Source organism: Hylaeus volcanicus, chromosome 2, assembly GCF_026283585.1.
Source record: "Hylaeus volcanicus isolate JK05 chromosome 2, UHH_iyHylVolc1.0_haploid, whole genome shotgun sequence".
NCBI lineage: Eukaryota > Metazoa > Arthropoda > Insecta > Hymenoptera > Colletidae > Hylaeus > Hylaeus volcanicus.
This window is the reverse complement of record NC_071977.1, coordinates 24,218,874-24,507,231: the sequence shown is the minus strand read 5'-3', so window position 1 is coordinate 24,507,231 and position 288,358 is coordinate 24,218,874. Positions and strand designations below refer to the sequence as shown.

The following is a 288,358-nucleotide window of genomic DNA, read 5'->3' as shown; positions in this document are numbered from 1 at the left end:
AAAGAAGATATAGTTTTTCTATATATGTATATATTAAATATATATATTCAGAATTAAAAGTGAAAGTAAAAGTTCTTTTTCAGTTTTTCATCCGTGCTTTTGTTATAGAAATATGAGCAGTTGTTAGTAAAAATGTCGAATACTTCTGAAAGATGAATTTCTAGTGTCAATGCGAATCGAAAGGTCCTTTTCCATTTTTCAATCCGACTTTTCGTTACGGAGATATTGGGAGTTAAAGTTTCTACGCTCGAGCAAACGCGTGGACCATGTGCGCGGAAGCGCTGAACCCTGTACTGCGTGGACGCTAGTGCTGAACCCTGTCCTGTGTGGACGCGAGCGCATAGTCTCGTGACTGCGAGCGCGCGAGCGCATGTATCACGTGCAACGGCACGCGCGCGCACCCAGATGTAAACAAAGCCCAGCTCCGAGCGGGCCGCGTCGAGAGTCCCAACATGGTACACTTTAATCGCTTCTATCTCAGTAACGAATGATCGAATTAAAAAATGGTAAACAACTTTTTGATTTCTATATGTATGAGCAATTCACGTAACGAGGTTATAAATTTTTGTTACTACCCTACATAGTAAAATTAAGACGATATTACAAATTTAATCTCAATAGTACACTCCAATAGCTTCTATCTCTATAACGAATGATCGAATTAAAAAATGGTACATGACTTTTCGGTTTCTATATACTTGAGTAATTGATCTGGAGAGGTTGTATACTTTTGTTATACTTAATTACACAGAATTTTAGGAATAACCTTTAAAAACTTGGAGTATTATTAGAGATTCTATGATCACACAGTTTATATATAACTTGATCGTATAATACATAACTGAATCGATTACGTATAGTCACAATTCAATATGATAATGCATCCATAGTCATATTCCATACAAACAAACAAACTTCACCTCTTTATAATATTAGTATAGATTACGATTAGTATAGATTACGAGTTCCATTTAGAGTGGAAAGTGTAATATTTATAAAATATTTCGAGTGGTTTTAGTTAAGTACTATATTGTGCATATTTGCAATAAAAAAAGAAGAGGGTGAATTGTTAGGGAAACGAACTACGTCTATCTACTGATTAAGCCGCCAGTTTACTATGATGGGACATGTCTCGCAACAGCATAGTTCCACGATCAATTTCTCTGCTGGTCTGGTCTTCTCTGTCGCCGCTACATTAGCAGGGAACACAATACTAGGTCATTAAGGAGACCATGCGTCATTAAGTCATACTCTGGTATCAAGCAGGATATCGGATAAAATGTACATACGATATTAATAACGACATTGTAATTCTACGTGATGAGGGGGAAACAGTATCGCGAACAATTTGCGTGTACGAGCAGAAATTCAGAAAGATATCTCATATTTAAAGACGATATTTATGTCATAAAAATGTCGAGTAACTTTTGTTGGTCATGCAGATCACTTGATATTTTGTAAAATTTAATTTAAAATGCTCTCCGCAGGGGTAGTCAAATTCAAATAAATTCAAAATGCAATTTCTGCCATGAATTTAAACATTTCCTCAAGCTTAAAACAGAATTTAAACACCGTACTATTTTCGCGCCAAGATACATCATGTCATGAATATGTTTTAATCGAATCTACCAATTCTAAAAAAATTTGTATGAATCCATAGCTCAATCATAGGTCTGCTGAGACTAAATAATGCTCAATACCACTCGCAGTGTCGATATAAAAAAATCGAATTATTCATCAGCCTCAGTGTACAGTTTTCAGCACATTTTCTCTTTTCTCTGCCTGTCCTCTAGCATCACTATTTAACGAACCAAATTTGTTCCACGTATCCTACACTGGTAGTCTCTGAAGCCCAAACAACTACTCCTTTATCCTGGATTCCATTCCACTTCGCGCAAAGGAGCAGGTGGAGCGGTTGACGTACAGTCGCTCGTAAGGCAGGATCCGTGTAAGTAGACGAGCGTCTCTTCATTATTCAAAGTTGAACGCGGTCATTGGTCATGGTGTCTGTTGCCTCTCCGAAACGCTTAAACAACAAGGAAGCTTCTTTCGTCGTTTAATCTGAAAGACTGAAAACGTCGGATCCACGAATGGATCGAGACGAAGTTGATCGTTCCTATTCAATGACCAACCACCGCATTCCCACGATGCGCTTTCAAGCGTACAGTTTCCAATTTGATATTATTTTTCAGTCGTGCAGACTTAAATTTTTCAATAACGCGGATCGATGATCTACTTTCGGGTTGCTATTCTTTATTTTCCTATATATTCTTGACCTTCTCTTTCTTCTTACATTTACTTGCAAGTGTACAGTTCTTGAGGGCTCAGTTGATTTTAAATAATAATGCAACAGATTCACATTCGAATTCATCGAGAATGTACATTCGTTTCTTTAATAAATCGCGAAATCCTCGAGCGTCCTAATGGCGCCTCGGCGCCGAGCTAGAGTTAAGGGAAAAATTGAAGACAGTGAGGGGGTGTGGTAGTCGGTTTCTCGTATGGGAAGATGGATTCGGGACAGAGAGACAGAGACAGGATGATGAAGGTAAAGGGAGAGGAAGATCAACCGGAGGGTAAGGGCTACGCTTATGTGTTGGTGCACGAACGATGGACTGCCGGCCGCACCATGTGCTAACTTAACTGAAGGGATTACGAGCTTAGTTAATGGATGCCCCTCGTACGGTTCACGGGTAACCACTGTGTTACCCTCCTGCCCGTGCTACGACGCTCCTGAGCGCTCGATGGATTTCCAAAATCTTTCGTAATAAATGCCGGGTTATATGACCGAAGGGGTCACCGAGGAATTCTGCGGCCCTTAGACCATTTGCGGCCTTCGGGATTACGGCGCTTAGTTAACACCGGATCTCTATTAACTCTTAGGGTTAGCCCTGGCCCTCCAGCCCCGTCTTTTATCGATCAGGAAGTGTACTTAACGGCGATTGCGATGGAGAAATAATTTATATACTTTACCTCGCTACCTCCACGGAGATGTATTGTATTGTACAATAGTGATTTATCGATGTTATATTCAACCAATAAATGTGTCGACAAAAAGCATGGCGATACTTAAAGATTGGAAGACTAAGTTGAAGGAGTCAATCAGGTATATTACTTAGAGTTTCTATCTTCTTGGAATCGATTTTCTTGTGACACCAACTTTATATTTTTATCTTTATTCATGATCTACCTTCCTACCGACCATGGAAAATGTCTTCCTTAATATCGACGTCGGAGTACTTTCCACCAAAAGAAGAAACCCACGAATATTAATTTCCAATCTGAAAAAAATACGGGACGATCGCAGATCGCACTCGTATTTACGCGACAATGGAAGTCCCGTTCCCGATAAATTTCGAAAATTGTTACGGAAACTGGGGGAGCCCATTTCGCGCAGATTCTCGAGGAATTCTATTCGATCCAGCCCCCGATTTAGATGGCTCAGGGCGACTGCGTATAACGCGGCCTCGCGTTATTTATCGCCGGCAGCTACGCCCGCTGAAAACTTACCGTGATATCTCGGCCGAAGTGGTACGAATGGCGAAGAAGAAGGGGCCCCACCGCACCCACAAATCCGTACGAAGATATTGGCAACTCGACCGAGCTAGCGTGACTTTTTACCACGTTGCTGTTCGCGACTTTAAACGATCTCGCTCCGTATCGTCCGAGATCCAGCCTCCTCTATTCGATCTTTTCCCTTCCTCGCGGGGCTTATCCAACTTCGAACGCTATCGTGACGCGTGTTTGTCTCGGAATTACGCTGTCCGTTCCCTTTTCAAGGTCCTGGAGCTCGTGAAACCCATTTTCTGGCAAAGTGACTCTTCCTAATGGCGATTCATGTATCTCGCATATTAATATTCGCAGATGGGTCGTTCAAAAATTAATTCGAAAATGGTCCTTTGAGGCATTTCGTTCGTTCGTTGAAAGTGAATCAATGTATACATAAAACTACAGAACATGCAGAAATAGAATAGATAATTATACAAAAAGCACATCCGCCAATATTCTGCTGGTCAAGAGAAACAAGAGAGAATATCTCTCGAATAATTCGCTTTGTTCTTTCCGAAGGTCCACTTATCGTCGTATAATTTCAAGAGAAATTGCATGTAACCTTTCACGGAGCCATCGTCCGTTTTATTTTTCAGTGTCACGTTTGCTGTTATTATTTTCGTTAGTATTCAACGAGGTTTCCAGGAGGTCCAGAATTTATCAAAATTCCAAACCGGGGGGAAAAATTCCGAAAACAGAGACGGCGACGGTGAATAGGCAACAAATTCGCGTGGAAATTGTTCCTCGTCGCCTGTGCGGAGTTCGGAAACGGCAGCGGGGCACGTTGTTTGGAAACCGCCGCAAATTGTCGTGTTTCGTTTGACGCATTGGCGTGATCGATGGTCTTTTAAACTATGTTGCCACGTAAGACGCGGTTCCTTTTACTCTTTCTCCCCCCGAACAACTGAAAAACACGAGCACGCGATTCCTGTTACAACCATGCGAAATCGCTATAGTCTAGCGAAACTCGAATAATTAAATCTCGCGAAGTCACAGACGTCTTGGCTAGACGGCTCGACTATCGCTCGAACCATCATCAACCTTCTGAAATTTACAAATTGCGGTACAAACACAACTCGTCGTTAGTTCTGACCAGTCTGGTTTGTAGAAGGGACAATTTTTTTTTGAAGTGGAAATATTTGATATACCTCACCGAAGGAGTTAATTCCACTCGTATGGAATACACATTACGGGATTCAATTTATTACAGTGAGGTTTACTCTAGAAAAATGGAAGGGTGTTAACATATATTTAATCTATGTAAAATTTACTTTACTCCTTAACTCAATTAATATTTTATTCCATTTAATTTTCACGCATAATTATTAATCTGGGACAATTGGACAATTGTAACCTCCCTTCGCTTATTGCCTCTGAAAGTAAATAAAATAATTGATTTCAGTTACTAACCATCATTTATAATCGGAAAATATATTCTTGCATTCAACTAAACTTAATTCGACTCATGAATTCGCTCTTATCCTTATCGTAGTGTTCGAATTGGCCTCGATCGGGGGTCGCTTTTCCCATCACTTTCACTCTCGCAGGGAAACAAATTTCCCCCGATCCCGGACCTATCCGCGATTTTCATCCGTAGCCCGCGAGCAAATAACTCGACGGAAACTGACCGTGGCACGGGGATAGGTAGCGCCGGTGTGCTCGCGCCAATGAAATCCCGCGGGTTCAATTTGTTTTTCCTCGACCTCGTTCCCCTTCGATCTCCCTTTCCCAACGAGCGATTCTTCCGCATTTTACATCCTCTCCTCCTGACACGCCAGTGACACAATACACACGCACGACCGACCGCGAAATTGCACATAGCTGCGAGACGCTCCTCTCTCCCCCCATTGGTCGTTGCGTTTTCTCTCGTTTTGTTTATTTTTTCCCCGGTGATCCTCCCCCTTCCACTGGCCACCCTGCGCCCTTTCCCTGTGCGCTCGTTCGTTTGGTTTTATTTTACGCACGTCTCTTTAACCCGGAATCATAACTTTTTCAGCGACGCGATAAACGGCGTGTAGCCAGGCGTGCAGCTGCAGCCGCACCGCAGTTGACGCGACCATCGGTATCAACTCGCGAAACGACGTCGAGCTTTTAAACGTTCGACTCGCGATTGCTCGACTCGTCGTCCCGATGGGAATCCAAAGGGCCGAACGTCAACGATACATCTTCGCCGGATCCATTTCCGCGGTGGGAACTTTTATCGCGAATTTAATTTTGGAGGCGGGAGAGGGATGTACTTTGTGCTCTCTGTCTATTTCGAGAGTTCACTGTGAGACAAGGTGACCAGGTTCTCAAATCTCAGATTAGAGATTTCATTTTCAAAGTCAATTTTGCTAAGCTTAGCATTCGCGTCAATAGAATGTTAAGAAAGCATTTCGAGTTGCTGGTGAATACCAGAAAAAGAGTCCTCGAATGCAAAGGATTAAACCTTTGAACATATATGTTTACTCATTTCGAGTCAATTCAAAGGGAGTTTGGATGCTATTACAGAACTTGATTCCTCGTGGCAACATCAAGGAGAAACAACCAGTCATGGTCAAACACGCGAATTAAATTTAATTTCCTTGTGTTCGACGTTCAATCGACGGCCAGAAAATGAAATACTGTTCGCTGTGTTTAGGTGCAGACACTAAGTGGTTAATATTGTCCAGGTGTAATCGAAAGCCGGCCGTTAATTTAATTCCGTGCGATCGCGTATTAATTATAATCAATTACGGCAACATTTATTCGCGGCCGAGAGGTAAACACGTCGGCGTTTAGCCGCCACCGAATAAATATCGGGCGAATAAACGTCCGAAACGCTTGGCCGCGATCGGTATGAGCAGAAAACAGGAACGAGTGCGGGCAAACACAATTAAGTAGATTAATAATCTCGCCGGGTGGTAAATAAGTGCGCGCACGCGTTATTTGCCCGGCGCAAACGTTCGCGGCGGTGGGGAAACGCGCGTTCGTCCGTGTACACGGAAATAAATGCATCTTCCCCTCAGAGCTGGATTAAGATTTTATGGGACCCTGGACTTTGACTGCGGTGGAAGATTTAATATTTTCACGAAAAGAAAGTCCACTTTTTGAAGGTGTACGCTCTTCGTAATAGTGTGCATCCTTCGTAATGTGAAAGGGTTGAGGGAGGGTGGTTCTTATCGATACATTGACAAAATGCAAGTCATTGATTTGTCATGGAACATTGAAATGAATGTCATTGAACTTTATGCACGAAAGGAAAGTTCTAAGTGAACTTCATGTGAAAAAACGAGGAAGTTTCCTGGAAATCAATTTCTTAAAGCCGTGTTGGAAGTAGTTTGTCTTCGTAGAATTTTGTTTTATGTTTAATTATTAATAATTGTTCAATATAATTTCCACAACTCAACACTACACCAGTCACAAGTGTTAATATATTGAATACTCGAGTACTCGCGTAGTATGATGGCACTGCATAATCGTAAATATACCGTATAAACACCAATCTCAGTAAATTGCGAATAGGTAATCTATCCCTACTCGTGCTTTGATTTACTATTCGTAAGTGAAACAACTTTTCGTTTAATCTCCAGGGGCTCGAACCCCGTAACCCCACGCTTAAACGCGGTCCTGGTCTCCCAGTCGGAGCGCAGCATTTCGTCCTTCCTTCTTTTTCCTTCTAGCAAACGGTCTCCACCACGGAACGATGCATATGCATGAGTAATTTCGACGCTCTATAAATACAGACGTCGCTGCTCGAATATGTCTCCCCCGCGTCGCGCGGGATTGAAAGTTTCCTTTGCTTTGCAGTCGCAGGAATTAACCGTTTCGACTGTGAATGTGTTTCTTATATCCGGAGCGGAGCCGTCACCGATGCTCGAATGGAATTATAGAAGTTACGGGAATAGACCGGCGCCACTGTGTTTGGCCGACTTCAGGGGATCAAATTTATTAAAGCGGACGCTGCCACGACACGGTTCATTTTCGTTGCTTGTGACTTAATATAAACCGAAATTGCTGCATGCAGATTCGAATCAGAATTTTTTATTTGCCGAGAGGGTACGTTAACTATCAAATACATGGTTTACTTTATTTATAGGCAAAGTAGGTACTTCTGTGTTGTATCTTTGTTCGCGAATTAGCGTTGGTAGTAGGGCAGTTGATCCAAAGAAACTTAGAATTTGTGGAGCAATAACTGTTTTTTTTTTAAGTTTATCAATTACTCTAGCTGCAGAGTTATAACTGATACCAGTATTGTTCTCACACGAGTGATACAAGTAGTATAACCCCGTCAGTGGCCGGACAAGCAGTATGGTTGACATTCATGGTCAGACGAGTGGAATAGGTTAACCGTTGCTCAGACAAGGAGGTATCGACCGTTCAGCGACAAACACGTAGAATTCGGTGCTTGATTAGACATATAAAAACAAAGTATTATAATTTCAATTTTACGTGGAATATTAATTGACGAAGTTAATCTAGCTAAGATCTAACTGTAGCATCTATTAAAATGATAAGCAACCAAAGTTACTAGTAAATCGTTTCTATTAATCAGTGTATACCTTTCAGAGAAATTTGTCGATGGGAGTGCGAAATGCTGTCGATATCATACTGCTGGCTAGAAATCAATTTTTAGTAATTATGTTCCCATCAATTTTTCTCGCGCCCTTTGGTACTCTCTGGTACGTTTATCGAAATTCCGTGTCCGCGAGAGGCTCTTTTGTATCTCGCGGAACACATTCTCCGCACACAGACGCGATCGCCCACACGAACAGCGCGCGCTGTATCTACGGGGGGGGGGGGGGGGGGCGCGGTTTAATTCCGATTTATCAAAGCAGTGACAGCAACGTGAAAGGATCGGATACGTCGCACATGTGCGGAATGTGTGGTCCATCGTGTCACCCCGTAATCCTTTTGCAGCCCCCTTGGGTAACGGGGAGTCCGTGACAAAACTAGTGGACACGGACAGCTTTGTCTGACGAAAAGCCCTTGATACGACCTATCAAACGTAACTGATGTGATTTCGTGCTCTCAATAACATTATTCGTTACCGCGTTTACAATAACAAGAATTGAATCGACAGTTAACGGCTTGTCCATTCTCGAAACACGGCTTTACATCGACGATTTTTCGCGAAACTCGTCGGAACCTCGGTGTATTTCTTTTCAGTGCACTCATTTTCAAGCAACAGGATTAGTTTCTTGTTTTATCTTTGGTGTTACATTTAAGGTTTTTGGTACCACCCCTTTGCGCTTGTATTTTATTTCATGTTTTCAGCATGTATCAATATTTTTTTTTTGGTCATGTTCATTTTATAAGCAACTTGTTCCATCCATCAATTAATTGTTATGGAGCAAAGAATTTTTCATCTTCTCTCTTCTAGAATTGTAAAATATTATGATACCTTTTGTGGTTAGACAAACATTTTAAAAATTAACGAAGAGGATCGAAATCTTGTTTCCCTTCTTCACTCAACCTGCCGAACCTTCGACTTCAATTAAAAACGTGACGTTCTCGAGGGCGCATATTAACTCGGCATGTCGCTGCAAAGGGATCGAGGAGGCCACAGTTTGGGACAATAATTATGGTAGACTAGACACCGTCGCGTCTCATGAAAAGCACTTGACGCGTCCCTTCGGACGCGCCTCAGTGTTGCGGTCGATGTAATTCAATTAAACCGTTATTATTGTCTGCGCGCAAGACTTGCGCGCCCCCGTGTCCAGACAATTGCTCCTGTTTAATCTCCATCAAGCATAACTTGTCCGATAAAACATATTCAATTCGATGCGAACGACGAAATACCTTTAAACTTCGTTATTTTACTCTTTATAAAACGAACGTGTTAGATCTCGTGCTGTAAAATAAAAATATTGTTCTAAATATTCTTACCTGTAAGATCCTCTCAATGATTCGCCATGTTGAACCAATGTCATACTTTTGGGCAGCTGAACCTACACATAATTAAGCACAGGTTAACAAGTGCATAATTTTGTATTATTAAGTATTATTCAATTGCATATACTGTACCCCATACACAGTATTTGAAGAGACTATTAAATGGAGTAACGTACGTAAACATGAAATGAAACATGAAATGTAAAACTTAGGTAGCTAGGCGATTAATAAATGCCAATTTGTTAAGTATAACAAGGTAGGATGAATGACTTTGCAGCTTATTTTAAAAAGCCATAAGAACTGGAGATAATTTGTGTACGTACATGATGTGTGCTTGCTTCATACTCCAGATCCGTCGATCGTAATACAAGAAATTTCCAAATAGTAAGTTTTTCATCGAATATCGCGCAACTAATTATTCAAAGCAAACACGCTGGAGCTGGAACAGATTGCTATTGGAAACGCATTAACGCAGCCCAACACAAATGGAGAGTTTACATCTCTCACGGAGACATATGTGTTCGATAACAGCATCCTCTGCGCCCTTCCTCCCACGTTCTACCGTTCTCTCAGTCTTTCACCTCGTTTGCACAATAATCGTAAACCTAACGCGTCTGCGGAGCAAGAGAAAGCAAATAAATATTTGTCGTTGTTTGCAGAAAGCGGGTTTCTCGCGATATACGCTGGCGTTCGGAAGTATTAGACGTCCATGGAACTTGGGTGTACACGAAGTTGTAACAATTGAATGGACAAATTCTATGTAAAGGTACCAAGAAACTGTTAACATCATTTTTATATACACTGTATAATTTATATGTAGTGTTTTACTTCGTTTTTGTTTTCATTTAGGAAAACCCTTTCTTTTGGCAATGTATTTGAGCGTAACTAAACAAATGTAACGAATGTTGTAATGTTTCGAGTAATCGTTTTGAAACCAAACGAACGTCCAACGAAACGAATGTATTTTAACATGGTTATGTCGCGTTACGATTACGCGTCGTGCATGGGGGGAGAGGGATTTATTATATTCTCAAACAGAACGCCATTTCGTACCGTAATTTCTTATGCAAATCAACGCGCATTAGCCAGATCAAAACAGGAGTAGGAATAATTGTGCATTTACGAAATTAAATAACGAAACACATCTCGTTAGTGGAAATCCAGACGTGAAGTAATTAAGCGTTTTAATCACCCCACCTCACAACGTCCAACGTTCCCATTGGCAGGGCCAAACCGAGAGTGTTTTCATTACGCGCTCGTAACCGTAGCACCTACCGATTCATTGAAAGGTATCGTCGAATGAAAACAACCATCGTGCCAAGATATAATCGCTAATTAACAACATTCGATATAAAGATCAACCACATTGAATTGAAAACAGCCGCGATAATCCCATTCGGCCGAATGCAATATTCACCCGAAAATATCGGCTTCTATTGGAGGCTCTGTTGCTTTTTGTGGCTCACTCAAATTGAAGCAGAATAGCCCGTTATCCCGCGTTACTAAATACCCGGGCAAATATTTTTGTAATTTCGTTGTATCCCGACGTAATGACATATGATTTTAATGTGAGTATAATAGAAATTCTTCATTGAAGATTTACGAAATATGACGGCAATACAAAGCTTGGACGGAAATACAATACATAATTTAGATATGGAGATGATGGAAATTTTAGTTTGGTAATTTATATATATCCATACCGTCCGTCGTACAAATATATTTTTCTCCAACACCTTATTATTAATTATTAATTATCTCCCAATCATTCTTCATATTTCTTATCTGCCACTTTCTCAACTCAGAAAACTTCACAGAAATAATATTCACGATTTAACCATTAAAAAATGATCGTTAACACCAACTACTTTATTCTCTCGCATCAAGACAAATAATTTACCTCTTACCCTTTTAAGACAAAAAAAAAAAGACGCAAGGTGTATCTATGGACCTCGACATGTTTCCATCGCGTTCCCATGGAATTCCGTCGAAAAGGGATTCTTATTGGAGGAGTATCGACGCGACCTGGCAGAAAAACGTCGCATTCCAAACGTTAGATACACGTATCCCGATCCTCGTGACGTCCCAGTTCAATTGTTTGCGGGGATACAGCGGCAACGTAAACGGCGCTGCCGACAGGTCTGCTCCCATGAAAAGCACTCAATGCGTTCCATCGAATGGCGCGAAAAAGGAAGGGATGGATGGCGTTGTGTCCCACATCGGACGTGCCTGTTCCACGGTTTATTTCCATATATGTTACGCGTGCCAACATGCTGCTTACCTCGCCACGGGACAATAAAGTAGTCCCGCGGCCCCTAACCGAATCTCCTGATCCCCGTCCCACGGTGTCAGCAGCGGAGACATTTCCATTTTATTGGAAGCCTGGAGTAACGGGTATCGCCCGTGGAAAACCGACTCGTTTCCTCGTGGTACGTAGGAATCCGAATTGGGTGACGTGAGAGCATTCGGAGAAGCCAGCTCCTGGCCCGCGGGACATCATATGCATGCGTGGTCTAACTGACCATCCTGGCATCGAGGACTCACCCACCCCCTAGAATATCCTGCTACGCGTGCAACGTTTCCGTACGTGCGCCACGCTTCTCCCAGACGCGTACAAAATTTCCATCATGTCCTCGCGACTAGAATTAGGAGGCGGACGGCTCGGAGACCGACGTCATTCAATAGCTCTGGGGACCATATTGACGACGATATGAGGATTCGATCATTTTCATTGACAGGGATGACCCGAGAAAATAATTTTCGTGACTCAGGAATTAATCGACATGAATAATTAATAGATAGAATAGAGTATGGGTGTTCGTTGAAAGTGCTTTGCTATCGTTTGCATATTTAAATAGGTATTGCTTTATTGAAAGTGGAGTAGATGATTGTCCTTTTCATACTACTCTTACGATTACATCTTCACTGCAGTAGTGTCTTTATTTTCGGAAAGGCGAATACAGCAATACATTTCGTTCAAAAGTTTCCAAAGAAATATAAACAAGAATTAACAAGAAATTACAACCTTCTAAAATATACGTTTAATGCTAAACAGTATTTATAATTATTGTTAGATGTAAGAATTAGATATTCTAACCGTAAGTCATTTCGTACTTATTTTAATTATACATATTATGACCCACATATGTATATAATTGTTGACCATGGAATTCATAATGGTCGCTAATGGTTTACAAACTAATGCGACAATAAATAAATAGATAATAATTCGTCTAAAATTTTCTTAAAAAAAAAAAAATAGCTACTGAGCCTCTAAAACCATAAATCGAGAGGTCGAGTGTCAGAAATATAATTTATACCGACTTAAGTAGAATTGGAACGGTCGGAGGTTGAACAAGTAGAATAGGTGCGCCGAGAGTCAGACAAGTAGAATAAGACCTTGGAATACGAGTGGAATCGACTACGATCAAACGAGTGAAACGGGGCTATGTTACATTCTATTCCAGACACGAACTACGTTCGAAAACTATGGCTGACTAAGTAGACCGCGGTCGTCTATGGCCAGACAATAGTAAATTCCTTTGAGCAAAGTATTCTATAAATTTTTGGCAAAGGATACCGCGGACTCTCTCATGACTCAGAGAAGCCACGAATTGTTAAACAATCCTTTGACGTTTCCTTTGTCCCCGTAGATCCTTTCAATCTGCTTCCAACGATCTCAATCAAATATATCCCGAAATTCTCATTAGTCACCACTTAGTTCTCTGAATCGAACATGATACTCATTATTTCCACATTTAAATGTCAGCATGAAACAATTGAACGAGAGATTCTCGAATCCACGCGAAGCGACACAGAGAAAGATTTATCTGACGACTATTCATGACAAAGAAAGAATTGCGTCGTTGGAGTCGGCACACTCGAAAACACGTCTCGAGCGTACACCCGTCCATGGAATGCAACGAGCGATTCCTGGCCGGTATTCTCGGCTGCTCGCGTGAATAACTTTATTCGATTCGACCCTCTGCACCCTGCGCCCACCCTCTTCCAGGCAGCTCGGTAATCGGTTTACTCCCAGCCACTCGCCGCGAAAGTACATCATTCGAGATTATTGCGTCAGGTGAATCCGACGCCTGGACGAGTCCACGCGTGGAGATGCGTGGACGATCGTTTTCCATAATTGCTGAGATGAATAGACTCCTCCAATAACGTTAATGAACTTTACGCGAGCTGAGAGTGCCGCTCTTTCTTACAAATATGTCGAATGTGTGAACGCATTGGAATCGTAGGAGATTAAATTATTTCGTTGGGGAAAATTATGCTTTCTCTAGAGGAAGTCAAAATTTCATGTTAAATGTTGTTGATGATTACTGATAATGCGGTAATTGTAAGAGAAATATTGGAATTTCAAAGGTGGTGCTATTTCTGTGGTTTTTGCTGTGAAGCAAGGTACAAGATACAAAGAAGATCAATGAATAATGCAATGAGCGGAGAATAGAGAATACAAAATATTGAGTAGTGAGTAGAGAGTGACGCCTTCAGAAATGCAATGTAATCACGATCTGGGCTTAGCCACTAAAACGTGCAAGTCGTTAAATTATATACACAGTAATAAAAGTGAGCATACGTAATATTACGTATCCAATTCCACTTTCGTAGACGAAGCGATCCTATAAATCATTCCGTACATCTTTATCGCGGGAAATATCGTCGGGGTAACATTCCGAATTCATAACGCGGGCGTGCAATTTACAAGAAGACAGTTGCTGTGAAAATTTAACGACATCCATCGACGGTGACGGAATTTCGGAAAAATCAACGTCGCAGTGCCGCGGTTTCGAAAAGTTTCTGACCGTTGCCAGCGAGAGGGTAATGAACGTAAAGCACTATAGACACAACTGCCTCGTCGAAACGAGAAAGTAATATGTAACCCACTCGAAACATAAAACTAAACAAAATTATTCATGCTAAGTAATATTTAATTCCCTTGTACTCGTCCGCTGGTGGAAATTTATTTACATTTCCACCGAATTCAAACCGAGAAACTGTTATTTACCCTCGCTTCTGTTTTAACATTCACAACGAGAAACGACTTTTCATTCGTCATACGTACTTTGAGAGACACACGTGTATGGGAATCACAAGAAGTATGAAAAAATATGTATTCAAACAACTAACACGTTACTCGAGATTAAAACCGTCAGAAGCAACGACGAATCCCTGCGTAGAAAATCTGTAATTATATACAGTGTCGTCTTTGTCGCGTTTGTGCACAGGTGTTGCGTTTTCCGAGAAATTTCGGATTTTAATATCGTCGTTAGATCCAACAACAGTCTTACATAATATTATCAGACACTTGTTCGGTCCTTCGAAATAATCGCTTCTTTCGCGTTCCGGCAACGGGGATGTTTAATTAAAACTTTAATGAAAATTTTGTATCACGCGTTGTTCAGTGTGTGACAGATGTTCGTTGTTCATTGTGCAACGGGCGTGAGTAGAAATAACCGAGTTTTCAGAAAACACGATTCAAAGTTGCCTCGCAGCATGGAATACCAAGTAAAATTTTGAACGACCACCGAATACAGATAAGCGAAAGGTGGCTGGTAAGTTGAAGATTTGTTTGCAACTTCTTCGCGAGAAATCTTTGCTTACTTTGTTGTTCTCAGACGTTGTCGTGCAAGTATTTTTATCGGCACCGTGTCGTACATTTTTTTTTTTAATTTCTTGTCCTTTGTCCCTACTAAATTCATTACTGGCCCACCTCGTTCGGTTTGTTCCAAGATTCTTCGAGTAGGCATCTCTATCGCGACAGTTTCATTTATCTTTAAACCACACGTGGGGAATGATTACTATCTTTTGGTTTATCACAGGTACTGTTAGATTAAAACGTCGATAGGTTTCATATTTATAAAATTAATATCGGTGAGAATAGAAAAATTTGCTTAAATATACTTGGATATAAACTGGATTTAGCACCACCAGACAAAAAAATCATTGCCACTAAAACGTTGAAATTCCGAACTCCAAACATTGAATTCCGAAGCATCAAGTGTATACTGAGTCGTAACACACCACCAGGTCATTCGTTTCGCTTAAAATGAAAGAATTTGCTTACCAAAGATATTCGAGGTGTTTTCCACGCTAGTATTTTCGCACCTTTCCGCCGCGACCTAGAAAAACAACGTTCCTATCGAGTGTTCCGGTATTATTCCTGGTAAACGCGTCCCCGAACCAACCGAGTCGTGCCACGAAAGCGATTCTACAAGGACCGTCGGCGTAACGACTGTAAAATACGTGTATGTTGACCAGCAACGAGCTTTCCGTACTGCAACGCCCGAGCACTCTCTCTTAATACGATGCAATCGCGTTTCGATGGACACACGCGGAATCTGGCTCTACGTGATTAACGTTTAATTATAATTACGGGTCATTGATGCCGATAAACCGGCGCACGGTGGCCCATTGCCGTCGCTAGTGATTGCACGCTGTGTACGCACTTTCGATCTGAAAATCCTCCTGAGATTCGAAGATAAAATAAATAAAAGTGCTGTGAAATAAAATTCACTTTGCAACTTTTATACATAAATACACCTTTTTTCATAGATGTCGGTTATTATCTTCCAGGTGTTATTTTATAGGTGATCAATTACTCTTTCTTTCTATAGTAGCTTGTTATTGCCGAGAATATATTTTTTTCTTATAGATGTCTCTCATTTTTCATACATAAATTTTTAACACTTTCTAAACATTTGTGTCCATCCAATAATGTTTTTTCCTTTTGTACACGCTCTTGTTTCATTGACAAAATTTGTATTCTTTCCTATAAACTCTTCATCGAATGTTTTTTATTCCATGTTACATCTGAGTCAGTAGAACGACGATGAAACATGACACGTAGCTCGAGCGCGCGGCAAACTCGCTTTGCTTTAAATATGGGCAAGCAAGGAACATTGCTTTTTCGAAACAAAAAGCTAATGTGGGGCGCGATGCAAGGTAAAAAGCCATTTCGCGGACCGAGCCAATTTCGATTTGCTGCGCGCACACAGGCGACCGGGCGAGCGACGAAGCGCGGCGCCCTCTTTTTTTTCCAAATTGAAAATGGTCGTTCAACGAATTCATATTTCGCGCAGATGAATTTTACGTGGAGCGAAAGTGATTTAAATTCGATACGTTCCCGCTGCGGCGACATTACAATGAAAATTTATTCAACGGATCGGATTTAATTATTTCCTCGAAGCGCGAAATTCGTTCCGTGTTTGTCGACAGTTAACCGCTGGTGAAATGAAGGAAACGCAGCACACATCGAAAAGTTGGGACCAAACACGTGATAGTGGATTTAATCTGACAATTTAATCACTTCTCGCTCGATTAAGTGTGACATATCTTTAGGTACACTTGCAGTTTGCGTTTTCGCCATTAAATCCGACCTGCCCATTTCCAATTAACGAATTTGAAACTCGATAGGCACACCAATCGATCCGTTGAGATGAATTTGTGAGACAGCAATTTAGTCGCTGTATGTGGGCTAAAGGAATATCTGGAGAGCCCAAATATAGACGTAGCCAAATTAGTACGATTCGATTGCTGGTGAAATTGAGGAAATTTTGGCATTTGAAGTGTCATATTTGCCACTTCGCTTCGGAACGCCTTGAATGACGCGATGCACTCGACTTGTGCAGGAAATTGCAAGACGACGGTTATTGGCTGGAATCAGTACGTATCCTGGGAATATTTAGTTTCTGAATTCAGACGATTCTTTCGTCTAGGTGCAAGACGCGTATAAATAGATATTGTATGAATTAAAATTAACATCATTTTATTAATACTTCACACGTCTTGTATTGGTAAACGTTTAGTCTAAGAACTGTATTGGCAACCGTATATCAAAGAAAGTTCCTCTGAATTTGATAGGTCTTAACTGGTGAACATCATTTTCAGAACAAAGGGGAAACTTATAGCGAATTTAATCAAAAGTACGAAGGTGAAAATATTTAATTATACGTGTCCAAGCCTGTTAAGAAGCTGTCTAACTACGTAAAATGTTTAATAAAGACTGGGAGCAAGCATGCAAAGTATTAATTAAATTGTTAGTAATCTAATACTTGAATAATAAACTCCTTTTTAATTTTCAGAATTTCCCCATTTGAGAAATATTATTCTCGATGAATTGAAAGGATATGTAACACTGTATGAAGTGGAAGCCGACATAAAGGCGTAGATACGGTAAAGACAAAATTATTCTCGAACTGGATGGAAACGACAAGGTGCGGGAACTGTAAATTGAGTCCATACGGAATCATATATAGTGTTTATCTACTTCGAAACGCCAGAACGTATCTGTTTTGGGAATAAAAATTGAATAGCACCCGTGGAACCTTGAAATATATATCATCAAGTATCCTTGTCGCTCCCATTTCCTTTGTTGCTCAGGATCAGTTTATTATTCCGTCGCAATGTCCGATCATTCCACGTGATTTTCACTAGATATCACACTGCGATTCAAACATCGCGTAAAGGAGGCTGGAAAGTTCCAAATTTGTTTGCAGTTCCCTCCAAGAAATCTTTACTTTGTTGTTTCCAAACATTGTCGTGAAAATATTGTTATCTTTCCCCTGTCGTACATTTTTAAATACTCCCTTACACTTTGTTCTTTGTCCTCAGCTTTCAAATTCATTTTCTTGCCTTCAAGGACCTATAAGTACTTATATTCTCTTCGTGAACGTTCTTTTAATGCGTTGCTTCCATTGTCTTCGATGCCAACTTATTTTTCTTGCACACTGTCCGAGTATTGAAAAAGATTTTCACCGGAGGATCGTGTTCCGTGTTCCGAGGCGTCTCGGCCTGGAAGAGTGGAAACGTAATACCGAAAGAAGTTTCGCGACGCGAGATGCTCGAGTTAACGAGCTGGTTCATTTACGAAACTTATGCAAAGTAATATGAAGGCTAATAGGAAGTATTATTAGATCTATATGCAGTCTTAGCGCTAAGCCAGTGTTTTCCATTATGCCAGTGAAACCTTTGCATTTTATTTAATCTGGATAATGATGCGTTCTTAATTGTGTACAAAGCAACGTAAACATTATCAAAGTAAAATTAGACATATAATCCAGGAATAAAGTACAGTCCTTTGAGAGATAAAATTAGATTCTTATCCCGTGAAACAATTTGGTGACTACTATTTCATTACAATTAGCGTATAGTCTTGCAATTAGTGTCGACAAAAATAGGCGGAACGTAAATTTAATTGTAATCTGAACAAATTTCAACAACTCCTGAGAATTTTAAGGATAATTAAAAATGTTCTGCAACTCGCTATGCCAGGTTGAGAATTCCTCTAAAAAATTGCACCAAACAGAAATAAATTTGGTGCAATTTACAGAAATAAATTGTTTTACATCCAGAACCTAAGACTTGATCTAAAGTATTATTTCATGTCACTCGACCCTCGTAGACGTGAAGACAGTGTCCACTGCCCGAGAATACCTATTTCCCTTCGATTTCCATTGGGTAAAGTAGATTCTGAACGCGAGAGAAGGGTGTCAGGAGGTGAATAAAAGCCGAAACAACGAGCGGAGGCGAACGAGACAGAAATGACGCGATATTTCAAGCACGTCCTCGCACTCGGAGAACGACGAGGGGTTTACGTCTATGGTGTGTCTCAGCCTCGGTAGATTTATTCCGAACGATGGAAAGGGATTACTATTTGCCGTATAAATTTGCGTGGCCGCGCTGAGAGAGCTGCTCCTTCGGTTACGAAGATACACGAACGAGGCGAAAGAGAAACCAGAACTATGAGGGAACGAAACGGGGTTCGATGCGAAAACCCTCGTAAATCTTAAGCGAAATCTAAGATCGGTGATCCCCGCTTATGGGTTTACACCTGTAGGCGCGGTGAAGCTTGTCAATGGAACTTTTGCAAGCCTCCTCTCAGCAAAAAGATTCGATACTCTCGGCGGGGACACAAAGAACACCGTCTCGCGGCAGCTGAGCGTTTGATGGATCAGCTGATGCTCGCGAAACCTGGAACGGATATACTCGCGGACCCTTCCGCAGGATAAAGCGTTTAGTATTGTGAAGAAACCCTGGGTCTTTCGTTTTTCAGCACGGATTATTGAAGCAGAGGTAAGGCAACGTCACCGTGGCTGTCTTTTTTATACTAAAGAGCATGGGAAGCATAAAGTGATGACAGAATGGGTATCGATTTATTTATTAGTATTTTTAAAGTGGAGATGAACAAAGAATGCATTCTGTACACGCTAGAATAATCGTTCGAGGTATATTACTACTGAAAATGCAATGCTTTCTGAAAATTGCTGCGATGCTTCTCGAACTTCGACGTTACTTTCTCATGAACTCGTCAACAGGAAATACTACCGACTCGAAGCATAAAACGTCACCCAGAATAGTTCTTCGCCACTTGGATATAAAGTACGAGTCCAAGACCATTCCGCTCTATTAAACTGTAAGCAGTCCGCATATTTCAAGCATTTCTTGTCAAATTTACGCAGACATTTATATCACCGGACCGGGAATTTTTCATTTCCGTTTTCCTATTCCAGCTGAGTCTTTCTGTATTTTCGTAAACATGTAATATTCTATGGCAGTTGAAAACAAACACGCGAACCCGTATCTGGGTTAAAAGCTTCCAAAATTAAATACAATTGTTTCACAAATAATTATCACATTGAGAAGAACAAGTTTGCACAGTCTTGATTAAATAGCTTTTAACGTATCAACACTCTAGCGTCATTTTTAGAACAATCGAAATAAATGTATGAATAAGCAATAAGCATTGCAAAATAATAAAAGTGACACTCTTTGTGAACAAATTTCAAATTTGGATATGTCACTAGACCATGGATATCATCCAAACTTGACTTTATTCTAGCGATCATTCGATAATAAAAATTCTTCCCTTTGCTCAATTTATATTAACATTTTGAATATATTCACGAGATATTCAAATATTTATCTTCATTCCATTTCTGTTTTCTATAATACGACGTGTCACCAAATGGAACGAAATGAAAAAATGAATAAGTTAGACCTCGAGCACGACGATAAACAGATTTAATCGATTCGCGACTGGGGAAAATGCGATGGCCCGTTACAAAATCACGAGCTGGCCACTTGGGAGCCTGTTTCAACCGTGGACGGCTATGACTGACGAATTTTTCACGATATTAATTCCCTGCCGTTCCCAGCGGTACATTCTCCCCGCTGGATGAACCCAGCGCCGGGTTTCGGAATGAAAGGATCATTAATACGAATCCCAGGCTTGGCCCGAGACCGGGGCCCCCTCCGCCATTGTGTTCGAGCCGCGGGACGAGAAAACGGATTTATAGAAATGAAGATTTAAGGAGAAGCCCAGACATGACGAGCTGGAAGATTCCATTCTCCGGAACTCCGACGTCATTTCAACGTAACCCTGTCCTCGCGGCATCCATATTCACCCCCCACACTTACAAGCGACACATAATTTATTCAACGTAATAAACAGATTTAACGAACTCGGTCGTGATCATTCAAACTTGAATTTTGTACCTGTGTAGTTTTCGTGAAAAATATTATTCCGAAGGTAGTGTACTAATGAGAAATAATTGGAAGCGAAGTTAGGATTAATTTGATGCCGATGCTTAATAATTACACTTGTCGCTATAGTGCCCAATCAGAATATGTTGTTTTTCAAGTGTTTATCACTTTGTGTTTATCCCTAATTCCGCAAACGTGTTAAAATTGTTGAAGAAGATCCAATTCACAAAATGTTGAATCCATATATTTGTAAATCTTTTCCAAAGGTGAGTGAATATTATATCAGGTATTAAAATACTTTGTAGTCTTGCAAAATAAAAACAAATTCCACTCTATCCAAATCGAGCCCGCCAAAGAACTAGCACGCTCGTCTCATGATCGATTCGATTCTCATCATCCAATCTCGTAATTTCACGAAGATGGAACGTGGCAGGTGTCGTGGTTAAATGGGATGAGGTCACAAAAGAGAAACGTCACGAGGGAGAGGGTTTGGTCGAAAAGAGGCATCCAGTTTCCGTGGGCAAAGCCAGAGAAGCTGGAACACGGAGGTTCCTCTCGCGGATATTCCATGAAATTCTACAATATCGAATCTCCTACGGAGTGGCTATCTCGCAAAAATTCCGGAAATCTTGGTCCGTGGAAAGGAACGCTTATGGTTCGCGCAGGTTCCTAGGCGTTCCGCCGCGATCGGTCTTATTCATCGGGTAATAATGTTATCGCGATCAACGCGTTGAATATCCGTGTCTGACCCAAATAACTGCCGTTTTACCGCGGCGTGCATTTTCCATTTAAGCGTTAATATCATCGATCGAGGCGACGCAGGACAGCGCACTCTCCGAGCCGCCAGCGGAATAGCGCTACCTGCATCGATGCATCAACGTTTATTATTTATTTAAGGGGCGTTTTTAGCGCTCGGTGGTCCGTCGTACAATCGCATTCCAGCGACGTTTCTGCGTCGAGGAACGATATCATAAAAATAATACCCGGGGACAATAAAATATTGTTCGTTTGTGCATTGATTGCTCCGACGAACTTGGCTGTTGCCCACCGTAATTATTTGTTATTTTTAATTATATTCGCATAATAAATTTATTGAGGACAGCGCGCGATATTCAATAATCACCGGAATTCATTTTTAGTCCGACGACGCAGGACGTGTATGCGCGAATTGGAAGATGAAAATAAACAATGAATAATACGAGTATAATTCTATGAATGAGTATCTACGAGTATAATGCTATAAAAGGAATTGCTACAAAATATTGCGGTTTCGACGTAAAGGACAAATAATTATGGAAGAACCAAATACATTCCGGACACCTTTTGAAAATGTGTTTTGAAAATATATTCTACCTTCTCGTAGATTTTTATTAATTATCCCGCGGTTATCGAGAATGTAAAATGTACCAAATAATTTATTACCGAAACTACAATATATTACGGACGTAATTCACGGTTCCTCGATATTTCAGCTATTCCCTCATTCGAAAATTCACCGCTGCCCGTTCGCCTGTTAACGTTCAGCGATAGCGAGATCAGTTTTCATCTCTACCAGACTGTGATTCAATATCAAACTCGATTAAGCGTATTCAGCTGTTTCCAAATGTACCCTAAAGGCCAGACAACAAACACTCTCCGACGATGTTCCTAAACAATACCGAAAGCACAACAAGCGAAGGCAAAGGGTAAATTACATGCACCGTTGTGCAATCTTTGCTTACCAAACTAGTTCCTCTCTACTAAATAATTAAAAGTCGTTTGTTTAATCAACGTCATAAATATGCAGTATTATGCATAAATCCGTTTACCTTTAAATAATTCTTTTGATTGATAAAAACAATCAAAATACAATTGAATTTCAAGGTTTTATTTGTTACAGCGTTATAAACAGGTTGCTCAACTAATTAATGTCCATTATAGCCAGATATCGCAAATGATAACAACACTGATGATACCTAAACATGCTGGTGCCTCCAACAATTAACAATTACGGTCATGAGCCTCATTTGCGCAGAATTATCTAAGCACCGATACGTCAGTTACTGTTCAAAATAATTACAGGAATTCCAAATCCAATAAATGTATCGCGCAGGTCGCTGGGTGTCTTCTTTACCAGTTCGAATTACAGTACAACTGTTACTGTACTGTCTGACACTTGACGGACTGATTCTACTTACAAGTTTCTACTTGAAAGTTTCCCTTTTCAAACACAAACGATACTCTTTCTAATCATTATGGTGACCCATAAAATATCGCATAGTGCTGGGATAGGTCTGGGTCAGGTGTTTTTAAATTGTCAAAATTGATCTTATTACGGTTACTTTGATATAATTTACTATCGAGCTAAAAAATAGCGTAAACCACGTAACTCCTCCCCCCCCCCCCCCCTTGGAGAGATGTCAGACCGATACGGTCAGTACAATTTCAATAGAAACTAACGTCCTATCGCAGGCTCGAAAATGGGCCAAGAGAAATTCGAGAGACTTAAAAGACGGCACGGGGAGATACCTTATCGGCGAACGTGAGCTACTAGCGGCACAATATAATAGCGTATCTAGCACATACTCGGCGAAACAGTTCGGTACAGCCGAGTCGTCAGCTCGATAGTATATACGTCGTTTTGCAGCACGCCTGGTCGAGATATGTGTTCGCCCCGTCTCGCGGCGAAAGCGTGTACTCGCATACAAATGAGCGTTGTGGATGGAACGTACGCGTCATAGTTGTGACTCAGTTTGTGCCGCGCAAGGCGTGGAAAAAAGATTTCTCGACGTATAGAGAAATGTGGGAAGGGAGGAAATCGAATAGGCATCCATTTGGGAGGTGGCTGCCGATTTCGCGCGTGTCTGTATGGAAATTTGAATAACGCGTGTACGGGAAAACAACTTTCACAACGAGGAAAAAGTAGTTCGTACGAGTTCGCGACTCTTTCCTCGGTAAAAGTTCAACTTCGAGGCCTTGGAACAACGCTGTCGATGTTTACCCCACCATGACGCATTTAAACCCTCTGTAACCCAATTTTTTTAGAGCATTTGAGAAAAAGCGGTACGATATGGAAATATTGGCGGGTCGCTATTTTATAAATGTGCGTTGTCTTGTTCATTATGTAACGTAGTCTGCTGTGTCATGCTGTATCATGGTACAACTCGGTAGTAAACATTTATTGTGGAATATAAATTAATACCTAAATTTCAATGTTCAAATAAATTCGTTTGAAATAAAATGGCTCGTAACTCCGTGGAAGTCGGAATGAGAAAATGTGTGCCGCACATGCACACATGTCATGCACATATCTCTGCTCCGTATGGAAATCCACGAAGCAGTTTGCATTTGAAGTTAAACAAAGGTGTACACCGCATTTTCGAGCATTTTATTTCAGGAACACCTTAGCACTACGATGTAAAAACGTCGACCAATCGACCAACCCCTTTTCTTATATATTTTTCTGGCATCTCTACAGCTGGTCTTTTATTTTTCTCTTCAAGTTTTCTCCTCGAAAATAGTGAATTAGGTCGTTCTTTCTTTTTACTCTTTCGTTTGTTCTCTTGTCACAGGCAGGCAACAATTTCTGTTCTGAATACAAAAAAGACAACATCGATGCTGTGGCGTGGAAATATTAATAGGTATTTATAGACGACAATGCAAAATAATATTTTGATATATTCAGAAAATGAATTGAGATTTAAATCGCTCCTAAACAGTGTGATTTATTTTTATTACACACATATTATATATATTTGCATTGAATTCCTCACACATTTTCTTATATAATTCCTATATAAGCACTCGGTGCTATAAATGCATAAACATCCATGGTCCAGTGGTTATGAAATGAAATCAGCCAGAATGGTGACGTTACATGGCACTTCCACTTTAAACTCACACGAGTGTACAAAGGGTTAACGATTTTACTGTTAACTAATAATCGAACGTGGACAGGTAAATATCCAGTGATTCGGCCTTTGACACTATAATGTCTTTCCAATATTTCGATATTGAAAAAGATACAAGTATCTCACGAATGGGATGAGAAACTTAAGGATACGCTGGTGCGCGTTTCGCGATCCAGCTCGTTGCACATAACGTTCCACGGGTTTGCCCAATGACATTTCGATCGTCCCGGTAACGATGATAGTTCAATTGAATATTCGAGCGACTGGGTACGTAAGAAAAAGTATAGGTTACACGGGAAACGTTTAGACGTTTCTGTGCGCTTGGCAACCGACGCTGGTATGAATACTTGCATTCTGGCCAGCTTCCAAGAAACATTATAATACGTTCCACCGTTACACCCCCGATACATGCGGCGCACATACTTCCAGCTCATTTATAAAATGTCTCATATAATCGAGTGTAACGATTTTGCTGCATAGTGTAGTCGCATTATCGTTTAAATAACTGATTGGGTTATTATCTTGGCCGTAAAAGTGCATTTCCTGGTGCAGTCAGAGAATATCCGTTTCGATTCTTGGTATCCAATTGGGAAAATCTGTTTTACCTTATTAAGTTTATGTTCTATACCCTCGTTAACCTTCTATTCTACACTGTAAGTTCATTTGTAACAAGACAAAAAAACGGGTATAACAGTTTTGTACGTAGTATAGTGATATAGTTGGTAAACTAGTCGTTATCTTGACTGTAAAAGAATGTTATCTGATGTGGACTGGGAGAACTTACTTCAATTAGCGTTATCCAATCTCGAAAATGAGATTTCATGTCCGTGTTCTGTTTGTCTGACTAAAATCGTGTATGTCTCCTACTCTGGTTACAACAATGCATATTCTACCAGTCTGACCAGACCAGAATATTCTACTAGCCTGCACAGGAACAGTCCTAGTCAAGTCAACCTACTCTGACCATAAACCACGCTTAATCCGGTTGTCTGATCACGCACAGTCTTATTCTCCTTATACGATGAAATCCTCTGGACTGGTGAGCGAAATGATTGATCTTTATATTATCATGCTTGAAACTTAGTTTTGTAGTGATCACTTCTCAACGAATGATGCCCTAAAATATTTTTTGGATCGCTCCATCACATCTCCACATAAATTAAAATAGGTCACCGCGTGTACCGTGCGTACCACGAAGTTCAGAACGTAGAGAAACGTGCCCAAATAGCGGCACCGTGCAGGATGAGCATCGATTCCATCTATTCCGAGTAAATACAGAATAGTTGAACAAGCGAACCAGCCAGATTTGTAATGGCCAACCGAGCAGCACAGTTGCTGCGTAAGTTCTCGTTGCTGGAGAGAATTACCAGCGACCGTCGCGATCACACGATTCGAAAGAACCTCCGGGGAAAAATGAATTTCTTTTTTTTTTTGTTTCACGTGTGGATCGAGTGTGCTTTTAATTTCTGGGTTAGGTATTGCTTTTAATTTCCCCCGCTGCTGTGCGCAGTTTGCTATGTAGATCGTCTGCATCGAGTTTCTTGTAACTTGAAGGTTTCAGAGAATGGGTATAGAATGAACTTATTCATTTTTAAGTGAATTTAACTACTTTTCTAGTTAGTGAATATTTACTCGGAACCTGGCTCATCTTTTTATTAAAATGATATTGTTTTAAGAAAGCAAAAGGGTAATCTACGTAGCGGAAATAAAATATAAAGAAACGCGTGAGTTGGTCAAAATATTTTCGAAAGTGAGGGAGGAAGAGCACCAATATTTAGAGCTTGTTCAACCGCTGCGACGTTCTGAAATTCGAGATCACGTGCACGACCCCTTGGCCTATCGTTCCTTTGAAAATGAGTTCGAAGGCACGCGACGCTTATGATTTGACAAGGCCGTTGTTCAGTGACTCGAGACTATTAACAGATTCCTCGAATGTTTCTTCCGCGGACACGCGTTATCGCGTACGATCGCGGATGGAATTCGTGTCTGTTCATGCACGGTACTAAATTCTGATTGAGCGAGCCAGGTTTGTGCGTGTATCGGGATTCCCGTGCCAAGCAACGTCCTCAGCGCAAAGCTGCTCAGATATCGTCCTTCATAATGGACGACGGCTTCGTTTCGCCGAGTGTAACGTATGCGTGGGAGGAATTCTGATGGAAAGATACTGAAAATTGAATTTAGCCTAGCGTTGGCCCCGGTATCGTCGTTAGGTGTAACGCTGTTTCCGCCACAGCTCGAGGGTTCACGGCGCCAACGCCAGTAGCCGTCTCGTTTGCCCCACGTGAAATTTTCGTGTATTCGTTAATGAATTACACACGCTCGAGCATTTGACCTTTCACGCTTGAATAATTCCGACCGCCATTTCGAAACTCCGTAATACTCGGCGCTCTAAGTGAACGTAGCGCAAATTTTTCCCTCGTGAAATTTACAGCGTTTATTCCACGCTTCGAACACTTCGGATTCTTGGTTTAAGATCATTTTCGAAGACTGCTCGAGGGTAGACTATTTACATTACATTTAAAATTAAATTTACGACGTCTAAACTAAACGAAAACTATGTAGGTTCTTCCTTCTGTGAATACAACTGTAGGAATATTATCGAGAAGTAACTTTCATTAATGCATTAATTCGTTTCTATCCAATAAAATTACATCTGATTACCTCACCCTTAAAATTAACCGAATACCTTGCATCCTATGTATGGAGTGGACGAATAATAGCGAGAATCCAGTTGATTTTCGCACCCAACTACTCTCTCCTCGTGTTTTTACATTTTTTCCACAGCTCTCACAGCGATAAAAGGCCGTCCCACGACTCGCTGAGCTTTAATCGAGCCATCGCAAACCTGCCACATATGTATTCGCGTACGTTGGTGTCGACCATCTTTCAAAGGCGCTCACGACGCCGAGCACCGTCAATTTTCGACCCTAAACCCTAAAACATCCGTACGCTTAATCATTCACGATGCACCTACACGGTGCGGAGGGTCGGTTGCTACAACTCAAAGGGACGGTGAAACGTTTGCTACGTGCGGGGGAAAAGAGATAAACAGTAACTGGCGCGGCGCAGGAAAACTGGGTGACTCTGTAATAGAAAACGGGAACCATTGTTGAGAACCCTGACTGCGTACTACTGTGGAAATTAAATATACCGTGGCTACGGTGTCACCGGCAGCGCTAAACTGGTAATGTTTTACATACGATAACGTTACAAAGTTCTTGGGATTATTGGACAGCTATCACGTATACCGGGAGTCTGACCTAGTGCTTTCAACTCCACGTTGTCGGGGTATACCTCTGCTCAGAGACGAATAAAATTACGTTGCGAATTTCAGAGTAAGCACGGCGACTGGGCGTACAGGTAACAATTCGAATTGAAAATGTCGCGACAGTATTTTTCAGTCGCTGATTTTGGTGAAAATTTGTATGGGATCCAAAGTAAGCTCGCTGTTCTGTTTCGTAATTGCTGCTGTTTTAATTAGAGGAAGAAATCATTCCTGGTATTAGATTATATTCAAACCTCTCAACTTAATCATTTTCCTCGAGGTAGAGCACATCCATCGTGGATTCTTAGAAGAAGCTAAACGCAGCATTCTCCAAACGCACGGATCAAGATACTTCGGCGCACCACTCGAGCTTCTTTCAACTCCCAGATACCGAGCATGAATGCTGACCGTTCGGAGGCTTTCTTCATCCCTTACTTTTCAAGAGTAGGAATCATCGTCCTACCGCTTCCAAATGGAACTCTTCGAATTTCCAAGGGGCTCTCGCGAAGAAACTTGCGAGCGACGGTTTTTTGGGGAATTGTCGTGACGATAATTTCTATAGACCGTGCCCCTCCGCTCGTGGAAGGGTATCGGGCTGATCCTGAAAGCTGAAATATGTAGTCGCTTTTATACGGTGCACGGCTTATACCTTCTTTCGTATTTCTCCAGCGAATCAGCGATGCGTATACATCGTCGGTCGTTCCGTTATACTGTCGCAGATTCGTGGAGAATTTAAAGTTCCAGGCAACGACAGCCTGGGAACGAGAGAGCGAGGAGGAGGGGCGAGAGTTTAAAATTAAAGCAGTGGTGTATCGTGGTCGCTGTGCACTCAGAAATTTAATAGCCTTGTGTAAGTACACACTTAGTAGCGTATTACCCGTGAGCAGGGAGCTCGAGTGCGCCGCCCGCAAAGCGTCGTGAATGAGGAAAGAGTATTGTAATCACTTTGCTGTGACATCAACATAATGTAACGCTAACCGAGACCAGATTTCTTACTAATTAGTTGTGTTTGGGACGAGAGTCCGCATTCGTGGCAGTCCCTCCAGTTATCTCGACACGTACATACGTACATAAATATCTCGATACGTAAAGCATGGCACTGGAAGGTTGCAAATCATAACGATGGACTTGGGGCACAGTGAGGAATTATTTGACTAATTATTTCTGGGAAACTTTCAGAGTTTTATTTTGATTTACTTTGTTAATTTTATATCTTCCGACGAGGTCCATCAATAAACAGTTCATAGTTCCTCTACTCTGTGCTACGAAAATTCTGTGCTAAACCTCTTGTATTTTTTCTCATGCATATTGCTAAAAGTACAAAGGTCAAACATGTGGAATCTCAGGATGATTGACACCCCACCATTCCTCACCCAAACGAGTTTTCAAAGAATGCCTTCCCCAATGCATCGTCGCTCGCCTTCCTTTTTCTCCTTTTTGTTATAAATTGATTTAAAGCAGTAGCTTCGAATGCAAAGCCACAAATCACCTTCACTCAGCGGTTACACGAAATCAATCTGGCGCCTGACGCCTGTAAAATATCGCGTCCCACCCAAACCACACTCAACATTTTACATCCTAACAAATGTAATCCATCAATCAAAAATTTCATACAGAGTTCGCGGGATTAAAGGCGAACATATTTTACGCGCCGCACGCGGCGACGGTTGGGCATAAAAATATTCACCAGCCGATGTAGTAGCTCGTGGACACGGGCTTAACGTGGAATTAATTACAACGTGACGCAGGATTCGTGCCATCGCTAATAATCCTCGATCCACGATCCATTCAAGCGACTTTTTTCCCACGGCGACGGGGGAGCAATTCATTTCGGGACATGATAACGTTACGCGTCACCCCACTGTTATTATTGCATGCTGCGTTCTATCACTTACGACTCGAATTGCGATACGTGTCGTTTAGCAACCGCGCCCACGTGGATCCTCTACGTAATCATAGAAAAGCGAGCGTGTTGCGCGTGCCAAGCAATTTCAAAATTAAGGCGGCGCCCCAGCGTTCATAAATTCACGGCTGGCGCGTGCACGTGTATCTTTATGCTGTCCTGTCGCAAATGGGTCCTGAAACCTGAACGAGTGGTCGTGAAAATGTTAAGGGTATGTAGGCACTTTTAAACAATTGATTGGCCTTCGGGAATGTTGAAAGTAAATAGGATGTTGGTTGCAGTTCCTGATGTAACTTCAAAAAACTAAATTAATTCATTTGGCTATAAATATCCTCCTGCTTTTTGCTTGTATAAATTCTGTGCACTCGAGAAGTAACTCTCGGTCGCCAGCTTTCTGCTCGACAAAGTTACAAAGGAAATCTTTTGAATAAATTTCGCAAAAACATATTACTGCTTAATCTGACCCAGCGTATCTCTGAAAGGACGTCGACAATGTGCGAGCTGCGTGCATTTCCACGCGACCTCGTGATTTAAGGCATCCGTGCACGAGTATGCGCGAATCACGCGAGTGCGTGTGCGTCGTGACGAGTCACGCGTAACGTGATCAATGTGAAAGCCATTCGCGGTCGTCCAGCGTCGGAAGAACGACGACCGTGGCGGCAATTTCGCCTGCTAAGGAGTATAAATCAATACGTGGCCGGGCGTGGGGGAAGGTAGTGTAGGAGGGTGATTAGTCAGACACCTGATGAGTACCGACGCTGTGCGATGGGTCTTGAATTCCGTAGTTAGCGTGCCTGTTGAAATGTTAGGTGAATAGGAATGTTGATTAGAAGCTCTCTCTTGCAATAATATGGTGGCTGTGTATAGAAACTATAGCTGGCACAATATATTACCTATTTGTATTAATATGCACGAACAAGTGTTCGAACAAGGTACGAAATTTGTACTTATTCACTTGTTTGGACAAGATTGATAATAACCACTCGTGTTTGTAAGTGATATTTTGAACTTTCTCTGTGATAAGAAAACCGGCATATTAGAAGATACTCCTTTCCTTCAAATTTTAAGTCATGTTTTGTTCGCTAAACTAGAAATATTGTCTGTATTATCTATACCACGAGTTAACTACTACTAATATTGAACAATAACTAGCTGAGACCTGCAAAATTATTACAAGGGCTGTTGGTATTAGGTTTCCAATCAGGTACATTATCAAGGGACAATCAAAAGTTATATTAAAAAGATAGTTCTGCAAGATCTACGTAAACTACGTGCCCTATAGAGTCTTATGCTACCACCAATTCGAATAAATATTCCATAATTATAAGATTAATTTTCCATTCTCTTGTTCCTATTCCTATTCCACTAGTCTGTCAAAATATGCACGTATGTTTGATTTTCCAACGCCTATTCCACCAGGAATCGAGCTCATTGTACTCGTCCGCCCAAGAATATATCTCGTTCCGCTTGTCTGACCCTGGGCCGGCCTTATTCTACTTGTCCGGTCAGGGAGTCGTCGCGTGCCGTTTGTCTGTCGGGGAACGATCTTATTCCACTTGTCTGGCCAGACATCGCATCGGTACCGTTTGCGAGGAAAATGTAAGCGACTTTGAAGTGGTGCAAGCAAATCGTAGGTTGTCCAGGGGGGGAAAGTAAAGGCAAATGTACCGTGAAGATAAACCGCCAGGAAACGAGAAACTGAAGACAAGTAGACAGCACGTCAGCCCAGGATACACATCAATGCGGAATGAACCGGCGGAGGTAATTGCGTGTCGTTTGACGTGTAACGCGAATAAATTCTCGACAAAGTGCTGGATGATTTATTCCTACGATCTACAGTCGGTCCCATAAACATTCGTATCTTCAATGTCTATTAAAGAAATATGTCTAACTTAAATGATAGGTTTGATATTTTCAAACAAATATTTCACAATTAATACATACAAGTGTAAAGTTTACTCATGTACATATTTATAATGAAACATTTATTCGAAAATATCAACACCTATCATTTAATTTAGAGAGATTTCTTTAATAGACATATATGTATAAGATACGAATATTTAGGGGACTGTCTGTATGTAGGTAGGAGTATATGTTGGGGATATTTCAGAATTTGGGACTTAAGCATAGGTAAAATTGAAAGTATGACTTTTTAGGGAACGTTCTTTTTTTTGGTTTTTGGAAGTGATAAGAAATTCAGGGGAATATTCAGAGCACTACTTTGTTACTTGACTGTGTGTATGCTAAAAAGATTTTATAGAGGAAAGCAAGATTCTTGTGAAAAATTTTCCCAGGTTTTTCCAGGTAGTATTTGACAGAAAAAAAATATTCTTGGAGCCAGGTAAACAATTAATCAACGATGTATCAGTCCCAACAAACCATCTTACCTTCAAAATTTAATCCAAAGGGTTCCAACCCTCGAGTAGTAAAAAATTTGTTTCTGTTTGTTGCTGCAAGGACAAAAAATTGCTCTCCCCTCTCGCTAATATTCCACACTGGCTGGAGGGAATGAATCGAGCGAATCGACGAATTTCGCAGCGTAACGTACACAGCGCTCCTTTGAATTTCATCGAAATAGCGGCATTTTGTAGCGATATACCCCCTGGCTGCGCGAAGGAAACATTTCACGGCGTCGGCTGACACGCGTCGAGTAAATTCGTCATTGATCTCGAGCACGTTGCCGGTAAGGTTTTCCGATCGCGTCTCTACGTCGAACGATGGGAGAAGAGGGAAGGGTAGGGAGGCGTGAAAGGCTCCGGAGGACGTTCTACACCAGGGACTCCAAGGATCCCACCCCTCTCGTGGAACATTTAAAGGCAGGGTCGGCGCACGTACGCCAAAAACGAAAATTGTGGCCGAGCCGTGTGACAAGCGGAAGGAAATGGAATTTTCGCACCTGCAACCCATACTATGAGAGGCGCCGAAGGGACGCTAATGCCAGCGTCTCGTTTCTCACCCTAGCCAGAGGAAAGAAAGAAAAAAAAAGAAAACGTTTAGTCACGTTCGTTCGAGACATCGATCGACCTGCGGTCACGAGGCATCGAGACCACCGACTCGTAAACCTCCTTACCTTTAAAAGGTTATGCCCTATTAGACGAACTAAGAGGAGATTCGAGGTCGCAACTGAACGGTCTTCGACTGTACCGCAATAATGAATCATTGTTGTTGGATTCATTTCTCGAAGCAAATTTTGTATTTTGTATGGAAGTGAACGTGGAAGACGATGTTTAATCATTATATACCACGACTACTCAACGAGACACACATTTTGTTACTAAACAATAAATATTTCAAAGCACCCTTTTGGAAAATTTGAACTCGCTATTTGAGAATTGTGCTTTTGAAGTTCTGAACCTTATGAAAATGTGAGAAAAAGAAACTCAATTGTTTTTGTTTGCAGAAGGAAAGCTCCTCGATACACTAGTGTATGAAATCATAACTGGACTTAGGGAGTGGTTCGTTTCAATAGTGGTCAAGTTCATACAAAGTGGAGTTTCTTTGGTGCAACATTTTCGAGTCGTTCGTCTTTTCGAGCACGGGGAAAGTAACTATTTTCATGGATTCAACCTTTACCTCCAGGTTACCGCATTCGAAATGTGTCAATACCATAAGGTGTAGTTGATGAAAGCAATACAGTGAACTCCTTGGGATATATTGAAGCGCTATGAAACTTGAAAATCTCATTCTACCTACTGAACCTAGTAGTAGATGCCGGTTACATAAACCTGGAAAAAATTAATGGGTGGTTTGCTTGATTATTTCTCCTTATTAAATTTCAGTCCATCTCATTTAACTACATTTATTATATCTTTTAGATCGAGTAACTGACTTTATCTCTAAAACCACGGAAAATATTTCGAGCTTAATCGAGCAAAACTTATTCGACCCCATATGACTTTGATTAATTTCCACACATACATTTCCCTCGTTCTTTAAGGCACACCATCACGCGAATAGCCCTCAAACTTTCCCTGTCACGCAAAAACATTTTGATGGTTAACTGTTTCGGTCAATTAAAATTACACACACCGTGGATCCAGGTCAGTTTATCGGTAGAACTTCTGCACACTCATTTTTCATTGGAGCGCAAAAGGAAACTAGCCTTCTTCAACGTCATATTTTACAAATGACCTTATGTGATTAATTTAGTAAATTTAATTTTCACGGTTGTAGTATACAAAGATCTAGTTATATTTTTCTGAACTATGTTGTCATGAATTCATCCATCTAATGAAATCGTTATATATCTTTATGTCTCAGTTACCAAATTAACATTGTTAGAATTCGCGACAGGTTGGGTGTTATCCATCTCTTAAGTTCTTTTGTCCCATTTGCATACTTCGCGCTGTTTCTTACGAAGGGAAGCATTTCACAGCAAAGACAAAGATAACTGAACTCCTTCGCTTCTCTTTCTTGGCTGGATCGTTCGTTTTGTTGTTCTTGTTTCGTCTTGTCGCGCGACGGGCCATTTATGCGATTAAAGTTTCACTTTGAAGAGCGATCGTCGGTCCGACTGGTGTGCTCTCCTGACCGACAGCTTCTTAAGCAAGGCCAAGAAAACTGTACTTGAAATAATTTCCCTGGAGGTCCACCGTATATAAACGAATACAGACCGCCCGTTATTGCGGCAAGTACACTCGGCACGCGGTATATTTGCATTAAAAATGCGTTGAATAAATTAGATGCGACTGGCGGAATTGGGTTATTCAACATCGCGCTGCTCGTTAAAGAAGTTAATAATGCGGTTGGAAAAGAAATTGCGCCAGTTTCACGGATATTAGTTACTGCAAAATGGTCAGGAAGTGACGTCATAAGACATTGGATCAAACCATCTTTATTACTTTCTTTTTGTATTGGCCAATTTCAAGTGATTTTACTCTTGTCTATATTTTAGTCTTTTTCGATCTGAAGAAGCCTCGAAAATAAAAATGAAATTTGTGAATAAAAACTTGATCGTGCCAGACTCAGTTGTTAGTTTTCTTAGTTTTCATTGTCATTTGTTAAAATCAGAAACGTGAGAGCAACTATTAAATTTATTCAACTATTCGACGGCATGTTTGTATCTAATTCCAGATAACATTGCTTCTATGTAAAATTTACTGTTTTAAACATCTTATATTTTTCACTGGTCATAGCAAAATTCGGTCCATTCTTTCATAGAGATAATTCCCGTATTCTCGTAAATTTCGTTACCAAGGTAGGGAACGAAATTTAGTGGAACTTCGAAGGTGAACCGTTTAAAATTAGAAGAGCAATTTAAAGTATCTTTTTCCTCTTTTCGACGACGCGAGAAACGAGCTCAAAAATTCAAGCATTTCTTTCTTCCGTTTAATTTAAATTCAATGACCACTATTAGGGTAATTCTTTCGCGAGTCGTGGTCCAAAATGCGTTCGAAGAGACGCATTATCATAGTTGGATGAATGGGAACCAAGAGTAAACGAGCTGGTTGCACGTGTCCTCGTGTCTAATTTAAACTATGGTTTGTTTTAAATCAACAAACTAAGGCGACAGGTAACATTCTGTCGATATGCACAGGCAAGTTTACATTATGGAAAATGAGTAATTGTTTAATCATTTTCCAGTATGGACAATCCAGGATTGATTCCGTCCTTGCAATCAATAATCCATTGTAATAAGAGTATGAAATTCAGCAATCAAAAATACACTTAGATATCATGAAATTAGTTGAAAAACTGTCAAATACCAGAAAGTTAATTTCAATGTATTGAATGTTGCGAAATTAACTGAAACGTTATACAATCTGTCAAAGTAATATTAATCGAAATTCCATTGAATGCTGTACATTTCATTCAAACAATATAGAATTCACACGGTATAGAATTAATGTAAATTCTATGACATGAATTAGCTATGTAGGTCTACCTTTTATGTACGTGTAATAAATGCATTAAATGAAATCAAAAGGAACACATAAAAATTCTTCGAATATTGTCATGACACATAGATTTCAAACCAATTACAGTTATATTTGCTCCACATCTCAGTCTAACACACTAAAAAAAGCACCGCTGCAATCACTTCGTAATCTGCAAAAAAGACACGTATCCATTTTCCCTTGAATTTTAATCGATTTCGATATTTCTCATCAGAATTTTTCAAAATTTACGCGACACCGGTACCACGAGTCATCGTAAATTGAAAGTCGACGACCCGTGCGGCTGTGTTTTCGATATGGAAATTCGTTACGCGTCGGGCGTACTTTTTCGCCCCTTCCTTCACCCCCTTAATTTTATTACAGCGGCTGATGAAATTTCGCGGACACATTTCGCCGGATCGTTCGCGTCGCGTTTAGCGTGGGCATCGAAACGAACACGGTTATTACACGTTATATGCATAAAGTGATTGAACGTCCTTGCGCGAATTTAATTCGAGGTGCCCCGTAATAAAGGGCAACTGAAACGGACGCATTCCGCGACGACGCTCGTAAATGCTCTACCGTAAATTCGATATGTACCGCGCACTCATCTCCAGCGACTTTAAACTTACGACGATGGCTGCGCGAATAAATTACCTAACACACCAGGATAAAATACTCGGTATCGCGTCGGTAAAGTTCCTCCGCTAAGTTTCTCCGTCGAGTTTCAACGGCGAACGCGCTCGTATTCGATTCGGTGAATGCTTCGCGAGGGGAACAATGCGTTCGCCGTAGCAAAATGTTAATTCGATCAAAAGTGGCGCGTTTGGTGCATTGAAGTTCCTTTGGGTAAGATGCTACGAGATTTAATCCAAGGTAGAGGTGGCAGTTGGACACAGTATATCGCTAGTTGACACTTTCAGAAAAGAAGAATGAAAGTAAACACAAACACGAGTGGGAGTCGCGATTATGAATAAAATTGTATAAAGATAAGAGAAAGAGAATGTACGTTGGTTATAATAAATGTATATGTATCATTTAATATTTGCACAAAGATCCCGCATAAATTTAGAAGAGAAGCACATCTGGATGATTTGCTAGGGTTTATTCATAACATTCAATAAATTCCGGCACGAGTAATACGAAACGTAACAACCAATGTGGCGAATTAACAGTTTGTGATATTGCCATTATTATTATGTTGTATAGTATTTCAATACAACGTAATTATCTTCATGTACCGAGTGATTTTAATTTCAACGTTAACCAACCGTCAATAATTCGTTCAACGTGATTACTATTACTTTGTAATGCGAACAATATTATTTCGACCAAAATGAACTCATACCGAATCTGCCCCTCGCCTTTATCGCGCAATCTATTCCAGTGCATTAGGTATCATCCATTTCAGGGGCTCTCAACCAAGAAAGAAGTTTAGGGTTTCCGAGGCTTCGGGGTTGGGAACACTATTCAACAATGATACCCTGTAGATTCTGTATCATTTGTGCAACTGTTGTTCGCTTTTAATTAAATCGCTGACATTTAATACAATTTCTCGAGTACCACAGATTAAATTAAATTGTAAATTTAATATTACCTAGTAACTGTGGAAGATTCCTATCTCTATTTAATATTGATCTACGCTTATTCTTTATTAGCAGGATATGAATTATGCTAAATCTTTGTCCATGTATCTACTACCTCACAAAAAGGTAAAATATTACGTGCATATTATTCAGAATGTATCTTTAGAGTCAGGCAATATGAGAGAAGGAAATGTCATTCTGAAATCCGGTGAAAAGGGTGTACAGGAGCAAAAAAGTGATTGAGAACCGCTGATCTGCCTCAACAACAAGCATCCCCGCTTTCAATTATTCCCAACGTTACCAGCAACGTGAAGAACGCTGCATCCTTAGGATGTAATCTCCGTCGCATCCATCATGCGAGCAGTAACATCGCGGCATGCTTCGCTGAAGAATGTTTCTTTCGATTCACCGAGGATAACAGACGAGTCTTCCGTTTTCCTCGATCAGGCTCGGTCCCGCGACAATGCGTGCTCCCCTTCATCGATAATCCGTCATTCCGGATCCACTGGTGTATTAGAATGTTCGGAAACGTGCGGTTATGCAGAGTTTCGAAAGTCACTCGATCGCTGGACTAATAGAAACTCGATTTCGATGAGTTTTGGATCGATTTAACATAACCAGACTCTTAACCCTCCACTGCGGTTATCTATAGAGTTATTATTCCATCTGACTTAGTCCCTATAAGAAAACATAAGCTGTCTAAATCTCGTAAAATTATCTAAGAAAACTTCACAGGGAGTCCATTTACGTGAAAGGTTGAAGAAAACCCGAATGGTCGAGACTTCGGTCGATATCGTTTTGATATAAAAATGTTCTTGAGATTCCAAAGAAATATTACCGTTGAATCTACTGCTTCGGGAAGATGTTTCTAAGAAATGAAACTTGGATGATTTTTCGAATTTCTGTACTGGAGGAACCCTGTAAGTGTGTTATACTACATGTCGACTCCATCGTAAAATGTGGACCTACGAATTTATATTTATATGAATTTATCATGTAACTATAAAAAGACTCCTATAAATATGTGCCTCGTTTGAGTTTATAATACATTCTATATATTATTTAAAGTGACGTTATTCCAAACGCTAGTATGAGTTTATTAAGACCTTTACTCTTGGCGGTCGTACGGTGGTCTGACTTATTTAGAATGTTTCCACTAGATACCTACTACTCTCAAGGCAGAAAGTAGAGAACGTTTAAAATTTGGGCATCCTGGGCAATATGCTATTATTCTTATGCAATTTGTCTATCTTTTTTCCATTAATATAAAAGAAACATTAATATTTCAACTCCACAAAGTATATAAATTCCAACCTTAAGTATCCAAGTGCTATCTGTTTGTTTGTCCACTTGTTATTTGTTTTAACGATTGAAACAATTCACGAGAGGATACCGAACAGCCAAAATCTTCAGCTTCGACCAGAATCGCGTAGGTAAGAGCTAGGGGCGTCTTCGATGGAGTCGAGGGCATGAATTTCTTGCAGCCGGTTCGGCCAACTTGCGGCATTTATACCAGACTCGATCAATAATGCATGATGCTCCCGTCGAAGTGTTCAAGGGACCGAAGTATCGCGAATTGTGAATGGAAAAACCGGACTACGCGGTTTATTTTTTGTCAGCGAAAAAGGTCCGCGGGTCGCATTGGGTCGCAAGTCGATTAATTTAATTGAATAGCCATTGATAATGGTGGATCGGTGAAAAATAACTCTTCGTAAAAGGATACGCGAAAGCTACACCCCGCCCTCCGTCCTGCGTTCCGAGTGGATTAAAACGATCGTGTAATGTCTACTCGTTGGCTATGAATTTAATTGGAATTTGTACGGCAACAGAAACTCTACTCCAACGTTTCTGGAAAATTGTTACGTTCGATGGTGATGCCATGGAATCGCGTAAATTGGCGGAACTATCGTAACGATCAGTATCCACGCTTCGAAAAATCTTTCGTCCCTTTCGACGTGGTATTTTTCGACGCGTGCCTTTTCCTGTCCTGCTCTTTTCCGACTCGTTAGTGGAGAGCTCACGTCAACGTCAACGTCATCGTGGCTTTTATCGGGACCTATTTCGAGTCCGATACTACTTCTGCCGTACTGGGAACGTCCGATTGGTATTATTCCATTGTCAACCCATACCTTCTATCTATGGAACGAGGGTGTTTAATCAATTGCTCTCCGGTCATCATTATATTTGCCTGATGGATCGCGTTGGAATTGAATTTGCGGGCACGTCAAGCATTAGATAAAATATAAAATATAGAATTAGCTGAGGTGAAATTTCGAATACAAAATATATGAGACAGGGAATAATTGGCAGTTATAACAGTCAAGGCAAGGACTTGAGAACTCTTCTATAGAGTTGCAGAGAGTTCTATTGAGTTCTATAAAATTGTAGAGAGTTCTATTGAGTTCTATAGAGTTGTAATAGGATGTGATGGTCACAAGGATGCGTGGACACCAAATATTATTGAGCTGTTATAGTAATACGAGTGAAAGAGAGAAAATTGAAGACCACATTTAGGTGATCCAGTCGAAGTCACTGATCGCTCTCCCAGCGTCAGGTCCTCTAAAGTTGGTGAAATATAACCAGCAGGGGGACACGGAGAGCAAGAACATTTCGGGTCTTTCGCTTATTTCCTGGCCGTCGAAAGTCCGCTCACGTCCTCATCCGTTAAGCTACTCCCTCGACGAGCAAACATCCAATAATTCTGTTCGTGCTTCTTTCCGTGGGCCAAGGCGTTACGGTTAAGGCGGATTCGCGGGACTCAATTACTCCCGACGAAGCGGACCTTGCCACTTTCTAATAGGGACGCCGAAGAACGTCCCGGATGATTATCCACCTCGACGCGAAAAAATTGTACCATTCCTTTTCGTTAGTGCGTTAAGCGAGTGAAACGCTCCGCGAATGTTACCGGGACGTTATTCTTCGTTTTCAGAGAAATAATAATAACGAGTAACACTCGCGGACAAACAATGTCGGCGGTTATTGAATTCCCCGCGTGGATCTTCCTTAAGATAGAAAGACCGCGTTCGAGTACGACCATCTTGGACAAGCGTGTAGGAGTTTACGAGAGCGATAGGTTCGACATTTTCTTCTTTGTTTAATGTTGAACTGCTTGCATGGTGCAAGGGTCTTTTTTAATTAGAAACTTGTTGTATCAATAATTGAAGAGCTAACACGGAATGCGAGTTTTTTCTATTTGACCGCATCGATATGGTTAGAACATAATGAGAAACCCAAACAGTCGCAATTAATGTTCTCCGAGCGCGAATGGCGGCGCGAAAGCATTAACAAAAATTAAAATTATTTCGTTCAAAGAATTTCAGTTCTGATCGCACGTTTGCAGCTTGATATATTTTTGTTATGCTCATGTTTTTTTATATGCCCCGACGTGCACGCGCGCGGAATTGTTCGGATTAACGCGTATTTTCCACAACGACGAGAAAAATTCTCGTTCTCCTCGGCAGCGAAAAACAATCATTGGAATTTATTCGAAATAAAAGGGTCGCGGGACGTCGAGCCGCACGAAACGCTCTCTCCATTAACTTCGAACCGGTATAAACAATTTGCGTACCCCATGGAAATGTAACAATGCGAGCTGGTTAATCACGTGAGTGCCCCGGTCTGTCCATAAATTGACTATTGATTGATTAGTTTCTTCTATTTGACGAACAACGAAGTGAGCCATCGCGCGCCCTCTCGATTATTATTTAGACCTCGTGCGCATGTAGATCCGATCAATAACGATTTTTCCTTGGTTTATTCATTGATCTAACGCGAGAATGACGGCTGTGAAATTTCGACAAGACGACTTCGAAGGCTTTTATTACACAGAATACAAATTACTGTAGTTGTATACACTAAATATCGTAAATTGACAGGAGGCAATATTAATAGAAATTTCCTCTGAACCATATCATCTAACATGGGTATATTTCTAATGACCAATAAATAACGTTTATTAATTTCACAAGTAATACGTTTAAAATGTCTTATAACACATTGAATCAAAGTAGCAGGTATCTGACCACATACGTGATTAATATATCCTATTAAATTACAGACACAGTCGCTGCACTCCGAAAATTATATTTGGCGCTACTCGCGGATTCAACATCGAAACGTGCTTAAAACGTCATGAAAAATTAACAGCGAGAGAAGGACGATTTTTGTCACATGGAAGTTACGGATCAAACGACGTTGAAACTTGCCTGAAGTCAGTTTTAATTATTCCACGGTTTCTCGGGCATTAGCACGCGAGGGGGGGGGGGGGGCGCGGTGGCTATTTTAAACGGAAGGCAAACCACCACACGCGATAAATAATTTCTTCCCTTTGCTTTTGTTCCCTCTTTCTCGTCGCCCTGCGCGCTCTACAAAGCACCAGGTGTAAGCGGCAGAACTGGGCGTTGTTACTTTCATATTAAAAGGATTAATTTAGTTAGGGATCTACTGGTGCCCGTCGAAATGTGCCCCGTATATTCACCGAAAAGAAAACTAAGGGGTGGCCCGTACTCGAATTTATGTCGGTCGCTGTCGCAACTGTATTTATGCACCGTGCAGGGTAAACCACGTAACTATGACTACCCCTATAATTTTTCTTGTTAAGGGATCGATAATAATTTATCTATCGCAAATGGATCGGGTCAGAGAGAACCTCCTACCTTTCTTTTATATTTTTAAAACTCCCTCATACAAATGAACTTCTATAAGTATTTGATCTAGAAATGTGCTCGATTATGAAAGTTAATATCGCTAGAAGTTAAGGTTCTAAGGATCACAGAGCAAATATAACAGAGTTAGAATCCTAACTACGAAACCACTGGGATCCGCAACCCTTCAAGACCACCAGATTCACAAATCAGGGAGGCCAAGTATTTGTATGAATAAACTAGCGTTCGCAAGAGAAAGTGTCAGAGTCTAGCAAATAGACTACCTCCAGACGTAAACTATCTGTGGATAAGTTTGTAAATTATTCCGTCCGTAGCGGCATCTACCACCCACGCCACCAGAGAGATATACAGTCGATCCCCGTTTCCACGAGTTCTCGTTCTCGTTCTCGTATTTGTAATAAAAGAAACTGAAATTTGAAATCGTTGGATCGACAATTTTAGTTGAATTATTTCATTTTGTAATGGATCATGACGGAGCAAAATTAATAAATAACGAAACAGACCAACGTATCGCGATTTATTTACGATCTTTATTCAAACGGGCAGTCATGTTTTCACTTGTTCACCGTGACGTGGAAAATATTTCTTTCATTCCCGATATATAAATCGCTCTTCTGTATTTTATAGAAACGCGACACGTTAATATTTCATTCCACAATACAAACTTTTCATGTTTATTCCGCATACGAAATCGTGCGATTGTTCGTAGGTCGTTCGAAATTTTCACCTGAGTAAATGACTGTAATTGTAATTTTTGACGATTTAACTAATTTTTAATGCTATCGAACTGTCCTGGTTTGAGACATAAATTTTCGATTTCTATTACAATCTTTATATTTATTTAAATTCTGGGACAATAAAATATTTTATATTCCATTAACACACAAACTACACACGTTTTCCAATACTTGTTGCCTTAATTAAAATGGAAAATACTTTCGCGTCTGATGAATAAATCATTCGTCTATATTTCCTAGAGACCATTAATTATTTCTATCGCTAAAATAAAACTCGTCGTGGCCGCAACTCTTCAGAAAAAAATAATGATTGGTTAATAACGAGCGAACGTTAACAAAATTGTTTGCCTCTCGATTTCTGTAATCCGATGAAATGTTTTCTACGCGTTTCGAGCTGAATTAAAGCGGCATTCCACGCGAGACGGAAACTTAACGAAAACAGCCCGTGACCGTATTTTTGTTCGCGTGTTCGTTTCATGTTACTCGTATTTTGCAACTACACCTTCTACGTATTTTTCATTTTGTATCCTGTTACAGGGTGTTTTATTCAAATGTCCGGGAAGACGATCGATTATCGGGGAAATAGAATTTTCAGCTCTCTCGTCGTTGTTGCCAGCAAATAAATATAAATGCCAGTCGAAATTCCATGTTACAAAATCGCATCGGTATCGATTATATATTAATATTACTCGTGCATGCTGGCTCGATAATTGAACAAATTTGTTGCCGATATCAATATCGAGGCTTCGGAAGTTTCGTTTACACGAAATTCAGAACTTTAATGCTAATTTTCAGATTAAAAATTTTCCAGTTAAACCTCTACAGGATATTGATTTTAACTAATGTAATATTACATCCAGTGACGTTTAACGTAGATAATCTTATGCTTCGAAGCTTCCAAAGCTCAGACGAATTATGAATTGCAATCTTCCTCGAGAACACGTTTAAAATATTAAGTTTGGAAAAGTTGGTACAGAAATACGGAATTACAGCCCTTTCATTTTGATCCCTGAGGTTTTCATAGGACGTAAACCGTGCAAAAAAATTAGACACCGTTCTTCTCGATGTACCGTGCACATACTCGGGAAGGCTAATTCCTTTCGATAGAAGGATTAGGTAGGATACCGTAAAACGTGTCCTGGAGGATTAACGTGTTATACCCGAATTCAACCCTCGTCACACTTAACCCTCTAACTTTCTTCGCGCCAAATTCGCGAATGTGTTGACACAGACTTCATTTAAAATGCAAATCGACAATTTCGGATGTTCCCTTCGTTAAACAAAATATTTTTACTTCCTATTTCTCCAACTACTACCCTATATCTCTTGCTCGTATTTAAAATTAAAAATTGAAAGTTAAACTAGGCATATTTTTGCAATACTACCTGCCATTCCAATCATTATGTGTTAAATACTTTTGAAACGGTCACTGAACTTTTGAAGAGAAAACATTTTATTTGTTTGTCTAGATTATCACATAAAAATTTATCAAGCCTGAGACCACGATATTTATTGCATCGCGTAAACATAACCACGGGAAAGAGGTCGATAACGTAGCCCGAAATAATACGCAACATTGAAGGTGATCCAGCGGAAAATTTGAGTGGTAGTGGGCACGAAAGCGTTCCATATCGGATTAACGTCGCAGTCGTGACTCTAACTCTCCCACATCTCACCTTCTGGGTTGTTTTCACGCAGTCTGGTCACGAAGAACACGCGATACTACGCTCTTTTCCTACGTTTCCTCTCCGTTTCTCTCGATACCTATGTCACACACCCTGTCCGTCGTTGCTTTATCAGATGGTCGGTCACATCCTGCAAATCCATCGCGATAGCGCCACGATAGCGATCGTACGAAGGTCTAGCCACGGTGGTCGTGTTTTCACGCATCGAGGAACAGGGCTCGGCGACTGGGAAATGTCAGCCGACGCACGTGGAAATTGCGCGATGAGGAGTTAAGTTGAGCTTGAGTTCTCTTTGAAGACTCTTTTAGAATTGTAGCGGAAATAGGATAGCGATCGGACAATTTTATTGAAGATACACTATTTGATATCGTAGTATAATTCACAGAAATTATCAATTTAATAAGTAGAAGATGTGGTAAATTAAAGATTTTAAATAGATAGTTTTGGCATTCTTGGTCGAATTTATACAAATTATTACTCTTTCATTGTGTATGAATCGAAGAAAATTGAATAAAGTAATTGGCCAGTCAGGTGAAAATGAAAATCGTTTTCAAATGTGAATAACACATTAAGAATATCAAGAGTCAGCGTTGTTTAATAATGTTTAATCTTAATATACACTCAGGCTCTGCATAAGCAATTAATTACCCTCGCACGGATTAAATTTGAATATAATTCGTTTTATTTTATATACAGATAGCGTCGAAGCGCCACAGAATTTATCTTTCGATTTTCCAGTGCGATTAAGAAAAGAATTGCTGCCTGAGCCGATCGGTTTGGAAAAATGTCGAGGAATCGCCGCATTGAAAAAACGAGGGCATACGGAAATGAAATATTTTTCCAACGCGTACTGCTGTTAAACTCTTCCAAAAACAAGCTTCAGTTTGATAAACCAGCGAATCAGCTATATTTGATTCGCTTGTAAGCGGATTTCGGATTACTTGATTCCTATTTGCCTGGATGGATTTGATTTAAAATCAATTTTTCTCCAACGGAAATCGGGGGTTTTATTTCAGCTATTAACCGATTCGATGTCGTTTGAATGTTGACGCCTGCCGCTTCCAACGTGCACGCGAAAATCGGAAACGTATCACGCAAATAAAATTTAGAGAATTTATATTCGATAGAAAGTTCCACGGAAAAGCTACCAGGGATTAAGATGAATTAAAAAGTAATCCTCAATATTTCAGTTTATCATTTGAACGTGTTATTGGAGAATTCGAAAAGATATACTATTTTAAGAGATAGATGGAGTTTGTATCCAATTATCCACTAATATAAAGTTACTAATAAATTAAAAAATCTAAGAGAACGCTTACTGTGGTAGCACGAATTTGTGATAAAATAAACTAGATTAATATTACGCTAGCAAAATTTAAAACAACACTCTGCACTTTCAGAATTGACACTTGATGATGGTAGTCGCTAATAAAATTAAAGGACTATAAACGATCTGTAATTTTCTCAGAAAATGTCATGTAGGATAGCTAAGGAACTTTTAATTATTGCAATTATTATACGATCTACACGTATGGTTCGAAGCAATAAATTGTCGGGAAACAAATAGCAGTATTCGGACGTACCTTCCAGGCATCACGATCCTCCAGGAGAATTCTTCGTGGAAATTCCAGCGCTGGAAATTCCTCTCGTGTAATCCGCCAAATTGCACAAAACAAACGAAAGAAAAGGAAAACAGGTGAAATAGAATCGTGGACCACTAACCGTATTACACTGTCTCGGAATTCCCGGACAAGACGTGTCGAGATACCTTGCCCGTAAGACGGCCGACGACACACTGTGGTACAATCACGAGGGAAGGCACAAACGGGTGTGATAAAAGTCGAAGCGCTGAGTATTTATTGAAAACGAATCGCTATGTACAAACGTATTAAATACAGGGTGACTGACACATTTATACAGGGAAAGGTGGAAGGTGTTCGAGTGTTTACCACGCACGATAGTCAATACGCTCGCCGATAACAATAGATAACTGGCCTTGTACCCGCGACCGCGCGCGGCCAGCTTATTTACAACCCATTTCGCCGTTTATATTTACACGCGGAGATTGGCAGGTACGTCGACATCGCTGCGAACCCACCAATCAGCGACACTCATTTGCTGGAGCGTCTCGTCGCCTCCCCGAGCGGATTCCGACCAAACAATCATTAGGGACGAACCCTGGGATTTGCCCTTCCACTAGCTTCCAGTTTTTTGTATATTCACGAGAGTTTCGAAGATTGCAAATAATATTAGGGAGACGCGATTAATTCATCGAATAATATCCACTGATTTCATCGACACAGTCAGGCACTTGTCAAACTTTTACCTTTTTGAGGCCCTATACACTTTCCCCCCTTTTCAAATTTACTCTTTAAATACTCTTATGAGTCACGCACAGTATTCAAAGATTAAATCTGAAGGACCAGGATGAGCCAATCAAGTATTCCCAGAAAAAAAAGTTTGCAACCGAAAACGTCAGAGTGTTTCACCCTCCAACGAAACGTTTGCTGGTGTTTATAACCAAACCTCAACGAACAAGCGAGAACAAACGTGAAACGTTGACGCGGCCAGGCTCGTGTTCGACGTTTCACGAAACGAAATTTGCTTTCGAAACGAAGGACACTCGAATGACCAGGCTGCGTTCGTTCTGTCGTGGTTTTGCGCGAAGGAAGAATTCGCACATCAGAGGGATAGTCGGTTTATCGGTGTTTGTCGAAATCCGTCGAGGCGACTCGAGCTTGGCTATCGATTCGATGTTGCACCGCTATCGGGGCTGCAAAAACGAAAGCTCGCGGGCGGCCGGTGAAAGGGGAGAAAAAGCGCGATCGTGTTTCATAACGAAGGCAGCGGATATTAAATTCCGTCGGCAAACGTGAATTCCCGTGTACGCGGCACTTCCGTGATCCGACTTTTGTTTGTGACCGCCGGCCCGTGGCTCGCGACGAAAACCGAACGCTTTCATTGCGTAAATATGCGCGGGAAAACAAGGCTCGTTTACAAAGGCGAGACGGGAGGAGGGAACCACCGATGTTCGAGGACGAAAGAACGATTCGCTTGATGCCAAAGGAACCAGCTCCGGTTCCTGGATAATAAACGCGAATTCGAGCCCTCGACAACCTCCAACCCCTTTGCGATACGATTACCTACTCCTTCCAGAGAGAAAATTGAATTACTTCTTGGAATAGTTTGAGTATTTTGGCGATTTTTAATATTATATGGAAGGGAAAGACGGAGAATATTTTGTAAGTGAGGAAAATTTAAAATTCAAATGAAGGAAATGTTATGAGTAGAAATTAAAAATAAAAGCATGATGGCCTCTGTCAGATCAATTCACGAGTCTATATTTGATCTATCTTTATCACATCAACCAAAACGTCGCGTAATCGAATTACAGACATTCGAGAAATGTTCCGATGACAAGGCGTGTAGCACTGAAATTCCAAACGAATATTCGTAATTAAATCTTCCAATCGTACGTGGTAATAGTATCTTGCACGATTAATGGCTGTGTTATGCGGGTCAGTTTCAATTTTAGTTTATGTTTAATTTCAGCGAAGTAATTCATCCTCGGAGCGGTTAATTTCGAAATGAAGAAATAGTTCTCTAAATATACGGGAACGTTACCGGAACGCGCGAACCGAGTTTGTTAATTATTACGTAGCGGATCGGCCGAAAACGAAATCCGATATGAGGAAGCGTTGAATTGTAACAGGAAATATCGTGGGCTCTCTACGAAACTAGAACGTTATATTTGCCTAATGTAACTGGATGATAACTGGTCGCTAAAGGTTTCTTCCACCATTGTAAATAAAAAACCACTTCGTGAATAGAAGATCAAGAAATGTGTTTGCAGGTTTTTAGGATCCTAGTGGAATGGTTCTACGGTGACTTTGAACATTGAACGGTCAATTGAATGTTGCTGGAACTTCGTTCCACAGGAGACACCCTGCTCCCGAAATATTTAATGCACAGACGATATAAATATTCACTTATCACACGTCGAAGTATGAATGAAACATTGTATACAATCATCCATGCAACAACCAAGTGCATTTCAGAGACTAGCAAAATTTGATTCCGATAACAGATGACGAATGAATGCACGATACAGTCATCTTTGTTCAAGATAAAATATCATTTCGTTTTATAATTGAAAGTATAATATTTATGAAGTTGTTTTACTCGTTATCGAGTCAAATTTTACCCGTCTCTGGTGAGTTTCTAAACGTAATCGTTCGTTCGTCGATCCCGTCTTCGCCTTTGAAAATTAAAACGCATCGTGGGAACATTAAGTAACGCATTTTCTCAGCGGATGAGTGAAATGTGCCGCATATACTCGCGGTTTTGTTATTACAAACTGTACAAAGTGTTTCTCACGCTTCGTAAGATTATCGCTACAGTGGAAACGATTAGTTCAATGAATTCTCATCGTCGATGAATCCTCGACGATTTTCAACGTGTATATGTGTGTATACATATACAGGGTGTCTGACTCGAAACAAGTCAGATGACTATCCACAAGATCTTTCTAAGTTGATACTAAGTTCTGGAATATAAGTACGATATGCAAGAGAGAATGAAAAAATACTTACATCTGTGGCTTTAAAACTTCTGAAACAGATCACGTTGAAAGTAAAATTATTCTTCTGTAGGAATTCACTCGTCAAAACTACGAAACTTATATACAAAACATTTGTTCACATCCTCACAAGAAAATAATTAGGTTGTCAGTAACGAGTGAGACATCCTGCGAATGTTTACTTCTCTCTCTTCCACTCTCACTCTCAAACACTCGGCTCACACGATAGGAATTCTTCCTACAAAAAGAAACGTTTCGCCATGAACAATCAGGAACGAGCAGAGCAAGATATGTTCAATTTCACGATATATACAATACAATCAAATTCCTCCGCGTACAATTGTTTGTTTTTTATTTCTGTATCGAGATCCACGCATTCGTCACGTCGAATTTTTTCTTCGCCCAAACAAATGATATGTCGATGGCACGATATTATATACTTAATTAACAACACTGGTTCCACCCAATTTAATCATTTTCAATCTCGATATTTAATTAGACGAAAAGATCTCGTTACGTTACAATCCCATTGATCGAACGTGAAACGTATAGGAAGTGCTATAAATTCCAATAAATTTGTACAAAAAAATGGTTAATGAAAAGGAATACGTTCCACTGGAATTCCAAAGATAATGGTCTCGTTAGTACTCGAATATTACACGTATCCAAAATTCGATGCAATTCGACGTTCGTTTTGTTCTCCCTTGTATAGGACATGATATGCCACGTTAAAAAACGAGCATTCACTGGTTTGTTTCAAATAAATTAGATTAATTTGTTGCTTCGTTATGCAGAAGAGAAACATATCACGTATACTTCCATCGTGAATATAATGGTTTTAACGAGAGCATTGATACCTAAACGAAACGTAATTAAACTTTAATATGGAAACCACTCTCTTTCGTTTTCCATTTCAATTTGTAGGAAGGACTGCATGCACGCCTTCTCGTTCATTCGATCGTGCAGAAAACGTCCACAAAGTCGGCCAAAATTGCCATCAATATATTTCATTAAGCTCATCAAAGTGGATATGTACATCGATCCCCTGCGACACAACTAGACTAGTCCTGCACGACCGAGCATAATACCCGTTCTCGTTTTATCGTTTTCCTTCATTGTTTCGACGAAGGAAGGTCACAAATGAAATTCCGCGACTTAGGTGTCGCTGGATATATTATACGTTCCCTAATAGAGTGGCAGTATTCCTCACTGTTATCGGTCTTACTTTTATATCATATTAAATTACCAACGTCGTGTCATAGACAATATCGTAGAATTTTCATAATCAAAATGATACCTCTCGATTAGTTTCACGGCGAACCTAATCCTGCGAAAGGACTCTGATATTTTTCATTCATTTTTTATTTGTTCGGTAGGTCTTTATTCTATGAAGTCTCTTATGTCGTATGTGTAAACTAAACATTCATGAACGAAAAGAAAAGTTCTAATATCGACAAGGACCGGAAACATCAATGGTCTGGAGTAGGTCTTCGATGAAATGCTTGGAGAGGATTTATGTATTGATAATCTTGCATCGAGCAAATATCTGATTATTTCAGTTACATTTTTTTATATGACGTAAATTAGCTAGAAATGTTCAAGAGGGCGTTGGTCCTTTCGCACAACTATTTTCAACCGCGTGCACATTTATCACTTATGTTTTCTACGGTGATTCATATTTTACAGATCATGAGTGTGACTGTTCAGTAACGTTATAAATTCCAGAACAACGCATCGGTACGCCTTGCGATCTAACGTCCTCTAACAATTATTAAGTTTTTCCTTGTTTCGCGCTGACCACGGTCCTGTACCCGATAAACATATTACATTGGAGGAAAAAGAAAATCGATTTGGAATTTCTTTGGTTTTCGTTTCTAACTTTGCATTATTCATGAACAGTACGAATACAAACCAACTTCCTTCTCTGAGAACCAAAGATACTAAAAAGATCATTTTGCCAAGTTGCCGAAGAAACGGAGCAAAGCGAGATGATAAATTTCTTATACTTTCTGGTATTTTATATTTAAAAACAGTTTTCCAGCAATGTATGAACGCACACACCTCGATTCGATAAAAGATTTAAAACTATCTCAGAGGCGAAGTGAAGCGAGCACAACGCGCAATACTTTCCGGGACATCCTAATGGAAACAAAAATCGACGTTTTATTGGCCGCGAAAGCTACGTATCGTCGAAGCTCTCGTCGATCTTCGACAGATCGGCAAAAATACGTCCAAGAAACGAGCGGGAATATCCATCGGGTAAATGGACCGTGTCTATTCCTTCCTATAAACTTAACTTCAGGTCACACGAGAGCTTCTCCTTCCTACGTCCCCATCCAACCCATCCCCTATCTCCGCTCCCAGGAATCACGATGCATTCGACTCCGTGGTTTTGCTGGATTCGGTTCTCGGGACGGCGACCAAGTTTTGCGAATCGATATACCGGGTTAACGAGCGCAAAACGGTCGCCACACCGCCGAGGGGAATGCGAAGCCTTAAAATCGACGTTCTCTAATAATTTTATACTATCGGTTAATCCGTTAACATTCTTTACACGCTATATATATTTATATATTTATATATATACGAATTTTATACTGCAACCTCTAGTGGTATTGTCAAACATTCATGCACTTCGGCTAAGCGCATCTTAAGCTTATTTAGTAGTTTCAGAGATGGACAGGATCTCTCTCGAAATAAAAAATTCAAGTGATATTTATCCATTAGTCGTCGAAAAAAAAAGTAACTGGAGTCGTCTTTATTTGGTGAATGACGGATAGATTGATTCGTCTTCAACTTAGAGTAAGATTTCCATCTTTGTACGTTTGTAAATGAACCTTGTGAAATAGAACAAAAATGTCCGTATTCGTAAGTTATTCGTCAAGTTAAACGTAAAGTACCTTCACGCGAGTTTGTATTTAAATAATTTCGTTTTCATCTGGATGACGCCCATCTCTGGATTCAGGGAACTTAACGCAAGCCCGTGGCCCGAGGAATTCCTTCCCATCGTCCACTTTTTCCCCTCTTTTTCGATAAACCAGCCCAGTCACGGGACACTGGTCCGTTCCGCTGGTGCACCCTCCGTCGAACATAATCGGCAATCTCAAGTTCCGATGCGCCCTGAACTACCCCCGATACAAAATCTGCGTGCGTCCGCCAGTTTTTCCTTCGTCAGCGGCGGTTAATTAAAGTCTCGCGTAAAAAAAAAAAGAAGGTAGGAGATAAAAAATAGAGCGACACTTCGAGTTCGACACTTTAACGAACTACAAATGCCCTCGGGTGTCTTACCGTCGCACCGAATTATCTTTCAACTCGATTCGTTAGAAACGTACATTAACATCACTAGTTTCAAGAAGGATCAACCAACAGATAGCTTATCACCGATTTATCGAACAAATTGTTAGTCTTGTTATTACCATTTAGAAATTGCTTCCTTTCAGTTCTCGAACACCCGCGTTTCTCGAGGAAAAGAAGCGAAGTGTAGACTTTGCGTGGACAGAGATGCGCAGAATTTTATTCGAACGATAAACGAGCGAATAAAGGCTCTAAGTAGCGATTTACTCGCAACATTTATTCGACTGTATCCAGACAAGCTGTTGTTTGTTCAATGTGACACGTAATTTGATTCCATCTATAATTTCAGTTTGTGATTTGTATCGAACAAACGACAGGTCGAATATTATGTTTATTCGTTTAATACGTGAGAATTTTACCCATCTCTGGGCGAAGAAAAGGATGCGTCTTCGACAATTTTCAAAGTTCTGACCGCGTGTATTCTGAACGTGACGCGAGTGCCGTTGTGGTGGGTATCATAAGCTTGTTTGCCGACAGTATCAATTTCAGGATAGCGTATGTGCGATTTATCGAACGTGCTCTCTGTCTATTGGCCCACGATAGGAACGTTCCATTTCGTGCCGGACGTCGCACGAAATCATCGTGCAGATCAGCGTTTACCAAACTTTTTTGCCACGGGGACACTTTACGTCTCGCAATCTATTTACAGTACGTTTGCACTCATTTCTCGATGTGAGAATCGCGAAACTAATAAATTTCATCTTCGAAAGTAACATCAAAATAAAAATACATGCATGAAAACGATCGAATCCGTTGAAAATTTAAGCTATGTTTACATAACGATGATTTTTAATTAGAAATAATGAATGTCACTACTTTGTACATTTTTCTTGTAGTAACCATACATTGATACACTGTTACCTCTTCGTTACGATTAATATGTCAGTACATTAATAATTGAAAAGAAAATAATATTAAATACTACAACAATATGAAAGTGCTATACGCTGCAAGTATGCAAAATTTATTTTACCTTATTTTCTTAAACTTTATCCACGCTTTTTCATGGAACACCAGCGTTCCATGTACAAATTCGGGAAACACTGATCCAGACGATTCCCTCCGCGTACCCAGTGATCGAAAAGTACGCAACGAACGTTCGAAGGAACACGATTTACAAATGTTTGAGACACGATTCTCCTGGATCGACCGATCGAATCACGATACAGTCGTGAAAGTGAGACATCGATATGGAATTAGTATGCTGACTGCTGAGAATTTCACCACGAGTGGCACCACGGAATAGAAGATCTATCATGGTATATACGCCAACGTATACTATGATAGCGCTCAACGTCAAGGATCGGTTCTCGGATACGTTTCCAAAACGGAGAACGACTCGATCAGTCTCCGCGTTGATGGATGAACATGACCAATTTACCGACGATTTACCTTTCAATCCAAGACGATTCATCGATCGTCATCTCGAACGGTGGGCCACCCTAGGTACTAACTTGGTCTGACTTGGTGTAACTTGGTCGTCGAAGGGCTGTGCCACCAATTTCCATTCAGCTCGCCGATCATAGAAAGCCGGATGAGGTTCCAGCCTTCTAGTTCTCTGTATCAGGTGTCGTTCGTGTCGCTATGCTTATAAGCGAGATTCTTTCGTTGAAGGAACAGGTGGATCTCGCGGAAATTCGGTCGATCCACGTCGTTACGTTGCCAACACTCGCGCATCAGGTCGTAGACGTCCTTGGGACAGTTCTTGGGCAACGGGAGGATGATCTGCGACAAGCAGGTGGAACCAGAACAGATTATACACAATGTATCTATTTGGTTCATACATTCAAAGGCATTCGATACGAACATATTTCAAATAGTTTCATTTTGGACCCATTTTGATACTTATACAGTTGAAAACGTAATACATTGCAAGGACCGAATAAAGTATTTTAGATGACAAGACTGTTTTCAACTGTAGTCTGTTATGAGCATGAAAGAAAATTCCACTGATATGGGAATGTGTGTATTACAAGTGACAGAGTTTTCGACTTTAAGATATGTACACTTTCAGTTACTCTTAAACACAAAAGGGTTAAGGAAGAGACTAAAGATGAAGTTATCTTTAAATCAAACGATAAATATGCCTTGGGAAAGATTTAGATGTCCGAAACTCAACCATTTGGAGATAATTTTTATTTTAAAACCTCCCATTTGCCGTTTCTGAAAATCGGAGGAAATTCAAAAGACCCGAGTTTAATGCGAGATTGTTCGAGCGAGTTGTAAGAGCCAGCCAAGTGTAATCGAGAGCCTGAAAGAGGATGCGAATGGCGTCATTCACCGCGGTGAAAGGTTTAGAGGGCATTTAACGCGAGGTACTTATCGCGCACATTAGATTGAGTATATGCGAGCACAATGAACGAAAGATAGGGAAGAATACTTACCCTCCTCTCGTCCTCTTGGTAAAAATAAGTCGCGTTCTCGACGATGCGATGGTCGGGGAGCTCCTCGAACGGTTGCTCCCGCGCGAATGTTAGAATTTCCCAGAGCGTCACCGCGAAAGCCCAAACGTCGCTTTTCGACGTGTGTCTTCCCTGATGGCATTGAAACAAATAATTTGTCAAACGTTTACGTACCTGCGTCATCCGTTGGCAATTTAGCAACGATCGACATACGCTTGCGATACAGTAGTTCATTGGATGTTATGTAAGGCTAAGGGTAAGTTATGTCTCGACTGTTTTTTCAATTATAAGTAACAAAAACAGTATTTTAAATTGAAGTGTAAAAGATTGACTTTGTGTAGGAGAGGGGCTTTTAACGACGAGTGAAAAAGTAGAATAGCGCAAAAGTACTCGAGAAAGAACAATTGTCTCCAATAAAATACAATATTGCTATTGTTAATATCACGTACTTCTTGCCTATCGTTGGGAACAAACGTGGCTATTTATGGCGATAATAATAAAGTTACAAAGGGTAATTGTAACATAAAGGGTAGAACGGCAAAAAGTTAAAAAGAACGAACTCGCGACAACGTTCTTTTCACCTTTTTGTCGTTCCATCTTCTATGTTACAATTACCCTTTGTAACTTGATGATTATCGCTATAAATAGATCTCTGCATTCTATAAAATAGTAAAATTTAATTCGCAAAGCGTGAAGTCGAAACGTTCGAAACCTCACAAACGGCAAACAGAGTGGCCAACACTCGAATACCATTTTCATATTGACCTATTTTCGAGGAGGCCAATATTTACGGGATCCAGTACCGCTGCGAAATGACAACACAGAGAGAAAAATATTCAGAATTTCCCGGGACAAACGATATTCACGCGATCGCGCGTTGTTCCACGGAAACAAAAGGATTCCGTTTCTTTGGAGACGCTTTGCCACAGCTACTGGGTAAGAGTCGGCTAACAAGACAAGCGTAAAACGTGGAATAACGATCAATGGGTTAGCTGTCGCTAGAGAAAAACCTTTCGTTGGGGAAACCGGCGCGAAGATCTGGGCGCAACGTGGAAACTTAAGTCCCGACTGTAGCTAGGAGTAATTTATGGAAACTGTGCGCGCCGTCGAGTTCGACGAAGTTCAGACGAGAAAGCACCACCGTGAAACGGTTACACGTCTTTACCCTTTCCTTCGCATCGGCAGTGACGCGTCTTGCGGTTCCCTCGACTGGCACGCGCGTATTTCTCCTAAGCACGAAAAACCAACCGACGGGGAAACGGCGCGGAAAACGCTGCGGTATTTCGTGAGCAGTCGCCGTTCCTCGCGTTCCCTTCCAGCCACGATTAACAATTTTTTGAGACTACTCGCCTGGAAACGAGACTTTTTAAAACTAATCGCGTAGAGAGGAGAAGTATACGATGCAGATATAAATTAGAGCCCTCGTGTATACGTGTACGCGTGTCTCACCTGTAACACGTAAAGTCGTGTAGAAATGCGTGTAGTAAATACTTGTGTCAATATTACACGGACCTACCATACCTACTCCACGCGAAACAGGATTATTTTTATGTCGAAAATTTCTATAGTTTTATACTTCTATATAGCGCACCCAAGGCATTTCTGTTAAAAATCGACTCTTTTCTTTGTCGCAGCAATTCCGCAATTTCTTTGGAATTGGCAGTGTCTTACGGTTTCCTCGATTGCGACGCATTTCTCCGTTTCGAGAAAAACCGGTGGGAAACGGCTTGGAAAATGTTGGCGAATTTCGAGCGGTACCTAAGCGTCGTACCTCGAATTCATCGAGAAACGAAGCGTTCTATCCGTGGTTAATTGATTCCCGTTTTCCCGCGTACAATCAATCAACGAGTCCGAGTTAAAATACGATAAAAGTCGTAAATAAAACGTTCCATTTCCGTGGCAGCGAAATTGTTCCGGTAATGGAGTCAATTTTTCATTATCGTCAATCCACGGGGGGAAAAATGGACGGAGAAAGAGGTCAAAACGAGAGGGTGAGGGGAGCAGAAGACGATTTTCTCGTCACTTTCGTCGCTCAGGTACATTCGAAGTTGAAACCGATTTACGGAGACGACGAGGCGCGGCAGGTGGTATCGTTGCTTGACGAGAAATTACTCCAAGTTAAGTGCTTTAGTTACGTAATTTCAAGCAACTACTCCATCCTGGGCGAAGACTGTATGCGCAGGCAGCGAGTTTACGGATCACGCGTGTTACGAGAACCTTATAAACGTACTCGACTGCCGCACTCGAACGCTCACACGTGCGTGCGAATCCGCTTTCCAATTAGAACAGAGTTGCCTAATGCCTACCAATCATCTAAATCGTACCTCTAAACCGTCTTCGCTATTAATTGGAACGAATCGTCAATTTTTCTCTGTTCTGGTTCGGATCAGTGATCAAATGAAATACATATGTTAATTCTCTGGGAGTTTAAAAATATTGCCTTTTACGAAATTAAAAGCGTTTGGATGACAAACTCAACACTCGGAATACCACGGACGATCTAGGTGCTTGTAAATTGCATATGATGTAACTCGCTGCACGGCAAACAGCCTGGTTCGATTCCTCACGGCCCAGATTCGTTGATTCTGAGAATCGAAGCGTCGATCGACTTACCGACATGGGGCCATTAGCATCGGAAATCGCGTATGAATGAAATCCGTGCAGCGGCAAATTGATAGCTAAATGGTAATTCGACTAAATGGGAAACGAGCGGGCGATATAGTATTTTGCCGGTCGTTCACGTAGTCATTTCGAATTGACTGCGTCGTTAATGTTTCATTATTGCCATCGTTTATCTGACCTCCGCCATTGTGTCCCGTTAATGAAACGAGCCCTGGTTCGGCGTGAAACGTCGTTCCAAGAATTATTCGGAATTAGCGTCGATTTAATGATTTAACGTTCGACTTTATTAAGTTCAACGCCTGCGTGAACTAATGTCCCGCGGTCAGGTGTCGTAAACTTCGCGAGAAAGTCGACTCGAACCTTTGATATTAAGACGCAACGCATGACCAACGCGTGACCAACGCGAACGTAATGAAGAAACCCTTAGAATTCCTTTCCATCGTTAGCGACCAATCAGCGGTAATTGTGAAACTATACAGGCTGCCCTACTAGCTCACAGTAATTGTAGGTAATTTCTGAAAGATTTAATTACTGAAATCTGAACTATGATTTGGACATCATACGATAAGCACACGTTGGATACTTTGTAAAAGTTCCAAATGAATATATTTAGATTATATTTAGTTCAAACTGTATTTAATTTTATGACTGCATCTTTCATTCTAGTGAATTCTTCACGTTTGAATTTCTGATCAACTTTATTCCTGCAATATTGTAATCGTTTTCAAAGTACGTATCCGAAGTGAATATCTCCCTCTCGGTGTGCCTGATTCTCATACAGATCGTGTTTTACCCAATAATCGCGATCTCGGTTACTGATGCGCGAGGAATTGGATTCGAAGCTTGCCGCGTCACGTCTGATCACGCACGGGCTTATTCCACTTGTCGCGCACGCGACCACGAAACACCGAAAAATCCCCATTGTCAGAAGCCCCCAGTCTTTTCCCAGAGGGATGACTCGCGTTCCCAGGGATACCTGAAGAGTAAACATGGACGTCCTCGTCGTTCTCTCTACCGAATATTCGTGAAATTGTTGGGATTCACGCTTTACTCGCCGAATGGAACGTTGAGACTATTCCCACTCACGAGGGGAAAAATCAGATGGTCTTACTAGAATTTTTGCGGGAAAGCTACCTGCGAGAATATTTTGAAGTTTTAATGGAATATTGTAGAGTATATTTGCTACACTTTATCGTTTTTTTAATGATCGTAATGGGAATATGGTCTGTTTCAAAATGGCTTGAAGAATAATGCACTGACAGAAGAGATATTTTCAATAGTAACCAGTATATTATCTCGACATTTTAAGAGCTTCTAAAACACTACATTCTTTTCATTGAAATTGTTATTTTCAAATATACTTCGCCGACTTTTGCAGACAAAGCGCGCTCGTATCCTGAATATTCAAAAAATCCAATATATAAAATTGAATATTATTCGCGCTGGTTGTTTTCCTGCAAAAAAAATCAGCTCGAAAATGAGGACATACTCATTTATTTTCGCGAAGCAGGAAAAATTCGTTTGACATCAAACACGAACTCCGAAAGTTAGAGCATTGTATTGGCGAGCAAGTTCGACTCGCTAATGCCGGCCGACCGCAGACAGTACTGACTGACGCTTCGCGGTTTCGCAGATCGACAGGACGATATCGACGGCTACGTACGAGAAATTAAAAACAGGATGCTCCCGAATAAAATACGTCACCGAACGTAGAAGCGCAACCCCCATTCGTTACACTGATATACTGGCATAACGTGCGCTGCCAATAAATTCACCGTGACCGCGGCGAGGTTCTACGTGGAATACGTACTCTCGCGACTTCATTCCCAGCGAACGAGGCCGTGGATACTAACCGTTTCATATTTCTTTGGGAGAACGACGCGATAACTATCGTCCCTCCCCCTCTCTAGCGGGGGATAATGTGGCGGAAAAATTGTTAACCCGTGCCCACGGTACCCGTTTTATTTATTGCATAGGGGACTCTTTAGATACGTCGGAACGCCGGATAACCGTTTAAAAAGAAGCGAAACGATTGGAAGAACGAAATGCAGAGGAAATGAAGGAGAAAATTAGAAATGAATAGACCGAAGCATAAGTTGTAGGGTACTAAAAATTAGAAAATTATGCTGTGAAAGAGAGACAGAGGGAAATGCCAGGAAATATCAGTATGCTTTTGGTTTTGTTTGAGCCCGCAACTAATTTGAAATTACTTTTAATTTATTCTCTAGCATTTTCTATGTCTTGAGTGATTTAAATCAAATTTTGCTTCATTTGGCAGTGATACAGATGAATCATGAATTTTTATTTCGTACCAGTGATCTACCTTCAGAGATGATCAACCTTTTAATTTTTCTGGATGTGCATATTCCTTAAATCGTTCGCGTGAAACAGGAGACTCAAAACAAAACAAACAAATTTCCCTGATTTCGAGGATAGTTAGACAGTACCATTAAAAAGTGAATGTCTCGCGTTATTAGCCATCTAAATGCTCCCTAATCTGCACGCTCTAGTCTGAGCCTGGAGCTTCGACTCCTCGAATCCACTTCGAGTTCTGGGGATCCGCGTGGATCAGCGCGGATGGGTTTCTGAACACGGATGAGAGTTAAAATGGATCCCTCCCTCCAGGCGGATCGAGGCAGATTCGAAGTCAAAACGGGTCGAGGCTCGCGAAAGCCATCCATTAAACAATGATCGCTATTGTTTCAACTTACCAAAACGGGTGTGTTCAACGAATCTTAAAGGTAAATATTGGACGAAAAAATTGATCGCCTGTCGACACGAGCGCGAAATCGTGGGGGGCGCGGGGGACTTTGATTTCGGACAGGCTAAACAACGGACGAGCGAGTATTCACGAAAACCAAACCGAGTTTCATCGCGTGGATGCGCAACCACGGTCCATTTAAACATCACTGACCGAAGCGGCACGATATAAAACCGTTCGATCGTGCTCGCTTTTTTTTGCCCCCCAAACCCTCGACCGCTGGACGAAAATCGTTTACAATTTATCTCGCGGCGTCTACTGCGACGAAACCTAATTCGGTCCTCGCGCTGCGGAACGACTGCAATTGGGGACATTTCGAGTCGCAGAGTCGCGCGATAGGTATCGTATGGTTTGTTGAATCGGAACTAGCGTCGGGTGAAACATTTTCACCCACCTGTGAAAATTGTAGAACAAAGAGGGACAAAATTCGGTCTATTCGTTTTAAGCTTGTCTAGGCCACAAAACTGGGTTGAAAACGAACACGATATACGGGAAATTCGCAGTTCGCGATGTTCGATTAATTGTCGAAGAATTACTTGAAAATAACGTGTGACATTTCATCTTACGCGTTATTAGAACAGTGGGGAAACGTGACTAATAAAATGCTTGGAATTCGTGAATAGGATAAATAGATTATATCGGGTGACCCGTAACTCGTTGTACAAGCGAGTAGGGGGTGATTTTACGTGAAAAATTGAATCGAAAATGTAGAATATTTTGTTTTAATATGGCCCTTTATTTTCGAAACAAATTAGTTTCAAAATTTGTCGAGTTCGCGTGCACTTGGATCAGCTTCAACTCGACGAATTTCATTGTATATCACCTCTATTCTTGTTCGTGAACGTTGTCAATAGATCGATGAATAGATTTCCAGGAAAAAAATGTTACCACATACTCGCTTGTACTATCAGTTACGGGACACCCTGTATTTATGAGATCCAATATGAGTTTGACTTTGAGAAGCTGAATTTTTAAATAAATTTAGTACCGTGGTGAATTATTATCTTACTCTTGGCCTGCAACCTTGATTAACCACTCACCATCAGCATGGATTCCCAGGCCATCCATCGAATTGGCAGTGGTGGTCGACCATCGACTCGAAAGTAGTCAGCTGCGTAGGCGCTTCTTCCAGAACCCAGATCCGATACCTTCACCGTGTAACCACGGCTCACCAAGCAGTTTCTGCAACAACCCCACCCACCCACCCTTAGATTAGTCCCTGTGTCATTTACTTATAAAAATAATGTGTAAAACTTAATGTCCCATGATGTAATTTTCTTAAATTCTCTTTTACTCCTCTCCAAAGGTAATATCAAACTAGACCGTCGCTAGCCAAAACCTCTCGTACTGTTTATTTTATTTAGAACACGGTTATACTGCATTATGTTAACGACAAATGAAAAAAGCTTTCAATCCATTTGTCGGCAGTTAAGTCTTTTTCCATTTGGCTCTCTCGTCACTCGTCCTGAACCCTCTGCCCCGAGCCTATGACCCTTGGTATTTACGATACAACTTCCGTGCTGCAAGAAAGTACAGCAGACCTCACGAGATAATCCGTCTTCGAGGTCGAGCGGATTAGTTCGGTCTCCCCTGTTCTGTCACTCGGACACGTAGAGTGAATTGCTACGAAACGCGCTTAAAGCACGGTTCGCGACCCTCGAGCGGGATCAGCGTAAGCTCAAGAAAGAATATTCTCTGACTGTTAGTGCTGGTTCGATGCGCTTCGATCCATTCTGACAGAAAAATTACATCTGGAAGGATTCTGGGTCCACGGTGGACCTGGATGAAAGAGAAAACTGGTCAAATAATAATGCCATATATTTCAATAAAAAAAAAACTTCTTTATATTCTTTATATTCTCTTTAATTTGTTGATTACTTCTGATTTATTCTCGTCCTTATACAATTTATTGAAATTAATTCTAGAACTAGACACATGGAGAAACATTAGAAGCTTTCTCGTAAGAGTTGAAACAGTTTCCATCCCTGAAGGGAATACTTTCAGTGCTCCTCGACTTTCCACGCGCTTTAAAGCATCGTCTCGCCAGCGATGGATTCCTGAAGAGTGTTTCGAGGGAAAGGGAGCCGCGCTTTTAAGCAGCCTATGGCAGAAAGGTTCCCAAGCACGTCGAAAGAGATGGCTGACCAAAGTTTCGCGCTGATTTGCACGTAAAACCAGGCGTTTATCGCGGAACAGTTTACTAACTGCCGCGACGCTTTTATTTTACGTACGTCGCGAAGTGCCCTTGGCGTCCGTAGCTGATCGAGGCATCTGCGAGCCTTCTGGTAGTTTCGCCAGCGACTTTTCACACCGTTGGTTAAACAACGCTCCGTGACACGTGTGGCGGGGGCGATTAAAAATTTTATTACGCGGTTTAAGTAATCTCCCCTGTTGCAGCAGGACGCAGCAGGGAAGTGCGGTTTCTGCATTCGATTACGCGGCAAAATGACGGCAATTGCAGGCACCGTAGTATATTTTGTTGTCAGTATTAATAGCGTCCAACCATATCTATTACGAGCGGTAACGAGCATGGTACGATTAAAATATTTTAAAGGATCCAACGCGTCCCCGTTTATAATGGAATTGGGGGCAATATGGCCGCTGGTGTTATTCAAACGCGTTGTATAACATAGAAGAGATTTTTTGTTCATATTCTCGTTGATAAAAAATACTACACAATGTATTCGGTTGTCCGGAAAGTCCGTGCCAATGTTTAAGAAAACTTCAAAGGCACATTTGAATTTTAATATATATTTATTAAATAACATAGGTACCATTTTGTTCCACAACCTTTCCACCTTTTAAGAAATCTGTGCATGCTATTTGTTGTCAAGCATTATGATTTATTCAGACCTGTAGCACCTACCAAAAATTGATATGGCCTTCCCAAACAATTCAACATATCTACCGTACACACTCTGGAATAATTTATTTGATAGGGCTATTTAATTGCGATTACCTTGATGAGGCTGAAAATGCTGTTATTGAAATCTAACATCTACCAAAAATGCACAGTAACGTACAATGACAGTCGAGTATATCTCAAATCTTAAGTCCACCCAGCTCATAACATCCCAACATGCGAGATACATGCCCGCTCTCGCATAGTACTCGAAAACGAACATAAAGCTTCGCAATGCCCAGCAGCCTTTAACAACACGCGAACAGAAGCGCGCGGCTCGTGTAACCTCTTCGTATATTAGAGAATAATCTGAACCACGCTCGTGTAACTCCCGTGTTCTCTTAATAACGCGAACGTCAAAGGTTTCCGGAAGGGTGCCTTTCGCTGTTGCGCTAAACGCGACAATGCCTGGGAATTGTTCGTTTAATCGGGACGGTTCAAAGGACTGGCAAGCGTTTCATATATCCATCGTTTTATTCGCCAGTGGGTGGTCGGTTATTGGGCCGTTTGGCCTCAACACTCGTTTCTATAAATCAACAGGCAATTAATTTCAGCCGCGTCGCGTCGAGCGTGTTCCAACGTTTATGCGACGCCGGCGCTTGCGCCGAGGGGCATTATAATTAAAGTTTATGATTAGAGTTAATAATTCGAACACGTGACCCCGACCATCCCCCGGCCTTCTCCCAGCCTGTTCAGTTTTAATGGCCCCGCCACGTTGAACGTCCCGTTGAGTTGCCAGCGGTGTCGACGCCGGGGAGTTTCTAAATCGAAGCTGCGGTAGGGTAGGAGGATCTTGGCTGGAGACCTGGGCGAAATCGTAACAGAAAGGGTTGGGAAACTTCGTCCTTAAACAGGGGCGCTCTCGTAACGGTGAACTGCTGACATAATTCGCTCGAGCGATTTATGTGTACTTCGACGCGCAGTTGGAGAAGAAACTCGAGCGTGTAAATCGGGGGCGTACTAATTATGAAATCTGTCGACATCTATGATGATATAACAACACTCTGGTGCCTTGCATTTAGACGCTAATTACTATGTTTCGAAGTTAAACGTTGGATTGGTTTTTTTATAATGGGAAGGTTTATTCTTCTTTATTAATAAATTCGTGGAAATCTCGTTGCGTGGAATTCCTTTATTATACTGTATGTTGTATAATAAAGGAATTCCATGAATCGGTACATCCTGTATTAATGTATAGGAGTTTAAGTAAATCTCGTAATTGTATGTGGAAATCTCTTTATTAAAAATCTTTATTAAAACTCTATATTATATTCCATAATAGAGAGATTTCATACATTACTACTTGTGAGATTCTTGTGAATTTATCATTGTTAAAAAAGAATTCATAACGTTGAGCTTCGAAGAGCAATTATAATTTAAGAAATATTTTAGAAAGATTACTTCTGATAGTAATTATTAAAAGTACCAAATAAAAACCGTTGTGTTGAGGCTAACACATTCGAATACCTAGTCAGTACACGTTACTATCAGCATTAAGATGTTATTGCAAAACCCACATTATACCTAACACTGGCATTGTTTCCTCCCCGTCTCTAATAATTCGATCACCTGCAGCCCTATTTAACCTGTGAGGAATATATTCAACTTCAATTCGAGCTGACAAATTTAGGATCGAGGCTCAATAGCAGCCATAGTTATACACTCTCGGAGCGAAAGTTCCTCCGTGGTTGGCGGTTGCTCTCATCAACGTGAAAACGCGTTTGCGCAAAGTAAGGAGCAGGGGGTATCGTCGAACGAGTGACTGATCGCCAAAGTTTGTCGTAAAGTAATCCATGAGAGACTGTCGTTACCTTGTAGCGAGATCCCGATGCACGAAGTCCATTTCCTCGAGGTGTTTCATACCGGATGCTATTTGCGTGGCCATGTAAACCAACGTGCCGAAACTGCAACACGAAGAACGAGGACGTTTCCATCGTGAAGTTTACTCCTCGAAACTCTATCAATGTGTACGTCCCCCGATACGTACGTATCGCGTTATGTACACGAACAGTCGTTTCCATCGGTCGGCAATACCGCAAATGACGACGGTTTAAAGCACAGTCAGACGCACGCCGACTGACCATTTGCATTAACAACAAAAGCCTCGACGGATCGATCGTTTCCTGCGTTCCGTTCTGCCCGACGTACAAACGAGCTCCGCGCTTTTTTTTTCTTTACTTATCTCGCTACTTTCATTCGAGACGCGAGTGGCACGTTCTCCATCATCGATGTTTAACACAGTGTAGCGATTTATTCGCGATCGAGCAGTTATGAGGTTTTATTTCTTCGACGTGGAATATAATCGAGAATCTTATGCTTTGATCTACGTAGGACGTAGTTTCTTCTACAGTCAGTCTAATCTTCTACAGTCCACGACTGGATCCAATAAGTGTTCGAATAGGCGACGAAGAGTGAACGAGTACATGCGTTTGTTCGAATAATAGGGTCGACTATTTTTCGGCTAACTTTTTCACAAGCGGATTACGCGGTGGAGCAGATTTATTTGTTCGCGGGATGACCAACGCCAATGGAACTTGGGTGAATATCGTCGAATGCGCGTGTTCATGACGAGAAACGATATATTTCATTCGGATTCACCAGCTAGTTCGCTTCCGAAAAATACATCGAGCGAGTTTTCATTATTTCTCCGTCGTGATGTTTGCGAGACGCGTTTTCGCGAGCCGAGTTCTGTAAATAACACGAAATTTCAATTAGCTGCCGGTTATGTATCGGTTATGCAGCGAAAAATGTTTACGGGGCTGATCGAATTTGAATTTCACCGAGTGTTAAACTGTTCGATTGCAGCCTCGAAGGTGTTTCGATAGTTCGATCCAGCGTGATGGGTGACGATAGAGTTTGAAACAATTTTAGTTAACTGTATTTCGTTCATGCCACTCTGGATCTGTCCCCTTTGTGAGGTGTTAGGGATTTTGGTGGAATTGAAATACCATGTATTCCGTATTAAATTATAGAGAGTTCGATCATTTTGCTGGTTTAGAGTTTGATGAAAAAGCACAGGACGAATGATCAGAAAAGCAAAATATCTGGATATTCATAGTCATCTCTCGTAATATCTACATATTTCCACGCTACATTTTTTCTCAAAATAACGAAGATCTACCTTGCGTTGTATTTGAACGCATTGGAAACGAGCGAAACGATGACTCGAACTCTCGCTAATTTCACGTGGGTTACGCCATATTGCAATTTCACCAAAACCCCTGACATCGAGCGCAAGAAGTGATTGATTTAGCGCGGAATGAACCGTTTAGCGAGTACGGCAACTGGCAGCGCCTGAAACGCCGGTTTACGGAGCGAATGAAAATAGTTTCGTTTGTGTCGTGAGTTTAATTAACAGGATCAAGTAGCTTTGACCGGCGTATAGGTTCCTAATTCCGTCAGTTACAGGATTGATTTGTTACGCTTGGATTCTTGTACATGGATTCAACGGTCACTCTGGCGAACAACGCGTTCAATAAAATAGACCTAAGGAAATATATAATAAAAAAAAGTGAATACATAGAATGCCGCGCGTTTGAAGCGTAACTTCTTAGACGCAATGGTGAAATTTTATTAAATATTTAATAAAAGTCTTAAAGACTACAATAATTCCTTCGTTAACATAAAATTATCGTGACATCTACTTTTCAATAGATTATTATTGCAATCTATTCTGAGAATTGAGACTAAAGAGTGCTCCCAGGGTTGAACGTTAATCGTGATTCAACTTTTACTATTCGTTATGCTCCAATCGCCACTGATCATTAGATTTGGTTGCCTTGAAGACCGTTCGGGCCAAGATAAAAAGGAAGAACGATTTCATCGGTGGTTCCGCTTGCAACGACCACCAGGAAGCGAACGGCACGGGAAAAACACGGTCCACCGACAGCTGTCACGTGCACCGTTGGATCTTCTCTGTCGTTCACCTCTCATTTTCAGCCGATTTCTCGTATTTCGAGCACTTTCGACTGATTCGCGGACATGCCGCATTTCCACACGCGCCTCGAACGTGATTGGAACTGACGGTTCTCGCAACGATAAAATCGAAAAATTGGGTTCATTGTTCTCCGACTGAACTGAAATATCATTCGTCACGCGCACGAATTCGACGACAAGAAAAATCGACGTTGTTTCAATTTCGATTTCGACACACGCGCAGCTCGGAACGCGAACGCTGCATCCTCCCCCTCGGTGATTGAAAAATCAAACAACGTTTTCGACTGTAAGCTCGACCGGCGCGCTGTAATATACGAAGCTAATTAATCTCCGCTTCGTAACGTATGAAACGTCCATTTGCAAGTAATCCTGCGACCATCATCGGTGAAACTGCTGTTTGGTGGAAATTTGAACTTTTTCGTTGACACAGAACCAACTGATATTGGGTAACATCACAGGGATATTCCAATGTGGTTTCTTTTTATGATATTTAGTAGTACGACGCTCACGTTGATTAATTTTATTTTATCATTCGAGGAAGATTGAAGCTAAAAACTGAGTAATGAAAACATCACGAATACTTGAAAATTTCCTCAACGAACATTACAGAGATTCTGTTCCTAGCAGTTCTTATCAAGCACATTATGCAAGAGAGGGTTAAGCTGTCCTCACATATTAAATTCCGCGACACTTATTGTACAACCCAGAAGACCCGCAATTCTACGAATTTCTTATGATTCATGAAATCTGTGACCCCAGAGTTTTATACTAATAGAATTCAAAGATTCTCGATACATTCAACGTAATAAAAATCCATGAAACGCTTCATAGCCTATCAGTCATCATAATACAAAAATTCAAATTAAAAGCATCCTTACTTCCACGCCCAAAATGAACCACATGCAGTGGTCTAAAAAATACGGAACGCCTTATCGGTACAAGTTTTGCTTGGTAAAGTCCACCAATGAATTACTTCCAACAATACCTGCAAGAGTCCAAAGTGGGGAGCCCTGTTCCGCTCGATTTAATCGCAGGATTACTCTGTCAACTGGGCAAAACTGTTTCGTCGCTCGAGCGCTGGTAATTAGTCGTACCTGAGTGTCTTGGCAGTGTGCACGGTGGACGTTTCAGCGATGTGGCTCTGCAAATATTGATTCAAATCCCCGTACTCGCCGTTTTCCAATACGATGCACATGGGGTCGTCTTCGAGGCTGGCGCCTAGTAGCCGCGCGACATTCCGATCGGTCAGACGTGCCGCTCTTTTTGCCTCCTGTTGAAATTCTATCCTGGAAAATACAGGGGGGGCACTCGGAAGTAATATCTTTATAGTCGGATGCTCTAACGGGGATGTATTGAATACGGACACGCGGATATACTGGAAATAATGCGAGTATTCTGTCTGGGCACCGTGTCGTTGTCCCGTGGCTCGCCCTCCCACGGGAGAGAAGGGCAGCGAGAGGAACGGAGACTCTGGGAAAACAACGGAAGAATGAAAGAGGGATTGTAGCTGGCAGAAGCTACGTAACACCGAGCCTGGGATAACGGCTACTACCGAGATTATCGTTTCGAGGACGCTTGTGAGCTTCATGTTTAATAGAGCTTTCCGCTTGTATTTCGGTTGTCTAATATTTATGATCTGGATGAGAAGAAGCCCTTCGAGGGCCGCTTATTTCTGAGCCGTGCTCTTCGGAAATCGATTGTTTGCGCTGAGGCACTTTCCAAGGTGTACACAGTCTCTTGTACTGTAGAAAGGGATCATTTCTGGTGTTTTCTCGAATTGCTTGTCTACTCGAGAAAACAAGCTACGAAATTTATCTATAATTAAGTAAACACGTTTCTTTACACCTGAACATGCCAAGTACATGGTCAAACATTCTTTTAAAGTACCATTGTTCCACGAATGCTTTTCCACGCGTTGAAAAATCCTACGTTTCAGCAAAATCCAAGATAGCGCTCCATGAAATTTTTGATTCTACGCGAAACGACTCGCAATAGTATTTTCCCAGCAACGACGAGCAATGCTCGGACTAGATTTCGCCTGGAACCTCCGTGAGCGTAATATCAATTAATTGTGGGCACAATTATCGCGAATAAACGACAGGATGCGTAAGCTTCTAGAACACACGGTTTTCGCATGCTCGAAAACCGCTCGTTTCCCATGTACCTTTTGCGGCAAGATTACCATCGAATTTTCGTGCGAGTTAACTAGCATCCCCCACAGTATAGCGAGAAAAATGTAATAAAGGTAAAGGAATATCGCGTCAATGTTTGGCTACTGTCGAAAAACCATAGATAGCAACATTGTCGGATATATCAACAAAACACTCCTTCTCTTCCTTTTCCGCTTTGCAGCTCGTTGTCGTGATTCTTCTCTCTCTCTCTGAAATAATATACAGTCAGTTCCATAAATATCCGTGCCCTCTATGACTATCAAATAAAGTCTAAATTAAATAATAGGTTTATTGTTTCCAAACAAATATTTCATTACCGATACATACAAGTGTGAAGTTTATTTATGTACATATTTATAATAAAACATTTATTTGAAAATACCAGCACCTATCATATAATTTAGACAGATTTCTTTAATAGACATAGAAGATTCGAATATTTATGAGATTGACTGTACATAATATGCTTGAGTCGACTTACAAACAACCTGACCGTCTTCTAAGAAGCTTTAAAACAGACGACACGACGTTAATCTTCCTCTACCCACTCAAATTCGTCGCAGTCTGGTGAAAAGGGCACTGTAAACCGCTCGACAAAGTTCAAATAATTTCCTGGGCAGCGCAGCCGGCCTCAAAGGATAGTCAGGTGAAGTTTGACAAAATTAATTAGGGGACCGCTGTCAATCGTAGGTTACTGTGCCGCGAGTCGCAGAAAACACTAGCGAACAAGTTATCCGTTTAAGCGTCAGTCGGTGACCGTTTAAACACCTTTCGCATTATCGGCGTCGCGCCAACTTAATACGTGGACCGTGTTATTATATTCGAAAATCACTTTGCGTCCCCGTTATCAAATTACCGGTTTAACGTGCCGCTCTAGATATAATCGATTGAGATAATTTTCTATCGATGTCCTATATTTCCATTATTTCCCTCGTACGAGCCGCGCCCCTCCCGCTAGATAATAATAAATGAATCAGAGTAGCACTCTATAATCGACCAGGATAATTTTCCAACGTTATCCTATACCGCCCATATTTTCCTCCGTCGTAAAATATCGCACGCTCAATAGTCCCTGGGCCACTGTATTTAGTAACTTAAACGAATGTTCCAATAACGTGTTGTCCGATTCATTTCCATTGGCGAATTTAATTATGGACGCTCCTTTATCGGTTCCCAATTGTACCGCGTTGTTCCTCGAGTACAGGTGTGTACCGAAAGCTGATATCGAATTTAGCGAGCACGTGGCACTCGCCTAGACAGCCAGCGAATCCATGGCACACATGGGCTCGAACATGATTTGCATTGGAACCGTAAGACACGTTCGACGGTGAAATATTAGTTTCGTGCGAGGGAAATATACCGAGTAACCTCGATTACTTTGGTAAATACGTTGTTGCGTGTTTTCATTGAAAAGTGCACGGGAACGGTAATCTCCGTTTGCTCGTTTGTCAATGGCAGTTTCTAATGCGCTGCGTCAATTCTTGCGGGTTAAATATGCAACGAGTGGTAACGATGGTACTTTGCGCTCGCTAAAATATCGAAAGACAGAAATGACGTGGAAATAATTAACATAGTCTTCGATCCCGGTGCATCAGCGATACTCCATCGAGTATGCGACGCACTCGAGCGTCGCGGAATCCCGGAGCCGGAGTAACTCCCTCGACTTCCGCGATTATTTGCTTAGTGCCGGCGAATTTCGGGGTTAATACACCGGCTGGGAGGCAGTTGATGATAATACGCGATCCTTACCTAAGCGCATCCGAGGATCCAGGTCTCAGGGACTTAACGATCACGAGGTCGCTGCTGGTGTTCCGGAAAACTTCGTCGTATCCGGGAAACCTGTCGACCTCGCAAATGTGAACGTCGCCGAAGTATCCGCAGCCGAGGTTTTCAACGATGTTGAGCTTTTCCCGGGGGAAGTCTAAGATGCACTCGGGCACCTCGTCTTCCTCTTCTGTAAGCATATCCTCGGGACTGTAGCTTGTCATGCTACTGGAGGCTTTCGCGCTCATTGGCGGTGGCGTGCTGGGTGTCGGCGACGGTGGCAACGGCGGCAGGGAATTCTGCAATGAAACGCAAAGTGTCGCAATGAAAAGAAAAGGGGGTCGGGGGTATTTACGGGGCAATATGCGGGAAACAACGAAAATCCGGAATAAACGCGGTATTATTTCTGCAGCGAGCGCGCGACCTAGTGGTTTGCGTATCTTTCATTTCAATTCACACGGCTCGTCGAAAGGTGTAATTGAAAGAAAACATTTGAAAGCGTGAGCGGGCTCTCAGAGGTGGGTTCAGTGCACGGATTAATGTTAATTGAGAAGCGTGCGTGGTAAGAATGTTCGATTCTTGTGCAATTCATTTGAAAAATTTGTTCTGTTGTTACTAATTCAATGCACATTGGAATCTTTAGTCTTTATTTATGATATACAGTCAATCCCATAAATATTCGTACTCGCTATGTCTATTAAAGAAATTTGTTTAAATTAAATGGCAGGTTTGATATTTTCGAATGTGTATGTTTGTATAAATACATGTGTATATAAATACATACGTATGTAAGCTTATTCATATGCATATTTATAATGAAACATTCATTTGGTAATATCGAAACTATTATTTACTTTAGTCCAACTTCTTCAATAGACATAGAGGGTACGAATATTTATGGGATTATCTGGCATTTCCAAATATCAAATTATCTTAATATGTCCATGAGAGTAATTTTTCGACCATACCCCTCGATGCTATTATTTTACTTTCTTACATTTTGTATATTATATATTGTATGTATGTTGTATATTATTTTTTCTAACAGTTTTAAGGGCTTTTATTATGGCCTTGCTTCAAAGAGGATTTAGATTTAAATAGTATCTTTAAATAAACATCATCCCTTCGTAATCATCTTCGATTGCCATTTAACATTACCACTGCACCCTTTACACGTATGAATTCTGCGTGCAGCCCAGTCTATTGTAGTACGATTAGTCCCTCCGATCGCCTCGATAGGTTACCCCAACGAATCCCTTAAGTATTTAATTACGACCCTACATTATTCATGTTCATGACCAAGCATTCGCCATTAATATTTCTCTCTGCGAATCGACCCCTCTGTTCCACCGCTCTTACGTTATCCTTAATCTGAGGGCGCAATTAGGAGGCAAATTTATAAAAATCATGGTCAATCTTTCTTGGGTAAATACGCCGACGAATAACATTATTCATCGTGCGGGACCACCACGGGGAACGACCGGCATAATCAGATGAAAATAAGCGTAAAGCCACGGGGAACTTGAGTAATCAATAACCACACCCTTTACATTATCGCTCGGTAATCAGTGTATGCCCACGAAAGACGTTTCCCTCGGACGTCTCGCATTAGTTATGATTGATAGTGTCCCTCCCCCCTCCTCCCGCGGTTGCCTTGTTTTTCATCCATTAAGCCTCATTATTCTCCGCGCGAAGTGTTTTAACGTAGCATATTCTGAACGCGAGACCATTGATCGCTCTCTTTCGGCGAGCTCTTTCGGCGACTGGAAACACTTAGGGCTGGTCACCTTGAACTGAACGCTTAGGTGAATCTAGTAACTGGGCCAAGCTATACTTCAGGCTTGTACTATTCTGTATCAAAATTGGGATTAACACAGTTATATGTACCTGATTCAGCTCTTTCGGACCTGAATTGTTTTTCTTTCTTGTACAAATGTAATTTAAATTTTAGGGTTAACGTGGACTAAAATTAGTATGAAAAAAATAAAGAAAAAAATTCTAATAGTGTAGTTATCGCAGAAAACTGGTCTCCCTTCATGTGCACAAATAAAGACATTCGCCCTAAACTATGTATAATGTCGGTGATTTTTAAATATTGTGTCCTCAACTATGGACGCCAGGTCTGAAAGGATCGACCGTGTGTAACGCATCAATCTGTACAAAATAGAACAACGCAAACGTTGAATTTCATTTAAGAGATTCTACACAGATTTATCCCAGATTCCTCGTACGTCATTTATTCATTACGATCAACACAAGTTAATAACGCGAACAATTTAAAGCTTCGATGAGGATCGCCACCGTAGACGTACAGAGGCAAAGTCGAACAGAATCGAATTAATGAGGGGTCCGGATGAGCATCGCGGCGAAACAACAAGAAATTAAGAGGAACCTGGATAAGTTCGCGGGGCCGGCAACCCTCGAAAGGGAAACGATTCAAGCGGCTGGCCGCGTGCCGCGATCGCGTCCTAAGATCCAGGAGTCACGAAGCCGAGGCGTTTGACACAGTTCCGTGCCCCCAAGTGGCCCGCATTAATGCCCCCTCTTCCTCCACCTTCACTCCACCTTCTCGCAGAAGGACTAATCGTCACGGATCGCATGTCTGCCGTACATTTTTGATACTCACCTTGCAGATCTCCGTACTGGCGTAATACTTTTCCGGCGGCGGTGGTATGGGTGGCGGATTAGATGGATATTCTTGAACCGGCGGAATTGGCCTGGCAAGATTGATCGCCGTGTTCAGCAAGAGCGGAATAACCGGCTGCGCCTCCGTGATCCCTGCTCGGTGATACCGGCGAGCGGAAAGGAAAAAAGAATTTTTTGACAAGGTTAGAGAGACACGACGGCGAACGCGCACGCAAAGAAATTACCAAGCGAACGGTTTAAACTGTACGCGTTTGCGTGCTCCGCGGGGAAACTTTCCAACAAGCGTTTCCGTCATTTTCTTTTCTATTATCGGAGTCGTTTTATTCCGACACGCGGACGTGCCGTGTCCGCCGCGACGCGTTGGGTTTCCCTTATCTTTCTGGGACGAAGGTCCGATCGGATCGATTTATCGCCCGAGCTGGCGATTTTTGCAATTAAATCTTTTTCTCACGTGAAACTGTGGAGAACCCGTTCTGTATCCTTGGTAGACTCTACAGGGTGTCCTGTAACAGTGCATCTGGAGAATCACCCTTTGCGCGGGGGTTTTGGTTTGAAGAAAATTTATTTTGCAGAGCTAGTTGGGTTTACGAATTATTAAATATTTGGACCATGGATGATATCGAATTTTCTAGGCTTTGATAGGAATGTAATAATGTAATAATTCGTCAGACTACGATAGTAATGATACATTTTGCAATTTAATATATTCATTCAATAAATATTTTTCCATCATCAATCCCACAAAGCCTGTTCGTGTTACTTTATACTAATAAAGTCAATTGTAGTGATGTTAAATTTTGAATAAGTCCTGGAGAATGTTTGCATCACAATCCAAAACGTGGAAATTAATAAATCTTTGTTCTATTTTGCTCCCGCCACCAACGAGGAGTTATTGCTTTCCTGAACTCATTAGTCACAGTTTGATAAATTATTACCTTCGCATGCCACACAAACGTGACTAATATCTATTACGCAATTTATTTAACAAATTCAGCAACCAATAGTCATTCAATGACAAAGTTTTACATCTATCAATATTTTTAAATTACAAATGTTTTTAATATTTTATTAGAGACCTACTTTTTCCACTAGTGCCAGTAATTGAAGGACACCCTGTATGCTGAGGATTCGTTGACCGGAATCGACGTAGTTATCTGAATTTCGGATGTTCAGCTTTACGTTATAACGTCTTCAACCGTTAATATTCCGAGTTACTATTAAACGAATGAAATTAAGTTTTAATTGGAGCGGTTAGTTCCGAATTAATTTTGCTCGGCGTTTTGCTCGACAGACTGCGGCAAGTACGAGGAGACAACTATGTCGACGCCGGTAAAGCTAAGAACAGAGTCTCGGAAACGCGTCGGTCATCAAAACTTGTTTCCTGGAATTTCAATACCGTAGTCACGGTGTTTGCGATTATGCGACCAGAGTACGATTTCTTCTGGAATGACGTTAAAGGAAAATGTGATCTACGAGTAATCGATCGGTAATCATGATTAATGATTAGTCTAGGTACGATAGCCATTGGAAGATTACGAAGTACCGATTAACGACTGCAGATTACGAATGGAGTTTCTGATTACCGATTAACCTAGCAATTTTAAGCGATTATTGCAAAGGTAATAATTGCCCAACTCTGACCTGGAACTTGCAAAACCTTCATTCGAGGATCGATCAGTACAGTGAGATCGTTAATCTCTCTACCGCGTCTAGATGTCGAACAAATTTCAGAATTCGCAACGAAAAATGTTGCGCAAAAGTTAAAGTGGATCGTAATCGTACCGTTGCGGTGCCGAGGTACGATAAATCACGTTGAACATTATAATGATTTGGCGCACGTGTAAGTATTGGCTTAAGTACCACGAACTCCATAATAATGTGTCGATCATTAGCCAGTAATTTAATTCGAACGCTGCATGCTTGCATATCACGGTAGGTGTTGCGCGTTTATCGTCGTGACCAATGCCTATAGTCTGCTCGCGATTTTATATAATTTTAGTCGGAACGCAAACTCGATAATGCGCCGCGACGGAAAGCCACTCGTTCCGTGTTTTCCCATTATTTAATTAAAACACGCAACATTCTAACGAATATCGAGTGCCATCGAGCGTTGTCGAGACTAATAACGAATTTGATATTTCGCTGAAATTGCCTATAGACAGCTCTATGACGAGCAATAATTTTCAACAATATTTGGAAATTGTAGCGCTAATAATCGTTAGACTCCAATTGTCTCTGTTTGAATTAATTTAAACCGGATTAACGGTGCATGCGGGGGTGGAGTTCAAAAGGCTCAACGCACAACTGGTACAGGGGGGATTAAAATCGTTCGTTGTATTACTTGCCAACGCGGTGTCCGATTCGTCATAGCAATTGTTCGCCTGGAATTTACAACACTTTGTCCTCGGACTTGTCGTTCAACTTTGAGTCAAGAACGAAATAGTTGGACGCTATAAATTATCCAGTTCACGAGTCTACGAATTTTCATGATCATTTTTTCATAATAAAATTTAAAAAGGACGGCGGTTAATTATGCACCAACCCAATAGTATAATTTCAATCAACCTTAAGTAGCAAACCGAGATAAACCAATTTCAGACATTTATTTACTTTGAGCAGACAAACTCCGAATTCAATATATCCAGCAGTAGTTCTATGGTAATTAAAATTTACACCTGTATTACCAGGTTTATAATAGTCAGCAAATTTCCACTATCCCTAAATTAATTTGAATCGGATTAAACGTAAATATAATTAAAAATAACTTAAGCACCCGTTAATGCTCGATAGGCGATAACACCGGATTTAATGTATTCAATTGTCCGTAGTTCTGTAGTAATTAATATTACGCTAAATATTGACAAATATGAATCTCCACTATCTCTGTTTGAATTAAATTAATCCAACTATCCATGCATGCCCTCTATCGCGCGATCTGCTTGCTGGAGAACACAACAAAAACAACATTTGTAATGTTGATCAAGAAAATTCTGTCAATTTACGAATATATAAGTAACAAACATTTACACAATACTTTTGTTTCGCATTCGATGGTCTATAGCTTTGCAGCAATCAACAACTTGCAATAATATATCACGTCTGATAACTATCAAATTCGAATCGTCTCCGAATTAAATTAAACAAATAGAATAAAAAAAGATCAAAGCACTCGATTACTTCCGACATTCGAAAGCTTCGAAAAAATTGAATACACGAAATCGTTTGCAACGCTATATCGCGTAATAATTTCCGGGCAATAATTTACGATGTGTGGCGTTGATAATCGCGCGACTCGAGCAACCTCTGTTTGAATTAATTTAAATCGGCCTAACCGTGCATGCACAGGCAGAGTTCGAAAGGCTTAAGTATCGCACTTAACGTCGCTACCAACCGCTGTAATCCGTGATAGTTTTGTGTAGTTGCGGTGTCGTCGTGGTGTAGGCAGCCGCGTGGTACTGCGCCGGAAGCGGAGGGCAAATTGGTCCCTTGTCCTCACCCTCCTCCTGCACGGAGACCTGCGGCCGAATATTGAACGTTGCCGTTAATGCACCTGACATTTATGCACACGCCGCGCGTGTATATCGCGCGGTAAAAGCGATATGCTACCCCCAGAACTTTCCGTCACTTTGTCTCACCCACCCCCCATCCCATTCTACCTCCTTTTGAATACTCGCGGCCTTCCCAACTAAATTTTTCATTGATCATTAAACAAACTTTTTCTGTCAGAACAGAAAATATTAGGTTGTTGCATACGAAACGTCCGATTTTGTAAAGAAGATTTAAACACATGTATTTTTATTACAAATTAATTTTGTCCATCAAAATGAACACCAACAGATTCAGTGCACTTTTGCCAATGATTTTTGTATAATAATAAAGTTTAGAAGAAAAAGCAGAGGGATCGTGTACTGTATTTATTCAGTGAAACATATTTTCGTCACGGGAAGAAATGACACCAGAAATGATCGCGTCAAACTAGCCACGAAACCGCGGAATCGTTGCTGATAATTTCACGCGGCTTAATTGTCTGCGCAATGCATCGATATGCATTCAACGGAGGCTACGGTAATTCCCCGCGAATAAAATTTATCATATCATCGAGTAATTATTAGTTGCTGCTCGCTCTAACGGTCAGGGAAATTGGATCACGGGATATACACATTGGCCCACGCTCTTTCGTCAATAATTAACGTTCGGTCCAGTATCTGAATCGATAGCTCCAATCCACGGGAAGAATGATAAAAAGTATCCAGAATTTATGCAACCTTGTTCCACATCTCGAGCACCGTGTGTCGTGCTCCCAAAAATAGAAGGTCGGAGCTGGGTATCCAGGTTGCGATCGCGTTTGTATTTGTTCAGTAACCGGGTCTGGTCACGACAGCTCGTCCTCGAGAAACAACTTCGACTAATTAAGTAAACAGTCGACTATTTTTCTAATTTCGCTTGGCTGGCTGCAGGTTTCTAACGAAGGTCAAGTTCAGTGACAAGACTCGAAGTTTAGATAGTTTATTGAATACTAGCAATAGAAACTTCGTACTGCTCGAGTCTCGAAGATGAATTTCAAGATAAATTCCGTATCATTAGGTCTGAACTGATTCTTTTCGTATATATTAATTATACAACACACAAGGACGCAAAAAGTCCTTATTTCTAAAGGTGGATCTGCATAGAGATTACAATCGTAACATTGAAAGTGATCTGTACATTCTTTTTTATCATCTTCAAAGTTGTCGAAGGGGATAGTTTCGTGCTTACAGCGTGGCCGGTTCTTATCGACCGCAGCTTTCCCCCGGAAGACCGTGTGTCGTGGCAAACGCGACTAAAAAAGAACGCCCCGGTCAAGGATCGTCAGCTCAGGAAATTAAGACTCCTGTTGTAACAAACAATTCGCTGTCGGAAGCGGGATCTCACACCCCCGTTATTTTTATCAATCGATAAACGAGATCGTGTCGAGGGCGCGAGTCTCCACGGTCGCGACATAATATCCATTGATTTTCGCCTTGCCCACTGCTCGATTGTCGTAGACGGTTCGGCTGGAAGGGCACCAGAGGGTAGAGGGGTGTTAATTTCCGTTTAGGAAGCGTTAGGGGTGACTCGCTGGGCGAGATGCTGCACCGCCGCCGTTAAGATAAGATAACCACTTAGCCATTGGGATTCTACTCGAATCTCTTTGCCCGATTCCCACCCGTTCACGCCGTCTTTCCTCGCCCTCTTCCTCTCCACCTTTTTCTTTGATCGCCCACCGTTTCTGGTACGTTGCTCGTCTTCCTGTCATCTGGGTTTCCATCCGACGCCTCTCTTTCGCCATTAGGGCTATCTGGAGTCCTGTCGCGACTTCCTCCGCCCTTACGGCCGGGTATTCAAAGCAACGTCGGCTGCTCGTTCCCGCTGATGACTCGATCAACCCCTTCTCGTCGAGTTCACTCGCCTGCCAGGTATTATGGCTGTTGCATCACGGATCGCGTTGATTTCATTTGCGATCGTGTACCGTTCCTCTCGCGAAAAATTAGTGTCCCGGGAGCTGCTCCGAGGAGAGGGTGGGTGTCGCGTAACATGAACGTACTGTGGTAGAACTGAATATATTGGAAACGTATAATTCTCTAACCCCGAGTGTTTGTATGGTGGTGATCGGAACATCGGTTCAAAGTTAATTTCATGTGAAATGTATCGTTTCGGAGTGTTAGATAAGAAATGTTCTTTTGTATAGTACCAGCAGCTTTATTTAACCCCTTCAGGCCTGGTGTCCACAATTAAAGACACAAAATTTAAAAATTACTGATACTATCGTTTAGAGCGAAGGTCCTTTGTTATGAAATATAATCAAGGTTAGATTTGTTACCTTCCTCAGAAGACAATTCAATCCACAAACGTTGCATCAAAGATTGCAACTAAATCGGCTCAATATTGTAGTGTCCGCGCCTCCCATACCCAACAATAAGGAGTCAAATAAGAACACGAAACGTAGGGTACGGGATTGGTCGCGTAGGTAAAGCGGTCGACTGTGGATCCGAGGATCGTGGGTTCGAATCCCCGTGCCTTATTTTTCGGTTAGACTCCTACAATATCCATAAAGTCCTGCAACAGCAGTGTGAGGTTTTCTCGACAAGGAGATCAATAGGCAGATCGATCTGTTACGTTCTGGAATGACCCGAGACAAAGTGCGAACCGTGACCCAGACAAGAGTGTAGAGTTCGTTGCACGTCGTTAATTTCGGCTGCGACCTTGTTTGTTCGATGCCCGAGCCTAGTGAAAATCGCAGTGAAACGTTCGTAATTGGTAGTATGGAAATCTTCGGGCAGACCGAACGTGTTTCGGTGATCGACGCGCAACGGGGCGAATAATTTAATGCGCGAGGAAAAATTAATTATAGAGAAACCAATCAGCAGCCGGAATTATCGACCGATCGCGCGGGCAATCTTCGTTTAAACGAAAAATAATCGATCGAACGGACCCGTTAATTGAAAATAGTAATTACTCGATAAACATCGACGCCCGGGGAAGAATCTCGTCGAGTTCTCGGCGAACGCGTTTACAGCGTCGGTTAACGGGCGCCCATTAAAACGGGCGACTTACTTCGTTGAACGCTCGCCGTTTCAATTCGCGAGACGGAAGCGTCTGTTGCATTCAGCGACTCGAGATCACGTGCTTGCCGTTCCATGATACGTTGGACTTAGCGAAGAAAATTTGAGAAAAAAATAGAGGGAAATTACAAACACGTTCTTTTTCTGCCTTCGTTATTTATTTACCTCGTCGAGGAGTACTGACTTTGTGAAACCTGTTGAGAAAATTGTTACAGGGCTTTTTGGTTTATTTTTATACGACGAATCTATTACGAAACGATCTCATAGTTTTGTTAACAACCTGTATATTATTCCTATTTCTATTACACTTCTTTCAAACTCCATCCACGTATTCCACATTTATCCTGCACAGGGCTTTAGATGGCCATCGATATTGCCATAAATATCATTGACAGTCGAGAGAAATGTCTATATAGTATAGACGGAATCATTTAAACAGACTCCACCTTGGAGGCATTCTTCTCAGATAAATCAATAATACTTGTACACTGTCTTCTACGCACCTGTGGCACTATGGGCAGATATATTTCAAGCAAGTTTTCCTCAGAGGTATTCTTTTTCGCCCCGTCTACAATTTCGCAAAGAATCGACTTCTTTTCTTGGAGTACACCGCTACCAGAACGATAATAACCTTTCCAATTGACCAGTGTTCGTCGTGGACACAAATATATCAATCGATCGTATAAAAGGACCTTTTCGACCGATACATCCCTGACCTCGTAGATACGTTCGATTGACCCAAGGATACTTTTATTGGGGAATATCCTGCGATGTCTTAGACGTCGCCCGTTGCGGATATATCTTCGACATCTGGGCCAATATAACCCCGCTAAAATAAACGACACAATGCTATCGCGTAACTTGAGTTCCCTGCGAGGGTTTCAGCGAACTTATTATCGTGCCGCATTTGTTCAGAGTCGGAGAACGTTTCGCTGCATACTAATATCGTATCCAGTTTATCACGGAACGCGGACGATCGATGGCGCGCTATTAAATAATCTCCGGTCGTCGCGGTTGAATTTCAAGTTGCTGCAAAGTAACCCGTCGAGGAATTTAACGATTTATAATTCAATAGAAGCTCCTCGTTAGTTTGTTCTTTTTATTACTTCATATGGCGTGTACTGTTAATGATTCGGTCGATTTATGATGGCTGAAGTGTGCATTTAAAACATATGCAAAACGTTTAAATAAATACAATAGAATATGTTGTCTGTTGATGACTTATTTCAGGAAATATCGTGCACGAATTTTTGGGAACAGTCTCAATGCGACAAATTGAGAAGCAAAATTGGACGAGGTATGCATAGAAAACAGGGACGTCAACAAAAAATACGAGTAAGAAAGTTATGATGGTACACGTAAAGGGAATTGAAAAAGACCAAAAATTTAAGATAAACAAAGCTCTCGTGTTGTACTTGTGTACACAACAGTCACAACGTAAGAACCTTAGTCCTCTCGAATTTTCCTTCGTTACATAATGTGTACATATTGTGCACACACATCCATGGCGTAAGAGCCTTGATCCTCTTGAATCTTTCTCCTTTTTCTTCATTTATCCTTACTATAACTTCCATAAAGTTATAGTTCTACGTATAACTTTTGTTTCTTATTGACTTTCCTGTTTTGCAATACAAATGCCCCTACTGTGTCTCTCTTACAGTCCCTTTGCGCACATCATCGTATCTACATTGTTTCCTGAAATATTCGAGTATCAAACTTTCAGAAAATATCAGCAAAACCGGAGTTGTTTGCGGTGAATTTTCTTCGAGTTTAATAAGTAAGGAAGTAATACCGTTCATCTGAAAAATTAAGTAGACGATTGGAATTCAAGAGTGAACAGAGCTCGTCAAGGTTTAGCTACACATTTTCGAACGCGCGCGTCCGCGAATGCCAGAAACACAGGTATGGCGATCCGCCGCGTCGTGGACCAAGTTGAAAACACAAATCGAAATGGCGAAGTGTGCTGCTTGATGAAATCCCAGAAGTGCAAAGAGGTGGATTTCAGGAACAGAACGATCTTCCATTAATTAGCAGTGGAGTGCTTTTTGCCATTTTCATTATCATGGGTACATTTCCGCTCTTTTCCCGTTAAAGCTGCTCAACCTGTCGGATGTTTGCACATTTTCTGCCTTCGCTCGACATCTGCCTCTTACTCAGTGTCCTTTACTCTTTCGCTTATCCTAACCTTTTTGCGCCGTCCCCCAATGATTCTCGGTTATCGAATTGTGGGCTCAGTCCGTGCTTGAGCGCCTTTCAAACGTGAAAATTATGAGTCAGATTTTTTAAACGTGTTCTTTTGTATAAAGAAGTCCGTCGTGTAATTCGTACTGTTTCGATTCCGTCTTTTCCAGCTTGTTACGCACCTTGCCTTGTCTTCCTTGATCGAAGCAATTGATTGAAGGATCAATTTTATTACATTTTTATATCCTCTTCTATTTGAATATATTTTTATTCAAAAGTAAACAATTTTTAATATACTTTTCACTTTCTGATTCCCGTAGGTTCAGACCCTATTAATAATTAATTATACCCTATTTTTTGGAATAATATTTACGTTCTCTGGTGAAAAGGACCGTTTGTCCCGCTAGATCGCTGAAATATCACACTGTGAGACGGTTTGAAAATGCTCAAGAAAAAGTAACAAAAGTACGCAGTATTTTTCGAACCTCTCCGATATAATAAATCGCGAATTTATACAGAAGAATACCGAAAAACGTGGAATAATAACTACGTTACAAAAATCTCGTTTATGATTTCCCAGCCTTTTCGCACAACGCACGAGAATTACCGACGTGAGAATAATATTTCCCTCTAATAACATTTTCCGTCTCTTTTGAACGTCTACGCCATTCGTTAATTCACAGTCGACGTTGATGAAAAATCTTCTCGCGAAAACAAACGAACAAACGAGCACAACCGGCGCGGACGGAAAGCTTGGCGAGTCTTCTGTTTGATTTTCATCAGGAAGGCGGTCGGCACGTCGTCGACAACGTTCCTCCGCACTATCCCGATGCTTAATCCGAAAACTACCGCCAGGTGACAATGGCGGATACACGCGTACGTCAAATTTGCGGGGGAGGATTACCAGTATACGGGGAATCGGAGAGTTTGTTGCTTTAAATTAAAATAATCTGTTTTCGCTCAGGCGCCCCTCGTATCGTGACGAGGCCCCCTTGGAGCTGAAGTCGGTAATCGTATTACCTCACTTTTGAACGCCTCCCTCTTCCATCCCCGTTCTGCCAACCCCTCTGTTACGCGCCAGTACAGCCCCTCGACGACCGCGTCGCGTCGGAGTGAAAAAAGGGGTTGGAATTTTTGAAACGGAAGTGAAGGTTAACGAATACGCAAGAATCATGCTCGATTATAGATATCGATGCTTAGCTCCCAGCGTCTTATTGCCTTTTCATTTTGAAAAAAGAAACGAGAAGAAATTTATGAATCGTTAAAAATTAAAGGATATATTCGATGTGTTATCCCGTGAAAATTTTAATCGCGCGACGTTTACTCCGCTATTTGAATAATGAACATGCGCTTCATTTCTGTCGACAGGTTTTTCCAATATTTCATTAGGGAGGAAATCACGTGTTATCGCGAACGATTTGCCAACGTTGAATGATACATTCATTTTTCGAGGGGGAATCCGACGGAAAATCCGCGGAAAGATAACGCGGAGTGCGCGACTAATTCGTAGTGTTTCGACATTGTTCGACAGGGCAGGAAACTGACTCTTGTTAAGCATCGTTGTCCACGCTAGTGGAACGCATATTTTTCACGATACGTTAAAGAGTAACGAACTGTGAAACAGCGGCGCGAGCCGGCCATTGTGTTACAGGGCACGTTAATACGGCTGCGAGTACGTAAAAATTCAAACAAGTCGGTATTGTTTGGTCGCTGTACACGAAATGTTCCAGCTTGCGCGAGCCATTATATCGTGCTTTCGAAGGGAAAATTTTTTTTCGCACTCTACAGAAACAATGAAAATCCCGGGGGTGAAATATATCAATCGATAAATTACGAATTACCCGGTACAAAAGGTAAACATTTGAAAATTTATTTTTGCGAAATGTTTCTGCCAGAACGAGTGGCAAATAAATAATACGGTTATAATGAAACAACGATAATCTCAAAATCAATATCAATAATTCCAGCAACGTATTGTGAAAATTTATGCGTTGCGAGCTGGGAAAGTTTTGATCACTCCTTCCCGTGTTTTCGTTACATTTTTCATTCGCGATTTACGACTTATCAATGACTAGAAAATTAATAAACGCGATCAAATTTCGAAACGAATTTATGTCAACGCGCAACTGTATGTACATGATTTGAAAAATATTACTATTTCTTAAGAAGTAATCCATTGTAATAAAGAAAATTCACTTTACACTGTATATCAATAAATGTACTTCTGGGAACGTGAACAACCTTAATATATAAAAAAATGTAATCTATGGTAAATAAATTAAAAATATATTGCCATCCCCTAACTCGAAGATTCAAGTTCCAAAAATGCTTTTAGCAACGCGCAATGTCAAAGTTTGAAATCTCCAGCTGCTCGATATTCAAGAATTCCAATAATACGATGCCCTTAAAGTGCTGACTCGACTCAAACAGGTCTATTTCATGGAAATTATAGAACGTTCTATCCACGATCTCATATTCAAGGCGAGGATATGAGTTTGACAATGAGAACCCTTTACGTGGTTCCTTGAATTTTGCATACGCCCCAAATAAGGGCTGGTGTATGGGCCACGAAGGCACGCAATGCGGGAACGTCGCATATCTCCTAAACCTCAAACCCAGCTCGTAATCTCCTGGTTCAAATCCGTCCAAAATCTGGCGTCCATTACAGCGCACGATACCGGAGAATCTCCTCATCAAGATACTAATTAGAATTTCTAGTCGTCTTGGAATGCATACGATCCCTCGCACGAAAGCGTTGCAATCGATGACTGTTAGGGAATCGTTTTGATATTTACATGCACTGTTTACTATTTACGTGATTCTCGAAAACATCGAAACAGTCGTGACAACGGGGTGGCGAATCCCCAACACGATTCGCGACACCGGATAAATAGTCTCGAGGACTTGTGCGCCGCCTGTCAAGTGGTCGATGTCCGGGTGAACTCATCTCGAAGAACGGGAGACCGGTTTGTCTGCAGGAAATGCAACGAGGTCAGCTGAACAAAAAAGGGAAATCGCGACACTCGACGGCTTTACAACGGCCGAGACGAGACAAGTAGCAGGTGGCTAATACCGGGAGTGGCGTGGAACGGGGTAGAATGCGATGAAGAGGATGCCTACGTGTGTACACAGGCTTGCTTACGGACGGGTGAACGAGCTAGATAACGCACGTCTTCTCGCGCCCCCGACAATACGGCCATGCGACTGGCTCTTTTAATTAAGTGGAGTCAGCTCGATTGCCTGCCACCCCAGACTCCGACGATGCCACCCCCGCGGGGGTAGTGGCTGGTAAAAATTTACTCAGCGGGAATTATATTGGTTCGTCCACGGGTGACACGAACGTATAGACGACACAGGGAGTTCCGAACTGTCTCAGTTGGAAAGCTTAGCAACAAATACGACTACTGGAAACTGTATTTGCATTCGATAATTAAAAAAGATTAGAGACCGGAATATTTATGTGTTCTTAAAAGCAAGATTAATATATTTTTTTTAATTAAGAAAGCAACAAGAGAAATCTGAAACCAAGAATGGATCAATGTGTCACCAACGAACCTAGGCCAAATCCGAAAATCAACCAGCGATACAGTTCCAAATAGAAGACTGAAGTTTGAGAACATCTCGTCTCTAATCAACGACCTCCTAATACAAATCGCCAAAATTTTTAATGAAATCAGTAAACGTGCACCAAAAAGCTCCTACTAAAATCGAGTTCCCATAGCCTTTTAGAACGTGACTCTAGTTGTACATTTTCTTATCCACAGTGAAGCGTCCGAATAGCGCGAAATTAAAAAGTCATCATTCGCGAAGCTTGAAGTTCACTACATTAACATGCAATTTTGCGAATGAACTTCGTTTCGTTCGATTTCACAACAGCTCACACCAAACCAGACTCGTCTCTACTTTTCTTCGTCTTCGCGCTTCGTTAAATACCAATTTCCCAAGAAACACGTTTTCCGTGTATTTACATATTCTTGCGACGTTCTCCGCCACCCCTGGCGTTCTCCTTTCCCGCGTTCAATGGAACAGTAGGGGATAGGAATTCGTTCGCCGGGTATTTTCCGTTTTCTTCTGGTCTTTGTGTTCGCATGTTTCGTCGACGCTCTCCACGTCGCGGCGTTTCAACATTGTTCACCACGCTAACGTCGGTAATTAATTTTTCCCCGGGACAAAGTGGATCCGTCTTGAAGCACGCGTCCTCGTTACGACGCGTCCCTGCGCAGAAAGGAATGGCCTTTTCGGTGGTAGCCAACGGAACAGCAAGCCGCGCGGATGACAACAAATATAAAACTTTAATAATTCCCTGCCGCAGCCGGACCGGAATTTACGAGCAAGAATGGACATTCCTCTTTAAAACGAAGTGGCAGGTACGTTTCCTTCGCTTTGAACAATTTTTCCTCCGCGCGCCACGGAAATACGGGATATGGTCTACCGGAAACAGGCCACCTTAATATCGTCTGTTGGTTTGATGTTGGGGGAAAAAAATGTAATAAAGAATGGACGGCTTCAAGGGGCCAATATGACACAGCGTAGAGCTTTTTAAGATCACTTTGACTCAAAGTGTAGCGTATGTTTTATTTCGTACCGCGGATGAAAGGGGTCTAATCGCACGAATACAACGTTTTGCGTCTATTTTTCAATTATTTTCTTGTTGGGCGTAGGAGTGAATCTTTGGTTTAAAAATCATAAAAAACTGGTACATCGAGGAAGACTTTCTGGGATTTAGGAATAAACTTGAACTTGTCTCACCTGTCGACAGAACATCATGCTTTACCGACCAAGTATTCTACTTTAGAGAATGTCGTCGACAGAGAGCTCTACCTTGCCGAGTTTTAAAGACAAGCTGGTACATCCTGCCGACAGGGTAACTCGGTTATCTTTCCCAGACCCTTGTCGTAACATTAACGTAATAGAAGATGTCGAAGTCGCCTTTTACTTAACTCACATCGAAACAACGATAGCAAGGACTCTTTGAACGTCTAGGAACAATTTCCCTCGCGATAGTTTGTTATTAAAACGTAGCACCTAGAGAATATTCGCGTTAGCGAGTCTTGCAGCTATTTATCGAGGATTCCTTTTGGTCCTCGCTTCACCGATCGATGCGCAATTCCAGATGCCCGTTTACCTGCTTCAAGGAAAATATTTGACCAGCTCTCCTACCTCTCACACTTGGCTTCCTATGGCTCGCATCCAGCCCCGGCACGCCTAACACGGCTAAGACATTTTCCATGATTGCTCAAAAGCCTTTTCGTCAAACGGCTTGGAAACGGAGGGCAAATAGGTGGCCACCGTTAGAGCGATATTGAACATCGTTTCGGCAGATGCAGTGTATATTCTATGCACTATCACCACGTGTAATTTAATCTACTTCAGAATGATTCACTCGTGATGATGAAATGGAGCCTTTAACTGAGCTTAGACAGCAAATAATTTGCGTTATTTACTTCGCAATGGATACTAAGCAAGTAATATTATTATATGAATATAAACTGGGTCATAAAGCTGTAACTATGACTCGTAATATCAACGATGCATTTGAAGAAGATGCGTTGGTCCAAAGAATTTCGAAGTGGAGATAAGAGCCTCGAAGATGAAAATGGTCGCGGATGCCTTTCTCTCGTTGACAACGACCAATCGAAAGCACTGGTTGAAGCTGATCCACGAACAACGGTTCGACAACTGGCACAGGAATTTGGTGTAAGCCATCTAACAGTTATCGACCACCTGGGACAGCTAGGAAAGTAAAAAAAGCTCGAAAAATGGCTGCCGCATGAGTTAAGCGTAGACCGAAAACCGACATTATTTTCCTATCGACCTAAAATAAATATTAAATGCGCGATTCAACCACGAGGTACCTGGAATCGAACATTCCCTCTTCTCGTTCGGTTTCGACGAAGTACTGTCTTCTGCAAATGAATGCACCCTGGCAACAGTATATTAGGTACAAAATGGATCCCGATGAGAGTCGTGGTCGTCGTCGCGGCAGGGAGAAAAATCGTTATCTTGAAGAGGGGGGAGCAAGGTCGTCGCCATTTACCAAATTGGCGGCGTCGAGTTAAAGCATTACCCGCTGGTAACGAGGTGGCATTCAATGCTTCGTCCTCCCGACCGCGAACGGTTTCCTTGTTACGAATCGAGCGAAACACTGGTTCTCCCGTTACTAACAATTTCCTCGAGAATGACTGCGGAGGGGACACCGACGCGAGAAACGCTGCAACTTTGCGACGCAGTCGCGACGAGCTGAGTGAAATAAATGCGTTCGAGGATTTGAAACGACACCGCGGTAATGTCAGCTCCGCGAACGAAGGTAATTCGAAAGTTTTAAACGATGGATTCACCCTGGCTGATTGCATTTACGGAAAATTCTGCGGCCCTTTCGCTCGCTTTTTATTTAGGCTACGTTTACATTATAATCCTGTTTAAACCACGGGGACTATCTTTGTTTCGAACGAATTAAAGTGGAAAATTTATTAAAGATCTTGAATAGGGCTGGTATTGGTCACGATTATGGGGGATACGAATGGCAACTGGCCAGAGAAGAGGTCAGCATTGCGATTGCAAGTGTTAACTAAGAGGAAAACTCTTGAGGAAGAGGAAGGGAAGAATACCGTATTTAAAAAGAAAAAATGTGAGGACAATTGTTGACTTCAGGTAAGCCAGAGAATTATATATTCACGTAGCTGAAAGGTGTAAGATATATCTCTGGTGTTAAAAATCATTTACACTACCTTCAGATCGCCGTGTTGATCGTAGAACGTAGACGGTGCGAGGGCAGCCTTGAGTCTTCGATTCCTGTAGAAAATAAACATGATCGCGGCCAGTAGCATCACGATCACAGTAGTCAGGATCCCGATGACCAGGCCGACGAATTGCTTGGACTCTGGCTCCTTGCTTTTCTCTGGAACTGACACGTGCACACGAATCTGAGTATCTTTTCATCGATCTATAATGAGTAAGTAGTATAATGGGTAGGTTCAATGCTTCGTGGATATGATATGCTACATGCAACATACAGTCAATCCCATAAATATACATACCCTCTATGTCTATTGAAGAAGTTTGACCTACCATTTAATTTCAACAAATTTCTTCAATAGATATAGAGGGTACGTTCACATCGCGCTAACGATATCACACTTTAAATTATTAATAGAAAAACACTCCTAACTCGTCAACTCAACAATCTTGTTTGAATTGTGTCACCTTAGAAATACATCTGTCTGTGGTATGTTTGACCAATGTTTATGTTTTCCTTGGTTAGCCCAGACCCAATTCTCCCATTAAAGGCTCCGATATCGTCCAATTAGTAGGAGCGTCGATGAGTTACATGTCGTACACGTTCGATTTCGAGGTGTCCTTTGGAGACCAGTGCGAACGTTTGAACATGTTCCATGGGACGCACGCGTGCACAACTCTGTCGTCTGCGGACTGGCCACCGAATACACTAATGTACACGACCTATCACGGTGGATATTATCGCGAAGGGAGCCTCGCATAATGCACGACGAAGCGATAATGAAGATTACGTTCATCATGCTCGTCGTAATTGGATCACGGTCGATCGGCACTTTATCGATTCGTTGCTTTCACTGGAAGATAGCGAGACGGTTATCCATCATTTCATTGTCTCTCGACGAATATAGCGACGCACGGAACCGCCAGGTGATAAAGAAACATTTGTGCGTTATTCCACGTCGAATTGATCGCCTTTCGACCTGGATGCCAGGACTTTTGGCGAAATTCAAATGCGACGTGGTCCATGCAAAATCAGATGGGGTTTTAATCATCATTTTGCTGGTATCGGATTTGCATAAAAATTAGAGGATGGTAAATTTGAGAATTTTTAGATTTGGCAGTATTAATTAAAAAGAGTTGATACTTTCTTCGTTTCTTCGAGAAGAATGGACCTCTCGAAATAAAGTTTGTTTTAGGCTAAATCACCAAATTGAGACTCCTGCGTCTATCACTGTCCAGTTTCAAAACAAATTCAACACCAGAAGAGAATCTTCTCTAATTTTACTCGGGCCACGTTCTATTTCAATGACAGAAAAGTCCTCGAAATTATGACTGGGTCTATCATGGAATGATCCTCGCACAAAATTACTTTCACATTTAACCAATGACGTTACCGTTTCGCTCGATCGCGTTTGAACGAACGACGTTTTATCGACGATCACGATACCTTCCTTCCTGAAAGAAATTTTCGTGCAATTTCGAGCAGCTTCGCGCTCCGCTTGAGATTGCCACGAGGCGGCCTCATTCCGTTTCTCTTCTAATGTCACGTCGTTGCGCTCCGCGCGAATACACTTCGAACCGACGCGCGAGGGAAAACACAGAGAGTGTTACGCCCCGTAACGGTTTCTGCTCGGGTTCTTCTATTCCCTTTACGCTGGCTGAAGATTATTACGCAGGAAATGGAATATTGGTTCTGCCGCGTGAAAGACCAAATGTAACGAGCGTTTCGTCGTGACGGAACACGCAAATCTATAATTCTCCTTTTTGACGATTTACGTGTAATAGCACGTTGTAAAAGGGTCTCGCGAATACCAAATAAAGTGTCAAAGCGTTTGTTATTGAAATGAATGAAGAGCCTTATGTGTGTAGACAGAGAAACTAATATGAGATTAAATAAGCTTTTTTTAGTTTTGTGACATTTTCAGTAGGCCTACAGATGTGTCACTAAATTAAGTATGTAAAAGATGTAATTTTTTCTCGACGAAGAATTGCAAGGCAGAAGCACTAATCAAGAAAAGTACAGAGCAGAACAAGCGAACAGAAGAGTGGAGTTCAATTTACATTCAAATCTCGATCGAAATTGTAACAGATAAACACTTGTTTATCTTATTTCCGTTATTCGAGATTTCGCATCCAGGTCATAGTTTCGCACAGAAGGATTTGCGAGGCAAAGTAGCAGAAAAGTTTCCTACGGCGAGAGGCAAGAATTGAACTGCTTTCAAGGAGGACGACGGAGGTATATTTGTAGTGCAACTCCAGGAAGTTCTCGAAGAGTCGAGTAACCCGATTCTTCGCACAAAAAATCCGCGTAATTTGATCTATTTACTTTCATGGAAAGTAAAACGAATCGCCAGGGTCGGGTCATAACGATCGATTAAGCTTAATATCGTCGGGGGAGCCTCAAAGGAGGAGTACTGGATAACAATTGGACGGTTTACCGAGCAAAACGAGCACGCGGAAATGTCGGCCAGTACTTTGGCTTTACTTCCTCCTAACACTTCGGTTCAAAGCAAAGTGCTCTCAGGAGGACAACGCCGAGAGGAAAGAAATTAATTAGATTTTACTCTCTTCGCAACGAAAATAAAACAGAAGGAAGGGCACGGCTACGTTATCGGTTTATAGACTCCGCGAGGAGTCGATGGACTCCAATCGTCGCTCGATTCCGCTTCGTTTCTTTGACCAACGACCGAGAATTTTCGAGAACGACCGGGAGACATTGCGGTGCATTAAAAGAAACGAAAAAAAGAAACAGGGCTGGCTACGTTTGAAGTATAAACACATTTCTACGTAATTAATCCTTGACTGGAAATCCTTATTGTTTCGTCCTTGGTTACTTCGAAAGTATGAAGTTGTCGTGGATATCATAGTACCAACGATAACTCCCTCGAAGCATTAAAAAAAGAAATGGACTAATGGAAAAAGTTGGATATTAATCGTCGCGACACGTTCCGTTTAAAAACCAGGTGCGACAAAGGTGTTCAGAATCAAATTTTGCTCCAAAATCTCGTTACACTCACTCTTTCGCTCCATTGTGCCCAATTGACGCTGCGAAAGTGAACGGCGCCGGCGAGCAACGAGGGGGGAAAAATGCAGTTCGTGATCGGCATTCAATTTTCGTGCAGCTACGAAACGCCAAAAAAGAGCGGGACTAACGAAAAAAGAAAGGGAATAAAGAAAAGCGGAAATCGTGCGGAAAATTACGAAGGGAACCCTTCGACGCGACAATACTAGAAACCAGACGGGGAAGACTTACGGGCATTATCGTTGTTTTCCTCCTTATTAAAAGTGGCCTTCACTTCGTCTCTCTGCAATGGACCCTCGTTATTCTGATAGGGGCTGCCAGTCGCCGATACAATGGCACTCTTGTTCCTCGGCTCTTCATCGTCGGTGTTGTTCCATTCGGAGATTACTGCGCATCAAGGATGAGGACTAATGAAATTTGCGGCCATCAAAGGAATTGGACGGTGGGGCACCCTTTCAACCCCCTATTGCATAGCGGTGCTCGATCGGGTGCTCGATAAAAACAATTTCTATATATACATATGAGTTTAACATATGCTTGTACCAAAATTGACGATGTATTAGGTCGTCCAATAAGTTCATGCCACTTATTCTTCCGCTACTCAAATTAATATATGAAACATACCCTTAAGGGTTATAAGAAAAAGTAATCTATGTCGTTTTACAATATTTTACTTATGGGACGATCTAATAGTTCGAACTCGTAGACATTCGAGCATTTATTACATGTTTTCAACCAAAACGTGGATCTTTCTCGGCAACAGAGATGTATAATAGAGAAAATGAACTTTTATATATTTTATTTTCAAAACTGTATTTACGTAGTGCTCCGTCTAATTCTGCATTTCATATTAAAAATTGTCCTCGTTTGCAGTCAAGAATAAGACTACGATAAAAATATTGATTAGAGGAACCTTTCAATCCTCCATATCTTATGGTTAACAGATTTAATGAATATGGAAAGCTGTCCTTTTTCGGGAGGTCCTATCGTAAGGAACTGTTTACGGAGTTAACGGTTTTTCATAAAGTAGTTATTTGAACGAAAACTAAGAAAAACAAAAAACGAAGTAAAGCAGATGCAATATTCAGCATTCGTTTTATTATTTTTTAATAATTCCCTACAAAAGAACCCATTAATTTTCTTTCCTATTTACAGGACCTGATTAATCTTAAATTAAAATACTCGTCGATCCACGCTTTTACCTTCCATACCGGAAGTTATAATAAATAATGTACATTTCATTGGAGAACTCGAAAGAAAACTTCTCCAGACTTTAATAGCGCTAGTTATTTAATTAAAACGTTCCAGTTGTAAGCAATAGCTAATGGAATTAATGGTTTCCGATAAGGCTAGACGATATTTAATCGGAAAACTGGGGAAAACAAAAACCAAGAGTGTTCCATCGTGGACCAACTGGCGAAACAAAGGAGGGTATTTCGTTCGGTTAATTAGAAGTAAATCAGGTCACGGAAGTTTAAGGATCACCACAATGTTAATAAAACTCAAAGTCGAAGTTTCCGTTCAAACACGACGGCGATACCAGAAGCGTTCCGCGAGCCAGCCCAAGGTAGCAATTTCGCAATGTAAAATACTCGTATTTCAAACTTCCACCTCATCGCGATAAATTGGCCGGCGTTTGCCAAGGTCTACCCAGTCCTAGTCGAAGTACACACATCGAAGCGAAGATTTAATTTACGGTCAGTTCGGCGAGGGAGCGAGCCGCCAGTTTGAGAATTGTTAATTGCGCCACGGTTGCCTGTTAAGAGTGGACATTAATTACGAGGCACGAAATTGCTGTCGACGATTTTCTTCGCGAGACAACTTCCTTCCCCTGGGGGAAGATGCGACTGATATACAGGGTGCCTCGATAGCTATCTATATTGTCACTTGAATTTCATTTTACCTATTTTTAGACCCTTAGAGTTAATCGATAAATGCTCTTTTTAACAATGCCTGCACTAAGTAGGAAAAATTAAAATAATTACTCACATTCCTCGGTAAAATTTTGTTTCCTTATTCCCAAAGGTATAGAGGGTACAAGCATAAAGTTCCAAATTGATCGACTGAACAGTTCGTTCGAGAAGAAATCCTAATGAGACTGTGATTTTTCGGACTCCATAGATTAAAGTCCCCTAACGCTGGTGGTTGGGGACCACGAGCCATCGTCGAATGATTTACGACGGTTTCGGTCTCTTGGCCGATCCAACGAACCGGTGCCGAACTTTTCCAGGGCGTCTCGCTCCGAGTGGCAGCGAAGTAAGTTTCGTTTCGGCTCGTTTGACGGGGATCGCTGAAACGTGTGCGTGACTGATCCGTTACCGGGGACTCTGCGATACTCGCGTAATCTGTAACGGTTAGGCGTGTGTTTCGCGATGGTGGATCCATCGGACCAAGTCATAAGTAATTACATTGTTGGGTGACCAGCCTTCTGTTTCAGTCAGCTGTTGGCGATCGCAACTGAGGAAAATTGTGGAGAATATTGAACAAAAGTTATCTTGTAATGACAGAAATCAAAATTGTATAATAGTTAAAGAAGGTATAAAAAAATATGAAAACATGTACTAGTAGATTCGAATCTCCAATCGTGAGTGTGTAAATATATCCGAGGAACAATTTCTTCGTGGAAAGATGAAATAAAAATATTTTTAAATTACTGCAAATACTATAATTTAAGAAAATGTCGAATGTGATTCGATCCATCCACCCTCCCTCTATACATGCCACCACAGTGAACGTGTTAACGAAGGTCCTTGTTATCCGAACACGTTTTCCAACTGACTTGATTTTCTCGCGTACAAGATCGTTAAAGATCATCGTGTCGACGAAGAAAAAATGAGGAAACGCCTGGACAGGGAATCAAATATAAATCTGGCTGAGCGATTCGTGCCACGTCTTGGTAAAAAACGAACGCGAATTATGTGGGAAAGGAATGGCGTGGAATTCCGTGCCACTTCGAGGCTAAGCAATCGAAGTTATCTTTCGTTGGAACGAGAAAACACCAGCGCACTGAGAGAATGATTAACGACGGTTTCGCTCTTTCGGCGCGCGCAAGCCCGTGCCGACTTCGTCGAACGAAACTTTCAGAGAGTGTGCTTCGCGAGTAAGTAAGTTTCGTTTCTGGCCCGCGACCACGTGCTCTCATTCGTGCAACGTGCCGCGGATACTTCCACTTTTTGCTCGGCTACGATGGTTTAAAGTCGACCGTGCAACATCGCCGGAATAACCGCTGAAACCGCCTCTGAAGAACTTACCAGTCGCGAATATCTTTCCATTAAGGTAAATTTAGAGAGGATTGTTGAGTGATCAGACTTTATAAATAAACCTCGAGTTGGTTTGGCCAGGTATTTTTCAATTATATAGAAACAATATTTTAACCTCGTAGAAATTGTGACGATTATTATATCTGTCATAACGTTAAATAGAGGATGAAAGGTTTAATTTTTAATTGTAGAGTGTGCCTGACGGAATTCCACGGATGCAAATATCTTGCATCTAGAAATATCAATAATTGTGTGACACAGCTATCATCTGTTCGTTTCAGATAATTTTCTCGTCCCGCAAAGTGTTAACGCGCGTAGATAAGTATCCCATCGACTTATCCACGAAAAGCCGCGTGCGAGGAATTCATTGTCCCATTATGGCAAAACCGTCACGATCTGACGTATCATCGCTGAGGTGTTTGATTATCCCACATCATTTCCAATAATTCTATCGCTCCCGCGGGCGGAGCGACGGGACCGTGTCACCTAAAATTGGAAATCGACCCTGTTCGGGATATCGAAGAAGAAGGACTTCGAAACTCATCCGTTCTCTGATCCCGAGTTCACCAGATGCGTTAAACTCTTCGGGCCTGAACAAGATGCCGTAGCAGCCTCAAGATTCGTGAGAAGTTATTTCGTTCGAGATATCTCGGCACCAACCCCCTTTTCTCTGTCTCGCGTTCACTCCTTTTGCTGTCCAAAAACGTCGAACAAATAAATAAACCGGGTATGGTTTATTTGGGATAGTTGCGAAATAATTAATTTCTCATTAAAAAGGTTCATGTCTGCTGAGGGCTGCAATAAGTACACGCGAGATAAGATTGTCCCTAGGGGTACCGTAATAAAATAAGTAGGGGCTTTGTAATTAATTACCTCTTCTCGCTTGAGAGGTGCTCGAAAACACATTATAAAGTGCAGGCAAACTTCTTTAATAAGCACTGAATTCGCAGTATCATGCTCACGCACGGTGTACGACACGGAAACTAATATAACTAATTACTAATTCTCGGAATAATTGTTCTACACCTCCACGGAGTAATTCTCATTGCATTAAACACAATTTTGTTAAATTCTATTATGGATTAACGTTAACTTTGAACGTTTTATTATCAGGCTAGGTGTGGTTACCGAGAAAGACCCAAACAGGACGTCGAATCGTTTAACCTACTTTGCACCCACATTTACATAACATACCTAACTTATTTCCAATTCACAGGACACTCCCACAGCGTGACTGTTTAACACTAAACCTACCGAGGTTTCATTTTTACCTATATATACTGCGACGAAACAAAGGACTAGTCTTAAAAACACTTTTTTCAATTGAATGCAAAAATATTTCACGTGGTACTAAATTGAGTAATGCAGGAAACAATTGTACATTATTTATATATTCTATATAAGAACTGTATACAAAAGTTTGAAAACGATCATTTGACCAGTTGTGGTAGGTTTAGTGTCAATTTGCCCCTGCAGATCGAACTAAGCTGCGATTTCATAAACTTACCAATCGAATAATTTGATTTATTCAATTTCTTCCATAACTTTCGAATGAATTAGTTTAGAATCTACGTCTATACTCACTTCCCCTTTTCTCACGTGGGATGTGATTTATTTTATCGAGCTCCTGCGCGGTTTTCCTTACCCGATTCGAAGATAATCTCGCTGAGCATGATCCACCTCGCCGCGAAATACAGCTGCAGTTTCAGGAAGCGACCGGCACGTGAGTGAAGCTTTATGGTAACATCACGTGCCTGCTCCAACACCAGATCCGGTATGTAGGAGAACTGGACCGGCTCTCCGTTGAACTGGTTTCCACCCGCGCCAAGATAAACCTTCGCGTAAGAAAAGACCTGCGGAGAAATGGCGGGTGTGTATACACTGTGCACATCAGGAATGAAGCGATTGGTGGACGAGTAAACAGGGAGGAAATCGTTGAACGTGATGGAAACGCTTCTTCCTCTTCTTCTTCGTCGGTTATGACTGGCGTGTTCGTGGCTCGCGTGCATGCGCGGAATAGGGCAATAACTATCGGCCACTCGAGGCAATTTCGTTTCTTCTAAGCGAATAAAAACACCCCTCCCCCCGCCCCGTGAGCCAGCGAATTAAAAATTTAATCCGTTGTCGCTCGGAACTGAACATTCTACGACACCGTTTCCACGGTAGATCGAATTCGCTGTGAATTTTCCATCTCCCTGTGATACATTGTTTTAGGAACTGAATCGTGCCGTTCGTTGTGAATTATGAACGCGACGCGAGTCCGTGAGGCGTGTTCGAAAAAAAAAAAAATGAATTAAAATCGAAAATAATTCAAACGAATAATTTTCGTTTGCTTTATTACGTAGAGCGGTCCGAATATGTGCTTTGTCTTGTGGGGACATTCAATCTTGGAATAATTTATAAAAATTCCAGTTTGACCGTGAATTCAATTTACATTTGTTTTATAAAGGAATTACGGTGCCAATGAGATAAAACCTCTTTATCGACATTCAGTTATCCAGAATATCGCTTTATGAATAATATAGAAATATCTTGGGTCAACTAAGACACCAGGAAGCCTCGAGTTAAAGCATTGATCCGCATTGTTAAAATTTCCTCTGTATAACGTGCTCGCATACCAACCGCATAGAATACAACGTACCTGCACATCCTTGGTGAAATAGTTGTTCGTGTGCAAGTGTATGGCAGTGAAGTTCCTGGAGTAGTCGAATTCGAAAGTTATTTCAACGGGATGTCCAAGCATACTGGGCGTGTCGTTTCTCCAACCGACCCATTCGTATCCTGGAACAAAAAGGGTACGGTTAGCTATTTCGGAAACTTTGTACGAGACATCGTTAGTAAAAACATTATACGTATGTATTATTTTATCTAGCTTCATCCAAATTCTATCGGCATCGAAAAGTGACTGTGCGTTCGGTGTACGCTCTCTATTTGATAAAAATCAAACTTTTGACCCCATCAAAGTTTAGTCTGCGGTATTCACGAACTATGACTACCGCTCAAATGTTTTTTTTTTCATTTTTTTTTTTTTTTTATTACGCACACGAATATCTGCGCGATTTCTAGTTGCACGCGAACAGCGGATATTTTCGTTCGCCATTTGGCGAATCCGAAAATTGACAGGTTACGTCGTTGGGATCCGATTACTCCATCGACAACGCGCGTCGATAAACGAGACAATAAAATCTGTAACATAAATAATCCAGCGATTCGCGAGCTACGCCGAAATTTGTTTGCGCGCGGCGCGTACAGCTCGGTGGGCGTTCGCATCAAACGAACAAATTGTTTCAACTGCGAACGCATTTGTTGCAAATTGCGCCGTGGCTCTTTCGACGGGAATTCCGGGCCAACCTATTTTCGCCCGAACGACAGCTGTTCTTTGAATGTTGCCCTAATTAATTGCCAGCTGAATGTGAAATAGTGGACGTTTCGCGCAATCTGCGACTGCATTGAATCCCGCGGCCTTCTTCGCGAATGGAAAAAGGATGTCCGTTCTGGTATTCCATGGTTCTTTGGTCTTCTCGCCATTCTCGCGGTTCATGAATCATGTGAACGTAGATACGTTAGCGACGAACCGAGGCGGTGAATAATTATAGGTGCGAGGAATCTTTGAATACATTTTCATGTGAAATAGATTTGGTAACTTTATGTTGTATAAAGTAAATCATTTTTTGCTTTGAGGTATGTGCGATGTTTGAACTACGTGTTGAACAAATTTGTAACATGATATTTATACATATATCAGTTCTCCAAATTAAATTTCTGTGTAAAATAAAAATATTTTTTATGTAAGTAAAAATTTCATATGCTCGAGAGGAACAGCAGAATTCGCGGATATCTTTATTTTTCAGGAGTTGATCGCGTTCCAGTAGTCAAATAACAATCAGCTTTACTGATTAACTAGAGCATCTCCTCCAGTTTCGGGATTAATCGTCGAACTGAAACCAGCCATGTGACTTATACTCTGGTTTACCATTCCAGGTAATTCTCCAAAATTATCCTTGCAGCTAAATCCTGGCTTTTATCGATCCTAGCTGGAAGCACTCGCGAAATATTAATTACGCTTCGAATTAACATTCGGTAGCCCGCTATCCGCCTCCCTCTCGGCTTGTGCGCTGTAGATCTACGTGCCCCAGCCGATCTAGGTGTGTCGGTGGATCCGCTAGAGCAACGAAACATCGTTTAGAGAAGCTGACAACGCCTGTTGTGGAACTTTCACGGTAATCCACTCCGTCTCTCAACGTCGCTCCACGTTAGAGGAGAAAGTATAGCATTCCCTCCACGCCCGTCAATATTTCACTTGTACATTTTTTTCTGAATTGTAATGGCATCGACGGCCCACATATCGACATTTTAAGATGCTCTTATAAACCATTCCCGAGACACACAACAAAACATCACCTTAGATATGTCACTTGGTTCTGGCGATAGCAAACTATGCTCCAGAAAAACGTTCTTCCGTTGGAAGGGGCGAGTTCAACATTGAGCAAACAATTTTTCTTGAGACTTACTTTCTAAGATTCCTAAATAAAAAAGCAAATTCAAATCCTTCAAATAAATTCTACGATACTTGGAAGGCCTCTGGCAATAATCCTAAAACCCAGAGCGCTCCGTTTTTCCAGAAACTGGTCCCCGTTACTTTTCGCGGTCCGTTTCAAATTTTTGCCTTTAAGCTAGACCCTGGCTGCGGTTTTTCGGCCAAACTTTCGCCCGCATGCGCGAATTCGGAAACTCCACCGTTGCCTCGCATTCCCTGGATGAACTGACGGAAGTTAGGCTAACGTCTATAGAGAATGTATCGTAACATGAGGGACCCACTTCGGCGCTGGACACAAATATAATGAATAAAGTTCACATAAACGTGTGCTCCGCTTCAACTTGGTCCTTCCAACTATTCTAAATCATGCTCATAATTAAATTACGGAAAGCTGAAACTAGCACTTTTGGTTATACATTGTTTCAAATAAATATAATAGACATTTACAGACAGATTCATCAAACTAAACCTTAGTTTCAACCCTTTCCATTCGGGGCCTTTCTTTCTGGTTTCTACTACCAACTCGAGATATCTTTTTAGCATCGTATTGCCACGAATGCTGATCTTAATCAGATCACCTATACCTCGTCGAGAAATTATTTTATCAACACTTCGAGTCCAAAGAAATTAAACCTAAACAAACATTCTTGTTGATCGATTTACTGCGTCAAACCTAGTGGTGACCGAGAGTCACGTTTCGAGTGCAAAGAGTTAACATCCATTTTTCTGAAAATGAAGCATCCACACCTTTGATGCATTTTAGGTCCTAGATTCCATCAATACCGAGACTATTCGCAATAAACTAGTCTCCTATTCATTATCCCTTTAGGTTTCAATTTCTACTTTACCCTAACACCGCTCCACGAGATCGTGAGAAACTGATACGCAGTATCCTTGCTGGTCTACCTACCACAAATCCGTTCCTTACGCTATAAATCCTGCTTGACTGTATCTCGTGTCCTCGACGAATTCTCCAAGGGAGAGAATGGACGAAAAACGAGGATTCTCGAGGACGCGGAAACAGGGCAGTTCCATCTCGACGTCCTGACGGAGCCGAGGCTGGGCTGTTGCAGCAGACACGGTAAGGGCCATAGAGCTTATTAAAACTTGCGAGAGTTTCCATCGTTCTCCTTCAATTCGGTATATTCTATACCCCTTTGGCTTTGGATTTTCCCGCGACGGTCCCTTCCGCTCCCTCGACAATGTTCGAGACCCGTACGCCCGGCATTATATCGTTCCGATCTATCCGTTTTCATATAAACCCCATCCGTTAATATCGTCCCTCGAGTAAATAGTTTCCAGCTTCCTGTCGTCGCCGCCTCTTGCACGGCCGCTATCTACCATCAATTCAGAACATTCGGAAGGGTCGTAAGATAACCGCCGCCGTAGGTATATCGCGACCAGAGTCTCGAAGCCTGATGATTTTCTCACTTAAACCGTTCTGAAACTATACGACCCCGCGTATTCGCGCTCGTAAAGAGCGATGGGCGTCGATCCCGCGTTATCGCCTCTTGGAAACGATCTACAGGGATTCCTGTGACTTAAACGGCCCCGATTCTGGACGAGCAAATAGCGTTTCGCTAATGTAGCAGCTGTTCGGTGAAATAAGAATCTTGGGTAGACGTAGTCGGGTGGTGCAAAATTGGAAAATCCAGCAGTCGAGGTCCTAGGACATCTTTATATTATGCCTTACGTACTGTTTGCAAATATACAGTCAGTCCCTTAAGTATTACCTACATCTATCGATATACAATTGTCTAATTTAAACGACAGATTTGGTGATTCTAAATAAATGTTTCCAATAAATGAAAAATTTATGCCTGTCATTTAATTTAGACTTTCTTCGATAGACATAGAAGGTACGAATACTTATGGGACTGACTGTAGATGCCATTTCATGTATATCCAACCAAAAAAGAGCAACTACACACCTCCTCTTCACAATCGCCTGATTCAAATATCATCGAACCACCGTGCACAGTTTCGGAGTACCATTTCGCGGACAACGATTAACCGTCTTCCCTGAACTTTAAAGCTACAATGGACAATCGATTAGTCTGTAGAAGTAGCCCGAGCAATGACGAAGTCATGAACATCCGCTTAGTTCAGAAGTTGCAATAATGTTTGAACTATATCAGGTACTCGATCTCCCATTTACTCTTGGCAGCAATATATCAAGCAAACTCATCCAAGAACCGAAGGGAACTCGAAGTACCCAATCCAGCGTAACGATGACGAAGCTTTTCAAGTACGACGAACTACGCGACAACTTCTCTCCATTCCGCGGCGTTTAACTAGTCGCAACCTAGAACGTATTATTCTGTTACGTAATTCGTAACGATGGTCAATTTTGCAGCGATACACCGATTGTCTTGGATAGTCAAACATCTTATCGCGAAGAGACCCGACCGTTCTGTTGTGCTTGTAATTATTAACAAAACTTATTCGTGCGAAATGAAGCGAAGTGTTCGCTCCTGCGTAACGATGACAAACATCTCCAAGTATCTCGAACTCTCGGACGACGGTAGGGTTGGAAGCACAGTTCGCGACACTCCACCTGGTAGCATGGATAAAGAATGGTTTCGGAAATATTACATTGTTGAATACGCAAAGTTGAATCTTTACGTGGAACCAGTTTTCTTTCCGACTGAAATTTGTTTGATCGGACTAATATTGACTTCGTGATTTTTCGAAGCAATAAGGTAACCCTTGGAGTTTGATAATCTCTTCCCAATGCAAGAGCAGACGAGGCTCTGATATGACAGCAATTATCTTTCCTTTCTCTGACTGAGTTGCAGGATTCAGGTTTCAATCCTCCTGCAACTCGAAGGATACCACTGTTGATTTGATCTCCTCGCGATGAAATGATATCCACGCTAATAATTCTGTCATTTTTGAAGAAACCACCTTCGCTACGAAAAGAATGTACATCCCCTTGCACTCGGTAGATAAGAACAAATTATCTCCACTCGTTAATTTGGCAAGAATATTCCTTCGAGCTTCTCGGCGGTCGAAATCGAAGCGAATCTCGTAGAAATGACGGACAGCCAGGCTTGATTGGAAAGAGCTCGAGGAGAGAAGGTTGCACCACGGTTTAAAGAGAGTCGGGAAAGGCAGTACGCAGTCCCGACGGGTTTAAAAGTTTAAGAAGCTGAAAGTACGTAGTTCCGAGTGCGCCGGCCTGTCTCGCCGGCGTAAATGGAAAGACACAAATGTATCCTGGGAGCCGGTAAACAGCAGTGTGGCTTGCAGTCTAGCCCGCGGTTCAATATAAATGTAAATTGGAACAGATTCGAGTGCGGCACAGGAACACGTTCGCCTTCGAGAGTCCGAGCTTCTAGCCTGCCGCTAGCTTTCTGGGATTCCCTTATCTCCGACTGGCCTACACACCTGGAATCGGCGCGAGGGAAATTTTATTTTCGTTTTAAACCCTAACCCTGGGAGCCGCGTCGATGAATTCGCCTTGCCTCTCCTGGCTGACTCGGTGGATTACAGTCCAGGGACAAAATGGTAGGACACTTCATGTATTGTCAATGAGATTTAATAGATCAATTATTTTAAAACACTGTTGATCGGCAATTTTACGCAGAGCGACTTTATGTCAGCGGCTACTAGTTCGTAATGTTTATATTACTGAACTACTGAGTTATATAAATCTAAATACTGAGAAAAGTATATTTTATTGTTAAAAAAGAATCAAAAAACGACCGGACAAGCGAAGCTTTTGCAATATTTTATATCGCACCGGGTTTTGTAAATTGAAATATGTAGATAATACAAGTGCAAACAATAATTAAGTCCTATCATTCTGGCTTGGTCTGTAGAGCTTGCGTTCAAGAGCCTTTAAAATTCAATCCTCTTGAACTTCTCAAAGAACTTTCTGAGCTTAAAAATTAAAATTCAATGTTGCACGCGGGATTAATAAACCGAATAGCCTCTTCATTCGGTCCCTAAGTTGTTTAATATTCGTTTCAAAACGCTTTAGACCATTTTCATTTTCTGGCTGTAATATGAATATTAGGTAGACATGTTTCAAAGCCAATTTGTTACTTGTAATCGTATTAAAATCCAGCGGAAGTTCACGGCCACCCAACTTTATCCTTCGTCACTTTGTGTAATCCTCCAGTTGCCAGATCCTTGTTTCCCAAACAGAGAGATAAACTGGCATGGCATTGCAAGTGGAAGTCTTGTCTGACGTGATTCACTGACGGTAAAATGGCCTTGAGGTGCCAGTTAAGTTTACTCCGATATGTACAGTAAACGTACAATGCATATTAATCAACGCGAAATTTATGTATACCGAGTACCGTATTTTCTCAAATCATTCGATGAACAGTCTCTCAGACGTTGTGCAAACCTTTTCCACGGGAACGGCGCACGCAATCTATTCCTTCCGTGAGCTCCTTTGTACGCACTCAATATGTATTAAATTAATCTTGAGAACGGGTTCGATAACGCCTAGCAAATTTAATTCCGCCGGAGAAATGAAAGGCATTTACAATTGAGATTTAATAACACTCTGAGAACCGCTACGAATAGTTCGACGAGTATTGTTGCACAAGAGAAAATGTGCTACCATGAGTTCTTCTGATCGTTCTGTTTCACTCCCTTCCATTTTTGTCTTGTTATATCGCATGGTTGGTTGTGTGTACTTCAGAATATCCCATGCTCAATGAAAAGGCTTTGTTTAATAGCTCGACAGGTTCAACCTTTTAAGATTAACTTGACGTTATTGTAACTTAATGTTGTTAGATAAAATAAAATTCATGCATCAGGGAACTAAGTGATGTTTCTCTTGTGCGTGCATATAAAGATTCTCATCTGGTAAAGAACCTTTAAGGGGTCGAAACGCAAAGTTTCAACTTCCAATAACACAAAATCTCACAAATAGAACACGCTCGAACCTGCTATCAGGGGCAGGCTGGATTCACAGCACAGTAAAGTACCTTTCCCCTTACCTTCTTTACGACCCACCGAAATGCCAAATTTCAACGCTCGTCGATGAAGCTTAAAGGAAAGTAAGTATCCGCGAGGAACAGTAAAGTAGGAGAAATAGTCGAGAAAAGATGGAAGCGTAATAGCAGAAGTCGGTCAACGAGCAGATTACTCGCGAACGTATCGCGGACGGCTCTATCACGCTAATCTAGACACGATCGTGGCTCTAGCGCTAATCTCGTTCCAGCACGAAGCAGCTCACCTTTCCCGTTACCACTGACGTCCAATCTGAAGTTGTCAGGACCCTTTTGCCCGTCGACAAGTTGACCGAGCCCCCCCGAGAGGTAACCTCCTTCCTCCCTGCCGTCGTACGTCCTGTCTGAAAGGTCAACCTCCGAACCCCTCTTAATTCCTTGGGGCATGGAATACGACACCAGACCCTCTGCAACAAGAACGAAACGGTCGTGAAACGGTGTAAGGTGCATGTAAGGCGGTACGCTCGTGAACTATGCATCATCGCGGCCCGTACGTGGCGATGGGACGGACATTTTATTCCCAACGATATGTGATAAGATTGCGCCCTGGTCGACGGATAAAGTGCACGTCCCCAGGAGAAGACGCGACCGGAAAGTTTTAAATCCCGGCGTCTCGACGCCTGGCCGCCTCGATTACCTGTTGTCCGAGTGTAGCTCGTTCCTGTATAATTTATGAAGGTAGTAACGGATACCTCGTAAGAGCGGCCAGGTATTAATAGGCGGCATATACGGAATTTAATAAATAAAGCCTTACTTTCTCTTTGTTCTTCGATGATATGGATACTGCGAATGGGAATTTTTCTCTGTAATATTTAGAGATATTTTATATTCTCTATTTTCAATCTAGATCAACCTATTATATGGTATAGCTTATGTTGAACGTCAAATATTTTATTGTTTTATTTAACAAAACGCGAGATTTCTTCGCGCCAATTCGGAAAAAATTGGAAATATTTTTGTACACCCGAAAAATGAACGTTTTCGGCAGTTTTGCGAGAAATACCAATATTGGACAAAGTGACTGGAATCTCGCTGGGAATTATTTTTTAAAAGTAAAAATAACGATCACCCGACCCAACGACTGTTTTCTATTATTCGTTTAAAGAATGATTCCCTATGAAAACTGTCCGCAGAAGCGTGTCGTAATTTTGTCTTTATAGATCTTCATCAACGCCACGACGATGCCCAATAAAAGGCTACCATTTTACTTCGCCTGGTCCCGGGGGAAATACGGAAAATGATTTATTGGATGGCCGAAGGACTGCTGCAAGAACTGACAGACGTCACCGAAGACGAACGCGGTACAAGTTTTAACACTTCGGGAATAAAATGGCTGCGCTCATTCCGATGCGGTTTTAATGCTCGATGAACAACGCACTAAAATTTAATCGACAGATGTCGGAGGGAAATTGGAAATCCGATGGTATTAAATTCGTCTTTCGCGCGAATGACAGGCGAAAAGGACGGGGACGTCCTCTTGGATTAAGAGGATCTGCTGAAAAACGGGACTGACTCGTTTCGTGTTATTTTCCGTTCTGTGTGAAGGGTACGCTTTAATACAATAGAATGTTGCACAGAATGAAGTATCCTATCTTTTAAGTAGTCTGTACACTTCTTATGCATGTTTAATACAATAGAAGGTTGCACAGAATGAAGTATCCTATCTTTTAAGTAGTCTGTACACTTTTTATGCATGGAATAGTTTCTTTTACGAGGAATTTTATGGCTTTGGGGGTGGAAGTAAACTTTTTTCTTCCCGAACTTCGAAGAAGTTGCTATATCGAATTTTCTTCCTCCAACAGACAAAAAGTAATGTTACATAAATTTTGTTTGTCGTAGATCAAAATCAGAGTAACTACGTCCTCTGTAATATAATATGCCAAAATACACCCAGAATGAATAAGAATTTTAACTTGAACGAAAAAATACATAACATAGATCAGAATTCATATAATTGAGAAAAAATACATACAGTGCATAGTATACTTTCCAACGGAATCACATAATATTTTTCGAGAACATTGAATTTCGATTTGACCCATGAAAACGGCAATTTCACCCGGCGCGATTAATAATTTCCACCGATTTCGAATACAATGGTACATCAGAGTTTTGTACTTCGTTACAGTAATTGCTCGGTCGCCGTAACAGAATTGAATATACAAAATCGTTTACGGTGCGCCGTTGTTATCCTCGGGAACAGCGTCGAAATGGGAACAGCGTTCATTCGATAATTCGAGCACCTTTTCGAGTAACCATGATCGTTCGGCACGGGTACACACAGCGGGTAGAGTGCGACGCTTCGATGCGAACGGGACAATTCGATAATGGAAAACAAACATCCTCGGTGTAAATATTTCTTACCGGGCGTAAGCAATTACGAGCACCATCGACACCGTGCAGCACCGTGTATCGATACTTATAACCGTGAATTCGAGCAACGACTATGCTCTGCTCGAGCCTCCAGGGCTCGCTGAATCGTTTCGGGGTCAGATTAACGCAAACATACCTGCACACTCCCTTTCGAGTGGTTTCCGCTCGTAAATCTGCGTTAATGCCAGGCCTCGAACAGGCCAAAGTTGTTGCGCTTCGATCGCTGTTTAAGAATCTGTATCGAGGCCGACGATAAAAGAGGAAAATGTCCATGAAACGAAGCATCTAGACAATTGTTATTGCTGGCAGTTCCAGTCTTTATTACAAGATTAAAATTCTGCAGCGACTACTTGGCCCTTAGTGTAGGGTTCCACCTAAACTCTTAAGTGATTTTCGTAATTTTTCCTTGAAGAAAGCAGTGAGATATATGATAAAAGAAGTAGACGAGAAATTTGATCGAAATAAGAATGATTTAATGCATTTAATTACGTAGCATAATTACTGACGATTAAGGAATAACTATTTTAATAATTTGCAAACATGTAAATCAACAAGTACTGTGATGGTTGAATACGTAAACATCATTAAATTACTAATATTTATTCATAATTTTAGCAAATACTGCTGCGTTTCAATGTGTAAATATCGTAGCAAATTAAGTGTAAAATGTATAATATGTTTCAAATTATTAACCTGATAATTACACGTTACTCGAAATTGCAGCAAATTGACTAATTATAAATATCAACCGAGTAAATACTACGTTTATGAACTCGGAAAATATTAAATGTCGCAAAGCTTTCAATATTCATCGGCATATTTCGAGACGTAAAATTATGACAGTTAGTTAAAAACTTGGGAAGAGACGTAATAAGCAGGTTTTCGGTATTTTTACCCGAATTTATTCGAGATTCCTTCCAAGAGAAACGAAACGTTAAATTTTGAGTTTGAAGCCGACGACACGAAGCCATTTTTAGATTCTGAAGGTACGAAAGTAAAAGATATGGTCACCGGCACGTCGACGCGTCTCCAAGCTATAATAAGTCTCTCGATTCGAGAAAATGAAAAATTGCGACGGGGGCGATAAAAATGCGCGAAACTGAAAACTATTGCGTCGTCCTTTTCAATACTTAGCGGCGGACGCTTTGTCGCGAATAAGCACGCTATCGTGATGTACGGACAGAAAGATGAGTGGCCATAAATTTCACTCACCGGTCCATGGACAGCCATAAAGCTCCACCCGTAAGCATACCATGCGCATGTGGGAGGTGTAAGGGATGAAACGGACCTTTGTAGCCACGATCGCCGGGTCGAAGATCTGCTTTTCCTCTGTGTAAGGATTATTGTTGCCCGCTAGAAGCTGCAAAGACGAAATCGTTGTTTGTTAGATCGCGAGGTACAGGGCAACGTGTTGCAATAAAAAAACAGTAAGAAAATGTTGAATTCACGGTGCCATTTCATTCTGTTACAAGTTTCAATATTTTAAAGTAGGTATTGGCCTTACTATTTTAAAACTATTAGATCGTCCCATAAGTTCATGCTACTTATTCTTCTGCTACTCAAATTAATATATGAAACATATCCTTAAGTGTTATAAGAAAAGGTAGTCTCTTTCGTTCTACGATATTTTCCCACCTTTTTGACAGTCATTATTTCGTCACCATAAAATTTCTGTAGTTTTTTCATTAAATATTGACTCAGTCTGCGGTACTTATGGGATGACCTAACAGTATTAGAATTATCAATTTAACGAATGACCCATAAAAGGAAAACACAAAGTTAACAATATAATGATAATTCCAATTCTACGCCCTGCTTAAACGTAACCACGCCAATATCACTCTAAACTTCCTCAATAAGCAATTCCATAAAAACTGACACCCTTATCGACGTTTCTCAAACTAGTCAGACTGGTTCAGAAGTTCAATCTCCGTTCCAGCAAGACGAGATTAGGTGAAAAAAAACCGTGGACTTGCAACGAATCGAGATTGAAGCATGCTCGGTAGTTGGGAAGTTCGACAAACGAGAAAAGGAAGAGGCTGCTCCGACGAAGGAGTCACAGGCACCGTCGACCGCGCAGACGACGGTCTCGTTAAGCTCCGACCGCAGGCAGAGCATCGGGATTGGTCATTGGAACGTGTTTACAGCGTTAAGAACGAATCTCACGGCTCTGGGGCACCATTTTCCGTATCCGATTAGTAAACAACAGCTCGCCGAGAAGCTCTTCTAAATGTAAATGCCAGCGTTAAATCTGGATGAAAGCAGCGCTCGTCGTTCGCTTCTCTCGTTCCTGTCTCCCTCGTTCGAGAATCGATTCCCGTACCTGCCACGTCATCGCCTCGCAGAAGGATACGGGGCATCCCGGCTGAAATATGAACGCTTGCGGTCGAGAATCGAACCGCGAACGACGAATGTTAGGGCTCGCCTTGGGGGACTACACTCGTCTAGGACAAGCCAGAGCCAGAAGGACTTTGTGAATTTTATGTGGGTGGAAAATTTGCTTGCATTAAGAAGTCGGTATGTACGTGACAAACTTTATAAATGTATTTGTTGATTCTGTGAGTTTCATTTGAAAACTAGTGAAACTGGAAGTGTTGAGGCCATATTCGTAAAATGAGTTTTCGAGAAGACAAAATATTGTCTAGTGACCCTGCTCGATTATATCGCTGCCATAAAAACTTTTGCATTACGTGTGAATATCGTGAAATATCGACACTTTGAACATCCTAGAAAATGAAACATTGTGGTTAGAACCTGAATATTCTTGGTACTTGATCTTTACATGTCTTTCGCTCCAAATACAGTTCGCTGTGTTTCCAAACAAGATGCCAGTTTACTAAATAATTGATTCTACGGACATTGCGGAAGCTAACGATGAATTCGAAACTAAACGAACCGTGGCTCGCGTATACACGACTCCCTACACGCGATTCCGTGCTCGCATGTGAAAAGCAAACGTTACGTCGACGAGCGCTTTTGCAGATGATCGGGCTAGTGGGTTTCGTTTGCGTTTCCGTCGGATTAGAATTTCTAACCGGGTATTCGTTACTCGATCTGAAAAATATGAGGCCTGCAATTCGATCAGTCTCGCATTTCCTCCTGCTTGGAAAGCTTCGGTGTCTGGCGAGGCTCTATTACTTTGAGGCTGGTAACGGGATATATGAATATTCCCGGTACTTTAATCTTGCATCGAACATTTTCGTATTGTTGATTTAGTCCCTCCCCTGAGGCGTTCTGTGGCATGCATAGAGGATCCTGTGGATTATTATTATTGTTGTACCAATCGTATTCGGTTTACACAGCACTGTTTCTGCTAATCTTAATATAATTTTTACACTTTAGTCAGGTATCATCGACCATCACACTAGTCTAAATCTGTTTTTGATAGTGTATCGATTTTTCATATATTTCCATGTTTTATATTAGAAGATTCCTATGAATTCGTTGCAACTCTCAAAAATAAATAAAGAAACAGAGAGAAACCTTTATGAAAAAAATTCATAATTTCGATTTTTAATAAGCAATACTCTAACTCTACCGTCTACTTTGGTCTCTACCGTCGACATTTGAGTACGAGCTGTAGGGATTGATACGGCGCGGCGGTTCTCGAGGACGAATTTTCGCGAGGACTTTCTCACACGTCGATCGGAAAATTTTCTGAGCGTCGTGTGTTGTCGGCATCTTGGCCGATATATTAAATGGATTCGTGCCGTTTCCATGAAATCGTACGATGCGCTTCTCGCGGCAGGGAGGCGGGAGAATTTCGTGTCGCTTTATCCGCGCGAGAGTGCGTATCGCCCCCGACCATCAACGACAAAGCTGCAATCGCGTCCTCGAGCCAGATATCGATGCGAAAAAGGATCGTTCGAGGATACCAGTCGTACCGGAAACGCTGAATCAAGACTGTCGCCATTTCCTCGGATACCGCGTCATGGGGAAGTCAGGAGAATAAATTCGAGGGCTCGTGGGAAAATAAATTCCCAGATATTCGCGAGCACTACGTTCGGAACGTATTTGGTCCTTAATATTTTAATAAAATATACTTGCTATCAGTACGATTGGTGATCTTTTCAATCGTCGTTATATTGAAACTACAGTATTTCTTTTTATTAGTATTCTTAGCTCTCAACCTTGCACGGAATTTGAAATTAACTCAATAATTTTATAATCATCGCAATAATCACTCGTAACTAGACGACCAAAACTAACGCCACAGGTGACCAGGCCCGCGTGGAAATTCAGACTGAATGTGGTTGACGTTGCATTCAACGTGTTAATGACCGACCGCAACTCCAAAACCTCTACCTGTTAAGTTTGACGTCGACGCAAAGAAATCTTCGTGGAAAGTGATTGGAATAGATCGGTAAAAGTGATCAGGGCTACTACTGTTCCATTCAATTCTCACTTGGAGAGCTGAATATCAAGTACTGCGTTGACCTGGAACTCAATACCGATAACTCCAGGTTCACCAGACACGATGTCCACGACTCAGGGTCATAGGATCCAATATCGAGCCACTCGGGTCGCAGAAGCCAACACTGGCGAACCAGGGGTCACGGGATCCAATATCGACGACTCCCGTCGCGAAGGCAGATTCCCGCTACTTCGTGGGGGTGAGGGGACGCAATTGACTACAGGAGATCCCCATGGGGGTCGAGCGTCGATGAGCACGGAAATCGAGTCTTCTAACTCAGGTGTCATTGACTTTGGTCTTCTGGATCACGAAGAGATTATTGAATCTACCCTACATGGGACAATCTTAGTTTAGAGGTACTCCACAGTGGATCTCATCGTCCTGGAATTTATCCTGACTAGGTTAGTCACTAATCAGAAACGATTTATTCGTGAGAAGGATTATTTGATGCAAAAGTGTGAACTCCTTCACTACAAACTCTTCGAAAAATGCATGAAACTACCCCAAGAAGAATTGCCTATTAAAAGCAAATAGCTACCGCCAGAATCCCCCAGGAGTAAAACAATAAATCGAGTTTAACGAGGGCCTCCTTTTCTCAACCCCAGTATCTCAACTTCCTCGCCTTTTCAAACGTGAATTTTGGCTTTTCTCGCACAAAAGGTCTCAACCCTGGCCCGACAAGATTCAACGTAGTCTTGTCCACGGGATGGAAGTAGATTGTTCGCAGAGAACAAGATCCGTCTTACCTGTGTCAAGCCCAACAACGGGAACGTGCCCGATTCACGCTAATCAATCGTCGTTCGAGTTAGCACGGCGCCGTAGCTACAGTGGGACTAAAGCGAACTTGATGCAGCAAAGGGTACAGAGAGGGCAGGGCAGCTGTAAACGAGCCACCGAGTTGTAAACGGCACGCAAATGGAACGCGCCCCCTTAAATCGTGCCCGCGTACGACGAGGGCGGAGGCGGACGAGGTTATATCGGCTGGCTCGGAACGACCGACCGCGGATGCATTACAACTGCAACTGCAACGCACAGGAATACAAGCCAGCAGCCCGGGGTATACGCGATAGGAATAATTAATACAGCCATAAACAAGACCCGGGTTGGGGGTGGCGGTGGCCAGCCCGATATCGTCCTACCGACACATAAAATTGATATCCGTGCTTGAAGGAGGGAGGATCATTCTGGAGGGAACCCATATATCCCGTCACTCGGATAGATCGCTCCTGTGCCCCTGGCAGTGGGATAGGGTGGCAATTGTACGGAGATTCCCTCTGCATTTTACTGGGTATTTATGACTTCGTTTATCGTGATTATCCGTGTTGTAAGTCGACATCAAGGTTCTATCACAGATCACCACAAAGAGAAGTTCGTAGTACATCCACAACTTCTGAGGGGAATAAAGACTCTGTTTTCGTTTCTATCTCCTTTCTATTTTCTTTCTCTGCTTTATCAAGAACACCTCGTACTGACTATCAATCGTGAATCTGTAGAAGATGGTTTTCGTGATCGTAAATGCTTCGACTAATTTTTCGGGAATCTAATTTCTCGACAGATCGGAAACGCAGTCGAATTATCCGTCAATCCGTTACAGGTACACTACCTCGAGGGCATAACAAACCTGTCGCAACCGAAAATTGTCAGTGGATCCTTCGAGCTGAACGGATCTCGTGACGTCGGATATATCTCTAGGCTATCCCTGGACACTCTATGCTCCTCCTGACCCTCCGTTGACTACTGCTGACTATTGCAGACCGCTGTTGACCCTAGCTGACTACTACTGGCCAGTGCCAATCACTGATGAGCACTTTCCCAACCTCACAGACATGTGATCCATTTTATTAATTTGTCTAATTCTCGTTTAACTTTATTCAACATCTATTTTTGTAGTATTATATCTTCATCCTCCTTAGATAAGTTTTGCATGAACGAGACACTACCACTGATTGTTTTCAACTTCTATTTCGTAACTATTTCACGACCATCTTTGTCACGATATATTATATTTAAGAATTTCTGCAATCTATAAAGAGATTATAGTTTCCTATTCTTTCTTTCTCCGAACACTTGTGGATCATCGTCAACGAGAAACGCGTGATTCGCATATACAGATGGGAGCTTTATCCTATTACCAAACGCAGTAACCGCAGGGAACGTAAATTCCACACAGCCACGTAGTACTGTTTTAGCAGTGTGCGTAATCTGTATTTTCAAGCTAGACCCACCCATCCCGGGCGGGCGAGCAGCAATCGCCCTTTGCTGGATAGGTCGCATCAGAGATGATGGTGATTCTGACGATGCAGGAAATGTTCTCGACTGCTTGACCCTCCCTGGGCAAACTCGAGGTTCACTCAATTTGCTGAAATTGTAATTCGAATACAGATACTGCCTCACCACGCGGACGCTCGGGGCCAGAGACATTTTCGATCGTAACGAGTAGAATTCAATTGGCCATCTATGCCCTATATTGCGCCATAATTTGCACTTTGACGACCACTTCGGAGCGAAGAATTTTATGGCGAGTTAAACCAGACACTTACGTATATGAAAAATTAATTAGAATTTGAATTCTGTAGAATAATTCCTTACTTTCCTCGAATAATTTGCTACGGACAAGTAACAAGTAGAATTTCTACTTTCTATTGCGTGCTCTCGTAGTTCGTCGATATTTTCAAAAACACGGTCCATACACGTAGACGCCAAAAATTTCGACGCGTCGAGATGACTGTTCTCTTGACCCCATTCCAGGTTTAATAAAATACATGTTTTCTTATCCGCAATACGGTTTCCTTTACGGTCGCAGAAGAATGACCCTCCGAAGGATCCCTGGAAGGTTACTGGGTCGACAGAATGTACTTATTTGTTCGCAGGTCGCAGCACTAGACCCTGGATATGGAAAGTTCTCCGCTGGTACATCCCCTGTTATATTGGCAACTTATTGGCAACTTATTGGCAACTTTGTTCGAAACTAAAATGCAATATCGACAACTTGACGTTTTCCTTGTTTACTGTAACGTGACTTTTATCATGCGTTTCGACAAGATCGACGCGGTGCACACAGAGTCATAAAATAGTTGAAGAGCTTCCCTTCGTGTCGGAGTCATTTCACCGTGCACCAGCGGAAAGTTTTTCCAAACTTCCCCAAGCGTTGGTATTTAAAGGGTTGGTCGTTTTTACTCGGCAAAAAGTTCAACAATTTTTTCTTTGTACGTCTATACGTTGAAATTTATGTAATACTATTTGAGTTGTGGCGAATTCAGAAAATTGTGAGAGTTACGTGAGCTTCGAGCAGAAAGCCTGCAGACTTAAAACGCGTTTCATTCGCTACCAGTCCAATTAATTCCATTTTTCGAAATGAAACATTCATATTCACTAGTTTTCAGCATAAACAAAGAACAAATTATTTTCTAAACGATATGTGAAATTTTATATTATTTTAATTATCCTAGTTAAAGAATCACCTAACAATTACAGGAAACTTCGACTGCTTGGACTAGTTTAACCCTTTCAGACGTGGCGTCCACAATTAAGGATAGAAAATTTAACGGGACCTGAAATAAATTCCCCAAAAATGCTTACTTTTCAGTCGAAAAAAGCAGACTACCCTCTTAAAGAAGAGTAAATTGGAACTGCCTTTGGGGGAGGGACTATACTGATGGAATTAAAGCCACGAGTGTACGTCTTCCGGCAAGTTTCATTATCTCGACGAGGTTAGGAGGTCGAAACCAGGTAACCCGAGCAGGTGGTAGCAGTGGCTCGTCTTATGGAGCCGAAAAACCGAGGAACGAGCTTACGCGGCGCGTCCCATTTCCGCTCGCTCGTCGCGGCGCCGTGTAGGCAATTACTTTCTAGGAGCAATGTGCTGGAAAGGAGCACGCTCCTAATCTGTTTTCAGCCGAATTCGGCTTCCCCTGGGGTCCGCTAATGAAGAACTGTTTAATTTTAACGTCCTTAAACCCGCACCGACGGCAATTCTCGCTGTTATCTTAATATCGTTTCAAGAGTCGGCGTCTTTGATGTTAATGTTGCGCGACAGGAAGGCAATAACGCGTTCCCCACTCGCGAAATTAATACCTCGTGGGATTTCTAGCAAAACGTACAACTCGTTTCCTACAATCATCTCGGGATCTCGCGAAGCTTGAAAGTAATCGGAATTGCGTATTTATCGATCATAACAGTATTTCGTTCAGCTATTTAAAAATCGGGAAAACCATTTTCCTTGTTTATCCGATATCCTCAAAGCAGAGTGCATAAAGAATACCAGTCCAATCGCTTGATTTTAATTCGTGCTCTTTTGAAAAATCGAGACTTTTAGAATAACTCCAACAAAACTGGAGCTTCTGAAACATTTTTCTAGATACTATTTTAGCGATATTGAACAAATACCAGCATCGATTTCTCAATCCAATTATTTCTGAATTTATTTGCCTACCGTTTCGACGTTATTTGATATTTTATTTTACTCTTCATAGACCTCTCTCTCTCTCTCTCTGAGTTAAATTGAATCATAAAATAAGCAAATAACGAAGATAATGAAATCATCCAACACTTTTGCAAAGGGAATGCTAATTCGTTCCCTGTTAATTTTGCTTAAAAAACGGTCCGTTTCGTGTTCATTAACGAGGACGGTCGTAGGGACCCAATATAAGAGGAAAGTATTCAGGACCAGTGCAATATCGTTACCGAGACTCCGATTCTGAGTTTAACGGCGAACAGCTTGTCTCTAATCCTCCAGCTCGGATCTTTCCCCTGTTGCTCTGCCGAAGTACCGTGTAATTCGAGCGTCTTCTCGCGACCAACGAACGTCCTAGAATCACTTCCCTGACCTTTCCCACCGTTGTCGAAAGAGAAGAATACTTCAAATCCTAAACGATTCCCCCCTGCAGTTGTTCCTTATCCCCTCGAGGCCAGTGGATTAACTCTCAAAGAACAAGACGTATCGAAAATGAACGCCGCAAATAAGTAGGGGTTAGGAAGGTGAGCCGGAAGATCTGGAGGGAATTAAGTGACGACACCGAAGCGGAGAATGCACAAGACGGCGTGAATTCCTGTCGGAGGCGACGGCAATTTTGGTTCTGACGCGGGTAAACCACGGGCAGACGAACAGTCCTATTCGTCCTATTTGTACCTATTCGTTTTGCCGAAATGAATTTCCCCGGGTTCCGTAGCCGGACAATATTTCGAAAATCGAGCGAGAACAGAGCGACGTCACCAAAAAGGAACAAAATTCAGCCCCCTTCCTTTTCCGGGCCTCGGGGTGAGAGCCCTCGTCCGGATGGAAGCACTCACCGATCGAGCCTGCGCTCTGATGGAGTCGCCAAAAGGGAACAGAGAGAGGGAGGGACAAAAAAAAATGCCATCCAGACCTGGCCACCGGGGGATAAAAAGAGGACGAGGGAAAACCAGACGGAGATAGAGGAAGTGTGACCGTAGAAAATTGTTTCCAGGCCGCGCGGTAATCTGCTAATAGGGTGTCCACGTTCGGGCCGGTAATCCGTAATCCATCGATATCGGCTCCGATCCTGTACGGGTGCTCGCACACTTAACGAGGCTCCCGTGTCGACCATAATTTATACACGTCTGCGTATGTTTGGCGAAATAATATGTTTACAATCCATACGAAAAGTTTCCATACGACTGATGTCAAAATTCTCGAGGAATTTACCCCTCCTTGAAATCAAAATATATGTGACGGGTCATCGTGTCTATTATGATTTATTATCTACGAGGAGTAACAAAATTAAGCAGGTACTTTTAACGAACTACATTTCGATTTCACAATGAAATAAAATTAAGAAACTCCGTCTGGCTATAAGGAAACTTTACTGTTCTACTGTGAGGCCTACGACAAATTTTCGTAAGCAAATTCCGTATCGATCGCGAATACAATTATTATGTTGTTGGATGTAGTCGGGCATGATCGTCGCGATATAAATTTTCGATAACAGGGTCGCGCTAGCGATTGTGAATTAAATACGTAACGATTTCCAATATTGGAAAACTAATTCGTGATGGCAGCTTCTTCAGACAAAGTCCGTAATTGGAAAGGGGATAAGGGGGTAGGAATTTCTGTGAGCTTGTATCCGTATTCTATATTAGTTGACTTTGCTGTGTAAATATATTTAGAAACAATAACATTCTGAAGGAATAGAATAGAATGGAATAGAAAGAATAACAATATGAAGAAGCTAAGAGAAATAAAACTAAACTGTTCACATCGATGATTGGAATTTGTCGAAATACTAACTTTTCCTTTTTCTGTTCGTGTTACGAGGAAAATTTTCTAGTTTATCCGTATCGCACATTGAATTTCCTCCGTGAGAGGTTCCGAAGCGCGGAGTAGAGAGAAGATAGAAATGTCTGGCGGCTCGGCCGCGTATAACTTTATTTCTTTCCTTAGTTTATCACCAGGATGAAACAAGAGAGCCTAACAGGATTTCCTTCCAGCTCGAGAGACCTTGTTGATTTTTCAAACGCCCCGCAAATCCGACGGATGGAAGGAACGATAAAATGCGCCGTCTAGTCGCTTCATATCGGATAACAGACTCCGTCGGCGTCTGACCATAAACACCCTTTAACTACTGGCTACGATACACCACTGTTTCTGTCCTCTGTTCCTGGCTGTCGTACTATTGAATTTTCAATCAGATGGTACGATATCCTTGCATTTGAGTCGAGAAACATAATCTGGAATTTTGTTGTTATTTCCATGCAGTTACTAATATTCTACTGATACATCTAGTGCGATACTGCAATTAATCTGAGATCTTATTATGTAATCGGTTAAGGCCTTCGAAGGTCAAGCATCGACTTTTAATTTATGATATCGCCTCCTGCCCTTTGTTACGTTTGCTTATTTTTGCGCATTAAATCCTCGTTTCGAGAATTACGTGCCCCTCCCTAGAGCACGCCTCGTTAGAGGGTTAAGCGTGACTACGCGCGATGGTTCTCAAAAAGTTTTCTCGTTGAGAAACTCGTTGCGCCCCCGAACCATTATTCCAGCGGCTCAGACTATTTTTCGAACGAGATTTCATACGCGGTAGGGATACGCTGGCCGAAGACTCGCCGGGGAAATTTTATTCGCGATTAAAATGGCGGGGAACAGTCCTATAAACTTGACGACCCTCGAGCTAGCGGTATTTAATCGAGTCTTCTTCGCGGGGTTGAATTTTGAGAACCGTTTTAATAAAGCGATGCCATCAAAATTCACTTCGTCAGGCGAGCTTTGGCCGATAACTCTACGATCTCAACGATTCACTTTTTCGTCGTATTTTTCCATTTTCCTTTTTTTTTTTTTTAAAAATTCAACGATTTTTTTCTATTTTTTTTAATTTTAATTCCGCAGACTCGAGCAATATTATCGCGAACGAACGCGTCCAGTAATGACTGCCGCGTAATGACCGTGCGGCTCGGGGCCAGCAGCCGGGGCTGGTAATGGCGCACACCATATTGCAATTTGAATTTCGCTGAAATCAGTGGAAAAAGGGTGGCAAGCCCACGGAATGAATATGTTAATTGGCTTTGGAATTGGCTGTCCCTATCGGTGATTGATTAAAATTCGATACGTGCTGCCAGTCCCGCGACGATCGCCTGAGGGGTGGAACGGCGTCGGAACGGGTGGGTTGAGGGATGACTGGGACGGACGGGGCTCATGGAAGTTACTTTACGGATAAACGAGATTGAAATTTCGATGGAAATTATAGTAGGTAGCTGTGGACTTACGCGAGCGGTCGTCAAGTCAAACAAAACGACGTCGCCCGGCTAATCGCACGTTTTGACATTACTGGAGGCCATTAATCATTTTTCTTTCCTTTATGCCGTTGCAATTAATCCGATGAGGTGTGCATCAAATGGTGTTGATTTATATGTGAATATCATACAGAAATACTTGTCTTTATATACAATCGGTCCTATAAGTATTCGTGCCTTCCATTGAAGAAATTTGTGTGAATTAAATGACAGGTTTGACGTTACCAAATAAATGATTCGTTATAAATATGTATATAAATAGATTTCACACATATTTATATTTATAACATAAATAATAAAAAATATATTTGTAAACCTATCAAATAATTTAGACGAATGTCTTCAATAGACATCAACGGTACGAATACTTATGGGATTGACAGCAGTTACGGATGAATAGATATTATTTTCTTTAGATAGTAAGGCTAACTATACATGAAGAATCAGATAAAGTCTTGTATAATTCAATTTAGAGACAGAGAATTGGGATTATTTTATATCAATTTTGAAACATACATAATATTCTTTATCCCATCAAAATTGACAAATGTTTGTGATTTAAATTTAAAAAGTTTATTTCGTTAATTGAATTTCTGGCCATAAATAAAGCTCGAGTCGTGGCGCATGCTATGAATGCAGCTGTAAGCGACACACCGGTGTAGTATAAAGGGTTAAAGACTGTAAGGCTGCACGATGACTCTATTCCGGCCTGGAGAAACGCGGATACGTGTGTTTCGCCCCATCTAGCACGGAACAACGGTACATGTTGACTTTCACCTACGGATTTATCGCGACACACCTCTGGGAATGTTATCATTGGGGAGCAACCGTGTCTTGTTTCTCGCGTGTAGTGTCCTCCTTTTGCTAGAATCCCGGCAGCACGAGCGATAAATCTCGTGCACGAAAATTACCACACTATAGGCACGTTTACGTGAAATCTCGTTCGGTTAAATAGTTTCCCGCGGAGCGAGAGCTATTCGAGGCACAGCCTTCGAAACATAAACTGGAAAACTCTAACGAAATGTGATGCACGTTTTCCTCCATTCGATTCATGTCTTCCTCGTCCCTTACTGGAAATTGCCAGAGGTATTTTGATGCATTTTGTCGCTGTATTTTACTGGATCGAGGTCGAGAAATTGTTAATAATACAAACAGTTTCCATTGCCTTGAATTTGATATTTTTTTAAATTGATAAATTCAGTAGTCAAGATATATAAATTATACAGTATTTTGTCTGCAGCTATTGCCTGCACCATGCCTCCATAAACACACAATTGAAAGCTTCTAATTATGTAATTTTTTTGGAGATGTGTGGAATGATTTCCTCCCAGCTATCAGAGGTGATTCACTCGGAATATTTTCCCCTGGGATAATTGAATTTCTTGATTCTCATTTTATACTGAACGTAAGTGGAAAGACGCCGCAAATGAAGGCGGTGGTTCAGAGAGTTCCGTCGCTGGCGCCGGTACGTCGCCGTTAATGAAACACGTCCACCGTTGGCAATTGTCCCACCGCAGGCACGACAACGGGCACCCTAACGCAAAAGGAAGAGGTGGTATCTGGCTGGACTGCCGTATTCCGTTCCGTTTTCATCAGAATGCATCTATATACTGTCGCTGCTCCAGGCCTTTCACCATCCCCCTTTGAATCTAAATGGGGAGCCTCCTTTTCGGCTTAATTTGTCCGAGTCTTGTCAGCGTGAATTCATGATACATTTATCTTCGCGTGGTGAACAAAATGCTGTACTTCCATTTGAACGATAAACCATAAAAGTATTTTAAACGGGGAAATAGTTCTTCAAGGTGCTGTTAAATAACAAATATTCGCTACGCGACATGGAACTAATATGTCGGTTGCTTTTGACCCGACCGTAGGAAAGGAGGGTTGAAAATGTTAATTCTACATGTGAGAGTCCTTCAAAACTGTTTCACTTTGAGAAACGCTGCTTTAACACATTTTACGAACAGGAGGATAGGTTCGCGAGGAAAATGGATGTAGACATGCTTTCCGGGGAAACATTGCTCGTTATACTTTTATCACGCGTGTTTATTCGCTCCCAGACATTCCACATCCCTCAGTTCGAAGCCCCTGAATACAAGTTATCCTGGATCCATACGTGTTCCCTCGTAAACCGTTCGGTAGAACCACTTGGAAATGTTTTCTCGCCCCCGGATCTCTCCTCTTTTCGTTCTTATTTAATATATCGCGGGGAGAGGGACGGCAAAGGAAATCGCGACGGCATGGAAATGTTCCGTACGGTCGATCGGAAACGGAAAAGCCGTTTCTCGTTTCGCCTTCCAGTTGCCCGTTCACCCCTTATTCGTGGGAGTGGCGACTACTTCTGCCGTAGAAAAATGCCTGCGGAGCGCCGGGTCACGTACAACGGGGCGATAACACAGTCGTTTTGCTTTTCCCCCCTTTTCATCTACGTCTGTTCTCGTCTCTCTCGTTTCCGCTGCAGCCTGTCGGTTTCGTTCACCGTCAGGCTCTTTCGTTCTTCCTGGTTGTATTCAAAGTGCAAGGAGTAAAGGAAAAGAGCCGGTGCACAAAGATCACATGCCGCCCAGATTGAGGCTGCAGGGTAAACGTTCGTGTTCTCTCTTATCCTCCTCCAACTTCCGTTTCCTCTTAAATCCTCCCTTCTCGCTCTATCCGCGACCACTCCCGCCCCCTCAGACACGGATTAAGATTCCGTAGTCCCCTAGGCCACTAGTACTGCGAGCTGCGTGTACGTATAATGTAAATAGGGGTGCGATCGGGTAATACACTTCGTGTATATATGTATTTGTAGGGAATTTACTACAGCAAAGAGAAACACAATGCATTCTGAAATTAGTAATGATCGAAGGGAATATTTCAGGTGGAAAAGTCTCAGAGATTTGATGACGCTATTTTTTTAAAAAGCTATAAATTTCAATCAGCTAGGCATTGAATTATTCTGGTTTCAAAAATTCCATAAGTACGATTCAGATTTTTTTCACTCATTAATCGTACAGTGCATATTGATCGAATCTTTGGTTGAATACGAACTAAATGTAGATAGCGGGCAGATTTTGTTTGTCCTATGTAAGAGACCCTGGTTTCCCCCTCATTCGTACGCTCCTACGTGGCTTTCTCGCGCGGGCTGAATCCAAGCTGCTCTCTCGCTTTGAGCAAATCTGCGTGAAAATGGGAAGAACGTCTGGATACGAAGCTCGATGAAGAATGAAGGGGATGGGGGTATGTTATGTGTACTCGAAACAGCGGCTGTGTATGCGTTTTCAAGAGAGACAACGCGAATAGGAGAGAATCAGCAAGCCATGGAGAACATCTGAAAGCTTTCGATGACAACGGGGTCTCGTTGAATAACGAGGAACCAGTAGATAGTAGAGTCAACCTTGAATTAAACGTTGATTGAACGAAATTAACGATGCAGTATTTGTCGGTTGCTAATTAGATTTTTAGACAAACAGTGTACCGAAATAAAAATCCACGTTTTACTATAAACATGGATACCACGTACCATAGACGGGAAACATTCGTTTATCGATCGACGCGAATCGACACTATTGATAAAGACAAAGTGTTCCGTCCATTTACGGTTAGACACGCAATTCATGGTCCGTTCTCGAGGAATTGAAAATTCATCGTCCAGTAATTTCATCGTCGTCGGTAAATCGCTTTACCGGCGTGATGTATTTTGACGAGCTAATGGATATCGCGTACAGATTATCATGCTAAAGAGACGTTAATTAACACGTCGCCCGTTGTAACGGCCGTTTACACTGGTTACAGGGCACTGCCCGATACGATACAGATACGTCTACTCGACGGCAACCCGGGGTTGGAGACACACTATCCGGGAATACAAATGGCGAACGGCCTCGGGGCTATCGAGACGAAAGCATGTTCTCGTGAAATGGTGGACTTCACTGATTTCCGTTTCTCTGTTTCCTTTCGTTGTATTTACAGCATTTAAACGAAGGATCTAGTTTTAAAACTAATCTTGAGAGTAAAATTTGGTCAATATGTGCTTTTTACACTTAAAAAGAGGATGATATCATATATAAAGAAAAACACCGAAATATTTGTCCATATCTGAAGCAATAGTAACATTTATAAGTTTAAAGATGACTCAAAGCCAAGGGTTGAAACCTTCTAACAAATAAAGCTCTTTTTGACGTCTTCATCTACATAATAAACGAGTCCTATACAAGCTAGCCAGAAAATACCAAGCTTCATTAAAATTTATCAGATCAAGCGATAATTCGAACGAGTATGTAAGAGTTAGAATTTAGGTTTACGCTGTTTAGAAGGCATTGAACGCAATGTGAATATTTCTACTCGGCGAGAACCAGGTTACGGAGAATACACCAGACCAAGAATACAAATGGCGGACAGCCTCAGGGCTATCGGGACGAAAGCTTCCGCGATACGCGCAGATTTCCCCGTTCAAAAGAATGGAATTACGCCGACGACGCTTTGTCCCGGCCAGCATAGGATGAACCTGTAATCCGATTTTCTTGACGAGAGCAATTATAAAGAGCACCGCATTAATTCTGTTGCCCAGGGTCTACCGCCGTGAAATTGCTTTACAATTGGTCCATCGTAAGGTAAACGCGTCAGTAATCGACGATGACCCAGTCATGGACACTTCCTGTACTATTGCTTACATTATCAAGCTTACATCTCATCAAAACTTTTTCTGTCATTCTCAATATACTTGATAACGCTTACAGGACGTGCAACGAAGACGATCAACGACGTGTATTTGTAAATGAAGTTCCAATGGGTAAACACGACGGAAGATTGGATACGACGCAACGACATCGAACAGCAAGTTCGCGTCGAAGATCGAACTTAATCGAGAGTGAATTTAATTTCGTTTGCCGGCTCCATACCGATAATATTTGCCTGAGAGTCGCATGGAATCTGAAAAAGAAACGAACCTGCGGATGAGTTCATCGAACTCGGGACTGAATCGTCGATCCCAGAATTCCATGACTTTTCTTTCGTATATAACCATGAGAATTGGTTCGGAGAAATTAATTAAATTTCGTTGGTATTCGCGTGTGATTTGAGATATGAATCTTGATTAATTGATCGATAGAACAATTTTAAAAATAATTTTTGTGTTATCGGTTACAAGAAGACAGTCCTTAAACTGGACCCAGAGCGTGTCTGACCATATACAATCCACTACTACTTACAAGTGCTGTTGAATACATTTCCTTGCACCAAAATCAAATCATTTCTTTTTGTATCTCTCCATAACTTGATATACGTGAAATAATAGTAAACCCGTATTAATATTATCTCCATATCCTTTGGCAATAAGGACAGAACGAGGGTTGTTACACCATCTGAAGAGACGCTTACATAAAATGCGCAATATTCTAGAACAACAATCCTTGGCATCTCATAAACACACCACCAGCGAGGTAAATTGCTGCGGCATATTGCGTAAGTTCCAAGCGAACAAACTCCAGCTAGCTTTACGCTATGGCACGATGCAAGTTGCATCTGGAGACATTGTTATGATACCGTGCGCCGTGTAACGAGGTTGGTCCCTAACCTTCTCGCGCTCATTCCTCAAAATATTTCTTGCCACCTTCTAACGTGACGAAGCAAGAACTATTTTGATAGATATTCTGTACTTATACAATGGCAAGATTATTATATGTGACGGTGAGCAAGGCCGGAAAATTACACACTGGAACCAAATGAAGACTAACAGCTACATTGTGAATTACTCCAACAAGAATTCGTACCCCAATGAGGTCAAGGGGATGAAAAATTCCTAGTGTAACGAGACCCAACGATCGATTACGGCCAGTCCAAGCAAATCGGACGACACCGCGTATCCCACGAGCGTCGCATTCATAACGAATGTAAAAGAGGCAGTCAGTCACGAACACGAGTGGCTGCGAACTCGGGACGAGGAGGGATGGTCGGGTTAGGGTGGAAAAAAAGTCCGACGCGAATCGATCGGCAGCCGACAGCAGCCAGCAGGTATGTACGTACCTCCATGCCACGTCGATTTCTCCATCGCACCCACTTGTTGAACCCGGGTCGCCAATATTCGACGAAGTACTCTTCGGTGTACTCGACCCCGTGGCCGTTCCCGTATCTACCCTGGGTCCTGGTAGACGTTAGTACACGTGGGTTGTGCAGATTCACCTCCAAGTACTCCTTGCCCTCCTTCGTGACCATATTTTTCGGGCACCAGGCGCCGCCGCCCTTGTCTTGTCTCAGCCTGAGAAACCGAGGAATTACGGGCAAGAATTATTACGACGGTTCCGGCGCAGAAATATTCTCGTTGCACGAGCATATTCCACATTTACGAGGGAATCACGTGCATCATACACACACACACATACACACGCATATATACATGTATACTACAGGCGCATGTCCGACAAGAATACACGGAGAATCTTTAACGCGGTACCTCTCGTAAACAGAGATACCGAGCTTTGGTTGTTCATTGAATAAGCAATAAGGATGATATTTAGAGAGGCACTCCCGGTTGTCTTGAAGGAATTGCTTTTTCTTGCAACTGGAAAGTAGAATGCATATTTAAAGTCTCGACTTTGATAATCGTTTGTATTAGATAAATGGAGTCATCTGTGAAGTTTTGATGAAGTATATTTTGCTGTATTGAAAGGAAGAAAGAAAAAACATAAAAAGTGAAATTTTATTGCCTGCAATCAGAATAGAAAATGTATGCTGTTTGAGTTTTTCAGAGTATCGTGTATACGTTTATGCTGACACAGAGAATTGTCAATCAAGTATAATCGGCTGGTCTCTTAGATTAATGAATATCAAGAAACCGACTATACGATTCTTCAAATCTTTTAACTATTTTCTTTTTGAGTTCCCTAATTTCAAAGCTTCAAACCGGAATGTCCTATCAAGAGGAACGTTATCCCTTTCTCTTGCTCACCTCTTCCCCCTTCTTCAATTATAGGAGAATATATTCTCCCCCCTACCGGTTTTCCAATACGCGACGCGTAAAAAAATAATTAATGAATCCTCTTTTTCTGCGGTGCTCGTTCCGCACGCTGGTTCCACATGGGTATCGACGGGGTGTTCGTGTATAAATTAATGACGCCTGGATTGATTTACGAGCGATCGTTTAACCGGGGGGGCTTTTTTCACTATCGATTTCGAGTTATTTATAATCGTTTACGTGTATCGAGCAGCTTTCTGCCATAATGGCTTTCGACGCGTTGAGAGTGGAATGCAACGATGGAAAAAATAAAGAGAGAGAGAGAGAGAGGGAGGGAGAGTGTGTGTGAGAGAGAGAGAGAGAGTGACAGCAATCGGTGTTTAATCATCGCGCGGCGGTTCTGACCCATTTACATCGTCGCCGAGAACAACGGGGAAAAGCAGTTTCGATTGCTGCCCCCTGCATCCCGCAGTCGTCCAGGCGTGCAGCATTATTATGGATGTTCCACTATGTACACCCGTGCAGCTTGATGAGCGTAACGCGTTCAATCTTCGACGAGTGTTCCAGCTGAAAAAATTCTCTGGGGAACGCTCGTTCCGACGAGTTGCGTATTCAAGATTTCAGTTCCGAATCATTTGCGAAACGAGAATTTAAGGTTGCGTACCATGTTAACAATTTATTAGGTACAATCCATTCGATCGTTTATGACACTAGCTTAGGTAGAAATGTTTATCTGTTTTCGAAGTAATATGAACCTAACCAGAGTCCTTTGTGTTCATCGAATTATTATAATTTGAACTCGTCTATAAACAAGGACTCCAAAATTCAAGCTTCTGATAATGGAAAGGAGTTTTTTTTTCAAAATAACACACGTATCTTTTGTTTTGGAACACCAAGAATAATGTCGAGCACGAAATGCGTTTTTAATTCAACGCCCGGAGAATGTAGTAAAAACACGAGTCGTAAAAACTGTTTGTCTATTGTTCAAAAAATTTCAAACGTATTTTCTCTCGCATTATTTATAATACCACGGGACAACTTTTATAAAGAAACATATTCTCGATAAAAAAAAAAACGTACCTCTCGTGGTCTATTTTAATTAAAAGCACCCGTTGAAAATTTATGTAACTAACATTGTCACAATTTTTGTGAAGGATCGTGTTCTATAGAGACATGTAAAATATGTCTCCCGTAGTATTTTATGCTCATTAAAAAAACACATTAAAAAAGTTCTTTGTCGGCAGTAGTAAAAACATTGAAAAAGATTGTAGAAAGTAACCAATTTTAGAAATTGGAGCAACTCAGATTGCTTGGTGTAATCGATACAGTCTTGTGCATCGTCATTTATCATTTTCCATTTTACTTCTGTTCAGAGTAATACGAAATATCCAATTTGAGTGATGGTGTGGGAACCACCCCCTCGAGTGAGGGACATGTACTGGTTTTGAAAAAATATGTAAAGCGATTTCCTTACAAAAACTAAAAATTTAATTCTACTTCAAGGAGTCCGGGATGCTACTCTGTATTTATCAGTGAGATCCACGCGAAGATGAAGCTTGAGAGATACTGTGTTGGGGTATACGTGTGCGCGTGTAATTCCAGCTAAAAATAACGCGACCCGATAACAAGATCGCATTATGTACGGCATGGAGATTCTTCGGCCGATAAGAAAGCTGCCCGAGTTTAATTTCAAGCTCTATTTACCGTGCAACCGGTTTTCGGAATTAAGGATATCGGCGAACGAGCAAACCGTGTACTCCGAGTGGCTTATTATCACTCGCTGTGGTTCAGTCACTAACTGGAGTGGGCTTTGGGTGACTTATCAGCCGCGGCTCTGATACAATTTCCTTGATTTTCAAAGCTCGTTATCACGGTAATCGCCTCGAAATGAAATTCTTTCTTCCAGCGATCCTTTTTTCCCCCGATATCGCGCGGATTCCCTTCGCCAATTAAAATTAATGAAACCTGACCCCGCCGCGGGCGAATCGTGCCCCCCTGACAGCCTGTAACTCTTTATTTTGCGTTCTCCTCATGCGAACGATAGCTCGTTACTTTGTTGATGTGAATATCGTTCAAAAAATCTGAGAATTTAGTTTAAGAGATTGTCCTTGCAATCCCAATGGAATAAAAAAATTATTGCATCCATTGGTCATTATTTTTATTGATGAGTGAATTTAAATTAACATGGTTCCCATCCAATAATCAAAGTTACGATAGCGAAGGTTTCGCTATGTTTCAGAAACTGAAAGAAATTATTCAAGTTTCATCCAGAACTCGTGAAAGGAACGCGATAATTGCGAAGAAATTTTCTCTGATGAAAAGTCTAGGTATCGACCAGTTTACTTTGGACGTGTCCCCGAAGGCTGATGCCGCTAGTGGTCGTAACCATCGGCGTACTCTGTGGTAGCTACACTCCGTTCCAGACAGACGCGTGTATGCGTGACACAAAGCGGCAGAGAATCTCCATGGAAATATTTCAGCTGGTTCGGTCGTCGAGCACTATCATACAGGCGGCATGCCCGCATGTAAACAATAGACCGAGCGAAACCCACTGAAAGCGTTTGCGGTTAATTAGGCAGCAATGCTGTTAACAATGTCCTGGCTTCGTCCTCATCCCCCCCCCCCCCCTCTTCAACCCCTTTTCGTCTATCCGCAGACCTACGTCGCGCAAGCCGAAATTCCCCGCAACGTAGCCGTCCTCGGTCAAGATTTCGTCCGAATAAAGTTATTACCGACCATCCTTCGTCGACTGATTCCGTGATCGCCTCGAGTTCGCTAATTGTCTGCCGTTCCTGCGAGCTAATTACACGAGCAAGGAAATTCGCCGCGACATGGGGAACGGAATCGTTGAAAATTTCGACGTCTGTTGGCCCTGCACTGCTATTCAAAGGAACGTTTTTATCACTATTTCGACGAACCCTTTCCGATAGAATGGAGTTCTGAAAAACTCCAGAGATGTGTGTTTTGTTATCCCATTCTCTGTATATTTACGGGGCAGTGCTTTTCAAACTTCGTCTCTTCGATAAAAGAAGTGCCTGCTACAATGCCTTACTCGTCGTGCAAATAAAACATCAAAAAGTGTTTAGGTAGAATTTTTAGGAGAAATTTTATTATCGTGCACTTTCTCGAAACCACTTGAACAACATATATCTAAATCGTAACGATACTAATTTGATTTAATAGATTCTATATATTTCAACGCATATCTAATCATAAAAAATTCGTCCTCGTAAAACGTGCAAGAACTTTAACAAACCTGTTAGTTTATAGACTGAGACTTCCAGCATCTCACAGCTACCGGGAGAATCGCGAGAGACGATAAAATCGTCAGTTATGATACTGCCACGAGTATTGTAATCGTTTTTTAAGAAGCACACAATCCGTCCGCGTTTACGTAATCGGTTCATGGCGGGCAAACAAGTTTAAAGTGGCTGGTATGATACCGACTCCGTTCCAGCAGTTCCTTTCGTTAATAGCGCCATCAGCGTGGCCAGATGCTCCCGTAAGTTGGCCGTAATAACGAAAGAAAATGGTGTTCCAGGAATCGTAGGAATTCCCTTACGTGCCCTCCTCGAACCGGAAAAATTTGTAGCGCGGGAAGCGCTAGAATCGCCTCGTTTCGAGGAGGAAAGACGTTAAAGAAGTTCGGAACGTACCGGATAGGGTCCTCCAGAACTACGAGTATTTAATCATAAACTTCCACGAGCCCTCGTAAACAGAAACCGTAACAGCCACATGTAATTTCATCGCGACACTCAGCTGTGGAATAAAATACCCGATATCGCCCAATAATGGCGTCTCAGATACTATATTGGTTGTAACTACGTTTCGATAAAAAGTTAACTGTTACACGTCTGTATAAGTACATAGAAATATTAAAAAACTGAATTGAGGACGCTACTCTATACCTAGATAAGTGAAAGAGAACAAACGTAGTTCACACTAAATCTACCGACGTTCATTTGTAACTATTTCTATCGTGTTGGGACAAATGACTAGTGTTAGAGACACTCTTTTCAATTAAATGGAAAAAACATTTTACGTAGAACCAGATTGAATAACGCATGAAACAATTGTATATAATTCACGAATAGCATGTAAGAACTATATACAAAAATTTTAAAACGGTTATTTGATCAGTCGTGGTTGATGTTAAGGATCATGAAATCGACTCTAAATCCAAATATAAGAAGAAACAAATTGTGAAATCTATTTAATAAAGAGTTATCCTGTCACTGAATCCAGCAGTGAGAAGGTAAGTAGAGCACGTTAGATCTGATTGAAACAAATTCGTCAGTCCCCGATCAAACGCGAACCGTTTATTTACCGTACCAGGAGAAGCTTTCAGTTTCACGCGCAATTAGGATCACGGCCACGGTATTTTACAGGGAGTAACTCCGCTATCGGGAGAATTCTAATTTCTAGGGAATTAGTTACGGACTTCGATCCTAATAGGAAGCCAATAGTCCCGACGAAATGTACGGTAGCAGCCCAGGAACCAACCGACCGAGCAACCAGCCTTATGGGTGGGGTGTTCCAAAGTAGCCTCGCTGAGAAATGCGCCAAAGTGGAAGCCCGGCCGACCAGAGGCATTACGGTGCCTCATCAGTCGAAAGGTGCATTAGCATTGCTAATGACCTGCGATCGTTACCGGCACACGCCGCAGCAACCATCTTCGCCGCTCTCCGTCTGGGGCGCGTTTGTTATTTGAAAATGGGCCACCACGAACGGCCACGATCTTAGCACCTCGAACGAAAGATGCATGAACCAAGGTTAAGCAACCCATTGCAACGCTGCAAGGTCGGGTGTCACAATTATTACTTCGGTTGAAAACAAAGAAAACATTATAGGAAACTTTCTGTTTTGTACCACATTATTAGCAGCACAAAGTGTAGTAGACACCCAGAAGTTTCTTTCGAACTTTAATTAATTTTTGATGAACTGGAGTATACACAATATAAATATATCCCTGGTTCAAAAATTCCTTTTCTTCTTAAGGAAAGTTTTCCAGAGAGCCTTAGTGTTCTAACAGAAAATTGAATATCCAGCAACCGTAAATAATAAACTAATAAATTCCTCTTAGAATCGAGGGCTCGAAATAGCACCGACAGAGAGCAATGCAATCAGCAATTTTTAAACGAGACGATAGCACGGCCACCTTCTTCCTCCTTACTCCTGGAGGAGTGCCGATATTCAGGACACGACCGCAGACCACTCGCTTTCTTTTATTATCCGGTGCCGTACGTGCAGCTCGACCACTCATCGCGACGACGATGAGTCCTCCCTCGTCCCTCGACGCAAGGCGTTCAGCGGTTGGTAAAAACTAATTAAATTTTTCCATAATACGGCAATTTCGATGATAACGCCGCAGTCCGTCGAGGGAATTATGAAAATGCTTGAAAAGTCGTGCGAGCACTGGTGAAACGGTGCAGCGTTACAGGACATTATGCCGTGCCGTATGAGCAATACGGCCGGGGGATTAATGCTCTCGCTAATTAGACGCGAAACGACCGACGATTACGTTACAGGACGCCCTCGAGAAGACGAAGCGCACCGTGTTGCAGAAATTGCACCCGAAAATATGTATTCCAGTCTAACGAGCTGTTCTGGCCGACGACGCGTTGCGCCAACGGATACTAAAGTGTTCGGACAAATGTGTAACAAACTATTCTATTCACTAATCAAAAAGATAATAATATGACTATTTCACTAATCAAAGAGATAATAATCTTAATATGGTTGAAACGTGTACTCTTCTGAATCATATAGCACCCAGTGACTGCCTACTTCGTTTACATTTTCTATTTCCGAGCATCGACAATAATTTTAACAATTCGCTCGAAGATCCTCACTTTGCCATCTCTATCATTAAATTTCCGCCCTCAAGTAACAATCGCGATACCATTTCAGAGGGGGAGGGAAGCTCCATTTTGAGAAACCTCATTTTCTGTTTGTCTGTCACGACGGCTTAAAAGCTTTCCATTTCAAACATCCGCGATGTCGTGGATCCAGGTGATTGACGCGTCGCGAATTTTCAAGACGATTTACGAATAGGTGGAAGCGAGACGGACAGAGGAAAGAGTCGAGGGGAGTAGGGGAAACGGCTCTATTTATTGACAAGTGCTCCGTATCGAGATCCACGGATCGCTTCGAAATGGAAGCAGAATCAATCCGTGCCGTTCCATCGAGCATCGCTGTCATTCAGTATAAGCTTTAATATCGATGGCGCCGGTGTACCCCGAGCTTTTTCCTCGCCGTTCTTCGAACGAGGCCGTGCTTTCCAGGTCTGCCGCTCGACCGTGTACGTGCAAGAGTAAAAAAAAAAAGGAGCGATCGAGCTCGCGTAAAATCGCACGGGGTGAGGGGGGGAGCAGTTGGAATTTTCATGGACCATTTCGCTGATGGCATATTCGACAGCATTTTTGACATACTTGATAACCGTGTGTGAGTAAATGCGACAAGGCACGGAAACCAAAACGGTACTTTAGCAGATGTAACCAATGGTACTGTGTAAGTTGTCTAATTCAATCTTTATAATTAGAGAAAGGAGGAACTAATAATTCCTCGATAAAATTGATTTCTGTTACGATAGTTATTCCCAAGATTGCAGTAAAAACATTGATAATAATTTAGCGATGTTTAAAAGTTTAAAGTACATTAGTTGATAGTACATGTTTGAAATAGCTTCAGTGTTATGAGAACCAGCACATGGCATAAGTAGAGAAGGTGGTGTTCGGCATGCCTTGGCTTGAAAGCGTGCCTTTTCAATGATACAGATTCCACCCCTTCGGAATCACATTTTTACATCAAATAAAACGGTGAAAATCTTACACATCCCATGCAAAGCTATGAATGCACCATTAAACCCCCTCAAACTGTCGAACAGCGAAGCTTTTCCCTCGGGCGACCAGGACGCTTTCGAAGCTGGGTGCGTGCTGATGCTCGCTTGCACGTTCAGGATGGTAAAAAAAGGAGCGATCGAGCTCGCGTAAAATCGCGCAGGGGCAGCTGGAATTTTTACGGATCATTTGGCTGATGGCATATTCGGCGGCGGCATTCCCGGCATATTCGATAACCGTTTCCCCGCAAGCTTCGCCCAGCGTGAGGAGGATCGAGCGAGGGACAGGTGGGCGCGCGAGCGTGAAAGAACGCGGAGCCCTGTATATTCGCTGGTGGCATGCTCGCATTGGCACGCCATAACCCGCCTCGCTTCTCTATAAATCTGTGTCGCTGCGCATGCAGCCCATCCATGATAGTCCATCGAAAATATTCGATCGACCGAGCAAACTGCGAAGACTCGTTGACCTGCGAAACAACTTGCGCGAGCGAGATTGGAAAAGTTAGAGGGACGACGTCGCGAGTGATAATATGGATTTCTTCGGGGATTTCGCTTCGGATTTTCGACAGCATCCAGGCCACTGCTGGCCAACTATGTGACTGGACAGAATCGATCGAGATCCGATCGGTAAAAATCGTTTGATGAATTTTTGAAGCCTGGGCGACGTGGAGACGTCTACGCAGTTGCGTCGTTGACTATGGAGTAAATCAGCTGGTGCGTGGTGAGTGCATGCAGCATTTGATACTAAACATGGATGTTGGTTTTAAAAGGTACGGTCAGTTAAGATTCTGTCGGTATAAAAACGTTTGACGAAGAAGAAACAACACATTGGACGTCTATACACTTCTTTCGTAAAGAAAGGAACACGTCAACAATTAATTCTCCCTTCTGATCTCAATCATCATTATGTCTCTTCTCCTACGGTCGGATCAAAAGCGACCGACATATTAGTTCCATCATTAGGTTGTTGCAACTGCGAAGATTCAGTAAGACTGAAATCATCCAAAGGTTCTAAATAAAAATTAATTTGGTTTTGAAAAGAATTTTTTTTAGTGAATAATACCTGTACTTGTGCGTGATAAATGCGTTTTTAGGTAGCAAGGTCCGATCAGATTCACCGTAGGAAAAGAGGGTTAATTGCAGACGTAATTCCTGGAATATTAAACAAACCCATTAATCCATTTAACAACCACATTAGAAATTAGAGTTCAGTCTGGTACTCCACCTGTCGCCTCAGCCGAGGTATCGTTACAGTCCGTCCTCGTCAAAGGGTTAATTAAGAAGATGGCCGTATTCATCGCGGAACAAAAGCACCAGGACCAAACACCCACGCGTTCCTCCGTGAAGTTGTCTCCGCGGATTTGTCTCGATTTACCGAGGCGTAGTCCTACGTAAAGGCCGCGCTTAAATCAGATCTCGCTCTCGAATCTATTACAGGGGGAGCAACAGCTATTTTTTGTTTGTCCCTCCGTCCCTTTGAGGGTCCGTTGCCAAGAGAGGAGCAGCAATCGCAATGGGATCGTCGTCGTTCTTGGAGTCGACGATCCTTTTTCAAAGTCCCGCGTTAAGAGCGATAAACGCGGGATGAAAAAGCGTCGGTTTATACATTTATAACGCCGACGTCGCCTTATCTCGTCCATGGCGCGACCCACGCAAGTTACAAATGGCAGGAAACATCCGGGTCGATTTTCGTTGCGCAGCTTCCGCGAGTCAAACTCAATCTGCAAATGGGACGATCCTGTTTTCGGCGTTCCGACGCCACATGCTCAGCCCTCGTGACCGCGGCCTTTCATGCGGGCGCCGGGCAAACTTCAGTTTCGCAATTCGACCGAGAATCGTCTCTTTCATTCGACCTGGGCTTCTGTGGACAATACGTCTATTTGGTGTACACCTTTCGGCCACTCGGTGCTCGGTGAGATCGAGGCGTTCATTGTTGAAATAAATGGATGAGACGCAGGGACCCGAAACTGTACGACGGGGATGTAAGACGCTTTGAAGATGAAGCACCTCTAATGATGTAGTCAAAAAGAGAGGTAGTTCTGTGATCAATAGGAGTAGAAGTCACGTAAAGTTGAATCGAGACCATTTCGAGTATCTCAAACGGAAATGTAGTCGATAAGCAAAGCAGTACTGTGTCGTGCAAAGTTAAGAATCGTTTCTGATTGAAGTACGATCATTTCAAGTATACCTAACACAGATTTAGTCAAAAAGTAAAGGACTACTACATTTTGTTCGACCGATCTGTGGCCATTTAAACTAACTCTAAGGCAGGTTTAAAAAAACTCACGAGTTTCTATTAATTCAAACTTCAGACAACAAGTAAGTGGAAATGGAGAAACAAATTAAAGGAAAATTATCCTGGAAAATATTCTTTACACATCAAATACAGCTCCACGGGAGGTGTAAGAAGGCGATTTTACGATCCGACAGAAACGTCTGCTTCAGCAGCCAATTCGTCAGAATTTCATCTCACAATATGCACTCAGAAATATAGCACAAGATATATCTCCAGCGAATCCTAAAATATGAAGTTTTCATCTAGAACGCTACGAATGTAACGACTATCGCAGCTGGTTACAATATATAGCCGTGGATCCAGAACAGAAGCTACGATCGGATTTAGCCCCCACGGTTCTAAATTTTTTCCATCGTATTATCTCTCAACGCGATATCGTTTGATACCCGTTCGACTTTATGTTTGACGAAGGAGGACGTTGAAACGTGGTAAATTTTGCGGTATCTAAGCCAGCTAAATTGTTAATAAGCCTTCGTTAGACTTTCAGGAATTGTGACGAAGTAAATAGTACGCACGACGAAAAATTGGGAATCATTGATTTGAAATGTTTGTAACTCTAAAATAAATACGTGAAATATAAAAATTCAAACACAATTCCAATTCATATTTATATTTCACCATATTTACTGATTTTTATTGCGTACTAGTTAAACTATTCGCGCGACTGATCGCGGTAGCAAAAGTCCCTCGGTGAATATCCACGGAATTCGAGACACAGACAGGGCTCGCGCCGTTCCGCGTAATTTATGTGACCGATTTGAATAAATTTTAAGGAAACTTTCCGCGCTACGCCCGTGAATAATTGCAGTTTAATCGACGCTTCGACTGTTCCAGTTTCGTGGAAAACAAAGGGCTGTCCAGCAGCCCCCGTGGAAACGCAGGAAACTTTTCCAGTGGCAAAACCTGCGCGGATACGCCGCGATACGCCAATGAAAATTGCGTGGCCGGGCATATTTCAACCGGGACAGTTCGCGAAATATGCCGTTGACTTTGTCCGAGCGATGAATATTTGTCTCACGGGCCCTGTTAAGCGCCTCGGCGGTTTATCGTCGCTCCATCCGCGTTGCAATTGGTCGCTGGACGACTTACACTCTCCAGCGATGGAGGCACCGATATCGGTATTAAAACCTCCGTGTTCGTTCTCGGGGATTTCGCATTTCCCTGGGATTTGACGGGAACGACAAAGGGCCCGGGAAACATCGACACGTTTCTAAAAAAAAAAATCTTCATAAATAACTAAACTGCAGCGACGGCAGTGTCGGGTATTTCGCTTTGGAAAACGAGTCGCAAGCTGATCCGAGTTTCTACAGAGCACTTTGAAAATGAGAAATAATAAATGAGTACTATGGTCGCGGAGTGTGGTAAAGAATTAATGCACAGGGGTGGACAAAATGTGGAATAATTGATGAAGAGTAAAACTAACATGTAACAGTTTATTCGCAACCTTAGTTGGGTTCAAATAATATATGTAGCTTGATTCGTTCAAATTGTATTTTTTATTTTACGAGTAATGAATTAAAAGTTTACCTCATATCAACCAAACAAAAATAGAAAAACACGCAGCGACTAGATAATTCACTAACTACATACGCGTTCAATGATGTCCCAATATAAAATGGGAGAGACTCGATATGACCAGTGCAGTCACGTTTGCATCGTGTGGGTAATATGAAGAGATTTCTCCGTGTTCAGCGGAGTTTTCGAAGTACAAACCTGTTCGCGAAGCAAGCGTGTAATAAAAGGTTCTATAAACTAAACCGAGGGACGAAGTTTCAGGCTCGTCATACATCAGAAACGACAATCCGCAAAAGTCATCCCCGACACGAACGGAAACTCTATACGTCGGTGGCCCGTACGTCGAGATACGTGATTCACCTTTCATGAGACGACAACTTGCAGCAACAACTTCGGGGCTCGTTGTACCGACTTAAAGTTCGCGCTATCGTGCAAAGCCTAAATTCAATCCCACGGAACAAAGTTTCGAGAGACGGTCGTGCCAGGTCAGTAATAACGTCAGAAGGGGATTCTTTCTGTCGCGCGTGGGAAAAATAATAAATGGAACGAACACGTGGAATTGGGTCTCCAACGGTCAAACGTAATTAAACTAGAAGGTGGAACGAGGAGGAATTATGATAATCGAAATCTGGCTGAGAATATCTTGGAACTAACAGTAATTTTATTCTTTTTATTCTTTATGAACTGATGTAATCTGTGAACTATTTAATTTCTAAGAAATATTAGCTATAATAATTATTATTATTATATTAGGTAGACTGGCAAGTAATGTCGTTTATTTTACATTAAATTCAAACAAATTTTTAATAAATGTGTATTTTTAATCAATTATGTAATCGCCTTCGTTATCAACAGCCTTTTGCCATTTAGTGTGCAAATTTTCAACGCCATATCGGTAAAAGTCAATGAGCTGATGAGGGATAAACAAGTATTTAAAATTGCACAAACGACATTACTTTCCAGTATACCTAATAGTAGGTTTAAAGGGAAGATGGTTAAGAGACGGTTAAGAGTTTCTATGAAGATTATAGGTCGTAAGAAAATTCTATAGGTAAAGATTTTAATATAATGAGAGTATACCATTGAATCTATAATGAATAATCCAATCCCACCATACATAAATCATTTAAAATTTGTAATACACTCACATGAATCTTCCAAGCTTGTACATTATAATATTTTAACAAGTAATAATTTCTTAAATAATGTTCCTCGCTTAACAGGATCACGGAAAGAGTATTTCGTATGGAACGCGTGAATTTGCATTCAATTTGGGAAAAACAAATGCTTGTTTGGGAAGGGAGGACAGCCGCTCCGCGCGCGATAAATTCGTTTCCCATTGGAAGATCGATAATACGGTAGGTTTCCGTTGTCGAGGAAACTTCGCGGAGCTTCCGAGACATCCTAATCGCTCGAGACGCACCGCGAGAAGAATTTCCAACTTTCCCCGCTTCTCGTAAACGTTGATTTCAATTTTCGTACCAAAACTTCCCCGAAATGAAATTTCCCTCAGATCGATAAAATCGAGTCGCTTTAAATCCAATTTCACCTTCAAACAGACGCAAATCTGCGATCAACTGCGGATATTCTCCAACCCAGTGATTCTTAGCCACTTTGCCACCAATGTTCAGCGAAGAATGTAATAAATTTGTAATTGTTTCCATGGTCCCTTTGGCGTTTTCTTAGTTTCTTAATATTTTTCCAAAATGCTACCGATACCAATTTTTACTTTCTCTGTCATCTGGGTCCTGTGACGCAGATGAATTACCTCCAAAATCAAGACTATCACAGCACAAGAGACACAAAAATAAAAATATCCAATGTAGAATTTAATGTATGTAGAATGTAGTTTACTATCAAATCTACGTATCGATAAAATTGTATCATGCGGGAAAATTGGCCCACGTGGCGCTCCCCTGAACACCACAAGTTGGAAAAGGTGAGAAAGCCACTGCTCAATACGTACACAGGGTCGAGATATACCCGAGAACGCTAAATTCCCAAGCACGAAAACTCGTGGGAAAGGGTAGGGCGAAACTCGATAAGGCAGACGCGGCGCGTCAGCGATGATTGCAAATACAATTTCGCGTTATCGTTAACGAGAATTTCGCCTCGGTTGGCCATGGTTTCGCGGGAACAGGAAGCGAAATAAAGAGAAACGTGGAAGGCTCGATACCCGAACGTATAGAGTCGATACTCGAGGAATCGAGAAACGTGTGGCTACGAGCGGAGAGACGCCCGTTCACACGCTCGACGCGGAACGCGGAAGCGACGAAATAGATTTTCGTTATCACCGCGTCCTTCTACGTTCGCCGTCGCGACGGAATAACGCGGGCCCGAGGCAGATCGGCTGTCGAACTCCTCCGTGGGAATTCGATACCTTGATACGGTTTTCCCTCGTTACTTTAAATCAGAAAATATCACCGACACAAAGCTGCCGATGTCATTTTTGCCTGCGTCGTTCTCAACGCTCCTCTCGCGCCGGAAACCGTTCGAGGAAACTACGTTCTCGCGTATAGCGCGCGAAAGACGGGAACTACTTTGATAAATAACTGATAATAAAATGCTAAACGGTAACCGGAGACAGGTTTCGTACGTACAATACGAAGAATGACGATATTATTTATTTTACGTAAGGACTCGTAGGCTTGGTATGAAATACAGAACTTATTGATGTTATGATTGAATGCAGTAAATCGACAGAAATTGTGACAATCATTAAAGCAAAAAAAGAGTTTACTTCAAGTTTGTCCCTTAAGAGGTTAAGGAATAAATATTAATTTATATCGACCGTAAATACGCAGGACTTATTACTGAAAGAAGTTATTTAATATTTATATAAGAGCCAAGTATATTACAATGAACATCAGACCAGATTAAGTCACAGCACTGAAATAAATTTGGCGTGCTGTCGACATTAGTTGGACTCATCTTACTGCCTGTTATTTCCTTGCAACATCCGTGGATAAAGCGCTTTCGCAGCATTGAACGTGAAAGGATTACATCTCGTTCCAACCATTATCGGAATATTGAATCCACGTTCATTATCGTCACCAAAATTTCCGCCATAATTTCTATCACCGCGGGAACGATCGTCAATTCCGAAAGCGGTTCGCGTTATTCGTGCATTATACTTGCAAACGTTTCCCCCGGATGAGAATAAACCGTAAATGGGCGATTTCCTTCTTTCAATTGCGGGAGAATCTCGGGGAAGAACGCGGACGTCGCTCGCCACGATTTATGGTAAGTATTGGTATTCAATAACGGCTAGTCGTCGTCCACGGACGGGAGTGACCTTAAATAAAACTAAAAGTACGTGGGCGGCGTGCCTTTATACGAACTTTATGTTCGGAGTCAGAGACGATCCGTACCATAAGTGCGAGGGGCGCTAGGACCCTTCGGGCGATCTGTGAGAAGCTATAGAAGCAGAAAACATTTTCAGGAAAATTTAAAAAATGATTGAACGACAATAGAAGTCGAAATTCTGGAATTTATGAAGCAAGCATTAATTTATTTGAAATGTTTAACTATTTAATTTCAAGAAGCAAATTAATGCTTGGCTTTGAGTAAGTAATAAGTAAGAAGACAATCATTTTTGGTGAAAGGGAAGCGTCGAGTGCCCTAGGACCATCCCTATACTGGGTGATCATAAACTTACCAACCTCAGGAGACCGATAGCTCGTGTTCCTATTCGCCCCATATGTCGATGGAATTTTCTCCTCGCCTGATTTTCAATCCTAACTCAAGGGATGGGAAAGTGAACGCCGCCACCCCGTAGTAAAGCTGCCGCGATACTATTCACCGTAGGATTATTAAAGATACCAAAAATGCGAGGTTGTAACGTCGTCGTTCTATCGGAAAAATCGTTCTATCGGATGCTGTGATCGTTAGTTTTCGTCGTCCTGGAATTTTCCGCGGTATCGCAAAGCGAAGCCCGTACTCTATGTCCGCGTTGTATGCAGTTTCCAAAGTATACGTCAATATTTGAGGCAATATAACGAGACCAAAATGTAAATAGGAACTGTTGCACAATTGTGGATCGTGTACGCATTGTTCCTCTCGAATGGAGGGATAGACTGGAATATATAAAGTTCGATGCTTTTTTACGGAATACATTTATTCAGTCGGGAATATTTGTGAAAACTGAAAAAACCTCTATTACATGTATGAAGAAAGTGGGTATACCTGAGTATATATTTCTTCGGTATAACTTTTCTTCGGTATAAAAACAGTATGTACCAAAAATCACAGTATCATAATCTCAAGTTTCCAACACCGAATAAAATTCAACGGAAAATGTCCGACCAACAGAATAAAATCGATTCGATCCAGCGCGTGGCATAAGTTCAACACATCACGTGTGACGACCTAGTTACATTTTAACGACTATGTTAATTCAACAATGGCGAACTGTCGCGGTTAAAGCGCGACGGGATGTTATCGCGAGCAGAAATGGCGGCTCTTTGCATCCTCTTCGGAACGAATCATTTCGTGCGGTTAAAAACGGACGGTTTTGTCGATGGAATGAGCCACGGCGGATTCAAAAGCGGCACGGGGAAACAAAAGGAACTCGAACGTCGAAAAAAGCTGCTCTCGCCGTTAAAGCCACTCTACGTTTCGACAGGCTCAGCTATCGACGATCGCTTTAAGAACGATCGAGCTGGCCGACTTTAGGTGATAGTCGAGACTAAAAATCTCCAAACAAACCGTTCTTAAGATAGTCACAGTTGAAGTAGCTAAGACAATTGTGAAACCTATCATTGTCAGAGCATTCCTTCTTCAAATGAAACATAGTCTCCTTGTATCGATGTCCATGGCGGAAGAAAATGGTAACTCACACGTTTATTAAGATTTCCTGATGAAATTTTGATGAAAAATTGATTAGACAATAACGCGTGTGAAGAATGTATCCATTAAAGTCAATTTCCGAGGAATACAGGGTTGAATAATGGTCGATATTTACCATTTCGAGGGTGCCCCCTTTAATCTTAAACGAGGGGAGATAATTGGGAATTATTTGCAAACAATTTTCCTTCATCGGCGGACAGACTTAATCGCGAACCTACGGATCTGTGTCGAGTGACTCAATTACGATAAGAATTTCACCGAGTTTTCGGAGCGAATCATATCGGATGAAGAGGCCCTCGTGCGGTGAAACGACTCGTCCCGGATGCAGCAATGGAGCCAGGAAACAAAGAGACTCCTAGGGATAAACGGTGAGAGTGGTGGCTTTTGTGGATAAAGGATTTTTAAGGGTCGGCCAAGTTAACAGTCACCGATTGATCTTCGATGCATAACGTCCGTGCACTCTACTTTTATGGAACGGAAGCTGAAGAATCGCGAGTCGGTTGCACGACCAATGAAACGGAATCTAAATTGAATTAATAAGAATTCATTTATTTGTTTATCATAAAAGCTTCTAAATTCTTTGGTTACAGGATCAAAATATCCTAAATATAAATGTATTATTTAGGGGTATCTTGTTTTAGTATTAGGAAGCCCAAACATCATTACGTTATTCATTACTACAATTGTTAGTAATATCATTCATAAAAAAAAGAGGGCTAGAGAGACCAATGATGCTTAAAAATATATCACGAGTGAAATACGGTTGGGGAACACTGCCCCAGCGGACGTGGTACGAAATGCCAGAATATTTTTGCTCCCATAATCCAAGAATTTGCTTCTTGCATATAAAATCAAATTTGACTGTTAAAACGAGGCTCCTTTTAAGAAGAGGAGTCGACGGCAGACTTTATGGCCGGTAGAACGTTCATTTATCAGATTTGTCCGACGACCTATTCTTGCGGAACGTTCAAGTAGAATTTATTAAAAGTAACTTCCACTGTAAATCCTTGGCGATCTCTCCGAACAAAGAACTCCCTTTAGAATTATGCTCTCTTCACGCGATTACGTCTTTCTCGTTTCGCGTGCCCGTAAACCTGAAATTTTGGTCTACTTTTCGGAGCCAGCATCAAAGAATCATCGAGACAAACTTTCATAGTTGAAATAAAATTTTATCGAAAACTATAAACCGCTACGACGATGACTTCAATTTTCATGCTGGCACAGGCCTTCCTCGAGCTCGCCTATACTGTTTCAAATTATTTCCGTAGAAATCACCAAGCCCATTGCAGGACTGAAAGAGGGTTCTAGAAACTCGGCTATATTAGCATTTTTTAGGAAACAGTAATACAAAGAGAACAAACGAATTTCATCGAAAGCTTGCAATATCCAACGCCATATTTGCAACAAGCAAGTATACAAACAACCCCCGACTACTCGAAAGAAATAAGCGTCGGACACCTCTCAACGCTCACGTGACAAGTTTCGGCAAAATTGGCGATTCGGTTGAGCGATGTTCCTTGTAGCAGAGTTAGAGATACTTGTTACACGTCGAGCCTGAGAAGAGGGTTAACGTTGTCGAGCAGCGACAACGTGGATCCTCGGCAGACGTGGTTCCCGCAAACCCCACGTAAATTCTGTTTCCGTAAGAATTGGTCGTTCTTGGCCCAGGTCCCGGGACACTCGACGAATTCGAAGGCTGAGAACGCTCGCGGCGGTTTGCATCGATACACGGACACGATCCCGCACACCACCGCGCCAGATTTATGCGACGGAGTACGTCGTCACGCGAGCCAAGGGTTAACCTCGACGACGGTTTCCTGGAGGCATAATATGACGTATCGAGACTCCTCGTGCCAGCGGGACCGCGGTACGTACCTGGTCGCGGTGGAGCGATACGAACGTGGGGAAATAAAAAATACAAGAAGCATCGGTCGAAGAGTGGCGGAGGGGTTCCGGGGGGTGCAGTTGTCGGTCCATAAATCACTGGAACGAGAGAGGGACCAGAGCCAGCCGGGGTTTTCGAATCGTAACAAAGTGGAAGATAGCCTGGCTGGAAGGCCAGGGGGAGAATATGGCCACCATTTTTCGTTGGCTTCGTCCGCTGAAAGCACACGTAACGGCGTAGGACGTTTTATGTCTGCGTGATTCCGCCTTTTCACCCCCGTGCTCCCTCGCCCGTCGAAGATTTTGGCCTGTCACGCTTCGAGCTTCCACTCTTATTCTTTTTTTCTTTCATCTTCTTTCAACCCTCCCTCCCCTCCTTTTGGTTTCATCCCTCCTTGTCCCGCTACGTGTCAGTTTCTTCGTTTTTCCCTCGGTGCCTTTTCATCGTACGTTTCTCCCTCTTGGCTTCGCCATCGCCTTCCACGGATTGACCACCCCGTGCTACCCCCTTTTCGTGCCGGCTCTAAAGCGATACGAATGGCCACTAACTCGGCCACCAAAACGAAAACTACTCCCGAGCGCATACCGTTGCCCATCCACTCTCGTGGTACCCTTACATCGATCCATGATTTTCCCCACTGGGAGTAGTAATGGACAGTAAATCAGTGACATGTTTTGACTAAACAGGAAATAGTATATTATTGCGAAGTTCTCGCTCTGTTGATTCAACGCGTACCCAGTTTCACTCAACTCGATCATCGTTTCTCTCTTACCCCTCCAGTCATAATGATGAATTTTTGCAAATTTTCCCATCCACCCTCATTTCCAATCGAACAATCGTGTTTCAACCCCAGCCCATGATGCTAACAACACATTTTCCGACCCCGTGCATGTCAGTAAGTGGACTTTGAGCTCACAGGCTCGACACTTGATGGCGCCATGGCTAACTATACCCCGGGTGCAACACCTTCTCTTACATGATGTACTACTATCACCATTCATTGCTTAAAAAAAAAGGAAAAAACCATGCTGATTTAACATGTAGAGCTTGGAAAGATGGCGAGGCATAGAGCAACCTGTAGGATGAGCAGAGTATTGGAAGAATTGAATTAGAAAATGGAAAATATATATGAAAATAAAAGTATAGCCTACATATACGAGTACCTATGTAAAGTTTAAATCAATTTCAGTCGCGACATTGTTCCGTCGACGTTGACGTGGAAATTCCGTGGCCGCGATATCACGTTGACGAACGAACAGTCGACTCTGTGTACCGGCATAAAGCCGTATACACGCCGAGTGGACTGCAAACACTCGCATTTTTTTGTTTCACTCCCGCGTTCTTTCGATAAACAATTTTTTTAGCCGATTACAAATCCGTCGGTTCCAAACTCCCGGACCTTTGTGCGGTAACAATACGATGGAAATGTAGTGCATATTTCACGCTGGAAAATCGAGAATGCCCGGCACAAAGCCGAATGTAGGTCAGAGTTGTAGCGCCCCGAACGAAACGCGACATTGTTCGCGACGGAAGACAAAAGCCAGGTTCGTAGGAAGCGCTGGTTGCTTATAGTTTCAGACGCAACCCGCTTCGCAGAATTTGCGTCGGGGGCGCTACGAAAGTGTCTCGTTGGAAAATCGAGTCGATTACTTTCGCTGAAACTTCGAGACACGTTTGCATTCCCGGCGAACGACGTCGTTTAACGAATCTCACCCAATTTGTTTCGCAACCAGCAGGACGAGGAAACTGTGCGAATGTAACTTTCGTTCTCTGATGAGTTTAAATACATTGCCCCTTCGACAAATGAATGGACCGCTTTCTGGGACGAAATTGAAACACTACGAACCCGTGGGAATTGAAACACTGATTTTCTCGGTGACCTCGGGAGGAATATACCGAAATCACGGCAGGATCAATTCGTATTATATTTACTTTGTCGAAGTTCTCAGTTTCCTCAAAGTTTTTGTTTTACAAGAAATTTATGGTACTCCTGTAAAGCTCCAAACTTGTAAATGTTGAGTTTCAAAGTTTGTATTCAAGATTGGAAGCATTGTAATGGATAACGCTTGTGTTGAGACGGACGAGCATCGACGATTACCTCTATTACCCTATTTACAAATTAATCCGCAACGTAACTATATCTTTCACAAACCACGAAGACCCTAATAACAGAGCTAACCCCGTAATGGAAAAGTATCTTCCATCTATAATTATAATCGTTCGTTGGCGTGACACGTTCCGGCATAGCGAGAATCGCTGCGTGATAACGCGTGTATCGCGATGAACGAAACCAGAGTCGCTGAACTCTCGCCCACCGGAAACGAATATTCAGGTCGTCCCAAGGTTCACAATTTTGTTCCCTTCAACGAGAAAGGTCGCAAGCTTCGTCCCTGCGGACACGGTTTCCGCTAACAAGAAAAAGAACTCGACCAGTCCAATGCTGTACTCTTTCATTCCTAGTACTATTTCTTATTCTCGTGTCAGTTTTATTCTGGTGCCATTCTTATCCTTACTCCTGTCTTGTTAGTATTAACAGTTGCAGAATATAATAGTTAGAGTAATTAGCAACAATAACTTTGTGTAGCGTGCAATTATTTATTTTTGCTATTAATCTATCTGTTTATTACCTGTATGTCTTCCTACCAACCTTTAGGGTTTCTAGAGGCGAGCACGAAAGGATCAGCTTACTCCATATTTAATTCGTGGAATTCAACGCGAAGATTAACGCCGCCAGGAACAATTCGAAGCACCGGTCGCGGCCTAATTAACGACCGCGAACGACTAATTCGCCGTCGCGCGAAATCCGCCGACGGAGAGGGCAGAATTAGGAGCGACGAAGGGTAGACGAGTCCCGATTATTCGCGATCGAAGCCGAACGAGGCCAGGATATCGGGACGGTGGATTATTTCTAAGCTGCCCTCAGTCGTATTTAGGGCAATCTTGCCAGACGCCGCCGCGAACGAGACGTGGTGGTGAAAAATTAGCCGAGCTCCGCTCGGTTGTACCCCTTTTACCAGGAGAAGCAACGCCTCGCCCTAATACAGATTTATTGCCGCCTAAGAGCCGGAGCTGGGCGTCCTAATACAGGTATTATGCTGACGCAGGAACGAGGAATTTACACGAAATTGGAGGTAATTTGTAGGGGTCGAGTTCACCCACCCCCAAACCGCCCACCGCCGACGCCACCGACATCCACTCGTTCCCTCGATTACAACCCTCGTTCCATCGAACCGGACTCGCGTACGATTGCACACAGGGTGTGCCTCGAATGTTTATCTGAATCTGTTTCACTGCTCGTATCATAAATGAATATTAAATAACAGAATGTTTATTTTAATTTCAACCATTCTACGAGTATTAAGCTTCCAGTAAAAGCTGAAAATTCAAGCCTTGTTTTACGTTCTGTAAACCCCTGCTTAGCCGAAATTTAGCACTACTTGTCTTCAAGAGCTGATTCCATAAAACATATTTTTTAAAAATACATCCATTCCTCATCTCTCCATTTCGATTAGGACTATATCTTTTCGGAAGACCTATCCATCATTAAAGGAGTCACCTCTTTCATATCGTACGATAACGTCGTGTTGACGTCGTTACTTCTTGGGACGATGACGCTTTAGCTGTTTCTCGCTGTTGTTTCGTTCATGTTTCCCTCGAAAAAAGAAAGATCACTAAACAAAAAATTAGAAAATAACAAAACGAGTATAGAAAACAGATGCTTTCATTATGATTCTCCCGTCACGAAACGCGGATATCGAAACGCATTATTAACAGATATCAGCCGGTGATTTCCGGTGGCGCGTTACGAGCGACCGTCATAAATTGCCTCGGTTCGTAAATGCGCCAAATCGATTTGGCTGTCAGGCGTCCGGCGTTCCCAACGAATCAAGATCGCAATATCGCCAGTAAAAACGTCGGGAAGACGACTGCTCTTTTTGACAAACGGTAGACACTCGATTCCCGGAGTGCATCGAGGTTAATCTGGCCTCGCGATTTTTCTCCAGAACGTGGCTGCACGCGTCGTGAAACATCTTTTTCTCGCCATCGCTCGTTGGGGAGTTTATCGTCGACGTTATCGCCATTAATTCGATATTAGCTGCTCGCGAGCTGCGTTTTTGTTCCTTCCTGTCCGTCGTTGGGTGTTTGATAGTCGTTCCAGCTGTCGACATTGGAATTTTACAAGCATCGCTCGGATTCGATTACACCTTGTAGTTGCATTGCTCCATTCTGTTCGAAAATCGACTTTTCAGTCGCTATTTGCAAGTCGCTTTCACGAAATTAATTCTATACTTAAATGGGCTACTTAACCCTTTCAGATCTGGCGTCCACAATTAAGGACACAAAATTTAAAAATTACCGACACTATCCTTTAGGGTGAATGTCCTTATTTGTTCATATGAAGAAAGACCAGTTTTCCTGGAAAACTACACTATCAGGATTTTTTTGTTATTTTTTCCATACTAATTTTAACCCTAGTTTACCCTAAAAATTAAATTACATTAGTACGTGCAAAGAAAGTAATTCACGTTTAAAGAGGCTAACGAAATAAATTAATTTGTAATATGAAAAATGTTTTATGAACAGTAATTTTCAATCGCTAGAGTAAACATGCACACACTGCATGAAAAATATACATCTTCCTTTCATAACCAGTGTGTCGTTCACTTTGAGCTAACTAAGACCTAAGGGTTGTTTCTTCATGACTCCTCGGGAGTTTATCGTCGACGCGATTAATTTGATATTAGCAGTTTACAAGCTGCGTTTTTGTTCTTTTACATCCGCGGCCCGATATCTGATATTCGTTCTAGCTCTCGATAACAGAATTTTACAAGCGTGCTTTCCAGGCCGTGTGCCATTTAAAATTTTAATGCGAGCCGAGGCACGGCAAGGGACGCGAGAGAGACCCCCGGGGCAGCTTGGAGATTTTAATCTCGCCGTTGTAATAAGAAATAAACTGAACCACCTAGTGGACTCGCTAATACCGGCCGCGATGGTGGTGAAACGTTCGTTCGCGTCACGCGACCCAGATTGCGAAATAGAAAGAATTTCGACGCGATTAGAGAGCTTAACCACCCGCCGCGAACGTCGAATTATCGAGCTTAACCCTCCCTAACGCCAAGATTTATTTTCACGGACGGGGCACACCGACGATTGCGTTTACGTACCAAGTTAAACGCTTTCGGCGATGCACTCTATTAAACCGTACCAAATAAACTCTTCGACGAGACCCGCGGTTAATCGAAATTTTATTGCCACGGGAATCTATTACAGGGACGAAAAAAAAGAATCGTTTTTTAATTCCATCGTTAGGGACACGGAAGTATTAAGAAACCGATTAATACCCAAATTTTAACGAAGCTTGTTTTACTATCTTCATGGTAGTTGATTTATAGCCAGTTTCATAAATATTCGTACTCTCTATGTTTATTGAAGAAATTTATTTAAATTAAATGGTAGGTTCGATGTTACCAAGTGTACGTTCGTATAAATATGTTAAGTTTATTCATATATATGTTTGCAATGAAAAATTCATTTGGTAATTTCAAAACTATTATTCAATTTAGTCAAACTTCTTCGATAGACATAGAGGGCACAAATATTTATGGGATTGACTGTATATTAGAATTTATTTCCGTAAGTCACACAGATAAAATTATATTTAACTTGGAAAACAATTATATTAACTGTAATAATTTCTACTAATGGGCATCAATTTATTCGATTTTCTCGAGTTAGAATTAATCTCCAGCATTCTAGTCGGCATGCGTAAAACTGCAATCGAGCGCAATCATTCGGTACATAGACCACCAGACCGTAAACACCGACACTGAACCGAAATGGCCGACTGGCTCGGCTGCAATCGAGCATTTCGCGATATCATTGTTCACTTACCTGGCATGTTTCGGCCCAAGACTGGGATCGTACATAGAACTGGCCGATATGTCTTCATCGGGGATTTCGCCATTCTCCATACCCAGCGCCGCGGTACATTGTCCTGAAAGGATTCAAAGCGGTATTAGGCAAGACCCACGATCCATCTACTCTTTGTCATAGTCCACGCTTTAAATTTAAACGGAGGGATAAGCCACGCGAAAATTAAACGCCATATAAATGAGGAACTGAGAATAATTTTCGTACTTGGAAATTTCTGCTGGACTTTGACTTCCACAGAAGTCTATTTACTATTATTATTAACACTTTACCGACCGGTAGCGTTTGGACGTATGTGTACTTAAATTTAATAATATTGCTCAGTTTCATAACATTGGTACTATACAAAATTTATTGTATCCATTAATGGGAGCATACAACGAGATCGTACTATCTCAATAATAAATAAGAAAGTGTTGCTTATCATGGTAAAGAAACGATTAGTAGAGACGTAAGAGAGGTAAAGTGTTGATTGAAATATATAGGAACATGCTTAATGGCCAGGCACTTTTCCAACCGAACGTACATATATTATTAGTATTATATTATACTGACGCCTTTCACGACATTTCAGAAAGCCAGTCGAACGTCGACGTCCGAAAGTTCCCCGATTCTCGACCGATCGCATCGATTTTACTAGCCCTCTTCAATAACCTGTTTCATTTACTCGATTCCGTACGCTCGCGGAATTTCAAATTCATTTCGAGTTGGAAACTATAACGTTCCCGCAAAATATACCGCTGCATGGCTCGTAACGGTACGTACTGCCACGATCACGTGAAAATTCTCCAGCGGAATCCACGGAAACAGAAGTCGTCACCGGCACGTGACTTCGTTTCTCGACGTTACACACAAGGGACCCAATCGAGGTCCACGGCGAGGACTACAATCGAACTTTTCCTTCTCATTCTCTTCCCGTCGTAAAAGTTTACCGCCGCAGCGATGACCACGGCAAACGAACGAGCAGGAAAATACCGATAGAAGTAAAACAAAACCGTAAGCGGTGATAAATATTGCGCGTCGCACTAATTCTTCGTTTGCGCTCGAGTTATTGTTTCGGTTCCTTATGCGAGGTGTATCGCAACACGGTGGATCCACTATGGCGGTGAATTGGGGACACGATAACGATGAAAAATGTTCCTATACACATGTGCCCTGTTTCATCTTGTTCTCGAGTTATAACCGTTTTTTTTTTTGTACCACGGAAATTTCTAATCACTGTCTGACCTGTAATGGCTGATTCTACTGAATTTTTCGTCTGCATTACAGAATTTAGCGCTAAATTTTCGGTACTTTAATCCACTTAAATTAAATAGGAACAAATGTATACAGTTGTTAATATGGTATTGTTCGTTAAGAATATTACTGCATAGACAGACGAGTAAGTAACTTGAATAAATTTTTCTTTATTTCATGAATGAATGGACAGGGATGAATGGTGAGAATATATAACTCGACCTACTTTCCTCGATAGGGGAATAACAGGTCAATCTTATGTCAGTTCCTTGAGTAATCAATTGCACGAGATATTGGAGAAAGTTCCATCAGATGTACTTCGCATGTGGTTCATACATGACGGTGCACCGTCACGTTTCACTCGGAATAACCAGACAGTTTTTGAACGATCGATTTTTTAACAGATTGAAAGGCCGTGCCAGGGATGTATCGGTTGACCTGCTCGTCTCCCAGATTTAATTCCGATGGATTTTTATTTTTGATATTTAGTTTGTACATTGATGATCATTCTTTTATCCAGGAACCATTTCTGATATTGAAATACGTTAATGAATCTGACGTATGTATTGTTGCGGCGGCATAAAGATGCCGCAATATTACGAAGTTGCATCGTCGCGGCAGCGTGAAGATGCTGCGACGATCTGAAGTGCGTTCTGAAGAGCGAGCGGAAGCGGATCGTCGGGATGTTCTGGTTATCAAAAGAACCGGCAACTTTTGATTGGGCAGAACGTCGCCAGACTTGCTATCGTACAGACGTGTTTACCGATTGAGTTATTGTTATTATTAATAAACGTTCTGAGTTCTTGTTCCTTTTATAAAAGACGTGTTGATTATTTAAAATGTCTGCTCCTCAATGTACCACCACCCCTCGGCGTAACAGTGACTTTGGGTCACAGTCCTGGAGCTTTAAATAATAAATTACATACTCGATGCGACCAGTGTTGGTGCATTTGTTATTCTATAAAAATTAAGAACAAGTATTCTGAGTGACAAAATTATTATATCCTAGTAATCTGTGTCTAAAGATGTAATAAATATCAATTCAAACAGAAATTGATTCTAGTCATTCTTTACGACCACGTTTAATTACTCCTGAGATAATAGACTATATTAGCCGAACTCCGCCAACAGCTTAGAACCAAAGATCCCGTTTTCTCCAGAAAACCATCACAAAAGATTCTTCTTTCCAATTTTCTTAAAAGATGAATTCCTTTAACCCTGGTCACCACGAATTTTACCCTCTTTCGGCTTTGAAAGATTGCTACAAGCTTCTCATTTACGAGCATCCAGTTCTTCGATATAACGGCGAATGCGTATACCATGCGGATAACCGGGTGTAATAAATTGTCGAATCCATACCGACACAGCGTGGACCGCGATACAGGCCAACGCAGCTACACTTAAGCTACGACACTGCAGTTACGCTGGAAAGTTTCAAAACTGCAGAATGCAGCGGACGCGGGATTAGCCAGCCAGCGAAGGAGGAAGGGAGACCTAACGTGCCAGCTATGGCCTTCGCGAAGTGGCATTATAACGGACAAAACTTTGCTTGTGTTTGTAACTGTCCCCTAGGTTTCAGCCGTCCTCCATTATAAGGGCAAACTTTGTCCGTTAGATTGCGCCAACATCTTCGTTCGATGACATCTCGGGGTGAGACGTTTCACGGAATTCTCATAAATCCGTCACTTTAAGTGCTTTTAAAGTTCATATCCATCGCAGAACGCGGGAGATGTTCCAAAACTTGCACGTGCCCTCGATGTATTGAAAGTCCTTGCACTCTATTCGATGAAATCTGAGAATTATGGTTGCTTTCGAAAATGAATATTTATTTTCTCGATTATACAATTTCCTTTGGTAGATTTACTGTCTGTCAATAGTTGACAATGTTTGTTGATTTGATAAAAATTGGTTAGTCACAAATGAAATTCCTAGCCATTGTGATTTCTGGGTTCATTTGACACTTTTATAGAACTTGAATCATTTATCCTCGGCTTCTATCTGAGATAAAACTTTTCGAAACTATTCTTCAATTTTCCCGAGTAATCAAAACTTGTCGAAACAGGTCCCTCTTAGAATTAACGAAAAGCTAGTTGCGTTCCAGTAATGATCGCGCTATAGCGGCCGAGAACAATTGTCCTGATCTATAGAGTGGAGCAAAGTTGTTGACATTGCGAATTTTGGAAATAGAAAATGTAGGTCGCGCGAAATTAGTAGTGGCGCGAGTTTGTAGTCTACTTCGGCTGTCACGAGTACTAATAACGGTACAGTTAGTTTCCATTTGTGTTAGCGAGTCAGCGCGAGAACGGATGAAACTTTGGCTCGCGCTTCTTACGTCCCTCAATTCCGCAAACCTCTCCTCAACGCCACCCCGTTGTGTTTTGTATACGAATTGTCTTCCCGGCGTATGAAGATCAGACTGGTTTTCCGACTTCGTGCATGAATCATAATTCTCGTCCTAGGTTCTGGTCGGCGAACTTGTCTACCTTTAAAACGTATAATGTGCTTGCTTGCGTTTCCTGCAGCCTTGTTGGACTTGGCTTGTTAGCGGCAAAGCTTCTGGATATTATTACCGTACGCCGCGTCAGGCAATTACACTTTTTGCATCGTTCACCGAAACGCTGCTCTTGAATGCCATAAACAATTCATATCTGCCGTGGTTTGCATCAACGATTCAGATTAAAATGTGTGAGCTGAGGGTGCCACGTGACAGGATTACAGAATTTTATTGGAACAGAGAAGACTTCAGAATAAGCGATACTTAGCATTTGAACACAGTATTAATTTATATAAATAAGAGTTTAAAAGTGTTTCCTTCGATACCAGGCGTTGACTTCAAAAGGCAGCCTGCGTAATAAGATCGACACGTTTAATGTTGGTCGTTCAAGGCAATTACTTCGACCCCATGGAGTAAATGAAATAAACCTCCCTCTGAAAAATCGCTACTTTGATAAGAAATTGCGAAAAGGAGAAAAAGGAAACGCTGGGTCTCGATTTACAAGACTTACGCGGGCGATTAAACACCGTCGAGCAGAGATGAAAATCGATACCGCAAGGCAGTCGACAGAAGTGCGCGCAACATTCGTCGTGTTCTGTTTACAACAATTCTGAGAGAGTGTTTGCTGTTTCTCATTGTCAACAATTATGCCCAAAACACAATCGAAACAAATCCCTTCGATTAACGCTGACGTCCAACGAGAACAATGAAGCGGGGAAGTTTCATCGACGGTCTGTACATTAAGTCCGCTTTCAGGCTGACAATTCCTCCTTACTTGAATTTCATTATAAGAAAACCGATGTGAATGAACCTATTCTCGATATCGATATTTTAAGTTCTCTTCGTTAACATATTCGTAGTTAAGAGGATGCTTCCAAATTTGAAACATTTCTAAAGTTACAGTCGATTAAATAACGTTGTGATCATTACAAAGTAATAATGGAATGAATTCATCCCCTAAAGGATAGATATAAATTTCAAATCATTCATATGCCGAACTTCTCGATTAATCAAACCCTACTTACGCTTCGTCTTATCCACGGCCACCTACCCAACTCATAATTGGGAAAAGAAGTATCGTCAAACTAGGCAAATTCGATATGCAGCGGATCCGGCGGTGCGACGTGTCTCACAGACGCAGAAGTTGCCTACCGGCTGCGTCGGTGAGTCGCGTGGAAACTCTAAGTACACTGACATAATTGCTCACTGGAATAAAACATTTGCCGCGCGACACGTTCGCCATTGTTCCTGCTTGCCAATGTGCACGCCCGTCTACGGTTGCAGACCGTACTTTGTCAGATAGGTACGGCCTAGTTCTCTTTGCAATTCAATCCTTAGAACTGTCGCCATCCTGACTGCGGCACAACTTCGATCCCCGCTTTGCAGAATAGCGACTGGTGCCTCTTTATGCAGCATCCATTACTGGGGCAAACTGTGGCTGAGATGAACCGTGCAGTAATTATCGAACTCGCGACACATGGACGAACCGCACAATTCAAGGATCCGCGTCGGGCGTTGCACAGGTGTCGCGCGAGGCCGAAAACTGCATGGAAATCGAACTCATTGGAGAAGGTGGAAGCTTCGAAACAGGGATTCGTTGATAAACCGCTCCTGAGTTTGCGTAAATCAAGCCTTGGGGAATGTGGGATTTGTTGCGACGCTCCCTTATGGCTTGTAGGTTCACTTTTCAATTAAAGTTCCGTCTCTAAACATGATCTAGTTTACAAGGGGAACACTGGGGGAATGTCGAAACCTGATTTCGATGAAAGTTTGCGTACCCGTTGGTTCAAATCTATTTGCTCTATGCTGCCTTTCGACTTCGAGTTTTCAAGTTGTCGACTTATTGTTTCGTGTCTAGCTGCCTCGATTTCCTAGCGACGAAAATATTGTATTTTCACTCACCGACATGAATTATTATCGCGAACTTGGAGGTCGATGTCATGTTCTGAAGTAATACGTCAAGCTGACGTACCGTGATATTTCAGACGTAATACTCTCGCACGCGACATGCGCATAATGGAAGGTTCGAGTGGACTGTTACACGATCGAGATCATGTTCGTTCCCATCGATTGAAGCACGGGCAAAATTTCGTGGACGTTGGCCACCTCGGGCTCAAATTTTGGAAACAAATTCAATTGCGAACTAGACTAAAACAATCATCTAGACTTATTCATTAAATACTTTTCAATCCCTTTTAGATCATACCAAAAGAAAGAAGAAACCAGTTGCGCGTTAATGGATACACTTCATTTGCTAAGTTGACAAATTGAGCGTTTTTATAAATGTGAACATAAAGTATCGATACATATACGGTATGGGACATACATTACATGCTCCCTATCGTACCTTCGTTCCGTGCGAGCCATATTTCATTCAGCGTTCGTTACGTGCAAAGACGATATCTGCATCTGAAGTATAACTCCGTCAAAATAAAGTTTATGGGCCTACTTTTCCGGTACTGCTAGCTATAAACGAACGGAGCATGACTGAAAGGTCTACAGCGGCGATGGCGTACCTACCCTTCCGCGAACGCGTGACAAAAATTAATAAAACAAAGTAAGTAAGTAGAGTAACATTTAATTTGCGAATGTTCGAATTATTATTATTATGAATGCTACTCGTTCGTTTAATATTAGGGGGACCGAAAAGTAATCAAAATTTTATCAACGTTTATTTATTAAAGAAATCTTAAATACTAATCAACAAAATAATTTCGATCATTTTCTAACACTTTTTGCCAGCGTAAAGGCAGTTGTTCTCAATTTTATATATACATACGTCAGGTTCATTAACAGGTTTCTCGTTTTTCAAACGAATAATAAAAATTCCACAGGTTCGAAAAAAGAAAAAAGAAAGTTTATTGGAATAATTATATATCTATGAAATATAAAAAATAATACGGGAGACTTTAGAATTAAAAATTTTAAATAGTACAGCACAGAGTACGAATAACAAAACTTTCCCAAGTTCTGCCCGTACACGAAAATGCAGTGCAGGGTGCAATTAAAAAGTCTACGGGACACATTCGTTCCGTACCTGCTATGAAAGTTCAGTACAGGGCGTATTTGACCCGTACCGCCTAATATTAAAGTCCACGAAAAAAGCTCCCGGCGGCGGTGAACGTGTTAATTCGCCTATAATTGCGGTCTCGTTTCAATAGAATTCATTCTATGGCCGAGTATGCCCGCTCCGTGTTCGACGGAGACCGTTCTTTTCAGTTCAGGCGGATTAATTAAACAAGCCTGGGCGAAAAGAGTGCCCGCCCTCCGATAAAATAAATACCACGCAACGACGAAACACTGGTTACGTTTCTCGTAGTTGGGATCAATTTGCAATTTGAAGGACCGCTCCCTGGAGCGATTTTCCTTTCCATCCAGCTCTGTAATGCGGCCCATTGGCTCATGAATATAAAAAAAAGAACCCCACCGATCGAAAAGAAAAGCTCGTTCTTCGCGTGAATTCTATTCAGCGTTAATTAAAGTTGGCTGAAAGGCGGACGAATTATTTTTCGTCCATCTCGGGAACGATCCCGGTTAATCGAGCCACATTAATTTCGAAGAAGGGTGCCGTTCACTCCTGACGCGTAGAAAAATGGAGAAGAACGAGCTACTTGGCGAATATCGTTGGCGATAATTAATATGCGTAAAAAGCATAACGGCTGAACGGGAAACAACAAGGGGCTACGGCGGAGCTGCACGAGAGAACGGATCGGCACAATGGCGTTTGCCCGTTCGTCTGCAGCTGAGCAGTTATTAGATAGTATTGTTAATTCATCGTGTCGCTGACATTTCATTTGCGGTCGTACAATAGCCCCGCGACGCCGAGTGTGTAGAATCCACGCCGTTGCGGCGACTTCCTTTACTCGGGAAAATAAATAACGATACACCATCTTTGTCGAGTTCTCATTCGAGGACATTTTGCATTTGGTGCGCCAATTATACTGGTCCTCTAAGGATCCACTGGTCCTTTTCAAAGCATAGAACAACTGCTCGAATAAATAACGATTTACTTTCTAGTATTCAATGCTAGGGTTAATTTATCTCAACCTTTTAAATAAATTATTTTTCTTTATGAGTCCTACAACTTTTAGTGTCCTAATAAACAAACTTTTTCATCGGATCAGTAGTTTCAGAGCTCAATAACACGTTCATTTATCCAAATTTAAAGTACCTTAATGATTTAGTCCACAATTAAACATTTCCATAAATTACCCCCTTTCTAGAATTCTCAGATCCACCCCTCAAAGAGGCCACTTAAAACATGCTCGCACCCCTTTGCCTTCGCGTACGTTCAATTCAGCATCGATTCTCCCCTCTGCCAAAAGGGAGCAGATGCGCAAAGTCAATAAAATTCTCACACGTGCCAAAGCTACCGCTGGAATCGTTGCACCAGTTCGAGCTCGCGCGCGACACAATCATAATTGTATATTACTAGGGGGATGGCGCCACCCCCTCGGTCGTGTTTGCATCTCGCCGTCGCGTGCAGAACAGAAAAATTTAAATTTTACAGCTCGAGTTTCGGAGGCTACGCCACGGCGCGTATTGCGTCTCGACGTTGTGCTCGGATCGTATCAAGGGAAGAGAAATCCGCGCGGAATCCCTGGAGGCGGTGCACACGACTCGACGTGTACCTTCCTCGCCCTCTTGTGTATTCCCACGTGTGTACCTGTGCGTGTGTATATGCGTTCACACACGAGAACAAAAGGGGGCAAAAAAAGTTTCGGAATAATTTTTACCCGCTTTAGCATCCGGCAATATTACGGCTGGGAGGCAACGGGAAAGACAAAGCTAAAGTAAATTCATTTTCATGGAATAGCGGCCCGTGCAAATGCAACGATATTTTTCCTTCGTCTCGCGTCTTACGCCCCCGTTATCCGACAAAATGAGCCGCGTGAACCGTGAGTTAGACGACGCCGGTTATACGTTTCCCGCGACAGACTACACTGGGGTTTGGGGAACCTTTTGGCATTGGAAGGAAGCGTATAGCCTCGCGGATTCTTCGCAAGCTGAGCTCCGGAAAATAAGGAATACAAATTTTAGATTCATTCGTGGACTAGATTCCATTTCAGTTTCACATTCTTTCTGATATGAAAGAATATTTCTCACACTCAAATGAATTTGGGCTCGATAAATTTAATTCAATTAAACCACTACAATAGTTACGTGAATTTTAATAAGTATAATCATTTCTATCGTGGAAATTAATCTAAAAACGACCTGGTATGTTTGATATCATGTATGAAAGTCTTGTGTAGAGAATAAACGTGACGTTCGTCTTCGCAGCCAGTCGAAGTACCCTAACTCGTGGCACCTGCCGCTGAACGATTCCCAAATGAGTAACTTATGGGTGAATCTTTCATCCCCACGTGACCTCCTCGCCATTTTTTCCAACGGACGAGCGACTGTACGGTTTGTTTCGGCGTCGACGGATTGAATGTGTCGCTGCGCTGTTGGGTCTGCGATATTGATTCTGTCCGGCGGGTCATTCCACGCCAAATCGATCACTTCTTGCGCTCCATGTCTGGGATTTTGGCAAAAGTGAACTATGATACGGTTCACACGAAATTAAAGAAGCTTCAATCATCAATTTACTGCTTTTGAATTTATCTCGCTCTTAAATAAATGCATTTAAGTCTTTGAAAATACGAAAATTGTTGGAGTGTTCGTCGAGGATTTCCCTACAGAAAAACCGTAGTTTTAGGGTTGGAGTTTTATAGTTGACGTAATAATGAGCTGTTAACAGCAGCGGTGCAACCCCTTCCAGATAACCAACCCGCGTGCTCAGCTGACCATATCGCTCTCACGCTAAACTATTCGAATGAAGTCTATAAACCGTAATCAGCTGATCTCATTGCAGTGCCAATGGCGCCACTGGTACCGAAAGAATTTTACTGACCGTCGCTAAATTAATTTAAGCAACGGATATTGCCGGATTTTTCAACCACGTATAATAAGGTCTATCGACCCTCTTTTCTTTACGAACTTCCGGAAGTGATGGTATGCCTAGCCTTTGTGTTCGCTGTTGTAGAGGTTGAAGCTCTTATATTTCACTCTCTTGGAATTTGTTTGACTTCAGGGGAGACTAGAGTAATTAAAATTATATTAGCCCAAGTGCAAGCCGCAACAAATTTCAAAGGATCAGAGTACCTAAATATCAAACCTACGATGATTCCTGAACATTTTGTTGATTTGTTCATTTTGTTTGTTAACCTGGAGTATGTTACATTTCAATTGTACCACAAAGCAGTTTTGATTCAGGTTATTGGATTCGATTTGACTATAAGTGTAGGAATCAACTTCGGGGGAAGTATATGGCGTAAAAATAAAGTGCAAACTTTTGGAGGTCGAAACTTATCCTTACCTGAGCCATAGCAGTGACACCGTGGCAGGTACAACAGAACGAAAACGCCGATGAGAAGTCCTCGAAGAGGACCTGGGTCTGGTCTGTGATCGAGAACTGGCATGTTACTGGTGACCTGAGCCATCGGCACGCCGACAACTTGCTCCTCCTCATCACTAACTGTCGACGATCCTGACCGCATCGGTCATCAAGCACGTTCCTGGCATCGTGATGGCCGCAAGGTGGTGAGTGTTCTCGCCGATATCCTGCACATAGAGTAATCCAAGTTAATCCTCTACAGACGTCTGGAAACTCTCACTGACCAGACAGCCTCCAATAGCCATCGATGTAAGTCGTGTACATCGATATTAAAGTAGGTATAAAAATACAACTAAGATGTAAGAATACTCCCAATTTAACGAAACTTCTGAAAAACTTCCATACACTTAATCGAGCACAATTTTTGAGTAGCACTGTGAGACTACAACGAATCGGGGGATGATTTGGGAAACTCAATCAGTTTAATAAATTAATGTACGTACTTTTTGCTCGTTTTTACGCAAAGAATTTCTACTCGTAACATTACTAGGGAGTACTGTGTCCAAACCTGATGACACCGGGGCGAAAGACTCCGTCATTCGTTGCATTCAATTGCGGTTTGCATCAGTTAGTCGTACGCTATCGTCGTTTAGCCTTCCTCCGTCCCTACCCGTTTCCCTTCGCGTGGGGATTCATGCACCGAGCGTCCGGGATTCGTTCGAAACTCCTAGTTATTCCGACCGCGTCGTCCCATGTAGGAAGTTCTCGGACCCGTATACAAATAGCTATGTACTCGAGGAAGCAAGAACGCCTTCGCGCGCTGGGTCGACGGGACTCTAAACAATCCCGCTGTATAGCCTCTAAAAGGGTTAGAAGTAATTAGTCGCGGTACAACTTTAATCTGGCCACGTTACAGTTGGCATTAGAACGGTATGCGATAGATTAAACTTGCATTCGCGTGATACGGTGCCGTCTGTGTTAAATAAACATGGTTCGACGCCGGTGGTCACTTCGAGCAAGTAGAATAGGTCTGTCCATTGTCAGACCTACGAGTTTACGAAACTTCAGATGTACAATTTACATATTGTAAATTCAAGAACCGAAGCTAAACCAAGTACACACCTACTCGACAAATTATCAAACTCATTTCTTTTTTTTTTTTTTAAATAAAGCGTCATATAGAAAAATTGTGTTTTTCATTTTCGATTCAATTTTTTACGTAGAATCACCACCTACTCGATCGTACCGTCAGTAACGAGACACCCTGTGTACAAAATTGAAGGAATGCATACAAGGTTGCATTGAGTCCAGATGGTTCGCGATCGTCGTGGATTTCGAGGGACAAGCCTCGCGATTGGTCGATGGCTCTTTTAAATTCGTACACGAGGCGCGCCACGATTCGCAAACCTGGTCCCCGGTGAATTTGTATCGCATAAATATACGATGGCAAAGTTCGGTACCGTCCAAGTGGGAAGAGCACGTCTCTGTTTTCCGTGTACCGAACGTTTCAAGGATGCGAGGTCGGCCTCGTGTAGCATCTGATATATACATATATATAGTTATAGAATACGAGGAGGCTCGTAAAACCGTCAGAAACAAGTGTTACGCCCTGTATTGAGGTTGTAAGATATGGCGATATGCATGTACCGTAACCTATAATGGAACTTCGGGATCTGATGTTTTGAATAACCGATCGCCCGCTCGCGAGCGGAATATTGCCTCGCGTTATTCGTTCTTTCGGTGTAACGGCTTATCGCGAATCCGTAACACGCGAAATGAAAGCTGGCGACCAATCACTGGACAGCGACAACGTCTGATGACATCGTTACATTCTTTGTTGGAATATCTACTGGTAGAAAATAAAATAAAATTGGGGTAACACGATCTCGAGCTAGTCAGTAAGAAATTGTGATTATAGAGACACTATTCAATTAGGTTCCCTTCGAATACATGGTTTATCTGAAGATTATTATCCAGCCCCAAGAAGTACTTTTGCAGGGTAAAAAAAACAAATCATGAATCATACTTTGCATTCTTTACTTTTATAGATATTGTAAACATCTGTTGATCAATCTTGTCAGTATTAATTTTGCGTCTGATGAGAAGAAGTCGAGAACATCTATTCAGTGTGAAGATTGCACTGTACAAAAGAAGTGCAATCGCTTTTATTCGTGTAAAAACACTCCGGGATCGACGGTTCTTCGTCTCTCCTTTCTTTCACTCTAATTATTTAGAATGATCGATCGTTAACGAGCGCGGAAGCGATCGAGTTACACGAGCCCGTAAGCCGCGTCGTTGCCCCGATGTGACGCCCGCGATAAGTCGTTGAACTGTGCGACACTGTTGTTTGTCACGGCGCCGCAAAAATTCTTTTTTCTTGGCTTCGTTAAGTTTCGTTCCCATTAGTGACCAAGGAACGCGATGTCCAAGATATAATCATGCTCCAGAGAAAATATTATAATGTTGTCATATCAAGAACTCAAAAGTTGGATAGTAAACAGCAACTTTTATTTGTTTACGCTGAAAAAGTGACTTATTGGGGCTGAACAATAAATTATTTAGAAAGACTGATCCTTCCCAATGAGAATAAGAAAAAAGAAGAGTTCAATACGATTCATGTTTCCGGAGATAAGAATTCATTTATGATAGCCAGTTTGTGATCAAGTAGGTAACGGTAGGAAATTTTTGATCTACTGTACTTTTTTAACAAGTTTGAAACTGGCAAGGTGATGACTTAAATTCCCTTTGATTTCACGTGAACTACATACACTCCTTCTCTCTAAAACATCATCAGCGTTGAAATAATTGTCCATCAATATACGAGTAACTGCGTCGCCTTGAACGCCAGTGAGAATCAAACATTACCGCGAATAAATCGTGTAACTCGAAAGTGAGCCGAGTCGTCGTTTAGAGGGACGACTTGTTCGATTAACGTTTCAACGATGCCGAGATTTATTGCAAACAGGAAAGCCTCGGATAGTGAATTACGAGCCGGAATAAATTTTCTACTAATACACCGTTGGAATAAATTTCAGATAAATAGCCACGCTTTAAATGGCCGGGGCCCAGACGTCGTTATAGCGGGCAGAATGGTGAAATAATAATTACGAAAAACACGAGTACAGGGTCGACTTGTTCAAGCCCGGTGAAGAATTGTTTATTAAACGTTTGACGTAATGAATTTTATAGACAGTTGTTATTTCTGGTCATTTCTGGATTTCTGTTTTAAGCAAAACAGAACAAAGGAATGGATCCAAACAAAACGTTGAATTTTAACCACCTACTTCGCCAAATCGCTTTCCGAGTGTTCTTCACAAAAAATTGTAACTTTGTAATCGCTTCCGTTAGCATGCAGAAACGGGCCTCTTAATAATTCAAGTGTCCGTGCAACTTTAATATCACTCTGCATATGGAATTCGAAGTTTAAAGTAGAATGAGCCAATCTCAGTCACATTAGCATAGTTCATATTATAATTATAATTCCACAAAGATTGGTTTACTCGCACGAAAACGCGAGCGAGGCTTTAATAACAGTTGGAAATTTTAATTATTTTAAGCCACGCATGCGAATCTGTAAATAACAATATTTAAATTGACTGTTTAGTTATGTATGAATCGATTATCGGGCAGAAATTTGAATCATTTCAATGTACGTACGTACGTACGATTCCGACCTAGAATCGAATAAAATACATATTTCATCCGGTATGCTTTCGAAATTGCTTGTACAAATTGTTAAACGTTACACAATTGTAAACTTGTGAAACACGAGTGTTTTCAATTTAATTGAAACTCTCCACCCGGTTTGAAAAGCGAAACGTTTTCAAAATATCTAAAATTCAATTTCATAACTGCATACACGATCGGAGAGGAGCAAAAGTAATAACACTCGGCCATTATTAACGTAGTACATGATGGTTGTCGTTACACCTACGAAGAAATTTAGTTGACAATGCATCGTTCGATAATGGCTGCGATCGACCGGGAAATCGTTTAATTCTGTTTTTGATTAACGTCAATTTTAATTAAGCATTGCTGGGATTTGAAAGCTTCTACTCGAAACGTTGCAAAACACTTCAGGAGTACATTTTTCAAATTAATCATAGTCCATCGAGTTTCAATTTAATTCAAATTATGCGACTGGAAATACTGTATTACCAAGAAAAGGTGTACGATTGAGGCGGCGCAATATATCTAAAGCATCTGAAATGAAGAAAACCAGGCACGAGGTTAACTTCCAACGCAGGTTAAGCTACAAATTAACAGCTTGTTTCCTAGCAAGGACGTCGCGTTTCAAAGGCACTACTTTCATTCATTCCGCGCATCCAGTGGCGTTCTCCCAAAAAATTTCAAATATCGCAAAATTCGTACGGTTCCAAACTGGACAGAGGCTCGAAGAAAAAAAGGCTGAAGTTTCATCTGGACGCAGACACCGAGTGGACCGAACGGGAGAGACGTCGAAGCTTTTGTACGGGTTCGATAGCCCGTGCAGCGCAAACAAGCCTACGGGACACAAAACAGGGTCCACGATGCGGAAGCGAGGCCGGGATTCCGCCCAATGGGCTTACCCTACGTCCGTTCACGGGATGTCGAGCACCGTCATTACGTCGTATGCAGACGAGTCGGCGTTACCCTCGCGAAAGAACTGGATAGAACCGAAACAGACCAAGAATACGCAAAAGGAGCCGAGGCGCACGGGGAAGGATTTTGGGATGCAAATTTTATTCCGTTCCTACCCTCGGCAATGCCCACCGCTGCTCCTCCACCCCCGCGATTCTTCTTTCGAGCCAGTCAGCCTTTTTTCCACTCGTACACAAGCTTCTTCTGTCCTTCCGAACTTGCCAGTTTCTTTAACCCAGCCCTTTTTCGAACGATCGCGCGCGATCCTTTACGCGTCGTCGGCCACCCCCGACAGAGTTCATCGCGTACGCTTTTACTTTCCCGACTGTTATCGAACGTAGCATGCAAAAAAAGCCCCGCGAGGTCTGTGCGCTTCTCGATGTTTTTCAGGAGCTCTATGTTTGGCAAAAAAAGAGTTGCAGCGTTCTGGAAGTGGGTTGATCTCTATTTTACGGCACTCCAGAGCTGACTTCGGATATATTTAGGATAGTATATTTTGGGATCCTTGTAGATAAATATTAGGTTGTCGTAAAAGTTCATGCCACTTATACTTCTGCTACTCAAATTAATATGTGAAACATACCCTTAAAAAACGTAGCGTAACAAACGCTTAACATCCACTGTTTCAAATAATATTTTCGTGAGCATTAATTGTATAACAGTTCATTTAAGATCCTGCTTTAGTAAAGCACACAGAATTGATATCAACATTTGAGTTTGTGACGCATAAATATAAAAGTTCAACAGTCGTGTCACACCTGAATCACAATCCCAGCTCAATCCTTGGAACAACCTGTCGAGGTTTGCGCCTGTCTAGGGGGAAAAACACGCTGGCGAAGAGAGCAGTGGCGGAAGCTAATGAATTCTGACGGGTCGCGAGCCACCCTTCGCTCCACAGGGACCAAGAAACACCGACATAGTTTACGTCCTGGATGAAGAAAGATCTGCGATTCTCCACGAGCGGCTCCATGTAGCGTCCCACTTGGGGACCGTTTGAACGAAACAGCTATGTCTTCCAGAGACAATCGTCGATCCAAGCCAACTAACAATAAATGGAAGCGAAAGGGGTGTTTTCGACGGAGACCTCCGATAACTCGTGTCTCCTCGTTAAACGTTGATACGACCCGTTCCTTCGATAGCAATAAAATGCTTCAAAGAGGCTTTCTAGCTTAGAATGCTGTAAAGAGTTGGTTTTTTACGATGCCTTTTCTCGAACATTGTTGATACTGGCTTTGTCGGATCTTGCACTTTTATTTACACTGATAAGTGCTGAAGAAACTTCAATTCTTTTAGTGGAATATTCGCTACGTCCTCGACTCTCTATTCGAATGATTTTCAGAAGAGTTTGGGGTAAAAGTGATATTAAATCTTGAATATACGAAAGAGTGAAGTTGTTAGAAAGAATCTGAGGTAGGTCTTCCTCGCTTCTCACGCGAGTGCGACGATGTAGAATCTCTGTCGGTTGAAAAATGTTACCGAAATATCTTTGTACCTTATTACACAGTCGGCACGCTTCAGCCGAATTTCCAGAAAACGGTTGGCAGTGGTCAAACATCGCGCAGATCGTATCGCGGCAACGTCACGGTGCTCGTTTTCATTCGCGTTCCAAGGAAGCTCGATTCCATAAAAATTCTGATTGCTCGCGAGGACTCTTTGCTTGTCGAGGTTTTACCATCGGGAAAAGCCGGAGCGCCGTGGAATTTTTGCGCTGCTCCTGGAATCGACGTCGATTCACCCAGGGCCACGGGAATCGCGGTACGTGAAATTTTATATTGAAATCGAACCCTCTCACCGGAAACTTTACAATTTCCTGAGCAGACAAACGACGATAAATGGAGCACTTGGAGCAAATGGTCAACGGATCCATATATAATACTCTTTTCCCCCACCTGAAATCCATGTTCACGTGTCAGGTTCCCGATTCGATAAATTGAAATAAATCAAAAATACATCCAGGCTATGGCAGGGTAATTTGTATCGATTCGGGATCACGAATTTTGCTGGAGAATATTTATATTCATCGTCTTGCATGTGTAACTATAAAAGTAAAATAGTGTCCATGTTGCAATATGTTTTCAAAATTGTGGGGCTTTATTTTGAAACATTTTATTTCCACGACAGATTTATATTGTGAACAAATATTTAAAAAATATGTTTGAAATACACAGTAAAAATATTTAATTTTATTCTAAAAGATATCAAATAAAGATTATATTCAACTGCCCATTTAGAATATTATTTTATTCAAACTGTATAGCATCTATTGTTTCAAATAATATTTGTAACATTTTTTATCTGAATTTTATCCAGCCCTGCCGAATCCTCCACATATTTTTCTACTCTGAGCAAAAATATAAAAATATTTTTTATAAATTCTTTTCTCACAAGCACTACGCATTCGTACAACTAAAATCTTATGAAGGTCACCCTAGTTAACAAAATAGTCACGAGCCTTATTTTCTCAGAAAATAATTCACCTATCTCACGAGGAGTGTTTCGAGAACCTGTTTAGGTAATATTTTGAGTGGTACCACTTCGAAATTTAAGAACGCAACATTCGCTTATGTGATGCAGGAAAGAAAAGCGAGGCATTAGCTTCTCATTCCCCGCGGGCGGAGTAAGCTTTTCGAATATCCTTCGTAATTTGGCCCAAAAAGTAACATTTTGCCAGCTATAAAACCAGAGTAATCGCCTTAAACGAGTCTGAAATCGCCAGCACGTGAAATCCTTCTCCCGTGAAAATTTTACATCAGCGTGCAAACGCCGAATTCGAGATTCGGCTGAGATTTTTCTCAGCCAACAAAGTGGCACTGTTATCGATCCGACAACCGTGTTTTCTCAAATCCTTCGGCTGCTCTAAGGAGGAAACGCGATTATCCCGAATGTGGAACACCAAGGGACCCGGCAAGAAGGAGGACAGTTCCGTAGGAGAAACGACGCAGCGAGATCAGGCTGAAATTGGTACAAACCGAATAATTCCGACAGAATTCCCACTTGAATCCGGCGTAATCGAGACGCGCGACGTAGCCCCGTTTATCGATTGATCTCTTAGAGCTGAACTAGGTCTCTGGGCAAGGAACTACTGGATCCAGCATGTATTCCACAAACGCTTGAAGTTTCATGCATAGATGCTATCTTCTTCGAAGTGGCAGTAAATCCCTTCTTAATCTCTTCATTGATAGTGAGACATATTACATTTTCAGGTTTTTCTGTTTTTAAATTCAAACGTTGTCGACGAAGATACGAGGAACGATACGAGGAACTGTGACGAATATTATACATGCAGGATATATGATCGTACGATCGTATTTTGTTGTATTCTAGAGTTTGATTATGCTTGTCACCGTTTCGCAAAGGGTTCAGGCGAAATATGCATCACTAGAAAGGCAAAAACACGATTATCTAGTGTTCCAGCAAATGATATCGATAGACACTGAGGAAAACAGTCGTATTTTTTGTATTTTAGAGTTTGAAATTAAATCAACTCAATCAACACATACACGTGTAATATTTTTTCCACTGTGTCCTGTCGCTTTTTCAGGTAACAGCTTTGAATTCGTATTGTATAAATATAATTGAACTCAAAATTACCCCGTTCTCGTTCACCCTGAATAAATTTGCCTCTAAAAGAGTATAACGACGGATTTGGTAAACTGTAAAGTATCTCACAGTTTCTCTATTCTCACACGTTTTTTTCTCGAGGCGTGCTTCCCCTTTTCCTTCCTTCTTTTATCCTAGGTAATCCGTAGTATATTAGCTGCGACCCTAAAACTAACAAGCTTAACGGTTTGCTGTCGCTTCTGCGGTGGTTAGGCGGACTTAGCGTTAACGCATCGTTTCGCCTGTCGCGATAGTAAACGCAAGATCGTTGAAAAAGATTTATCTTGAGTACTCGGGGTTACGGACTAGTACAGTCAGAACGCTTCGCTGTTAGAGTACCGAGGCTTCCTTGGAAAATCGTAGCTGGAGTCTTGACTCCCATTTTTATTCCGAGTTCCTAGATTAATTAAATGCCTCCTTTCTACAGATAGCGATTCCGTACAAATCACGATTGCATTAAATTTGTAAAATATTCTACATACGAGGTGTTCATAACACAAATCGATTAACTCCATAAAACAAAAAGTTCATACAAGGCTCATATAATTCTACATCTCAAGATTGCTTCGCCAAAATATGAAACATCTTCAAACGATAGCACTAGAAATGTATCCCAAAAAATAGACAAGAATCTACTCTCGACTCTTGCATTTTCAAATTTCAGCTACCATAAAACCAAGTAAAACTTGCAACTACCTCAGCTACCAGGTTCGTCAACAACGTAAGCCAGCTTTTCCAGCTGGCAACCGAGATGGCAGCTGTGGTGGCGGCCAACGGAGTATCGACACGGCTTCGACACGTGTATGTCGCATTGCCAGAACGTTGTACTTAGGTGCATGTTTATACACGGGCAACCGGGGCCTGTACCAGCGTGATAGAGCCGGTGCAAGCCGCGTTACACGACGGGCCGCGTGCTGTACGTGTAACGGACCGTTCTGTATTATACACGACGTCGCACCAGTCACGGAAACGCGGCCGTCGACACTCGTTGCGTTAGTCAAACGGAAATTAACCGGCGCTCACGGGCCGTATTTGGCCTCCGGTGTCGAGGCACGATTCAGTTCTTTCGCCACACCCCGTGTCCGTTTTACGCGATACCCGATCGCCGCGAAACGCTATGATAAATACCGCGTCCGTTGATTTTCATACCGCTGTTTCTCCGCAGAAGCAGATTTATGGACGATCTCGCGACGGATACCTCCCCCCCCCCCCTCCCCTCCCCTCACAGGGATTTATGGTGATTGTATTTAGTTATTGAATTCGTTCTCGCATCCGAACGGGGGGTCTTTATTTGATCAGCCTGTGGTAACGCTGTTTCATTCCCCCAACCATCAGTGCGTTAACCCTTTGGTTTCGGCTGTGTTCTTCGTTGACGTATCGCAGATGCTCAGACACTCGAAAGTTTGTATCTCTGGTGGCGTTGTATTAAGATCTACGAGTATGAAAATTTGATAGAAAGCATCCATAACACTGGGAGGGGGGAAGAATTGATTAAGGTTTCAAGATTGCATTAGTCCTCCATTAGTCCTAGGTCGATCTCTTAATAGTATATTAATTATTCGAGATCGAGAGGGTGTCTCTCCATTTTCCATCGACGTTTCAGCAATGTTCTCTCAAGAAGGAGGACATGGATGCAGGTTGAGAAGCCCTGTTTGAAGCTGTATATTTATTAAGACCGAAAATCTGCCAGTTGGCCGTCAGATCGTTTCACCCAATTGCCGAGCAAGCACGTTCGGTGAATTTCGCTAATTGCTGCGCTGATTGGCGGAAATCCAACGTGTTCGGCTGGACAGAGTGAATGCTGGTCATTAACGCGTTTAAAAGTCCTCGAAATTTTCGAGTTCCACGGATACTCGTCTTCCGGCGCGAGTTTCTCGAAATATCTGCCACCGCTGGTATCCATCGGGACATTTATCCGAGTTTTGTTTTCCCTTTTCTCTTGTGTTTCTCTATTTTTGTTCTTTTCATTAAATTAATTGGAAATTTAATTTGTTAGGTTCAGTCGACAGAGCTTTACTCATTAATTGGATCAGCTACCTTAAAGGCGGGCGACAGTTTTATACTTTAAAGTATCGTCTCATCGCGAATATTAACGCCAATCCCTCTTTCTTCTTTCTTTAATTCTCTTTCTCTGTCGCTCTCTCTGCTTTATAGTCCAAGTTATTTCGACGCGAAATACCCGTCTAGATGGATCGTTTGTACAGCAATTTAATTAAGTAAAGCTTTAAAGTAGATATCTGCTTTTCTGGCTGATGAAAAAATATAAATTAAGCTTCTTTATTAATGGTGGATTGAGAATACATTGTCAGGAGTCTGGGATGCTAAATGCTAAATACTTCTCTTTACTTAATGAGGAAAGAAAAACTGGCTATCTCTGTCTCTTACTTGTAAGTTCCTTTCCCTGCGTACACTATGGAACGTACACATTACAATGTTCCCTTCCAAAAATAATTTTTTCTTCTTTTGTTTTCTATATTAGCAGTCATGGCAGTCTTTATTCCATAAAAATCTGAACAATTCTTCTATTCCTGAACTAACTACCTCTTAAACTTAAGACCATTCATATTCTACCAATGAAGATTGTCGATATTCATTCAAAAATGAATGTTTCATTTATTTAAACCTAGAAGGTAGGCAATAATTTACTATTATATCTCGAATAAGTTCGAGATTTCGTCTTTACAAAATTTTACAAAATTTGTCTACGTGTTACACTTCTGTAAGAGCCAATAACCAAATTCTCTGATATTCAAATTTTCAAATATCCTTTTCCAAGCTCCCTCTGAGCTCTCTCGTATCCATCCAAATCTACTGACCTGCAATGTATGCGCACGTGCGCAAACTGACTTGTGTATAGACGTCCGCGCAAATACGCATGATCGTCTACACGCACATTATAAGACACGTCTATATACGTCGTCCACGTACGCGTTTACACGACTATAGTATAGTAATACGCGCAACAATGCGTACCTATACGAGCAGCCTCTATTCTGCGGTATTTTACAATAGCCGTCGCTCTGATCGCTACATCCTAAATGGTTTCAGGCTATTTAAAACATAAAGCAGAAAATGTTTCAACCGTCCCCGCGATGTTATTCAATGTATCGCCATTGTCCGACCGAAACAGTGGCGTCGACGCTGACGAATCGAGCTCCTGACTCGAAATGTCTCGCTGTTGTTAGAGGATTTTGTAGGTTTCTAAACGAGACTCTCTTTTGCCGCGCTAACTAGAACGAAGTGGGTTCAATTTACACCGGAAAATGCTTAGACGAAAGAATGAACAGTCTTGACGTTCTCATCGTGGAGTGCACTGTTATTTCCTGTGCTAGAGGATAATAGATAGAAACATTGTGAAACTTTGAATCAAAATGATAGTTGAAAGTAGTATTCAATCAGATTTGTAATTTGTACCTCTGGAATTTTCTTAAATTGTGATATTCTTAATTAATCAATTTTTGTCTTAAGTCGAAACGTTCACTTTAGACTTGCAGTTTTGGTATCTTATTGAAATTTCAATTTGTCCTGGATGCTAATACGCATGAAGAAAAGAACAGATTGCGACATTTTTAATGACAGAAGCATTATCGATTAACCGAACAAAATGTACGCAAAGGTTGCCAAACCGAGAACCCTTTAGTCGCTTGATCGCGAAAGTACTTTTCTTCGAAAATGAATCTTCATAGCACAACTTTCGCTCCACCCAGTCCATATATTGCTTTCCTCCGCTTTGTAGTTCAAAGTGCCGGGCAAAGTACTGCTCCACGTCCTGAAAATTACGCGCAAGAGACGCTCGTTTCGCTCGTGTGCCGCAAGAATTCACATATTGCAGGGCGTGGAATATCTCGAGGAAGTAGGAAGGGAAAGCAAGATGCAGACATAAATAACGATTAGCTCGGTGATTGACTGGGATTCACCTTTAACCCATGAAATAGCAACTTGCCAATCGAAATACAATCAATTTTTTTATAAATTAAACTTTGTAGCTGCAATTTTGTACAACAACATACACAATAATAAAATAAAAATAATAGATATAAGAATATCAATATTGTACACTAAATATAAATGAATTTCTCAAGAAAAGAAGTGTATCTATTCCCTCAATTGATCTCCATTCAACCATATCTCGTGTCAATAATTTTCATTCAAGAATAAATCACGGAACGTTTCGTTTCATTCTTTCTCCCCCCAACAACATACGTCACATTCTTACTTCCACGAGGAAGCACACGGCGTGATTGCCAGCGGATTTCCTCGGTCGCGCCTATCAGGGAAAATGGCAACAGGGAGAACAATAAACGCCTCGACGGAGGCGGAGGAAATATTTTAACGGGCTGCTCGTTCGTCGCCCGACAAAGTGAGCAATTATGATCCACCCTTTAGAAAGGAGCGGACTCGAGTTTACGACAGGATACCGTAGCAGTTTTTATCGCGAGTTTAACGCCCCGCTATTTTGCGACGTAAAGTAGTCATTCATTATGGAAACCCTGCGCGACGTAAAAACAGCGAACAACGGGAAATTAAATACAGCAAGTTTCGATCTTTTGTTCTTTCGGATGCGCGTATCGCGGAGCTTTACTTGTAAATAAGCTGTTGCACGCGTGGGATTAATAGTTTTAGTCACCTCGAGTCCGCGGTAATCGATGTAACAAGCTTAGCGGCATTAGGTGCAAATGAGTCGTAGAATAAAATTACCATCTGACGGTGCGGACCCTCCTCAGAGGCAGAGCTTATTTGTGTACTTAATTTTACTTCTTTAAATTGAATCTAATTTAAATCTTGTTTTTTTTCGCTCAATACTGTTATTTTTTTGTGCATACTTTAGATATTAATTTTTCTGACTTAGACATTATAACGCTAATAGGAATAATTGATAAAAATGGATATTACGAATGAATCCGGGACAGAGTAACCAAATACACGAAAGTATTTGCTAGTAGAATTGGGAACGGAACTGGGACGCTCGTCCACCTGTAACATCCCGTTTATAGAATTCAATTGACTTTTCTTTGATCCCTGACGAAACGTTGGTAGGTAAAGTTGTTCTTCAATTAAATTTGATTTATTCCCTCAACCTGGTCACGGTAAATCAAAGAAAACATTCCGGTTTAACCATTAAAATAGCCAGTTCGTGTGCTAATTTCACACACAGGACTTATTAACATGTTTTCATTAATAGTAGAAATTTAATCAATTTCAGTGTACTAAAGATATTAGTAAATAATATTTGAGATAATACCATGACCATTGAGCATCGTAATTCTCATACGGTAACCTAAATAATACATAATAGTTTTTGACGACATACATGAGTTTCGCCTTTGCTTTGGTACGATTCATTATAAGGAGGTAACCCGCAGATTCACCTTCCTCAGAGAGCGTATTCATCGTTACGGGAAGACAAGACAGAGTGACTCATGGAAGTCAAGGAAGCGTAAAGGACTAACGAAGAAATAGAATAGAAGGCCCTTCAAGGAGTAGGCGATAGTTAGCCAAACGGTTCGCAGTAAAGGTCCTCGAAATAATCTCTTTAAGAGCTACCGCTACCCGACAGGGCTGTGCTGAAGTTGCGCACTTCACTGCTGCCTCGTTCAATGAACGGCCGTCCTTCTACACATGATCGAGCTTCTGACATAATGATGAACGCCGTCCTCGATGGCCGATATCAACGACCATCAAATTTATTTCTCCGCGAAAGAGCTGCGAAGCTGAATTTATCGCTGTCTTTTCATACTAACAATTTCATATTCATCCCGTTGCATTCTATTATCATTTGTTCTTTTTTATAAAAGAAAAAAGGAATATCAAATTAATATCTAGACGCTTCGTTTATCGATGGTTACATCACTGACCACTTATCCTCTTGACAGTATCCACGAGTCTTCACTGCAAAAGTGTCGATTTTAGTACAAGTTAATGTTGTTGCACTTACATGTTGTTCTCCGATCTATTGAAAAAATTGTACAACACGTGAACACATGTCGAACACCATGGGTGTATCCTCGATATTGTATACACGAGCCAAAAAATATGCATTTGTTTAAACAAGGTATACACTATACGTGGTGTAATTTCCGTGAAAGCGTTCGATCGGAACGAAATCGAACAAGGTAAATAGCTGTCCGCCCGCGTGGAGTGTTTTAAAATAATTAAATGAAAAAAACTTTCCCGATACACGGAAGATTGATTGCTCGTCCGTTCCTCCGTTTCTCTTTTATTCGGTACGACAATGAGAGGGAAAAGACAGTTTATCCTTTAATCGCAACTTTCCCCGTAGTACGTTGCAATTCTATTAGGTACTTCTGAGCAGTGAAAATGGCGCTTTATGACGACAGTCTGGAAACTTCGGTAGCGTCCGCGGAGCGACACAACTCACTCCATAAAGTCAGCTTTATGGGGGAAAACTGGCGTGACCTTTTCCACCGGTGTGTTTTCTCTTTTAAGCCAGTTCGGCCAAGTCTGCAGCCAAGGGGAAACTCCTCGAACATTCCCCCAAAAATGAAACCATCGAAGGTCATTTATTTCTTCCTGTTCCAATGACGCAACCCTGAAATATTTGTATTCGTGGCGCATAGTCTACATCCAGTGGAGTCAAATTATCGACTCAAGTGTTTCAGAACCTAGAAGATCTTTCAGCATAGCCGTGGTGGATACTTAAATATCATCCTTCAGGTTTAATTGTAATCATGTGTACTTCCGTTTAAAAAAAAAAAATTTAATGTATTATGAATGACATAATGCAGTAAAATATAGTATAATAAAAAATATTCCAGTCAAATACAGCATAATACTGCAAAATCCACCTCATTCATATTTTATTAAAAAATAAATTTCCAAAGCCCCATATCCTTTCGCACCCAAAATAATCGAATGAAATGTAATCTACTATTGGAATCGAGCAGTCCCCTAATATTCAGCACTCTTTCCCCTCAGACTGTTCCTCATCATTAAAGATTAATATCCCCCCCCCCCCCCGCCTAACAATTAGAACCATTTGCCATCAACGACAGTCTTCAACCGCGTAACACGCAAACACGAATTTTCAACTCGAGGACAACAACGCAACAATAACTTCCAAGGATAAAGTCGTGCTCAGCTTCCCTCGGCACGAATCGATCACGGAGCATCCCCGCCGTTCAATTTGACTTGGGAAGTTCCACGGCGGCATTCCGAGGCCCTTTTATTCCGCAAACTCTTCAAGAGCTGTGCACTTTGGATAGGAAAACTAGGCGGTGAATGGGAGCGCAGTGTGAGCGCGCCGCGAAGGGGCGAACCGCGAAAGAAGGGGTTAAGGTAAATAAGGGGAACGAGGATGGAAAGTCATCGAGACGGTGACGTAAGAACGAGAAGGGAGAAAGGGTGGTCCCGAGTGGCCGGTTAAACGACGCTTCATACATGAGAGGTTATCGTGTCTGGTGGGCGCTGATATCAGCCTGTCTCGCCAAGGCGTCCTTTCCTCGAAGGCTGCCGCCGCCTTCGGGGGTGTCAACCCCGTCGCGTTCGCTCTCATCTTTAGTCCCATCGTGCCGGGTTCATTACTCACATGCAAATACCGACCACCTTCGTAGCTGGAAATTCTCGGCCTGTACGCGCCGCGACGCCTCTAAAAGGGCGCGATTTCTTATGCTTTCACGATTCTTGTCGCGACTTTTAACCCGCTTCTTACGCATCCCTTCGAGCGGGCTTTTGCAGTCTCGAGCGACAGGTGAAACGATTCGTTCCGCGTTGGAATTTCTGGTTGTTTTAGACGGTGGCTGTGATATCGAGCTGACAGCTGCGAGTTCGTGTATCAGAACTGAGTCGTGTTGACAAGTAATCCTTGGGTCTTCTTGGAATATTAATATTCTAATTTGAAAGCAAACCTTCGATTCGTGTGTTTCGTGACTCTAATTCACTCCCTAACCGTCGTCTACCTTCATTATTACGTTTTCCTTTTGTCGTGGAACGAAGGTCGAAACCCGCTGAAGACACATTCTGCGAGCGATGACGGAAACGAGGTTAACCTTTTACCCCGTAAACTGCTTGTAAAGAGGGAAAGAAGAACGTCGTCGTAACGCGACATTGTAACGCGACACCGACGGGAACTCAATTTTCCCCGAGTCCGTCAGGAAATAAGGGCAAACAAGACACAACGAAAATAAAAAAAAAGGATCGAGGGGGGGGGCGCGGAACTTGTAAACCAATTTTAAATTCCTCTTTATAAGAGGGAAGTTCCATTTCCCAGGGAATCTATTGTTCTACGAGTTACGAACGCGACTCCGCGAGCCCGAAACCCCATCAGGAAATTCTCCGTGCCGGGATTCAATATATCGCATAACCGTCTCTGTCATATCCGATTCTCTTTCAGCCGCGGCTCCCTTGGAAACGCCACTGGGACGGCCTTGCGATGAAAGGAGAGGAAAAGAGAGGTCCTCCAGGGTTAGGAGTCCTGGAGGAAAGTTCAGCCGTGTCGGTTTCACGGCTGCCACATTAGCCGGGACCGAGTCGAACGCGAGTCACGTAGGCACGGGGGTGCAATTCGTCGTTTAGCTCTCGTCGACGCAGCCCTGTCGCCTCGCGTTACCTACAAAAGCGGCGCCTTCGAATTCACCGAAGGACTCCATAGAAAGTTCGACTGGAAGAATGTGAAAGGAGAGAAAAAAAAATGAAAGGATGAGCTATAGAACGTAGTGAGTATTAGACACATTATTAATATACGTCCTGTTAAGGTAAGGACGATGCTTACTTTTTTGTGCTCACTCAATGTTCGAAGATCAAGATGGACATGGAACGTGATTGGAAGAATAGAACACATTAATGTACGTATTGTTATTATAGATAAGGGCAACAGAAATGGAAAAAAATAGCAAAATTAAAGCAAGCCTGTCATATAAAATATTAAATAAGAATATTCCTCCAAAGTATTCAATGGTTATGTTTTAATTTTACTGAAATGTCACCGAAAATAAATTGAAATGAAATACTTGAACTTTGATGAAATTAAAAAATTAAATACCACGATAAATGTTTCATTACCCAGTTTCCAATAGTCTCCAAACAAAATTTAATCACGGTAGAAGTTTTCATGAGTATTAATCTTGCAATGAACGTGTTAAGATACTTGAGCAGATCTCTGTGTATTACACAAAGCTTTCTTTTCTTCAAGGCCACCGATAGGGCTTCCAAAAGGGAATAGAGGTGAAAGGGCGAGAAGGTGAGGAAGAAAAATGCAAAAGCGAGTAGGAGGGGTGAGTTTAAGGGTTGCGCGAGGCGGAGGGCCCTGTGGGACGTCTCTCACGGCCCTGGCCTGCAGGGAAAGATCTCGGTATTCCCGGCAGGAGTCCGAACACTCGATAGTGTGCTTTAGAAAAATTCGTGACGAAACTGCTAAAGCGAACCCCGCTCACAATTTACGTTATTAAATCGGCGAAACGGCTTGAAGTACCGGACGAGTGCCGCCTATTCGACGGTATTCCGCGTTTAAGTTCTCCTTTCGACCCTCCCCGCTGTCTACTTACGTCCCGACGCCTTCATCTCACCGGGAACGTCGTTGCACCTCCGACGGTCCCATCCCTTCGACGTCTCGCCCGATTTACGGACCTTCGCGCAACCTGATAAGATTCCTCGAGAGTCCAGCCCCGATCATAAGGCGACCTAGATTTTCGTGAAACGTCCAGGACTTGTGTATGTGTATACCTGGTGATCACGTTCACGCAGCGATGCGAATTCGAAATGATACATTCGAGCCTGGACAACGACCATCGTCTCCTCCTGGAAGGAGCCCAGTCACCTATCGAGATTTATACGTCTATGGAAGAGGTTCTCAGGGTGAATAGCGATCCTCGTTTTGTGTTGCACTTGGGTTACTTAGAATAATTTATTTCGAGAAGTCACAGAACTGAAACGTCTGCAAGATTTTTCATCCATTTTTTTGAAGAGACTGTGTCTTTACTAACTGTTGAAAATATGCATCAAGGGAGCAGGAATCATAAGTGTACACGTCCAATTGTAGCCTGGTATTCCAGTACAGGGTATACAAAACATAATCAATCCATCTGCCATGAAATCAATGAAGGAATTTGTTAGTTCATAAAAAAATTCTGTCGGCGGTAGCGTGCACGCGGCGAAAGGGTGCATTACTGCTACGGAAGCGTAAAGTTTGACGATGGCGTCGTAAATCGGTCGAAAAAACGGTCGATGAAATCGATCGAGACGTCGCGAGCCGCGTGCTCGCGAGGGAAAACGCGCACCAACACGAGATCGCGTTTCTGTTCACTGCCGTGTACTCGAAGTCCTTTCCCCGGTACCTCTGTTCCTTATTGTCAGTGCACAGGGCGATTTCTCTTCGAAACGACGTTAACCCACCCTACCTAACCCCCCACACCTCGATCCCCCGCGCCAAGAGAATTTAAAACGAAGTCACGATTCCCTATATAGAATGCCAGCTATCTACTCGCGCGAAATACTTGGAGATAAAGGCGTGTACAGGCTGGCTCGTGCTGATATATACACCGTCTGGAGAGCTTTTTCTACTCCCGAATAATGTCCCTGGAAGGGTAAAGGGGAAAAAATATCGCCGCCACTAAACCCACGTTAGCCGACCTTATTTGTTTCATCCCCCACTTCTTGTTCCTTATCTTTTATACATTTTTATCAACCTACGCTCTATTCATTTTACCACTTTATTTCGTTACGTTCGATCGATGGGGAGTTATTGCTATTGTAACCTATATCTCGTTCAAACGTGGCATCGAATCCATTACCCTAACACGCTCCTCCTAATGCCTTTGCTCCCCGTTCGTTTCGGTGTTATTTTTGTCGCCAACACGAGAAAGGTTAGCGTTTATTATATTAATTGGCAAGTAAACAGTGGGAGATTGTGATTTCACAATAATAATAATATAAAGAGATAAAGATAAGAAAATGAAGGGTTTCCCAATAAGGACGGGTCGATCTTGACAGTCTGTAGCGGGCGTGTTAATTTAGCGGCGTCTGTCAAATGTTTTGTTTATTATTCAGTCAGTGATGCCAAATGACCGTGGCAAGTAACACGATTGAGCAGCACGTCCAAGTGATAAAACTTTATTATCAAAAGGAGTATTCATTAGTGCAATCGTTGCGCCCATTTTACATAACAACGTACCACGCCATACTTGAAAGTGAGTTTGTCTGACCACGGATGGCATCGTTCCACTTGTCGGATCACCGCCGGGCTGACTCCATTCGTTTGACAGGTGATTTTCTGAGCCTAACTAGAAATCACTCTCCATGTCTGGCCACTGACACGCCAAATCCACTCGTCGCGCGAACCACGATTTAAATTCTCCGCGTCTGACCAATAGCGTTACTCACTCTACTTGTCCGAGAAACGAAGCGCGTACTCCGTCGGAGCGGTACCTTCCCATTCTACTTACTCGACCAGTTTACTGCGCTACTCCAAAGACACTCTTACCTCCTTCCTCGCCTAACCTATAACGAGAGAGTGTCCATTTGCTATAACACTTTCAACATTCTCTTTTCACTCCGCTCGATAAATCTCAGCAATTACTCGAAATTGAAACAAGCATCCAGCGACGAACGCGGCACGGATCTCTACCGATCGGAAAACTGCCTCCATGGTAATAATAATAATTTCAGTTCCCCTGTCTTCGGGAATCGAGAAAATTCACGGGAGGTTTTTCAGTCGGGAACGAGGTGCCGTTCCAGCCAGACGCGTCAGCAAGTGGCTTCTCGTTTGCGCGCACTTTTCGAAGCGAAGTTGCCCGTTTCAAAGCGAACTCCCGGATTGGTTAATTTAATTTCCGGCCAGTTCAAAGTATGGGGGAACGTAATACGATTAAAAGGAACAGCTAGACTCTGCACGAATCGCGTACAATGTGATTCCAGGTAAGTGGTATCTGGAGAGAACGCCACCGCCCGCTAGCTGGACTCTGCTTTCCCGTTTCCATTCCGCACCTGCTATCCGTACACCGTCGTATCTTATCTGCAATAGTTTGGCACGGAAGCCCATCTCAAAGGTGGAAGATTTACGAGACGCAGCTTCTCTCATAGTGAACGAATCTTAGCGATGAAATTACTTTTCATCGTTCGTAGGCGACTTACGATCGCTAGTATATTAGTATCGATGCCGAGGCGGATATATCCTCCTCGCTGGAGGATATATCGTTCAAATTGCACTCAATACGCGGATTGACCTGATTTTTGTTCATTTCCAATGTTTTTCTCGTTCAGGATCTGGGCTTCACGAAAATTTGCTGACTTTTCAGCCCGCCACAACCGTTACCAGCTCCCTCGACGATGGCAAAAATATTTACGGGAAACTTTTTTCAACACAAAACCTGATTCCATTGTTTGGATTCGCTAGAATACAAACGGCTTCTGTCGTTGTTGACTTCGCTGAAAATCCACGTGGCCAGATTTCAATGCAAATCGTTAAATTAGTAATGGAGGAGTTGTATGCGAGTTTTATTATTCCAATGGAGCACACGTTTCTAGAATGGTATTTATTAAAAATACCGGTCCCATACTACTCGCTATATAGTTTTCTAAATGGATTAATAGTTTCCAAAATAAATGAATCAAATGAGATGAAGGTACAGTGACGGAGACTGAAGTGAAAAATGAAGAAGCGCAATCGCCACAATGGAAACGTCATAAGGCTGCAACGAAGATGCCTCGCAGACAAAAGAATGATCTCATCGTTCAGCCAGCCAGTTTAATAACGCAACACATGGCTGGGCATACAAAACGAACGGAATCGTCCTTCTTACTTCCGTTGATGCCAAATATCGCTCAGAGGCGGCGATATTTTTCCACGGGCGACTCTTCCAGGTGACTGTTGGGCCAGGATGCGCTCGAAGGTTTTCATCTTGGATCCCCGAATCGTTTTCCAATACGTACATCAATACCTATGTACATGAACCAGCCGCCGATTTCACGTTCCTGCCCATTTTATTCCAAATATCTGGCAGGCCAGCATTAAATCGAACCAAAAAAGGGACGCCGCGCAAAGGCAGAAGAAAAGTGCCGGATATGCCAGAAAATCGTCTAAAGGAAGATAGACTCGATGTATGTCATCGTACAATCGGAACCCTGATCCCTTAATACTCTATTTCTCACAATGCCCCGGGAAACCTGGTCAAATCGCGGTTCGGCGCACTTTATCTTCGTTACGTCGACCTTTCAAGAATTATAACCGCTGTGGATCGTTGGCCACTTTCATGACTAATTAATAAAAATACTGTACGGAATTGATACGTTTCGTAGTCTTGAATAGCACTGAATGATATTGGACATTTTTTTAAAGACCCAAATGTAAGAAAAGAATATAAATTTGAATCTTATTTATTCACAAAAGAGGAGAATCGTGAATTTAAATCGATATATTAATTGTCCATACGCCTTACGTCGACACAAGCATAAACCACATTACTATGTATTTTAAAAATGTTATGAAAAGTAGTAAAATGAAGAAATATGAAAACCACGTTAAAAGGATTATAAAGCCAAATGAAAAGCTGGAAAATTTGGAGATTGAAAAGGAAACGTTTTGTATATCGCATCCGGAATTTTCTTTTCATGGTAATAACGTTGATTACTCATTCGTAGCTTGCAACTCGAAAATCGTTGGAAAGAGTCTGTACGGCGGTCGATTACCATTCGAATAGCTGGTGATAGCAAAAAATGTTCGTTCAGCAACACTTGAGAGAGAGGAGAGCAAAATATCCGAACGTCGTGTAAAACTCGCATATGGATGCGTTCACATATTGCCCGGTAATCCGGAAAATTAAGAGATGGGTTGCCAACCGGGTGAAAAGGAATGGGGCTTCCCTCGCTGTTCCAGAGGACCGACTCTGGAATTCAATTATCTTTCTCTTCGATTGTCCTAATTAAATACTCAATCCCATCACGGATGCGTTCGGCGTTCTGTCGTCCGTAGAATGTAAATCCAGGCCGAGTTTTGCGTCAGTGGTATGCGAGATCCGCGCGAGAAGGACCGGCGTAGATGAAAATTCATTTCGCGAATTCAGAATTCAAAGGCTTATTTTCGGAATGTTTCGAATCCGACAACTACGAAGCTGAGGAGATTTCAGTGACAAATATTACTACTACTAAGAAATTCAGCTATTACAAAAGAAAAATACCTGAACACTAATATGAGCCGTTCACTACAAAAATCGATTAACTCCACCAGTCACATAAGAATTGTAACATTACTGACGATTATTTTTTGGCTATTCTTTCTTATTAATTTTATATACCGTTAGATGAAAGCTACATCTGTATTTATGCATCCTACAATATTTATTTGAATTTATATTATAAAGGGAATTTTAAAAAACAATGTATATTATTTCATCTCGTATCTCAACTGTTTGTTTCATGGAGTTAATCGATTTATCCAATGAACAACCATATCCAAAAGCTGGTATCCGTCTTGCTTCTAGTTTCTAGAGCCTAAATGATTTCAACAAATATCCCACTTAGCATATCGTGATCTACATCACTAATATGAGTAAATATCGAGGTCGCTAAGGACGGTCGACGAACAGACGAAATTTCCAGGAACTTTCGTGACGTAAACGCGGACAACAGCGCGACGGTGTAACCGTCGGATCCAAAAATAATGTTGGACAGCTCGAAGGACGCCCGAGCAAACTTTTACCCGTAGCGAATTGAATTCGAGAACGCAACAAAACCGCGCGAGAAATCAAGCGCAACGAGTGCGGAGAGCGCTCGCCAGTGTTCCTTGGGGATTTTTACACGACACGTAGCTGTAGTAATATCGCGGGAATTTTTGGAGCACGGATATAGAAGCACGATGGCAGGATATTGATCGAAAGCCAGTTTCGAGTGCGCACCGAGCTCCCTGTGCACCGACAGAAGGAGGCACTCGGCCCGCGTGTCGGCCTGATCGCGAGCACCGATTTCGATCAAGCTCGACGTATCGTTAGCACGAGGGTCACCACTCGAACGACTTTGATATCAAAGACGTATTCGCGTACCGTATCAAAGGACGCAAGGGCGGGGGAAGTAACGGCGAGATATCTCGAGCACGGTCGATCCATAGACTGTAGGCCGATCCGGTGTTGTTCGTAGGGACAGTCGAAGGGAATTCTGGACCGTTAGGGCTCTCTGATACGACCATGGCACGAAATATCCCGCGATTTCCTGAGTTAGACCGGTTAGATTAGATGGACCTGGAGTAGAAACGATTAATCGCTTGACTCTTTGAAGTTGAGTGGGGTTGAAGTGCTCCATATTGTACTTAGCTCTTTGTAGGATATTTTTTACTTGTACATCGTGAGTAGACAAGTTATTTTATAGTAAATAAAACACTTTATTCCATGTTTTATACATCGTTCAAAAGTTAAGAAGTACCTTTAGTGCTTCTGAGAGAACAGGTATAGCATAGCACTTTGAGATTGCATGAATAATCTGGACATTACAGTGCCACTGTTATTTATGTAATGTGTAGTTACCTCACTTACAACAATGTTTTCAAGGAATTTCTATGCACTCTACAGTATGCATTCACATTCTACATTAGCATAAATGTAAAATGCTTTATTTGCTGATGCCTTAATCCACATACAACCTAAAAAATATTCCCAACTGCCTTAAATATTCACTCATCGCTACGATGTACTCATCCGGCACCGAGTCTGTAATTTAAACGAGAACCTGTCACCAAAAACGACAGAAGTATTCTCCGTCTCTACTAAACGCTGTTTAATTATAAGAGCGTGGGTGGGGATAGCTAGACTATTAATTTCAGCACGTCTCCCACGGCTACCAGCGATCGCGATTTCGACGAGCAATTCCGAATGCAAGATTACAGCTGTCGAAGCCCGGACGACTATTGCAAGTTGCATGGGCGAAGATTGCTAGCGGATTTAATGCTCGCCGTCCGTTCAGACCGATGTGGATATTCCATCATACCGTGCTCTCCCTATTATGGCTTTCGTTTTGTTCAATAGTCGACGAGAGCGACCATAATCCGTAATGATAAATAATTCTCGCGGCTGGTAAAATCCTTTCGAGCTTACGCTCGCCGATTATCATTTCTCTATCGACCACTGTGTGCCGCATTTACACGCAACCGTGATCTGTTCACGCATTAATCGATTCGTTTTGTACGATGATTCGACAAGAATGATGGAATAAAATATTTTTACGCGGATAACGTAGGGTTGGATGATCGTTTCTCATTCGGAGAATCCATCAAACGGCAGGGGAGCTAGCCAGATCGTGTTGCATGACGTATTAGGGAACGGTAGCAATCTTTTAGGGGTAGATAGACAATTCTGGGGAACTTTTGAGTACACGACTTCGAACTACCCTTTCTTATGCTTTCCATTCTTGACTATAGTACTAGGTATCAGTACTCGATTCGTAGAACGTGATCTATCGAACTGATCATGTGTACATAATTTAATATCGTGGTACTCAATGGATTTATTAATTCAATGATTTTCATAGCGAACAGTAACTACGTAATGGTGTTAAAATAAACGTAATTCCAGAAAATATCACTTTTAGGTGACACCCACGATTGCCAGGCTTTAAATGTGAAGTAGCTTTTCAGTTCCATTAGTCGAACTAAATTATCATTGAACAATAGAAATAGAAACTGTCAAATTTTAATTGGAAGTACAGATTGGGAATGTAATATTAAAGACAAATTTAACAGTCTGAATCGAGCGTCCATTAATGTTTCCATTGATTCAATTCAATTACTAATCCAATGTAATATTTCATAGATGATTCTAAATTAAAAAATGGAAAGGTTGACGGAAGCTCGATCGGGGTACGAATTTGGTGTACGAATTGAATTTTAATCTCCATTTATAGAAACACCGCCAGTTACGTATCGGGCTTCCAACAGCTACTTTTAAGAGGCTGCTGTTCAATGGTTACGTTTCAATTCAGGTCCTCGTATTCGGTTCGATAACCATCGCTGAACAAGAAGTTCCATTCCCACATCATCTCGATGCAACGCATTGTTTCAACGTGGCCTGATCGCATTAATTTTGTGGTAGAGATATTGTAATCGCCGCATCGCGACTACCTTGCATTATCGACAGGAGCTCCGGTTGCATTAACATCCACGCACATGCGCGAAGAGTTCCCACGTTACGCTTGTTCGTTATTAACGTAAAAAAAAAAAACTGAATCGATCGATGACCATTGCTGGACGAACATATCTGCGTCAATATTTAATTTGCAGGATGATCGTTTAACAGACTTATAGGGACTTGAAATTTCTTCTTTCTGAATGTACTTGTATTTCTACGCGAATAAAAATAGACCTTGATAACACCCCTGCACTAATTCGAGCATATTGGTGCCGCGAAAATATAGTGTAACCAGAAGGCGAACCAAAGTGTATTAATGATTTCGGATTTTCCACAAGGGATCAGCCGCCAGTAATCCGTTATTTCGAGTTAGGTGAAATTCGGGATCCGATGGGTACGTACCTACCGTGTGATGCACGCTTTAAAGTGCACTTCGGCCAACTTCGCGTTACGTTTGAACGTGCACGATAGATAGAAGAATTATTCCCGTTCTCGATTATATTTTCACGTCGTCCGACAGTTGATGGACGTCAAAGTAATGCGTTTAGGTGTTTTTCTTTGACACTTTCACTACCAAATAGTTTTATCGATTTAATCTATAAAAATGTTGACTTCTTTGACAATTAATATTTTTCACCAATTGTATTAATTAGGATTAACTTCTGGTAGAAGATTTTGTCTTACCATCCCACTTCTGTCATGATCTTGATTTTGCTTACAAAGCCCATTTCTGCCAAATAAGATTGAAGTATGTTTATTCGAATACGCTTCCTATGCAGATAGTACCTATCTCCATTTCAAACGATGCCAGCTGGTCGAATATTTGCTTTTACGTCTCACAAAGGGAAACGAAAACCATGACGTTCCTATACGCCGATTGCTCGAAAGTATATTGTAGCGCGGAGGTTTTTTTTTTGTTTCCCAGCCGACAGGCTTCTCGCGCTGATTGATTGTGACGAATAGCCTGTGTTGCCAGGACGTTTTCCCGCATGAACTGCCGTGTACGCATTCCGAACACACTCAGGACGAGCGCCAATTTAATCAGTCGTATATGCCACTGTGTTGTCACGCTGCAACCACTCATACCGCTCCCGCCGCTTTTGCAGGAACGTCCGCGCTGTATATTGTACGATAATATATTTCGCGAGTTAGCCAACGCTCCATTTCTGTTAGAAAATATTCCGTTGCCAGTCGCTAAAACACGGCGTCGAGAAACGCAATCGCGATTAATCCACTGTTTCAATGATAAACGTGTTCATAAGTTTTATTATTCATTATTCGTCTAGAGATGTGTTAAGAAAATGGAGTTTATCATTAATCCATTCAGATCTGCCGAACACTGATCAAGGTTGATAATTAATGACATTTATTTAATTATAACATATCATAAATACTTTGGCAACGCAGCAGATTATAAGTGAAACATTCCAGCTGAACGTAGTTGAAATACTATTTTTGCTCTGTGAAATATTCCATGTTTCTACTGAAAATTTTAACTCATAATATAAAAGTATCTACATTTACACGAACTTCTATTTCATTCTACATTACATTTTTATTAACATCACCTGGAATTTCTTTCCTCTTATTATTTTTTATTCTCTGCACACTCTCGCATATGAAATTGCCAAATCTATTCCAATAGTAATATGGAAATTTTATAGAGTGTGAAATTAGTGGGTAGAAGAAGAATTTAAACGACACGTACTCCAAAGGTTAACGCGTGTCTTGTACACAAGAACGCCACCTTCTTCGCGAAGGAACACTTGGATTGACATACAAATTAACTCTTTGAGAATGCTGGAAACCATTCGTGAATTTCCGGGGAACGCTATTTCGCGGAGAATGTTTTAAATTCGCTCCGGGGAGAAGTGGCCTTTGAGCAAATCCTGTAGCAAGTTTTCCGACTCTCAGCCGGGTGAAAAATTGCAGAGCATCAACTTTCGAGAACAGAGGCGTGGGGAATATTTTTCACGGGAATTTTTGGAGAGCGAAATGCCACGGGTGGGCATTAAAAAAAAAGGAACGAAGGAAAAAAACAACGCGAAGAATACGCTCGCGAGAGTTCCATTCCTTCGAACGCGGTAAATCTTTAATCTAAACATTCAACGACACACTAACGGCAACGAACGACATCGTAACAAATGTAAAGCTCGTTTCTTACAAAACTATAGGCAGCGACCACCTCGCGGTGCGATAAATCGCTTTTACTGCGACACCTCGCCGACAATGTCCCGATACGAACGGGTCGTTGTAAGCTGCGACGATCGTCCAACCTTACAGGCCTTTTAACCTCGATAGTTTTCTATATTTCTTCGGGAAACGATCAACGATCGGATTAAACGTGATCCACACTGTGCCAAGCAAGAGTATAGGAAACGTCCCGCAACCATTAGCCAGGTGAGAAAATTACCTATCCACTATGGAAAAATAGCCCCTATCCACGGATCAAACTACCAATATAAATCTCGAAATTAAACCTGGAACAATGCCGCCTGAATAAATAAATAAATAAATCACGAATCTTCTCATCAATCCACAAACTAACCCCCTCGAGGATAAGCTCCCGCGAACCGAGCAACGCGATTAAATTCAACGTCGCGCGTTTCATCCCCCAACAATATCCGACAAGTAAACGAAACAGAGAAACCCCGAAAAAGTTTCGGATAGTTTTGGCAAGCACGAAATGCATTCCAAGTGCACGGTTCGCGTGGCGAGGTGCGCACACGCGAGACTACGCGATATAACGCTCGACGAGAGGCGACGGTCGTCGTCGAGAGAGAAGAGGGAAGAAAAAAAGAAGAAGAATGCAAGAAAAATTCTGCTCGCACGCTTAAAGTGTAGGGGGAAAAAATAGATGAACGTAAAATAAAAAAAAACGCCGTTCGAGAAGCGAGGAACGCTTCAACTTTCTGGCAAGTTTTGAGTAGTCGGCCACTCGAGAAGTTTTTCAGCTGGCTGCTTTTCCGCCATCTCCATAGATTTTCCCGCTTTGCTCATCGGTAGACGGGGTCGCTGCAATTTGCGCTCGCAACATCGCTTCAATTATAGGACAGGCAGATTCACCGCTCATTAAAACCAACGAGAGGAAGGGGAGGACTTCTTTCCTTCCTCGTTCCCCCCAGACCCCCTTCCTGGACCACTCTTTCCGATCCCGAAGCGAACTTTCGTTCTTAACCTCGTTATTTCCGATACAGGACTTGATCGACTGCCTCCGAACAGACGCGAATTTATCTAAAATCGAAGTTTCCCCGAGAGCCACTCGAACAATAAGCATTCAGCCCCCCTCCTACCTCACCCTTCGCATTATCCTTCTTCTGAAGCTTCCTTATTAACGTCGAATTAACCCAACGAAGACGTCTCTGTTTCAATAGGGTGAAATTTATTCAACGGTCTTGGAGAACCGTTAGTAGCGAAAAGAGTTTGCCATCTAGTGGCTGAAATTGTAATTCGAGGGTTGGTGGTTCGTTAGCGATGGTAAAATGAAAAATAGAAGTATCGGAGTCACCAATATTTAATTTGCTTTAAATAATAAAATTATTGTAATTCTGTACCTGAGTACAGAAAGGATGTTTGCTCTAATGTCAAATTAACCCTTTGGCCTACAACCACGAGTGAGACTCGTGACACTTCGTTCGGAATTCCTAGTTTCCTGTTTATTATGGCCCGAACAATCGGGAGATAGCGTGTAGGTCAAGGGGTTGAATCTCATACAGTCAACAACTATTTTTATGAATTATAAAAAGTGTTGGTTTTCCCACAGCAATTTTGTTCACGTTGATAGAGTCTTGACCCGATTCAACGACGCCGATCGGTTTCACGGACAACGACATACGCGAGATATAAATGTCTACCGCTGGGAGTAATTCGTTAGGACTCCTTATCGGTTTTATTTCACAAACCCGCATCGTTTTCATTAATATGAAATACAACGTGTTCGTGGTTCGATCGGTTTAATGAACGCTATCGAAATTGCGCGTACGCGTAGCCTGTAACGCATCGTAAATATTAGGATGCCATTCTGTAATGTTCGCTTACTACTGGGAATAATACGTTGACTCCTGCGTTCACGCAGATTCCATCGCCGTTATCGGAACATCCAACGATCGCGACGGGGTATATTTGTTAATATTTCAATAAAATATAGTGATTGTTCCAGCATACATTTTCAGTATATCGAAGTCACCAGTCTCGGTGACGATGAACGCGATAAATACAGCTTCGATGGAGTCGCTTAAAGAAGGGATACAGAAGAAATCGGGGTGGGATCGAAAAGAGGGTGAGTCTTTAGGTAAAAGTACATCGAAAGTGAAGAATAACATTTTTTTATGGGAGGCACCCGTGCCAAGAATAATCGATTCTGAAAACTCATGATGTATCCAGCGCGTCTGACCATTACGCGCTGTTTCTACTTGCGTTAGAGACGAAGCGAGCTATCGACTAAAGATAGTCACCGAACGGAATCAGCATCGCAACTATGAGACCATAATCACCGAGATTGGACCGAAATGGCTGATTTCCGTCTCCACTCGAAACAAGGTACGATCCACCTGACAAGTCTCACCTGTATCGCTGACAAATCGAACTCTTCCACGGGTCCAGTCAACGAAAGATAACGACGAGGTTGAACGCGAACGTCGAGACGGCAGCATGATGCACGGCATCGCGAGCGAAATATCGATCGAGCAATTATTCTCGTGTGAGTTACGACGGGCAACGATCGTGAATTAGATTAAGCCGGTGACACATGGTGATATGAGTTACGGGATCGTGTCCAACGTAGACCAAACTGGCGCGGAGATAATATGGGAAACGAGGAGTGTACCATCCTATCTCATCCTTTCTCCCTCTTTCACCCCTGGCATTCACACACTCTCTCTCTCTCTCTTTTTCTCTCTCACCTATATATACGTCTCTCTCCCTCGCCCTCTCTTCGAACTGTGCGGTGTATAAGCGGATACCTCAGTCGGGTCAGCAAGATTAGCCGGATCATCATGGAAGCACGAAGCGGCTACGATACCAGTGATCTGTTTTGAATACGAATTAACGATTGCTTTTGTAAAATGTCATGGCTGTTTCGATGGGATCCACCGTCACGCTGTTCCACGGCTCGCCAGACATCTTTCGCTCGTCTCGTGGATCACTGACCGTGCAATGGAACTGGGTCAATAGGATTGGCAGAATCATCGAAGAAACACGGAACGACGTCGGGACAAATGCGCTTTCAATCGTCAATGAAATACACTTTTTTTCTGAGATGAGGGTTTGGATATATTTGAAAATTTTAAAGTTAATCGTTGAGAAAAGCTAGTGATTCCATTGAATTTAATAGTGTATAAAACAAACTTGTGTACACGGAAATGTTTAGGCCTTCTATATTATTCCTTCATTTAAATTTAACACTAAACCTACCACGACCGGTCAAATCACCATTTTTTTAATCTTTGTATACAGTTCTTATATGCTGTGTATGAATTATACACTGTATACGATTGATTCATGCATTATTCAAGTTAGTTCCACGTAAAGTATTTTTCCATTTAATTGAATAAAGCATCTTTGGGACCAGTCATTTGTCCCATCACGACAGAAGTAGTTACAAATGTTAGTAGGTTTAGTGTTAACATCAGTAGATAGAATGTGACTTAAATAGATGAAAAATTTACGTATCGTCTTTTTATAAATATATATAAAAATCTATAGGAAGAACAAATCTCAACAATTAATTTTTCTGCACCACACACCGTAATGGTTCCCAAACGGTCGAAATTGTTGTCGTTCCTATACCAGGGCAACATTTCTCGTTGAATTGTGTTAAATGAAATTTTTCATCGCGATCTACCCAGAGGACTCCCGGCTGATTGGAACCGTGCGGAATGTGATGAGCCGATTGAAGAGTAGTTCGCGGCTCTTCATATCCGTAACTCGCAGAACCACCGACAAGTTACGTAAATTGAGAGACCATGCTTGGTCGTCCTCCTCGTGAAACGATTCCCGTTGAAAATCAGAATTCGCGTTCGGGGAGATTGAAATCCGCAGTTTGAACCACTTCCGCGGCAGCCCGAGCATGAAACGCCCGAGCAACTTTAAAATAAACCAGCAACACAGACGAACCGAACTTCATTAATTACTCGTTTCTAGGAGTGCGCGGGGAGGGCGACATCGTGCCGCCATTTTCCAAAACATGAGTCGAATGGATCTGAATAGACCGGGGCTGCGCCGTAGGCTCCCGTGAAAAGACCTCGCTGCGACATTCATCTCGAAAATTCAAGTCGCGAGTCGTTCGAGAGGAAAATCTTCCGGAGCCGCAGATTGCGCGCCGAATCGTCCCGAAATGGAAACCGAACATACTCTTATCGTCGTACATCGTTCCGCCAGAAGGAATTATTTTTAGATCCTCTTCCATTCGGAAGATTACGCAGCAATTAGTTTATGATAGATGAAGTTTAAAAATGTAGAGTCAGATTGAAAAGTATGACATTTATATAACGTTGAAACTCCAAAACTGGGTCAAATGAATTGATCTTGGCTGCCTATTGAACATGAGATTAAGTAAACAATTGTGGAACCGAGGATCAATTCTTCGCGCTAAGATAAGTATAAAAGATTCTTTACCATTTTGCAATCTTGAACTTTATTACTTCTGGCACGCGTCATTCATATCTCAGTCAGCTGACTGCACATGCACGCGTTCGTGCGTCCACGGATGAAGCTTCAACTGCTTGTATCTTAATAAGGAAGCGTCGGATTTCAACACAGAACAGGTATTTTCGATCCATTTTGTCGCGAAGAATCGATTACCGAAGAAAGATTCCACATGTTCTACATAAAAATGCATGAATACTTCATCAACCGTTCAATAAGCTTTATCCAGAATCCTGCGACGAATCCAAGAGTCAGCCAAATTTGTTGGGGATCGACGTCGATAATTTGTTCCGATCTATCGATCAGCGTGGAGGAAAACCGGGTGCCGTTCGTTCTTGCGTCATAAATCAGCCTCGGCCCGGGTAAACCGAGGAGGACTTCGACGATTAGACTCGTCGGTCGAAAGTTGGCCAACTTTCTTCCTTCCCAATCTCCTTCGCCACCTTCTTCCGATGTTCGTTTAACTATCCGACCATACGGCCTGGCGAAGCTTCTGGAACGTGCTCCGTTCGGAGATCGAGAATGAGAAGCGCAAGGTGAGAAATGAAACGAGACAGTCGAGAAGGAAATCAGGAAGAAAAAAATAGTTTCGCGTTGCTCCTTCTTTCTTCCGGGTCAACTGAAGCTTTTTTCTTCCAGAAGTAGCTGCCACTGCGCGAGATAAAAGAGGTGAGAACTTTTTGACTTCATTTCATAATATACCCAAGGCGCCGCGGATCATCCATAATTGGCCTGATCTTGACTTCATCGATCTCCTCGACTGGTAGACGGACTTTTATTGGCCAGGTGACGTTAATATTCTTTTAACAAAATTGAATAATAATAGTGCCCAGGGTGTGGCAATTTTTTCCAGTATTTCTTTCAACCACAACTTCTTCCATTCGAAACGTTTTGAAAATATTGCTTTCTTGTTTAGCTAACTTCAAAGCGATATTAAGAATGGCATATAAAATGAATTCTAATCTATATTCAGCGAGTGCTAAATGTACAGATTTTTTGCATCACAGGATTCTCTCCTCACACAAAAGGAATACTGATTTTCGTTCCTGGAGTCGCGTTTCCTCGTACTTGGGTCTCGATGCTCCTCGTAATTCCGTTTTGATAGGGAATATTAAACGACATTCTTTCGAATTACCGTTCCGTAGAAGCTGGATTTTACTTTGTCCTCGTTTAGTCAACAGCGGCCTGAATAATCTCCAGAGCGGCCGTTGGAGTCTCTTTCTTCCAGTTTTCCCTGCTTTGTCCCGTCGGTACTGCTTGCCGCTTTGTAGCGAATTCAGTGCGCAGCAGTTGACGTTTCAGAAAAATAGTCGGCGAAAGTGCATGCGAAACGGCGTACGCCTACTAAACAAAAAAATGAGGGGAACAAATGGCAAAGGAGACGACGAAAATTCTACGTACAACTTGTTGTACGGCCTCAATCGGCAGGCAAGGTGCGGCGTCCGGTTAGGCGGATGGCGATTCAATTAAAATTAGATTAAAACGGATTCGCGTGAGTGATAACATTAATCCGAGTCGAATTAATATTCACGATTAATCGGATCTCGTTTCCATAGGACGACAATTTTATCTCAGAAATTAGAATCTCATCGATAGCATTGGCTGGTGCCATTAACAAGAAATATTCAAGAAAAATTAAATTTTGGAATATTTTGTTGCATTAATTCACTGGCACGCAAATATAATTTTTATTCGGAACTGTTTTCGGTATGTTTCGTTAGTCAAGAATTCTGTAGAGATGTAAATATTTCTGTGAAATGAAAATGTAACGCATGATGGAAGCCAGCATAATAGGATTATTACACGAGTGCCGCTGGTATAGTGCACTTAGGATACAACGGATGCATCATGGACCAAAATGTTTAGTTGAACATGTTACAAGAGAATTTGCACGATAATGTAATAAAATTGGGTCTCGAAGATACATTTATCTTCAAGTACAGACAATGATGCACGTACTTCACGAATAAATAGGGAGTGGTTATTCAACGTACCGAAACAGCTTCATATACAGCCACAATCGCCGGGTGTGAATTCCATTGAATACCTGTGGAATTAAACAATTCTATTACCAACACACAATATAAATAGTAGAACAGAATTAGGAAACAGTATTAATTATAAATGCGTAGGTGGTATCTAAGATGAATGAAATTTACGTTACATAAACAAGCGTGGAGCGTGTCGAAAAGTTTTTAATTCTATAGAATATTCAATATACGAAACAAAAAAATTGTCTGATGAGCCTGCACATTGTACTGTGTGTACCATAATTACAATCAGAAGGTTAGCTGGGTTATTAAGACAAGAAAATCTACAAACAAACGGAAAATATATATATACATCTCAGTACCAAAATTGCAGTAAAAAGTGGTCACACTCGATCAAAAACAATAGGTGTAAAATGATGAAACAATTAAATGCAGCAAAGGAAGCGAATTCAATTTCACTGTCACATTGTCCCGTTACAAATAATTGTATATATACATTTAAATGGAACGTAGCGTGGAAGTATAAACGTTTTGCCACGGCGCGGCGTCGCGAAGAGATGGGTCGAGGAACCCCGCAAGATTAAAATCACAGGAAAATCTCGTTCCGCGTGTTCCTCGATTAAAGCGAATTAAAACGAAAGCTACACCGCGTTTATTCTCGCGCGAGAATGCTTTCTGCGCTCAGTTTCCGCGGATGGCTGTTTTACATTTTAATTGACCAAACAAATTACCCGAACCGGTCGTGTCAAAGCAGTTATTCATGGTCGCCCACGCCCCTCGACGAAAATCACCGATCAGGGGTCCACTAATTTCGCGAAGGCCATTTCCGTCCGAATCGCATTAAATTGTATAGATAAATTGCGGCTCGTTCACGTGAAATTCCAAGTATGAACGAACGAGTCTTTTATTCGTCGACACTTTCTGTACCTTCTTTGCTCTTTTTATTTACCTCGTTCCGTTCTAGTAACTGTCTTGCTTATTTTAACCTAACTGTTTGTGTTAGTTTTGTGCTGTCTAGCGCGCGAGCGCATGTATCACGTGCGGGAGCACGCGCGCTCACCCAGAGGTAAACAAACCCCAGCTAAAAGCATAAAATCTTTAGATTTAGTCAATGTAATTCCACAGAATTTTATGAAGAACCTTTAAAAACTTGGACTAAATGGTGGAATTTTACTAATACTTTCCAAATATTTGGAAGATTATGCAAGAGACTTCCAATACGATGATTTTGTCATCACAAGTCTATTGTATCATTTTCAGTATACCTTTTGGTAACTGGAAATTGGATAATGAGTAATTAATCAGTTACTTGTAAAATATAGCATGAATAGGCACCGCCACATACGATAGCACACTTGTATTTCCCGAACTCCATTTTCGGGCATCGGTGAATCGAATTAAATTGTATAACTTACGATCCACTGTTCAAGTGAAATTCCAAGTATGAATGGACATTTGGGGGTTCATCGACGCTGTCAACGCTATCGGGGCGATTCGCGCTGGATGACCTGCGATGGGAGCTCGTAAAATCGTCGAAAGATCCCTCCGATAAGCAATGTTTTCCAATTTCCGCCACGATCGGTCAGATCACGGATCTAGATGATGCTCGCCGATAACTCGAGAATGCCCGTCCCATAAAGAAGCTGTTTTGTTCACGTTCGATCATAACTGCGAACGCTATTGACGCCTGCTCGATTCGATTGCTTCGAAGGCTAGGGCGATAAGAATCTGTTGTGTGCAGTTACGTTTAAAACATCACCGCGATTTCCTTTTTCCCAGCTGTTGAAAAAGAAATAAAAAGGAACTTGAAGTTTAGCATTCGTAACTTAAAAATTCCCATTTCTCAAATGTTTGACTTTATAGCTCTCTTTCAGTCTCTCTCTCAACACCTTTCAGTCGCACCAAATGAGCTGGGAATTACAAGCATGTATTAGAAAGCGAATCGATAAATGCTTGCTTTCCATTTTCTTTATTTGTAAATTATTACCTTTAATGTAGACGATCGCTTTCTGAACTTTATCCTTTGATGTTGGAACATACAGAAAGTTCAGTTTTATAACATTATCAATTTCTTTCCAGAACTGTTCTCATACCTTGAAGCATTAAAAAAAATGTAAATCAAGGAATCAATGTTCGTTTATCTTCAAGCAGTATAGATCTCACAATTTTCTTTTCAGTTTCACACGCTTACTCGAGTTTCTTTTACAACGACGAAGCGTTTGCGCGTCGTTCGAGCGAAAGTATTCACGGAGAAGGTAACGAGCACTCGTGACAAAGCATGCATCTCCTTGCCGGTGTTATAGTTAATTTTCAAGTCGTACAACGGTGGCCGGGTTTCACTCGCCGATGACGCTAAAACGACACCGCCCGCAGCAACCCTCGGCTTCGTTTACGGTTGATGCTTAAGTCGCGAGAGATGCCCTCGTTATCTCTCACCGGATATGTTTACGAAGCGGGCGAACTATCTTTCATCTTGAACGTTCCCCGTCTTTTCGTCGTTTCCACGCTTTGATTAATCTCTGAGGCGAATCACGGCAAGGTTTGGCTATACCTGATTCGAGTTGCCACAGTGATGGGTCCTCCAGTGCCTGTAAATTGGGCAATTCAACCCTGTAACTGCATGTATTAACCTTTTATAGTCGAACATTTTCTCATCTAAAGGTTGAGCGGTAAACTTTGTCAGTGGCTTTGATGAGTGCTTCGAGTACAACCAATTAACTCTCACCTTCTGGTCCAAAACATGACAATGTTCGATAGTGATCCTTTTTCAAGCAAATTATTAATCTGTGTTGAATTTGACTTGTCTAATAATTATTTATAATTATTTCAAATTAATTTCTGTTTTCGTCAGACACGTTTTAAAAGACGAAGACTTCAAGAATGAATTCTAGGAAACAGATGGCATCTCGAGACACTTCTTCTGCCCCAAAAAGAGCGTAAATATTCAAGATCGTCGTGATGAATGTACCCTGTGTAGTGCGATATTGAATCTGAGCTCTATTGAAGGTATGAATCGCCCTCTTTCGGGATCTGTGTTCCACTTTACAGGAGGCGTAGATTTCCATTCTGCAGAGAATCCATACATTCAGATTTCAGAGGGAAACCTTCGAAGATTCGTTTTCTATCCTCGGGTTCGAGTGCCGTAGAAATTGTGAATCCGCGATAACAGTAGCTATCGAGTGTATCGAAATCGCATATCCCTTTACAGAAAGTCGCAGATTTGACTTTCATAGGAATTATCGATGGGCGTTTTATAATAATCTTCAACCTCTTTCGCTGAAAGTATGGACCGGGGTGCCGCGATAATCGTACATCTCTGCTCATCATAAATTCTAGATACCCGTCTAGGGGTGCTATACATTTGGATTCAACGGAACACCCTAGGTCCGCCTTCTGCAAAAAATCAGGGATTCGTATTCTACTGAAATCGTGAGCTCGTGTTCTACGGAAGTGATATATACATCCCCTGTTCCGCACAAGAGCAGTAAATCCTAACTCTACGGAAATTCTAAGACCCATACTCTAGCGAATCCTCCGGGGCGCGTTTATGAAACTAATATTGAATTGCCCCATAATTATTTGTCGCGTTACGAAAGCAGTTTACGAAATTAAATAATCTTCATTTCAACCAATCGCTAAATTTCTGACAGGATAAGCCTATCCCTCTCTCAATGCTTAGGAAGTAGCTGTTAAGTGTAAACTGTTAAGTCTGTTAATTTGTACCCAAATATAAATATCAACAAATTTCAATCAAGGTCTAAACTTCCTAATTTTATCTTTCAGTACGTGATCGCAACACACGTTTCGCTCTCAATAGAATCGGTACAGAGAAATGCAATTGCACCGAATGCGCCAGTTTGATGGCGCGCTTCGAGGCACTCGAGGAAACGGATGCACAAATCTGCACCGAGCCAATGACCACGAGCGTGTACAAGTTTGCAGCAGAACATTAATGCTATACGGGTCGCCAAATCAAACAATGCTCGGAATCAAGGGGAACGAGCGGAATTAGATAACGGTGCCTTCTGCGCGATCCGCTATTGAGGGAGTAATGTTATTGGAAGCCAGTGAATCAAAAGTTGCGCCGTTCCGACGTGTTTCCGTGGGACGCGCCGCAGCTGACTTCGGGGGTTCGTTTGAAACGCAAATGCGGATGATCGGTGGCTCCCTTTCGGGCTGAACTTTCGTTACAGTCGTCGCGAGGTGACATTTTTTTCATTAATACAAATGGAACCAACCGGGAGGTGAATTCATGTTGAAGGAGTTCGGAGCTGTGTCTTTCTCATGAATTTTGTAGAATCCGTAAATTGTGATTATTGTCTTCTCGTATTATGAGCTGATGTTTCTTACTTTATTTAGGAAATATGTTGACGTCACGCTACTGCACGAAAAGAAAATCAGATTGGGGTGCATAGAGAACTTCCTCATCTTTGATCACTACTAAGATTCTCACGAGTTCTTTAACCTCAACTATTATTTATTTATTAACATCAGCTATTTTTGCTTTTTAACTCAATAATTCTTGAAATACTTCTTACACTTATAGGCGGCCAACAAAATTATCTAATTGAAGTATTTTAGCCTACTGGTTCTGATATGTACAAACACGTGTATCTAACGACGACTAATAAAATAAACCGTAGAGTGTCTCTCGCGCAATTCGAGTGGAAAGTAATGTTACTTAGAGTCGAGGATCATTGAACAATACCGTGCTCGCGTCGCAGATCGTTCCGCGTTCCTCAGGGATGCGTATTCGTGATTATAGCGGAGGGCGAGCGCATAGTTGCCGACTTCTTCAAGCAAGTCGAAGGAGTCGCTTGCCCTTTGGGCGCAGTCACAGTCTCAGAAAACGGGGTGGACGTAAACCGAGGGACAATAAAGGTGGATTAACGATCAATTTGTTAGTCAAGTCGCGTAAATGTCGAAGCAGCTGTAAGGTAATGAAATTAACATGACGACGAACGTTAAACCGTGTAAAAAACATCAAACGGGTACCATGATACGTCAAACGCCGCAGATTTTCTTCGCATAACCGCACTGCCGCAATAAACTCGTACTGATAATTTATATCCGTTCTAACCTAAACCAGAAGACATATAAATGTTTCTAAATAATAATGTTCGTGCTGACTAACTGGATTTACAATTCCGCTTTTTGGTTCAGAGGCATCAATTATAATTTGATGTGTATTTTAAGAAATCTGAAAATTGCGTGGTTCACATGTCCCATTACCATTATGGCCGTTCATTGCACACCAGAGTTACAACGAAATGTTTGAAAAAATTAATATTTATGTAGTTACGCTAACGATCGTATAAAACAGCGAAAACCTGCCTAGTTTTCCAATTAATATTTCCCATGAATGATCTTGAGCGCTATTAACTTGGAAAGTAATTTTAACAGCTCGTTATCGACGATCTCGTTAACCCTCTAATCGCGAAACTTCAAGTAAAAAAAAAGACCATCTGACCGCTGAATCTCTCAAAAACATGTTTTCATCGATAGCCTAAAAAATGGAGGAGAACATTAACTCGTCTGCGGTTAAAATTAATTTCCCTCTAAAATGGGTTTCGTTGGAAGCTTTGCTTCTCATCCTTGCATTTTAATAAAGAGTTTTATGATAGATTAAAATAGCCGTGGTACGGATAAAAATTAAATTTCTAAACTCCTACAAATTTCAAGACGATTGCTCCATTATTTCTTGGATTATCGTGTTCACTAGTTTAGGTTCGCAATCGCCAAATCCATTTACGACACGTTCTCGTATTCCTGAAATTTTTACTAACGATGTTAGAGGTGTGCTTCAGATACCGTGTACTTTAAAAGAACACGAAGAGAATCGATTCCTTCCATTCGAGAGCAGAGGAAACCCTTTTAGCATCAGAAATCCAGCGAACGTTCGAGCCTTGCTTTCATTTCCGCGGTCGGTTCGATGGTGAAACAACCGGATTAAGTAATCTCGTTTCCAGGATTTTAAGGGGGCGAGAAATCCGCCGCGGGTCCCGTCGATGGCAGACAGGCAGGGGCTTAGACATACCCCGCCGGAAGAAAGCGGAGGCTTTTGTGTAACGAGAGACTCCGGAGCCGTGGATAGAACTTTTCAACGTCATTCCAGGAGAGCATCTGCAGAAAACGCAGGAACTTCTCCAGTTCCGAACAAATCATTTCTAGATTAACCGCAGGGACACGATGTTGGCGGGTTCAATCTTCCGCCTTCGCTCTATCCATTCTCAGAGATTGATTCGTGCGATAACGAAGTTCTACTTTCTCATGAAACAATTTTCTTGTAGTATAGCCAAAGTAAATAAAATCTTTATCGAGGTGACGAGTAAGATTTTTAATTAGTGAGTAAATTATATCGATGGATAATGCCATATGAATATTATTGTATTAACGGTACGTTTGTCCTGAATATAATAAAGACCTGACGGTAAAGAAATTATAATTCCTCCGAGAAGGAAATTGAATCGTTGTTCTTTGCCTTGATCCACGCCAGTACGATCTACTGTACAATGTAAAAAACTTTCATGTTCGAACCAATAAATTCTGATGTACGAGAAAAACCTGTCAAATCGAAAAAAAAGCGATTTTCTGTGACGGTTTTGTCGGGGATCGAATCGGATACGACGTTTAAAAGAAACGAATCGAGGTGTCGGAACGCGTCTGAAATTCCGTTCAGATTGCCAGCGACGTTTCGAACGCGTTTCGCTCGGAGCCACATTAATTCTTCGCGGACTGCGTTAAAGTTAATTAAATTGCGACGTATATCATCGTACGTCGCAGCGCGACCTGCGGTCGGGAACGCTGACTGCACGTGGCAAGTGTAACTTTTAGAATGTATAAATTGTCATGGTACGCAGGCATATTAAGTTACGAATTTAACGTGTGTCGAATGGCGTTTAAATTCTCATCTTTGCGGGAAATCAGAGCCTGCTGAACTTGGAAATACAGGTCAATGGAAATTGAACGAAATCTAATAAATAGGTATACTTATTGTTAGATAGCCTCAAACAGTTCTTTCTGCTTATCTAAAATCGTCGCACTTCCCGTATGACGCATGGCGAACCCCGCGCAGGACACATTTAGAATTATTCAAGCCATAACTCATTACAATTTATCGTTCACCCCTTCCTTGTAGCAATAAAAACTCACGCAGCTATTCGTATCACTATTATCTCAAAATGTTAATTATCCTCCCACACGCAATAAGAATAACCCGTAACTTTCAATGCGTTCAACCGTGCAACACTTCTTCAATCAAATTTATTACTCAATCTACCTACATACATTTAATACCATTCATTGGAAACTAGTTAAACGTTCGTCTAATATTAATAACTAGAGCAAATACTCTAATTAAAATATAGATACCACACAGAACGTAGTTAATCTTCAACGGCGCGACGTCCCCATGTTCCTCGAGCAAAATGAAAGCTCTAAGGATCCTAAGGATTGGTTGCCGACGGGCCATTACGAAAACCACTGGCAAGTCTACGATCGTTTAAGAGCAATAACATCAGCGAATGAGCTCGTCGATTATAGGCTGCTCGTCTGCGCTCGGTAAATGGGGCTCGTTTCCAGAGAGGGGAAAACAGGGAGTCGAGTGACGCATGCAAATCGGCTGGGCGTTGCTTTTAAATCAATGTTTTCGCGCGTCGCAGGGCCACGCTGCTCGCGTGAGGCCGGTTTTCCTGGAGGAAAACAACTGGGGTCCCGACGATTCCAGCAAAATTTTCGTGTAGGTAGGGAAATTAAGGGGAAGCCAGGAGGGAACGATTCGTGCCTAATCATCGGTAGTAAAACGCCCTGTATTTAGAGTATTTTATAAAGAACACAGGATCGCGTGATCCAGTCGTCCCCGTTTTCCCCTCGTGGTTGCCTATGGAAAGGACTGAGCAATAGTTGTGGGATTATCGTTAGACAGAAATAGTAATTGGAGGGTCGGTTTTTTTTTTTAATTATTTGTTTAAGGTCGCATCAACGTTTAGGTTACTAGCGATCACATTTGACAGAGCGACTATAATTGTTTATGTATCCTCATATTTGGACCAATAAATTGTGTGTGTCCAATGCGTTCGCAAATTTATAGAACTCGGCCGTGTCGTTTAGTACTAATCCTGGATCCGCCATTTTGAATTTCTAAATTCTGAGTTTAGATTTGGAATCAGCAACCTGAAAAACTCTTGTATACCAAGTTTCATCTAAATTCAGTCATTTTTCGCATTTTGTGTCAATTTTGAGTTCAGATTTGGAATCAGCGACATCAAAAACTCCTGTATACCAAATTTCATCCAAATCAAATGAATTTTCTATTTTGGTTCGCCATATTGGATCCGCCATGTTGAATTTCTAAATTTTGAGTTTAGATTTGGAATCAGCGACCTCAAAAACCCTTGTATATCCGTCAAAATCGATCGTCAGGAAAGATGGATATAAATGTTTCTCTTTCAATGGACTTTGAGGAATTTTCCAACCAGGAAATACTACAATGTTTACTATTATGGCAAGGAATTTAGAGGGGTGGGCCATTCAGGAAATACTACAATGTTTACTAGTATTTCTCGGAATTGGAACGGCCTTGCAATGACGCTATATGTATATATATGTAAGTCACAGCGCCTGTCAGTCATTTAAAATTGTCTATAAAACAAGAAACTTTGAGGTGTCATAACTCAGCATAGAATCGTCCGATTCGATTCTAACAAAAAGCAAATTAAAGGGTAGAATTTCTACTATCTAATAGTTCGTTACTGTCCTTGTTAGATACTCTTAAACAATTGTCTTTTTAAATATATAATTATTAAATATTACCATATCTAAAGTCTTTGAGATATGCAGATTGCTTCTGTCTTCCTCCCGTTCCTTGCATTCCTTAATTAAGTGTTGCACGGTGAAGGTCCTGTGATGCAATGGTTGCAGTTTGATAGTTCCGATTTTTCTAATTAAATATTTATGTGTCAAGTTAGTGTGTCCAATCCTTAATCTTCATAGTGTGCTTTGAAGGGTTGTTTGTTCGAGTAAACTGAAATCATCCCTCCAAGAATAAAGATTATTAAATCGTGTTCGACGGGATCGTTTCAGTCTCTTTCGATGATAAAGAACATTTTCTCAAGAAGAGCATCGAATCATAACAAAATCATTGAACTTCAAAACTTCACCCATCCGAAAATTTCAACTTTCTCATGAAGAACTCTTACTGTCTCGTTTCCATTTTCAGAAATAATTTCTCTGCTAAATTAAACCAAATCCAGAGGGTCTTACGGTTAAAAGACAGAATACAGCTTATCGCACCTGTCCCCTTTGCGCGAGCTGCCCCCGACAGGCATGTGCATCGACGTGTGCGAATTCGAGCCACGCGGTTCGTCTTTCCGCGTGTGCAGAATGGCGGACGCGAGGTTGTTGCGTGCGGAGAACGCAGACCGATCCACCGCAAGTAATTAGACGATGCGTTTATCGCGCATCAGTTAGCCGCCAGGCGCGCCGTGACGGGCTAACTAGTTATAATCGATTATCGCCCCCTAGAATCGGATTCTTCACAGTTCGTCGGCGTCGTTCGCTGGTCGCGTCTACTCTATCATGCGACGAGCACAGTCGCATGTTCCTCATTCAACGTCGGTCACGTGCGTGCGTTGTACACTTTGTTTCCATGGTGAGCCACTTCGCGCGGTGAACACCCTCTTGTAAAATAAAAAAAAAAATCCTTTGTCCCCTTTTCTCGAAGAGGGGAACAGCGACGCGCTTTGCCGATTCAGTGAATGGAACATCTTTCATGACGCTGAAATTATTCCGGTTGGCTGTAATTGGCGTCGAATCGCCGGCTGAGGGCTTTACGGGAGTTAATCTGCTGTTTTGTATTGTTCGTGGCGCAAGGGATGGAAGAAATGGTCATAACGGCGGTGAGCTTATCGAAATGGGTGGAACATATGGTTTCTCTCGTTTTTCGGACTGGTTTCACTAATTGGAATAAATACTTCGACGCCAGGTCCTTTTCTTTGAGCGTAATATTCACTCGGTACCTCGTTGGACGATGTGATCAAAGGAGGATGCGTTGTGTCGCTTGTGTCGATGTTCAAGGTAAGGGGTTGGACTAGAATCGTAGATGGTTATTGCAATACGGTCTTGTTATTTTTAACTATTAAACTGTGAGTGGTCGTTCGATGCCATACTAGACGTTCAAGTCAGGAAATCAATCCATGATAATCAAAAATACATATCAATATCGAAGATAAAATTGTAATGGAAACGTAGATGGATATCGTACTCAAATATTGAAGCGATCAAAGAGACCCGTCAGTCATCTGGAAGGGTTCGTTAATTTGAGTATCCGTCCAATAAACGAAAGAATACTTCAAATATTGAATTTTGCGCGTGACCGAGACCAGTCGCATTTGTTAAGTTGGCCACTCGGCAGCTAGCGGTGCGCGACTGAAATACTAGCCTGGGAGAAAGGAATCTGCCTTTTGCATAGGTGGTTCAATTGATGGAACAGTCACCGAGAAACGAAAGATCCGTGTTTCAATTCCCAGTTCAGCAATCCCGCCAGCCAATTCTTTTTCCTCCTATAGAAACATTGACCAATGCTATTTGGCTACTTGCAACCCTCTCGAAGCTCCCTCTCTTTCTGCGTATCTATTCATCCCTCCAACTGCCTCTACCGAGAAGTTTGTCTCTTCTAAAGAATTAAATTGAAATTAACTTTGTAGACTAGGAATTCGAAGATCCCGCTATCCTATTCAGCTATCCTCTTTGGCCAACCACTACTGTCGATCCAATTTGTGCCGAAAGCAACAAGATGTCCATCGATGTCTACTCTTTTCCTAGTTCCTCCAAACCCTCCACTTTCATTATTTACAAGGAATGGATAGACCATGGGTCACATTTCCTAGGCAGCGGACACTCCCGAGCGGTCAAACGCTCCGTAAAGCGTCCTGGCAGGTGTAACAGCCACCTTCGAGCTGGCTGGACGATCGATACAGTCGGATCGCAATCTTCCTGGGTCACGTTGATTCCGCAAAGCTAAGGCTACCTCGGAAAAAACTTCCCTCGAGAAACCTTTCTTTCTTCCTCCTCGCTTCGGCCACTTGCAGCCACTTGAAAACTGGAAACGAAACGCTCGGCGAAGAGAAACGCGTATTACCTGGAGAGAACATCGCGGCTGTCGGCCAGAACCGAGGGAAACTTCGTTGGAAAAGCAGCGATAAGTACTCCGAAATTGGACGGAACACCGGAGCCAGATTTAACGAGCTTTAACACTTTCCGCGAAGCTGGATGTATGTAGTACGTCGATTAGGGTAAACGCACCCGTAATCGAAGCGTTAAAAACATTTTTATTTCAAATTCTTGTAATACAAAATAATTTTATTTACAAGAACCTAATAGCTTTTCAAGGTACGTGCCCTTATCAATCGAAGTATGGCTGTTATATCACAATAAAGTAATAGTATTCTTAAACTCTTCCCCCACAAAAAGAACATATGAATCCAAAACTTCTAAATCTTTCCAATTATATCAATTTATCTAAATGTCAACTAGTCCATTATTGATATCTGGTTCACCCGCCTTATCCGCCGCAACTCCTTGCATATTAATCAAAACGCTAATTTTTTTTATCATGTTCCACGTGCATCACGTGCCGCAAATTCCGCTTGTCAAATTACTGGGAGCCTCCCCAGGGTTCCTCGTACCTGTCTGCCTCTCGTCAGTCTCTCAGCTTAGAGATTCCGAAGGCACGAAACGCGAGGTCGTCTTTAAGACGCCGCCAGGCACGACTGGGCTCGAACACACAGGGGTGGAAGACGGTAATCTCTCGATATGCGTTGGATGCGCGCACGACGGCCGCAAGGAGCGGGTTCGTAGCTTCGAAGCTTCAAAGGAAATCCTCTCTTTCCTTTGGGCGTTTCGGTGGCTGGCGCTAGTATCGTCGGTTATTAATTTTTATCGAGAAACCATTAGTCCCGCGAGCTTTAACTCATTGCGGCTCCATGTCTAGACACTCTGGTCATCGCGTCTGGTTCTGGACGCTCCAGACGGTCTGGACACGGAAATTTATGAGGAATGATTGGAAACGTAATTGGATCAACCTTGAGGGAAGATAGGGTTGGTGAAAATGTTCGATGTTAAATGGTGAAGAATCTTCTTCGACTTTTATTACTAAACTCTTTAAAAGGTAGAACTCTCTGGGTATTTTTTTGTTCACCTTTTTTCTAAAAAAAAAGTACGAGCGTAGAAACTTAAAAATAGAAAATTCCCGTCCCTTCCTTAGTGGTAACAATGAGTACCTTTATAAAAGATGAACTGGGATATTCGTGTAGATGACAACTCGAGCATTGACAATTTTTAGTTCCAATTTAAGAACTACACACGAGGCCCTGATGTATAAAAGAGGAACGGTGGTTGAAGTCCGTGGATCGTAAAGAAGCGTTCGAGGGGTCGCCAAATCCCTCGCGAGGGAAAGAATCGAGGATTATGCGGAGTCTCGCCGGGGTCCCATTAGATTGAAAGTTTATTAAAATTTACTTACGGCTGCGAAGGGCGAGCGACGGGGGTGATTTGAACCCCTCGTATTGTTTAACTGGAAAGTTTCACCTCCAGCCGGCCGCTCGGCGTGATTAAAGAGCGGCCTCGACGTTGTTCTCGCAATGAAGCTCGCCGCTTCCAGGAAAGATATTGTTCCCAAACTCGAAGGCTTCGTGCAACGCGTATCGACTGCCGGGAGAGCCGGCGCCAGCTCGCGTCACCTTTATGCACGTTGACGTATATAAACTGGCGAGAAAAATAACACGCTTACAGGGGCCAGCCGACGGATGGGCGAACCATTTACGCTAATCGTCGCCTAGTTCCACGGTTTTAGCGGCTCTCTGCGCCCCTTGTTCACCGCGGCAACGCATCGCGACGTAATTGATATTTGCCCTGGTGATTTATGAAATTCTCATGGAACAATTTCGGGCGGTAAATTGGCCACGTATTTTTAAGCGAAACTCGTCGACGCGCAACTATCGTCCACGCCAGAGGTGCACAACATTATCACAATTTTAGTACAGAGTAATTCCTGCTAGGTAAATCAAAAAAAGAAATAATGCGATGTGATCTCAGGAAGTATCTTTTATTAATTTAAAGATTTCACTAGTTAAGTTCATAATTGGAATGGAAATAGAAATTTTACGTGAAACGAAATATATAGGAGGCAACAAAAATGAAAAAGAAAGATAGAAGGGACGTAACTGGTGGATAATGGGGTACTTATCCTACAGAAATCTAAATCTAAATGATGTACATCATTATATTTCTGTAATTACAATTTTCATTTGCTACACTTATGGAATCGTGTTGTATCGTCAAGCTCCAATTTTCCTGCTGCTACGATGCCATCGTGAGTCTTTACCAAATACTTTTTTTTCCTTCAACTTCGTTTTCTAAAAAAGATAAACTTGACAAAAGAGCCGAACTTTGTGCACCACTGGCGCACACGATGTTTCGTGAAAACAAATACGCGTTTCCGTTCGAAAGCGTTACTCTTTTTTTGTCCTAGGCATCGAAACGTTCGTTTACGCGAAACAAGTTACCGGAAACGCAGAATTCGAGTTGCGGAATTCGAATTCGAACCGCGACCGAATTTTCACGGATTTCAATTCACGCAACACCAACCTTCTCCGTGTACATCGAACTTTTTTGAGAACTCTCGCTGAAATAAATTACCAAAAAACTCTGAAAAAGAATGAAACATTGTGTCAAAATATCCTTTTATACGAGAAAATAAATATCTTTTGACACAGATTTAAAAGAAGTTAACGGTGGGCGCAGACGTTGCAACCAGGCACAGAAATGAATGTCACGATAAACAAGAAAAGTGAAACACACAACGAAGTGAATATTTAATACAATGCACCACAAAAAGTGTAACGTTTTTCAGTTACGTACCATTCACGAAACAGCAGTGGTACCTTTCAATTACCGTACAATTTCAAAGTTTAATAAACGCGGTTGAAAAGATGCACGTTCAATATTTTTAATAAAAGATGATTGTTACTTTACTCGTACTTTCCTCAACTTCCCGTCTTATCCCAGTTTACCCTACAGCGAAAGGAAAGGGAAGCGCCTTCGGGGAGCTCGGGGCTCGTCAGGCATTTTTTCATTCCACGGTAAAAATAGTAGTTACACCTTGTAACGCCGCGTTACAGTCCCTTGAATGTCAACAAAGTTTCCTCCAGCATCGGTATTTCCGCGCAAACTTTCGGCCACGTTTTATGCATAGGTACAAGCCAAGGCAAAATTAGCAGACATTTTTACTGGGGGATACGTAGTCGAGCGGACTACGGGAAACTTCAAGTGCTCAAAAGGTTTCAGAGAAGAAACTCCTCCCTTTCGTTCGACTTCCAAGCCTCGAAACCGCCCCGACACTTGTTAAGTACCGTATTTGAGTTTCAAAGTTGAACTTTACGGTCATTTTTTCCCTCGAGCCCCACCTCCCGGTCAACGCGCGGTCCCAAAGGCAGACGCGTCTTTAATCACTTCGAGTATCGACTTTCGGAGCGATATCTCTCTACTTCAAACTGTTCCCTCGAACGCAAATAATTACAGGACCCTCGTCGAGCGGCTGTTCCCAAGATCAGCTGGAAAATGAAGTTTAATTGCGAAGAGAGCATTCGAAATATTTGCAACCGACGAGCCGGTGCTTTCCGTTTAATGGACCAACAGAGACGAACCCGTGGCCATTTTTAACTCCCTGTTACGCAAACTGTGTTCGAGTTTCGTGGAAAATTGTGTCGCGGGGCCATCGATGAACCGAGAATGAGGCACGGATGGTTGATATCTGATGACGTTTTAAATGAATTTAAATTTATTTATAAATTATGGGATAAATGTTTTAAAATTGAAGGAATGTATATATCTTATTTGATTTCAGCCATTCCAATATATTCAGACCTGTACCATGGACTTTCCAGACAAACCAATATTATTTATGAAGATGTTGAATGTAATAACAAATATCAAGTAACACGACCCGATTACAGACCGTCAACAACCCCTGACGTTGCCAATTTTAAACAAGACAACCCATTCTTGCCTCAGAGCCATCTAATAAAGATTGCATAAATTTCCCCCAACTTTCCACTGTTTCCATATCTATCAACTGTTTCGAACTCGACCCGTTTCTAAAATCCGTCTTCAGCTAAACGGGAACGATCTTCGTCGCTGAAATTCGCTTCAAACTTTATCGCCCATCGCGACGAACGTTCCGCCCCCTCTTTCCATGACAGCTATCGCGCGATTCAGCGCAAATTTCACGCGCAATTAAGAGCAGCAGTTCGCAGAATACAAATCGCTTATTTGGCGTTTCAAGTTCGGCATGGATAGAGGGATCCACTCGCGAACGACCGACAAGTGCACTTGATTCGAGGTTATCCCATAGATACGTCCAACTTCTTTATTGTCATGCGAGCTCGTGGAATTGACGATTTTTAAAGCCCCTGCCGCGGCGAGAAAACCGATCCGTCAGCCACAAAATCCATCCACCAATGCGGTTAACTACTTTCCCCGAATTGAGCTGTGACGCTCGAGCTATATACGGGGTGTTTTGGTGAATTCGATACCAGGACTATTGTTTGGTTAAAGCCTGTGCCACGTTCTATTTTGGCTGTTTTAATTGTGTGACTTTTATCATCGATTAAAATTCCTTAAAAATACCTTGAACCATTATTTTGTACCACTTTTTCCACCATTATTCTAAATTCATGCCGATGAATAAACGAAGTTACATTGATTTTTCAATCCACCGAAAAGATATTCCCGAATATTTCAAACATCGAGGCGATAATTCTTTAATTATGATCAGCGTTCATTTTCGATGACACCACGGTTGCAAACGAGTCAGTTCGTGTACGTGCTCAGCGACAGGTAAACCAGTGGACAGAAAAATGGCGTTGGAACATTGTCGCAGCGGCACGACACGTAATTTATGTATACCGTGTCTCGACGTTGCGATAATGAAAGTGCCGTGATGCGGATTAATTAACTCGCTGTAACGGAAAAAAGGGGGACTCGTGAAATCCGATTCCCGTTGGATCGATTTCGACGAGAGTCACCTCCCTTCTTGTTTCTCTTTTTGCACGAGATCGAGAAATTATCGTTCGTTAATCCCAATGTTTCATTATCGTTTAATGTTCCGCGATCTTGTTTTCGCGTTTATTTTAAACGCTGGACTGCTTTAATCAACACATCGTCTGACAAGGTATCGAAGAATTATTTCTCTCGAGGGTACGACACGGGTGACCCGAATGCGAGGGGCACAATGAACTCTTAATGCATAAATGCATGTATGCATTTCAGAAACTGAGCACAGACTACGGTGATTTAATTCTTCTTCGATATACAATCTTTATAACCTGGAGTCCTTTAATCTTCCACTCTTTGACTCCCAGCCGCTTTGACTCCACTTCCCGGGCTCGCTCTGTCGAATATCTTGGCCAGACACCTCTTTGCCACCCCGTTACTTGTTATTGCTCTGCGTGATGGGCGCAATGTATACACGTAAACTCGTTGCTTGAATATTCACAGTGGTTTTTAATGAGCATCGTATTATTCGACGACTTTAGTTTTTGTTTCGAGCATTCAATGCTCAAGCACAGCTATACAAAATTATTTTATATACGACTTTTATCATTTTATACATTTTCTATATAGACCTTATTCAGAAGCCTTGGAAGTAAAATATCCTTATATAATCCTTTCAAATACAGCGACTTCAACCAAAATTGTATTCTCTTTGCAGGACAGTCCTTTATGTCACGTATTTTGAAAATTCGCAGTGTCGACGAGCATTCCGCGTTTAGGAACATCGTCAAAGCGTGGTGCGCGCTAGGATGGTGGTTGCAGCATAGTAAACAATAACTTCGGAAAGGAGCAGCAAACTGCTAACGTAAACGGCGAACTTTTGCCGACAATAATAATATTTCTTCCGTGTGTACACAGAGAGGCGTATGTACAGGCTTCTAAAGTCTCTCATTACCGCGGGGTTCGGGTTGCAGGATTATACGGGCGTCGCGGCGCGCGCTAGTTTCCCCAATCGTGAAGGAACTCCTTATGTCTCAAACGCTACACACTCGTTTCCGCGACGCCACGAGCCTTCAGGTTCATCCGTTGTGGCAGCCTGAATTCAGCGTAACTAACCTAACTCAATTGCCTGGCGCACTGGGTCATATCGACAAATTCAAGTTACTTGTGCCTGCGACGCGACGCCGACGCCGCGGCGCGTTCTCCAATTAAGCGATTCCCGTCTGCCAACCAGCCGTCTCCCTTTCTCCTTCCCTCACTAGATTAAGGTTGAATCGCAATGAGTAGAGACGCCGCTGCAGAAATCCTTTACGACGCCTGTTCTACTTTGAATTCGAGCCTTGTTATCCACCTACGTAAACACCGGGTTGAATAATAATTATTTGGGTCGGCCGCGGAAGTTATTGCCCACGTACCGTTTCCTATAACGACGTCTTCCGAGAACCATATTCAGGATTCGGGATAATGATATTCGCTGGAGTAATTGTATTTCGTGAAAAAAAAATATTTGAATAGGTTGGTTGAGATATTCAAGCTAGTTGTGCCACAAGTCATCGACCCTATAATTTGGAGGCTAGTTGGTAGTGTGTCAGAAATTAATTAGACCTGGCGTCTACAATTAAGAACACTAAATTACCCACAAAACTGACACTATCGTCCAGGGCGAATGTCCTCGTTTGTGCACACGAAGAAAGACCAGTTTCCATACTAATTTTAGTCCAAATTAACTCTAAAAATTAAATTACATTAGTACGGGAACAAAAATGGTGTAGTGTCGCCAGATGGAACGTATTCTCCGATTCAACAAGTTTGGATAACGCTGCTCCAGCTGGAGGAAACCCGACGCCCCGCGAGAAGTCCCGTCTACTTGCGGATTCTTTGAGTCGACGATTGCTCTCCGAATGAAACCGAGAGCTTCGAGGTCCATTTGACCGAAACACAAATTTTTATCTCGACATCTTTAACGTCTCCCTTCCATTACATCGGAACCGTTGTCGCTGGGCCTGGTGAATTACAAACGTAATTCCGTGAAACCGCTCCAGCGTCCCGTTAAAATTCTCCTTCGGCCGGTGGTTTGTTATTCCAGTGTGGAAATTCCATCGGCGAAGCAATTAAATTCTAAAGCGAAGGTCCTAATGAATCGGGCTTTTTTAATTACAAAGGACGAGCGTGGAATAAATTGTAACGTAGCTGGAGAGGGGGTATACCCGCCTTGTCGTCTTACGGTGGCTCGTACGTCGTCGCGCGGACGGTAAACGTTTCTGCGAGGCAAAACGCAGTCGCATTCCAGGACAGTGATTTTAACAGCGTCGTTTCCCGAAACGTTAGGATTACTCTCGCCAGCACCGTCGCAGTTTAACGGCCCTCAGGTTCGAAAGTAATTAGGTTAATTCCGTTAAAAGCTTGCGTGGTACGCCCAAAATTTTCGGAGGGCGAAACGTCGCTTTCGTTTCGATAATTGAAATGGATGATACGTTCAGCGCATTTTTGTGGACACACGATTTGAGAGATGGGCAACTTGATTGCCTCATAAAATATGATGAATTTATGATGAAAACGTCAAGTTTACTTCTTCTACCAATAAAACCATTCTTTGGTTTCCAACTGTTCCTAGAAAGAATTCAAAGTCGATTAATCGTTTCGAAATGGACCTTCCTGGCGTACGTGAGGGAAAACGGAGTTGGTCGAAGTAAAAGCCAAACGAGGCAAGCGAGTTACCAATGTCACGAAACCACTCGTGCTCACCGACCACTTTCTGTCGCATTAAGACCGACCAGGTACGTAAGTTTTTCAATTTTCGGCCCTCTAAACTCGAAAACGACCATGTTATCATCGAGAACCGCGTGCCAACCGCGGCTAGGGGGACACGTAACCACGTCACGCTAATACGGGAGTTCCGCGAGCGCGCGCGGAACGCCGTCTGTAATTAGTTTCGCCATTAAGCGACTTTGAAGTTTACTGCGATGATAAGCTTTGCTCGCGCTGACCACGAGTGGAATTTTTCGTGTAAAATTCGCGAAACTTTTGATCGATACGAGATAATTTAGAAATTCTTGCTGGAGCTCGTAGAGGAATACTTCTACGTATGGGATGTGAGGTCTCAGAAGAGTCAATAGTTTCTGATTCTTTAACTCTCAACTTCATCTTATTGTAGTTTAAATGAAAAATAAGGTACGGAGATTCGAATCCACGATGTTCAGATTCACAATCGACCGCTTTTCGTACACGACCAATCCTCCACCCTAAGTTTCGTGTTGTCGTTTGACTCCTTATTCTTGGATATGGGAGGCGTGGATACTACAATATTTTTACCTGTAGGGGTTGCTTACATCTGAATTTAGAACATTCTTCATCAAGTAACGGGTACAATGTTCTCAACTTAGAGTTTTGATCAAGGTAAGTCCGTTCTAAGCGTCGTGTACCCAATACTACTGGTTTCTATGGTGTTCCAACCTACCCCTGACGTAGCCTACCCCGAGTTGTGTTCAATAAGATCCGCGTTACAAAAAAGAAATTCGTCAGGAAGAGAGCTAGCGTCGCGGCGCGCCGCAACCGCGGTCCGTTTAAAATGATTTATTTCGCATGGGGTCGGAAATAGAATTTTCAAAACTAATGGAAAGTACTGTAACGAGGAAATATAATGCATCGGGAGTAGTTACTCCCCGCGAAATTGCTTCTTATGAAAACTTGTTCGGCGAAGTCGTTCGCCCACGGTCGAGGAAAATTGCTGGTTGTGCAAAGAAGATTGCCACGGCGGCCGAAGGGGGAGGAAAAAGATAAGGCCGCGGCGGGGTCCAGGGGGACGGAAGGGCGGCAGGGATCGGCCGAATAATATTGCGGCGGAGAGCGTGTTTACTCGTCGAGAAGTTTTGGAGCAGACGGCTGGTTGGTTCGTTACGGCCGCAACTCCACTTACAAGTAATTAGACTAACAAGCACGAAGCCCCCGGACGCGAATTTCGACAGGAAATTCAGTCACCGGCTTGTCGGTATTCGCATCAAGTTCGGGGTCGTTCATTTTCTTCATTGTTCTGCCAGGTTTTTCGGAAAGAGCTCGGCAAGATTGCGTTGCCACCGGGTCGGATTGAAAATATCAGCTTGAGTAACGACGTTACCTCGCAAGGGGAAACTCGAATGGTAATTACTTTTGCTGTTAAAAAATCCATAGTGATCGATATTCGTACGTGTCACGACTAGACGCAGTCTTTCGTTCCATTGATTATCGCGTTTAGTCTGGTGCGTGCAAAATGCAATGCACCTATTCACATTAATACATGCGTGATTTAAATGCTAAAATCATGAGATTTTAGAGGCTTGTACCATGAATAAACGAGGATTTTATAACAGCAATCCAGTTCGAACAATCGTATTATACGTATTTCCATGACTGGTTCATGACTTGGGTATTTCCACCAAATTGAGTCAAAAAATTGTACAAAATATTAAAAATAAGCGAAACGAATTCTTTATCTTTGATCACCTTACAAAGAAGAGTAGTAGTGAAGGATACACGTCTGATGTTCTTTAGAAGTATCACGAAGCAACATTGAACCCCAGGAGAATTATAGGAAGAAAAGCTGCCGCTTCGTTGATATATCCTCCAAATCAGACCACGAGAATCATGGTATGCGCGCGTGTTTATCTTATATTGCACTTGTAGTGGCAGAAAGGGTAACATAATAATGTGGTAAAACGCAGGAACGTGTAGCGTTGCGCCTCGGGCGATTTGTAAAATTTATCTTGCCACGACGAGCCAGAGTCGGTGAGATAGTAGCGAGGGGAATCTAGGCTACCCCGCTCATGGGGGTGATTGCATCGCGGGGAAAGTCCGCGTTGCCAAAAGCAAGAACGCCTCTACGTAACCATCGAGCCACATTATTAGCGAGTTTCTCCGCTACCCTGCAGTATATTTCGCAAATTTAGGGCTTCGATACTCATACAGTACCCAAAGATACTTTCTACCCTTGTATTATCATGTCGTGGCAGCGTTAGCATCACTTTTCTTCTTCCTAAGTGCGGTCTTCCGAAATCGATATCGACGAACTCTATCACTGGAAAAAGAATACTCGCTCTGTAATCGTATCGAGTATTTCATTTTGACCCTCGTCTAAATATTCCACGTGCTTGTACGTACTTAGAATCCATTCACTATTCAACGCTGTTCCCTCGCAATCGATGCCAAAGTGGAAACATCCACTCGATTCTCCATCACACTTTCCAAAACACTTGTCACTCTCGATCGACGATCACGATTCGCGATGCGCAAATGTTTCTCGCTCCTACACGGCACTTCTGTTGGAACATTTTTCACGAGTTCATTCGTTGGCCACGCTATACGCGGAAATAGTTTTCTGGATACAGCGTGTCTTCCATCCTGCTCGCGTTGTTTCCAAGATTCTTCGTGTTCACGTTCGTTTCCGCGAATGACGCTCCGCAGAGGTTTACGATACTACGTGCAAAGGATGTCCGAAAGAGATGGCTGCGATGGCTACGCCCAGACCACCTAATAATCGGCCGAGAGATGTCTCCCAGCGAGGCACGATCCTGTTGTCGTCCGATGGGGTCGGTATTATTCCCAGAGGTGGTATCGGCCAGAAGGAATCAGCACGATCTCGGTGAACGACCTCACGATGTGTACATAGAATAGCCACGGAGAAGACCATTCCGGATTACGTTCCGAAGATCGCCGATTTTGATCGCCGTGTCTACTCGTGCGGACTCGATCCCGGGGAACCGGCATTCGGCTCGTGCAAATCTTGCCTGGCGCATTCGGTCTCTCCTGGCATCGATTGTTTTCGCTGTTACGCGTCGCATCCGCGAAACAAATATTTATTTTGCGAGGGATCCGTTCCCGTCTAGGATATACGAGACGTGAATGTATTGAGAAACCGCAGCGCCGCCCCAGGGACTCCTTATGTCCCCATACATATTTTCTATATAACCACGCGTGTACTAGGTCGATTTATATATTTTTACGTTCGGTTTTCAATTGTAGAGTAATAAATACATGGAACACAAAGTCCACGGAATGAAACAGAGAGATTCGGCGAGGAGGTCGAAACAAATGAAGACAGATCAATGCAGGCTATAGTGGTGGAAATTTATCGTATACAAATGAAAATAAACTAATATTGATCGTCTAACGAAATTAATACTTCGAATAAACTGAACGCAGCTGTCAAGACAAATTGTAGAAATAGAAGTGTTACTGTGAAAGGTGTTCTTTGTGTTAAACAGAGAATAAGTAGAAATAGGTATAGAGTTGATCTTAAAAGCATAGAGATTATAAAAATGTGCGAAAATGAAACTGGCATTGATAACTCTCGCAAGGATCTCACATCACAGTCAAGTGAGGATACTTACCACTGATACGGTTAAAAAAATATCACTGCTCGTGCGACTAGAAAGAGCGTTTCACGGTGACGACACGTCGCGTCATCAAAATCCTTCCACCTCCGCTACGTTATATAGGTTATGCCCGTTGTCTCGTTGGATGCCATAAAATATGCAAGACCGTCTAAGCCCGATGAAAGGTACGAGAATACTCGAGGTCATAAAGTTCCGAAGAGTCTCGAAGGAACTTGGAATGGTAGATACTCGAACCTCGGAGTGCACGAAGTTAGCCTGATAACCGTAATACGGAATCGGTTCGACAACGGCGATCTTCACAGGCTCTCAAAAAGACAGCGTTTGATCGTAACATCGTCGAGCACGAGACCCGGGAAGTCTCATTCGCTTTCCGGGCCCGTAAAACATACGGTCATTTCGACGACGGAAAAGATTGACGAGCTATCAACAATCTCAACTATCTTTTCGAGGCGATTCCATGTCGGGACGAAGTATCTGCAATTTATCTCGCGTCCATCGAGAGATTTAAGCCGTAAAACGTTTCTGGAATACATACGATAGACACCGGCGATGGATTCCCTGGCCGAGATCGAACGTGTGGGTGAGTGAGATATCGTCGCAGGGAGTGTCTGGCCAAACTGTGTTGACCGCGGAAATGTTTTTCAGAACGTAACGCGTCATTTTTTATTAATGTGAAAGGAAAATGGTACAAGTTGAAAGTAATGGCAATGCTCAATCTTAAAATGTTGAAATTGATTATTAATGATGTGACTGAATTATATGGTTCAAACCCTTAAAGTTTGAGAATACCCAGATAGTAATTCATCGAATATACCAATGAGATCTTACGCAAAAAAGAAAACACCGATTAATTTCAGGGGAATTTCTTCCTTCCTCAACTGTTCGACTCTCAGAAACGGTTCCTTTGTGAATTTAAAAACGTCAGATTTGCAGAAAAATTTGCGGCGACTAATCGAATTGAAAGGAAAATTTCCATGAAGTCCGCGAAAATTCCTCAGAGTGGGTACAGAATCGAATTCAGGCCAACCTGAACGATACAAGAGAGCGCGCGGCACGCCGCGAATATCATCAGGAATTCTTAATTTATTCTACCGTCGTCGTAGCGACGTTATAGCGAGCGGGGGCATTTCAACCACGTCGGCAGGCTTTCCTCAAAGAAAGCAAGACGGGCTTTTAATCCTTGCATTCCGAAGCCAGGCGGCTTTAAGCATGTAGCCAGCGCCTGCAAGCTCGAGACAATGCCACCGAGTCATATCGTCGGGCGCTGTATTCGGAACGCTTTCGACGAACGGAAGGCCGAGAGAAGAAGAGACTCGACACGCAATAAGACGATTACGGCTTAGCTTAACGGCTTTCACGCTAAAATCTTACGCGCCCGCACTCGTCGTCTATACCTCCTCCGCGCCAATTCCAAAACGGCATTACGTGCAATTGAATTATTTAGTGGATCGTTACACACGAAACGGTTCGCTTTTTGCGTTCCACCGTAAACACAGAAAAGCCTCTGTGATCAAAGTATTCACCGTTTCGTTCAAGGGAATTTTGTTAACGAGTTGGCAGCCCTTTGAATCCGGTCCGGCACAGAACGCTCGCGTATTCTATGGTCACCGACCGCCGGGAGCGTAAACGGCAAATGCTGGTGGACGAATCGTAAACCAAAGCCAGATGACGATCGAATGACCGAAAATCATTTGATGATAGGATGATTTATCTGCGGGGTTGCGTGAGATCAAGATAAGTTTCATAGGTTGAGGATTAAACATAGGAGTTGAAAATAATACGAAATTCACAGATAATCCTGTAATAAAAATACACAATTATTTGCTTACAGTATCAGAATCAGTGCTTGCAATTTACAGCAGTAGAATATTAGAGATACCAGTTTCGAATTGTGACATCTGCGGTTTCTACTTGCCCTATTTTGAACTCGATTTAACAATACGCCTAGCAAATTAAATACAATCAAAAGAGGTTAAAGCAAGCAATCAAAGAAAGCAAAATAAATAACCCTCGGAGTACTTCAAGGGTTTTTCTTTGAACTTTGTAGCTAGAAATTACAGCTCGCGCGAATTTATAATCTGCGTACCTTCGCGTTCCGCGAGGGCGATATCGCTGGCAAAATGTTCATCCATTTTTTGCTCCACTAAACACAATCGGTCATTCACGCAACCAAGTGGAAACGGATGCGCCGCAAAGCTGTGTAATCCTCACGCGGCCCACATTTGTCAATACGCCATTAAATATTTCCTCACGGTATGGTATTTATCCGGCAGCCGCTGTTACATACATATGTATACACGCGGTATCTGCATATTTCACCTGCGCCAAAGGTTACTTTCATGCCGTAGCGTTTACTAGATCGCGAGTGGCCACCGAATCCCTCGAATTATCACGCGGCTCTGCGATCCCCTCTATATTCACAAATATCACCGATAATAAATGACAAGGAAGTATCGTAAGTCAGGAATATTAACTCTTTCCACTCGAGAGGTAGCTCTCAGTCGCCATTAGGTTTTACGCAGGAAATCTACCAGCAATAATTAATTTCTTTGGAACTCGAAGTGTCAATAAAATGACAATCGGGTTACATTTTCGAAGTCGATCTAAGGTTAGAATTCGTGGTAATAGAATGCTAAGAAAGCATCTCGAGTTCCTGGTAGATTCCAGAAAAAAAGGCATCGAGTGGTAAGGATTAAAATTGAATGAAGAATGGTTTGTAGCAATGGGAACTATTTTTCATAGTAACAATCCGCCAAATATTAGCGGCTTGCGTGAACGAAGTTGGATAAGGTTAACAGAGCCGATCGGGGAAGTCGGTCAAGTACTCCCACGCTGTTCGTATTTGCGGTCAGAGAGGGGAATCGTCATCGAGGGGCAAACGAATGGGGGCAGATTCCCACGAGAAAACCAAACCCTGGCCACGGGCTTATCATTTCTGATAACAACCCGTCGAAACGAACGATCCCGTCAGGATTTTCATCGAGAAACAACGCGTCCAATCGTTTGCTTCAACGAAGTAACAGCCACAAGGGGCAGGTCCTTGTTACGATACCACCAAAGATCTTACGAACATTTATTATTCTACCATTCAATATTATGAAGGCTCTGGGATGATTTGTTAGGAAATTTTAGACAGGTGATTAATACGAAGTTAAACTTGTATTGATTAATCCGAATGGAGCTATAGAATTCTTATAGGATCAGTTACAATAATATTGTACAGTGCTTCACAAAAGATGTACACTTTTCTGTATTTTTAATTTATACAGACAGTCCTATAAGTATTTGTACCCTGCACGTCCATCGAAGAAATTTGTTTAAATTAAATGGTAGGTTTTGTGTTTCCCAATAAATGTTTCATTATTAATATATACATGTGCAATGTTTATTCATGTATATATTTATAATGTAAAAATTTATTTGGAATCGTCGAGACTATGATTTAATTTAGACAAATGTCTTCAATAGACATAAAAGGTACGAATACTTATGGGACTGACCCTATTTATATCATGCCTAGGTAATCCAAAGTATTTTATACAATTTGCTACGTTTGTCATTTAAATTTCAGAATTATAGCATCGCTCGAAAGGGTCACGTACATAGTAAAAAATAATTTTTCTGTAATAAACAAAAAAACTGGACCTGTAATAATTTAGAGTGAGTCACTTTCACTTTCCAGTTCCATCATCGCGACCCATTTCGATGGCAGCCACGGAAGGAGGATCGTTTCCACGCGCTACCGCGATTCGACCGTATTTCTTCGGTTCCTCCAACCACGCCCTACGTTTCCATCGGAGAAAACCAGGAAAACGGATACGGACCGACGATTTATACGGTCAAGATTGCGTATCACTGCGGCCGCGAGAAATCCTGAGAACTTCGCAGCACGCGGTTCCAATACAAAGAAGTCACTGTCTGAAGAAATGGCACTCCACTGTACGGGCTTTCTGGAAACGGAAAGTCAATAGCTCGGACCGTGGTTATCCGACATTTCGATCGGAAACTTTCCTACAGGGCGATCGAAAGTGTTTCCAGGGAAGCGAAAACTCGACGCTCACGTAGCCAATTCAACGCCACGAATGCTTGGCTCCATGGTGCTTGAATTGGAATCGAAGCTTATGCGTGGACGTCTGAATTATTGGCAAAAAAGTGGATTAAAGAACAGAGGAAACGGACTGGAATTGTTTCTGATTTTTAAATTTCGAATTAATACTTATGAAGAGCATACTTTATGACGAAAGTTGAGGTTCATTCATAATTTTTATTTCAAAAGACGAAGTACTTGCATCGAAATGAAAATCAATCCACTTTTAATGTGGTTTAATGAAGTACTATTTCTTTCTCCAAACAATATCCTTGTTTTCATTTCTATTGGTTCAATCCTCACACAAAAAATTCAAGAGATCCTTTTTAAATCAGAACTTCATCACCAATACACATTATGAATTTTATTAACAGGATCTGCCCCGATAGAGGGGTTGAAAGTAGCTGTTATCTGATTAAACACCTGTTCAAGAAATTCACTCTACAAGATTACAAATGTGCCTATTACTGGCAGAGGTCAAACATTAAATTTCATTAGAACTTGGACTCCGCTGCAACCCTTAGACTTATAGGTCCGATACTTCACTAAGTGCGATAATTACTGACCCGCAGGAAAGTCAAAGTCGATCGTACAGATGCCTCGAGAAACGTTCTTTACAGCGTTCCTTGCAACTGTTTGTAATTTACTCCGCTGGTGGAACAACGGCCCGTGAATAGGGTAGTCGTTAACGGTACCACCTTAAATTAATGCGTTTCCATTAGCCCCGAAGATCGTGCATTAGTCAGTCGATTCGATGAAGCGTGGGTGAGAGCGCTCAAAGCATTTTTTCCCTTCTAGTCGACCCTCTTCTGTAAAGAACTTCCGTAATTCGCTTACGCATTTGCAATGGACTTATCTTTGCTCTCGATTTCGCGAACATCCGTGTATATCCAGACGATCGACCCGATCTTGAGGAGGATCTAAAAGGCGAGCAGGCTGAGAGGGGATAGAGGGTAGAAGAAACTGAGGCATTTAATCGGCTTGTATTCTCTCCCTTCTCGCATGGGATGCGATAGAAGCTGATATTCTCGTTGCAGCATCGCAGTCTCGTTCCAGCGAACACCACTTCCATTGCCACTATTTTAGCTACGTTCGAAAATGTTTCACTTGCTCCAAACACGCTTTTCCACCTCCACGCGGAATTTTCGTTGAGGGCTGTCGAGTTCAAAGTAGACCCTTGCAGAAGTCATCTTCGCAATTTTTATTCAAACGTGGTAATTACCTCGTCGTTTTAACCCTTTTAAACCTGGCGTCCAAAAGTGAGGACATAAAATTGAAAAATTATCGAGACTATCGTTTAGGGCGAATGCCCTTATTTGTGCACATATAGGAAGACCAGTTTTCCTCGAAAACTACACTATTAGGATTTAAAACAAATTTTTTCCATACTAATTTTAGTCCAAGTTAACCCTAAAAATTAAATTCCATTAGTACAAAAAAAAAATAATTCAGTATGCTTTAATAAACCTTTGAGCGAAATAATGAGGTACCTCTACTATTGCAAATAACGTAAATGTATCGGTATACCGTTACAGAGTAAAGTGAAATGAATTTCTGACTATTTCCTTTCCATGTACAATTACAATTCTTGATATGCCATCGAGCGATCGCAATGGCAACTTCGACGAGGAAAGAAGTGGACGCGTACACGGGTTTCTATTGCCGCGTGTGCGGGGAAAGAAAGCGGAAGAATGACAATGAAACACACTGCGAGTGGAGGGTCGGTATTCCGAAGCTTCCACGTACTCTGGAAGGCCACTTCTGACCTCTTCAGGGACGCGAAGTTGCCTCGACTAATGCACGGTAATCGCACGGTAGCTGACGAATACTCCACAGACTTGACCCCCTCGACGACATGAATGATTCAGCGAGCGAACTGAGGGCGTAGGGTCATTATTGTTATATAAAGGGGAATGAATTTTACACGAAACGGGACTGAGAGAGAGAGAGCGAGCGTACATTGACTGGCAGCGTTTACTGTTCGGTCGTGTTGAAATTGGATTAATCAGAACGATGAAAAAGAGGGCTGGCTCGACGACACGATAGAATAAAATTTATTACTATTGGCCGTTCGATAATGCACTTCAGGCGAAGATAAAACCTTCGGAATTCGATTAAGAATATAGTTTAAAGGCGGAAGAACAAAGATGAGGTAGCAAGAGGGCGGACGGGGTTGGGTGGCGCGGAATTGTCTGAATTATCGTGGTCGTTCGTCGTTGCCTAAAGCAGCCCTTTCTTCTCGTTTTATGAAATTTCTGTCATAAGTCTCTTAGGTAAGTTGATTGGATTGGTCGCTCGCAGCAGCCGCATCTCGTAACCCCGTTTTCGAACGAGAAAAGCGACCGGGATTTATAGTACGAGCCACCGTATATTGATGCCGCAGCTTAGATTTCGATTTGGACGGAGCTTTAGGCGAGCGTCGAATGGCGTCAATTTTCACGGGGCTCGTGAAACTTCGAATGTACAGGACGGATGAAACTTTATGAAATTCATGAGAAAGGTTCGTGCAGCAGGCGGATCCGGGAGCTGGCTCGATGGGGACACTACCCTGGAAATCGTCGCAGTCGAAAGCAAGAAAGTTTCACGGATTTTTGCGACAATCGCGAGTCTTTGACTCGGCTTAACGGTTTTTAAGCTCAACCGAGGGAAAAACTCCGTTCTCATCGATCCCCGTGCGTAGCGTGTTCATGCGAGCTATGTGAATCTGGCACCCGACTTTTAAAAAAAATTAAATTTTTGTACGGAAAATTATAGTATTTCGTTTGTACTTGATTGTACCGACAGTAGTTGCGTTTGTATTTTCATCAATTAATAAATAAACAAAATTTTTTAAATGACCAGCACCCGACATTGGAAAAGGGAGAGGAACAGAGTACTCACCCGATTGCTACGCGTCGAATGTCTCACAGCATCTTTGGCTGCTTCTTGGAAACCTAGAAACATGTGCAGTGTTAGATTTTTCTTAATAATAAGGAATGTTGTGAGATTCAGATGGAGTTAGGTCTAGTTCATCAGGAACGACGCGACAAGTCCATCGAAAAATTCGAGACAGAGGAAAATGATTTCGCATTGATTCCCATCCAGGAGAATGTAGGGTTCAGAACGTTTCTCTATGTATTTTTGCACTTGAGGGTGGTCGGACAGTCGATACCCTTCTTTATCATTTTTAAGGCCGAGCAGCGGTCGTGGCGGAGGCGTCCGTATATTTATTTATCCGAGCGCCCAGGCAATAAAACACAGGACTGCAGCGCGTATCCTGTCGCATCGTTGTTTTCCCGTGTCTAGCGATATTTCGTTTAGGAATTCGTAGACAATGGCGGCTGGAAGCGTAAGGCGAGGCGCGTATAACGCGTGCAGAGGTATGTCTGATTTAATACGAAAACGGAGCGAGATTCTAGCCCGCGACGGGCTAGAAATTTGACGGAGACACCGACAAACTATTCGCAGTAGATTCATCGAGAAACTTCAAGAAGCCGAAGGCCCCTTCGTCTGTCTACCTCCAGTTCGCTCGAGTTGTACGATTTAATAATGAATTTATTCGAGAACATTGTGTATCTTCGCGCTTCTGGTTGCATAATCAACGACTCCAAACCATGGCGAGAGATTCTATCGAGGAAAAACTAATTCATCCTGACTTCCACAATCCAGCAACGTCGAGTCGTTCTGGCGTAGAGTTTAATCCGTCAAACACCAACGAATTCCGTCCAATGATCGTGGGCGAGAGCTGAGGGAATAGACGGATATCGAGTCGTCGTTGCAAATTTAATAATAGAAAAAGTTTCCAGTACTAGAAATTTAACAAGGCACCCTGACTCTGGACGTTTCGTCGAATCGGTTTCGAAAGTTTCTCTTGTGACGTTGCTCGGAGTCCGGCATTCAACTCGGAGATCAGTGCAATCTCAGCTAAAGGGGATTCCATAGGGAATCGATATGTGAATGTCTGTTAGAGGCTGGAGAGCTTTGAATGGTGAAACTTGATCTCACTCTATGGTAGCTCAACCCCGCTAGACGAAATCGTTTGACTAATAGAATGTTCGATTATTAGTTCAATTATCATTTCATTTTATTGGAATGTATCTCGGGGCCCTCGATTGCGCACTCTTGAAGAGGATGCTCTTGAACGAATATGTTTGCTATGCATTCGGTTGGATGGTTTCCGATTATTTTTACATGTTAGGTTTGTCTAGAGATTACGATCTGGTAAGACGATTATTGTCGGTTCGAACTACTGGGCTTGAACATATATTTAACAAGTTGGTCACCACGTCACCTAGAAATGGGTGACAGGACTTATTACAAAAATTAATTCCAAAGGTGAGGAAATAATGAAAATAAATCTGGATAGGATTCGTGAATTTGGTGATGTTACAAAATCCTATACTACGACAAATGTTAAATTATCCTATCTTCAATAGTCTCGAGACGTAATTTTAACTTTTGGCAGCCAACGTGTTAATTGAGGTTTTGAAACGCTAATAATGTTGAAATCATTAAAAATTCTTGCCATCTCGTAAAAATGTTTAGATTATTATTATTATAAAGTGGTAAACCTATCCATGGATCAGTTAGTATAAATAGAAAGTACTTCTGTACCTTTACGAAGCACTCTAGGTATATCAAAGCACGTTGAAACGTGAAAAATTGATATGTAGAACATTCACGCTAAGTATTATGCAAGACAGTATTCGAGTACAATCCCCGATGAAACCAGAGAAAAGTAAACCATCGTCCCATGGTGCAATCCAGAATCTTGCGCCCGCAATAACGTCTGTTGGTCGCCATCCATCCTCCTCCTCTCCCCAAAAAGAAAACCATTTCGCGGCCGCCTTTGTTTCACACCCTTCGGGTCTTCAGGACGAGCATAGACGGAAGCGTGGACGCGGAGGCGCAAAGACAAATAGGCAGCCAGAAAGCAAGATATCGCGGTACAGTAATCCCAAGCGTGTTTTCTGGGTCGGTTGCACCCTGGATTGCGGTTCCCAGGCCGCATTGTCTCCGCGAAATACGGTCGCGGAAGAAACGAAAATTATACCCCCACCCCCACCCCCCCACCCACCCCCGGCCCCACCTTGCCATCCCCTCGCGAAATGCTTTATTTCCTCCGTCGGTCTGGCGTTTCCTCTTTCACGTTCCTCCTCCCCTCCGTCTTTCAGTTTCTCGTTCTGGCCGAGCAACAGGAGAGAGTGACGACGAGGTCATTTGCCTTTACGTAGAGTCATAAAGTCTCCGGGACATAACGTTCTCTGAGAGAAGAGATGATCGGGGGGGTAGAAAGGACATGAAGCAACAAGAGGGAGATAAGGAATTGGCAAATATCTGGGAATCATTCTTCAGGAAAGCTGCTCGGGGCTTTCTGTAGCGAAAGATGGGATTTGGAAAACCTGCCTCGACTTTAAAACGTCTGAACCCGTGGTTAGTCGTAAGAGTCCTCTGCTTTATATCGTATGAGATGACTTTAATACGTTTGACCTTATTTTTCAATTTCTCCCCATTACTAATAATTTAATTCACACTTCGATGCGCGTACTTAACAAAAATATCGAATATACAAAATGGCATTTGTTTATTAACAAAACGTATTTAACACTGAACCTACCACGACAAGTCAAATCGTTTTCTAACCGTTTTTAAACTTTTGTATACGGTTCTTATATACAATGTACAAATTACTCGTTTGTCCAGGAAGTGTCAACTTTTAAAAAAAATTCAAAGGCACATTTGAATTTGACCTGTACCACCTACCAAAAATCAGCATGGACTTTCCAAACAACACAGTATATACAATTGTTTTTGTAGTACCATGTGAAATATTTTAATTAAAAAAAGTGTCTTTAAGACTAGTCATTAGTCCGATCAGAAATTACAAATGGAATGTTGGTATAGTGTTAATAAGGAAAGTAATCTACTTAAGCTTCTAGGCGCGAATCCCTCAGGTTCGAGTCTACGACGATGGTACACGATGAAGCAGGGGATGGAACACGAGTAGTCGCGTGCCGCGTGCAGAAGGGACCCATTTTTTGCCTCCATCGCTCCGATCCGGAGGTGTACGCGTGTTCCTGTTATCTTCTCGTTAACTGCCACTCCGGATCTTCTCATTTACACTCTCTTCCGATCCCCTTTTTTCCTCCTTTCCGCTCGTTCCCAGCGGCCCTTTCGATATCGGTATCATGTCCTGGGGGTGACTTGGAATCGAATCCAATCCGATCGATCGAGACTACGGGGGCGCCCGCGCCGCCTGGCTAACGGGATTAGCAGGGAAATTTAAGAATTAAGCGTGATTCCGGCCGCGTATCCGGTTCCGCTGACGCTCGTCAAGTTGAATTACGAGCGGTAATCCCTCGGCGGAGGCTAAAACTATTCCGCCTGCAAATCTAATTTTTAGCGGAACGGTAACGTATTAAGCGCGATAATTAAAACTGCAAATTCCCGCCCGGATGAGAAACGCTCCGAGCCGATAAGGATGCAGTCGGAAAGAAAGATTGCCAGGTGATACGAATTATCCCCTCTGGCTACGCTAATCGATTGATCGTCTGTATGAGAAGCTGCTGCAATTTCTGGCTATCTTTCTGGCTAGCGATTCTGGGACCTAATCGAAACCTACACTTGTACCTGAACTGTGAACGACTCGGTTAACTTGGTAACATTCTAGACAGAATGCTAATCTCCTTCTCTCGTGATAGAGACATTTTTCAACAAATTTAATAGTATCAGAACTAATGTCGAGGATGCCATACGAAATTTCATGATCTGCCGATGAACCATTCCCGTGATATATAGTAGAACAGAGGCAAACATACATACATGCTACGCTGCACTAATTGATTGGCTACCCACACATGCATACGAAGCTACGCAATAGATGACATGTGTGATACTCTTCAATCACTGATTCTCTCACTCCTCGACTACTGACACTCAAAGTGCCTTACACCCAAGCCATCGACTACTTAGTGAACTGATAGTAGAAATACGCAGTCTTTTATCCGTCAGGGCATTTTGATATAATTCTGCATTCTAGCCAACGCAACAATATCTTCTCATTATTCCTTCAAGCAATTCTACTATTATAAATATTCCACTATTTCGGTAATAATGTAGTAGAGCCAACCACGAAGCTACATTTCTTTGGGTTTAAGTTTGAAACTCCTATCCAAAGGGTATCCTGATCATCCTGATCATCCTGATCATCCTGATCATCCTGACTATTGTATCACGGTCCGATTCCACTTTCTGTGCCGCAGCACCGATACCGGATGGCTCTGATGTGCATAGAATTTGCATGTCATCGACATACGTACGCGCTGAGTAGTGATTACAATTGTAAACTAGATCAGTGACATAGGTATTAAATAATAATGCCTCAGAACAGCGTTCCGAGGAACGCCACGGATGACGCCCTGAAGGAAGATACTCGTTTCCTCGATCGAAATTCGCTGAGCATGTGAGCCCATCCATGATGGGCCACGCGGTGCCAAAAATGAATAAATAGAGGGTATGGGTTTAAATATCCAAATGTTCATTTGCAACGTCCAGTAGGAGATAGGTGAGTGGAGGGCGCTGATTCTATCAAGTGGTAGTTAACCCTTTGCACTCGATGTTTTTTCTTCTGGCATCTACTACCAACTCGAGATGATTTCTTAACATTCTATTCCCGCGAATGCTAAGGACCTTTATCTCGCCGACAATCATTTTATTGACACTTCGAGTTTCAAAGAAATTAAACCTAAACAAACATTATTGTTGGTTGATTTACTGCGTCAAACTTAGTGGTGAACGAGAGTCACCTCTCGAGTTACTGCATTACATTAAAATGTGACTGAGAGTCACCTCTCGAATGCAAAGGGTTAATAATATAATAGTCCAATGGGTAAGTGAGTTTAAAGATTTTTCTAGAATTATTTATCACGATTTTTATTATTTGGGACAGCATACGTCGCCGTTTGAAGGTTCTGGAGATGAGCATCATGCGAATTCCCACGGTTCTTTTACCGGAGGACAGGAATGTCTCTGATGGGAGGATTATGGAAGAAATAGGAAGACCAGCCCAGCACCATGTCTCGAATCCGTGTCATAGATATATGGTGCTCGAGAATTTTCTCTAGCCTTGCATCCTGCGTAAACAATTTTCTCCTTCTTACCTTGCCGATCTCATTTTTAACTATCTTTCATACCACTCCGGTAAATCTCATCTTACTAATCCACAGTTACCTATTTCTGGTCGGTTTCACCATACTTATAAATTCTAGAACTCATTTTTCTATCCTCTCTCTCGTTGTGACTCATCGAAACTCGTGATCTTTGAGCATTGGTTTCAAACACGCCTTCAAATATTTGATTCTCTAATGCTTTGATTAACTTTTTTCTTGTTAACACAAATAGATATGTATGCACATTGTTACAAATCTATTCTATTGCGATAATAAATATCAGTTGCCAGATGAAGAGAGAAAGAAATTGTTCAATTATGAAGCCTGCTGTTAATTATCATTAACGAATAGTTGATATCCGAGAATCACGCGCTCGGGATCAACAATTAGGAATCTGTAATCCGCGTGGATATCGAAGCCGAAAAGTGATTGTCGATATCAGCGTGAGAATACCTGGCTTACCTGCATAATTAAGCACAAATATCGTTGCATAATTGATCGAATGCTTTACATTATGCAACATTACGCGGGGTTACGATAACGGTATAATTCAATGTATCCTGATTAGAGCCCTCTAACCTAGATTCGGGCTAAGCTCGTAGCGAATAGCCTGTTGTGGTCCTCCTTGTAAATTTTCGGCGATATATTTCCGCGATAAAAATGCTGTTACCCGCTATTACCTCTATCGAGAACCCGAAACTCGTAAAGGAAAAAGAGCCATAATTTGTCTACTTTATAGAAGCTAAAAGCGCCATGTATCGTTTCGGAAAGATATCGATCAGAGTTTGTGATACGTAAACACTTGCACCGCCTCTCGGTTATTCGGATTCTGAGATTTGCAGCGAGTCCACACACTGTTCGTTTTAGTCTATGCGTTATGTGACACTTTTCACAATGGATGGAGGATTTAGAGCTTAATGTCGAGGAATTTACTACTTGCGTCGATGAGAATGTTTTACTATTCTCAAGAAATGTAGTTTATGGTGGAATCTCTAAATGGGAGCTGGACTAAAATATCAACGAAATAATTCAACTCCCTCTGACAATACATAAAGCCTCAAACAAAAATAAAATTGAACTCTGTCATGTTAAAGTTACAGAAAATGCCATGTTAAAGTTATATTATGTCACATTAATTTGCTTCTCACTTTGTCTTCTTATAATTATATTTCGTTATCTGAGGATAGCCTAACAGAGATCGAAAATGAATTACACGTTCAATAGGTGACCTCAAAAAAGTTTGAAATTCCACCCTACTTTTAGGGATGCAAACTAGACATACCTTTTAAACACCTATAACTCACAATATGTAGATTCCTCGGAAAGACACACAAGCGAACGCCCCCCTTTCAATTGGGAGCCAGTTCAATTGATCTACGACCGTCAATCCTAATCTACCCCTAAGTACACCGACTCGCGCATGCGTGGCTGCTGGGGTTGCGTGTTTCGACGAACGAAACCGCTTTGGTAGTCTGGGCGGCCGCTTCATCGATGGCAACTCCGATAAACTGACAACGCTGATGCAAAATTTTCAAAGTATTAGTTTCAAACACACGAAAAACAAAACAAAGTTTAACATACTGATATTTACATACAGATATTTTTCTCAAATTGAATGGCATTCGTGCTCTATATACAAAAATCACTCCGAACAAATTTCACGATTCCTAAGATAAATTCATAAATCTATAGCTACTCAATATATGCAATAAATGTAATAGCACCCTTTTGCACTTTTATTCATAGAATAATAACAAAACTTTAAAGACTTAAAAAATCGGGATGAGGGCAAATCACGACGTATAGCAATACTGTCTCTCCGTAGAATTCAACAGCCAGCAAAGTAAAAATGGGATGGAGCGCCGCCGCCTTCTCGGAGTCGTGTCACCGACGAAATAAGATACTTCGTGAAAGTAATTTCCCCAGGAAAAGTAAGTTTTCGCCGAGTAATAGGCTCCGCGCTGCCACTGTCGCTGCGCAAGTGTCGCTGCTCTACGTATTCGCGAGCCGAGGAAGAAAAAGAAGCCTCGGACCGAAGCGACTGCTATTGCCGGAAGAGATTCCACCCATCCGGAGAGCTGTGGTTAGAGATCGAAGTGTAACTTTAATCGCTCCTAACTCCGTTCTTGAAAACCCCGCCTCCGGTTCTCCCCAGCCCAGGAATTCCCTTTTCCCATTTCCTATTGCTCGCTTCAGTCTTCCTTCAGTAAGGAAAAGAACTCGCGTTTATTGAACATTCCACCATCGGAGATTTCGACGTCGTCATTGTTTCAGGAAACGATCTTCACGAGCTGAAGATTTCTCTGCATTCCCATATTACGACCACCTTGTATTACTTTCGTTGGCATTCATCAGAGACTGAGCTACTATAATTGAGTCTGTTAACTCTTTCAGACATGGCGTCCACAATTGAGGTCTTTATTTGTGCATACGAAGGAAGACCAGTTTTCCTCGAAAACAACGCTATTAGGATACTTTTTTTAATTTTTCCATACTAATTGTAGCCTAAGTTAACCCTAAAAAATAAATTACATTAATAAGAGAAACAAAAATAGTCCAGGTTTGAAAGGGTTAAGCTGTTCGTACACGATGCTATAAAGTTTTAGTGAAAAGTGGAATTATGTGTTATTTCTCCAACTTGAATATTTGATCGTTAACTAGTATTGGTTTTCCTTCAAAGTAGTTTCCGTATTCCAAAGAGGACCAACCTTGAATTAATAAAGTATCGTTTCTAATGGATACACTCAATACGTGTCCCCAATCCGAGTTATTTATTAGTTTCCATTGAATGTTGCCCGATTGCATCGATCGTCAATACCTATCTTGATGCTCTCAGCAGTCGGGCGACACGTCCATAAACGCATACTGAAACGCGCCCTGAATACGACTAACAAAGCGCCATCGCGTCCGCCAGTTAAATACTAATGTTTACCTTCGAATTTGATGTAACGTTTAGATCCGATCTAAGTGATGGGAGCACCGTACCATTGACCTGATTATGAGTGACCATTGATTATTGATTACTGTTTGACCAAGCCGAGCCATTAATTACTGTCTGACCGTACCTGATAATGCTTGATTGTGTGCTAAACCTGACAGCCAGCTAGGTCAGAATATTCATCCTGTACGGGCCAAGCGCAATCCCTAGCAGATCCTGTATCGTTATTTAGATTAATTGAATGGCGTGTCTCGATGCGGTGTCGACAATGCATTACCGTCACCGATAAATTAATTTCAGAGTCGTTGTTGATACCACCAACACCCTCGATCCAGTGAAATCTTCTCCTTACGAATAAGAATGCATCCACTTCCTCAAGATCATAAGGACCTTGGGTTTCTCATGGATAACCTCAGTTCAAAATGGTTCGATCGCCTAATATTTTCTACGGTAATAAACTTAGCTACTTTTTATATTTTACTTTATTCGAATACCCTGCGTGGCTCCGGAAGAAATGGACTCTATCAACTCTAAAGATTAAGAACAAAAATTATTTTAAAATTCCCAGCATGCTACTTATCGAGCGTGAGATTTGCCATTAAGAATTCCAATACAAGAACTCTACCAAACGTGCACCTGCGTCTACCACGAGATGAAGAAATCGTAATGAATCAGTCTTATTAACGAGTCCATCGGCAAACCCTGAAACACAAACCCTACACGATAGACCCCTTTTCCCAACCATTTAATCCGACCTTTTTCCCGCGTTGGCGAGCGAGCTGAGCAATAAAGAGTTAAACAAAGCACCGGTCAATGATCTACCGTGGGTTATACGCCGGCGGTGCTTAGCGCTGCGCAAAAACAGCCCTGGCACCTCTTCAAGTCGTACAAAGGGAGAGCAAGAGCACGCTTTTTTCCCGTTCCCGAGTAATATGTCATCCTAGATTGCACAATGCTGCAAAACGTGTCCGCGACACGTAACAGCATGCAGCACGAGCCCGGCGAACCGTTGAGTCACTCTCTCTCCACACACCGCTATCTACCTGCGTCGCGATAACGCTCGGCCGCACGAAGCGTCTAGACGCGGGCGAGGGTGCGCGCACGGCCGAGGGAGAAAGCTATCGGTGACTTTTACATCGTGTAATCGCGCGAATATACTTTTTTCCCCACTCTCTGTAATTAGCCCTCTATCGTTCCTGGTATCTGGAGGCAGCGGCCAAAGCCATTGGCATCGATAACGTCTCGTTGCGACGAGTGCGAATATTACACGGGCTCACGAGAGAAACTAGTCGAATTCCCATTTCAGAGACTAGGGCTGAAGAAATAAATCACTGTTGAGATGTAAAGGACAGCTCATCAATCTAATGGCATGTGTAGTCCGTACCCGGAAATCATTGAAGAGGGATATTAAAAAAATGCTCAATCTTGGTATAGCTCAGACTATCTTGGAGACTTTATGATATAGTATTTAAATTTTCATATTTCATGCACTTGTTTCGAGGTTACGATTACGTGATATCAATGATCACCAATATTTTTTTTTGTGAGAGGTATTTCTCTGTTATTTCTTGGTCAGAGACTCCAAAATACAGTCAGTCCCATAAATATTCGCACCATCTATGTCTATCAAAGAAATTTGTTTAAATTGAATGGTAAGTTTGATGTTTTCAAGCGTATGTTTGTTGATGTATGTATAAATATATACCAGCGTAAACTTATTCATATACATATTTGTAATAATAAATTCATTTGGTAATATCAAACCTATTATTTAATTTAGTCAAACTTCTTCAATAGACATAGAGGGTACGAATATTCATGAGACTGTCTGTATTTGGAAATTAACTGATAGAAACGTATCCTCAATGTTAATAGCAACCAAAAAACCGAGGACGGGAGACGTTTCAGTTTGAATTCGTTGCATGGGGTTTAGCGTTCGCCAATGGCGTCAACGTCACGCGGAGACAGTACCTAGAAGCTTAAATTGACGCTCTCGTCTCCGGGGCTCTCATAGACTCCTGATTAGATATTCCAATCAGAATACCTGATGAGAATACCTACTTTTCGTGGATTCTCAATGTACTTAGTCGCAGCCGAGGGCTCCGTTCGCTTTAATTGGATCCGTCGTCTTAATTACTCTGACATCGTAAAAATCGATTCTCGAAAGTCGTCGCTACGAAGACATTATCAGCCGTGTGAAGCTGCCCCCTTACGAATTAGTGTGAAGCTAATCGGTTTACAGCTTCTAGGAAAAAAGAATCGTATTGCACCTCGGTCTACGTTGCATTTATTATTGAAATGCAAACTATATACGTTGTAGGTAGATGCTATTGGAGCGCAAACTATCGAAAGCATGTCCAGGAATTGAGCAGTTGCAGTTAAAATAACTTCAAACATACATCTATCACATTATCCAAATACTTTGCTGTAATAGCTTCAGGGGCACTTAATACAATTCTCCTTACATTATTCATGTGGTTGTCATAACCACTCCAGAAAATTGTTCTCTGTGTACTTCAACGTGGTACATATTCAAGCGAAGTTTCGTTTAAATCAGAATTTCCGGGAGCTTCCCTCGTGGCGGAGTATCGCGAGCATCAAGTCGGACAATAAGTGGACCATTATCTGGCCGATGGACTTTTTGGCAGTGGTTCCTTTCGTTATCGGACTGCGTAATTGAAGCATCCTGAATTTCGGCGCACCGACGACCTGTGACTCAGCGAACCAAGTGACTCACTCGCGCTCCGTCCGTCTGCATCTTAACGAGCAGGATATGCGTTAAGATCAAATAAAGGGCTTCCGGCCGGCAGAAAATCAAGAAACGTAAGACCAGCTAAATTTTCAGAATTTTTATCGCGTTCCCCGTATCTGCCTTAATGAATATTCCTCGCGGTGCCCGGGCAAATTACTGGAATCCAACCGAAATCGGCTGCAATGGGAATATGATAATTGAGGGCGGTTTCTCAAGAAGAATACTAATTACCACAGCAGGGAGGGGGTCGAAAAAACGAAAAAAGTTTTCTGAAATCCTTTCGTACGTGTGGAACAACATTTTTCTTTTTTTTCTGGATAAAATTCGCCTCGTTATGAATCGCGAATTTCAACCGTAAACTACTGTTCCACGAATTTCACATTTCACCGTAATATATTTCGATGAACTGCTGTTTAAATAAGTTTAATCGTGTTATAAAGTTTCGTATTCTAGCTAGTATAATAAACTAATCTTCTATATCCATAAAAATCATTGCTACAAAAATGTATATTTTCAGGTACTTTTACTAGAAGTAAAATGAAAAGTGATTAACAAAGGAGACGAAATTTCAGTTGTTCCGAACTTCAAGCATTTTAGATTCCACTTCGATACTACTTATGACGGCAAACTTTTTAATGGGCACTCTTAGCAAGAATGAGGCACTGCGGAAGAAGCATTTTTTTATTTGCGAAAAGTTCGCAGGCCCGACTTGAGAAACACCGTGCCAAGCAGTGAAGATGAAAAGCAACGATGGAAAGCTTCCGAAATCTCATGTTTCGGCCGAGTATAATTCTCGAGCTGGGTTAGGTTACTGGCCCGACTAGCCAGCAGATCGTACGTTACGACGCAATAAACCTCCATCTCGAGAATCACGCCAGGCATCTTTGATATTAAGCCGTTCCGGAGCCTATCCCGTTTATCCAATGACTTTGTTCATCCTTCGTATCCAAGACTTTGTTCACCTAATCGCGGCCCCGTATTCGAATTCACGATCATAGCGGAGTAGCGGGCGATGACACCAGACTGTATAAACTTGAGCCAAAATTCACTCGAAACTTCAGCCACTGCCCGGAATGCAGTTCGCAATTTAACAGTGTAAGCAGGTGTAAGTATTTGTACGAGATTCATACTGTAATAATGAATTAAATATTTACTACATGAATTTCTTTTGCTGCTACACCTTCCAAAAAATGAACGATTTTATCACTGCACGATATTCAATTTTTTCCATTGTAAAAAAATATTGACACGTCAACTTTGAACAGATGTAAATATACGAATAAGTTGACAGATCTATATGGATCTTCACACGTGTTCATCGAACAGTAGTGCCATCTTTCAAAAAAATAAAACGACGAACCTAATAGCGTTATCTCTTATCGAACGACAAAACTTATTGAATAGTCTACTATTTTAAATATTATGGTCACGAATGTGTAGGTCTTCCGCAATGTATAATTGAGGATTCTCTTTTCCAGGCACAAGTTTCCATGTTCCTGAATAAATTTTTTTATTAAATAGTTTAATATTTTCAGAGATTGTTTTATTCAGAGTTTGTATACGTGTCTAAAAAAAGAAACACATACAAAAATATTAATATTAAACATTTTGCCAAATCTAGACGAAACCCACACTGTGATAATACCTAATAACCTTTCGCAAAACATTTCAGAAAAGACGAACCGTACAATCAGTTTCACAGTTCACGAACCGTAAAGAACAATCCTCCTCGATGAGAATGATCCCCCTATGGCGCGAATTACACGGTCCACTTTGGTAATCGAATTACACACGCGACGCGTTCTCGATTTCGCTTGACGAATACCCGCGGGATCGAGCGAGGAATAAATCGCGGTGGATTCTAACGAAATAAATATTCGGCCCGGTTGCTCGCGAAGAATGAAATTGAATAATAATTCTCGGGGAAAGCTGGCCGAGGGCGCATCGAGAGGGAAGGATGCTGCTCGCTGGGCATAAACCAGGGAACGATGTTGCGAAGTCGTAAATCACTCTCTTAACGAAAGTCTTTGTTGCAATTTATGCGAGCTGAGCCGGTAAATCATTTCGCGAACCGATGGGGCAATTTATAACAATTAAGCGCGCGGCTGCTGCGAGGGAACACGAAGGAGCTTTCCTCGTTGAGAAAAGGAGGCTGTAGCTGGCTGTGCGCGTGAGAGCCGTAATAAGTCTTAATAAGTACGCTGGTAGCGGCACACGCTTTGAGAAACCCCTGCCTTCGTTCTTTCTTTAGCTTTCTAGGGCCCGCCAGACCGAAGCATCGACTAGGTCGTTTGTGTCGCGATGGAAAACCTTGAAACGTTGACCGAGGTCGCCCAACTTCAAACGAGGCTCGCTGTCGCGAAGCGTGGGAGGGAATGTTGGGATTAATATATAATAAACGAGGATTGGAACGCGAGAGAACTGGATTAATCGATTCTGCTGTGGAGGAGTCACGAAGATTCCTGTAATGGTTACATGTTTACAAAAAAGAGGAGCACTTATTCTCGTCATTATCAAGTTGATGGAGTGCGTGTAATTCAAGCTCGATCGTTAGATTCGAGGTAAACAAGCCCTTTATTGATGCGTTTCTCTAATCTTGACTTCACTAGGTTAATTTACGTCTTTCAGAACGTACAAATATGACAACTTGATGCTTCCATCTATGCGATTATAAATCGCGCCTCTTTTATGCACCGCTGGGCGACACGAATAACGCTCAATATATCTCTTGGACGTTGCGAATTGTACGATTTCCTTATTACCATTTACGATTAGCCAAGTCAGTCTTACCGTCGTCGCAGTAAAAACTTTATGCATGCATTCAATCGTCCCTATCACGATTAAAGTACCATCAACGTAACTGTGACACAGCCCCTCACAAAAATTAAGTCTGGCTAGTGCTACTACCCCAACGTCTTCTACAACCCCATTCGCAAATTAGTTTAATATAAACTAAACAGTTGTAATTTGGATTTCCATTCAAATTTTGTATAAAAATGTATCACGATCGAAACGAAATTGGTTCACCTAATAGCGACGCCCTTTGTTTCAGGGAGTTGTCAACGAAGGAAAGCGGGCAGATTTATCGGCGCTAAACGAGGCAGCAGGCTAATGGAAATGTAAATCGGTCTTGGACGACTCGTTTGCATTGTAGGCGGCAGAAAACGCGCGGTCGGCGAGCGAAGAAAGTTCAGCCGGCGTGCGTGAACGCGCGGATCAGAGAGGGAAAATATAAATGTAGAGACGCGACGTCGGAAGGTCGGCAAAAAGAAGAGCGTAGGAGGTGGGATGGGGGCGAGGGTTTGCGCACTCGTTACGGCGTCGTCTCACTCGAATGGCTTTTCGAGGACCGAATGAAAGAGTTCTAGGGGTCTATGCGAAAGCTCGCACAGTCGGCCGTGAGCGTATAAATACTTCGAGAGCATAGTTCAGGGCGCCATTAAAGCACCGGCTGCGCTCAAAAGACGCGGATGTGTACGAGCCTGTTACCGATAAAACATCCATGCATATTGCTTCGTCGCGACTGCGAGCTTCAATCTAATAAACTTTCCGTAGAAGTGCTACAATGCGGCACCGAGGCTCCTAACGAATAATCCTCATTTTCCAGGACTGTGGGAACGAAGAAAATTGGAGGATTTGAAATCATTTTTGTATCGAAGGTCTTAAAGGCTAGTTTGAGTGCTTTGGGTTGGTTAATAAGGTGTACGTATTATTTTTCTTTTCTGTGAAGGAGTAATTAGGTACATAATTGGATGACCAGTGATAATTTACAAAAGTAAATGAAGTTTTCCATCGTCACGTACTGAAATTAGGCAGCAGAGTCCTATTTTTAAAATAATTAGAGAACATAACAAAGACGAAAGTGTGTCAACTTTATCCAGCCTGGGGCATCCAAAAGTCACAAATACTTTTTTTTATCTACGCGAAAAATTCGTGTAAAATTAGAGAAAGGAGGCAAAAATTCTCCGTCTACATAGACCATTAGATGTCATTTGCACGTAGCGAAAACACACAGTATTGTTGTGTGAAGAACGTCATAGGTAACTAAACAAAATGTGTAAAAACGAGTGCATTTTTATTACACCCACTCGAAATAACTATTTTAACATGAGCTTTTGACTTCGGTGCATGCTTAAAAATATTAATAGTGTTTAATGGTGAGGCTGAAATAACAAAGTAAATTTATTCAACCTAAAAAATTTTGATTAGTGAAATTCGACTGTCGAATCTGGCTTTGATTCAATTCGAACCGCATCGTCAAATCATTTGTACAAGGGTTCGAGCGTTGGAAGATGTATCAAAGAATGTCAGAAATGTCCAAAAACATAGAAATGGCAGCAACAGTGCCAGCGCCCCCGAAGTAATCGAGAAGTCTCTCGATTCATCGAGTGCTCTTTCCGGTAGCGCTACGAAAGGTCTCAGGGTACTCGAACGATTCGTCGTTGATTCGGCTACCGTCGTTTCCGGCAAACGACACTCTCCGCTGGTCGTTAAAGCGAATTCATTCACCAGCACCCTTCAATTCTTTTATATTAACGAACCGCGCCCCTACCGACGGTGCGAGCCGGCGATATAATCGAACGACAATAAAAAAGCCAAGAAAATCTTGAATTTGTTAAACGTGGCCGGGTGCCAGTTATGTTACACTTCGCGCCCCTCTGGTATTACTTAAATAACGACGATTCGCAATTGATGAACCCTCGACCCTGTCGCGACCACGGCAATGGACGATACGTTACGTAGACGATCACAGACGTTCCACATTCTTTTGCAATATTTCACTTCGCTGAAATTAATGTCACTTTCGACGATTCTAATGACTTTCGTACGTATTAACATGCAAACTATTAGGAACTTTCTTATCATTTGCTAATATAAATTACTTATGCATATTGGAATGGACAACTAAACTATCCAGTTGGGAATAATGTGTGCAGTTTTATAAACATTCTATGCCTCTATTAACCATGCATATTACCTACTAAATCGAATCAATTTTTCTTCGATTTTCATGTAAATTTTTAATTCTAAGATCGAGTAACCAAAAATGTCAAACGATCAATTTTTTAAGGATATCATTTCACATTTTGACTATCAGTTAGATACCCAATGCCTAACGAGAAGGTGTGCTTTCGAATCCCAAATTAACAAGTCGATATCGCGAAAAAGAGCGAACAGTGCCGAGAGTAAACCAATAGGGAACTATTTCCTCGAACTCTTCCGCGCATCCGCCAATCGAGCAGCCAACTTTTTCCTTCCCGTTTGATCACGCTCAAGAGTAAAATTATACAGCGGCCGAATTAAACAAAAAGAGAGGCCCCGTTCGACTTGGACGAACGCTGGTGAAAATAACGGAGATCTTCGCCGTTTACCTTATGCTGTTTGTTTTTCGCGGAATACTTTAGCCGAGCTTCGCACTCCGTCGGTTTTCGCTCGAGCCGCAAAATTGCCAGGGTAACGAGCTAGCTCAGCTTCGCGCAAACTTCCGAAGCGTCGAGCTGGAATAAAGTAATAACTGTAATTGATCTAATAATTTATTACTCGGATCGGACACATGGTGAACTCTCAGTCTGCGAACCGCCATGTAAGTGCGCACGCGGTGCATTATTTACCGAATGACGAACGCAAAGTCGGGATCGTTGTCGCAACGAGCCACTCATTGGTGTTAAACGATTTCCATAAACTAAAACGTGTCATACACATATATATACACATATATATATAGTGAAAGGAAAAACTTACTTCTTAAAGTAAAAGATAAGCGGATTATTCTACGATAAAAACTTCGTTTGGTCTTAATTTTATTTTCATAAGTATTGGCAGAGAGAGCCTCATTCGTAGCAATTATCCTACAAAATTTTAATGCCATTTAGCACCTGGAAGTCGCTTGTAGAATATTCCATCGAACGTCGAAAAACGAATAAATCATTTATATAGCTAGGAGGTTTAATGTTCAAGAATATTTTAGCGCGATCAAACTTTCATACTTTAATCGCTCATGTAGATATTACATTTATGTCATTTCCAATCTCAATTTCATAAAATGTGAAAATTAATTTTAAACTTTAACAAATGCACAAAGCAGTGGGCTGTAGATATATTTCCTGGAAACTATCCCACCGAACTATTCTGGAAAACAGTTCCGTATGCTATTATTTAAATTCTGATTTACGAAGTAACGGTGTTTTCGAATTTAGCGATTAGATAAAGGAAACTATGGCGAATTAGTTATGGTTATTAAGGAAACAGCCGAAACATGAAGCATACCGAAATGCATCATCATGGAACCGCAGGTATCGCCCAGGGGTGAATTTGTAAATTGTGTGGTGCGTAATGTTACAAGTGAAACCACCATTAAGTTATTCTCGCCTAAAGCCGTTCTGCCAGTTCATGTACATAAACTTTGACGTGATCGATTTTACTTCATACAGTACTTCCATAGCATTACAAACTTTTATCACAACTTTACCAAAATAAACTTCGATCTTAGTCCAGAAAATTCAATTCAATTTTAGTGACATAAAAAATGCAGTTAATGTGATAGATCCATTGAAAATGTAGACACTGCTAATTAATCATTTAAATTTAATTCGAATCAATGAAAATACTCTGACACGAAGCTTGTAATACTACAAAATCAAAATCATAATCTTATACAAGGATGTATACAAACAATTTCTAGATAGAGAATTTAAAATAGAAACCATTAGTACCCAAAATAACAAATTTCCATCGCAGAATCAAGAAGGAAAAGACGCAATAAAACTTTGAACGTTTGGTGCTCCTCGCTTATTATTAACACAATTTTCTCCATCCCTGGCTCCAGATTACAAAGAAGAAAAACTGCCCGCTCTTTAAAAACGCGCATTACGTTAAATAAGGAGTTGAGTCTGCAGTAATAATGTAATTAATAAGTATACGGTAGGGAAACGCAGTCATTACCGGATCCCGAAGGATTCATAAGGAGGAATTAGTACGATGAGGAATCTCAATCAAGCACAGGGTCTGGTAGGAAAGTTTCTTGAGTCGCGTCCACTTATTCATGCCTGAAGCAAGAGAGAACTCGGATGAGAAGGAGCACGATCTCTGTGGAAGCAGAGAAGGGTGAGAAGTTGGAATGCAGAATTCAGGAATGCATCGCGAACCGATAGTGCCACCGACTGATTCACTGACACCAAGAGTGGACGACATCCGAGCGCTCAAAGCGACAGGAATATATTCGGAATCGATTAACTAGCGTTAACGTCGATGAAATGTAAAAATTGAATTAAGATTAACAGACCAGGGCAGATTTGATTTCAAACAAACATATAAAATATCATTCGGCTCTTCCGTTTTCCTCATATTTATTTGGAAATAACCGAAACATCGATTTCATTGAAATAATGGGTATTTAATATATTGAATTCATTTAATTACTACGAACAACAAGGCACGTTAAATTAATTTGGAAATGTAACTGTAATCATTTGTGAAACGAAAAGATATGTATATGCTCGTCTAAAAATTCGAACAGAAAACGACCTTTGTGATTTATACATATAAATCATTACCACGTCGTATATATAAAACTGCACATATGATGGTCGATGGATATATAAAATATCACTGAAGAATATTTGTACCATTTTAATGAGGCAAAGAGATTGGCAATTTGGTTAATTAAGAAGTTTTCCATCGTTATATTGTCGGAATACGACGGTTATTTGTACTGTATTTCGTTATTTCAGTATTTTACACAGGAAAATATTATTTTCAACGATGTTTCGTAAAATAAAGCAACGCAATTAGATTTGAAACATGTTACAACAGTGAAATAATATTATTTGAGATGATAATTTAGATAGTAAAATTGGAACAGTGTGCTCTTCATTTGTTCAGTAACTCGAACGATGAAGTAGACGTAATTTTAATTGGCTTTGGAGCAATCGAGAAATTTCATAATTGCTCCAAGACTAATTAAAATTACGTCCAATATATTATTTCAAATAATATTATTCCAAAAGTGTCCAAGTCTGGTCTATAGATACCGAAACTCATTTCCTTAATTGCCGCGAAAATTAATTAGCAAGTACCGTTCGACTATTCTGATCCTCCAAGAACACAAAGTACGGATAATAAGAAAATGCGACATTGCAGAGAAATATTGTTCTGAAATAAATTCAAAGAGAAGCGATCCTGAATATGAAATCACGTCAGCCTATGCATCGTAATAAAAAGCGCATACAAAAGGAAATGAGAAATAAATCCAAGTAACAGCTATCGATACGTTTCCCCAGCGATATTTCCTAAGATACTTTAAAGAATAAATGAAAAGAAAATTTCGAACGTTCTCTTTACATTGCAAGAAAGATACAAAGAGCAAAGGAATAAAAATGAAGTATAAGAGAACTCTTAAGCTGCGATTGTCTCTGGATACGCGATCAAAAGGTGCATCCAGAGCCGCGACTTTGAAATTCAATGCGAAATAATAGGATCGGATACAGTGTTATTTAAAAGGGGTGCGACTAGCGGCGACCACCGTGCCAGATACGCAGTGAAAGTAGGGGTGATCCTAACGATAGAGCTGCGCGACAAAGAGGAACGAGAGGGAGGAAAAATAAGACAAGGTACACAGAATAGACGGAAAAAGAGGGAAAATGGCCAAGAGCCTGAAGTTCCTGAAAGCGTCGTCCGTCCCTTGTGATTTTCCGTACCGTTCCAGTGATACTACCCCTCTATATATCTATACATACATATAAAACCCATCGTACCGCCGCCGTCCTGCTCGCACCCCTTTCAATCCACTGTTTTTTCTTCCTCGCTCTCTCCTCGTTCCTCCACGGTCCCGTCCTTGCCTGACAAACTTATGTTCGCAATAGCAACTCTATAAATAAATCCTCCGAGCTTCTCGAGAGGGATAGCGGAACCTTGGGGATATAAGCGAAGAAATTGAGAAAAATCGCAGTGTAGCGTATCGTATCGATAAAGTAATTACTGCGGGTAGAGCTATCATTACCAGGCTGCCGATATCCTGCACGTTGTTCTCCGAGCGAATCGGGGACGTCCACGTGCCGAATGCTCACATTGCAGATGCACTAAGAACAACCCTCGGGAGCACATACACCTGGAATGGGTAAAAGTTGTGAATTTTTTAAGGTGAGAATCTTCGTTGAAAACCTGTTATAGACGTGAAATGTATACTTTCATTTATATTTGTAAATTAATAGAATTTAAATTATTGCAGGCATTTTTGGGAGGTCGTGAGAATAGAAGTATTTTGAGAATAGCTTTCGAGGTGACCAGAAGAATGTCTTGAGTAGATAAAGAAAATACTACCTTTGCCATAGTTCATTCTAATCATTTTTATTTCTCGCACAACAGAAACCATTTGTAGTCATTCATGTCCAGATACATAATAAAACACCATCAGTTTTTGAAAGAATTTCTACAAAAACGATTAGATATAATATAAAATAAAATATTGTAGTATGACATGAAAAGACCTCAGAGTTCATACCCCGAAAGACAATTGAAATTATACACTGTGACCCTGTGACACTGTTATCCCCACGACATCAAACAATGGTCACCGTTTCTAATCATCTCCGTCCCGTGGAACAATCGGTTCACGGTCTCCACGAATCGCGAACATTTCGCGAAACGGTCCCTCGCTGATGATCGAGGGCAAACTTATTCGAGCGTCATAATATTCCAGCAATTTTGGAATACTGCCGCGAGTTTCGGCGGGCAAGTTTGAAGTAGCAAACTCAAGCGAGCCGCCCCGGTCGAGAATTATGCAAGTTTCTAACCCCAGATTAGGGATTCGCGATGTATCTAATGGCATTATTAGGGTCGTCGCTAGGAAGTGGTACGGTTCTCGGGAGTGGTTGATCCCAGGGTAGCGCTAAATTTCCAGCTTATAATGCAAGCTAACTGAAGTACGTGGGCAGGGAAAGGAGAAGATTGTTGCGTCTACGCGTGTCTCTCTCGCCCCGGTCCCTGTCTCGCTCCATCTCACCCGCGCTTCGTGATTTTCCTTACATTTCGGCTTCCTATCATCCCCCATCTCCCGTCCCCCTCCATTCCTATCTCGTCGCGATGCAACGTGGATTCTGCGAGGATGACCTTCCATGCTGGAAACAAATGGGATGCCTACAACATATCGTGCTTTGTGTGCCAAAGCATTCAACGTTTCTACGCTGCTCGTAGCGCGAGCATTAATTAGAATTTCCTGGGCACTATGAAATTTAACCGTACAAATCCCAGCACAAAGTATTTAATTAACCTGCCACGCGATCTCTCAACGTTAAGCATCGAGCCCACGTTGTTCAAAATATTCCGCCCACTATGCAATTAACATGTTTGCCGCCGCAGTGTCGCTGGACGAAGTGATACCTGGCGCCATTCTTCGCGTGGTTGTCAGCTCCCAAATATTTTGGTATTCGCCACGGTTTCACTGTAAATATGAATTTAGGACAGAGGCCTATGCTGGGAAAACGTGAGTTTTTTTTATGATATCAAAGTTAATGCATGTAAAAAAGAAGGGCTGGTTGTCTGTGTTTGAAGTTGCAAAAAGTTTCATATTTTATAATGAATATTCATATTCTTATTGAACAATGGTATCTATTCTTCTTCGAGTCTCTAATGATGTATTGGGTTGTCTAGAAAGTTCGTGCAATTTTTTAAGAAAACTTCAAGGGCATATTTGAATTTTGATATATATTCCTTGAGTTGTATAGGTACCATTTTGTTCCACAAAATGTTTCCACCTTTCCATCTGTTCAGAGATGTATACATGCTATTCGTTTTCAGCCATTCCGATATATTCAGACACGTACCAACTACCAAAAATCGACATGTACTTCTCAGACAACCCAATAGATCCTCGAGCACCGTAACTCACGCGTTTCTTACGAAATGCTCCATTCCCTCCAGATGTCCCTCCGTCACGCAGATTCGATTCATGTAATTGCTACCACGTCCGAACGTTCACCGAGCCAAGAAATTATCTAGAACAGCCAGGCCCTCCGTTCGGTGGATTCGAATCATCGCGGAAGTTCACCCAATAATCGACGAACCAAACTCGGAATGCACGTAACGAGAAACCGATGGAGCACGAATATGGTTTGACGTAACAGGTCCATTTCGACACCGAGCAGCGCGGAGAGCGCTTTATATCCAGCAGAATTCGATTCTGTCGAAAGGGAGGAATAGGGGATGCAACTGGCGGGAGGTAGAGGGTGAAGGAGGAGCGCGCGAGCCAAGAAGGAAGAAAGGAGGCGAAACAATGGACCCGTGGAAAGAACAAAGACGAGGAACGGGCATAAAGAACCGCAGATAGGAGTGGGCTAGGTTATCGTATCCGCGAGAGAGGATAGGGCCAGTCCTAGCCAAGAGATGACAAGCCGTTCCGAAAATCAAGTTACTTCGGTCGGATCCGGATCGGGCGTGTCTGCGAATCAAAACTTTCCGCAAGGGATGTGTCCAAGAAACCGGAAACTGCCTGTTTTCGTGCTCGATTTGCGCCAGGCCTCACCACTAGCGATGGAACAAAGGATTTTTGATCAATCATTACCGAATGAGATTTAGACACACCGTTTTTCTTACATTTTTCAATGCATTCTTCCTTATGAGAGGAAGAGGGTTCGTATGCTATTTTACAATTTAATTGTTGTGCATCGTGAGCTTTAGAACGAAGGGTAAAATTAAATATATAACTATACCTCTTCTTTTAACACATTGGTTGCCAGACTGAAACTCATGAAAATTTCTACCAAGTTAAAATTTTGTCTCGAGACTGTGGAAGATTAGATAACATAACATTTGGTGTAGCATTTAATTTCTTAATCTCGTCAAACTCGCGAATCCTATCCACGTTTATTTTTAATAACGCCTGACCTTTGGAATTTTCTTTTGTAGTTCCTTAATGAAAAATCCTGTCATCCATTTCTGAGTTTCGTGACGACCAACGCGTTGAACTATTTATAATGTCTTTCCAATGAATTGTTAGTGAGGAATAATTTAACGAAAATGTGGCCATGCTGCTCGATTCTACTAACGTTTAGCAAACCAACACTCTCATCAATCTCAATATTGAGTATAAATTGGAACCTATTAACACGTTATCTAAACAGATCTTGGTTATCGGACTTGACTCAAATTCACGGAAACACCTTGAACTACCAGAACGCGTCTCCATCGCTACCCGTCACCCATTTTCTCTTTCTGTCGAGTAGTTGGCCGAGTTCCTTCGGCGAATTTCGACCCAGCCAACGAGCTGAGAGGACCACGGAAGGCGAAGAAGCAGCAGGGAAGTTTGGAAACAGTCTGTCAGCTGGGTTACCCTCTCGGCGTTCGCGTGCACCGAGCAAAGCGGCGGAATAAGCGGCGATAATTCGAAATAACTCTGTACAATCCCCACTGTTATCCCTCGCGGGCAAAAGGGTGTTTCCGCGATGCTCCTTGTTTTTCACAGTACTCATTGTACATAGGAAACGCGCTCATCATTGTATTCCAGTTTAATATATCGTCTAGATAAATAAATCTATAAACCATTATCAAGTATTCTTCGTCATGTGTTGCATTTTGATAGTTCCAATTTTGTAATTAAATATTTATATCAGGATAGTATGTCCGATTCTTAATCTTGGTAACGTGGTTTGAAGTTTTCTTGTTGGAGGTAATGAAATAGTTTCTCCTGTTGATTTACATATTTGTTGTAGTTTCGTTGTAATTATACTGGTCCATTGCTGGTTCCGCATCATGTCATCATGGTCATCATAGTTTCGAAATCATTAAAAAAGCACGGACCTCCAAAGTTGACATTCACCCAGTCACGAAAACTGTCTCCAACAAAAGACATTTCTTACCTCCCAAATTGTTAAACAATCGTACTTATAATTTATTTCGCGAACTCGTGCATGCTTTTTCGCCGTTTCAAATATTTGTCCAAAAATTATCGTACGATCAACCATCGAAAGGTTCCGCCAACAGAGCTGTCGCACATAATGTATTGTTGCCTACGCGACTCACGTATCACGTCGGATTGTAAATAATCGTTAGCTGCTACATTTTCGATGATTCACGATTAATTCGAGCGTATTTGTGTCGGGATTGGGTATCCTAAACTCACCTCGTCGTTGTCCTCCGCCATTTGCATCGCGTTATTCCAAGTCGCCCGCTGCGAATATAATCGACGATTACTCACGTGCGATTATCGTCCGTCGAGCGCGTATTCCGCGAATAAGCTAATTTATCTTCCCAAAAATGTGCCTGCAGAGACGAAATGAATTTCGTTACCCCGTGGACCGCGTAAAACCGTTTCTCGTGTACGTTTGCACCGCGATACCTGAAACATTCATCGAAAATGGAGCGTTCCGCTCGCGCGATCGTTAGAATAAAAGCTTTTTTCTGTTCGATTTGCATAAACGCGACGCTCGACCGGAAAACACCGGGATTTCTGGCATCGCCGTCAACCCCGAGTTTCTCGTCTAGATAAATAAATCATAACCGTTGCATCGTACGTTTACGCTGGCATGGTCGCGTTTCAGGGAAACTTTTCCAGGCTGAGTTTGCGCTGGGTATTACGTCCCCGTGGCCTACACTCCGCCCACATACTTTTTCACCAAGTCGATAAGTTCTAGCGCAGGTTGATGAAGCTATCGATCATAGCGGAGGAATACAAACAGGGGTGAATTGCGAATTCCAGCAATAAACGATATCAACCATCTTGATTAGCCATCTTTAGCAATACGTTTAAGGTTTCAGGCCTTTGAAATGAGTCCTCTACGAAGTTTTCCGTTATTCGGCATTAGAGCCTTCCATTTACTCCACGCGTTTCGCGAGTAATCTTTTTCAATAACAAATGTGTGTCCGCGAAACCTCCTCGAGAAAGCATCCTCGTTGCTCCTCGAAATCACAGAGAGGGATAAGCCATATATGGCTCCGTTATTTCGCAAGAGATATTACTTGTAGGTACACCGTAATAACGTTAATGTGCGTTTTGATGAGTGCAATACGGCAAGAATGGCTTCCGTTATATCTCTGGCCACAATAAAGAACAGCGCGGTGCAATAAGATCGAGTTAAATTCCGGTCGCACTAACTGCTCGAAGCGTCTATGCCGAGGTAATCTTTCCGAGAGCTTTTCTCATCAACCGTGCCAACTTTTACAGTGAATCATGCGAACCGTTCTCTCGGCCACGAAGGTAATACGTTCCGGTGATAGAGAACGAGTCTTTGGAACTCGTATCCGTGGAATATTAGGAGTGCTCGGTACAGAGCCTGAAGTATCCGGGAGTACAAAGCTTTTGCATTTTTCATCAAATGGATAGAGCAGAGAAGGTGAAATACTGATATCCGAAGCTAAACAATTTTCACTCTTTCCATGGAACGTTTCCTACTGAACATTTCTAATCTGACTAGGATTCATCCAGCAACGTACTTATTTTTCTAACTTCCTTGTATATTTTACTCGATTTTACGTTATTTATTTAATTCATTCTAATTTCTACGCGATTAAAATAATAGTGATCGTGTGATATTCTGTCTATAAGAAGGGCGTCCCAGAGATCAAAAGTTCCTACCTTCTACAGGCTTCAAGTGTATTAACAAATATTTTGCTTTGTATAGTAAGTAACGCTCCGTTTACATAGAACAGTACTGCTGTGTTTCGTCTTGAATACGGGGGTTGAACTCACGGGTAAAGCTTATCTAGCAGATCCTGCATTAGACGTAACACTATTAATGGTTTGTACAGTCTCCAATTACCTGATAGCACATAATTAGTTTAAGCAGATTGCTCAAACGATTAGTAGCATCACGTTCAAGCTAGAGTCTGATAGATAAGCCTTACCAACGAACCATCTAGAGTATCTAAGCTCCCTAATCTATAAATACACTAATTAAAAATTATTCACACACATCATTCGTCCATTTAATCTCACTTTACAGTAAGTCCAATAAGTATTCGTACCCTCTATGCCTATCGAAGAAATTTATCTAAATTAAGTGATAGGTTTGATGTTTTCAAATAAATGTATTCATGTACATATTTATAATGAAAAATTTGTTTGGAAACATCACAACTGTCATTTAATTTAGACAAGTTTCTTCAATGGACATAAAGGGTACAAATCCTTATGGGGCTGACTGTATGTACATAGATTACAGAATACTATTTTATATTGTCGGAACGAACTGATTCGTAACAAGCTTCGACAATTCTCTTCGTGGACAACGAACATGCGATTGGAACACTGCGCACGGAGAACAGCAACTGAATGCAAACGGTTGGTGAGGTGAAAATAGAAATCCTCTAGCAAGCAGCAACTAGTAGCAACCGCCAAGTTCACCAACGAAAATCCACATGTTGCTGGATTAAGTACCGCGTCGGCAAGAATGAAGTTAGAACTTATCACGATGCGCGCCTTCGTTAAGCTCCCGTGCTACGCCGTCACCGTCGGTCGATTACTCTCCTCTTTTATCCCCCATCAACGCGTTGCCCGCCTTTCACGACGTATTTGTACGTTTATGCCCTCGTTTTGCATAGATCCAGAATTTTCATCTCGTTCCGCGAACTTCTTTCATGCGGCGGGATTCCTGCGTTTGCGAATACGCCGCTGAAGCTCGGGGAAAAAAAACAGGATTTGCGTTTCATTTAATATCGCATTATTGCCGACTTTCCACGATTCTCGCCTACGCGTACGTACAATTCCAACGAGCTTATTATTCCAGATTCCCGAAGAATGCCTCGCGTTCCCCATCGACGCCGTATTTACCCCGACAGAATTTTATTCCTCGTATATCACAACACGATCTGCATCTTCGAAAAGGAATTTTCCCTCCTGTCCTAAAAATTTACCATACAAGTTTTCAATCAGCATTCGTACCTCACTCTGATATTCTTCTCACCGAAAATATTTTATTTCAATACTCAATGATGCTTTCTACAGCTCGCTAACGAAACGGTAACATTTCACTCTCCGTTATATAGTAAATTTTTTTTATATTCGAAGAGAATCCCAAACGTTAATAAACCCCCGACGAGGGTTGTGAAAATATGTCTCCTTCGCCCTCCACGTTTTCAATCGTCCAAAATGCACCTGTACCCGTAGTAGGGATGTCTAGGAGCAACGAGACAGGGACGCTTCGATTCGCGGATCGTTACGAGTAGACCGGGTGCAGTTTGTCGCGAAACGAGGGGAAAGAGCGTGCAACGTTGGTGAAAGTGTGCGCGACGAGCGAAAAAGCGACGGTTCGCAGCCCGTAGGTATCGATTGCAGTGTCACTCCTGGGAATCGAGGAGGATAAACTCGCGAATACCAGCCTGCGATACGTGCGTTTCGGTTTGCGTCCTTTCGTTCCCCCCTTCTTTTTTTTTTTTTTTTTTTTTTGAACTTGCTCGCCGAATAGCGGAGTTGGAATATCGGAACGATCGGCATCCCCCTGCGCGGCAATAATTTCAACACCCCTCCCTCGCCGTCCGAACGAGAGGATCTCTAATATTCGCACTCGAGCTTCCAAGTGGAATTTCTTGTTCGCGCGAAGGGTTAACCGCTAAACCTCGTGTACTCAATAGTAGCTTAAAGCACCCCCCTCGCACGTAACCTGATCTTACCCCCGCGGGTTCGCCGACGAAGCGTGAAACTTAAACCCGTCCCAGCCGCAGCATAATCAACATCGTGAAATCAATGGACTGTCACGAATACAGGGTGCCATCGATCTTATCCTAACGGTCTCTACGATCGACTTTCCGCGTGTTTTCACACCGGGTCGTTGTCGTTTATTTACTCGCCTGTACACGGTTATAGACAGCCACCCTTTGCTCCGCGAAAAGATTGCTTTAAGGGTCATTGATTCGTACATCGATAGCGTGTCTGGTCGAGGATGAAACCTCCGTACACCAAGGAGTAATCTCTAATCGCTGACGGAACAACGATGGGTTTGATAAGGCATAGCCTGGATCTAATCCTTTAGTATAGTGTAGCATTGATTCGAGAATCGTAGTGTTCCTAAAAATATTTATGAAATACTATAAAAAGGGCAGTATAATGCTGTGAAGTAATGGTCCAAAGTAGAAGAAAGTGAGAGGAACTGTATACAGCTTGCCTTCTACATTAATGAAAACTTTTTGTACAATGTAAAGATGTATTTTCTGTTCAACATATGCAATCAGTCCCCTAGGTATTCGTACCCTGTATGTCTATTGAAGGAATTTGTCTAAATTAAATGATAGGTTTGGTCTTTCCAAATAAATATTTCGATATGAATGTATACATATGAATAATCTTTACGCGTGTATGTACTTGTAATAAAAAATTTATTTGAAAACATTAAACCTATAATTTAATTCAGGCAAACTTCTTCGATAGATATTGAAGGTACGAATACTTGCGAGATTGACTGTAGTTATAGATTTCATTAACCCCGAGGGAACCGAGATACGAACAGTAGAAACGTGTCATTAATGAACACGCGCATAGAGGTATAAATTTATAATTGTCCTGGTAAACAGTTCGGCATCGCAGCCACTTATTATCATTAAAATAGACGTTCATCAATTCACAGAGTAAATTGACCGAGGAGGACCCGCAACGGGGTCGAGGACAATGCAACGATTACTAATAAATGATCCACGACTAGGAACACGAGTTGCGTTCATTTCTGTGCGTGCATACGGCCCGTAGCTCATCGCCGTATTTATTCTGGAATCTGGAGTTCCCACGCCCCTGGTAAACAACTCTTGCGCCAGATTGAGCTTACGCTCGCAACAATATAACAAGTGAAACTTTCCACGGATACCGAACGAGCTCGTTAGAAACTAACTCGGCCGCTGTTCGAGAGAAAGGTATTTTCGATAATCGAAACGTAGAATCAGAGACAAGGTTAGGCGACCGAGAGAACGAAAATTCGTCGAAACTGGCCGCATTTTCGACGTTGTATGCTTATTAAATCCCATTATGCGAAAGTTCGCGTACGAGAGGCTAATTGGGTGGTAAGTATACCATCGAGTCCCACGAAAACGCTAGAAATTAACGCGCTTAGGATGTGGAAAGTCTAGTTCCGTGCAGGGGGGGCGGGGAAAGCGGGGATGAATCAACCGGAAGCGGTAGCCGCGGCGATTCGTTTCCCGTGCATTCGTCTCGTTCCAGATTACAGACCAGTCACCCGTGCACCGTCGCGAAAATACGTCCTCTTTCCCCAGCCAACGCTTTCTGGCAGCGAAATTTCCGACGGACTCGCCGAGATATCTCGGTTACCGTGGTTGAAAGTAGAAACAGAGTTAACTAGTCCGCCATGAAGTTCCATGTCCAGGCGTACACGCTCTGGTTCGTGGCTTCCGACAGCGCTTTTCACCAGTGAGATTTTGACACTTAGACGTCTCTCTTCAACCTGATTCCTTCCCGATTGAACAATTTATCGCGACGATAAAGAGATCACACACCAGTGATATCGAACGATCACGCGAACTTTCGCCAAACCTCGTTTACCTTTTTCGCCCTTTTAATCGGGCCTGGTTAAAATAATGCGAGACGCAGTTCTGTTAGCACGTCAGGCAGGCCGATTTGGCCACGTCTAACACGTTCTGTGTTGAACGGTAATTACATTTTGCTGGGAAGTTGAAAGGAGGGAGGCCATACTCCATCATTGATATATATGTATTTAACACATTGTTGATCGGCAATTTTACACAGAAGCGATTTCATGTTACCGGCTCTTATTTCGTAATTGAATGTGAAATTAAAACAGTCTAAATAAACTCTGTAATAAAACTAATTTAATGGCTAATTTAATTGTACAATGGTTAGGAACAATCTGGGAGGACGTATTTTCGCGACCTTCCCACGGGTGATATTCTATATCGCTCTGGGTTTCATAGATTGAAATAGGTAATACAAGTGCAAACACGAATGAACTCGTGACCGGTAAAACAATGTGTTATACACTTACTGCAGATGATCGATAAGAAAATTTTGATCCATTTCATTTATCCATAAACGTACTTACTAGTGCATTTACTTGTTTACTCGGACAGATTACGTTGATAAATTTCACCGCCAAGATAGACCAACTAAACGAGCTTCTTTCGCTTTAATTCACTCTGTCGAAGCCATTCATCGGCGACCAAGTGTGAACTAATACGTCGTAAAGTTCAGTTCATGCTTCAGCCTCCATAATTCAACGGCAGCCGAGATCTGATTTTAGCCAGATGTAACTTGGACGTTTCGTGCGCTAGAGCAATTCCCAGCGCATTATGCCATAATGCCGACAGTTTATAGAGTCCCGCTTAGATTCGCGTGTAACATTAATTCGAGTTAAGTAACAATTTCAGAACTTCGAAGGCGATTCGTTTCTTAATTGAGACGCGATTGTATTTAGCAATAACAAGCGGATCACGTGGCTCGCGGGAATTCGAATCCGTTCACCTTGTACGAGGATAACGGATATCAAATATTGCGTGTTACCGATGAAAGCGTTAAATCATAAAAGTGTTTTGTGAAACGCTCGCGCTTTTTAAAGTGGTCAGCGAACTATGGTCAACGGTAATACATCAAACATCACTTTTGCGGCACTCTCCCGATATCGATACCGGGAAAAAGCTTTCTTCGTTCTCGAAATTATTAAATTTAATACCGGTGACTGCGAGCATTGCTTTGATAAAAAAAAAAAACTACAAGAGGATGAAAAGAAAATCTTTTAATCGAATGAATATATCGAAATTAATTTTCGTTCCACGACGATAAAAGCGGACAGGAATCGTTACCGTTTCTACTCATGGGTGAAGATGTCTTCTGGAACGATCGGGGGGAGCCAAAGAAAGTCTCGAAGATGACGCACGATCAAGTATTGATTTTACCCGAAGCACCGGAAAACACACACGCGAACTTTAGATACGGCCAGGATAACAAGAAGTTCAAAAATAGGCTCTCGGATCGATCCAGGTATTCGCTGGTCCTTGGAACGGACTTCTCCAAACGAAGGCTTATCCTGACGCTCTTATTTTTACGCCCCATCGTGTTTCTGCTAACTCGCACAAGTCTAATTTGTCTCCAACGCTGACGCTCCTGCGTTCCTCTTACGTATGAGAACAGAAACACGTCTTCGAGTATTAGTATTATTAGACTTGATTAAAAATTCTTATAGCTTTCTTGGAGCGTTGGCACCACTGCAAACATTAAGGATTTATTTATTTATGTACTATTTAACAAAATTTGTTAGACTTAAGACTAACATACAATTCTGATAATAAATAAACAAAATAAACGTACCCAAATTACACAAGAAAGAAGTACCGACTGTATCGCGACTTGGGCGTTCGAGAAATACTAATTACAACCGCGAAATGACGGCCGTGGAGGGTCCTCGATGCGAAAGTGGCATCGGTTCGCCAATTTCCGGCCGGCGTCACGGCCATGTTAGTTCTTTAATAAACTTCAAAGGAGCCCGGCGACAGAAAGAGGGGGGTCTAAAGGATGAAAGAAATGCCGTGGAATGACGTTCATTAAACGGAGCGATAGTAGTTAACCGGACGGGGGCGACGGAGTATGAGGCGAGGGCCTTCAAGCTAAACCACCGCTAGTCCCGCAACCTAATCCAATATAAATCTCCTGGTATAAAGCTGTTCCGATTAATGGCTCGACAAACCAATGTGGTGGAGGCCAAGCTACGGCTATATAACCAGGACCAAGTCCCCTGAAGCGAAACCCTCAACCCCTTCCCATATTCCTTTCCTCCCTCTGTAAGCCACTCCTACCGCCATCACCATCAGCGTCGCCACCGACACGACCACCACGATCCCTGCTGGATCCTGAGGTACTCGGGGATGGTAAGGAACGAAGAGAAAATGCAGCAGAGAGAACGACGGGCTGGGTAGGTGGGGAAATAGGGGGCTGCAACCCGCGTCTCTAAGACCTACCGCCAACTTTATCCCGAACTTAAGAAATGGCAGAGCTAATGAGCTTTTAAATTATTCCGTGGCGTCGCGAGAGAGGGACGTCTAGGGTAGGCCCGAAATTCTCAAACAGAGAAGAGAGTCGCTGGTGGAGGGAGGAATTGAAGGAGGGGTTGTAAAGAACGGGTGCGCCGGGTAGAAAACAAACGAGGACGGAAAAGAGACTACCGTCGCTGAACTAACGGAAAACGTAACAAAAGAACGCGTGCACGTGTGTTTTCTGAAACGATGAAAACGGGAAAAGAGTTCTCTTTCCGGCGGAGGCAAGTTTGCCGAGGAACTGGTCTTTTTTCGACATGGATCGAGTTCGATGGGAACTTCGGAGTTTTTAACCGTACATCAACAGTGTCTTTGCGATTGCGTATACTTGGTCTTATTGCGAACCTCTTGGGTGTTTTGATAAACCATTCATGTCTTGCTGCAACATTTTCGATACACGTTAGTTTCAGGCATTCTGTATTGTGTGTTTGCCTTTTATTTTATCCTTTCAGCATTCTCATGATATTCTGATCAATAAATAATATTCCTTTTGCATCGATCAACGCCTGTAGAACTTGGGAGATCATTCTTCTCGACTGCTGCTCGATCGCTGCTCCATCATATTTTCGACAGGGAGAGCTGTTAAATAGAAGATTGTTTACGTCATCGAAAAAAAGGATATTTTATTTAGTTATTACGCTTCGTCTTATGTTTACGTTCGAATTTTATTTAATTACAATATTGATACCCCTGTGGAGAATAAAGAATAACGAGAAAGAACCAGCCACGTCGATATTGATTGAAAATTGTATCGAGGTACCGATAATTGAAAAGCTACGACAATTTGCAATCCCTTGATGCGACACGTATGTTACCGATATTCCGGTCATCGCGATGTCATTTTTCAGCCAGGTCATTGCGATTAATGATGACGAATGATACCAATACAGGTACATTATTTTTAGAGCTTTACCTATAGTAATACTTTTGTTTTATTCGCGTTGTCAATTCCCTTAGAAAATAAATTGGCAGATCAAGCTCGGAATTAATCAAATTGGTTATGATACAAACGAAGTTTGTTGTTTGGTCGCAATTTACAGTGGTTGAGAAGCCCTGAGCCAAGTAGTCAACGCGTTAAAGAGGGCGCGGAGAACGCGTGGCCCCATCCAGGAGTATAAATTAGCGGTTCACGCCGTTTCTTCGACGATTCCCGGCTAGCAGCCATAAAACCCCTAATATATGGTCGGGGCAGGAAGCCAAGGCGACCACGCAGTAAAAAGTAGTGAGAAAGCCAGGAGGCGCGCAGAGAGTCGGGTATCGAAATAAAGGGATGTCCCGTAGGTGGAAAATATCATTCTGCCACTTAGGCGAACATATACGATTCCCGAGGGATCGCGCGAGTACATCCGTACTTTCCATGGCTCGAGACTTGGATACAATGGATACGCCCTGGGAGACCCTTTCCACGAGCCAGTAGGCACCGAAGTATCACGGCTGAAAGAGGGACAGAATGATGAACGCAAGAAAGGAGGGAAACGCGACCGAAACGAAAGAAATCCTAACAGGGAGGCCAGCAGGACGCTGGAAAACGGCGAAAAAACGGCCAAGATTAAAATCTACAGCGTACAAAAAGAAAGGGTACCAAGGCGAAGACGGTAAATAGGGGCGGGAAAAGTTTGAAAAAGATGGAGACAACAACAGAACCGAAAAAAGAGACGGGGAGAGGAAACCTGGTCACGGGAGGGCCTGGTAACGCAATCACGTGATAAAGTATTAATTCACCCTTCTCGGCACATGAAACCTCGAAGATAGAAAGATACAATTTTTATGTAAATACAAATTTCATATAACAGTCAAATAAGAAGTATAATTTGAATTATAGAGGTCAAAAGTGTGCATATATTCGGGATTGGTCACGAATTTATTCGAAAAAGGAACTCAGCAATGCGTGAACCATATGACAAAGAGAGCGAAAGAGTGAATGCAACAGAGAGCGGGTGTGTCTCGTATTACAGGCGCTCGGTAGACGAACTTCAAAGCGGTGCTGGACCAGTGCAATGCCCACCACAGCAATCTAGAACTTTCATATCTGCCATCGTGTCAATACGAGTATTCTCGAGTATAAGAGTATTCTCAGCAGATTAACAAAGTTTTTCCCGGGGTGTAATCGTCGCACACAGCTAAGCGCTACCGTACCAAACGAGGGCCAGGGTGTTCAACGTAAGGGAAAATGAACGCGACCGAAACGGAGGAAATTCCAACAGGGGCTCCAGAAAACGATGAAAAATGTGCCAAGATTAAAATCTACAGCGCAGGAAAAAAGGGGATACCAAGGGAACGATGAAAAGAGGTGCTAAAAGTTCGAAAAAGGATGGAACCGTGGAGAAAATCGCGGAACGGAGTCTGGAATAGGAATCTTACGTCTCCGTGGACAGGAGAGACGAGCGATAGCGAAAACCACCCTCGGTCGTAGTTATACATCTGACTCTGAATATTGGAATAACTCGAATGCCGGTTTCCCGCGGCGTGTCTATATACACCGAGATATTCGGACGATTGCCAGGAACAAGACATTCTTTACGGTACCGACTCCCTTTTTCCTTCCTTAAGCAGCCGCGAGGAAGATCGGGACGCGGTCAGGCGGCTAAAGCGACGGCAAGGAATTCCTTACCTTTTGTCGGGTATCAAGCACGGTGAGAACCGATGTCTCCAATTTCGTTCAGCGTCGAGATTCCGCGCAATCCGCGGCTGAATCCCCTCCGTCGAGAACAAAACACGCGATGATGAATTTAATCGCGTTAACCAGCTTTCCCCGCGGAAACGGATGCCGAGAAGGCTTTCGTGAAAGCTATTATTCCATTATGAAGGAATAATATGCGTACAATTATTGTTAGCTTTTCTAGAACGTAGATTTTCAACGCGAAGCTGACGTTTCTTTCCAAATCCGCTTCTGGACTCGTTAGTAAGGCTGTAGCAGATGCTACCTTAGACGCGGGGAGTTACTTGAAAAGTTTTCTCCACTCGTAGTTAATTTCTAATTGGGCCACTAGATGGCTACCGTTTCCTGCTGCTAAGTTCGTTTCCATCTTGAATTATTATTTGGACCCGCTAGACTGCTAACTTTTCTCCGCTGCTAATATTTGCTCCGAATTCTCCAAACCTGAAATTGTTCAAATAATAAAGCGTATCTACCTGCCATATCCTCGTCATCAAAAACATATACTGAGGATAAATTAACAATGATCTACATGTATAACAAGTCGAAGTTCCACTTACTGTAACTTTGGCTCTATGTACACCTGGTCTAATTTTCATCGGTTTCGTCTACGTGCAATAAGAAAGTCGATATAGAAAATCTAAATCAAGACTTGGAAAATCAAGGCTTGGAAATCAAGGCTTGGTGGTTCTGATGGGATTGTTCAACTCGCAAGCATCGATTGCAATTTTATTCCAATGTCTGGAGTGTTCGTGCACGGTTGACGTCGGTTGTGGTTTGAGTATGTTTGTCTCAAGAGAAAATGAATTCGCAACCGGTTCAGGATTGCGTCGCGACATCCTCTTTTTCCATCCGTTGTTCCTCTCCCTCAGAGGGGGCGACTAGCAATCCCGCAGAGGAGACTACCAACGACCAAAGGGGTGAGAGGCGAACGATACAGGATTCGTTCGTCCGATCACGGCGATTCCATTGCCTGATCGCGGCCGGCGATGGCCAGATCCTGGAAAAATCGTGGCGGGCTCGCGAACATCGGAGAATCGTATTCCCAGCCGTTTACGTTTCGACGTCTGATTCCTGATCATTCCGATTGTGCCTGGGGAAAAAAGCTTCGAGGATTTTGTTGAAATTCAAACACGACGCGGTCCACGTAAAATTGGAAAAGATTTCACCTATCGTTCCGCTGATTTTAAATTTATTTCAAAATAAGAAAAGTTGAATTCGTTTGAAATGAATGTTTGATTACAAAGAACGATATTGAAGGAGATAAGTAAAATTACTTAGATTGAATCACAGATATTGTATATCAGGATTGGTTGATATATTAATGACGCTTAGAGAATAAATTCAATCCAAAACTACCCATTTCTTAATTCTCAGTGTCTGAATCCTCCAGGTTCAGATGGTTAATTGCGCAAAGTTCAGCATTCAATAATTTGAGAACAAGTTTGATACCATTAATATAATGACTTACCCCTTCCTCTAATTTAACACATGCTACATCATACTTCAATTTCACGAAACTCCCCAACGTCGAGCGCAAAATGTGATCGATTCGACGAGGACCCTAACCCAACTGTGCAAACTCCATTGACGGGTAACGGATCGATGACGGCTGGCACCATCATTATTTCCTTTTTCCAGTTTCCACGAATGCAAATAAATTATTACGAGAGGCGCGGAACGCCCCGGGAAAGAAAGAAACTGTTGCACGTAGCTGGCACACCGGCTTTGATTCTACTCGATTCAAGTCTAAAATAGTCTTGATTGAGTCTGTAATGGATTTGTAGCGGGGAATTGATTCTCCCTGCGGCGCTCGCGATCCAATTCCGTTACCTGCGCGTATCATTTTTTGGTCGTTTCGATGCTCGATCATTTAAGTTCTCCGATAACGCTTTTTCGCCAATTATTTTCGCGTTCTTCACGATATAGCTTCACGGTAGAGCTCAGCAATAGCTTCCAACGGGTAAACACTACGCGCAAGTCGAACAAACGCAATTTATTCAGTTCGTGCGAGCTACGATGATTTTTGAAGCACACGCAGCTCAGCGCTGGGATTATTGTTTAACGAGGGCGCGTGTCGCGTTACAATGTATCGTATTTGATGTTAAATAACGCGAGGCAACCGGAATCGCTAGATATATGTGTTTATTGTTCGCGATTCGGCGGGTATTTTTCAATTACGTCTCACGCGTCGCGCAAGGACCGATGTATCATAATTCCGTCGGGCGTTATTGAAACGTAAGGTATTAATTTAGTTAAAATTCGCGATGCAATTAATAATTTGCAGAGAATCAATTCTACGGCAGATTTGATCAATTAATGCTATAATCAGACTGTGACCCGATGGTCGCGCGGCGTACCAAGTTTCGGGTTTCGTATCAACCAAAATTACTGGAAAATTTCCCATTAGTCTCATCTCTTTTGTTAATTACTCGCAGTTGAAATTCTTGTTTATATCGTTAATTCCGAGAGAAAGAAGAAGGAATCACCGTTACGTATAGATGTATGAGAACTCTAAGAACCAACACTTACTCCATGGATATACTTTTAGTTCGTTTAGTAAACTGTAGACTTTATTCTTTTAGAAGGACCAAGTCTCGAGAAGTATCACCAAGAAGTAACAATATCACAGCTAAAACGAAGGATTCCGAGCTTCGGAAACTTGCAATCTGGAGATTTCAAAGGTAATTCGACTCCCCCGTTCGTAAACTTTTGTAAAATTATACATTCGAGGTATCGACAACACCTTCCCCCCCGACGAATACCAATGACTCCCCCGCAACTTCTTTCGAGCCAGTTTTCGAACGATTCAGACTCCGACTCGTTGGATCGCCCAAGTTCCCGCGGTTAACCTCGTCTTCCGTTGAAAGTCTCGCACGTAATACAGGACTTGAACGCGATTATTCATAGTCGGGGACAGATAATCGATAATACGTCAGGTCGACTGGTGGCGGTTGCTGCGAGGTCTCCCGACGACGTTTGGATTCCACATCGAAACGTTCCCGAAAATCGATAATCGTCGAACAGGTGTGGCTAGACATGTCCGTCTACGGCTCAAATTGTTCCCGATAATTCGTGACCGACGTCCTTTGTTCTTTGAATGGTGGCCCGTCCCATGCAACACGATTCCTAAATCGCGGGATTCAAGATTAAAAATAACAGTTAGAACTGTTGCTCGGCGTAGAATTTAATAGTCCTCTTCAGCGATAAGAAAATATTTTATTCACAGAGATTACAGTTAAACAAAGGGATGGAATCACAAAAGAAAGAGATAAAAATTGTGTTGTACTAAAATGTATTGATATTCCTGAGTTTTCTCATTTATGACATGTCCGTGTCTCTCTTTCATTGGAATTGGTGAAATTGCAATAGCAGCAGTGGAACATCGATGAACCGGAGTCTTCATTAAAATTTACGCCAAAAGACGAAGAACTGTCTGAACAACCCTGAAAGGACTATTGACGTTCGAATGACCCGTCCTCGTCATTCAGGACGAGATGAAAGTCCACGACACTTACACGATGCAGGTTTAGGAATGTATCACAACCTTTGCAAATACAGCCTGCCACGATTGTAATCAAAGGCCAGGGAAACGTGGAAACCGTGATGGTATGAAAGGATTTCAAATACGTGAACCGCTAAAGTAGGAACGAATACACATGTCAGACCTCGGACAGAAGGATGGACTGTGAATTTTCGTTTAAATATAATTCTTCTCGAAATTAGAGAAGTTGTGGACCATTCATTCAGGTCTAGAACTGCTAACAGATGAGAAAGGGATCACCTGATATATTAGGTGAACTGGAAAGCAATGTCGTTTTTGCGAATTTCAATAATTATTTATCATTCATTAACTCATTGATTTGTATCGATCTGGAATTGAAAATTTGCACATTAGATAGCATCGTATTTCCTTAAAGTATTCAATGCATCAGTATATGACAATGAAACGTAAAAGAATATTATAAACAGTGTCATAAATCTCACAGTCTAGAGTTTAAGGTACGAGCAACAGGTATTCTTAATTAGTTCCAATCTGATATCAACACCAACAGCTCACTCCAAATAATACCATACATCTCTGTAGTATTAGTACAATACTTAACTAATATTTTTCCTCCAGATAGCAGTAGAGTATTGGCCACCAAAAGGACGACGTTGTTAATCTGCTAAAGGACCTAATACATTTTAAGGACGCGTTTGCGGGAGCGCGAGTGACTCGAATTTAGTAAATTAGTTGCGGCGTGTGCGGTTTACGAAAGTTGCCGGTTCCGAAGAAATTTCGCCCGAGTCTGGAGTCCTCGTTCGTTAACTTCAGTCGCTTTAATAGGGTTGAGAGATTTTGAGTTTGATACTCGTTCCCTACCGAAACGAATCACCGCCGTAAATGAATGAACGAACGCTGCACGAAATTTGATAGCTGCACGGAAATCATATTTCCCCCGATATTACTTTCCGACGTGTCGACGAGCAGTGTGGGGGAGGCGCGGTGCGGTAAACAACAAGACGAATGAATGTTCGGAATCTTGACAAATGCAAGGAACTACTGGTTCTCCAGGCCGTATACGCTCCGGCGGAAAACGTTTGTCGAGCTCAACTGAAATATGACGGCGTACTATCCGACAATATTTAATTGCTCCTTTCAGCGGAATAACTTACAACTCGGATAATAACGCCGGGAGCTATACCAACCCTTCCACCCTAGGAGGGGGCGACTTCATTATGACGAAATTATTCAGCTGCCTCGTAGTACATCTATCAAAATTTCGAGGCTAAATTGCGAAGCACCCGGTTAACAATTTGTCATTTCGAAGTTTGCGTGCCCTAGTGAAGCTTCCATTCGACGGGGGATCGAAAGAACGATGGATTGGAAAACTTTCCGTCGTAGACATGGCGTTGCGTATGTCAACAAAATAAATTTCAACTCTTGAAATTTCAATAGTCGTATATATAATTTATTTTCAAATAAAAGAATAGAACATTCTCTTCATCTTCCGATCGTTAAAAAAGATAAAGTCTTGATTTTGATGGTAAGAGACACATCCAATGTCTGTACCTACATATCAGCAATAACAAAAAGGGAATCAATTCCTCCCAACGTCACCTGGCTCGACAACCAGTACAGTACTTTTGAAGTTGGAGAACACAATGCGACCAAAAACGTGCTCGTCTTCGACGCTCCGAAACGAACTTGTTACCGAACCCAATGGGTTCCACGGGTCGTGGATATTCCCTGATCAACGAATCCCTCAATTGTTAGTTACAAATTACACCCAACGGTGGAGGCGAGCCGTTTTTAACGAAGGCAATACCGAAGCGTAATTCGCAGCAGCCGATAACGAGTCGGCCAGACTCGTTTCCGAACTTCGGGAGCGTGTACATAATGCGAACGTCAGACTGCGTGGACCGATATTCACGGGTGACAATTACATCGGCACCGACATTGTTCAGCTTCCGACATTCCGATGCACACGCGTGCACGTCATCCCACGGAAACTACAGTCTGCGCACGTCTGCCGATCGCATTATACTCCTGGCGACGCCGCGGGCGCTTTTGAGCTTTTCAGAATTAATCGACGATGCCGTGCAGCCTTACGCCGCCCCCGCCCGCACACCTAACTATAATTCGGTAGGTACGGTTCAACGATTCGAATCGTCGAAACGAACATATCGCGCTCGGTCCCATTACACCCGGAAACGATCGTAACGCTCCACGATCAGCCCGTAAACGCGCGCACTCAATTATGCGCACGGTGAGCCGTGCATGTGCCAAACGATTCTCGAAATCGCGTCGTTACTACTCGATCCTGTCTGATACTATTTGCTCGTTTTAGTCTTAGGGGCTGTATATTTATTTGGAGACTGTTCGAGCGTTTGATTTATACGTTGTGTCAAAGGATAGCGCAGACAGTGGCAAGTTTACTCAATTCTCTGTAAAATTTCGTTATTCAGATGGTTTTATCCCTAACAAATGAAAAGAATGGAAGTGAAATTATTGGAGCAGCGCCCGTTAGAAAGAGCTAAATGGCAGTACCAACTCAGCACTACTGCAAATACGATATTCTTCGGACAATGTCATTTGTGACCGATAGTCGCCGAACGATCAGTTGAGTGAATTTAAACATTCTCGCACGGAACGCGTTGACGAGCGAACGCCGGTCAGTTTTCTCGTTCGATCCTCGCGTGGGAAAAAAGCACTCTAACGCGATCGGAAATTATCATTGAACTTCGCCGTTTTAAATTAAAGGCAAAAGTTCTTGCTAAACGCTACAAGGTTATCGACAATTGATATTCTTTAAACATTTGCAGACACCTGAACGGCCACGAGTTACATCACGAGAAACAGTACCGTGCGCTATCTACCGAGCGTGTAATTCGTTCGAAAGAATGCACACAGGGACACCCAAAGAGCTATGGAAACGCGACTCATCGAAGTATCTCTGATGTGTATTTTCGATTGTAGGCGCGCTTGCCGTTCCAAATATGGCGAAAATAATCCCCGAGAGCGAACCGCGTGATTAAAACGAGTTCCCGCTTTGAAATTTCACACTCGTCAATGATAACATGCACAAAATTGCGGTGGCACGATCGCACGTATACCTAGTAGTCGCGAATATCGTTTGAAGTATCGACAAAACGGAACCGGCTAGACAAATATTCCATTTTCTTAGCTCAACACGGCTGCAGTTGAGAATGCAGCGTATCGGAGGTCGATGCTATCGACTTATATTCAATCTCACCGATGAACCATCGATTGCTCGACGTCTAGAAACGAAAAAACGATCCCTAAGGAGTTGTGCCGTGCACGAATACGAAATGCCCAGAGCGCAAAAGATCGTTTCACAGCGCTTTGTCCACCGGAGACTTAAAATAGTTTCATCGGTTGCTGTCAGCGGTTCGAATGCTCGAGTAACGTTGGAAACGCGCTTATGTCATCTTTTTCGAGACTGTCTATTAATAAATTGTTATATCACGTCGCATTGTTATATTCGTCAAACTTATGCCAACAGATTCTTTTCATCTGTCTCACTGCTTCGTCGAAGTTTTGAGTGAAGCGAATGGATCAAATGAATGATAGTTACAAATTGGAAAGCCAGCGGAGCGCTTTATATAGATCCTTCTCGTTAACAATTAATGGGATTAACGGAAATCGAATTTACAATTCACATACATGTATAATACCTCGGTCACAATTAGAATTTGACAGATGTAGAACGATATACTGTCGTATTATTATTTAAGATTGTATACGTGTCATTGATTGAATGGATGGAATTAAGCTACAGTTGTCTTTTGTCAGTTTCAATTTGTAATGTATTCTTCTTAAGTACTTTATGTTCTACCAAGGCATCATTTGTTTTTGAATGATTAATTCAATTTCATTTTATTTTTTACCACCTAGTATAGAGCTTCGCCACGCAATTATAACAGAATTGTTAATTACAATCAAAACCCACGCTGCTCGTGATTTTTGAAAGTAAATATTCCATCAAATATTATCTGAACATTAACCAGAACACTCGATAGACCAGAGTAACGTGATAAATTTCAAAAAATTCTTGCTCCCCGCTCGATAGCGTTTCTTCTATTACAGCTTGTCAAAACAGCACGCCTGAATGTGTCACAGAAATATATCCATGAAGTATAGTCGGTTCAATCGAGCCCAATAATCATCGATACTTTACAATAGGAAATTTTATGCGCACTCGCGCAGAACGCATCCTAAGCTTTACAAAGCGATGGATTCAATGATTTCATTAAATCATAATGAGAAATTACCGTTCGTCGGAAATAATCAATATTTCACGAAACGCTCGGAAATAGATTGCGCAATTCAACGAGTGAAACGTGAAAAGAACGATCGAGGCTGTGGCATTTGATTTTTAAAGCATCCTCGTGCGCTCGCATCCCTTACTTAACGTCATTCAGAATATTTCAACGGAAGATAAATCTCATGATGTGACGTGAAATCGCAACGACAAATATGTATTTTCAGTGAAATACCAGATTGCCGGGTATCCTCATCCCTATCCATCCCTTGACAAACAAGGGAATTATATCAAATATTAAAAATTTTACGATGGCTCAGAAAATTCCACGCATTGCAAGGCTTTGCTTTATCAAGTCACAGTGACCTACTGTCCACTGGCAATATTTTTATAAATTAGAACTACCAAAACACGAACGAATACGTACGATCGTGCAGAGAGAAACATAGCTTACTATACGTCGGATAGAACTTCAGTTGATTTGAATAGAGATCGAACGAAAATATAACACAAAAAGAGTTTATCCACTCGTGAGATTAAAATTGCAGTTCTGAAATATCAGAGTACTAAAATTGAACAATATTATGCTCGATTTCAACCCTTCGGAAATTATTTCCCACTCAACGCACCAACCAAATTAATTAATCTTTTGCATTCGATAAATTAATCACAGTTTCGACCACGCTTCCATGTATTAAATAAATTATACACCCCGTGTGCCATTTTATTTACTAAACTAATTTTGCTTCTACCGGCGATTCAATTTAGGGAGTTAATTGTGCCCATAATTTTATAATGGATTTACACCGTGCATAGACAAGTCGGACGACGGTAAGCAGGGATGCGCGACATATTCGGAAGCATTGTGGCCAACTATGAAACGGTCCCCGTCGTCAGAGATAGTGGTGCAATATCGAACGTTCGAATCTAACTCATCCCTAGAGTCTCCAACTCCGGCGTAACAAGAAATATCGTCCAAGATAAATTCGCCGAGCTGACACTAAAATGATAACAACTGCGGAGAGAAAGTGGAACGATGGTCACGTTCCCGTTGTTCCCTGGGAAATGGTCAGGCACGGAGTGGTCGACGAGAAACTCCTAGCCGCGAATTTTCGCCAGGACCCGACCAGGGCGACACGTGCTAACGTTACACACCCGCACGGCCACTAAACGGCGTCGTTATAATTATCGTTAAACAACGTGCTTGGCGCCATCGCAACCTGTCAGGTATCCGCAGCTGTCGCGACGTCGCAACGATTCCGCACCTGGGAACACGACGCTCGACGCGTTAAAGCTCGAGTGAAGCATTGCCAGATGCATTCGAGCGCGATGATCATCGTGAATGCAGCGCGATGGGCACGCTTTACTGAATTTCAATGACTGTCTAAATGACAACGGCGCGGATTGATTCCGTCACGCGGGGCGTGACTTCTGTTCCATCTTTTTCTTATTCGGAATACGTGCGTGTTTTCCTCTCAGCATTCTCATTCTTCCACGTTTACTCGTAAGGAAAAGCTGTCGAATCTGGGACCATGTCGTTTCATACGTGGAAAACTAGATAGATCGAAGGAGTTTTAATTTAGCAATTGTTCCAAGATATATTCACAGAAATGTACAAAGGAAATCTACAACGAATGGAACGATACTTTGAAAAAGGAAATGGAAATGTCACTCGTTCTTCACATCCTGTAGCCTCGACGTTTACGATGAATTCTCAATATTCTCGCGCTTAAATATTCGAACTTTGTGCTTTCACCTTGTAACTTCCGATTTGTAAGGCCACTCTCGTATTCCACGTACTTACGCCGAACTTTAGCAAACCCAACGACGAAGATCTCGCGAACGCTTACATTGGAGCACATTGGAACACTTACATTGGAGAAACAGAAGCTGCTCGGTTATCGTTTTGTGTAAATTTGTTTCCCTGTGATGGGAGATTTTTCGTCGTATCAGAATTCGTTACAGAGGCCAAGGAGAACGCAAAGCAAATGATTTTAACATGTTGACTGCCAGAGTGAAACTGGTAAATATTTCTATAAAGTTAAAATTTTGTCTCGAGGCAATTCAAAATTGGATCTGACAAATTGAAATTTATCGTTTGTCATAGTATTTAATTTTTCAGACACTCTGAATTCACGAATTATATTTAGATTTATTTTTATTAACACCTCAACTTCGGAATTAATTTTTTTAGTTCTTTAATAAAATGTTCTGTCATCCAGTTCTGGGTGACGTGCCGATCAACGTGTTAAACGAGCCCATTTGCACATTTTCCCGCAGCGAAGTATGTAACCGGAATTTCGTTATTGAAATTTTATTGACGTCAATTTATCGAAACACTGTTATTAAATTTCGTTACGGAAACGTTAAGGAATATTTGAACGGATTCGACGTTGTTTGTTGTTACAACGCATGCTAATTGATTAACCGCTGCAAGTATTCCACCTGCGTAACCGGATGCGAAGGGATAGCAACGCGAGACTCGCTCGCGGCAGGGAGAAACGCGAATTGGTATGGAAAGTGCAGCAACGGGTGCAGCATTACCAATTTTCAAAATGACCGACAAACGCGAGAAATACTCGTACCTACCAATAGTGAGGAGAAACAGATGTCACTGGTCAGACCGTATTTCACCCGACGTTGTAATAAACGACTACGCGAGACCTTCCGAAATGGGTTTGCTGTTGGAACTGACGCACACACAGGCGGGCAAAAAGTCTTAAAATATAGGTACATAGTATTCAACTACTAACTTCGACCTTTATTTACTCACCGACTGTGAATTTCAAACACAAACACATTTAGCAATATCGAACAAATTTATTTTTGAAAGGAGGTCAATTACATTTTACAAGAATAACAGGGATTTATAAAGCATACTAAATTTACTTCCACGATTATGTTTTACCATTTCGTGAAGGGAGTCCTAGCTCTTTAAGACGTTCGTCGCCACGTCACCTAGAAACAGGTGACAGGACTTTTCATCAAGGAACTAGAAAAAAAAATCCAAATGTGAGGCGTTAATAAAAATAAATGTGGATAGGATTCGTGAATTTGACGATGTTGAGAAATCGATGTCGATAAATGTTACGTCATCTGATCTTCAATAGTCTCGAGACAAAATTTTAACTTGGTACAAATTTTCACAAGTTTCTGTCTGGCAACCAACGTGTTAATCATCTAACCTTCTATCGATTCCGACACAAAAACAATCGCCCTACAATTTTCAGTTCACAAGTTTGGTCAGGTGACCAAGCTACACAGTGAATTCAGTAATCGATTTAAGACCTCGCTCGTTCCAAAGTATTATCTTTCTGGGAGGATGCAGAGTTACGCGAGAAATCATCGACAAATTATCCGAATATTAAGCGAGCCAATAACCCCTGGCCAAGCTGCGATGCGACCCAGTTACATCAACGTGGAAGCCGGTAAGTTCGCCGTTTTGTCGAAGGTTATAGGCAGAGCCCGCGAACCATCGAACAATTTCATCTCCCGTGGAGGATGCACGGTTCGCTGGTGTTCAGGATGGAGCGCTTTCAGTAGTATGGGATGGTGATTAGCGTGGCAGAAGCCGCTCCTGCCCCCCATTCGAGGGGGCTAACGTGGGAAGGCGGAGCTGGAGGCAGGGGATTTGGATCGGTCGTGTTAAGTAGCATTTAATTGAACGCCCTATTCGAGTTCGTTAGTACACCGAGGCAGTTATAGCGTCGTGGAGCGGCTGCCGACGAACTATTAGTAAGAGTTTAATTATAATTACCGGGCCGGTAATGCGATATCGGCGCGATTATCGAGCCGCGGCGTAAACATTCGCAGGTAATCTGAAGGAAGACCGAGGCGACTCGTTCGATACCGAGGCAGATAAAGGCTCGTTGGAAGCGACTCGATTGATATCAAGGCCGTTCAAAGGCGGACAGTTAGCGAAGATCGTCGAGTGCCATGTCGATCGTCGAAGAATTCCCATCGCGGTACCTTTGACGAGGACTCGCGAGGAAAAATCGCGAGAACGAAGGCGGAGGCGCGCCGCGGGTAATCACGCCGATTACGAGGCAAGTTTCGCGGCAAATTTGCATTCATGCGACGTTTAATCGGCGATCGAGGGACAGGTTCCCCGGATGGATAATTTTTCGATTAAGCTGTCGTTCGCGTGGCTCTGATCTCCAGCCTCGACGTTTAATTGAGCGTTTCTGGCCGATCAGCGTCTTGTATTTAAAATACGCAAACTGTCGAACGACAGGAAATTAACGCTATCGGCGGAACGGCGAAAAGACGTGGTATGAGACTGCGTTCGCTTTTGGACGACCACGCGATTTGGAAGAGGAAACTCGTGTACAGGAAGAGAGACACGCCTCTCGCGCAATTTATGGTTTTCTAAATTTGGAAATTGGAATTTTGCTCGATCAACTGTCTTCTGTTCTGATGTAATTGCTCTATATATAAGTTTATTTTAGCTCGTCATGTTCATTTTAGCCTACGTGTCATTCACTTCTACATTTAATGTATTAAATAAGTAATACTATCACAGTATTTTTAACATCAGATTCACGGAGCACGGTCATTTTAACCCGTTTCATCGTTACTCTAGCGATGAATTATCATTCTTAAGAATTCGGTTCGGAATCAGCGCGCATTGAAAGAATTAGACTCGCGATGTATTCCGTTTCTCTTAAACATCTCGAGAACAAGTAGCGGAGGATGATGGAGAGAGAGAACGGGAGTGGTTTTCAGGTAGCGTACGAGAGCCTGTTAGAAAATCACGAGTCGGAAACGAGTGTGAGCGCATGTGCGAGTACTCCCAGGAGAAGAAAAGAACAAAGAAAGCGGACCGAGCTACCGAGTCACGAGGAATAATAAAGATCGGGGAACGAAATGTACAGAAGGGAATTGAACGCGACGGTGGTATTCGAGGTGAAACGGGGTGGTTGGCTCGTCGTTTAAATCACGATATTTCTAGCTACGCCGTTATTGGCAGAGCTCACCCCCTTCTCGATATATCAATCGATGCTTAACAAGGCCACTTGCACGATCGACCCCCGCTCGGTGCGACAATTAAGACTTCATTGACAGCGTTGCTCGATCCCTTGGCCCTTTCGTACTCGATTCGTCCCTCTTTTCCTTGCTTTTAATCCAACGCGCCCAGACTTTTCCGCAAGGAAAATTAGAGGATTACGAAGCCATCGAGGCTGAAATAAGCTGCCTTTGGGCGCGACAAAAGAAAACGAATCCAGAGGAGAGGAAAGCACGAACGGATTACAAGGAACGTTCCACCGCTTTCGAGAGCCGGGTATTAACGCCTTCGACAACAAAACTAAACCGTTCTGAAAATATGACGAAACACGGCGGGTAAACGTCGGAAAAGGGAACGAGAATAATCCGCAAGGGAAGTCGCGCGACGAATCAAATAATTAAGGGACTATAACGGTATCGGAACAATTTTACATCCTGTCGGGGTAGACACATCTTTTGGAACAGACTGTTCGAACTCGTTACAGTATTACAAAATAGGTGACAATTTTTTTGAATTTGATTAATGTATACTCATGACTGATAATACGACTACGATGTATTAATTTAATTCACTCTTATTTAACAGATTGATTTCGTCATATTTCTTTGTACAATTATTTTCATACGTTTCAGAAATGTTATATTGAATAAAAATAAAGGGTCAGCTTATTTCCAATAATAGTATACCACGTGCACAATCACGAAAAATTACTAGCAATTATTTCAAACTCTCTGATTAACCTGCACAGTTGAAATATATATAAAAACACTCGCGATTCTCGAAAAATAAATTCAAAACACCTCCACTGACGTTGATTTGTGGCCCATCCGTCAACTGGAACACTTCTCCTCTGGTCTCGCGAATATCGCGTTGCTGCACCCTGAAATTATTCATCCTTCCTTTTTCAATCGCGCAGGTACACTCTCGCGAGAGAAGAATATCGACAGGTAATGGCGTTGCAGGGAAATTTAGGAGCGCGTATAACAAATTGCGGATCATTCGAGCGAAATAAATTTAATCACCCGACATTTCTATTAAATCGCAGCAGGAACTGTAAAATACGATATTACAAAGCGACACGAGTGGAAAACGCGTGACGTTCTAAAGCCAGGGTTGATCAATCTGCGATATTATCGAAGTGGAGATCGATGCCAAAAAGAATTTTGTCCCAGCCATCCATCTTTCCGTTCCTTGTGGTGAACCAGCCCGCGCATGAAAGGAAGAGATATTAATTTAACGGCTATTTTCTCACCGTAGGCCATCCGGTGTATGATTTACAGCATTATCGAATGCGCTCGTCGAGCAGTCGAGATTTATCGCGCAAAATTGACAAACGAACAGACGGCTTTGTACACTTTTGCTCGGGCCACCGCCTCGATGTAACAGAAACGACATAAATTCGCCCCGGATTCGTGGAAAACTTTGTTAACACGGCTGAATTATACACGATACCGTATTATGCACTCACAATGCGATTCAGTCGTTCCACTCGGCCGGAATCTACTCGTATCCGGTCGTTTGGTTCGGCTAACCGCCAATCGATATCTCGTTTAATACTCGTAAAAGTTGAATAATTCGGTGGTTCTTTTAGAAGGATCCCACGGAAAGATAACGTGCAGCCTGTGGGACGAGCTATTGCCAGACGGTGCCACGAGACTTTGCTTCTATTATAGTTAAGATGGCGTAATAATATAGTAACTGCAGAAACACAACGAGCAGGTAGGATTTACTTGGAAAATACCATAGGTAATTAGTTCCTAGTTTTGTTGAGTTTAATGCAGAGTTAAATGTATGGTTCCTCAATCTATAAACATTTACAATGATACCTCAATAATTATGTTCATCGTACGTATACGTAATTTCAAAATACAAAATTCAATCATCAGTCAATCAGCTTCAAAATTTTTATATGAATTTTACCGGTACTCTTGCGCATATCCGAGTAAATAAATCAACAATTTGCGATCTATTTATAAAGAAACTAATACTGATAAAGAAGCACTATAAGTTACTCAAAGAAATGGCCCAGGGTGTCTTCAAAGTATGAGAGAAAAACTGTTCAAAGTCAATTATATTTGTGAAAATGAAGAGTGCATCTATACCTTCCAAGTCAGATCTTATCAGAAAATTTTTTAATGCGAAGACGAAACTCGCTCGAACTCAATTATAATTTGCTACCGCCGACATTTTCCATTACACTATACTCCGGCATCGCGACAGGGAATATTCCAAGTGCCATCTAAGAAAATACAAGTGACCCAAAAGCGTCCCTTCGCATTTCTTCTCGGCATTCCAATATCTCTCTCGGCCTCTTTCGCTCTCATTATTCAATTTTGCCAACTCCACGCACGTCCCGCAACGTATCCATTTATAAATTAAAATGTCTCGAGGCTGTGCAACGTCAGATACTCCCGCGTCTGCAAATTCTTTCGCCCGGTTGCTTCGATTCGATACACAGCGGCCGAGTTTCCGACAATTTTTTGATGTCGCTTATATATCAAGTTGATTCGGTGTAATTCGAGCGCGCGAGGCCCAGGCCAACGCAACCGTGAATTCGATTTTATTCCGGAACGACTTTACGAAAATTTCATTCCGTTTCACCGACCAATCCGATACACGTGGAATTTTCTCATCGGCGTAAATTTACTTCGTTGACCCGCGAGCGATGCCGCCTCCGCCGTTCCCAGTTGTTTAACCATAACTCTCCCGAAGAAAGCGTCTATATAAACTTTATGTTCCGGCAGCTTTATTAAAAGAAATTGCTTATTGCGATGTGTAAATCCATAATCAAAGAAAAGACCGTCCGCGTTCCTGCGCGTAACCTCGCATTTTCCGCTACGAAAGGAACGTCAATAAGAATCGATGGTAAAAAACACATTCCCTGCGAACTATTGTGGAATAATGCGACTCGAACGATGTCTTTTTTCTTTTGTCGAACGACACGGAGCAATAAAGCAGCACTCGCGTAATTGCGCGCAAGAATCTCTCAGCGATGAAGCGAAAGATAAATAATCAACCAATATTTCGATTTTCGTACGGGGAAATTTAAAACGCTTCCGCTCGTACGAAGGACCAGCTTCACATCGTTGCGGAACACCTTCACCCTGCGGCAACGATGCATCTTCAAGCGGTCGGAACAATATAGAAAAAATATATGCATAGAAATGAAACCAGCTTCCCTCTTCTATCGATAAATCAGAATAAACAAGGGTGAAGAACGTATAATTCGATAAAACAAGAAAGATTTTGTCTTAGTTGGTACTGGGAAACATGTAGGTCGACGATGACTATACAGTAGTTCAGGAAGGTGTCTCTGGGTTGTTTTCTCGTTTCTTTTTCGCAACGGATCGACCATAGGAAATGTTCATCTCGTTCGAGGTAAATTTTCGCGTGTCCTGCTTCCAAGAAAATCACGAGATACTGTCGAGGGTTTTCACGAAGTACAGCCACGTACTCGTCGTTAAATTAAGCCGAACGGTCCGGTTCTGAAAACAAATCGAGCTATCCTGAAAGAGGGTCGATTGCCTCTTTGTTGCGCCCGGTTTTCAGGCTTTCGCAATAATGGAGAAATCGAGGCATAGCTCGTCGGCTGGTCGCAACAACGCTATCCTCGACACGGTTTCTTCGCGATCTATTAACTGGTTACGATAATTCGCTGTGAATTTTTGCAACGAGAGAGGAAAACAACAACAGCAGATAGATTTTTACTTCCGGGTCTTTTTATTTCTACTCAACGAGAAGAGGTAAGATTCAAGATTCGTTTATTCTCAGGAATATTGTTAACGAAGCAAACGAAATTTAGCCAGAATTCATTCCCAAAATATAAAATCAAATGATCAAATTATAATTCTTCAATTTTAATTTATTTCAAAGAGGACTTATAGTAAGATAGACGTGTATATAAACTGAATAAGCTCACCCCGAAGAGGTGGCAAAGTGTGCGAGAGATTCGCGATAAGTTTGCCAAATGAAATCCCCCAGAGGGCCACGGATTCTAATTATATCGAGGTGTCAATCAACGTAACGTCACCGTCGACTTATCAGCTCCATTTATCCGATGAACGTCATCCCATCCGATATTATCATTAACAACACGTACACGTACCGAAGAAGGCGAGCTCGTATCAATCGACGCCAGACCCCCGTAGTCGGGTCGTATAGGTCTCAACGGCGACGATCGAAAATACGCCGCGACAAATAGGGCAAATCCATTTCTACCATTGCGGTGGAAATTTCTGGCAGGTCTTCACGCAACGACAGTATCAATATCCGCGCGCACTCTCGGATAATGTGCTTCGAGCGAGCTCTCCATTTTTCCACCGCAGTCAACCGTGAAAAAGAAGAGGGATCTCGGTGAAACATTTTCGCGCTATCATTTGTACCCGTGCATGTCCCAGAATATCAACCCCCGCGTAAAATATCCGGCTGTCTTCGGGCACGGTCGAAAAGAAGAAGGGTAGAGGGGGGTCGGGCAATTGGAGAGCGAAGAAAATACAACGGGGCCACGGGCCGCGGAGGCACCAAAATATCCAACCCTGCCGAGGTCGCAAACGCTGGAGCGTTCCATTTTCCGCGCTGATACGACGTGTCCGCCGTGTAAAATAAAACGTACCACCAGAGCACTTTTGCGGTGGTACATTTTTTATTCTCATTTCGTTTTCGTACCAAATTGAACACAACCGGCCGTTTATATCGCGCTTAATATTGGCCTGCGCGGTGACGTTAAAACGCGATAAAGCTCCGCTGCGGCAACATTTCGATGCGGCATTCTATCCTTGCTACTAAAATTAAAAAGGCCGTGCATAGCTCGGATTGCGAAGATTGTTCGAGAAAGAAATTCGCGAGCACGGAGTGAACTATGAATGTTTTGGACGATCTATTCGTAAAATTAAAAGTAAATTATTTTTTTCTGGTCTTGTTGATTTTATTTCCTCGACGAATCAATTTTTGTCTCAAAAGTGAACTATTTAAGGTAGCCAAATTGGGTGACACGCTCCAGAAATCTCAATTAACCTCCACCCAGGAAGGTAAACGAAATTTCCAGTCTCCACCGCAGAAGACAAAGCTGCGGTGAGGCAATAAATAATAGAGTCCGCCGCGTCGAAATGTCACCGCTGTACCTAAGGGTGAAATTATTTAATTGCCTACGTAATCAGCCTGCCAGGCAACCCGGCGCGCGGAAGAATACCGAAGACAAACGTTCGGAAGAAAGTTTAATTAATTTCAACAGGTATCGGTGTTCCCTCGGCTCCCCTCGCGATCGTAGGCGGGATCGCGTCGAACATGGAAAACGGGAAGACGCGACGAGAGACAAAAGGGTTGACGTGTTTATTCGTGGGGTGATCGTGATCGCACGTGAGGGATCACCGCAACCGCGCCACGGCCGCAATTTCCAAGTTGCCGTGGCTGAGCTCGATCCCTTATTTAGGAGAACTCTCCGAGTCCTGTCCCGCGGGACCTCCTGAGGAGGCATCAATTTCTGAAACAGGTGCGACGTGCCAAGGCGTTAACACGGGAACGGGAGCGTCGAACTTCCTCGGAAAAGTTGGTCTTTCGATCATCGAGGAACGTTGCAGCCGAGGAAGCTCTCGATACTTGCCTTAATCCTTCGACAACCGACTTTCCCCAGCGAATAATTACCCTCGGCTTCTTCGTACGAGGAGCGTCTGAAAGGTAAACTGATTCCAGACGGGTATCGATCAGCAGGTCAATTGCAAATCATCAGTATCCTCTTCAAAATTCTTTCGAAAGCTACATTTCATTGGAGGTCCTTGGATGCAGCACTTCAAGTAAAACTATTCAATTGACGAGTATTGGTTTCTCAGTGTAAATATGACGATGTTTAAAATGAGGGAGGGTTAGGAGGGCTGTTCCACTGAAGGGTAAAAAGTTGTTAACACATTCGCGACCGCTGACGTGAATTCACGTCACTCACATTCTATTCTTGATTGCGATAAAATTATGAAAATCTTTTTATTTTATACACTACATATTTACAACACTTAAAACATATCTTATAATTTTTACCGTCACTCTAACGATACAAATTTGTGATGTCCAGCTTCAGAATTTTACTATTTTCGTCAGTATATACTCGGTATTAGAAACGTAAAATATCTGCCGGTCGCAAATGTGTTAACCACCTACCAAGCTCCATTTTCTCTATACTAGGAGCTTCAATAGGTCCCAGATCGACTTCTTCCTGGGGGCGAAGTATTACCTTCGGTGGAGTCTCGCCGCGAGAGGCTGTGGTGGAGTGGTTTTTAGTCAGTAGGAATCTGACACTACCCCCCCAACAACATCTGAGGGGTGTCTTATGTAGGATTTCCCCTCTACCACGGTAGTAGAAAAAAAAGAAGATCGACTTCTTCCTACCAACAACAAGAACGAGTTCCCACCAAGTACCCCCATTGTACCCGATGGTGCCAATTCCTGAGAAACCATCATCACTCTCGTCACTTTTTAGTCTCGTGGACGGCTAGAATCTGGCCGGGAATCGAATTGTTCGGTCGCTCATTAATTGAATTCCAATAATTACATTCTGCGCGCAATGTAATCGCGTTCTGATACACAGGCTCGCCCCGTTATCGGATGACGTTATCCCGTGGTGTTCGCGCGTCTAGGCAAATACGCGCGCCGAGTAAAAACGAAGCCACCCAGAGTCTGACCGAATACCAGGACGCGCGGTATGTCGCGTGCCTTGGAATTCACACAAGAAATTCCATGCAAGCGCTTCCCACCAAACTCGCGCCCTACCCTACGGGATCTTCCAGAAACGCTCTCAATTTCTACGGGCGACAGTGGTCCCTCCTCTCGCCCGCTCTCTTTCGGCGAGTATTTCCCACTCATACTCCCTTCGCGTGGAACGACGAAGGTATTGGCGTTGTTGCTGGCTGGTTACAGTTTTGCTACCTTCGGGGATGCAACGCCACATGGCCGACGGCGCTATTGCTGGAATACCTAAAGGGGACCGGATAAAATATGCGTGTCCTTGCTCCAGGGGGGTTAAACACACGAGCTGTTGCGACATCGTCGCCCCACCCTGTCGTCTCCTATACGGATTTTCAATAACGCCTGCAGGAATCCTCGTCGATATTGGCGGAAAACGCGTGCGAGAGAAACGTGCCCTTCGGAACGTCTGACAAGGGGACCGTATCGGATCTAAAAATCGAATTTTAAGGAATCCTTGCACCTCGAAGCTTCGTACAACCGATTATCTTCAATATTTCTTGGGTGTGTGGATCTTACAAGAAAATACGTGGCGGAAATGAAAAGAATGGTGAATTAACACATTCGCGACCGGCAGATATTTTACGTTTCTAATACCGAGTACTGGCGAAAATAATATAATCTTGAAGCTGAACGTTCCAAATTTGTATCGTTAGGGCGAAGATAAAAGTTACAACATATGTTTTGGAATATCAATTTTGTGAATATGTAATGTATGAAATAAAAAGGTTTTCATAATTTGTATACTTGCTTATAAGGTAAATAATAGACAATCAGGAATAGACTTTGAAATTACGTGAATTCACGTCAGCGGTCACAAATGTGTTAAATATCTAAAACAGGGCTAGTCAATGTGGTCCTCGTCGTCCACTAGTGGTCAACTCAAGCTTTCATGGTGGGTGGTAGGGATGCAGAAATGCAGCTTCAAATTAAATGTTTTGTGTATTATCAGTATATGCAGAGTATACATAAAAAAATAAATTTAGCTACGTGTTATTCCTAAACCTCCACTAAAAAATCACAGCGGTAAGAAAATTTGTGACTACCCCTAATCTATTATACAACGTTTTTAACCCAGTATGTCGGCCCCCTTTTTCTCTTCTCTCTCGCAAGAAATTCATTTTCAGAAACAAATTTACAGTCTTAAGTGTTTCTGCACCCAGCAGGTTCCATGAAAAAAATCTACTGACCCTTGCAAATCGAAAGCAGAGTAACGTCGAAAGGCAGCCCTTTCTACTTCTACCGCGTCACAGCAAGAAGCTCGACGCGTTATCGCGGAAAGTAGTCGACCACTTGTCCCCAGCTGACTTCTCTCGTAACAAGAATCGATCCCAAAAACTATCGTGCAAGTGGAGTTAACGCAGCGACTGAAACGCCCCAAATTTTTCATCGATCCCAAAATCTTCCAGACACGGCCAGGAATGTCCGTGAAAAACTTCGCGATTTGGAAAGAAACGAATGCCTCCTCTTTAAACGACGAACTTCCCTCGATCGCGTTTCTCTTTCTAACCATAGGAAACGCGCACCCTCTGGGGAGTTTATCGTTTCCCGCGTAATGACTAAACACATTTGCATCCACAAAGACGCGTATCTCGCACAGAGAATTCCGGATGCAAGGTATTCGCCCGGCGGTTTAAAAAAATTATGCTTTTATCCGCGCTTTATCATACCACATTCGCTTTATGTTGCACAAATGCGAGAGGAAGTTCCCAGTTGATATCGCCGCCTTTGAGGGCACTTCTTTTCACCGCACCTTGTATTTCGGCCAAGTGACTGGCATTATACTTCGCGAGCATTTTCACGCGGACTCTCCTTCCTTCTCTCTTCTTTTTTTTTTCCATTCGTCGGGAAATACCGCCATTGACAGGTTGCGTCCTGGCCGCTCGTATAACCCTCAAACGTAAGCATTCACACGCCAATACGAACGGCTGCGTGCGACGAGTAAATGGAAACTTTAAGTGCTTCCGCGGCTGAAACGTATTGTACACTTGGCTGTCGCTGAATCCTATGCGACTATCCGCAAGTGCATTTGTCTTTCTTCGCGCTTGTGTGTACGTTAATGGCGGCGACCGCGAGAAGCCTTTCCATTTTGCGCACATTTAAATGTGTAATTAAACGCCGTAGAATCTGGCTGGAAACTCTATTCTAGCGATTACGTTTTCTCAGAATTTTCCAAATGAAAGTCTTAAATTGATTGGTAATCTAGAAAGAAAGAATAGCAAGTTATTTATTGATAGGCATTTGGCCCCATTAGAACGGTCGCCCATATGCTAAAGTTAATCTCTGATTCGTTCAAAATAATTTTGTTTTTCTTAGACCAGCACTTCAATAGACATATTTCACGACGATACACGCCACACGAACCTATAATTTCCCCCCATTTTAACGGAATTGTAAGCTGGCAAATTTATGCAGAACGCGAAACCGCTGGTAGGAGCAGCTATTTTGGCGATACAATTGCGACAATGTACGAGATGGAGGACAGTGCAATGAAAATTGTCTCGTTTCGCGTGAAACCAATTACGTGCGAAAATGGTACGTACGATCCGCGTTCGTTTGCATTTTCGCGGCGCCGTAGAAGCGAAACCGGCATCAGTAGGTACGAATTCCCCAAAAACGAGTTCTCTTTATCTCTATCCTTTTATGCAAACAGTGGCAACCAACATTTTCGCCACATCGGCGTTGGATAGGCTCTTTAACGAGCACAGAAAAACAGGAAATCGTTCAGGTGAATCGAAGATACGAAACGAATCGCTCGTTTTCATTAAAGTTTCAAATGAAATCCCGTGTATCAGTTGCCGTGGTTAAGCACGAACACGCGGAAAAACAAATTTGCGCCACGAAAACGAAGGAAAGCTGCTCGCAACGTTCGCCATGACTCGCTGTAATACGAAAACTATCGACACTCGTGGCGAATTTTCCTTCGAAGCATTGCGTTCGTCGTCTCTGCCACTTGAACATTATTTTTCATATTACAATTTTTAAGCTGTGCACGATAACTTCCTCCTGGCCACCTAACTTCAACAATTTCAAAGTTACGAGTCGTGAAAGTTCGAGTTTCACGTTACTCGACATAATTGAATAAGAGAGGGGCAATCTTGAAATATCAAACTTTTGCCGGTTAAAGTTGCACAAATAATATTAATCCGAGCTCTCGTATTCTTCGGAGGGCAAAACAGGGGCATGGGATAACGAAGGAAAACGCTACTTGCAGTTGGAAGTGCAATAAATGTAATGCATCAATTGCAAGTATAAGCTGTACCTTTTATAGATATATTTTTGAGTGACCATTGTAAATGTGTGAGAAACAACACATTTATTTAACGATTAACTAGAACACAAAGATTTCGGAACGTCCGAACTGTACAAGGTTTGTCACTGTTCTCCCAATTCAAATAATTGCCGGTTCTTTAATGGCAACCGCAACATCGGAACCTCGCTTCCGCTCGGACGAAGAAGCAGCTTCACGTTGTTGCGAAACACCTTCACGCTGTCGCAAAAATACTATTTGGTAATAACTGAGAATTTTTTCTTACGAAATGCATATCAAACATGCATGGGATAGCAAAATTAGGACGAATTGAAAACAGAAATGTGGACACTTGATACGTTAAGATTAAATAAAATTCATCGATGTCAATCTCTCGATCGCTGTTAATTACCCTCGAGGAAAGGATCATCCTGCCCGCACGAGTCGTTCAGAAATGTTCGCGGAGCGTGGAAACTGCAATGTAATACTTTTATCTGGAATTTTTCAATCCCGTCGTCCGCTCGCCGTGGAGGTACAACTCACGATAGCAGAAAATGAATGCCGTGGCGCGTAAGTGTATTCCCGTGTAGTAAGGACGAGGGTGTAAGTCACTCGAGCTCACGTGACTACGCGGACCTGCACGTCACCGGCAAGCTCTGGCCCGTGCTATCTGGAATCTTTCAATTTCTCATACTTTCTTGCTCGAGAATCGAATCGCTATTACGAATCCCGGAGGACTGTACATTTATACGCGCATTTTTACGTGTACGCAGATCATGGCGATAAAATCATTCTTCGCAGGGCGAGGAAAACTTTCACCGACGTTTCCCAAGCTCTCCTCTCGAAAACGCATCTCGAGTTTCAGACTTCCTTCGGCTTCGTACCACAGGCAAGTTTGGAAACGAAAGTGTGCTGTGGTTTTCAAAATTTCCAAGATCTATGAAGTACACGAAATGCAACATGTTCTGAATAACCTGGATGTGTAACGGAGTAACCAAGACGAGAGAAAAAGTATCATGAAAAAATAAACGAATACTTAGTTAGTTTAGTTTCCTTTAACTTTGACTCGAAAGTTCTTAATCATAAAATATTTTTCTGACGATGGAATAACGAAGAATCGAAGTGTTATGGTTCAAATAAATTCCTATTGAGAATTAATTCACCAAATTTCATATAAATTCTTCCAACACAACGATAAATGGAACGTTTGCAAACGAGTAATAAGTCTACTTCATTCCTCCGAGTTAAATATGTGACATACCGACTGTTTTTTTCCAACCTACTAATTTCCCCCTCGAGCAGACCCAACAATCGTTTATACTACACATGTATTTCTGAAATGCGCGAAACGTTATCGACGTTATTTAACAGCCGAATTCACGCAGACAGCAATAAAACGCTTGATTTAATTAAAGCAGCGCGACGTGGATTACGTTCCGAAATGAAATTAAACAATGCGTCCGTGTCAGTCATGGAATCAAACAAACTCGTTTCTAGCTAGTACGGTAACAGCATAATTTCCGGCGAATATTTCTATACGAATTCAATCCGCGAGGTCAGGGTGCAGCTTCGAGAGTGAGAAAGCTGAGAACGTTGCAAAGATGTCTATAAATAAATAAAGTAAAGAGAAAAATTATAATCAATTTTTCTATGATTTGGATTCGTGGTAATACACTGAATAGTCGATAAATAAGTGTCGCAACGTGGTCCTAACACCGCGACACTTATCGATCGAAGGATGTGAAATTCGATCGCACTCGTTCATCGTAAGAGTACAAAATTTCTCATAAATAACTCGCAACGTGGTCCTAACACCGCGACATTTATCGATCGAAGGATGTGAAATTCGATCGCACTCGTTCATCGTAAGAGTACAAAATTTCTCATAAATAACTCGAGACATCGTTCGTCGCGTGACGAACAAGTGGCGAGGATAACAACGCGACAATTACTCAACAAATTCTCGCGACTCTTATCAACGATTTACTGTACTTTCTCTACGTTGGATTCAACAGCTGAGAAAGTGAAAGAGCGAGGAGTGTTTTTTTCCACTTGTACTCGTTTGCACAACGAAGGAAATCGTGTTCGATCACCGAACGGAACACGAAATGCCTCTAATCACTGGATCACGTGCCGCGAGGTCGCGCTAGGCCGCGATAAGAAAGTTCTTGGGAAATGCTTTTAAGACCTTCGCGTTGTTGGTCGGTCAACAAGCACAGACGATTCTGCGTGCTCGTCAGGACGAGTACCAGGAATGCGCGTGACGAGACAACAAACGAAGGGAAAACGAAGGGGAACGAGAGAAAGGGACGAAAGACGCGAAACCCTTGTAATAATTTACTGTATTTACGTTTAAGAGAGTAACGAAAAGTTTGTGATAATAAACAAGTAAGGTATCTTCAATGTCTGGTTGAAGAATTACCAATCATTCTTTATTAAAACTTTATCAACGCGAATAGAATCATACACTTTTATTAACAGAATTTTAAGAAAGATAAGTGGATACAAAATTGTCAGTAGTGACAATAGGTTACTCCTAACACGTACATTAACAGGATGGAGGGGCTCTTTTAATAAATGGGGTAGTATATAACAATACCGACGACATGGAGAAATGAATGGATGGCTGGAACAACGTTACACATTACATTGGACAAATATGTCAGGATTCGCGAGACTAATACCAAATTTATTTGCTGTGGGGAACCTAGTGGCAATCGTGTGACGTCCAACGTTGTTCCACGCGAAATATAGAAGACCAACAATACGGCGTATTATTTTATTTAGTTAATAACTCAACGAAATAATCAACCTTAATTGTCAGAAGTAATAACGTTGCTCCAATTGAATCCAAACCGAGAGCACTCGCGAGATAAGATTACGCGGAAGTCTCCTCGCGCGAAAATCAAAGAGGGAGATTTAGCACGGAAACGCGACCTCCCCCGCAACATTCGAAATTATTTCGCATTCTCAATGAACGGACGCGAAACGAAAGCTAAGAATAAAGGCGTAATAAAAGAATCAAGAGTGTCCTTTTGGCCCGTGAACACCCACCGCCTCGCGCGGATGCTGGCTATTTTTAATTCTCTTTAGCAAGCGGCACCGCAGCCCCGTAATGACGGGCATTAACCAATTAGCGCCCGCTTTCACCCCTGCTCTCTTTGTTTTTTCTCCAGGCCACAGTTCGAGATACTGGAACCAGCCGTTCCAAACGGGCCCGTGGAAAGACGCAACGCGCTGCGTCCGCCTATTTTCAGCACCATGTGCCACCAGGCTATGCCGCAGCTACTCGCGGTTTGGTAAAGCTTTGGACTCGCCAAAGCGAATATTATTCCTGCGGTGACTTTGCACTCTTTGGACAGAAACGTCTGGAGGTGACACGATTGGCTTAACGAAGCCGTGTGCACCCATGGACGGAAGTAGAGTTATGAATTTCTAGGAGAAATGAAAAATTCGTCGACGGACTCGTCTCGAGTTTCCAACCGGACGTTTTAATTTTATTTTTTATTTCGTTTGCGAACGGGGGAAATTGAAAGCAGCTGAATTAATAAATTTTGTCAGCGACCGGAAGCTGGACATATGCCGCGTTCGTGGAATGGGACAAAGGTAAAGTTGTTTCTAGACGGCGTACTTATTGCTGAAAATACAAGCAGGGTTGGAAGCTATACGTAATTCAAAAACGTCGAGTATAGGTTGCTGTTTCCTATATGGTGGTTCGGTAAAATGTCAGCGTAACTTTGAGGAGGAAATTAATTTTGAAGGTTATTAATATTTCCATGTTATATTAATTATTCTGGTTCTAATTTTACTCTTGCAATTATGTACAGTGCAGTGAAGTGCAGCTTTCTGCTGATATTTGAATCGGTTTTGCGATATTTGATTTGATCGAATTGAGATAAACACTACTCAAGGATATATAATTTATGATCTAAGATGATACAAAATTGATTCAACTAGATTGATACACAGTGCAAAAGTATTAACAGAAGGAATTTTATCGCATTGAAAGCACATTTTCCAATATGGTAATAGCAAAAATTATTTATACGCGTGAATACCGATATAGATATTGAAAGCCTGGAAAATATTGTTCCGAAAACGAACGTCTTTTCTATATTCAATTCGATCAACAATTTGTGAGTAGAATCGCGAACTACATTGAAATGTTGTGTTGTGATCCATTACAACGTAAATCCGTAATATAATTACATTTTAGCAAACGAAAACGAAACGTTCTTCTTACTATCCGTGCGCAAGGTACGCTAAGTACCGATAAACAAAACAAAAATTCTGATGCATCGCCTCAATTGCACGAGGATCCATTAAAATCATCTATTAACCGAACGCTGCACAATGGAAATATCAAAGTAGCCCAGCTTATCAAAATGGCGTCTAATTGCGTCCAACATACAAGTTCCAATTCTCCCCAGCAACGCGAAATCCTTCGTCGCGAAGTTCTGTTAAAAGTGTGAAAAAAGGGTGGAATCGATTTGCGTTTAGTCGTTAATATGTAGGACCACGTTCGATAAATATCGAAAGTACGCTCCGAACGATATCGAGGCGCAGGTCGCGCGAGCACTTACTCATAAATCGGCGCGACAGGATGCCACCCGATAGATAAATATAGTGTATCACTTACCGCGTAGACGCGCGAAGTTGTTCCCCGTCGAAGCAGTCGCACACACTCCAGAAAAGTGTACACACACACGAGCACCAGCTTTGGGAACGAGGGATGGCCGGCGGGGGATGATGGTGTGGGTGGGCCACCGATGTCCCAAACAAAAGTTACGTTAGGCTAGGTCACGTCAACGCCAGATTACCCCGAAGACGATCTATCTCCCGCACTCCCCCATACTACCCCGCGGGCAGGATTGCGTTTCGACCTGTACGTCGACTGGCAAACACGCGCGCACGACTATTCACTGTGTCCTCCGCGCCGGCTGGGAACAGAACCAAACGTTCAATGGCGTCCAATATCCTCTTAAACGACTGTCGAGAGTCCGAGAGAACGAAATAAAAAAGAGAAGGAAAAAAAGATAGAAGGGAGTATCACCGCTCGAAAACGGAATTGCGAGATTCACGTGTTGGATAATCGTCTTTCAAAAAGGATCGAAACTCGTCGCTTTCAAGATGGAGTATATACAATAACCGTGTCGCGTTGACAGTTTATATTTGAAAGTTGTTGATAATTCGTATGCGAGTCTACGCTCAAGTCTGCACTCCTTTTTATTAAACGTCTCGTCGATACGCTATTGTATCCTTCCGATGATAAGAGAATTTTCGGAGTCGCGGTGAAGGGATGGTGATACACTGGACTCGACTCTTTTTCGCCCTACCTTTGAATCTTGCGATACAGATAAGCAATCAACGAGTAGACGATGACACAATAGTGATTATCGGAGCACGTTAGAATTGGAAAGTTTCGTACCGTTTCCACCGTGAAAGCACAAGTCGTAGAGGTTCTCTGTCCTTCCCAGTCAGCGAACGTAGAAGGTAGAAATGAAAAACACAGCGAACAACGTGGTAAGACTCGCGTGGCAACTGTTCCGCGAGTACGCAACACGCGTACGAGAAGACTGCCGGGAGAGGGCGGCGCAACACCCTCACCGATGCGCGGTTCGAGTGCGACTGAGCGAGTCGAGGCGAGCTCGTCGAGCCGAAAGCCACAAGCCGCGTCAGCCGACCGGCGGCGACGGACCAATCAGGGTTGTCGTCTGCGCAACTACCCCGACAGCCAAGAATTGACCACATGCTCGCCCATTCAACCCTTTCTTTCCACCCTGTCCTTTTCTTTCCCCGAGATAAGACATGGAAATCCGCTCACCCCTTATTCACCCCTCGGCCATTTATCGCCGAACGGATTCGCATGATGGATGCATTCGTATTGTTTCTGATGGCCGACGTTTTCCTAATACGTTCCTGTCGTGATTCATGATATATCGCGAAGGTACGCGATCGGGACAAGAGAAGGGCGAAATAAGGTATCGCGTGGAGCACTCAAGATGGATATATTAATTCGTTCCATTGAACAGGTTAAATTCTATTAATTGAGACTCACAGGTGATACTGGATTTTATGTCAGGTGTCATTGAACTTGGAAGCGTCGATACCGCTATCGATCATTGAATAAGTTCATTAGTAAGAAAGTTGCTTCGAAAGTTTCACAGTTTTAGAGAAATGGTCCTCAAAAACAGAAATCGGTACAAACGAGGATGACTTTGATTGTACACTGCTATAAGACAAAGATACTATAAATAAAAGAATTTCTTTCTAAACTTTGCTATGTTTAACGTCTAAACGTGGTGTAGAAGTTTTCATAGCCTCGTAACCGTTTGTTCATCGAGTTCTTTGAGTCTGTCGAGATAAAGGCCGTAAAGAGAGGGCGACTGAGCCGACCGATTCACCGGCGGATTAAAATTAATGGTTGTCTGCCTGCTAGTTTTCGCGCTCCCATTATCGCCGTTTCGCGAGCACAAAGCGAAAGTGATTAAACCGTGTAAGGCAACGATCCTTAACCTTTTTAACATCACGCCACTGTTTGAAAGAAGATTCTCAGTCTTTTTTTCATACACGTTACACAATTTAGAGAGCGAGGAAGGCTATATACGCCCTCCAGTAGGTTTCACTCCAAAAATTCCATGCACCACCTAATATTTAAGATATTAGTCTAAGTTTCTAATCAAATCTAAAATCTAATATTTAAGATATTAGTCTAATAGTTCTAATAACTACGACTTCGATTGTATCTGTCGACCTAATCCAGACCAAACTTCTCGAAAATCGCCTATATAGACACCCTGAACTCACTGGTCTTCTTTTGCACAGTGACAATTCCCCTGACAATATCGTTCGCATTTGCCATTAAATCGGGGGATACAATCGGAGTCGTAGTTATTAGAAAGCCGTTTGTTCCTGTAACGCGTGGCAATCAACGAAAATCAATTACCTTCTTTTCCGTTTCTTTGGGAAACGTTCTGCGCCGCAACCATGCCCGCTGTTGCATTTCATCGCTTTTTGCTTTACCGGGCGTTGACTGGCCGATAATCCATTTGGAGGAACGCCCCGGCGCATCTCGCACTCGTGCACGATCGGATTGATATCCTGAAACGCGACGTGACGTGTCGTTTATCGCTTTTCGCTCGAGTTTTTCCAGGGTCGTGGGTTACGTGAAAAGGTTTGCTTCCTGGGTAAATCTAATATCGTTCTTACCTGCGCCCCCGCGTAAGAATGGAGACGCTGCGGAGCAGCTCACTGGGAAATCGCAGTACCGGGATCCCGCGGGATCACCGGTGAAAATCCTCTCGTCGTGCGAGTTGCACGTGCGCGGTATTCTATTCTAATAATATAATCAGTGGAACGCCTGATACGGGATTGCGCTACGACGCGTAGGCCGCAGCCGATCCGCGACACGCTCGAGCACTCAATACGTCCGTGAAATTGTGATTGACAACGCCGTAAACGCAGAACTAATTGTGTTGGCATTTTAACGGGGCTGAAATTTCAAGCCAAGGTGATTTTTAATCGGTGCCCTAGAAGCTTTGGTCCAGGTTACCTTCACCAACTAGTTACATCCAAGCATAACATTCTCCTGATTATTAGGAAATCGAATCTTGTTATTATGTAAAATTCTGAAAATGTTTCTTGCCTATGAGCAAGAAGAAAAGTAAGTTTGGTCCTCTCCAAAGTAATCTCCATCTCGAAATCGCACATAAATGCATATCTTGGAGGACGTCGACGAATGCTTTCGAGTCGCACACGACTGCGTTATGTATCGAGAATACGAAGTTCGGCTTATTGTTTGCAGTCTCGTGCTTTTCATGTTCTCGATTCGAAGAGCTTCGGCGAGGAGCTCCTTGTACGAGCTCCTCTTAAATATTACTGAAAACTAATACTGTGCCATAATTA

General features: G+C 42.1%; 1 protein-coding gene across 2 annotated transcripts; it reads right to left on the bottom strand.

Moving 5' to 3' along the window:
- Nucleotides 1-46,353: 46,353 nt before the first annotated feature.
- LOC128885249 (discoidin domain-containing receptor 2-like) lies at nt 46,354-285,516 on the bottom strand. 2 transcript variants are annotated; one of them, XM_054139192.1, is made up of 21 exons: nt 285,093-285,516; nt 243,070-243,177; nt 223,115-223,167; nt 193,733-193,785; nt 159,796-160,040; nt 149,666-149,768; nt 125,464-125,695; nt 108,510-108,657; nt 105,152-105,331; nt 98,059-98,198; nt 97,063-97,270; nt 92,389-92,544; nt 89,129-89,304; nt 77,030-77,153; nt 73,619-73,770; nt 70,978-71,291; nt 68,152-68,343; nt 64,933-65,025; nt 61,260-61,401; nt 54,819-54,968; nt 46,354-54,159 (listed from the first exon to the last, which is right to left on the bottom strand). In XM_054139192.1, exons 5-21 carry the CDS (start codon nt 159,974-159,976, stop codon nt 53,998-54,000), a joined length of 2,853 nt encoding a protein of 950 aa, XP_053995167.1. In that variant the 5' UTR covers nt 159,977-160,040; nt 193,733-193,785; nt 223,115-223,167; nt 243,070-243,177; nt 285,093-285,516; the 3' UTR covers nt 46,354-53,997. The 2 variants fall into 2 exon arrangements, with proteins under 2 accessions (XP_053995167.1, XP_053995166.1); XM_054139191.1 differs by lacking the exon at nt 243,070-243,177.
- Nucleotides 285,517-288,358: the final 2,842 nt, after the last annotated feature.

Excerpts from the sequence above, each read along its gene's own strand:
- LOC128885249 (XM_054139192.1), bottom strand. The coding sequence starts at position 159,976 with ATGCGGTCAGGATCGTCGACAGTTAGTGATGAGGAGGAGCAAGTTGTC. Across the intron at positions 65,026-68,151 it reads CACACTGCCAAGACACTCAG|TTTCGGCACGTTGGTTTACA; the intron begins GTACGACTAATT and ends TTCGTGTTGCAG. Across the intron at positions 54,969-61,259 it reads CCTGGGAATCCATGCTGATG|GGAAGACACACGTCGAAAAG; the intron begins GTGAGTGGTTAA and ends CAATGCCATCAG.